This window comes from Notothenia rossii (assembly GCF_949606895.1).
Source record: "Notothenia rossii genome assembly, chromosome: 9".
Lineage (NCBI taxonomy): Eukaryota > Metazoa > Chordata > Actinopteri > Perciformes > Nototheniidae > Notothenia > Notothenia rossii.
The window spans coordinates 50,002,901-50,263,801 of record NC_136907.1 but is presented as its reverse complement, the minus strand read 5'-3'; the positions used below and the strand labels follow the sequence as shown (position 1 = coordinate 50,263,801).

The 260,901-nt window shown below is 42.6% G+C and overlaps 11 protein-coding genes, 4 long non-coding RNA genes and 1 pseudogene across 29 annotated transcripts in view; 8 read left to right on the top strand and 8 right to left on the bottom strand.

Moving 5' to 3' along the window:
• Window positions 1-53,686: 53,686 nt before the first annotated feature.
• On the bottom strand, window positions 53,687-62,396 carry LOC307019263 (uncharacterized protein). 3 transcript variants are annotated; one of them, XM_079650001.1, is made up of 11 exons: window positions 61,345-62,396; window positions 60,446-60,554; window positions 60,047-60,293; window positions 59,619-59,895; window positions 58,895-59,072; window positions 58,642-58,718; window positions 58,353-58,533; window positions 57,945-58,193; window positions 57,627-57,798; window positions 57,387-57,535; window positions 53,687-54,279 (listed from the first exon to the last, which is right to left on the bottom strand). In XM_079650001.1, the coding sequence occupies exons 1-8, from the start codon at window positions 61,786-61,788 to the stop codon at window positions 58,138-58,140; spliced, it is 1,569 nt and encodes a 522-aa protein (XP_079506127.1). In that variant the 5' UTR covers window positions 61,789-62,396; the 3' UTR covers window positions 53,687-54,279; window positions 57,387-57,535; window positions 57,627-57,798; window positions 57,945-58,137. The 3 variants fall into 3 exon arrangements, with proteins under 3 accessions (XP_079506127.1, XP_079506128.1, XP_079506126.1); XM_079650002.1 differs by lacking the exon at window positions 53,687-54,279 and adding an exon at window positions 57,114-57,227; XM_079650000.1 differs by lacking the exon at window positions 53,687-54,279 and adding an exon at window positions 57,234-57,316.
• Window positions 62,397-80,175: 17,779 nt separating this feature from the next.
• LOC307018575 lies at window positions 80,176-81,596 on the top strand. Of its 2 annotated transcripts, none has more exons than XR_013802446.1 (3): window positions 80,176-80,303; window positions 80,541-81,133; window positions 81,233-81,596. It is a non-coding gene; the product is annotated as an uncharacterized lncRNA (long non-coding RNA). The 2 variants fall into 2 exon arrangements; XR_013802447.1 differs by having other exon boundaries at window positions 80,213-80,880; window positions 80,963-81,133.
• A 22-nt stretch (window positions 81,597-81,618) lies between these two features.
• On the top strand, window positions 81,619-83,904 carry LOC307018574 (zinc finger protein 862-like). Its single transcript, XM_079648880.1, has 8 exons — window positions 81,619-81,763; window positions 81,874-82,043; window positions 82,131-82,369; window positions 82,444-82,701; window positions 82,814-83,017; window positions 83,110-83,343; window positions 83,420-83,572; window positions 83,663-83,904. Exons 1-8 carry the CDS (start codon window positions 81,633-81,635, stop codon window positions 83,834-83,836), a joined length of 1,563 nt encoding a protein of 520 aa, XP_079505006.1. The 5' UTR covers window positions 81,619-81,632; the 3' UTR covers window positions 83,837-83,904.
• A 4,066-nt stretch (window positions 83,905-87,970) lies between these two features.
• Window positions 87,971-132,255, top strand: LOC307019267. Its single transcript, XR_013802622.1, has 6 exons — window positions 87,971-88,581; window positions 128,872-128,967; window positions 129,475-129,586; window positions 129,749-129,916; window positions 130,054-130,199; window positions 131,622-132,255. It is a non-coding gene; the product is annotated as an uncharacterized lncRNA (long non-coding RNA).
• LOC307019264 (protein FAM200A-like) lies at window positions 91,959-105,109 on the top strand. The gene is made up of 2 exons (XM_079650003.1): window positions 91,959-104,325; window positions 104,942-105,109. The coding sequence occupies exon 1, from the start codon at window positions 103,039-103,041 to the stop codon at window positions 104,320-104,322; it is 1,284 nt and encodes a 427-aa protein (XP_079506129.1). The 5' UTR covers window positions 91,959-103,038; the 3' UTR covers window positions 104,323-104,325; window positions 104,942-105,109.
• Window positions 124,683-146,724, bottom strand: LOC307019262 (zinc finger protein 862-like). 6 transcript variants are annotated; one of them, XM_079649995.1, is made up of 18 exons: window positions 144,096-144,306; window positions 143,223-143,356; window positions 142,965-143,112; window positions 141,457-141,600; window positions 141,031-141,135; window positions 140,431-140,695; window positions 127,969-128,046; window positions 127,707-127,794; window positions 127,454-127,624; window positions 127,179-127,354; window positions 126,824-126,999; window positions 126,544-126,713; window positions 126,218-126,456; window positions 125,886-126,143; window positions 125,570-125,773; window positions 125,244-125,477; window positions 125,015-125,167; window positions 124,683-124,924 (listed from the first exon to the last, which is right to left on the bottom strand). In XM_079649995.1, exons 1-18 carry the CDS (start codon window positions 144,200-144,202, stop codon window positions 124,751-124,753), a joined length of 3,024 nt encoding a protein of 1,007 aa, XP_079506121.1. In that variant the 5' UTR covers window positions 144,203-144,306; the 3' UTR covers window positions 124,683-124,750. The 6 variants fall into 6 exon arrangements, with proteins under 6 accessions (XP_079506121.1, XP_079506122.1, XP_079506124.1 ...); XM_079649996.1 differs by having other exon boundaries at window positions 127,179-127,624; window positions 140,431-140,569; window positions 140,672-140,695; XM_079649998.1 differs by lacking the exon at window positions 144,096-144,306 and adding an exon at window positions 146,527-146,724 and having other exon boundaries at window positions 127,179-127,624.
• Window positions 146,725-146,893: 169 nt separating this feature from the next.
• On the top strand, window positions 146,894-151,554 carry LOC307019266 (uncharacterized protein). Its single transcript, XM_079650006.1, has 4 exons — window positions 146,894-147,186; window positions 147,548-147,778; window positions 147,876-148,028; window positions 148,190-151,554. The coding sequence occupies exons 1-4, from the start codon at window positions 147,129-147,131 to the stop codon at window positions 148,444-148,446; spliced, it is 699 nt and encodes a 232-aa protein (XP_079506132.1). The 5' UTR covers window positions 146,894-147,128; the 3' UTR covers window positions 148,447-151,554.
• A 5,979-nt stretch (window positions 151,555-157,533) lies between these two features.
• Window positions 157,534-160,123, bottom strand: LOC307020820 (eukaryotic initiation factor 4A-II-like; annotated as a pseudogene). Its single transcript, XR_013810572.1, has 7 exons — window positions 159,985-160,123; window positions 159,788-159,897; window positions 159,337-159,481; window positions 158,878-159,011; window positions 158,692-158,781; window positions 158,364-158,443; window positions 157,534-158,278 (listed from the first exon to the last, which is right to left on the bottom strand). The product of XR_013810572.1 is annotated as a eukaryotic initiation factor 4A-II-like (transcript).
• Window positions 160,124-160,478: 355 nt separating this feature from the next.
• On the bottom strand, window positions 160,479-161,976 carry LOC307020821. Its single transcript, XR_013802989.1, has 4 exons — window positions 161,886-161,976; window positions 161,020-161,077; window positions 160,832-160,942; window positions 160,479-160,609 (listed from the first exon to the last, which is right to left on the bottom strand). It is a non-coding gene; the product is annotated as an uncharacterized lncRNA (long non-coding RNA).
• A 17,610-nt stretch (window positions 161,977-179,586) lies between these two features.
• setd9 (SET domain containing 9) lies at window positions 179,587-180,810 on the bottom strand. The gene has a single exon (XM_079648878.1). It carries the CDS (start codon window positions 180,658-180,660, stop codon window positions 179,788-179,790), a length of 873 nt encoding a protein of 290 aa, XP_079505004.1. The 5' UTR covers window positions 180,661-180,810; the 3' UTR covers window positions 179,587-179,787.
• A 24-nt stretch (window positions 180,811-180,834) lies between these two features.
• dcun1d1 (DCN1, defective in cullin neddylation 1, domain containing 1) lies at window positions 180,835-184,845 on the top strand. Its single transcript, XM_079648879.1, has 7 exons — window positions 180,835-180,978; window positions 181,583-181,796; window positions 181,976-182,144; window positions 183,305-183,435; window positions 183,722-183,804; window positions 183,892-183,988; window positions 184,208-184,845. The coding sequence occupies exons 1-7, from the start codon at window positions 180,976-180,978 to the stop codon at window positions 184,282-184,284; spliced, it is 774 nt and encodes a 257-aa protein (XP_079505005.1). The 5' UTR covers window positions 180,835-180,975; the 3' UTR covers window positions 184,285-184,845.
• A 342-nt stretch (window positions 184,846-185,187) lies between these two features.
• Window positions 185,188-221,604, top strand: ccdc39 (coiled-coil domain 39 molecular ruler complex subunit). 3 transcript variants are annotated; one of them, XM_079648876.1, is made up of 20 exons: window positions 185,190-185,875; window positions 186,957-187,076; window positions 206,169-206,315; window positions 206,399-206,557; window positions 206,662-206,754; window positions 207,803-207,931; window positions 208,061-208,252; window positions 208,372-208,475; window positions 209,534-209,666; window positions 211,815-212,009; window positions 212,369-212,533; window positions 212,625-212,762; window positions 213,573-213,781; window positions 215,575-215,698; window positions 215,781-215,940; window positions 216,085-216,185; window positions 219,312-219,452; window positions 219,545-219,724; window positions 219,857-219,945; window positions 221,151-221,604. In XM_079648876.1, exons 1-20 carry the CDS (start codon window positions 185,774-185,776, stop codon window positions 221,326-221,328), a joined length of 2,859 nt encoding a protein of 952 aa, XP_079505002.1. In that variant the 5' UTR covers window positions 185,190-185,773; the 3' UTR covers window positions 221,329-221,604. The 3 variants fall into 3 exon arrangements, with proteins under 3 accessions (XP_079505003.1, XP_079505002.1, XP_079505001.1); XM_079648875.1 differs by having other exon boundaries at window positions 216,085-216,191; XM_079648877.1 differs by lacking the exons at window positions 216,085-216,185; window positions 219,312-219,452; window positions 219,545-219,724 and having other exon boundaries at window positions 185,188-185,875.
• Window positions 186,918-189,620, bottom strand: LOC307018573. The gene is made up of 2 exons (XR_013802445.1): window positions 188,966-189,620; window positions 186,918-188,510 (listed from the first exon to the last, which is right to left on the bottom strand). It is a non-coding gene; the product is annotated as an uncharacterized lncRNA (long non-coding RNA).
• A 333-nt stretch (window positions 221,605-221,937) lies between the features above and the next one.
• LOC307018294 (uncharacterized protein) lies at window positions 221,938-242,515 on the top strand. Of its 3 annotated transcripts, none has more exons than XM_079648467.1 (9): window positions 221,938-222,252; window positions 231,955-232,040; window positions 232,194-232,302; window positions 233,846-233,908; window positions 237,164-237,335; window positions 239,020-239,128; window positions 239,767-239,877; window positions 240,238-240,310; window positions 240,399-242,515. In XM_079648467.1, exons 5-9 carry the CDS (start codon window positions 237,172-237,174, stop codon window positions 240,485-240,487), a joined length of 546 nt encoding a protein of 181 aa, XP_079504593.1. In that variant the 5' UTR covers window positions 221,938-222,252; window positions 231,955-232,040; window positions 232,194-232,302; window positions 233,846-233,908; window positions 237,164-237,171; the 3' UTR covers window positions 240,488-242,515. The 3 variants fall into 3 exon arrangements, with proteins under 3 accessions (XP_079504593.1, XP_079504591.1, XP_079504592.1); XM_079648466.1 differs by lacking the exon at window positions 221,938-222,252 and adding an exon at window positions 231,069-231,880; XM_079648465.1 differs by lacking the exons at window positions 231,955-232,040; window positions 232,194-232,302; window positions 233,846-233,908.
• Window positions 225,807-230,965, bottom strand: LOC307017838 (uncharacterized protein). Of its 2 annotated transcripts, XM_079647676.1 has the most exons (6): window positions 230,454-230,964; window positions 229,370-229,415; window positions 229,097-229,188; window positions 228,094-228,204; window positions 227,558-227,834; window positions 225,808-226,726 (listed from the first exon to the last, which is right to left on the bottom strand). In XM_079647676.1, the coding sequence occupies exons 2-6, from the start codon at window positions 229,406-229,408 to the stop codon at window positions 226,517-226,519; spliced, it is 729 nt and encodes a 242-aa protein (XP_079503802.1). In that variant the 5' UTR covers window positions 229,409-229,415; window positions 230,454-230,964; the 3' UTR covers window positions 225,808-226,516. The 2 variants fall into 2 exon arrangements, with proteins under 2 accessions (XP_079503803.1, XP_079503802.1); XM_079647677.1 differs by lacking the exon at window positions 228,094-228,204 and having other exon boundaries at window positions 225,807-226,726; window positions 230,454-230,965.
• Window positions 241,080-260,901, bottom strand: part of LOC307018292 (Y+L amino acid transporter 2) — a 41,278-nt gene continuing 21,456 nt past the window's right edge. Inside the window, exons 3-10 of the mRNA XM_079648460.1 lie at window positions 255,931-256,056; window positions 255,709-255,853; window positions 247,641-247,764; window positions 247,425-247,528; window positions 247,241-247,337; window positions 247,007-247,156; window positions 245,732-245,915; window positions 241,080-243,158 (exon numbers count right to left, since the gene is read on the bottom strand). Coding sequence (XP_079504586.1) covers window positions 243,064-243,158; window positions 245,732-245,915; window positions 247,007-247,156; window positions 247,241-247,337; window positions 247,425-247,528; window positions 247,641-247,764; window positions 255,709-255,853; window positions 255,931-256,056 — 1,025 coding nt within the window. The 3' untranslated portion in view covers window positions 241,080-243,063. The remainder of the gene's footprint in view (window positions 243,159-245,731; window positions 245,916-247,006; window positions 247,157-247,240; window positions 247,338-247,424; window positions 247,529-247,640; window positions 247,765-255,708; window positions 255,854-255,930; window positions 256,057-260,901) is intronic.

Sequence of the window (260,901 nt, the reverse complement as noted above, 5' to 3'; positions counted from 1 at the left end):
AGCGCACAAACGCAGAGAGACTATCTTATGGTAACACAAGAGAAAACATGGGAGCGGTGGAGATGAGGAGGTGTCGGCGTTCTGGCGATTTACTCGGAAGGCTTCAGTAGAAGCTGCTGGGAGTCCCAGCAGCTTCTACTGAAGCCAGTCCCCAACTCCGGGGACTTCCGGCCGGGGACTTCGGGTGGCAGTATACGCCGTGAAGTTGTTTGTGGCCTTCCAGTAAACCCAAAGCAGAAGAAGAAGAAGTGACGTCAGCGGCTTCATTTGCCTAATCCTCCCCCCCGGGACTTATTCCGGTGTGAACGCGGTCTGTACTTAGTTCATGAGAACTAAAGAGTTCTCATGAACTAAGTTCTGATGAACCTTTGTGGGAAAAGTACTGCGGGGTGAAAGCGCCTAATGGCACATTTTCCAGTGAAGACAAAGAGAGGATGCTGCAGACACTGCACTAAAGGGTACACAAACACACAATCCACCAAGTGTGACGTCCGTCTCTGCTTTTCCGACGATAGGAACTGTTTTTGGGACTACCATTGTATTCATATTTAATAAATAACTATTCATAAAAAATATGACTGATGTGTGATTATTATTCATGCTATATACTGATATAGGGCTAAGTAAGCAATCAATCCTGCAAATCAACCCTTAGTTGTTCAATATATTTATTGAGACAATGTGAGTAGAAATACAGAAATTCTGCTCCCATAGGCCCAACGTTGCAATATTACAACATTTCCCTAAAAACTTACCAAAACGTAAAAAATTTGAAAACTCTTTCATTTCTGTTCCAGAGGCTCCCTACCACAACATCTGGTCAACAAAAAGTAATTCTAATGTTTTTCTATATTTGGGCTTTACAGGGTTAATGATGTGAAATATAAACAACCCTTATATCAGACTTTAGTTACACCCGAGTAAAATTCAGGGAAAGGTGATTGTCAAGTGCAAACAATCAGGCGAGATATTTGATAGTGGGTGCTTGAGAAGACTAAACATTTATCTGCAGATCCCTATAAAGTATATTCATTACTCGTTATTCTCTACTAATAGTTAATTAAAAACTGTATATAATTGCCATTTTGCACATCCCTTTCAAGATTTCAAGATTTTCAAAGGTTTATTGAGATATCATATACACAACTACGGTGTAGTTATGCAATGATTAAGATTACATCAAACAAATCATAAAAAATTGACCTAAAAGAGCAGACAGATTTTGAAACCCTGATCTCCTCAGGCAGGTCTTTACGACCAGCAGTGATGCCTCTGAGGGTCTCAGGGTGCAGGGCGGGGCATAGGGTTTATACAAGGTCACAAACATATCTTAACATACCAGCAATACAATTTGAGAATATTCTTAAAACAACATCATCTCATTTTCTTCTTACACCTACAGTGCACACCCTGAACAGTGTGCTTCTTGTTTACATTTTCCACATGAAAAAACTCTTTTGCTATTTATTTTCATTTTGCAGCTTACTACCAGAATTTTGCTTTACATCTTTATATTATGTATTTGTCTTAAAGGTGGGGTAGGTACGTTTGAGAAACCGGCTCGAGATACACTTTCTGTTATATTCCATGGAATGCTCTTAACATCCCGATAGCAATGAATATCTTAAGTGCTTTGACAAAAAATCCATTAAAAAGATTTCATCTGTGGAAGCCCGACCAATCATTTCAACCGGCCCAGCTAAAGTAACTGGATGACCTAACTGCCTGTCCGCCTTCCATCTGTGCACAAACTTATCTCGTGCCCTTATTGGTCATGTGCACGTTCGTGTGTGTTCGTGGGTCTCTGTAAGGAAGTGGCAGATTTTTTCCGGCTGTGTATTTTCAAATTCTAGCGCACTCGAGCTGGTTTCTCCAAAATTACCTACCCCACCTTTAAGTCATTTACTTTTGATGAGTTAACTAAAGCTTAGTTTATTTTACCCTGGCTGAGGACTGATTCATTATTAATTGTTACAAAACATACACAAGACGGCGGTTAGACAAACCAATATAGACCCCCGATACAAACAATCAGATAAACAAATATAATAATAATAATAATAAATGGGATTTATATAGCGTTTTTCTAGACCCAAAGACGCTTTACATTACAAGTAAGGTCGACAAACAAAACGAGAACAAAAACACAAACAAAAACAAAAACAAAACAAAAACAGAAAAGCAGTCAGGAGGATGTTGGTTCAGAGGGGGGAGGGGCGGGTTTAAGGATAAGCAGAGTTGAAGAGGTGGGTTTTGAGACGGGACTGGAACAGGGTGAGGGAATCAGACTCACGGAGGTCTTGGGGGAGGGTGTTCCAGAGCTTCGGGGCTGCCACAGAGAAGGCTCTGTCCCCGAAGCTCCGGAGTTTGGCCTGGGGGATTGAAAGCAAACCGGCTGAGGTGGATCTGAGGGACCGGGGTGGTTGGTAGAGGATGAGGAGGTCAGTGAGGTAGGGGGGGGCCAGATGGTGGAGGGCTTTATAGGTGAGGACCAGGAGTTTGTAGTGAATGCGGTGTGAGACGGGGAGCCAGTGGAGTTCTTTGAGGACCGGGGTGATGTGATGCCATAATATGGTGTGGGTGAGGAGTCTGGCGGCTGCGTTCTGGACACGCTGGAGTCTGTTGAGGGATGTTGTGCTGATTCTGAAGAGGAGTGAGTTGCAATAGTCAAGGCGGGAGGAGATGAAGGCGTGAATGAGTCGCTCAGCTGCGGGGCGGGTGAGAGAGGGACGGAGTTTGGCGATATTGCGGAGGTGGAAAAATGAGGTTTTTACAACTTGGCGGATGTGGGGGTCGAGGGAGAGGGTGGGGTCAAATATCACGCCAAGGTTACGTGCCTGGGTGGAGGGGGAAACAGGGGTGCCATCGATGGTGAGTGTCAGGTTGGGGTTTTTGCTGAGGGTGGATTTGGAGCCGATGAGGAGGAGTTCAGTTTTATTGCTGTTGAGTTTGAGGAAGTTGTGTTGCATCCAGGATTGTATTGCAGTCGGACAGGATTCGATGTGTGTGAGAGGGGGGTTGTGGGGGGATTTGGTGTTGAGGTAGATCTGTGTGTCGTCAGCATAGCAGTGAAAGTCCAGGTTGTGATGGCGTAATAAACGCCAGCGCGCCAGCAAAGCTCATCCGGCTCAATTTGGTCTGAATTAAGAGGTTTCAGAGGGGGTAGGGAATTATCTCTAGTGGGGCGCCTTGACTCGCGCGTCCACCCTTGTATACAAGTCCTTAGATCGGTGCCTGATGACCGTCCAAGAGCGATAACTAGCTTATCCTCTTGCGACAACCACTACTCTATTCTAGTGGCGCTATGCCCCCACAATCAGGAGCGCATAGACTTTTTCCCACTACCCTTTCTCTCCAACAACAGCACAGTTAATTATAGTCCTGTTTGGACCAGCCTATACACTCGCTATCGAGTTCATTACAACGATGAAACACAGTCTTGTTCTACACTCGCATGCCACTGTCCACCCGTGATCAATTAGCCTATAATTTTATGTATGCTCCCCGGACCGGCACCAGTTCCTCCAGCAATGTAGGGAACTGTGGCGCATCAGGTATTGCACGCACCTCGCGCAGCCCCGTTTTACCAGCACGTAGTAAACGGTCATAAACAACGAGAGTGCCATCTCTAACATACCTCAACGCAACTCCGGTTCAAGCTCCGTGCTAGAGCTTTTCAGGTTCAGAACCGGTTCTTCGGTTTAGCTCTGGCTCTTTTCACACTGCCCAGAGTCCGACTGGTGCTGCGTCATTGCGTCATCGTTTGCGTCATGACGTAACCGTTTGCGTGCCTGCTTCATAAAGCCAAACCGCTCGGAAACCCCTCACAGCTGACACCGACAACAACAACAATGGCCGATTGTGCTCCAGCTTCCTCTGTACCTCTTCGGAAGACCAGATTCCCAGTAGGTAGCTGGTCTCTTCAGTGGACCACTGCTGCTTGTTAAGTTTCTCCATCGTTGTGTACAAACTGGATAAAACGCTGGCTTTTTGTTGTTGTTCAGGAGTTGATCCCGCCCCTGCCCTCGCCTCGACGTAAGCGTGATGTATGTGATGCTTTTTGCTCTGGACAATTTTTTGGTGCTCGAAATGAACCGGATTCCGGAGCTAAGAGGCTGCTCCGCTGCGGTGTGAAGAGGAAAACCCGTTACTTTTCAAGCTCCAGCTCCGAACCGGCCCTGAAACACCGTTGATGTGAATGAGGTAATAGAGACGGCGGTGGTGTGAGTTAAAGCTATTGACAAAGGCTGTGACTTACTCCCTCTCAGTTCGCACTTCACCAGCAAAACAGATACGGGGAGGTATTTACACACACACCCCGCGCTGCAGCTGGAGCCGTGTTTAAAGAGGCGATATGGTGATATCTCTGGCTGCTTCTTCCTAACTGCTAGTGTTGGCCGCTGAAACCCCTAAAATTCAGCGATTTGTCCAATACAAATCTTTAAATTGCTTTCATACAGAAGTTCCACTTTACTGAGGCCTTTCTTTAAGGTTTCTCCGAACATGAGCTGTGCATGCTTGTATGGCACATACGTCCCGAGCATTGACCGCAGTGCAGAATCGCTGTCTAGTTTAAATCTCCTAACAAAAAGGCCGGATTAGTACCTCAAGGGGCCCTTGGGCACTGAGCGCTCATGGCCCCCCCCCCAACCCACGTACCAACAAGTAACACCATGCCTACCCAATCCTACCAACATGACCAATATTCAGAATTTGCAGTCAATCTGGCATGTCAAATCGCACACTTATTTGTCAAAAACAGGGACGGAGCCACATAGTTCAACCAAAGTAGGTCTAGCCTTTTGCCCTTTCAGTAAAAAATCACAAGACAAAGATACAATGGATAAGATCTCAAGACAGTGTATGGCTCAAGAAGATCTAGGTAATATCAATCAAAACCTCAGAGCAGCACCCCACTTAATGCCAAAATATGACTGGCTGGCTTTACAAGTACACAAGGAGTTCTATTAGTCACAAACATAGAGAGTTACAAAAGTAAAATATGTAGTGAAAATGTGTGGTTGCTCAACTAAGTGATCAGAATATGTGATGGAAGATAGTGTGTGTGTGTGTGTCTGTGTGTGTGTGTGTCTGTGTGTGTGTGTGTGTGTGTGTGTGTGTGTGTGTGTGTGTGTCTGTGTGTGTGTGTGTGTGTGTGTGTGTGTGTGTGTGTGTGTGTGTGTGTGTGTGTGTGTGTGTGTGTGTGTGTGTGTGTGTGTGTGTGTGTGTGTGTGTGTGTGTGTGTGTGTGTGTGTGTGTGTGTGTGTGTGTGTGTGTGTGTGTGTGTGTGTGTGTGTGTGTGAGAGAGAGAGAGAGACGATGAGTGTGTGTAAGAGACAGTGGATCTTACCTTTTAGAAGTGTTTCTTCCTTGCGTTTCTCTTTGAAAAGTCTGTGATTAGGTCATCAAAATCCAAGGCTCGAGGCTAACATTGCTCGCTAGCTCAACAACCTCCTCCGTGACTGCCGCCACTGTTCCATGTGGTTGCTGGCCTATTTCGTCACTTTTTGCTTTTTTGAAAAAGTTATTTATTGTTGGGAAAAATTTTAATGCAGCCGCCACTCTCTCTTCTTTTTCTTTCTTTACGCAGCCCCGCTGGGCGTTTGGCTGTTACCGGCATCATCAATTTGTTCAGCTCACGTGACAAAATGTGACATGAGTGAGGGTGGGGCTGTGATTCGGCTATACACCGCCGCATACATAGTGAGACCTACAGTACAGAGACGGTTTAGAAAATATATAAATGTGACCCTATAGAAAAGCTGTGTTATTTATGGTGAAGAGTGAGTGTAATTTAAAACAATGTATGATGAGTGAGGTTGTGCCCGGAAAAAAAAGAATATATTATTTTAAAGTTTTGTCACTGAGGGCCCTCTTTGCTCAAGGTCCCCTGGGCACTTGCCCAGGTTGCCCATATGCTTAATCCGGCCTTGCCTAACAATGTTGTCCATTTGAGACATAGGCTTATAAAATATTTACAGCCCTTAATAACATCCATTTTCTGGGCTCAATATGTGTCATGGCCGTTTTCGTTGTGATCGCTGAATTCAGCAGGATACTGTAGTGATTCAAAAGCTGCTTTCACACCAAGTACTTTGCCGTACTTAGTTCCCAGCACTTATGGCGCATTTCCAGTACAGCGCGGAGCGCGGTTTAAGCGTGCCCGGCCCGTTTTTGGTTGCGTTTCCACTTGGCATAGTACCGGCTAGCGGGTACTATTTCACAGTTTTTCTGGCCCCATAAAATCGAGGTTCTTTGCGGGCCAACAACCAGGCTGAGTCGGGCTGAGTATGCTAAACTAAAGAGAAAGAATCGCTGGCATGGGGGCTACAACTACAACAAAATGAACATATTTGACCGTGATTTAATTGTAATACACGTTTCAAAATGATGCCGAAGTGACAACATACTGATACCGGATAGTAAAAACCATGAATTAATGCTTTGACAAGTCTGCAGACAAGACGGCAGGCGAAAAACCTTTTAAAATGCGTGTTTTCTAAATGGAGATCGGCTAAGCTAACGCAGTATGCTCCGACCGTCCACACTCACAACAACGGCCTATACAGACATAAATAAACCAGCGACTGTATTCGCCGTGACACAGACAGTCTATGGTTTGTACTTGTTTAACTTTTGTCTAGTTTCTGAACAGATATGAGGAGCTGTGAGCTCTGAGTGCTAACAGCTAACGGCTGATGTTGTTTTTCTGTGGTTCTCATCGAAGATGACGTCACGGCTCTGCCTACACTGCGTTACTTTAGTTACAGCCCCAGCTACTAAACTGTAATGGAAATGCAGCATAAAGTGAGCCAGTCCTAACTATACCGTACTAAGCCGAGCGAGGCCCTGCAATGGAAATGCGCCATTAGTACACCCATGGAACTAAGAGCTGATCGCGTTCAGAGGGAAGATTACGCAAATGAAGCCGCTGACGTCACTTCTTCTTCTTCTGCTTTGGGTTTACTGGCAGGCCGCAAACAACTTCACGGCGTATACTGCCACCCGAAGTCCCCAGCCGGTGTAGGTACCATATGTGCACGGCCTACCAGATCAGCCCGGGGTCCGTTACGCTTACCAATGACGTCACGCATTGGCTGTACAGCAACCCAAGAGGACATTGTACACGGCCAAATTCCGCAAAGAATATAAAAAAATAACAATCGACAGTGAATGTATGTTAGTGGAACTGTGTCAGGAAAGTGAAGTGTTAATTAAAGGTGGGGTATATAATTTTGGAGAAACCAGCTCGAATGCGCTAGAATTTGAAAATACACAACCGGAAAAAATCTGCCACTTCCTTACAGAGCCCCTCCTCCAACCAGTGTTGCCAACTCCATAGTTAGGAAAGTAGCTATTGGCTGTCCGAAAAGTCGCCAGAAGTCCCTAAATGACGTCATTGCCTAATTTGCATATCATGTAATGGCTGTAAAAAAACGTTCCACCCCTTTCAAGGAGGATCAAAACTTGAAACCAGAGTAAATCCAGACAACAGTAGATCAGAAATGTCTCTATTAGGAAAAGTAGAAAGTAGTTTTAATAGTTTTTAGTAGAAATCTCCCTTACAATAAAGGCAGTATGCCCGTGTGTCATCTCCAATAAATGGCTTCAACCATCCTTTAAAGAGCCTGTGACACGAGTTTCAGGGTTTGATTCCCACTCCTTTCTGTACTTTTGTGATTACAGTTTAGACTGTGACATGATGACCTACGTGAATGTTTAGCTTGTCACAGAGAGGCACACACACAGTGGACGAAGTGATTAAGTGACTGAGGCTGTATGAGTCAATGCAAAGCAAAGGCAGTTATTTATTATAGTGTGACAGTGAAGAAACATTTACATTTTACATTTAAATACAGGTCAAAACCAGGACGGCTTGGCGCATGCGCAATTCATTTACAGTCTCGACGCGGGAGGGTGCGGGTGTCTCCTCTCTACTCTGACTGCAGCGGAGCTGCTGCGCGAGGCAACTAGCGCCTGTGAGTACTATGGGAGGGCAGAGCAGGGGCAGAGGGGCTTACGGCAGCACCCGCAGCTCGTTAACTGCTGAACAATACGTGAGTCTCCAAACACCAGAAAAGTCCCTAATAACACCATTACAAGTCGTTAGATTAGTCGTTAGTCGCTTTTGACAAAAATAAGTAGCCGGAGGGTTTGGAAAGCCGCCGAATTTAACGACAAAGTCGCCAAGTTGGCAATACTGCCTCCAACACACACGAACGTGCACATGACCAATGAGGGCTCGAGATAAGTTTGTGCACAGATGGAAGGCTGACAGGCAGATAGGACATCCAGTTATTTTAGCCGGGCCGGCTCAGATGATTGGTCGTGCTTTTTACAGCGCTACGGCTTCCACAGATGACATTTTTATGTATTTATTGTCAAAGCATTTAATTTATTCATTGCTATCGCGATGTTAAGAGCATTCCATGGAATATAACAAGAAGTGTTTCTGAAATAAATTATATACCCCATCTTTAAGGAATGCTAATGAAGAACTGATATTCATAAAATAGAAAGTTAATCATATCACTCATGTAAAAGCAAAACTGCAATATTGGGGAAAGCCAGACACATTCTGGACCACAACTCATTGTACACTCTATATAACACACTAATATTGCCATTACATTACATTACATTACATTGCATTTAGCTGACGCTTTTATCCAAAGCGACTTACAATAAGTGCATTCGACCAGGAAGATACAACCTTTAAGAAAACAGAATCATATAAGTACATCAGGTTTCATAGAGCCAAACATTTCAAGTGCTACTCAACTGGCATTTAGAAAGCCAGCCCTTTATTAGTATATAAGTGCTTTGTTAGTAATTTTATCGCTCGAAGTGGAGTCTAAAGAGATGAGTTTTCAGTTTGCGTCGGAAGATGTGTAAGCTATCTGCTGTCCTGATTTCAATGGGGAGCTCATTCCACCATTTTGGAGCCAGGATAGCAAACCCACGTGTTTTTGCTGACGGGAACTTGGGTCCCCCTCGCAGTGCGGGTGCAGCGAGCTGTTTGGCTGATGCAGAGCGGAGTGCACGTGCTGGGGTGTACGGTTTAACCATGTCCTGGATGTAGGAAGGGCCAGATCCATTCGCAGCATGGTACGCAAGTACCAGTGTCTTGAAGTGGATTCTAGCAGTTACTGGAAGCCAGTGAAGGGAGCGGAGGAGCGGTGTGGTGTGGGAGAATTTGGGAAGGTTGAAGACCAGACGAGCCGCTGCATTCTGGATGAGCTGCAGAGGTCGGATGGCACATGCAGGTAGACCAGCCAGGAGGGAGTTGCAGTAGTCTAGGCGTGAGATGACGAGAGCCTGGACCAGAATCTGCGCTGATGTCTGGGTCAGCTGGGGACGTATCCTCCTGATGTTGTAAAGCGTGTATCTGCAGCAGCGGGTTGTAGCAGCGATGTTTGCAGTGAAGGACAGTTTGTTATCTAGGACCACACCCAGATTCCTTGCAGTCTGAGTCGGGGAAACAACAGAGGTGCCGATGTTGATTGTTAGGTCAAGAGTGGGACAATCTTTTCCCGGAAGGAAGAGCAGTTCAGTCTTGTCAAGGTTGAGCTTGAGGTGATGAGCAGACATCCACCGAGAGATGTCTGCTAGGCAAGCAGAGATGCGTGCGACGACCTGGGTCTCTGAGCGGGGAAAGGACAGAATTAGTTGGGTGTCGTCAGCGTAGCAGTGGTATGAAAAACCATGCGGGCTAATGACAGACCCGAGCGAGTTTGTGTACAGGGAGAAGAGGAGGGGACCAAGAACCGAGCCCTGAGGGACCCCTGTAGTTAATTGACAAGGGTCGGACTCGGACCCTCTCCAAGTAACCCTGTAGGTGCGGTCGTTGAGGTATGAGGTGAGGAGGGAAAGTGCAGTGCCTGAAACTCCAAGTTCTTGGACAGTGCGAAGGAGGATCCGATGGTTCACCGTGTCGAATGCAGCAGACAGGTCCAGAAGGATGATGACAGAGGAGAGGGAGGCTGCTTTAGCAGTGTGCAGTTTGTCAGAGACAGCAAGGAGAGCAGTTTCTGTTGAGTGACCTGCCTTGAAACCAGACTGGTGCGGATCCAGAAGGTTGTTCTGATGGAGATAAGAGGAGAGTTGTTTAAAGACAGCGCGTTCAAGTGTTTTAGACAGGAACGGGAGGAGAGAGACGGGTCTGTAGTTAATAACATCAGACGGGTTGAGAGTGGGTTTCTTTAGGAGAGGGTTTACTCTTGCCTCCTTGAGACTGTTTGGAAAGTGACCAGAAGTTAGAGAAGTGTTGATGAAATGGGTGAGAAATGGTAGAATATCAAGAGCGATAGTCTGAAGGAGGTTTGAGGGGATAGGGTCCAGAGAACAGGTGGTAGGACGGGCAGAGGTAACGAGGGTAAGAACCTCACTTGGAGAGAGAGGGGAGAAGGAGGTCAGTGTGTGGGTGAAGGGAGGGTCTGGTGACCCAGCGGTGAGTAAAGGTGAGTCAGAAAAAGAAGAGCGAATAACTGATTTACTGTGTGGAGATTTGGGGAAACAGGTACAAAACCAACCTGCAGCCGTTATGCACGTTACAAAAAAGGGCTATAAGAGTAATCAATAATGTTGGATATCTTGAACACACTAATGTATTATTTTTGAAGTCACACATATTGAAGTTCATTGATCTGGTTAAATTTAAAACGGCACAAATCTTGTACAGAGCCAGACATAATCTACTACCTAGGAAATTAAAAACATTGTTCGTAGACAGAGAGGGTAGGCATAATTTGAGAGGAAATCTACATTTTAAACAACTCAAGGTCAGAAAAACTCTGAGAAGTATGAGTATAACAATCTGTGGGGTGATTTTATGGAATGGTTTGGAGCAGGAGTTAAAGCAAAGCACAAGAATAATTCAGTTTACAGTTTTTCTCGATTGCTAACACACTCAAATTCGACATAAAGCACAATTATTTTAACTGACACTCAAAGAGCAAAACATCGGCTCAAATCTCCAAAACTCCAAACACGTTTTCAGCTTTTTAACACAATTTACAAATCAACATGGCACTTTTTGCAAACCACTGCACACGTTTCTCCACGTAAGACACATGAATCTGACATAAAGTCACATGTTAGCTGGTTTAAAACACTGATATTCAAATCACACATGGACCAATGATCAAGAAACATGTTCCACCTGACCAAACACCTGATGGCATAATTGTTGGCTCATCAATCAGGATGTTAGCACTATACAAAGACCACAGGTGAGTACTTTCTTACAGCAACAATGGAAGCCAACATGGAAGCAAGAGGAAGAGGAAGAGGAAGAGCTGGGCTGAGAGTGAGAGGAGGAGGAAGAGGTGGGATGAGAGTGAGAGGAGGAAGAATGAGAGGTAGAGGTAGAGCTGGAGGGAGAGGACGTGGACAAAGAAGAATACTCTCTAATGAAATGAAATGTTATCAACCACGGTTTGACGATGAGAGAGCTGGACAGAGGGTTCAGCCGATGTACTGTTGCCTCTGTAATCTGGACACTTAGACTTGAAAACAGGTTAGTTCCCAGCTTTCAGCTCTGCATAATTCATGATATATCAGTGGTTATATCTGTTGTGTGAAACGTATTTACTTCATTACTGTAACTGAATTGTTAGCATGTTGCATACTATAACTGTACACAAATCCTGCACAATTTACTGTGGTAAACTTACCTTTATGCAACACAGACACTGACCAACCACTATGTATTTGTTGTTTATCTGAGGGACTGAGAAACAAAGAGGTGTAGGTGGAAGGTTAAGGATTTTCAATGAGGCACAGGAAGCAGCAGTTACAAACTGGGTTTTGGCAAACAATGCATCACACTTAGAGAGATCCGAAGCATAGTAACTATGTGCTGAGATGCATGATGCACAATGTTATCTTTGAATAAAATGTGATTTTTTTTCAACAAGTCATTTGTATTTCTTTACTGTATTTCTGTAAACTCAAGCAATCTTTCTCTGTAGAAACCTCTATGTACAGAGCATAGCCCATAACAGATGAAAGTGCTTTAGATTATGCTCAGCAGTGTGTAGTTGGGTGGTCAAACCATCTAGTATTATGAATGAAGTGTGTTATATTTGGTGCTAAAGTTTGCATTTGGTAAGTTATTTTTGTAGTTTTGAGGGCAGTTATTCATTTAGCAGGATAAATTAGGTGTTTTGCACTTTGGGTGTGTGGTTTTGTGAATTGTGTTAAGTGTTCTGAGAAATAGAGCAATTAAAAAAAAAAAGTGTGTTAGCAATCAAGAAAAACTTTAAAAGGATGTACAGAAACACTTTTTTGAAAAACTATGAGAATGAAGAGAGGTGATTGAAGATGAGAAATTATTGTAAATGTATGTATAAATGTAAAGATGTGAGTAGGAATAACTTGCAGAAATGATTTAAAGGATAATCATTGATTAGCAGTAAGTAAGGGGTGGGAATTAATAAGTATTGGCTTCCTCCTGCTCCCTTTCGGACACATATAATTTATTATTATTATTATTGTTAGGGAAATAATTTGCTTAGGTATTCAACCTTCGACACAGTTCATCATTTTCTCCTCTCATTGTCTCCTTTCCCATGGCATAGGTCTTCGGCCTTGGGTATTGCTGCTATCTCTTTTAAGGAGGAGCAGCTTGGGCGCATTGTTGTTGCCAGTCTATGACAGAGCACAAGCCGCCATGAGGTAGTTTACTGTTCAGGGACGAAGGTTCTCTGGCGCGCATTCTTTTTCTATGGACAAGAGCTCTAGTTAGATTCAGGGTCCATAATTGTTTAGTCTCACTGATGAAGAATGTTGATTATTAAACTCCGAACTAGATAAAACATCGAGCTGCAGAAAGAGTTCTTCAGAATTGGTTTGGCAACCGCTGTGTCAACTCGTGACACACCACCTGTCTTGTCAACTCTCCGGCCGTAACTCCAAATAAACCACCAGTGTTTGCCATCAAAGCTCCAACTCTCCTCGTGTCTCTCTGAGTCCTGACTCTCCATTGCTTCTGAAGTTTCCCTTACAAATTGGCGTTGTCGGCAGGATACCAATACATCTTCAGAACTTGTAAGTGTAATTTCAAATCCACATTTGGACATTACCTTACCAGAATCTGTGATTGACGGTATCCTAAAATTACCTGTGAAACTGAGCGGTTGTGTTTCGTTTTTGGCTAATGAACATTTGGGGATAAAAACCCAGGGGATCAGTGTCTGGGGACTCAGTCCTGGCTGATTTCCTCTGTGTATGCTGCTCGGGACGTATGTGCCATACAAGCATACACAGCTCATGTTTAGAGAAACCTTAAAGAAGGGCATCAGTAAAGTGGAACTTCTGTAGGAAAGCAATTTAAAGATTTGTATTGAACGAATCGCCAAATTCTGGGGGTTTCAGCGGCCAACACTAGCAGTTAAAAATAAGCAGCCGGAGATATTACTCCTATCGCCTCTGTAAACACGGCTCCAGCAGCAGCCGCGGGTGTGTGTTTAAAACCTCCCCGTGTTTGTGGGGCTAGAGAAGTGCAACTGAACTGAGAGGGAGAAAGTCACAGCTTTTTGTCTATAGCTTTAACTCACACCACCGCCGTCTCTATTAAAAACGAGATGGTCTAAAAGCACTCGTTGTTTGTGACCGTTTTCTACGTGCTGGTAAGCCGGGGCAGCGCGAGGTGCGTGCATCACCCGATGCGCCACAGTTCCCTACCTTGCGGGAGGAGCGTTCCCTACATTGCTGGAGGAACTGGTGGCGGTCCGGGGTGCATACATAAAATTATAGGCTAATTGATCACGGGTGGGCACTGGCAAGCAAGTGTGGAACAAAACTGTGTTTCATCGTTGTGATGAACTCGATAGCGAGTGTATAGGCTGGTTGTGTAGGACTACAGTTAACTGTGCTGTTGTTGGAATAGAAAGGGTAGCGGAAAAAAGTCTATGCGCTCCTGATCGGGGGGGCATAGCGCCACTAGAATAGAGTAGTGGTGTCGCAAGAGGATAAGCTAGTTATCGCTTTTGGACGGTCTTCAGGCACCGATCTTAGCACTTGTATACAAGGGTGGACGCGCGAGTCAAGGCGCCCCACTAGAGATAATTCCCTACCCCCTCTGAAACCTCTTAATTCGGACTAAATTGAGCCGGATGAGCTTTGCTGTCACGCTGGTGTTTATTACGAGTTCATGTTTGTTTGTCAAATTGTTTGTATGGGGCGTCTATATTGGTTTGTCTTCCCGCCGTCTTGTGTATGTTTTGTATCAACTAATAACGAATCAGTCCATAGCCAGGGTAAAATGAACTAAACTTTAGTTAACTCACCAAAAGTAAATTACTTGAGAAAAATAAATAATGTAAAGATGTAAAGCAAAATTCTGGTAGTATAAATGTGCTGCAAAATGAAAATAAATAGCAAAAGAGTGTTTTTATGTTCTGCATCTGAGTGTGCAGAGGAAAATGTAAACAAGAAGCACACTGTTCAGGGTGTGCGCTGTAACTGTAAGAAGAAAATAAGATTATATTGCTTTAAGAATACATTCTTAAATTGTATTGCTGGTATATTGTGACCTTGTATAAACCCTATGCCCCGTCCTGCACCCCGAGACCCTCAGAGGCATCACTGCTGGTCGTAAGACCTGCCTGAGGAGATCAGGGTTGCAAAATCTGTCAGCTCAATTAGTTCAATATTGTATATTATTCTTAAATCTATGTATTGTATGGTAATAAATAAAAAAAACGTAATGTATTGAACACATTCCGAAACAAAGTGGATAAGACAGAACTAGCCTCAGACATAATACTAATTATTGTAGAAACATTTTTGCGCTGTTGCTGCAAAATGGAAACTTTGTTGATTATCTATTCCAACTGGCCACTGGAATCAGATAATTAATATAAGTTGAAATTCAATTACAGTTTTAAATATAGTTTAACATTCTTTATTAAACTGCTTCAAATTATTTCTCGTATCAACCAATTGGTCTCCATAGACATTACTAAAATTCAAATAGTTGTTAAACTACTGACAAGTTTTCTGAAACCAAGCTTCTGAACAAAAGAGTAAAGGTCGCTGGTTAAGCCAGGATCAATATATTTGTTGAAGTTTTTTTATTGTGTGCATAATACATGTGTTAAATGAATTGAGCAATTCTTTAAAAAGTATAATGTTGCAATCTCTTTCAAATAAGTAATTACAGTTAAAAAATAGATGTTGTTTTCCAATGGCCTATCATTCACAGGCCAACACTTTGAATCATGACACTTCCAAATCCTAACAGAGAGAGATCAGTATCACTTTGTGTTGCAAGCCAAATCCATGTAAAGGTTCTTCCTGAGCCCAATTTAAATACCATAAAAAAAGTATTGAACCCAGCTCAAGCTAAATGTCAAATGTCTTTAATTAATGTGCAAGTGTTTTGATTTATTTAAAATGTTCCAGTCTGGCTTCCTTCGAGTTTAGTCTAAGCAACAAATTGTTTCTCATAACATTCTCACTGCTGTCCCAAATGTTTTAACCTTGGGCAGACAAGCTGCACACACACACACACACACACACACACACACACACACACACACACACACACACACACACACACACACACACACACACACACACACACACACACACACACACACACACACACACACACACACACACACACACACACACACACACACACACACACTTTGGATGAGTGTTCGCCTCATCCACATTGTAAATTGTTGCCTTCATTAGAGCTATTAGTAATTCAAGATTAATTATTAAATTAATTGTTGTACATAAGATAAAATAACTAAAACTTTGACTTGATACTTTTGTTCACAACATTAGACCTGTCCTCTAATCTCTACTAGAATAAGATACGTATGCATGTTTGGGTGTTTTAACACTCCTGTAATGTACCTAGTCTTGTTATCCTTTTCATTACAGAGCTGGGAAAATGGTGTATTGATTAGATTCTGGTCCGTGCAAGTCAAATTTGGACTAACTTTAGTTCTAATTTTAATTTGACTTCAACCCATAAGTAATTATTTAGATTAACTCAAAATTTCACATGATGATGGATTAGTGTTCCACATTTATTTTCTTCACTAATTTGTTTTACAATTAGGCCGAAGGTAAAGAGAGACATTGATGACCTTGTGTCCCTTTTGTTAGTACGTGGTTCCATTTTGTCTATGGCCTTGGACGGCTTCACTAAAAGTCAACCAGTTCTGCCCTGCTACAGTCCGGCTGAGTGCAGTCACAGAGATGCTATGGCTGCTCTACATGACATTAATGTTCTGGTCCGAGAATGGACACCATTTCCTGCTCCCAGAGAGAATGACACTCCTCAAACTGAACATTACAGCCGTTGATACTGTCTCACATGGGTCTCCTCCCCCCACCGAGCCATGAACTGAAAGCATGACATCTGCTTTGAACACTTGGAAGCCTCCCTGTCACACCAGCACCAACCCTTGGGTCAGTCAGATGAGACTAACGGCTTCACTTAGGGCATTTGGTTCAGATATGACTCTCGTTACCATAGAGTGGGTTGTTTTTTTAAGGCTGTTCATACTGCCATGCAGAGGATGCCTGTAGGTTTGCAAGCTGTTAAAAGCCCCTACTATTTTTAAAATAGGCCTAATGTCAGGGGCCTCTTAATGTCTAGTTCTACATGTATTCACATTATATAGACGATGTTTCCACCTGGTAAAACTAGAGGCTGCACGGATCTCAGGCTACAATACAACCATTCTGTTCTGCTCTAACGATTCAATTTATAGATTATACATCAAAAGAATATCGTTTATTGTTTCCAATGATAACGTCACCTAAGTGGAGGACTGCAAACCTGTTTTCAAATGTAAGGTTTTGATTTTGTTTGACATTTCTCCGCAATGACACCCTCAGACATCCACTATCATTCATGCTATGCCTTCAGTAATAACTCAGATGTTAAAGCGATTAAGCTTTTCGTCACGAATCAGATATGCTTTGTTCTTCAACAAATGTATCAATTTCCGGCATAATATGTTTCTCAAAATAGTTTTTGTAAGCTGCACACAGGTGATACTGAGTCTTCTCGATTAATAGATTATAAAGTCGACCATGCTTAAATAGACTCCTAAGTTATTATTTCATATACATATGTAAGAAAAGGGAGGGAATAGTCAATTATATTGAGTAATTGATTTTATATTGGGTCATTTATTTCTCAAACCTATGTTTTATGGAAGAGAAAAAAAATATTTCGGATAAACTAATATGTTATCAAACGGTAAATGGTGAATTAATATAACATTTAGAATCATTGAGAAGGGGTTATATCCAAAGGGACTAGCTCACCTTTAAATTACAATACAATTTCTCTGCTATGGACTGATGAGTATATGATTCTTGCATGTTAAATGACTAACACAAACCTTAAATGTATGCATGTGCATGTGTCAGGAAAGCTCCCAAATAATTCTGAGGGGCCTATCCTATTTTTGTAATTAAATGATAATGTGCTAAGCCATTACCTTGAGTTGTCTTCACTCAGGAAAACATCCCTATCAAGTGTTAACCCAATAACTAGGACAGCTCTCAAGGCCAAGGGTCAGAGAGAGAGGGTCACACTCTCCGGCTGCAGAGAGCACCCCCAGCCACGGGCAAGGAAGCACGAGGTCGTTCGAGATGAGAGGATTCTAATCTTCAACTTTCTGAGGAGATGGGATGCTTCTTTATCTTTCTGCTCGGTGGGCTCTAGCAGACAACCCTGCAGGACGAGCGAGGGCTTCAGAGGCTTCTATAATACAAGGTTCCATGTTTCTTGGAGGAGTTTGATGTCTTCCTAACCTCTCCCATCACGGGGGGGACACCTGGATGCGCCACTGGGAATACGCAGTTGCACTGCTCTCAAGCAGATAGCAGAAGGAATGCAGGCAATTTCACTGGGGGATCATACAGAGCTCACTGAATGAGCCACACAAAAGCAGAGCAATTGGGGGGTTGAAATATGGCGCTCTGATGAAGAAGAGTTTGATCCAATCAGCACCTCAGTGCTAATCTACAGTATCAGGATGCCTTTACACACCAGACACTCTGTGTCATAAAGAGAGGAGGAGAACGAGTCAGGAGGACTGACGGACATTTTCTTCCAGCTCTCGTACAAAGATGAACTTTGAATTGATTTTATACCTTGGATGTTTACAGATGTACAATTAATGATTTTTTTTTCATATTTCCAATGACCAGACATGTGTTAAATAGGGGTGATTAATATATTTGTGTCAGATCAGATTACACTTTCGCACTCAACAAAATAAATTAATTGATATTCTCAGATTATAAGGTATTGAAAAAATAAGATATTTCTAATATTATAACAGATAATGTTAATATCCTTAATTGTCCAGCAATCAGGCTTTACAACACTACTCTTTAATGTATTATCCATGCACAGACAGACCTAAAATGATGTTTCAAGTACTGGATTAATTTCAGTGTCAGCCCAAAACAAATATGTATAATAAGTCATATAACAATTATGTAGCATATTCGATCCTCAAATCAGAGAAGTATAATTGAAAGAAATTGATATTCTATATTCAACATTAGATAAACATAGAAGAACCCTTTCAAAGTACCATAAGTAGATGTTCAGGTAAGTATGGCTAATAGGCATAATTGATGGAGTTAATTTGGTACAGATTAGTTGTAGCATTTACAAATGTAGGAATTAAAGTATTAGGAATGTTTAATCCTTCCTTTCCAGGTTTTTACAAAAATCTTTGAATATTTGCCAAACTTTTCCTTTTCAGATTGTTAAACATTTTGAGAATTGTTTACGATTTCCCTTCAGATTTTGAAATGACATAATGATTGATAGTTCAAGTAATGTAATTCTGTTATCATGCCATAGTCTCTTGATTTAAGCTTAATGAAGATAAACGTAAATATAATCCTAAATTGTTGACTCTGCAATTTTGCAGATTACAGATTGATTAGCTCACCAGTGGGAATCTCTGAAAGTAAACCATAGTTCGATCTCTCATGATCCTGATTTATTGACGCCTTGACTAAATATTTGCCTTGAAGTAAATCTTTGAGCTACAAGCTAGTCTTGACTTTGTAGGTTGCTAAATGAAATTAACTAATGAGTAAATGATAAAAGGTAGCCTATTTGTTTTATAATGTTTGTTATTATGTATCTGTGATTTTTTCATGTATGTTCATTATCGTGCTTTTGAAAAAGATGCTCCAAACACTGATGAGAGATAATTTGTATGATTGTGATTGACTGTTTCAATCTGAAATGTAGTATTAATGTGATTATTTGCAATATTGTGTAGAATGCCTACACCCTTTCTGAAGAACCTTATTTAATAGGCTATTGAACAAATTATTATTAGAATAGGTATTTTAGGTTATCAAAATTGATAAAAATAGAGGAACTGTTAGGGAAATAATTTGCTTGGGTATTCAACCTTCGACACAGTTCATCATTTTCTCCTCTCACTGTCTCCTTTCCCATGGTATAGGTCTACGGCAGGGGTATTCAACAAAAATTCAACAAGGTCCAGTTAGAGAAAATCTCCCCATGCAAAGGTCCGGAACATCAAAATGTCTAACTTGCTTCATGAATTAGTGTGATATATATTTAAGTGACCTGTAGCTTTATCAACGTCTGCATGTAATCAACAACGGACTGCCAATCAAATAAAGAAAGTACAATTCATAAACAACAATATTTATTGTCAATTAACATTGAACTATACAGATATACAGTAAATACTGTGGGTATGTGTAATGTTCCTCTCGGGCTGCATTTAAAAATAAAACACAGAAAATAAATAAAATAGCTTTTTAAAATATGTGCATCTTAAAGTGCTTAATTTTAGATAAATAAAATAAAGTGTAGCAGCATCTTGAGCTTCCCTTTTTCTTTGTTAACCGTTTCACATCATGACTTAACAGTTTCAGAAGATTATAGAACAATATCAGTCTCTACACATCATAACAATTGAACAGTTTTAAAGTTTCTCTTTCTTTCCCTCTTATATTGCAGTCCCTCACTCACTTTTTTTTAAATCAGTGCGAGAATTGAGCTTGAGCTTGTCCTGCCAGGAGTTTGTAAATCTGGGCTGAAATGGTGTCAGGGCCATTCTCATACATGCAGGTGCTCATTGGTTACAGTGATGCAAACACAGGTATGGTGAAAAAAAGAGAGAACTATTCGAAGCAGAAAAAAAACAGCGTAATATACCATCTGACAAAGGCCTGTGCTATAATGCTTCAATTAACTGGCTATTCTTTATAATATACTGAGATCAATAGGAGACAGAGATGTTAAGTTATAAATCAAGGGTTTTTATTATTATTTACAGCAGGGGTGGGGAACCTTTTTCCTTTCAATTTTTACAACATCCTCCGAGGGTCGTACAAATTATTGAACTCAACCTCTGCTTAAAAAAACTAAAATCACAGCTCATTCATTTGGCCTTTCTTTCATGCTGTGCAAAGAAAAAGCAACCAATCCAGATATCTCACCATGACTCACGTATGCATGCATGTGCACGGTGTGGCATGACCAACAAAACAGAAAGATATGGACACAAGATCTGTGCAAATGTATTTAGTATCATGTGAACATGATTTAAGTGGGGCGGGGGACCTAACCTCCTCTAGGGGGGTCCGGGGGCATGTTCCTCCGGGAAGATTTTTTTTTAAATATTGAAGTTAAAAGCATCAATCTGGTGCACTTTGAGAGCAACATGAAGAGATCTATGGATACATCTTTCAACACCCATATGAAACAGAACTGTAAGCATATTTTTCTTTTTGGATATTTTACAAATCACTCTCCTTTTAAACTCTATTCTTGTTGTTTTTAACAACTTTTTTGTCATATTGTCATATAGTATTTTATACCTGTTTTTCATTTAATCTCATTAATAACTATAATGATCATATCAAGGTATGCCTTAACCTCACTGAGCTGAGGTTATTTGAGCCTCTCAGGAGAGAGCTCTCTTCCACCTGGTTGTAGAAAAGCTCTTTAAATTCGTTAGCATAGCTAGCTAAACAGATGCTAATAACAATAGATCGCCACTGTGCTTACAACTAAAGACACAGCCACTGCGGCATGTGTACGGCTCCTTATGGGTACTGCAATATTTGAAGGGCTGGAACGGCGTTCTGGTGCTCTCTGTCAGCATTCCTTTCAGACAAGACATATTGAGGTGGTTTTGGCGCAGTGGTTAGAGCATTGGTCATCAGATCATTGGTGAACTCTAGTTCGAATCCCGCCTCAGCCGCCACTACGTAAGGCCGTTGTGTCCTTGGGCAAGACACTTCACCCGCATTTGCTCCTGTGGGTAATGTCCACAGTAATGACTCTTACATGTCTAATATGTGTAATGTGTAATTGTAAAGTGCTTTGAGCACCTGTAAAAGCGTTCTAATAAAATATTTAATGCATTATTATTATTATTATTATATAGGATATGTCTCGTGTTATATATGTCATACATATGATAATAATAGACGCATTACGCATTCGTACGTCGAATAATAATACGTGTAATAATACGTCGTAGTTGACATCATAGACGTTAATAGACGTCGTGATCTATGTGTCTTCACGTGGTATATTATACCACGTGAAGACACGTTACGCTCGTGTTGTGTTAAAGGAACCTGTCCTTTGCCAGGAAAAATAGGTACTCGCTTGTTTAATTATTTTTGCGGTCTAGATTTCTTCTTCTTTTTTGAAGTGAGAAGTTGTCCGTCAGTCGGACTGACGGACGGACTCCCCCCCCCACCCCCAAAACGAAAACTCTTCGGTTCTCCACAAACTACACAAGTCAACCAAATCAGCGTTAAAAAACCGGGAGGTGCCGAAAAATCCCCTATTAATGTATTGATTATAGCTCCGTGTCCGTATAGGTTGGCGTCTGGGTCCGGATCCGGACCGCGGTCCGCCTGTTGCTGACCCCTGGTCTACGGCCTTGGGTATTGCTGCTATCTCTTTTAAGGAGGAGCAGCTTGGGCGCATTGTTGTTGCCAGTCTATGACAGAGCACAAGCCGCCATGAGGTAGTTTACTGTTCAGGGACGAAGGTTCTCTGGCGCGCATTCTTTTTCTATGGACAAGAGCTCTAGTTAGATTCAGGGTCCATAATTGTTTAGTCTCACTGATGAAGAATGTTGATTATTACACTCCGAACTAGATAAAACATCGAGCTGCAGAAAGAGTTCTTCAGAATTGGTTTGGCAACCGCTGTGTCAACTCGTGACACACCACCTGTCTTGTCAACTCTCCGGCCGTAACTCCAAATAAACCACCAGTGTTTGCCATCAAAGCTCCAACTCTCCTCGTGTCTCTCTGAGTCCTGACTCTCCATTGCTTAAGAAGTTTCCCTTACAATTATTATTATTATGAATATTTTTGTTGAATATATAAATATTATTATGAATATTGATAAATACTGTATTCTAACAATACGGTATTCTGTTTTTCACATTTATTATTTTTTATTTGTTTTTTTAAATCTGTTCGAAATAAAGATGGAAATTAAGTTAAATGAAAATTTATAGAGAACCGCAGTGACGCGTCCTAAAACCAGGAAGTAAGTTAGCATTTTTAGCACTTCCGGTTCCTTCCTCAAAAAGCAATGCATTTTTTCCATAGGGTTTTGGAAAATAGCTCGAAATAAGGTCTGTGGTTGACACATATTTAAGAGATAAATTACGTTTTGTTCTATGGCATCGAATACATCAGCAGTGACCCCACTGGTGATTTTTGAAGAGTTTACGTGTCTGAAAAATGATGGTTGTTACCGAGTGGGTGAATAGGACTACAGAAATTGTCGAGGCCGTTGTACGTCATTACGCCGAACACGTAAACACTCCCGCTAAGTTTGTTTTCCCCTATGGTTTTCCCCTGTGTTCTGCTTGAAAGCAAGTAGGCCTACCTGCCTATCTGTAGTATCTTTAGTATCTGTATATCTATATCTGACCATTAGAATCTGTATTTTTGAAATGGTCGTTTTTAACACCGTAGTTTTACAAATCATAGAATAATTAATTACCAGTGTTTTCCAATTTTACTCGGCAGTTTGTTTCGTTAGCTAACGTTAGCTAATGTTAGCTAAAGCTAGCGCTACTAGTTAGCTACGCAATGGTTTGTTGCTTTGCTCCGGGTTGCAGCCACAGGTCTTCGCATGAAACGTGCTCGTTCTATCGTTTCCCGGCCAATGTTTTCCAAAGGAGAGTCTGGATTCGTGCCATGAGGTAAGCTGATGTTACATTTTTGTCCATGTCACAGTGAAATGTAAATGATGGGTAGTGACTGGATCACCGTTTTAGAGATGGCGTTGCTGAAAAGATCGCAACATAAGTAAAGATAATGAATAAATCCTATTAAAACCTGTGTGGTTTATATGATAAGTCTAATTAGTACAAGCAGCATAACGTTTCACCATGTAACTAAAGATTGTATTCAGGGAAATCAGTTTGACATATTGAACTAATAACAAATCACCTCTGGCTGGCAGAGAACTCCCTGCTCCATAGCTTCTCTTGGACGTAAAACTCACATGTACATTTATATTCAATTTAATATTCCATCCCTTACATACTTTTGTATATATATGTATGTATGTATGTATGTATATATACACTGAACAAAAATATAAACGCAACACTTTTGTTTTTGCTCCCATTTTTCATGAGATGAACTCAAAGATCTAAAACATTTTCTACATACACAAAATAACCATTTCTCTCAAATATTGTTCACAAATCTGAAAAAATCTGTGATAGTGAGCACTTCTCCTTTGCCGAGATAATCCATCCCACCTCACAGGTGTGGCATATCAAGATGCTGATTAGACAGCATGATTATTGCACAGGTGTGCCTTAGGCTGGCCACAATAAAAGGCCACTCTGAAACGTGCAGTTTTGCTTTATTGGGGGGGTCTGGGGGGGTCAGAAAACCAGTCAGTATCTGGTGTGAGGGTTAGGATTAGGATTAGGGTTAGGTTTAGGGTTAGGGTTAGGGTAATGTTGTGAATCGAGTGGCCCATGGTGGTGGTGGGGTTATGGTATGGGCAGGCGTATGTAATGGACGATGAACACAGGCCACTCGATTCACAACATGGTGGGATGGATTATCTCGGCAAAGGAGAAGTGCTCACTATCAGAGATTTTTTCAGATTTGTGAACAATATTTGAGAGAAATGGTTATTTTGTGTATATAGAAAATGTTTTAGATCTTTGAGTTCATCTCATGAAAAATGGGAGCAAAAACAAAAGTGTTGCGTTTATATCTTTGTTCAGTGTATATATATATGAAGTGGGGCAAAAAAGTATTTAGTCAGCCACCAATTGTGCAAGTTCTCCCACTTAAAAAGATGAGAGAGGCCTGTAATTTTCATCCTAGGTACACTTCAACTATGAGAGACAGAATGGGGGGAAAGAATCCAGGAAAATCACATTGTAGGATTTTTAATGAATTAATTGGTAAATTCCTTGGTAAAATAAGTATTTGGTCACCTACAAACAAACAAGATTTCTGGCTCTCACAGACCTGTAACTTCTTCTTTAAGAGCCTCCTCTGTCCTCCACTTGTTAACTGTATTAATGGCACCTGTTTGAACTCGTTATCAGTATAAAAGACACCTGTCCACAACCTCAAAGAGTGACACTCCAAACTCCAATATGGCCGAGACCAAAGAGCTGTCAAAGGACACCAGAAACAAAATTGTAGACCTGCACCAGGCTGGGAAGACTGAATCTGCAATAGGTAAGCAGCTTGGTGTGAAGAAATCAACTGTGGGAGCAATTATTAGAAAATGGAAGACATACAAGACCACTGATAATCTCCCTCGATCTGGGGCTCCACGCAAGATCTCATCCCGTGGGGTCAAAATGATCACAAGAACGGTGAGCAAAAATCCCAGAACCACACTGGGGGACCTAGTCAATGACCTGCAGAGAGCTGGGACAAAAGTAACAAAGGCTACCATCAGTAACACACTACGCCACCAGGGACTCAAATCCTGCAGTGCCAGACGTGCCCCCCTGCTTAAGCCAGTACATGTCCAGGCCCGTCTGAAGTTTGCTAGAGAGCATTTAGATGATCCAGAAGAGGATTGGGAAAATGTCATATGGTCAGATGAAACCAAAATAGAACTTTTTGGTAAAAACTCAACTAGACGTCTTTGGAGGAGAAAGAATGCTGAGTTGCATCCAAAGAACACCATACCTACTGTGAAACATGGGGGTGGAATCATCATGCTTTGGGGCTGTTTTTCTGCAAAGGGACCAGGACGACTGATCCGTGTAAAGGAAAGAATGAATGGGGCCATGTATCGTGAGATTTTGAGTGACAACCTCCTTCCATCAGCAAGGGCATTGAAGATGAAACGTGGCTGGGTCTTTCAGCATGACAATGATCCCAAACACACCGCCCGGGTAATGAAGGAGTGGCTTCGTAAGAAGCATTTCAAGGTCCTGGAGTGGCCTAGCCAGTCTCCAGATCTCAACCCCATAGAAAATCTTTGGAGGGAGTTGAAAGTCTGTGTTGCCCAGCAACAGCACCAAAACATCACTGCTCTAGAGCAGGGGTTCCCAAAGTCGGGGTTGCAACCCCCCTGGGGGTCGCGAGACACCGACGGGGGGTCGCGAGATGATTTCAGAATCCTCTTGGTGTTCCTGAGGTGTTTAAAAAAAATATATATATATATATATTTTTTTAATTATTATTATTTGTATTATTATTATTATTAATAATAATAATAATAATAATAATAATATTTTTTTATTATGTAAGCCTGTTTAATAGGTAAGCGGGACAAATAAAGGAATTTTGATTCTGACAGATTTACGACAGTGTCATTTGCAGCTCAAAGGTCACTTTACAGCACCACAGTAAATATCAGAGACGTAAAACACACATCAACTATATATATATATATGTATATTTCTTCTAAACAGCTCTTTAATACATTTTTCAAAATGAAACGTTGGTTAATACCAACTAGTGAGAAGGCAGACAGGCCAACGGAGAAGGCAGCGGAGGAGACTGGAGAGCCGCCATCACAAAGGCCGTCGACTTCTTGCGCGGGAAGAGGAGGAGGAGGAGGAGGAGGAGGAGGAGGAGGAGGAGGAGGAGGAGGAGGAGGAGGAGGAGGAGGAGGAGGAGGAGGAGGAGGAGGAGGACACGACAACCGTAAGGCGGTCCATAAGCAGTCAGACCAGCCTTCATCCAAGTGTTGCAAGTATCGAGAGGAATACATCCAGTACGTATTCACATGCCTCATTATCAATGAAGCACAACATCCCCAATGTGTAGTGTGCTCTGAGGTTCTTGCACATGAGACCTTAAAGCCCGTAAAAATGCTCAGACATTTAAACACGAGGCACCCCTCTCTTGCTACTAAACAAGCAGATTTTTTCCGCCGAAAGCAGAGAGAATTGCAAGGCCAAAAGAAAGTTATAACTAACCAAGCAACAATCCCTACGAAGGCTCAAAAGGCATCATATGAGGTGGCATATTTAATTGCACAGGCAAGAAAGCCACACACAATCGGGGAAACCCTAATTAAACCTGCTGCTATCGCTATGAGTAGGGCAATGCATGGGGATAAACAGGCACGGGAGCTGGAAGCAGTGCCGCTGTCTGACGGGACCATATCCCGGCGCATCAAGGACACGGCCCAGGATATCAAGTGTCCGCTGATTGACAGAGTGAAGAAAGGGAAATATGCTTTACAGTTAGACGAATCCACAGATAGGCTATGTCAAACTCTGCCCAACTGCTTGTTTTTGCCAGATACAGTTTTGATGGAAAACTTGATGAGGACATGCTGTTTTGCACCCCGCTGGAGCTAAAGTGCACAGGCGAGGACATTTTCACAAAACTTGACAACAAAATAAAAGAGGGACTGTCTTGGGATGAGTGCATCGGTGTGTGTACAGATGGTGCTGGAGCAATGCTGGGGAAAAAGAGAGGACTAAAAGCAAGAGTCTTACAAGTGGCGCCCCACGTTATCTTTACGCAATGTATTATCCACAGAGAAGCTCTAGCGAGTAAAACGCTTGACCCAGAGCTTAAAAGTGTTCTTGAGACGGCGATAAAAATGGTCAACTACATAAAATCCCGTCCACTCAATACCAGGCTGTATCTCTGCAACGAACTGGGATCGGAGCATCAGGGCCTGCTGTTCCATACAGAAGTCAGGTGGCTTTCAAGGGGAAATGTTCTCAGCCGCCTGTATGCACTGCGGGGCGAGGTGCGCTTATTTCTCACGGAGCATGGGTCCCAGCTCGCTGACCACCTGACAGACCCTGACTGGTTAACAAGGCTGGCATACTTGTCTTGCATATTTGACAGACTGAACGGACTTAACCTGTCATTGCAAGGTGAAAACACAAGCATCATGTCCTTGAATGATAAAAATCTGCGCATTCAAGAGGAAAGTGGATCGCTGGACTGCGCGAGTTGAAATGGGCAGGATTGATATGTTTCCTGAGCTGGAGGAATTCATAGAGGAAAATGATCTTAGTGTTAACTCTGTGAAGAAGTCTATCACTACCCACCTGCAAGCCCTCCTGGAACACTTTAACAAGTATTTCCCAGAGGAAGCAGCTCCGGAAAAATATGACTGGATAAGATCTCATGGCTCTGGATAAAAAGGGCCTAGATAAACGTGGTATACATTAAACAAAACAAAAAGGGCCTAGATAACCGGGGTATACAGTTTAAAATGTTAATATATTTAAAGTGTTCAAAGTGCAGTTTCAGTGCAAGTCAGTTGAAACGATCTTAAGTTGGCGTGACGTTGAAGTCGTGCGACCCTGCTGCTGTACTTGCTTGTAGTTCGTCTATAGCATAACGTTAGCATTTTGCTTCCGGCGACTAGATTTATGATTCAAAAATTATAAAAGTAGGGTTGACATGTGGAGATTATCCGGCTGAACAAATCGTGATCCCTCTCTTAAATGTGTGTCAACCACAGACATTATTTCGAGATATTTTCCAAAATCCTATGGAAATATTGCCTTGGTTTTTGACGAAGGAACCGGAAGAAGTTTACTTCCGGGTTTTAGGACGCGTCACTGCGGTTCTCTATAGAGAGGCGAAGTCCCTCCCCTTCCGGGAGCCTCCATGGGACCCCGGAAGCGGGAAATTATACATTGAATTCAATGGAGAGAGAAAACGTATCTTTTGATCCCGTTTGAATTGTGCCACGAATGACACATATGATGTTTGTCAATTTAAAAGAACATTTTGCAAGTCAAATTTTTTTAAATGTGTCGTAAAACTGTGAAGTAACACATTTTTTTGTGTTAAGCCGCTCAGTGAACTACATGTCTCTGGTCCCGCACAATACGCGTCACCAACACAAAGATGGCCGTCACGTTGGCACATTTAACCTCATTCTTTCAGAATGAGAATAAAAGTATAAAACGAGGTGAAAATCACTACAAGTCCGGGCACGTTGAGAGCTGTACATACACGAAAGGGGAGTTAGTCGGTTCTGTAAGAGCCAGCATGCGGGACCGGCTTTACAAGGTTTCGGTGAGTAATATGAGTGCAATGTTAACAGGTTAATGTCAGTCAATAAGGAGGAGAATGAAAAAGAAGATGATGAACCACAGACCCGGCATATAATGACTGCAGTGTGCAGGGCTGTGTTAATTTATGTTACTGTTATCAATAGCATTAGTTGACTGAGAAAACCGTCAAGAAAAAAAGTTTAGCGATGTTACGAGTCGACAAGCATAATATGAACCACGGCTGTGATTGACAACCTGGACAGCCAGTCAGAAGCTAGAATGCCAACCTAGAGAGCCAATCAGAACCTAGAACGGGTGTACTGTATACGGGTTTGTATGCTGTGGATAACATTAGTGTTCACAAGAACAAGGTACACTCCCGTGTTTTGTTTTAGTTGCTCTTCAGATTGAAGCGGCCAGTTTTATATCGACTATATGTGTGATCTCCTTTTTACATCTCGTTGTGTCATTTCAGTTTATTTGCTGTGTGTAGATTCAAGGATTTTGGTTATCTTGTCAATTTGTTTGGTTATCTAGGCACAGCTGTGTGTGACTCCCTCTGGTACACTGGTATGTTTTCCTAATGTAGAGAGCATTGATTAATTCATAAACTACACACTGAGTCTAAACCCTGACCAAATCCTTTTTTGTTGATCAAATGTTTTTCAAAAATGTAATACACATTTAAAAAAATACAATGTACAATCACAACCAATACAACACAAATTACAAAAAATTCAGAAAAAACAAACAACAACAATCAGACAAGAGGACAACATTTTGGAAAAATAAACCCTCCCACCCCCAGATCTGGACCATCCTTGTATTGCTCATTCAATCTATTATAGCATGTTAACAAACATGGTACTTACTTTATTTGTACAGATCTACATGGGAGAGGATGGCGCGATGCAGAGCGCTGTCTGTGGTTGTGCCCGGGGGATGTACAAATGCAGCCACGCTGCAGCATTGGCAATATTTGCCATGTGGCAGATCAGCTCCACAGAAGTTGAGTGCCAGTGGAGGAAGCCTGGCACTTCAAAAGTAGTCCAGCCGGTGTCTCAACTCTACCAACAACAAGAGGAGACATACAACCCACTGGCCAGAGACATCGCCACTGAGGAAGTAGACTTGTTCAGGTCTCCACTGAGGGGCGCAGCGTGGCATGGCATGGCTTTTGTCACCTGAGCCAGAGCTGCAGCCTCAACATCAGGCCATTTTCAACGTGCCGGAGCTGGTGAAGGAGCGTGGGGGTCGGGGGCTTGAGGCAATTTTTGCCACAAGTCCACAATCATTTTGCAGTTGAAAGCAGAATGAATTTATTATTGACTCAGAATGAAGCACAACTTCATGTCATACAGTACATTGACTTTATTTATTTGTAATTGTGTAAAAACATATGAGCATTGATTAGCAAGCAGGACCTGCAGGAACAGAGAACGGTGATGGATGGAGCTGGGGAGAGAGAAGAATAAAGAAAACAGATCAACTTTATTATCGGATATTAAAAATTCAATTTCAAAACAAGTTGCCACTCCTACAGTTTTCTAGTATGTAAAGATGATTTCACATGACCTATGCAAAATATCACACTCAATACATGTGTGTCTCTGGGGGGTGCATTGTGCCTTTGATGTATATAAATAATATACCATAACCAAATACTATCACGTACAGTGGAAATCAGGTTGCCAGAGCAGGTCAGTGTGCATGTTCCTCAGGGTCTCAGCAGTTACAGGTGAGGTAAAGACAATAAAAGAGAAACAGGTCAGTAACAACACTTTAAAGTAACAACACTGAATAATTATCTCTTTTAATAATGTTCTCTCAGTAATCACTCAACTACTGTCTTTCCAACAAACAGATTGACTGACTCTCACTGTCATCACAATGACACATGTCCAGAAGAATGTCACGCAAAGCTCCCTGCCTGCCTGCCTTCCTTCGACTCTCCCTGAACTGCTTCCCTAGCACCCGGTGGAGGGCGCAGCAGGCCACTCTTCAAATGTTTCACGAAATACTTACCATGATAACTACTCTTACTGTTTAACATTTTGGTGTACTTCATGTAATAAAATAATAACTTAATGGTAAGGCTACTAAAAATGACAAGGCTAAGTAATGTAATGCTAACTAACGTGCTCGCTACTCGTCGCTACTAGCTAGGTAGCTAACTTGACTATGTTCCATGCACAACATGTATATTACCTATGATATTACCTGATATGTCTGATCCAGCGACTCCTGGTCCTTTCATAAGACGGGAAGCGATAGAACGAGCAAGTGGTATGATCACTTTTGTGATTACAACATGGTACAAAGCACACAGGCATCTTGTAAAAGTGAATTTATTGGAGCAATCTCTTATATTTATTGGAGGGAATAAATCAGTTATGAAATCTTCTTCTTCGCTTTAATTACGAGTCGCAACCACTTGGAGCATTATCGCCTGTGACATCACATGCGCGACCCAGAATGGGATTTGGGATTTGTAGTCTTTGTAGTCGCGTATTTTTCATAGTCTTATATTTCAACAGTATTACGACAAAATGTGACTTTTTTGACATGGAAATGATTGTTTAAGATTGACAAACATCATATGTGTAGTTCGTGGCACAATTCAAACGGGATCAAAAGATACATTTTCTCTCTCCATTGAATTCAATGTATAATTTTTCGCTTCCGGGGTCCCATGGACCAGAAGTAGATGGGCGTGACTTCGCCTCTCTATTATAAAACGGACACGTCAAATCATGCAATCTGATTGGTTCTTAGCCGTGATATAATCAGCGTATCCTTCCGAAATGTGGTCGTAGACTTTACTGATGATTTAGAATTGATTGAAACTCCAGACTCAACGTAAGAGCTTGTGCCTCTTCGGGGGGGGGGGGGGGGGGTTCTAACATTTAAACATCCTGATAACACTCCACTGCCACAGTGTGTTATCTGCAACGAGGTGCTAGCTAATGACATTATGAGAGCATGTAAACTCCGGCGTCATATTGAGACGAAACACTAATGTTTGGTGACCAAGCCACAGGACTTTTTTGACCGGAAGCTCAAGGAATTGCAGTCACAGAAAAATGTCATTGACACATTTAGCACTGTGAATACAAAGGCAACCGAAGCATCATACCGAGTGGCGTTACGGATAGCTAAGGCAGGTAAACCTCACAACATTGGTGAAAAGTTACTCCTCCCTGCTGCTAAAGACATCTCCGTCTCAACTATTTCTCTCCGAGTGCAACGTATGAGGAAGCTGCCATCCTTAACCTCAACATGTTTAAAACATAAAGATAAAGAGGTTTGAAAAAGCTATTGTTTAATGTTTTAAGGAGGTGACGCTCAGCAAAAAGAGAAAGGTAGCGAAAACAGAGCATTTTATGACATTTTCTCTTACTGGACCTCTTTGAAATGCAATTGAATACCCCTGCATTATAGCAACAATAATAATAATAATAATAATAATAATAATAATAATAATAGCAATAATAATTGGGAGGGGGGGGCGCGGCTGTGATTATGTTCTCTGAGGGGAGGCTCACCTTCCCACACTTTGGGAACCCCTGGTCTAATAAATATAATATCATTGCCAGTGTTATCAGTTGCAAGTGTGCATGTGTTGTAATAATGACAAAAACATAATACATTTCACAGTAATTATAATAAAAAATAAAAACTTTCCTTAAAAGATTATGATTCGTCATGACGCTCGTGACCCCGCCCGCCGATTTTGCGGCAGCTCTTTCCCCCAAGAACGCTAACGAAAAAGCTCTATAATGGCAGGCTAACATGTTTTTACTTGACTTCTTTTCTAAAAAGAACATAATTCACAAGAAGAAAGAGGCTAGCAGCACCGAAGCTACAAGTGAAGCTGCTACTAGTACATCATCAGAAGACGTGGATAATGCTAGCACTAAACGCTAACGTTAGCTGCGAAAGCGACGTTCCCCTGGCTAGCTCAAGCTCACCTTTCCCAGTGTCACAGTCCAAACTGTGTCCCTGTTTGTTCCCCTGTGTGTGTGTGGAGAGGGTGTGGTGTCCCTTGCAGGCAGCAGCCTGATTGCTCTCACCTGGCCGTCCGACTCAGCTGTCCCTCATCATCTAATCAGGACACAGCTTATCTACTCCAGTCTCCCAGCAACTCACCGCCAGATTGTTTTCTACACCAGTGGTATTACATCCTCCTGGCTGCCCATTCAGTTATCCTGTCTGCGTGTAATTCCGTACTCTTTGTAACTAGTTTCTCTTGTCTTTCCAGTGCAATCCCTCGGCCATAATCCACCAGAGCTTCCAGCCAACCTGCCTGCTTCTTCCTGCATCCTACCTGCCTGCCTTGTAATCAGTCCAGCCTGTCACTGCCTACCTCCACTCCGGACCTTCATAATCACCAAACCTGCCTGAGTCTCCGAAACAATAAACCATTTAAACATCTTCAGTCATTGCCTGCGCCTGGGTCCTGTTTAAAACATAATCCTAACAGAACAGTCTGGCCACCATGGACCCAGCAGGCCCGGACCCAATTCGTGAGGCTCTCTCCAACCAAGGCGTCCTCGTGGGCCGGCATGACCAGATGCTCAGAGAGGTTATGGATAACCTCGCATCACTAGCCGCCAATGTAGCACAGATGGGACATCACCTCAACCTGGTTTCAACTCATCTTGCTCCGCCTGCTCCGGAGGATCCAGCTCCCCCACAAGAGTTAGCACAGGTTCCAGCCCAGCCCGCTCTCCCTTCACGTGAGCCAAACATTCCCACTCCAGAGCGGTACGCAGGTGCCTTAGGGACATGTAAATCTTTCTTAATGCAGTGTTCTCTTGTGTTTGAGCAGCAGCCGTCTACTTATGCTAATGACAGAGCTAAGATTTGTTATATGATAGGTTTACTTACAGGTAGCGCCCTAGCCTGGGCATCAGCTGTATGGGAGAGTCAGTCCAACCTTTGTTATTCTTATCCAGAGTTTACAGAAGAAATGAAGAAAGTTTTCCACCACCCCGTCAGCGGTAGGGACGCTACTAAACGCCTCCTCTCACTGCGACAGGGCTCCCGTAGTGTAGCCGAATACTCAGTGGAATTTAGGACCTTAGCTGCAGAGGCGGGGTGGAATGACACAGCGCTTCAAGGGTTTTTTCAAACCGGGCTAACTGATTCTGTTAAAGATGAGTTAGCAGTCAGGGACGAATCAGCTAACTTGGATGAGTTGGTCTCCCTAGCCATAAGACTGGATAACCGCCTTAGGGAGCGCCGTAGGGAAAGAGCCAGTCGATCTCCTGGGTCACTCCCCTCTCGCCCTGTCTCGTCTCCTCTCGCAAGATTCAGGTCGGAGACTTTCCCAAGTCCTAGTGCTCCATCTGAAGTCTTTTCTCCTCTCCTGTCTTCAGAGGAACCGATGCAGCTAGGCAGAGCCCGACTCACTCCCCAAGAACGTCTCCGGAGAATAAGAGAAGGACTTTGTGTCTACTGTGCTCACTCCGGTCATCTCGTGGACACATGCCCCCAGCGCCCAAAAGAGGGTGCTCGCCAGTAAAGGTGGGGATACTGGTGAGCAAGGCTGTTTCTTCCTCAACCCCCCAGACCCGCAAGCCTCTTGAAGCCACACTGCTGTTAAATCAACAGTCTCTCTCTCTGCCTGCCCTAGTGGACTCTGGGGCTGATGAGAGTTTTTTGGATGCCCAACTGGTTGCCTCAGCCGGCATCTCAACTCAACCTCTGACAGCTCCTCTCAATGCTCGAGGTCTGAATGGGAAGCTCCTGGCACGCGTTACCCATGTCACCGAACCTCTACATCTCGTCCTGTCCGGTAATCACCATGAAATGATTCAGTTCCACGTCATGTCCTCCCCTCACACACCCCTAGTTCTGGGCCAGCCATGGTTAAGACTGCACAACCCCCACATGGACTGGTCGGATAATCAAGTAAGGAGTTGGAGTTCCTTTTGTCACTCTTCATGCCTGCGGTCTGCAATTCCCCCAGCAGAGGTCGGTATTCCTCCAGTTCAGCAGGAGCCACTCAACTTGTCGGCTGTCCCTCCGGTTTATCATCGCCTGGGAGAGGTTTTCAGCAAGCAGCGAGCTCTTTTTCTGCCCCCTCATCGCCCTTACGACTGCACAATAGATCTTCTTCCTGGGGCATCTCTCCCATCCAGTCGCCTGTTTAACTTGTCCCGAACTGAGCGTGGGGCCATGGAGACATACATCAAAGACTCACTGGCTGCTGGCATCCTAAGACCCTCTTCTTCTCCCGTCGGAGCAGGCTTCTTCTTTGTATCCAAGAAGGACCGCTCCCTACGCCCCTGCATTGACTACCGGGGCCTTAACAACATCACCATCAAGAACAAGTATCCACTGCCCCTCATCAATTCAGCCTTCGAACCCCCACAGAAGGCCACAATTTTCTCGAAACTCGACCTCAGGAATGCTTACCACCTGGTCCGCATACGTCAAGGAGACGAGTGGAAGACGGCGTTCAACACCCCACTAGGCCATTTCGAGTATCTAGTGATGCCCTTTGGACTCACCAATGCCCCAGCTGTCTTCCAGGCTCTTGTGAACGATGTCCTCCGTGACTTCCTGAACCGTTCAGTATTTGTGTATCTTGATGATATCTTGATATTCTCACAGACCATGGAGGAACTCACCCAACATGTGCAGCAGGTTCTACAAAGGCTCCTCGAGAACAAGCTGTTTGTCAAAGTAGAGAAATGCAAAATTCACGTGGATTCAGTGGATTTCCTGGGCTACATCATTGAGCAAGGTCAGCTGAGAACAGACCCAGAGAAGGTACAAGCAGTGGCACAATGGCTCAAGCCTTCCACCAGGAAGCAGCTCCAACGTTTCTTGGGCTTTGCAAATTTCTATCGCCGGTTCATCAGAGACTACAGTCGTGTTTCCGGTCCTCTCAACCAACTCACCTCCCCAGCAATCCCCTTCTCGTGGACTACTCAGGCTGAGGCTGCCTTCTCTGAGCTGAAGAGATGTTTCACTTCGGCTCCTATTCTTATGAACCCTGACTCATCTCTTCAGTTTATTGTTGAGGTTGATGCATCCAACACCGGTGTGGGGGCGGTTCTATCACAACGCTCAGTCTCCGACCAAAAGCTTCACCCTTGTGCTTTTTTTTCCCGACGACTGACAACCCCTGAGCGCAACTATGATGTTGGCAACAGGGAGCTGCTTGCTGTTAAGCTTGCGCTGGAAGAATGGAGGCACTGGCTGGAAGGCTCTGAACATCCATTCATTGTGTGGACAGACCACAGGAACCTGGTCTACATACAAACTGCCAAACGACTAAACTCCCATCAGGCACGCTGGGCATTGTTTTTTGGGAGGTTCAACTTCACCCTTACCTACCGACCTGGTTCTAGAAACCTTAAACCTGACGCATTGTCCCGGCAGTTTGCAGTGGATCAGGATCCCATAGCTCCTGACACCATAATCCCCGCTACCAGAGTGGTGGGCGCTGTAACATGGGAGATTGAGAACTCAGTGAGGAAGGCACAGAGAGACCATCCAGATCCAGGAAATGGTCCAGATAACCGTTTGTTTGTACCTGACTCTGTCCGCTCACAGGTTCTCCTATGGACCCATGCTTCCCGCTTTGCCTGCCACCCGGGTGTGAGTCGGACCCTATCCCTCCTGAGACGACACTTCTGGTGGCCTTCTATGGAAGCGGACTCTCGAGCCTTTGTGCTGGCCTGCACTATTTGCGCCCGTAGCAAGTCTTCACACCAGGCTCCTATCGGTCTACTCCAGCCTCTCCCAGTCCCTAGTCGTCCCTGGAGTCACATCGGCCTAGATTTTGTTACCGGCCTCCCGGTTTCACAGGGTAACTCGACCATTCTCACTATTGTCGATCGCTTTTCCAAAGCGGTTCATTTTGTGCCTCTTCCTAAACTCCACACAGCCTCTGGAACTGCTGTCCTCTTAGTCAATCATGTGGTCCGGCTCCATGGCATTCCAACAGACATTGTTTCCGACAGAGGGCCACAGTTCATATCTCAGGTATGGAAAGGATTCTGTCGAGCACTTGGAGCATCTCTCAGTCTCTCCTCAGGCTATCATCCTCAGACTAACGGGCAGGCCGAAAGAGCCAATCAGGACCTTGGAGCTGCACTTCGCTGTGTCACCTCCCGGAATCCCACCTCCTGGAGCTTACATCTGCCCTGGATTGAATACGCTCATAACTCACTGTCTAGTGCTGCTACCGGTATATCCCCATTTGAATGTTCTCTTGGATATCAACCCCCTTTGTTCCCAGCCCAAGAGGATGAGATCGCAGTTCCCTCTGTCCAAGCCCATCTCCGTCGTTGTCGTAGGATTTGGAAGGATGCCCGCTCTGCCCTTCTCCGCTCCGATGAACGCAATCGGCATATTGCAAACCGCTACCGGACCGCAGCTCCCCAGTTCCAACCAGGTCAGAAAGTTTGGCTTTCTTCAAAGAATATTTCTTTACAAGCTGAGTCTAAGAAGTTGAAACCACGCTTCATTGGCCCCTATGTGATCGAGCGCATAATCAATCCATCTGCTGTTAGACTCAAGCTGCCTCCCTCCATGAGAATTCACCCTACCTTTCATGTGTCCCAGTTGAAACCAGTGTTGTCCAGCCCTTTGTGCCCTCCAGCCATCTCCCCTCCACCCACCCTTGTTATTGATGACCACCCGGCCTACACGGTCCGACGGCTGGTGGACATTCGCCGCCGGGGCCGTGGGTACCAGTATCTGGTTTATTGGGAGGGTTATGGTCCTGAGGAGAGGAGCTGGGTGTCCCGCAAGCTCATTCTATGTCCCTCTCTCATTCGGGACTTTCGCAGGGACCACCCAGATAAGCCTGGTGGTTCGCCTGGAGGCTCCCGTTGAGGGGGGGTACTGTCACAGTCCAAACTGTGTCCCTGTTTGTTCCCCTGTGTGTGTGTGTGTGGAGAGGGTGTGGTGTCCCTTGCAGGCAGCAGCCTGATTGCTCTCACCTGGCCGTCCGACTCAGCTGTCCCTCATCATCTAATCAGGACACAGCTTATCTACTCCAGTCTCCCAGCAACTCACCGCCAGATTGTTTTCTACACCAGTGGTATTACATCCTCCTGGCTGCCCATTCAGTTATCCTGTCTGCGTGTAATTCCGTACTCTTTGAAACTAGTTTCTCTTGTCTTTCCAGTGCAATCCCTCGGCCATCATCCACCAGAGCTTCCAGCCAACCTGCCTGCTTCTTCCTGCATCCTACCTGCCTGCCTTGTAATCAGTCCAGCCTCTCACTGCCTACCTCCACTCCGGACCTCCATAATCACCAAACCTGCCTGAGTCTCCGAAACAATAAACCATTTAAACATCTTCAGTCATTGCCTGCGCCTGGGTCCTGTTTAAAACATAATCCTAACACCCAGAGGTATGGACGGAGGAGATGTGGCGGAGGAAACAAGAGGCATACCCGTGGATAGACTGCAAAGCTGGGAAACTGGGCTGCAAAGTTTGTTCATCCATTTCGGATGTATCAGTCTTCAAAACAGTTGTGTGTGTGTGTGTGTGTGTGTGTGTGTGTGTGTGTGTGTGTGTGTGTGTGTGTGTGTGTGTGTGTGTGTGTGTGTGTGTGTGTGTGTGTGTGTGTGTGTGTGTGTGTGTGTGTGTGTGTGTGTGTGTGTGTGTGTGTGTGTGTGTGTGTGTTTGTGTGAAAAGCAGCGCTGTCTGATTTGCAATGTAGGCTAGGCCTAATCAGAATAATTTCAAGTCCAGATTCAATGTTGTTTGCATAAGTAGGCTATATTTTTCGTTTCGTTTATTTAATAAGTTAATTTCAGGACAACTTTGGGAATTTAGTTTGGTTATGAGTTTTAAATATGTTTTGAAAGTGGAGATAGAGAGAGAGAGAGAAGCAGCACTGTCTGCTTAGTTGCAATACTGTAGCTCAAGCATTTATGCAACTTAGGCCTATACATCGTTTATGTAACTTTATGTGCCAGTGTGTCCATGGTTTTGAGTCTGTGTGTGTTGAGCGCAGCGCCGTCTGCTTTTTGCAGTACAGTAACTAAAGTAGGACTACTAAGCATACCGGTAGTTTCTGTGGACCTGTCTGCCCGTTTTGTGAGTGCACTGCACGTGTGTGCACTTGTGTAGCATTGTTTGGGATGACCTAATTAAAATAGCGCCCACCCAGTAAAAAAATCCCCACTAAACCACTGGTTACGGGTCCCCAATATGACCACAGTAGCAGTGATGACCAGGAGCATGAGGACACGGTGTGCTATGTTTCCTTGCAGATCGCTTCTCTGGTTGTTTTATTGCACAACAAAATCATGTAAAAATATTATGTAAATAACCCAATTTCTGCTCTGTGAAACTGAAAAGGATATGACATTGTTTTTGTTACTTTTGTTGCAGTTGTATGTCTTAAATGTAACTTAGGTTAACTTCCTGTTTTATTTAGATGCTTTTATTTTGAAGGCAAGTTTACGCTGTTGACAGGAATTGGTTGTTGCTATGGAAACAACATGACGGTATCTGATATCTTCTACATATAAAGACGGAGAAAGCAGGGTTCGAGTTATAAACTGAGGCCTGTACTACGAAGCAGGATTTTCGCTTAGCGGGCTAACTTCAGGGAAAACTCCGGCTTTCTGGTCCTACGACGCCAGTTCTCTTTTTGGCGGGCTAGATCTCCATGGTAACTTATGCTGTGCAGCTAACCTGCTCCGGAGCAGGTTAGGTTGCAGGCTAAGAGATCAACTCAGTGAAAGCACCATGGGAGCCTGCCTGCAGGCAGCAGTCTCAGGACACCTGCACTCTGAGGACACCTCCACTCTCAGGACAGGAAGTGTACGCGAAGAATTCCAAAATAAAATCGCCACTATCAGTACAGCGCCACTTTCCAAACAGGAAATGCACGCAAATACAAAATAAAATTGTATCGTGACACTTATTATATACATATGTATATATATAGATATATACGGACACCTTGTATTGTAGTTACTATCAGTACAGCCGCAGCGCCACTTTCCGAACAGGAAATGCACACAAATACAAAATAAAATCGTATCGTGACACTTATTATATACATACAGTATGTATATATAGATATATATAACAATAGGGACGACTTGTATTGCTTACTCTCAGTACAGCACCACTTTCCGAACAGGAAATGCACGCTAATATAACATAAAATCGCACTGACACTTATTATCTATATATATACTGTATATAGCCTATTGTGGTGCCACGTGATAGGACATAATTCACCGTGTGTTTGGTGTGTGTTGCAACCCGGACCCGTTAGTGAGGGCACCAGGGTTGTTGTTCATTCTGGATAGCATGACATGCAGTAGCAGCAAGTGTACTCATGTCTTGTGATCCAATGTATAATAAAGTGCAGTTCCATACTTAACACACCGCTTCCGACTCCCATTCATCGGCTCTACACTGGTGACCCTGACGTTTTCGAGAAAGTTTCCGAAGACTCAATAAAGATGGCTAATCGCAATGTTTTTGTAAAGCTGCCGGAGTTTTGGGAGCATGCCGCTGCGGTGTGGTTTGCACACGCGGAGGCCAGGCGATCGACTGGACGGCGGAAGCTGCATCTGCTTTCACGGAGGTCAAGACCGCGTTGGCTCAGGCGGCCCTGTTGGCGCATCCATCATCCACGGCTCCCATCTCCATTACCACAGACGCATCGGACTACGCTGTTGGTGCGGTGCACGAGCAGTGGGTGGAGGGCAGGCTTGGAATTTCGTCATTTTAGGTGCAAGGCCATTTTTTCAGGGCGCAAAGGCCACATGCCAGGGCACAAAGGCCATTGAGGGAAACATTTGGATTTGGAGCTTACAAATAAATACCTTCACTTTTTGATAAGAAAAACACACGAATGACATGGAAAACAAATCACTGTTTTGATATCAATAATGTCAAAAATTATATTATCATATAGGCCTATGTCTCCTTAGTATTACCGTATATAAAATAAAATACTTTACTTTGAATAATTAGTGTTTGGTATGTTTTCCATCTACTACTTCTCCCATTCACAAATCAAATCAAAAAATCTAAAATTATATGAATATGTAACAAATATATCCAATTTCAGAGCAGAAGAAACAGCCTTCAAGGGTCAAACTCTGCACATACATCGTGTGTGTGTGTGTGTGTGTGTGTGTGTGTGTGTGTGTGTGTGTGTGTGTGTGTGTGTGTGTGTGTGTGTGTGTGTGTGTGTGTGTGTGTGTGTGTGTGTGTGTGTGTGTGTGTGTGTGTGTGTGTGTGTGTGTGTGTGTGTGTGTGTGTGTGTGTGTGTGTGTGTGTGTGTGTGTGTCTCTTTAATCAACTCCTCACAGCTCTGGTCAGAAACTGGACAAAAGTTAAACATGTAACATGTATAAACCACAGACTGTCTGTGTCATGGCGAATACAATTGCTGCTTTAATTCTGTCTTTAGGACGTTGTTGTGAGTGTGGACGGAGCAGCTACAGGTTAGTTTAGCCTGATTGATCCATTCAGAAAACACGCATTTTAAAACGTTTTCGCCTGCCGTCTTGTCTGCAGACTTGGGAAAGCATTTATTCATGTTTTTTACTAACCGGTATCAGTATGTAGTTACTCCAGCATCATTCTGAAACGTGTATTACAATTAAATCACTGTAAAATAGGTTCATTTTGTTCTAGTTTATTGTAACTCCTTATTATCAGGGTGTACCAAGAAGTCAGTCAAATCGCTTCAGCTGATTCAAAATGCTGCAGCTCGTGTACTAACCAGAGTTAGGAAAAGGGACCACATTACTCCTGTTCTGGCTGCCTTACACTGGCTCCCTATAGAACACAGGATAGAATTTAAAATTCTTCTTCTCGCCTACAAAGCCCTTAATGGGCAGGCGCCATCTTACCTTAAAGAACTCATTATACCCTATTGTCCTACTAGGGCATTGCGTTCCAAGAATGCAGGGTTGTTGGTTGTTCCTAGAGTCTCTAAAAGTACAATGGGAGCCAGAGCCTTTTCTTATCAAGCTCCACTTTTGTGGAATCAGCTTCCAGTTTGTGTTCGGACGGCAGACACCCTATCCGTTTTTAAGAGTGCGCTTAAGACCTTCCTTTTTGATAAAGCTTATAGTTAGGGCTGATTAGATTCAGCCCCTAGTTTTGCTGATATAGGCTTAGTTTGTCGGGGGACATCTTACTTCTTCCTTCTCTCTGTCTATACCTGTGTACTCTCATGTTCCGATTAACCCAGCTTCCCCAAATGTCTTTCTTTTTGGTGTCTATATACGCCGGGATCCGGAGTCATGGATGATCCTGCGGTCCTGTGTCATGGATTGCGAGTCCTGGATCTTGAGTCGTGGCTGTGGTCCTGGATCATAAGTCCTGGATGGATATACTCATGGATTCATCTTCCTAATTTACACACATGCATTTCCAAACATTTGGACTACCTATGTTGCAAATGTATTATCTTTTCAATTTACACACGGCATCTATTGCACGTCTGTCCGTCCTGGGAGAGGGATCCCTCTTCTGTTGCTCTCCCTGAGGTTTCTCCCATTTTCCCCTTTAAACTGGGTTTTCTCTGGAAGTTTTTCCTTGTACGATGTGAGGGTCTAAGGACAGAGGGTGTCGTATTGTCATACTGATATTCTGTACAACTGTGAAGTCCACTGAGACAAATGTAACATTTGTGATATTGGGCTATATAAATAAACATTGATTGATTGATTGATAGTTTCCACCACAGTATTTACATTGAAATAAGCCCCGCCCCCTCTCCAGCGCGTCCTGTTTGAATGACAGGAGTAAACACAGCTGACAGCCGCGGTGAAACTCCAGCGGTTAGAGCGATGGGAATATTCGCATCGCGTCCTTTGTGAACGCAGCATAATGCCGTTCAGAAAACGCTGTTCTGACGCTTTTAAAGCAACTTCGAGATTTTAACAGTGTGAGGGGCACACAGGCCATGGTGGCCATAGGACGTTCAATTATTTGTGGGGCATAACGGCCAGACCGGGGGGCTACAACGGCCATGGCCGTCATGGCCGCTGTGAAAATCCTACCCTGGTGGAGGGCGCTTGGCAGCCACTCGCCTTTTTCAGCCGCCAGCTGACGCCCAGAGAACGCAGGTACAGCGCTTTTGACCGAGAGCTCCTTGGACTTTATTTGGCCGTGCGGCACTTCCGTTTTTTGCTGGAAGGCCGTGAGTTAGCAGCGGCAGCTTTCCTACATCTCGGAGTTCACCACAGACATTGAGCACGTGGCTGGCAAGTCGAACCTGGTTGCAGATTGCCTCTCCAGAGTCGTCATCGGAGCCGTCCAGTTGGGCCTGAACTATACTCGCATGGCGGCGGACCAGGCTCTGAAGGTGGAGGGCGCGGGGCTGCGCTTGGAGGACGTGGTGTTCGGCGATGGGGGCGTTACCCTCCTATGTGACGTTTCCACAGGCCTGTCGCGGCCGGTCGTTCCCGCCACCTGGAGGCGCTCTGTGTTCGAGGCAGTGCACGGCCTGTCACACCCCGGCGCCCTCTGAGCTTATTCTTCTTTTAAATGTTGATAAAACCAAGGTAATGCTATTTTCAAAAGCTAAAAAGACACCAGAGCCTGTTTTAGATATTGTTACTTTGCAAGGACGGTTATATCTCGTAAAATCTGTTAAGTTAATGTTTTAAATTCAGTCTGGTAACCTGTTTTATTTTGAAGTAACCTTTCCTTCTTCTTGCAGATTACCTCACTCCCTCCCTTGTGTGTTTTCCCTCCACTGTGATTGTCGACTCCGCCCTAATTGTCTGCACCTGTTCGCCCTTAGCCTGCCTATATATAGTTTCTGTCTCCCTTGTCTTGTTGCCAGTTCATTTCGTCCCATGTGCCTGACTGCCAGCGTGAAGTCCATGTTATCTGCTAAGAGCTAAGAACCGAGGTTTTGGAATTTACTCTATCTTTTTGACTTTTGATACTATGTTAACCTTTTCCTTGTAAGAGCGTTTTTTGTTATCAAAACCTGTTACCTCTACGGAGAGCTCACAGTGTCACTATTTTTTCAGTAAAGACTTTTATTTATACTTTGTTTGTCGATTCGTGCTTTTGGGTTCATACTGGTTTGCCTAGCCGTGACAGAACGAACTGGCCAGTAAAATGGACCCAGCCGACTCAGAACAGCTGCAAGCTGCCCTTCGCTTTCAGGGGAGACGTATGAACGAACAGGAGGAGAAGATGTCTGCCATTCAGCAGGGAGTTAAGGATCTTGCTGGTAACCAAAAGGGTTTCGAGACCTCCGTCAACACACAAGTTAATCACCTGGCCGAGCAGATCCAGCGTATGCTTACTCACCTCGGGACAGCACGTTCACGTCAGCCTCCAGTGGCCTCTGGAGGGTCCCCAGTTTCTCCTGTAGCCCTGGTCGCCTCTTCAATCCGTCTGGCTCCTCCAGAGAAGTTTTCTGGGGAATCTGATGGACGTCATCCCTTCCTGGTGCAATGTGACCTACACTTTCAACACCAGCCTGCGGCGTTCCCCACGGAGCGGTCTAAGGTTGCTTTCCTGGTCTCTCACCTTACTGGACGGGCGGCAGCATGGGCAACGGCCAAGTGGTCAAGGGACTCGCAAGTCTGTGGTTCTCTTCAGATGTTCACTGACTCTTTAAGTAGGATTTTTGACCACACTTCTCCTGGCAGAGAGGCAGCCCGAGTTCTATCCAAGCTTAAACAAGGTAATCACACTGTTGGTGACTATGCCATTGAATTCCGCACCATCGCCGCAGATAGCGGCTGGAACTCATTAGCTCTTTTTGATGCTTCCCTCAATGGACTCTCTGACCCTGTTAAAGATCAGTTGGCTCCACTAGACCTATCCCCTGATCTAGACTCGGTAATTGCCATGGCTATCAGGATTGATAATCGCCTCACTGAGAGAAGAAAGGAGAAACTTGGAGCTGTTTCCGCCAACGTCTACCACAGATGGCACTCCACCTCACCTTCCTCATCTGAGAGATTCTTCCCTCGTCAAGCCTCACCGTCATCACAGAGGACTGCATCCCCCAGCTCATCGGAGGAACCCATGCAGCTGGGACGTGCCAAGCTGTCAGCTGAGGAGTGGCGTCGGGTTCTTCTAGAGGGGCTGTGTTTCTACTGCGGACAACAAGGTCACATGCTACCAGCCTGTCCACTAAAAGAGCAGACTCACCAGCGAAGAGGAGGGCGCTGGTGAGCCGACTCTCTGCCTCTGGTTTCCCTTCTCGCGTCCTGACCAGCGCCCAGGTACATTCTGCTACTATAACATTAACTCAAGGGGTATTAATTGATTCAGGGGCAGATGAGAGTCTGATGGACTGGGGGTTAGCTAATGAGTTAAAAGTCAAGATCGAACTGTTGACCCAGCCTCTACAGGCCAGCGCCTTGGACGGCAGATTGCTTTTCAAGATAACTCATAAGACTGAACCCTTAGAAATTGTCATTGATAATCATAGGGAACTCCTATCCTTTCACTTGTTTAACTCAGCTCAACACCCCGTAATATTGGGTTTTCCCTGGTTGAGGAAACACAATCCAAACATTGATTGGCGTTCTGGTAAGATTAAAGGGTGGGGGGAGGAATGCACTACTGATTGTCTCAGACAGGGAAAAGGATAGCTGTTGGAGGGGCTTTTTGGAATAGTGTAAGGACTGCGTCGCTAGACATTGACCAGAAACCTAAACCTCCAGACTTGGGATTAGTACTTATCTGCTATCATGACCTTGGGGAAGTTTTTAGCAAAGCTAAAGCCATGACTCTTCCTTCTCATAGATCTTATGATTGTGCCATTGATTTGATCCCAGGAGCGCCTATACCTAAAGGGAGACTTTACTCAATCTCTGGTCCTGAAAGAGATTCCATGAAGGAATATATCGACGCTTTGCTAAAGTCAGGGCTTATTCGTCCCTCATCCTCCCCTGCTGGGGCGGGGGTTTTCTTTGTGGGGAAAAAGGACGGTTCCCTTAGGCCCTGTATTGACTATTCAAACAACATCACAGTCAAGAATACTTATCCTCTCCCACTTATGGTTGCAGCTTTCGAGCAGCTTCAAGATGCCAAGATCTTCACCAAATTAGCTCTTAGGAATGCATATCATCTGGTCAGAATTTGCGAAGGTGATGAATGGAAAACTGGTTTCAACACCCCCACTGGCCATTATGAGTATTTAGTTATGCCTTTTGCTCTCACCAATGCTCCTGCAGTTTTTCAAGCCCTTGTCAATGACGTTTTAAGAGACTGCTTGAATCGGTTTGTTTTTGTCTACCTCGACGACATTCTGATATACTCACCCGACAAAGACTCCCACATCCATCATGTACGCCAGGTTCTCAAGCTTCTCCTCAGGAATCAGTTATTTGTCAAGGCTGAAAAATGTGATTTCCATGCCACTACTGTTTCATTCCTTGGTTTCATCATATCCCCGGGCCTTATTCAAATGGATCCTGCTAAGGTTAGTGCAGTAGCCTAGTGGAAGACTCCTGACAGCAGAAAGAAGGTCCAGCAGTTTTTGGGGTGTTCTAACTTCTATCGAAGATTTATTAGAAACTTCAGCGCTATTGCACTACCACTTCATGCTCTTACATCCCCTCAGGTTTCATTTGTGTGGTCTACTCAGGCCGAGGAGGCTTTCACTCGACTCAAAAGTATGTTCACCTCTGCCCCTATTCTAACTGTTCCTGACCCAAGCCGTCAGTTTGTGGTGGAGGTGGATGCCTCCAATCTAGGTGTAGGTGCTGTTCTGTCGCAGCGGTCAAAGAAGGACAACAATATGCACCCCTGTGCTTTCCTCTCCAGAAAACTCTCGCCGGCTGAGCAGAACTACGATGTGGGAAACCGTGAGTTACTGGCTGTAAAAATAGCTCTGGGGGAGTGGCGACATTGGTTAGAGGGGGCTCAGTTTCCATTCTTAGTATGAACGGATCATAAGAATCTGGAATACATAAGAAAAGCTAAACGTTTTAACTCTCGTCGGGCTAGATGGACTTTATTTTTCCAACCGCTTTAATTTTACTTTGTCTTACAGGCCGGGGTCCCAGAACATGAAGCCCGATGCCCTGTCACGTCTTTTTGAACCCGAGCCTATTGCCCAAGAGCCTGAAGCCATCCTGCCACTGAACCGTGTGGTTGGAGCGTTGACTTGGCAGATAGAAACAGAGGTGCAGCAAGCTAACGGTGAGAGCCCTGCACCTCTGTATGTTTTTAAAGGTAGGCTAAATGAAATGCTCGTTGATACTATGGGCACTTGTAAATGTCTATAACTATGTAAATGAATCCTGTAAATATAATGTATGATGTCCTTTATTGTTTTATGTTTCATGTGGAACCAATAAGCTGCAGGTCTCCCTTGAAAAAGAGATCTATGATCTCAATGGGACCAATCTGGTTAAATAAAGGTTTGAAATGCGAAGTTTGCCTGGCATGGGCTGAAAAAGGACGTGAGGACTTGGGCTGGTGAGTGCGTGGCTTGTCAGTGGCTAAGGTGCACCGCCACACGAAGGCCCCTTTGGAGCGTTTCCTGGTGCCTGAGAGGAGGTTTGACCACGTTAACATCGACCTGGTGGACAGGACGGCCCGTTGGCCGGAGGCGGTTCCTCTCGTGTCAACATCAGCCGCAGACATTGCCCGAGCTTTCATTGCGACGTGGGTGTGTCATTTTGGCACCCCTTCAGATATTTCCTCGGTCAGGGGCTCACAGTTCACGTTCGAGCTCTGGAACGCCGTGGCGAGTTGTTTGGGGTTTAAGTTGCACAGGACTACCGCTTACCACCCTCAGGCTAACAGCCTCTGTGAGCGGTTCCATCGCTCCATGAAGGCGGCCCTCAAGACCGGCCTTACGGACGGTAATTGGGTCGACAAGCTGCCTTGGATGATACTGGGCCTGAGGACCGCGCCTAAGGAGGATCTGCAGTGCTCCACGGCGGAGTTGGTATACGGTCAGCCGCTGAGGGTTCCGGGGGATTTCCTCCCCAACGCATCGGCTCCCTGGTCGGCGACGGCCCAGCGGTCTTTCCTGCAGGAGGCCGCTGAGGCCTTTGCTCCGATCCCCACTGCTCGGCACGGTACTCAGCAGTGTTGGGCAAGTTACTTCCAAAATGTAATATATTACATATTACTTATTACTCTCTTTTGAAAGTAATAAGTTACATTACAATATTACTGTCTCTGAAATGTAATGAGTTACACTACTTTAGTTACTTTTTAGTTACTTTCACCAAAATAACCGCAAAAGAATGGCTAGGTATTTTAAATGCTAATATGTAGTTATTGTACATCCAGTGAAGGGCAATGTGGTATAGCATAACAACTGTAGGTCCTTAAGGCTACTAACAACTTGTATTACACGGCTTAGTTGAAAATCGATTCTGATTGTAAATTCTTCAAAACTGTACTGATAAAACAAATGAGAACATATTGTAAATCAAGGCAAATATTATTTGAACCAGCTCATGGTTTGAAATGGCAAACATTTAAAAGCAAAAGTATTATTAAAACCATGTACTACAGTACATCATCACCTTGGTCCCATCTCTGGGAAGAGAATATTTACTGTACTTAAAAACTGGTATCACATCATCATGTGAGGTTGACTTTGTGACCTGGAGAACATTTCAGCTGCAACATTAGCTCGTTGATAAGCTTGGGATACGAGATATTTTTGTAGCCATTCGTGGTGAAGGCATCTGTGCTATTGTATGCATTATTTTTGACCCAACATTTAGAAAGGCATGGAAGAATATGGCTCTATTTTCACATGCATATTCCATTGTCTATTTTTATACCACGAGCTGCAAAATGACCGCCTAACCCCACTGTACAGGCGGGTACTTGTTTAGACATACCTGGGCAGGCTCTGTTTTGCCGCGGTATCCTGGCACCTGCGGGCCGCAGAGGGGCTGCGTAGTTTCGGGCAACGAAGACTGCTGCTCCGGGGTTGAGGGCGGCGAGTCAGGCGGGAGTAAGCTAGTGTCCACAACGGAGGGTAACGTGATGTCCCCATCTGACCTGTTGCTACTGTCTGCAGTAGATGCAGTGTTGCTGGCGTTTAGTGATGGTTGCTTTAACCATTTTCGTATTTGATTATCCACAGATGTGTGTCACTGCTGTGGAAGCACTTTTGAAATGATGCACGCGCAGCGGAGCAGGTCACGCGCACCTGACACAATTTGTTGTTTGTATTTTTCGCTCTTTTCTCTTTTTTGAATAGAGGGTGCATAACATTCAACTGCCACGAAGATCCCGACGCGAAGCCTGAAGGGTAAACACACCAGGTTTACTAATCTACCCGCACAATTTGTCTGGTGTCGGAATGTCTCGCTATGTTAGTACATTCAACAAAACACCATTTAATTTCGGGTTAAAATGTGTTGTAACTGCGTTACTGAGCATTGTAACGGGTAATATATTACCCAAATTTCATTAGTAATGCGTTACATTACTTCATTACAGCAAAAAGTAGTATATTACTGTAACTCCGTTACTTTTGTAACGTGTTACACCCAACACTGGTACTCAGTAGGGATGGGTATCGTTAAAGTTTTAACGGTACTTTAACAAAATAAATAACTCAGTTATCTCTAATCATTAATCCATGTTTGTATAATTAAGTTAACACCGTGTGTTGCTGCTAGCATACATAATACCTGACGTGGAAACGTTACTCGGAGATGGGGCTACAGAGCTACTAGAAAGACAGTCGAACCCGGTGCATTTCTCCGTCTGAATGTGGTGCACTTTTGCTAAATGTTTAGACAAATTGCTCGTGCGCCCTTACATGCTAAACTCTTATAGCACTTTTGGTAACGAGCATTGTCCACATCGAGACGGGTAAAGTTTAGCCACACCTCGGAGCGCGTTCTCTCCGCCATCTCCTCCGTGTGTGTGTGTTGCTGCATGTAGCAGCTGAGCAGCTGCGTGTGTGTAAACTGCCCCCGCCCCCTCGGGGAGAGAGATCTCTCGCTTGGATTGGAAAGATCAAAAATACTAAAAAGACGCATATTAGAAACGGAGTTGGCGACACTAAAACTGCAATATAATGTTTGTGTAGCAATAATGACATATATTTTTTACATGTCTCCAGTACCGATAAAAAGACCGTTAACGTTGGAGCTTAACGGTACCACGGTCTTTAATAATAATTCAGCCCCGGGGCCGTTTAATACCGGGGCTCGGTACCCATCCCTAGTACTCAGGTGTCCCGGGTTACCGTTGAGCTCCGCTCGGTGGGGCATGTGTTTATCCGGCACGACGCGCACAGGGGACCCCTACAGCCCCCTTACGATGGGCCTTTCCGGGTTCTGGAGCACGGGGACAAACACCTAGTGGTCGACCTAGGTGGTAAGGCCGAGCACGTCTCGGTGGACCGGGTGAAGGCTGATCACCTGAACTTAGACCAGCCGGTGGTGCTGGCTCGACCTCCGCGACGGGGCCGCCCCCCGGCCTCGACCCCTGTCTCGGAATCGGGGCCTACTATTCCGGTCCCAACTCTTCCGGGGGCCGCACAGGCGGACGTCGCTTTACCGACTCCCGTGCGCAGGAGTGGTGGGGGTTGGCGTGTCGTTCGTCCCCGCCACGCTGATTTTGTGTATATGTGAATTCTGGGGGGGCTTGTGTGGTGCCACGTGATAGGACATAATTCACTGTGTGTTTGGTGTGTGTTGCAACCCGGACCTGTTAGTGAGAGCACCGTGGTTGTTGTTCATTCTTGCTAGCATGACATGCAGTAGCAGCAAGTGTACTCATGTCTTGTGATCCAATGTATAATAAAGTGCAATTCCATACTTAACACACCGCCTCCGACTCCCATTCATCGACTCTACACTATATAGATATATATTTATTTATATATATAAATATGACATCTTGTATTTTAGTTACACCCGCTAGACAACAGTGGAGGGTTTGAGAAAAAAACGTGTTTGCCGGGTGCACCGCGGCGGAGGTGGGGAGGTTCCAGCTGGGAACCTCCACCCCGCTGCGGGACCCGTGGGACCCCTGAGTCAGACGGTGCGTCTTGGTCACGCTTCATATCGGCCGGTCCGGGAAGGAAGAGACAAGGAAGTCCCCCACCCCAACGCAGCACACCCTCCCGGCCATCAGAGTCGAACCCGCAGTTCGGAGGAACCGACCGCCAGAGAACCGGCACTAGGCCGGGCCAGCGCGGAGGCCCTCCGACAGTGGGTCGCGTTCGATCAGTGAGAGGAGAGGAGAAAAATACAACACAGATGGTCAAGATCCGTTAATATATGGATGAGTGGGGGGGGTGGGGGGGCTAGACACAGGCCGTGGGGGGACACCCGAGACCGGGCAGTGTACCCGGTAGAAACCGGGTGAAATAACCACAAAAAAAAAAAACGGAGAAAATAAGGGGGAAAAGTGAAAAAAAGGGTCCGAAAATAGGCACTCGTGAGCAGTGTTGGGTGTAACGCGTTACAAAAGTAACAGTTACAGTAATATATTACTTTTTGCTGTAACAAAGTAATGTAACGCATTATTAATGAAATTTGGGTAATATATTACCCGTTACAATGCTCACATTTTAACCCGAAATGAAATGGTATTTTGTTTTTTAAGAATGTACTAACATAGCGAGACATTCCGACACCAAACAAATTGTGCGGGAAGATTAGTAAACCTGGTGTGTTTACCCTTCAGGCTTCGCGTCGGGATCTTTGGGGCAGTTGAATGTTATGCACCCTCTATTAAAAAAAGAGAACGGAGCGAAATATACGAACAACAAATTGTGTCAGGTGCGCGTGACCTTCTCTGCTGCGCGTGCATCATTTCCAAAGTGCTTCCACAGCAGTGATACTAGGGGTGTAACGGTTCACAAACATTTCGGTTCGGTACGTACCTCGGTTTTTAGGTCATGGTTCGGTTCGGTACGTTTTCGGTACAGCAGAAAAAATTATCACAAAACATAAAATATATTTTGTTTTTTTTAAATTATTATTAAAGTGTGAATATTCACTCAAATAAATACAAAATATAATAAAATAAACATTAAGGTGCAGCATTTCCATGAACTGAAATAATCTGTATTTGAACTGTAATGTATTGTACTAAGCAGCCAGTTTGACATTATGACTTGCTTGTCATTGTATTTTGATGTTTTTTTAAAGAAAAATTAACTTGTCCACATTGCTTGCTGAAAGGGCAGATCTGCTGGCACTAACAATTTCTCCTGCTGTGGAGAACACCCTATAAGGATATTTGGCGTTTGTAATAGCTTTGGCTCGGTCTGAACTTTTTGCGAGTGGTGGAGGCTTAAATGCTAGCGGGAGTTGGGTTTGCACTTCAGTCTTTTTTCTTTTGGTACCGCCGGTGATACTCACGTTCGGGTGATGCCTTTTCAAATGAGTGTGCAAGTTTGATGTATTGCCAGCCGCGTAACCAATTTTAGTTGAACAATGCCGACAAACAGCTTTGGTTCGGTCCACCTGTCTTTGTCCGTCATCCTTGTACGTAATTGCGAAACCAAAATGTTCCCAAACCTGAGACTTTAATGATGCTGGAGGATTTTCGAGCTCAACTTTATCTGCGTTCGCCATTTCCTCAAATTACTGACTATATTTGAACGCATCCCTGTGACCAGCTCTCATAGTGTGCCTCTCGTCCAATGAAATGACTTGGTCGCTCTATGACGCGTTGAACCCAATGTGAGCAAATTACTCTGAATGCTGCGACGCAGCACCTGAGATTACTTCCAAAAATGTTAACGTTATATTTGTTCGTTACACTTCGGTACACACGTGTACCGAACCGAAGGGCCCGTACCGAATAATTTCGGTATGGGTACGTGTACCGTTACACCCCTAAGGGATACACATCCGTGGATAATAATTTATACGAAAATGGTTAAAGCAACCATCACTAAACGCCAGCAACACTGCATCTACTGCAGACAGTAGCAACAGGTCAGATGGGGACATCACGTTACCCTCCGTTGTGGACACTAGCTTACTCCCGCCTGACTCGCCGCCCTCAACCCCGGAGCAGCAGTCTTCGTCGCCCGAAACTACGCAGCCCCTCTGCGGCCCGCAGGTGCCAGGATACTACGGCAAAACAGAGCCTGCCCAGGTATATTTAATCAAGTACCCGCCTGTACAGTGGGGTTAGGCGGTCATTTTGCAGCTTGTGGTATACAAATAGACAAGGGCTAGAATATTCATGTGAAAATAGTGCCATATTCTGCCATGCCTGTAGAAATGTTGGGTCAAAAATAATGCATACAATAGCACAGATGCCTTCACCACGAATGGCGACAAAACTATCTCATATCCCAAGCTTATCAACAAGTTAATGTTGCAGCCAGCTGAAATGTTCTCCAGGTCACAAAGTCAATGTCACGATTCTCATGTTATGTCACGTTTTTAGTTTTGTATGTCTAGGTTTGGGTTTATTTTGCTGTTCGGTTCTCCCTGTCTCCCTTGTGTATTGTCTGGTCCCTCTCTGTGTTTTTCCTCCCTGTCGTTAGTTTCCCTGGTGTGTCTAATTGTCTGATTGTGTTCACCTGTTGCCCTTGTGTTTCTCCTCTCCTGCCCGGCTGTTTCTCGTCTCGTGATTATCCCTCCCTGTATTTAGTCTTGTCTTTTCCTGTGTTCAGTATTGGTTCGTCTTTTGTTGGTGACTGAGTTCACCGGGGAGTGTTCTGTTTGTCCGAGTTATATGATTATCCTTATCCTTGAAATAAAGGTAATATCAGTGTTATCTGCATTTGGGTCCTGCTTGCTTCACTCACCGTAACAGTCAACCTCACATGATGATGTGATACCAGTTTTCAAGGACAGTAAAAAAAGGTGACGTATTTGCGCATTCAATAAAGCTACAGAGCGTAGGAATGGCCTGCTCTACTATTTTAAAACGGAATTGCAGTTTTATTGCTTATAGATTATCAGAACATTTCAACGGGGACACAGCCACATTGGATATTAACCTATGGATTAACTACATCATCGTTATCGTTTTAATGCCATTGAAGACCAGTTTAGACCAGACAAAGACAAAGGTAAGCCATGTTAGCGTTGTGGGCTACCTAGCGCCACTTGTGTTGACGTACGTTTTTGTTGATAACGTCGCAAGTTTGTATCTTTCAGCGTTGAGCTGGGCACCATTAGATTCTGTGTCTTTACGATCATAAACGATGTGTTGGATGTGCAGCTAGGATAAGTAATAAGGGAGCTAGGAGTGATTTTCGGTGCAGTAATGGGTTAGCATTTTTCGCTCGGGGCTAATTCAGAGGCTCACTGTTAGCATTGTGTGTTTGTTTTTTAAATGAAAAAGATCAGTTAAATTAGTTTTTTCCCGTTATATGGTGTTACAACCCGCCCCCTACTTAGTGGTGGTGGCTCGTGGGGAGACCCGCAACATAAAATAAAACACGGCAAACACGTAGCATTAAACGGCATCTTATTTATTCCAGACACAACTGTACTCACATGGCCAACCGGCAAATGAACAAGGGCTGGAGTACAGGAAAAACAAACAAAAGGACGAAGGGGGCCTGGGGCAGCCACACCACGGGCCGTAGGACCCAGAGCTTCCCTCCGCTACCCAGAGGTCTAACAAATCCCTGCGGGAGAAAATAAAGCCACGAAAGCCTACACTACCTGGTCCTCCAGAGTACATAAGACACACAAGTAACACAGGGGATCTACAGATCCTAAACAGCAGAGTGAGGTAGTCCACGGACAGAGTCTTCTGGCATCTGGATAGGGAAGAGAGATCTTCTCCTCCAGCTTCTCCTTTTTAAGTCCCCAGCTGAATGTCATTAGGACACCTGGGGGAGGCGGAGCCAGAGGCGGACCAGGTGTACCTGCGCAGCAGAGAGACAGAGAAAAGCAACACAAGCACGTAACATATGGATATCAAATATTCATAGTTTATTAAATATTAAGGTTCCTTAGACGTTGTTTCCTGCAAATGACGCGATTACGGCCCCGGAACCGGGTCCGTGGGGCTTAAGAGGTTTTAATGTACGCATTCAAACACTTTTTCTTTTACCAGCCGTATTCACCTTGCAGGTGCAGCTATGTGGCTTTTATCCTGGATAAAGTGTTTAAGTCATGGATGTTTAAAGTTTAACTTCTTCATATTTGAATAATATTAAAGTTCACTTTTCATCCAGGAAGTATGACACTGCGCTGTCAGTGGGCTTCTCTATGTTTGTGATTGTTCGAATGCTCCAAATACCACCCCTTTCATGTGAACGCGCACCTAACTAGATAGGGCACGGCTGGCTTGAGCGATCCACTTGATAACCAGCTTCGTAGGACCGCTTAGCGAGAGCGCAGATGAGAGCGTTATGTTGAACCGGCTTCGTAGTACAGGCCTCTGAGCTCTATGGGGGTCTTTAAAACTAACGCGTGCGCGCACACGCACACACACGCACAACAGCCCTCTACTTGCTACAAACTTAAATATGAAAAGGTTCAACTACGCACACACACATCATCTCGGCTCGTTCAGCACGCTCATAGGCATAGATTGTGCAATAATGTATTGCGCACATTGGAGGTGCAGCGAAGGCATATTGTCATTCAAAAGATGTGTAGTTCTTTTGGGAAACATGTTTTTATTTTAGCCTATATTTAGCCTACCTCGTTAACGTAAATAATACTCATTACATTGACACAAGCATTATTTGTGATTCAAATAATGGTTGTTGGTAATGTATTAGCGATCCCCACAGATGAACTTGAACAATGTTATTAACTTCCAGGGTAGTGAATTGAACATGCAATTGTAATTGGGTGTGTGGTACATTTTCACGCACGCACACGCATGTTCCACAACACACAAACTGAACAAAACTCAATTGTTCGATCTCAACCAGTGTTCTTGCGGTCTCGTTATAACAACAAGTTAGTGATGTGTCGGTCGCGAACGAGCCGGCTCGAAGAGCGACGGGAGTCGGTTTGCGCCCGCGAACGAGCCGGTTCTTCTTTTTTTTGGCGGAGGGATCTAGATCGGCATGTAGGCACATTATGCAATGTGCACATTATCCCGCTTATTACATGGCCACATTCTCAACAAAGTAACGACATGACTCCCAATATTAATTGAAATGCTTTTATGGATTTAGAAAATCATTTTATTGATTTAAAAAATAGTTGTATTTATTTAAATTGACATGCATCCGCTAAAGAAAAATTCAATATTCAAAATTGAAAAATAGTCCGTTGTACACACATAGCATTCTTGCTAATTAGCCAAAACTGAATAAGTAGCAAGCATCGTAACAAATAAATAGGGACAACAGCTTGTCAACTAACCATTCAGAAACGTCCTGCTGCAACAAAGATGATGCGGGTTGGGTCGCGGATGTTGCATAATAAATATATTTAAATAATAATCATTTAGTTTGATGTTTAAATCCTCAGACCTCTCCCCCGCGGGACCGTGCATAATCATAACCTCTGCAGCTTATCAATCTGCTTCTGAGCGCGCCACATTCTGAATGGCTGAGGTGAAGCTCTCTAGCGGAGAATACAGCATTTTCCAACACTTCCTCAAGAGCGAAATCCAACGTCTGGGAGGCTTTTGGTGTCCTCCTAGATGGAGAAAATAACCAACATCCCACGCTTTTTGAGAGAAATATGCAACTGCGTGTGTTAATAATTGCACGTTTTCACTGCTCATATATGCGGGTTCGGGTCGGGTTGCTGATCCTGTGCCGACGGGTCGGGTCGGGTTGCGGAACTAATTGGTAATATGTGCGGGTAGCGGGGCGGGTTCGGTATTGCACGTCGCGGGTGCGGGGCGGGAGTGGGTCTTGAAAATCAGACCCGTGCAGGACTCTGAGCCAGGGCACGTACGGGAGTGCCGCGGGGCACGTGTGGGGATGTCTGACAAAATTACAACGCGCATTTGGGGCATTGTTGTATATATTAGAAGCTTTTAATCCAGAATTGATCGATGTTACCATGAGCCACATACAGTACACTGTAAAAAAAAAAACTGTAAAAAACGAACTTTCAAAAGGGCACATTACTATCCAGAGGGCAAAACGGGCAGGTGCTCAAGCACTACCTTGACTAGAGTCTGTGTGCACGTCTCTGCTCCCTGCAGAATGCATGTCATATACAGAGCTGAATGGCAGGCTACAGATGAGGCAAATACAGCAGTGAGTGGTTTGTTTGTTTTGACTGAATCTGTAAAACGTATGCTAATATTGTTCATGAAAATAAATACTGGTGCATATGGTTTTATGCAATCTTTCATTTCATTCTGTCATTGTACATTGCGTTACTATTATGTTATATACTACACAGCAATGGCATAACACACCCATGTGTACGACAAAAAAAGTCCACACACAACCTTATGCTTTTGAAATCAGCATATACTTTACACATCCAACATGAATAATCATGACACATTTGATATAAACTGTCGGAGCTTTATTCCAAATCAACGGTTCTCTGAACCCATTTTAAAAAATAAATGTACTTGTATTTTACATAAATTACAAAGGCTTTTCACTAAATATTCTTTGCAATTATTTCAGGCGTCACAGGTATCTAGCCTACAGAAGCTTTGTGAGCTTGTGCTGGGGCTTCCTTGGACGCAAGATCCGAGTAGTAATTCCGGCCTGCTTTGTCCTCAGGATTCGCAGGGAGTTTCCTGATCCTCAAAACACGTATGTTGGGTTCAGACAGCCGTCAAATTGAACCGTGAGGCATAACCGGCGATGACCTCCTCCCTGTCAGGTCGCTCATACTGGAAACACAGTTCCTCTGGGATGGGAATCTTCAGAAGCTCCTGTGTGAATGGGGCAGGGTCCACAAAGACTTGGTCGAAGATGAGGTCCATCAAGTTGGCCACGTAGCCGTGCAATGTTAAAAAAAAAGCTAAAGAATATTTGGTTTAGATTTGTATATGCATGTAAATAGTTGGATAATAAATATGTTAAACACTTACAGAATGTGGGGTCAGTCTTTATTGGTTTTGCTCTGCATTCTCCCTTCCTGGCCTTTGGGAACTGCAGTTTATATAGAGGGTTTCCAGTGGATGTAGTGGCTTGTGCACGATCAGCATTTTCATTGTTGTGCAGGGCTGCCAGGTACAGTCTTTAATTTCCGTAATGAGAAAAATAAATGTAAATAATAGCAAAGGATGTACAAATTGTCAGTAATTATAAGTAACTATGGTTTATTTTACCTGCACAACATTCCAAGAAATGGAAACACCACATTCTTTGGAGCAAAGCGCAGGATGACGCTGTGGAATGCCTCCAAAGATGAAGTCTGGTGGTGGGGGCTGAGTTTGGCCAGAGCTTTCAAAATCCTCTTGTTTGAGAGAATTTTCTCCAGCTTGCAAAAGGCTGGCGTTCCTAAGAATTTGAAAATCAAAGTCATATTTGAAATTGTCATGCTTTATAGATTGTGTCTGACAACATGCTGTATTTAATAGTTGTCCCATACAAATATTTAAAGAGGAGTAATGTAATGTATGTATCATGGTTTATGAACAACATACCTGCTGCCATCCATTTCCTTTTATCTGTGGTTGTGCGCAGTGGATGAAGGCACTTAGGGAACAGGGGGTCTTCATGAGAGTGGACATCCAGCACGTGGTTCAGGATGGAAGTCCATTTGGCCACTCTCTCAGGCCCGGTGGTGGAGGTTGCTGCAGTCCAGTATATGTGTTTTCTTATACTCTTCATCCACTTTCAAATCTTTTCGCAGTCCTTCATTTTTGCAATCTTATCCAGTTGCTTAGAAATCCCTAATAGATACATTTAACATGTAGTTAATATACATACAAGTTGACTCAAAATATTATTCTACTGATGTGATTGTAGGAAGCCGGGTTTGTGTCTAAATACATTGGTTAATTTATTTACAATAGATTTATTTACATAGAAATTAATATAAAGAAAAATACCTTTCTCTATGTGCCACACATCAAAGAATTGGGTGATGCTGCTTTCCCTTAGGAATTTCTGCACGGACAGATGTCTGTCTGTGACAATACAGTCCAGAGTCACACCACGTTCCTTTAACAACTCCAGACTCCTTTTAAGGCCCTCTAACTCCATGTGGTAGCTTCCACCAACCTCATTGCTCTGTCATGACACATACAAATAACCATTGATACACACATTTTAAAGATTAATATAACGTGCAAACAGTGTTAAAAAAAAAACATTGATATTTAATTTCACCCCACTTACCTGAACCAACTGGAGGTCAACGACTTTGTTGTTCTCGAGGTCCATCATAGTGTAGCTGCCGAACTTTGCCGAGTGGCCTGCGAAAAGATGTGTTACAGTATTTACTTTTCTCTGCGGATGGGGAATTTGTATTTTTGATTGTAGTGTTTTAGCATATGTTTTTCAGGAAACATTAATTTAACAAATCACACATAATCAAACCCCTTTCTGAAATGTAACATGTGAATTGTATAAAAATACATATACGACATACCTGGAGAGTCAGCCCTCATATCACCACCAACTATCACTTTCTCCTCTTCATGGAGCTTCTGTAGCATGCCTTCCTGTGATTTTTTCCAGTAAGATACAATAGCTGGCTCAATGTACATCCTGGCATGCCTTCGGTAGGTGTTGTATTTGAATATCTGCATATTCATTGCTTTGAAGACCTAATGGTTGAAAGAAAACAGCAAGAATACATTTTAATCTCAAAGATCACCTGTACAGTCAAAAAATGAGATGGCATATTCAACCAATAACAACACATATAGCGGTTGATACAAAGACTAATTGAAATAATATGTTTCTTCTGTTAGAATGGGAACTGGAGGTCGCTGGCCAACGGAACTCACACACTTTAGCAATGTGACAAACCAACAAGAGGGGGATATGAAAGATTACTGGCTACAAACAGTCACGCCGTTGAGGAGCCGTTGAAGGGACCCTGGAAATTGCAAATGAGCTGCCCTTTTTTTAAACAGGGAAAGAGCTGAACATGTCGGCAGGGGTGCTTACTAGAGTACACCCTTCACAACTCTTCTCTTTCTCCACATCCCCCTCCCAAAAGAGCTTTACATATTAGCATGGATCGTTTCCTAACAGTGCCACATTCCCACCTTTTCTCACTCTTGTTATTGTTACCTTGTCCTATCTTATTCAACAACAACATTTGCATTTTCAACCATTAGCAAAACAATTGTCTGCAGTTAATTTACCTTCGAAAGTTTGTAGAAAGATGCTCCGTTGACATATGTTGCAACTGATAGCTGCAGGTTTCCAACTGGAGTACTCCAAAGAAAAGGCTGGCTATTCCAGTTTCTTGTAAACTGACAATGGGGGCACAGCTGATGCACTGATATGAATGTACCAATCCTTCTGGTTTGTACATCACACACATGCTTGCACACAGGACATGCTTCAAAAAGCTCCATGAGGCAGGTCTCATATACTATGTATGTGTTGGCCTTATGGGTGGGTTTTTGTTCTTGACCACTAAAACAAAAAAAAGAGAAGTTATGAACCATCACACAGATTGTTGCTTGAGAGATCTTTGGTGTTTCCCTATTATCAATGTTGGAATGATATACAGCAACAAATACAATACATAGACAAACACACACATAGTGATATTTCAGTAACTTACAACATGTCTGTTGTTTCTGTAGCATTTGTTATGGATTCTGCTGGATCATAAGTTGCATCCTGGCCTTCGGAAATCACAATAGAAGAGCTTCCCTCAAATGGATCTTCGTATTCTTCTTCAGGGTCTACACGGGGCCTCTTTGGCGGTCTCTTCATGGGGGTGGATGTTAAAAATGGCACTGGTGCTTCCAAAGGAATATTTAGTGTGCCGACACCAAAGCTTCTGCAGGGAATTTTAGCCTGGACAGCTGTAACATAATTGTATTTGACATTAAAACAAAAAAATAAGATAAAACAAATAGACTTTACTAAAATTACAAGCACACAAATTCAAGGCTACAACATCAGATTGTCAATAAGTATCCAAAGAACATTTTGAAAACGTGCTTCTAACCCGTACTTCGACGTGAACCTTGAAGAGTGCTCCGGGAGAGCTGTGTACGAACAGTACGCTGGTTTGGTGGGTCAATCTGACATGCAGAATCAATCATCACAGGTGAGGTGCTGGCCTGTAAAGAAGAAAACATAGTTAGAACAAAATCATCTCAACTTAGTATTCAGGATGAGAAAATACTATTTGCATAATTATAGTCTGAAATCCCAAAAGATGGGGATTAAAACTGCTAGCCACTAATTAGCCTTTTGCTGGAGGTAAGGCCCCGTTAACAACAAACTAACGTGGCGTTAGCTCCGTTTTAATCGTAGTGTGTCTACCCCCTGGCAGACATACACACACTGTTGTATCCTAACAGTCGTGCACACACACCCATTTATATTCATGTGCGCAAACAAGTAAACACACAAAAGCTTGTACATATAACGCTGCAAAAAACGGCATGTCTCATTAGCGTAGCGTAGCTTACAGATCGATGAAATCTGATCATTCTTACAGACTACAATAAAAAAAGCTTGTACATATAACGCTGCAAAAAACGACACTTAGCTTCCGAAGATTACGTTTGTTATTATTACTTACTCAATATGATTTTAGTGGATACAAAATACTAATAAATAGGAGAATAAATACTTGTGTTATCCTATAGCGTAGCTTTACAGCCTTCACACAAATCGCCATTACGGCAGTATGTCTGAACATGTTAGCAATTGCCTGATCATTCAAATAAAAGCAAAGACTGCGGAGCGTACAAAATAAAATAAAATGTTACAAAAACATATAAAGACCTACTAACGGATTACTGTTTTGGGTTTGAGGCTACATTTATACGGCGATGCTACATGCTACATGCTACAAGCTAGAGATAGCTTTATCAGGAAAAACACCGCTAAATAAAAACTTACAGCTTCAACATTGGATGTGGCCTCACTGGCCTGGTCCCGGATGTTGGGTATTGGTCCCGGTTTTAGCCTTAGTCTGGAGGCAAATCCTTTTTTGACTTGAGTGAAGTTCGTAAACAAGTCTGTGGTAAAATGTGTCGAACACACACGCAGAAAACTGCTGGAGTGTTCTGGCACATTTCCCTGGAAAATGAACTCTAGCCACAGATTATTTTTATTTTTCCAGAGACGGCAGTGCATGCAGTATTTTGTCCTTGTCACGATTATTGCAGCCAACAACTGCGCAATATCTATCTCTATTAAACATCCTGGCAAGAGCAGGCAAAACCACAGATGTGACTGGGGAAATGTAGCCTGCCGACAGCCTATATGCGAATTACAGGTTGGGCAATGGCCGTGGCCGTGGCCCAACCTCTCATTCCCCTGATAGGTGGAGAGTTGACCCATCAGGCGGAGTGCACCTCTATTATGTCATAGAGGTGCAAATCAAAAATCCACATGTATCAAATCCGTTGCAGCCCCGTTTTTAAAGATTTGGGTATGGAGGAAAAAGAGAGAGGGTTGTGTTTTCTGACACTTGGTGAATTCCCTGGAACACCGGGGACACATATGTTTGTATAAAAGACATCACAAAGTGCATTTTGCATGATAGGTCCCCTTTAAGTAACCCAACATGTTAAACAGTAAGAGTAGTAGTCATATTTCGTGAACCCTTTGAAGAGTACTGTCACACCGGTGTGATCATTCTATAATACACAATTTAAGCCCAGGGGATAAATGCTAACGCTGCATTAGCATCTGCGATTTTTTCTACTTCACGCTATCTGCACAAATGGTTGACATTAAACATTAAAAAGACCAGGCAGTTCAGAGAGAATCAAAGGAAGGCAGGCAGGCAGCTTTGCATGACATTCTTCTGGACCTGTTTAATTGTGGTGATAGTGAGGGTAGTCAATCCTTTTGTTGGACGGCCATCTTGGTGACGTTTGTTGTTCTGCTAGACCGGAGATGTAGTTCATTCAGCGTTTCACACAAACAAATATGTTACTTCACAGTTTTACGACACATTTTTATTTTTTTGACTTGCAAAATTATCTTTTAAATTGCCAAACATCATATGTGTAGTTCTTGGCACAATTCAAACGGGATCGAAAGATAATCTTTCTCTCTCCTTTGACTTCAATACATAATTTTTCCGAAATAAGGTCCCATGGAGGTCCACCGGAAGGGGAGGGACTTTGCCACTCTATACAAAGCAATAGCAATGTTAAAACGAAGTAAACTGGATATAAAATCCCCTAACAGGCGAAAACCTACCAGTCGCACCCACTGTCTCTGCCACCTCCCTCCATGCCTGGTTCCTCCGGTTTGTATCCCGGTAAGTTATTAGTGACTGGTCATAAAGAACCGGGTGATTTTCTACCGCAATAACTAATCTCTCCTCCATTTTCAGGAATATAGAAAATGAACTGCGGTCTGGCTCTCCCAGCTTGCACGCGATTTGATTGGCTAGCGCTTGTACTGTCAGATTTGCATAAACGGGATTTGATTGGCTGACGCTTCCACCTCAGCTTCAAAAGTTGAACATTGCTCAACTTTTGAATCCTGAAAATCCTGGAAATCCTGGAAATCTTCGCTTTGCTTCCCCACAATGCAGTTCGGCGAAAAGCGAGGCAAAGTGACGTCACCCCATTCAAAGTCAAAGGGCAGAAGCGTTTGAAGATCTTTTTAACGTTGCCGTGTGGACGGGCCGTTACTGGACCTCTTTGAAATGCAATTGAATACCCCTGCATTATAGCAACAACAACAATGACAGGCTAATAATGATAATAATAATAATAATAATAATAATAGCAATAATAATTGGGAGGGGGGGCGTGGCTGTTCTTATGTTCTCTGAGGGGAGACTCACCTTCCCACACTTCCCACCCCCTGCTCAAAAGGTTAAGTGACTCCAACCATAATACTCATATGAGGTTCTATGAGCAGTTATCTCCAAGAGGTGCAGTCCAATGGATTAATTTCAGACCCCCTTCTCTCTTTCTCTTTGTTAGTGTTATTTATGACCATACTGTAGAGAGAAATACAGAATACTTAAGAGAGGCAATTAGGCCGGATTTTCATACCGTCTGAAATGCTTCTATGGCAGCACCCAGGGGAAACAGGAAGTGGTGTCCTGACTGATTTCAACCAGACCAGCTGTGGATTAATGTTGTTCCACTGAAGATCTCACTGATGCTTTTTAATGGACAGAGACTTGATTCTGTGATGTTATCTATTGATGTGGAGTATATTCCTAAATTCTATTTAGGACTAAAGTGGGTTGTAAATTGCATCCCCAGACTGCTGACAAAGTAATACAAGGCCAATGTTGACATTTTAAAGTAGAGCTTATTCAAAGACAAATGTAAATAATATAAAAATAGGAAGGACTTAATGCCAATGCTTTCTCATTGAGTCTATCACAGATCTCTCTTTTATTGCTGAAGGCAAAAAAGAGGCAGAAAGAGACAAGAAAATGTTAATTATATGCTATGCTGTGCATTTATCAGACTTTTTCTGTCATGAATGTAACTTTTAAAATTCAGTACTGTAAAGCTGAGCTCACACACTATCGTACTGATTCGCATTGTCAATTGGGTGCCGTTTGACAGGAAACACAGTAATTAGCGACATTTGTTGAATGCAAGCCATTAACGGGCTGCAATTGTTGGTGTCACATATTGAATAAACATGCTGGTTCATAGGCTCCAGCTTTGACAGAGCATCTTTCTGTTTCTGTTCTTCACAAGGAAGTAGGAACAACAAATTGAAAACATTCCCTATTCTTCCTTTTTTAACGCTGACACATCTCTTTGATACCAAGGTCTATGAGAGTCATTCAAAAGGAATACAAGATGAATATTTGCTGAATTTATCATCTATCATTCCCCAAGTGGTATGCGTGAAGGAGGGTGAATTGAAATACGTACTGCACTAATGATGGTGCAGGACCTGCCAGCCACCAGCAACAATAAAGAAACTAAACACATTAATAGCACCAGGCTTTGATATTCCTTATTTAGGTTATAGAGTCCTAGCACTTTGAAGAGCTACCTCCTTATATTTTCTAGATGAAAATATAGCTTTTAACAAGAAAATCCTATGATAATTGGAACATGTTATTAATCTACATCTAAAATGATTTAACTATGATAAGTGGCACTCCAACACATGTAGAGGTTTATTCGGAAGTCAAAATTCATCCTCTTACTCAAGCTAAAAGCAAATTGACAGTTATTTTACATTAAAGAAGGTTGATTATATAGCGATTGTTGTTGTTTTATGTATTTGTCCATTTATAAGAAACCCCCAGGGGAACTCCTGGATAGACAGACATGAAACTATTTTTTTTGTGCAGTAGATTGCGATAGATGTCTCTGTTCAGTAATCTGAATCTACTTCCTGGCATTATGTTGCCACCGAGCTTTTACAAACCCCCTAACTACTGCTTCTACCCGGCTCACATTCAAATCCTACGATTTTTCAAGTGTAGGGACATTTTAGATACACAGGGCTGGGTATCAATCGACCCAAATATGTGTGTGAGAAACAGGTTTCTCTGAGGGTGGCATTAGGGAGGATCCTAGGAAACAATATCAAGAACAAGGGCGGCCTCGCCAAGCAATTGGACATCAACAGGAGCCGGCTCCATTACAGGCCATTAAAACCATAACGGCTGCTTGGAAAGAGCGAAGCTTAGAGAATCGATAACGGGCAGTTTAACTGTCTGACAAAGCTCACTAATATCTGAAGCATCAACCTTCAGAGAGAGGGAGGGAGAGAGAAAAAAAGAGGGGGAGAGAAAGAAGACTCACACCAACTTAGTGGGTGAGAGAGAGGAAATGGAAAGAGAACGACTCTTGAGATCATTACAGAGTGCTTTCAAGCTTCCTTTTTCTTTCACGCCTCCCTGCTTTACAGTACACATGAACAGTGATGATATGACACCATTTCCAGTAGATTGGCCTTTAGGATGATTCCAATCCTATACACACACACACATAAACTCACATACTCACACAGGAGGATACGCATCGAGCTATCGAAAAGCTAGAGAAAAACTTGTTCAACTTAGGAACAACAAGGCTTCTATTGTAGTCCTCCCACACGCTTTATCGGGACATCAGAATGCGGAAGAGTTAAGCCTCTTCAAGATTGATCCTGAGCTCAATGCTATTTTTCATTCCCTGTTGGTGTTAAGAACCTTGACAGACACTTGGACTCAAACGCACGACCCAAAACAAAGTTTGTTGTTCAAAAGGTCTTTACTTTGGATAAGTATAAAGTTCAAACAAAAAATCACTCCTGAGAGGCAAAACATAGCAAAACAGACTACAAACTAAATAAACTTGACTATGATCACAAAGTAAAAAATCTCTAAGCGTGACAAGCTGGCTCTCTTAATGGCACAAGGCACAAGACGAACTGGCACAGGACAAAGGGAGACAAGACTATTTATACATGAGGTAAGTGGGAACAGGTGGAAACAATCAGGGGCGGGGCAGGCGCTGACGATGGCGGGAAAACACACAAAGGGAGGAAGTAAGGGGACCTGAAATGAGAGAGAAGAGGTAAGTAAAAACAAACAGGAAGTGCAATGACAGGACTAGACAGACGAACAAAGATACGTGACTAAACATAAATCTAACCTGGGCTATGCACAAAACGTGAAACAATAACATAAACCTGATTAACATGACATGAATAATTTAGCAGACATGACAGGATGTTACAGTACACCCCCCCCCCCCCCCCCTCTAGGCATGGCTCCTGACGTCCCAGGAACTTCTGGGTGATCCCGATCAAAATCATTAATCGTGGCCGGATCACCAATGAAACTCGCTGGGATCCATGATCTCTCCTCTGGACCGTACCCATCCCAGTCCACAAGGAACTGTCTTCCGCCCTCGCTTACGAACTGCCAGCAGTCTCTTTATGGCGTAGACGGGACCTCCTTCTACCATCTGGGGGGTGGAGGGGGTTTAGAGACGGGCACCAATGAGCTCTCCCTGACCGGCTTGATCTTGCCGACATGAAACGTTGGATGGACCTTTAATGACCTGGGTAGACGTAACTGCACAAACACCGGGTTTATCACCTTAGATATCGGGAATGGACCAACAAACCTTGGAGCTAGCTTTCTCGACATGATATGGAGGGGTAAATTATTGGTAGCTAGCCAAACTCTTTGTCCAGGCCGATACGGTGGAGCAGGTCTCCGGCTTCGATCCACCACCTCCTTCATCCGGCTGGCACTGCGCAAGAGAGCCCGATGAGCACCGGCCCAGATCCGGCGGAATCGACGAACCATAGCGTGAGCTGATGGGACTGTGACCTCGGCCTCATTGGCAGGGAACAGAGGTGGTTGGTAGCCGTGCACACACTGGAACGGTGTGAGTCCTGTTGCGGAAGTGGGCAGCGTGTTGTGGGCGTACTCCACCCACATCAGGTGCTTGCTCCAGGATGCCTGGTTCTGGGAGACCAGGCAGCGCAAACAGGTCTCTAGTTCCTGGTTGATGCGCTCTGACTGGCCATTCGACTGGGGGTGATATCCTGAGGAAAGACTCACGGTGGCTCCAAGGAGATGGCAGAACTTCTTCCAGAAACGGGAAATGAACTGTGGGCCCCGGTCTGACACAATGTCCCTGAGAAAACCATGAATGCGGAATACATGACGTAACATGACCTCTGCCGTTTCCTTGGCAGAGGGAAGCTTGGATAGTGCAATAAAATGTGTCATTTTACTAAATCTGTTACCTTCTGATATCGGTAGTCCGTTGACAAAGTCCATCGAGATGTGGGACCATGGCCGATGAGGAACAGGAAGTGGCTGCAGCAACCCCATCTGTGCTTCAGTGGAGGTCTTGTCCCTGGCACAGACAGTGCAGGCCGCAACATATTCTGCCACCTGCTTCCTCATAGCAGGCCACCAGAAACGTTGCTGGATCATAAAGGTTGTGCGTTTCACTCCAGGATGACAGGTGAGCATAGACGTGTGAGCCCAGTGTATTACCTGTGATCGAACGGAAACAGGGACAAACAACCTATTTTGTGGGCAACCACTAGGTGCCAGGGTCTCACCATTTGCCTGCTTCACCACTGATTATATTTGCCATGAAACTGCTCCAACCACACGGTTAGGTGGAAGGATGCTCTCGGGTTCTTTGGCAACAGGTTCAGGATCGTACCAACGTGACAATACATCAGGTTTAACATTCTGTGTGCCTGGTCTGTATGACAATACAAAATGAAACCGATTAAAAAACAATGACCATCTAGCCTGGCGTGAGTTCAGTCTATTGGACTTCTTGATGTATTCCAGGTTCTTATGGTCAGTCCAAACTAGAAATGGTTGCTCAGCCCCCTCCAACCAATGACGCCATTCCTCCAAAGCTGTTTTAACTGCTAAAAGCTCCTTGTTCCCCACATCATAGTTCCTTTCTGCAGGTGTCAACTTACGTGAAAGGAACGCACATGGGTGTAGCTTGTTGTCCTGGACAGATCTTTGGGACAGCACCGCCCCAATGCCATCGTTGGAAGCATCCACCTCCACGATGAATTGTCTCTGTGGGTCGGCCACTGTGAGGATTGGGGCAGTCGTGAACAGTTTCTAGAGCTTCTGGAAAGCTTCATCCGCCTGTATATTACACTCAAACATGACATGGGGAGAGGTTAAAGCATGTAAAGGTGCTGCAATGCCAATAAAGTTTCTTATAAACCTCCTGTAAAAGTTTGCAAAGCCTAAACATTTTTGCACTTTTTTACTGTTGGTGGGGGATGGCCAGTTGGCCACTGCACTGACCTTCTCTGGATTCATCTGGATTTGGTTGGCCGAGATGATGTACCCCAGGAAGGAGACGGTCTTAACGTGAAACTCACACTTTTCAGCTTTGCAGTAGAGTTGATTCTCCATCAGGCTTTGCACTACCTGGCGAAAATGAAGGGTGTGGGTCTCCTCATCGGGTGAGAAGATCAAGATGTCATCGAGATAAACGAATACAAACTTGTTGAGAAAATCCCTCAGCACATCGTTGACAAATGACTGAAAAACCGCCGGAGCATTGCCTAATCCAAATGGCATGACTAGGTACTCGTAGTGACCACTGGGAGTGTTAAAACCGGTCTTCCACTCATCCCCTTCTCGTATCCTAATGAGATGGTAAGCGTTTCTCAAGTCCAGTTTCGTGAAGAGTTTTGCATCCTGCAAAAGTTCAAAGGCTGAAGACATGAGAGGGAGTGGGTATCTATTTTTAACTGTTATTTCATTAAGGGGACTATAGTCAATGCATGGACGGAGGGAACCATCTTTCTTATCGACAAAGAAAAACCCAGCGGCCGCTGGGGAGGAGGATGGTCTGATGAGTCCAGTCTTTAGAGAGGAGTCAATATAGGACTTCATAGCCTCCCTTTCCGGTGCAGAGAGAGAGTAAAGTCTCCTTTTAGGGATCTGAGAACCAGGCAAGAGGTTAATGCGACAGTCATACGGTCGGTGGGGAGGTAGGGACATAGCCCTAGTTTTGTTAAAAGATTCCTTTAAGTCCTGATAAAGTACAGCGGTTAAGCCCTCAAATCAAGGGAAATTGTGCACTTTTTGAAAGAAACATGAAACTTTTACCATGGTTAGTTTATATCATGAGGTTTATTTTTAGATGTGGAGGGAAGTCAGATTTGACCTCTGAGGCCCGGGAGAGGTCAAATCGGGGATGGCCACCAATAATATTCAAAACTGACTCACTTTGGAACCGAACACTGTAGAAAAACACTTAAGGTGTCATTTCCCACAAATGTTAGGGTGCCCATTCTGTTGGTGATACATTTGAGACCAATATAATTCAAGAAAATGCATTTATGTTAAAGTCAAGGTAAAAATATATCAAAATATTTATTTTTTATGTACCCAACATTCTTCAATTGATTTCTTTGTAGTGTCAGTATTATTTAGTTATAAGTTATTATTTCATGGGGTGTGTGGATATTTGTATGCATTCTCAGCACTGATTTATCAGCAGTTGACCCCCCTAGACCATTTCCACAGACTACCTGCAATACCACCGCGGACCACTGGTTGAAAACCCCCTGCTCTAAAGCTTCAGTAGCCTACTTATTCGAGGGGTTGTTGCTAGACAACATGGTGAGAAGTATTCAGAAATGCCACTTCTGACACTTCGGACATTTCTAACAGGTAAAAAGATTGACTATGAACAAACAATATTATTAAAAACAATATTAATATTAATATATGCCTTTGAATGCGAATGTATTGAATTTGACTGTAGCCAGGAAGGAGTTTTCCTTGCTAGCTAGCAAGGAAAACTCCTAGCTAGCTAGCTAGCGTGATCAAAATAATTATCCTAGCTTAAGTAGAAGACAGTCTGGAACATTTCTGTTTGAGCTGAGTAGTTTAATGATTGAACAGAGTATTTTCTAGAGATGTCAACTTGGTTATTATGTCAAATTTGGGTAACATTTTACCTGTCATAACAGTAACAAAACACAGTCACGGACATGTCACGAACATGTCATAAACATTATGTCAATGTCATATATATATGACACATATATGTCATATCATTGTCATTAAGTGTCATTTGGTTTAAACTAACCCTACAAAAACCGAATGACAAAGTGACAACAGTGTTTAATACAATGTTAAATTGTTATCTTTTCAGATTCCCACGTCTTGCTGGAATTTTAACCCTCACCATGTCAAAGCGTCACAGCTTGATGGTCCCTACCCAGCCCTCGTTATCCAAGCAATCCAAGCCACCCCCCAGCACTAACTGGGACATTTGTGTCCTCTGTCAAGTCAAAACAGATGAACCTTTACAGTGTCCTCTCAGAAACAAATATAAACAGTCTGTTGGTAGTGGCTATGTATCCCTCACAGAAGACCTTCTCCGGTTCCATACCCTTCAGTATATGCCAATGGACCTCAACCTGGAGCGATTAGATGATGGAGATGGCATAGAATCCACTTTGAAGAGACACAAGGCAGAGTGGCACAAGAGATGTCGGCTAAAATTCAACAAAAAAGCATATGATGAGCTAAGTCGGGGGAAATTAACTACAGCACAACAACAAAGTACCTCATCTGTACACACGCGATCTGCCCACAGCCATTCACAGTCCACAGAACCTACTTGCTTCTTTTGCAATGAGCCTGCTGCAGGTTCCTCAGGTTTGCATAATGCATCAACCTACAACATTGACAGAAATGTGTGAGGAAGTGTGCCCTTGAGCTTGAGGACACTGCTCTGTTGGCCAAGCTCGCAGAGGGTGACATGATTGCCATTGAGGCCAAGTACCATCATCGCTGTCTGTCTTCATTGTACAACAAAGCCAGGCAGGCTGCATCTAAACACAATGATGGAGATGATACTTGCCTACATGGCATAGCTTTTGCACAGTTAGTGGCATATCTGGAAGACAAGAACAGTGATGAGAACACTTCCCCTGTCTTGAAATTGACTGACATCGCTCAGTTGTACAAGACCAGGCTGGAACAACTTGGTCTGACTGTAGATAAACGGATTCACACCACCAGACTGAAAGAACGACTGCTTTCTGAGCTTCCACATCTGAGGGCACATTCACAAGGAAGAGACACACTTCTGAGTTTTGAGAATGACATTGGACCAGCTCTCATGATAGCCTGTCAAACTGACAGTGATGCCATGCACTTAATGCGAGCAGCATAAGTAGTGCGCAAAGAAATCTTTGGTTCGTCTTTCTCTTTTGACGGATCATTCCAAGAAAACTGCCAGCAGAGGGCTGTGCCACCATCTCTCTTGGCTCTCGTCAACATGGTAGGCTACTTGATGGTACAAACATTAAGCATCAGACCACCACAAAACCTGCCCTAACAATCTCCCAATTGATGGTCTTTAACAGTAAGAAGCAGGCACGGAACATGGATTCACCAAGCTCAGCACGTACAAGGCACACCCGAGAAACTCCACTCCCTCTATATCTGTCCCTCAAGATCCATGCAGTTACACGAAGTAGTAACATCCGTGATATGATGACTCTTGCGGACAGACACCCAGATGTCCTGGCAGAATTCAAGTCTGGACATTTCGTGGTGCACAAAACCAGCAACCAGTTCTCTGCCATGGCACTTGACCAGTGCCATGAACAGAACAATGCCATGGTCAAAGGTTCTGGTGGGGCTATCGGACTGACTGGCAATCCAGAAGCACTCAGACGCTGGATGGTAGCAGGACCAGAAATCGCCAGGATCACTAAAGAGTTTGAAGAACAGGCAACACACCAACAGCATGGACCCAGTGACTCTAGACACCATGACCAGCAACCTGGAGTGCAAGCCACATTCCTGAAGGAGGTTAAGGCACTTGTCACGGTGCTGGAAGAGATGGGGAATCCATTTCTAGAACACAGCCAAGATCTTTTAGTCATTGACACAAGAGACATCGTTGATACCCAAGTTGCTGATACTGTAAGAAGGATTTATACCATTGGTGAGGAGCAGTACACCAAGTTTGTGACCCAAAGGCTGGAAAGGTGTACAACACCTATCACACACCCTCTTCCCAAAAAAAAGTTGCCACTATTCAGCAGACCACCTGTGAAGGTCAAATCAAAAGAGAAAGCACAACTCGCTGCACTGAAGAGTGACTGTGGTCTTTTTTCAAGGCTGTACATCTCATGTCAAACACGAGATGGAGACATCAACCACTTCTTTTCCCACGAAAACCAGGCAGCACCTCCAGCTCTGTCAAGTGGAGGAAAACTTCGGTTCGGGGTTAAAGCAGATCTGCTTCGCTGCCTGGAGTCAAATCTGCTTGAAATCAAGAGTGTTCCTAAGACTGATGCAGTAATTCTAGATGGTGCAGCTGTGGTTCAAATGCTGAATCCAAAGTTATCAAGAACATTTCAAGAGTATGGAGAAACATTGTTCATACCATACATCTCTGCTCAACTAGAGGTAAGCATCCGTGTTGACCTTGTCTGGGATGTATACCTATCTGCCAGCCTGAAAGCTTCAACAAGACAGAAGAGGGGAAATGGCAAGAGGAAAAGGGTGGCTCCCCTTACTGTGATGCCCAAGAACTGGAAAGACTTCCTTCGATGTGATGAAAACAAAACAGAGTTATTTTCCTTCCTGGCCCGAGAAGCCGTAAGTCTGCCAGTAGCACAGGGCAAGGAACTGTATGCAACAGATGGAACTGGAGTCCTCTGCTCTCCTGCCAATTCATGTGTGACCTGCCTTGCCCCATGTTCACAAGAAGAGGCAGACACCCGGCTACTTCTGCATGTGGCAGACGCTGTGCATAAAGGTTGTAAGAAGGTGACCATACGTACCGTTGATACAGATGTGGTGGTGTTGGCAGTGGCTTGTTTTAGCAAAATAGCTCCCGATGAACTGTGGGTTTCCTTTGGTGTTGGGTCGAGTTTCCGGTTTATCGCTATTCATGAAATGGTTGCCACAAGGACTCCTATCCAATGCCTGACTCTCCCTGTCTTTCACGCTTTCACTGGATGTGACACCGTGTCTGCATTTGCTGGCCGTGGAAAGAAGATTGCCTGGGAGAGATGGAAGTCTTTCCCAGAGGTCAGTGATGCTTTCCAGGAACTCCTGTGCATGCCAAGTGAGGTCAGTGAAGATTCCATGTTACTGCTGGAAAGATTCGTGGTGCTCATGTATGACCGAACGAGTGAGTGCATGGAAGTGAATGATGCCAGGAAACAGCTTTTCTCCCAGAAGTCCAGGAGTTTAGAAAACATCCCTCCAACCCAGGCTGCCCTCAAACAGCACATCAAGCGTACTTGCTTTCAGGCTAACGTTTGGAACCAGTCACTGGTCCTGGACCCAGAGATGCCAGAGCCATCTGATTGGGGCTGGACAAAAGAAACCACTGGGTGGCAGCCACTCTGGACAACTCTCCCTGAAGCAGCAACGTCTTGCCATGAGCTGATCCGCTGTAACTGTCAGAAAGGGTGCACTGGACGGTGCTCATGTGTCAAAGCTGCACTTAAGTGTACAGATCTCTGCTTTTGTTCTGGGGACTGTTAAGATTTTTGATCACTACCAATATGTGATCCTGACATGAAAGGACTGTGGTGTTGTTAACCACTTCTCCGTCCCTTGATGATGATTAAAAAGTTAAATAATAAATCAGTTAAAAAATTACTTATTATTTCAATGACTGTTGTTATTGGCATTGTTATTATTGTTATTGACATCATTATTAACCTTATCATTACTGTTATTATTTTGAAAATAAACTACCTTTTTGCATCGTTCACCACCCTATGTTTGCATTATTTGACCTCCACATTGATCTAAATGCATTTTCTTGAATTCTATTGGTCTCAAAGGTATCACCAACAGAATGGGCACCCTAAAATGTGTGGGAAATGACACCTTAAGTGTTTTTCTACAGTTTTTGGTTCCAAAGTGAGGCATTTTTGAGTATTATTGGCGGCCATCTTGGATTTGACCTCTCCCGGGCCTCAGAGGTCAAATCTGACTTCCCTCCACATCTGAAAATAAACCTCATGGTATAAACTAACTATGGTAGAAGTTTCATGTTTCTTTCAAAAAGTGCACAATTTCATGGTTATCCGCTCTACTGTCAGGTCGGGATAATCTGAAATGGAGTTAGGCTTATGAGTGTGTTTGTCTTGTTCCTTTTCAGGTTCTGTGGAGAACCTAGGAAGGTCTGAACAGGTCAGCCTACAGCCTGGGCCCCAGTCCTTAACCATCCCTGATTGCCAGTCAATGATCGGATTATGTTTGATCAGCCATGGATAACCCAAAATCAAGGGGTGTAGTGCAGAGTCAAATAAATGGAATTTCATTTCCTCTATGTGTGTATTGTCAATGGTTATTTGGACAGGTTCAACCTGACGATCAGTGAGGTCAATCATTCCTCGGTTGATGGAAGACAGCTGTTCAGCATGGAGGGTTAGTTTAGCTTTCTGCGCTAACACATCGGCCTTGAAGGGACCGGAGTCGGCTGAGTCCATTTTTTGGCCAGTTCGTTCTGTTAAGAACCTTTACAGACACTTGGACTCAAACACACGACTCAAAAGAAAGTTTGTTGTTCAAAAGGTCTTTACTTTGGATAAGTATAAAGTTCAAACAAAAAATCACTCCTGAGAGGCAAAACGTAGCAAAGCAGACTACAAACTAAATAAATTTGACTATGATCACAAAGTACAAAATCTCTAGGCGTGACAAGCTGGCTCTCTTAATGGCACAAGGCACAAGACGAACTGGCACAGGACAAAGGGAGACAGGACTATTTATACATGAGGTAAGTGGGAACAGGTGGAAACAATCAGGGGCGGGGCAGGCGCTGACGATGGCGGGAAAACACACAAAGGGAGGAAGTAAGGGGACCTCAAATGAGAGACAAGAGGTAAGTACAAAATAAAACAGGAAGTGCAATGACAGGACTAGACAGGTGAACAAAAAGACTCGACTAAACATAAATCTAACCTGGGCTATGAACTAAACGTGAAACAATAACATGAACCTGATTAACATGACATGAATAATTTAGCAGACATGACGGGATGTTACAGTTGGTGCAGTCATTCAATACTTCTCTCTCTTTTTTTTAAGTGTACGACTGCAAAAGGAAGTGGTGATAAATGATAATGTCTCTCTTGCTTCAGGCAACATCAACAAAGTCTCTAAAGGCGTAATCAGAATACAAATGTACATAAATACTGTGTAAGAGTCTACAGATGTTGACGTTTGTTTGATGTCATGATTCATATTGAGGCATTGTTGCCATCATAATACCCTCTAAATATAGCAACACTTAAATTCAAATTATATTCTGACATAGTAGTTACACAAGTTATTGAAATATTTGAATAATTGTAGTTTAGTAGTCGAATAGTAGATCTTGATGACTGCATGGTTAGTAAAACATTCTTTAATCATAGTTTTTACATACTTTTTTGCCATTAGAATGTGTGTTCACCATTTTTCCTTGACTTTTTTACTAAATTGTGACTAAAGGGTTCATTTTCAAGACTTCCTTTTATTTTCAGAGATGGTGTATGCAAATGGATTCTCTCACAAATCCCACTACCAGTTGGTCTCCTCTTTGAACAGCTGTGCCACTCATACTCAAACTCAAACAGGCAAACAATGGTTCAGATGGATAAATGGACATGCACATATGCAGCAGTAGAGATGTGCATGCAGGCTTGCACACAACATGTATTTCTCCCTCCATGTCAAATCTCTAGCTCTCTCCTTTTCTTTCCTTCCCTCTCCTGTAACAAAAGGGGCTTTCTTTTTTCAAAGGGCCTCAGAAACCCTTGGGCACAAAAAGTAGAAATTGCTATAATTGGCGAATACGTGGTGGAGCGCTTGGCACAAGGAGGTCCCGTGTTCTAATTCCGATGGCAGAGATAGGGGGGGGAGGGGGGGCTGGTACTTGTTTCAGAGCTCAGAAAGACATGGCTTGGCAACTGCTTTCATGGATAGTCATAGCATGCTTTCTGCTGCATTGTGATATGTTTATGGTGGGACATTTGTCTCAAGATTTATCATTGTTTTTGTAGCTGCAGCAACACATTTCCATGTACATTGGTATCATGATGTGCATATTCAAAATGACTGCGCACTTTCTCCATTTAATATGAAAATGGATGTTGTGAAATGGCAGCCTTTGAAGGTTTTCCATGGTTTCTAACTGCCACCCTCACACAGCAGGCCATTTCTTTATGATGCTCTCCTTTAAATCAGGCAATACAGTTTGCAGTTTGTGCACAGTAAACATTCAATCTGACATTGAAAAGAGAACATATTTACAATGGCTTGTTTTGACACAAGGACGTTTTTAGAGTGTTTGCAAAATGCAGCTGTTTTGAAACACACTTATCTTGTGTGATATTAAACAGCATGTCTTAAAGAATACACTAAAAATCCCTATTATTACAATGGTTGATTTTTATGTCATATATAAGCTTCTGCTTCTCAAAGTATTTTTATATTAACAGATTTAAAGGTGACAGAGTTTCAGACTTGTCAGGCAGCACAAGAACCACAATTCAGAGTTAGTGAAGAGTAATGTGAAGTACGTATGTTTTATATATAATGTCCTGAGATGCAGGCAGCAGAGCACAGCTCTGTTTACAATTTTAATTCAAACCTTTTAGTGGTTTGCATCAGGAGGGCCTGAGAGACAAAGCAGACAGAGCAGCACGCCCAGCTCATTAGTACAGAGTGGAATATGTCTGTCCTTATACCTGTCTCATACGCACACACACTAACACACACACTGTGCAGTAAATGCATATACACAGTTACACAGGTGCCCCCAATTGCACTGTAAATAAACCGATGAACACACAAAATACGATTATAGACAAATCTTTTCCATGAAAACGATAACGCACGCACAAACACACTCATACACTTATTTATTTTCCTCTGAACGCTACAAGTTGGCATAAGAAAAAGGGGAAAGTTGGGCAGAATGTTTGAGCACAGAACACACATGCACACACAAACATGCAGACACACTTTATACTGACTTGGTATATGCATTCTCCACATTTTCCCAAAAAGAATTCTACTATAAATCTAAAATGATAGTTAATAATGCAAGCGCAGAATCATGCGGCTTTACTAATATATTTACATTTTTATATATACTATACTAGTTTTGAATCTTATTTGTTTTCATTTAAAGATAGATCAGATCAAATGGAAAGGGTTGAGGCCCTGGTTCATGGGCAATAAGCAATATGGCCGCCAACATTATCTAGTTTTAATGATTATATTTACCATTTGTGTGGTTGTGGTGTTTACAGTGGGCATAGAGCTTGCCAAATGTAGTCGTGCTCTGTGAAGCTTGACAATCCTCCAGGAACTGCTTGGCTATTTTTTATTAAACAAAGCACAAAGATAAATCTTGAGAATGAATCAGCCTGTCCTCCTACAAAAAACGACCATAGGTTGATTGTTCAGCAGCTTAATACGACCCAGAGTCACGTTTTAAAGTGTAGCACCTCTAGTGGTCGTGTAATAAACAACATGCTCCCGTTGATTGCAAAAGCTCCGGAGGGTCGTTTATTCACAAATAACCCTCCCTGGAAAATACTAAATTGTGGAATAGTTTGACCATTAAAATTCTTTTTTATTAGATTTCTAGCTAGAAGTGTATATTGTACTTTTGTAATCTACGTCCAGTGGATGTGTAGGATCTATAGATTATATATTACGAAGATGATTTGAGGTCTCGCCAGGAGAACGTGTATATGCGGCAACTTCCATGTAAAGTTAGCGTCAACCCTCACGGGGTGAAAACAGTTTTTCCGGTCTCTAGGTTTTCATAATAAAACCGAAAGTATTCCCCTCACTGTCAAATGATTACACAGTGATATCTGCATTACTCATCCACTAAAAAACATCAGTTTATCCTTGTTGATTACACAATATTGATAGGTTTAAATTGTGTACAATGCTTTTGTGTTTTTAACCTTCGATTCAGAGAAACAAATAGTTTTTTCGGAGTTTAGACACTACAGTTTCCGAAGACACTACACTACCCAGAATCCCCAGCTATCGTTTGGGACTACAACATCCGCCTTGCTTTACAAACCCCATTATTAGTCATCAAGCCCTGTGATTGGATGTTGGAGTGGCAGTGCGACAAGGTTACACTGAGCGTCAACAGCTCTTTGAAATGGAATGGAACCACGACAGACTATCCAAAACTGGAATTGGACGGGTCCCCCCCAGGACTACACATGCTGGCTATTGTGTGTTTCGTATGGTTGTATGGCACGTCTCTACTGGGAATTATAGTTTTAAAGACGTTTTCATATTTCCCACAATTAGAAGTTGCCAGCATTAAACTGTGTACAACTTGGAGGTTTAGGGGATACGAAACACAGTGGTGTTATCAAATTTAAAACATACAATTAATAAATGGGTGAATTAATATACCCACATGACACCTAAGGTCAGAAGAGCTTTATTTAACAGCTGGTCTTATGTCTGTGACCCCTCCTGTTGTTCATTGATAAGCCTGAAACATGCACTTGTCAAGGTTCAGGGGCACATTTTGCAAATATGGCAGTAGCCATCGATCATCTTAAGATAAGATAAGATATACTTTATTGATCCCAAGTTGGGAAATGTTTTTGTTACAGCAGCATACTATTTTGTTCTACTCCACTACAATTCAGAGGTTAACCTGGTATTTTTATTCCACTACATCTATTTTAGTTACTTTGCAGATTCTGATTAATGATGTGAAATATAAACAACCCTTAAATCAGACTTTAGTTACACCTGAGTCAAATTCAGGGAAGGTGATTGTCAAGTGCCAAAATAAACTATGCAATATATTGGACGTTAAGTACTTTGTCAGACTTCATATTTATCTGTGGATAACCCCAACGTTTTGTTCTTATTCAAAAGAAGACCTTAACTTAGAGTAATCTTTCTTTTCAAAATATTTTTATTAATTTTCTTGTTCAACACAGAAATCCCACAGATGGGCCAAAACAGTATCACAATGCAGTGAGTTGTGCAAACATGTAGTATTACATACAAAAAGTGAAGACATTTTATAGAAAAAAAACAAAACAAAAAACAGCACAAAAGAAAACACCATCAGCAAAGTATTGTGAGCAAATAATTATGCCGGAGGTGGCCCCTCCCTCCCTCCCCATCCCTCCCCATCCCTCCCCGTTTCAGTGGATGATCAAACTAATTATATAGCACATTGTCCAGAGTAGAGAATATAATTACTATATGTTATTGTATATTAGAATAGTCACACTGTTTTCATGTCAAGGGCCAAGTAACCACATCAAGTTGCTTTGGTCTTATTAAAGTAAGCCAAAAAGGGACCCCAGGTCTTACAGAATTTCTCATCAGAGCCTCTGATTGAGAAGCGCAGCTTTTCTAAGTTAAGGCAGGACATTATGTCCCGAAGCCATTGGTTGCACGTGGGCGGGGCAGCGTCCTTCCATTTAAGTAGAACTGCACGTCTGGCCAGAAGCAAGGAGAAGGAAACCATGCGGCGTTCTGAGGGTGTCAAGTGCAGAACACCTACAGTGATTGTACCAAACATAGCTACCAGGGGGTCCGGGTCTAGTTTTTGATTTAGGATGTTGGACAAGGTAAGGAAAACGTCTCCCCAGAATTCCTGTAGGCGGGGGCATAGCCAGTACATATGAAAGAGGGTAGCAACATTGATTTTACATTTATCGCAATAGGGTTCACATCTGGGAAGAAGCTGGACAATTTAGCCTTTGAGAAATGCGCCCTATGTACTATCTTAAACTGTATAAGGCAGTGTCTTGCACAGAGTGAAGATTTATGGATTGATGTGAGGATTTTGTCCCATAAGTCATCCTCCAGGGACTGCCCCAGGTCATGTTCCCAAGCCAGCTTAATACTGACCAAGGGTGCCTGAATCAACGTGGAGATGTTTCTGTATAGGCCAGTGTTTCCCCTACCATTGTCTTGGCCGGGCGCTGCGCCCTGCCAACGGAGCCCCGCGCCCTGCCTGAAATTCAAGGTGTTTTTTTTTTTTTTTAATTTAGAAAAAAAAAAAAAAAAAAAGCACCAAATTGCAACTGAAGTAATCTATCTACGGTCACTTTTCACATTGAACATGTGCTCTTTTATTAAATAAACTAAACGCCTATGTTATTTATCCAATGTATGTGCATGTTTCAGTGTCCACTGCTTTGCGTATTCACATTCTCCCTCCGCTGTTTCTGAAGGGCAGGGCTCCGCTCCCCCCCCCCCCCCCCCCCACACACACACAGGAACGCAACAACGAACGTAGCGTGCGCATTCTAAAAATAGCAGGTACCGCGGTTTTGAACAGTATTGAATTTGACAGAAAACAACAATGAAACGCCAGCAGAAGAATAGTTTAATGAGTTGGGTGAAAAAAAAGACAGGAGATGTGAGTTGGTTTATTCAGTAAATTAGCTCAGGATAATTGGATGTTCTGTCTACACCTGTTGATGTGAGGCTAATGCAGGATTTGGTAGCTTGATGCTACCGGAATTTAGCGGCAGTGACTCAACAAATTTCCTCTTAAAATGTATCGTCAGCAATGTATGACAAGCAGACTGCTTGTTTAATGTTAGACTCACACCAATAGCTCAATATGATCATAACACGATTGCTTTCATATCAGAGATCAGATGAGGTGGAGCTGCCTCCAGCAATAGAGGATGAGGCAGAGAGAAGCAGCAGCAGCACAGGGTTGCAGCAGGTATGTTATATGCTGTAGTCAGCTGATTTAAATGTATCAATGAAAGGAAGAAGTGTAGGCTACATGATAAGAAGGGAAAACAGTTTGAATAAAACACTGTACTTTTTTACTTTTTAATGTAAGAATACTTTGTTACTGTACTTAAGTATAATTTTCAAATATCGTGACAAGCAGCACAAGTCCGGTCACAGGATGACAGGATTCGACCAAACTTGGCTGTCAAAGAGTAAATACTCCTCCTGGCTCTACAAGACAGAATTAGGTAAACAAATATACCAATAAATGAAACGCAGAGTACATAAAGAATGAATCGGAATTATAACAAATTTCTGTTTTGGTTTTAGGAATGTTCTGCCGGATATGTAGGCAACACAAACAGGGGGTTGTGAGAGGGAGCCAGACCCGGGTCTTTATAGAGTCACCCTGCCAGTCCTACAGAAAGGACAAACTTGATGTTCATATGGCATCTGAGCATCACAAAATAGCCTGTCAGCGCCAGTCGGGTTTGACATCAGGTACAAATGATATATATATATGCTATTTAGATTATAATTGTCTCAATAACAGACAGACAGAATTGTGCTCCTTGATAATGATGATACATTTCATTTCAGGCAACACCGTCCTTGCGTCATTTGAGCCAACAGTTATCCTGGAGCACGAGGCTGTGGTGGGGGCATTCAAGTGCTTATATTGGCTCATCAAGCATGAAATAGCCCACCACACAAACTATCCAGCCTTGCTGGAACTGGCTAATCTTTTGGGCTGCACCTATTTCGACAAGCTTCATGTATGCTTATTTTTTATTAAGTTAAAAATATGTTTTGTATTTTTTTGTTAGTTTTAACAGATCGTTATATTGACAATTATTTGTATGTTTTTATGGCATAATAGTACATTAGTTTAATAATTAATATGCATTTAAATGTCCAGCATCTTTAAATGTAACATTTTCCAACTATTTTTCAGATTGGCCAAAAAACCAATTACAGATCTCATCGAATAATCGATGAGATGCTAGAAATTCTTGCAACAGTGGTTGAGCAGCCCATATTAAGGGCCATTGCTCAGTCAAAAGCGATTGGACTGGAAATAGATAAGACCACAGATGTTTCTGTGTGCAGACAAATGGACATCCATGTCAGGTAAGCGTAATCAAAGTGTAACATTTCATCGACTAATAACATTTCAATACATAGTTAATTAATAGGGGATAATTTAAATGTATATATGAAATGTTGTCATATGGACATAGATACTTGGACCAAGAGGGGAAGCTCTGGAGCCAATTCCTGGATCTGATCTGCCTGACTGACGGTAAAGCAGATTCTATAGTGTTGGCTTTAAAAAACATTATTCAGATGAAGGGCATCCCTGTACATCTAATCTTTGGACTAGGAACTGACAGCGCTGCAGTTATGACAGGTAGGTCAAACAGGGTTTTTGTATTCAATTAAACTGGATTTTGAATATTTCTTTCTTGTTAAATTCATTAACAAATGTATTCAATAGGAAAACACAATGGGGTTGCAAAACAGCTGTCCAACGAATGGCCATGGCTCCTCAGTGTCCATTGTGCTGCACATAGGCTGGCTTTAGCCTGTAAGGACGCATCAGAAGATGTGCCTTACATGGCAACATTCAGAGACCATTTAGAACAGCTCCACCTGTACTTCAGGAATAGTGCAAACCGCTCTGCTTCTCTGAAGGCAGCTGCAGAGGTTCTCGGTGTGTGTGAGCTGAAAGTGAAGGTAAATATTTTAAACCTCAAATAAATTGAGATTTTAATATTTATACTAACAACTGTTTTATCTGTCATTATTAGCAAGTAAAGGACACACGGTGGCTCTCTCAACATGAGGCTGTAAAAAACCTCAGTAAGAATATCTCTGCTGTACTGGGAGCCTTGGCAGAGGAAGTGGAGATCCGTAAATGTCCTACTGCTAAGGGACTCTACTCATTCCTTGCCACCTATCGCTTCATTGCCGCCCTTCACCTGCAAGCTGATGTGCTTCCGCACCTGGCACGTCTCTCTAAGCTTTTTCAAAGGGAGGACGTCATGTTCCTGGCAATCAAAGAGCAGGTGTTTTTACTAACCCAAATCATCTGCTATATTTTAAATTCATTTTGATTTTGCAAAACATAGGTTACCCCAATTTATCTTTTCATCTGAGTCAATTTGGTTAATTTCCTAGGTCCCTGTCACACTGGCATTGATAAAGGGCATAAAAGATTCTGGGGGTCATCAACCGGGTTCACACTTGGCCAGACTACATCAAAGTCTTGATGACCCTTTGGGACTGGGTGCATTCAGCATCTCTGCCGAACAGGAGAGAGGAAGAAGAGGCCAGGATAATACAGGGGGCAGACAGCAGTATTGGCAAAGATTTCAATCACAGGTATGATTATGTAGCTTTTGGCTGACATCATTGATGTAACTTAAATTTAGACTGAAGAGTTTACTGACATTTTTCCCCCACTGTTTGATGAGGTGATGGATCCGTATTTGGATGGCCTGATTGCCCATCTTGAGAGGCGGTTCAGTGAGGTTGGAGTCTTGGCTGCTTTTGGAATACTGGGTCCACAATCAACTACACTCCCCAATGACATTACACACACACACCTGAGGACACTGGTGGGGAAGTTTTTTTCCGATGTCGATTTCGACACAGTCCTTGAGGAATGGGCTTCTTTCAAGGAACAAGTCGTCTCTGGTCCTCTGAAGGTAACTTTAAAATGTAACATTCTCACATGACATTATCATGAGCAATGCAGTGTGTTAATCAAATGAACCTTTTCAGAACAAGACACAGCTGGACATATTGTCAGACCTGTCCTCAAAATATGAGGAGTTTGGGGTCCTGTACCCAACCATTAGTCAGCTGGCTGCCATTGCCCTCACTGTCCCTGTCAGCAGTGTAAATTGCGAAAGGGACTTCTCCACCCTGAATAGGGTAAGAAATACCTCTCACAATGGCATTTGGCGTTTTAAGTTATCAGTATTTTTTATCACTTTTAAAGCTTAACATTGAATTTATTTGCAGGTCAAGACAAACATCCGCAACAGGCTGCAGGGGGACCATCTTGCAGCCTGCATGCGGATCTCAATAAATGGGCCAGAGGTGTCGGACTTCCCATACCAGGAGGCACTGGAAACCTTCTTCAGAAAACCCAGGAAGATCCACTGTAGCAAAAATAAGTGCTCACTGTGTGGATAAACACAGTGTGCCAGGATGTTGCAAAGAGTTTGTACTGATGTTGTGTTAATAAAAATAATACGATATTACGACGGCTTCATGTGCGTAAATTACATTAATAGATGTTTCCCAAAAAAAATGTGGGTACCCCCCCGTTGGGGCCAGCACCCTGCCAAGGCAGTAAACCTAGGGGAAACATTGGGGTTGACATAGCCTTTGGAGACATTGGGTTAAAGGAGAGGAACATATCAACAGGGTTACTATCCGGTTCCTTAGGAAAACACGGCAAGATAGACCGCACATAGTGCCTAGCCTGTAGATATCGAAAGAAATGTGTCTTAGGTAGATTGTATTTCTCTGAAAGTTGGTCGAAAGACATGAAATTACCATTTGTAAACATATCCTTAAATTGACTGATACCCTTCCCGTGCCAGCCCTGAAAGGTGGAGTCATGTCTCGATGGAACGAAAAAATGGTTGGAAGCCACAGGGCTCAGAAGTGAGAAATCCTTGTGACCAAAAGACCTCCTAAACTGGACCCACACTTTCAGGGTATGCCGAACAACTGGATTAGCTATCGACTTAGACGAGAATTGACTGAGTGGTGACCCAAGGAGTGCTGGGAGTGAGACATCACCACAAGACTCCAGTTCCAAGGATGTCCACGCTGGCCTGTTGGGTTGAAGGTAGAAGTGGTGCCAGAAGGTGAGGCAGCGAATATTAGCAGCCCAGTAATAATGGCGAGTGTTCGGGAGGCCCATGCCCCCATCCCTCCTGAGTCGTTGCAGTAGTAGTTTATTAGCTCGCGGTTTCTTGTTTTGCCATATATACGAGGAGAAAACGGAATCTAAGGAAACAAAGAAGGATTTGGGGATGAACACTGGCACCATCTGGAATAGATATGTGAATTTCGGGAGTATACTCATTTTGATGGAGTTTATACGTCCGGCAAGGGACATTGTGAGAGGAGACCACTGCTGTAGCAACGTTTTCACCTGGCCGAATAGGGTCATGAAATTTTCCTTAAACAGATCTTTAAATTTTCGTGTAACTGTCACTCCAAGATAAGTAAACTGCTCACGTTCAAGTTTAAATGGCGAGTCTTTGTAGTCTAAGTGGAGTGCTTCACTATTGATTGGAAACAGAATACTTTTATTTAAATTTAGCTTGTAACCAGATATGGAACCGAACTGCTCTAGCAGAGATACTGCTGCTGGCAGAGAGGTTGTTGGGTTTGAAATATATAGCAAAAGGTCATCTGCATACAAAGACACCTCATGCACCGAGCCCCCCCTTGAGATACCGGCAACGTCTGCACTTTTGCGGAGAGCAATCGCTAGCGGTTCAATAGCCAAATTAAAAAGGATTGGACTCAATGGGCAACCTTGGCGTGTTCCGCGGCCCAGGGCAAAAGGTTGCGAGCGTGTACCGTTTGTTTGGACTGCGGCGGTGGGAGAAGCATATAATAGATTAACCAAAGATATAAGTGATGACCCAAAGCCAAACTTCTCTAAAACTGTAAATAAATACCTCCATTCGACCCTATCAAACGCCTTTTCCGCATCCAAAGCCACAACACATTCTGGGACGTTTCCAGTTGGTGAATATATTATATTAAAGAGACGCCTGACATTGAAGAAGGAGTAGCGGTTTTTCATAAAGCCAGTCTGATCGGATGATATTATTAGTGGAATGACACCTTCCAATCTGCGAGCCAGAACCTTGGCTAAGATTTTAGCATCTGTGTTCAGCAATGAGATAGGCCTGTAAGAGGCACATTCAGTAGGGTCTTTCCCTTTTTTAGATATAAGAGTAATTATTGCCTCGTTGAGAGACGGGGGGAGCGAGCCTAGCTGAGAGGATTCGGCCAGAACGGTTGTCAAGTATGGCGAGAGAAGCGTGGAAAACTTTTTAAAAAATTCGGAGGGAAACCCATCTGGTCCGGGGGACTTTCCAGATTGCATTGAGGATATAGCTATGGTTATTTCTGCTTGTGTTATAGGTACCTCCAGGGCCTTTGACAAATCCGGGGGAATAGTTGGAATGGGCAGAGAGTCGAGAAAACTCTTGATTCTTGGATCGTCCCCATCAAATTGGGAGCAGTACAGATTAGAATAGAAGTCCTTGAATGCAGTATTTATCTCTGTAGGGTCTTGTGTGACATTGCCACTTTGTGTATTAATACTTGTGATTAGTTGTTTTGACCTCCGTCCTTTCAGCTGGTTAGCTAACAGTTTTCCTGCCTTCTCGCCATGCTCATAAAATGTACTTTTGTTTTTTAGCAGAATGTTTTGAGTCTGGTAGGTAGTAAGTAGGTCAAATTTAGTTTTGAGTTCCAGTTTAGTGTTATATAGCTCAGGGGTCGGGGTTAGAGCGTATTGTGCATCAGTTCCTGAAATGTTGGATAACAGGTCTGAACGTTCCCTTTGGGCTTTTCGCCTTTTGTGAGCGGTGAATGAAATTATTTGTCCTCTTAGGTAAGCTTTAAGTGCATCCCAGACCATGAGAGCAGAGGTATCGGATGTGGTATTCATTTCTAGAAAGAAGGTGATGTGGTCCTTCAAGTATTTTACAAACTCATCATCAGACAGTAAAGATGAGTTAAAACGCCAGTGCCTTGTGGGCATCGGTACACCTGAGAGTGCCAGTGACATCACAACAGGTGCACGGTCAGACAACACTCTGGTAAGAACAAGAACGGACTTGGGAAAGTAGTCTATTATCAATGAGAAAATAATCTATTCGAGAATATGTATGATGAACATGGGAGAAAAAAGAATACTGTTTCTCTTTTGGGTGGAGGAACCTCCATACATCTGAGATACCACACTCTGAGAGAAGGGATTGAATTTGTAGTGCTGATCTACTCACTGCACCTGGCTTGGTGGAGGAGCGATCCAGCGCCTGGTCCAGCCAGCAGTTCAAGTCCCCTCCAAGTATCAAGTAGTGCTGGCCCAGGTCGGGAAGATTAGAGAAAAGGCGTGCAAAGAAGGCAGCGTCATCTATATTTGGGGCATATACGTTAGCCAGGACAACGTTCATGTTAAATAATTTCCCAGTGACGATTACAAATCTACCGTTCTTGTCAGCCGTAATATCGAGTGGTTCAAAGACTACGCCCCTTGCCACAAGGATAGAAACCCCTCTTGCTTTTGCCTGGAAGGTAGAATGAAAGTGCTGCCCCGCCCAAGATGCCAGAAATCTGTCATTGTCTGCAGAACGCAAATGTGTTTCTTGAAGGAAGATAATGTCAGCGTTGAACTGCTTCAGATGATTGAGTACTTTCCTTCTTTTAATTGGGTGGTTCAGACCCTTGACATTCCAACTCACAGTGTTAAGAGAGCGACTCATAATATGTTAGGAGAGAAAAGTACTGTTTGTATAAGGTTGGTTTGGTGTGGACCTTTTTATGTTTACTATCCAAACCAGACCATTGTAAAGAGAAAAAAAACAATGTGCAATTATTATAACCTCCCCACCCTGTCCCAAAACCCAAAGAAGCTTCCAAAGAACTCAGAAGCAAAATAAAATTAACCATACCCCAGAAAGCAACTGTGTTAATCAGTTGCAAGCTCTCCCCAAAACTTACCATCTGCAAATCAACTTCCCTGCACTTGCTATCTCAGCCCCAGATTGATACAGGTACCTCAGAATCAAAGCGTTTTCAACTTTAAATGTATTTTAACAACCTTACACACGAAGAGGTTAAACAAAAAGCAGTGTTCGGGGATGTGAAAAAAAAAAAAAAAGCATACATATACACAAACACATACACACACACACACACACACACACATACAAAACAAACAAAAAAAACATACATAACAAAATGGTAACTAGATAATAACGATAACGAAATAAGTGATTCAAATAAACAATGGTAAACAGCAATATTAATTATAATACGAAATAGTAATAACGAATAACTAAGCATTTGGAGGGTCAAAATGTGACGTTCTTTTCAGGACACACACACAGCCGAGGGATTCGTGACTATATGGAGAAAAGGTGGCATATCTCAATGCAAATCACTCCGAATAGAGTAACAGTGACTGGGGGTTTATTCATAACAGAAATGAATAAATAAATAGTCACAGTAGTGTGAGGGGAAAGCATAAGACTGTACCTCGACATGTATAGTATGAAAAAAACAAAAAAAACAGCAAAAAGTGTCAAAAAGTCCTTCTCCACAGCTTTATAAGACTTATTAGCTTGTTATGGAGTGGTGTATGAAGCGCAACGGCGCTCATAAAACATAGATCAAACCTGCTATTAAAGTTGGCCATCACTGCTCCTCTCTAGTCGAAGACTCCGCCGCGTTACCCTGCAGTGTTTTCAGGAAAGATGTAGCGTCCTCCACCGATGCGAAATGCTTTTTCCCCCCGTCCTTGGTTGTGATCCGTAACCTCGCTGGATACAGGAGTGATGGTCTCAAGCCGCGTTGATAAAGTGCCGACATCACCTCCCGGTACGCCGCGCGTTGCTCCACGATCTCTGGGCAGTAGTCTTCAAAGATAGCCACGGGCTTCCCCTGGAAAAACAGCTTTCCCCGCCGCTTCCGGGCCTCCTGAACGATCAGCTCTTTCGTCCTGAAATGATGGATGCGGGCTATTACCGCTCTTGATCTTGACCCGGGACCTTGCTTGGCCGTCAGGGCTCTGTGTGCTCGGTCCAGCTCCGGAGCCGTAGTGAGGACTTGGTCACCCAGAAGCTCCACCAGCAGTCTCGAAAAAAAGTCTGTGGGACGTGCACCCTCAATCGACTCCGGTAAGCCAGTTATCCTTATGTTATTGCGACGGCTGCGTGACTCAAGGTCTATAGCTTTAGCCTTTAGCTTGTTGTAGCTTCCTTCCATTGCTGCACACTTAGCCTCCAACTCTTCCATTTTGTCGCTGAGCTGATTCGCGTTAGCCTCGAGGGAGGTCAGGGGTTACCGTGGTCTGTGACTGTCTCCTGGACAAAGTCTAATTTCGCTTCCAGAGAAGTCATAGCCGACTTAAATTCCTTGGAAAGTGCGTCTCGGTGCTCCTCCAGTAGCTTAACCAAGGACGCCATGCTAGCTACGGCAGTAGCCGGTGCCTCGTCTTTCTTCTCCTTTTTTCTTGCTTTCGAAGCCATTTAGCCGTTTCAACGGAAAGTTGATCGTTATGCGTAAAATAAATAAAACAATTAAACAAAAATCCCCGCGTTGTTTACAGGTAAGAGGTTTAAAAGTTAGTTGTGTGTTAAAAGTAGTGGGAGCTGGAGAAACACGCGTCTACTCCATTCCTCGTTGCCGGAAGTCCCAACTTAGAGTAATCTTTACTGTTTGAATTAAGCCTTATTAGTTTGTCTGTTTTGCACATCCTCCTGTTAATATCGTTGGACGTCCTGCACTAAACTGTTTTATTGTAGAGATCACTACAGTATCTTCTTGATATTTTCTATTCTATATTTCTATCATGCCTTCTACTTTCCCCCGATTTTGTATGTAGGCTCCTCTTAATATTTAAATGTTTTCATCAAATATAACTTATTCAACAACTAAATTCAATAACGTGCTTTAACCACTAGGTGGTGCGGGTTAAAAAAACAGTGGTCTAGAAGTGGTCTAGTGAATTCTACTGCAGCAGAATGTTCCACGTCTGCACAGTGTTATGTTCACCGCTCAGTGTCAGTAAATATTGTGCGGTTAGTATTGGACTACAAGATAGATGCAAGCCTGTACAGGTAGAGTTATTTAAAGCATAAATGAGTGGGTTGGGTTCTGGAGGTGTGGTTACAGCAATTGTGCTTGGTTGGCGTGGCCTGGGCCTGGTGGTGGGGTCCAATGTGATATCTTTTCATGGGGCCCAAAATCCCTGGCGCGTATGGCCAGAGGGCAGGACCTATGACACATTGACTACCCAATAGCATTGTGAGGCTGAACAAAAGGACCTTTTGACTATGTAAATGTAGACTTTCAACAAAAAAAAACATTTACTGACTTTTTTGGATGTTGTAAACTTACAACCGGGGGCCTTACAGGGTTAAGGGCTATTGTTTATTGTTATTTACTTTAAGATGTTTATTCTTAATCAATAATTTAATTTAAAAACTCATTTAAATGATGTGTGTGTGTCTCTGTATTCCTGATGATACACTGAGAGAATGAGCTCATAGTGCTGCTGATCATCATAAGCTAAACAGTCTGTATATTGCGCTACATTTGTATAATGTAAGCTTCGTTGTTACTTTGCCTGCGGGAATACGAGAAAAATAGTTAGATATACTGAATATCATTTGATCTATTCCACCACTTAATCCCAAATAATGTAGAGGTGTGTTGTAGGTCCCTTAAATAACCCCTTATTTTATAGTGAGATGTATTTTTATGTTCCTATAATAGTGATTTCAATGCCACCCAAAAAGGATCACTGGTTCCATCCTGGCCACCCCACTGAAAATGTCCTGGCTCCGCCACTGACTCCTCTCCCTTCCTGCCTCTCTGACCCCCTCACCTTCTGTTCCCAGTATCCCCATCAGACTCCACTCCCTTCCTGCCTCTCTGACCCTGTCTCTTAGTTTTTCCCTCTGTTTTGTACATGTTGTAGTGTAATATGATGTGTTCCACATTTTCTTTCACTCCACACCCCCTGCATTCTTCAACTTTGCTTTTTACCATTATAAACATTGTGCCGTTTAATCGTGTATGATCCAATCTGAGTCTAATGATGGTGATCTCCTCCCGTCTCTTCCTTTCTGTATAGCTCTTTGTTATGACTGATTTCTGTAACTTGTGGTATCTCCTCCCTTTCTGATCTTCCTCCAACCATTTCTGACATATTTCCATACCCTTCCTCTTGATTATTGCTTTTCCTTCTCCTTTTCCAAGTGAAACTGGTATTGCTATTTCCTTCTGTAACACATATTTTGCTAACTTACAGTATCAGCATGCTCATTCCCTTAAACACCCTCATGTGCAGGCACCCAGCATAACTGCACATCTATTCCCCTCCTCTGAAGTCTCAATAAGCAGTGGTTAAGTTCAATAATTAAATCTTCTCTAACACTTATTTTCGACTGTATGCTTTTCAAAGCAGATAGTGAGTCTGTGCATATCTCCACCCTATCAGGTCTGACCTTTTCAACCCATTGTAGCCCAATAATTGCTGCAGTATTTCTGCTGTATAAACTGATAAGTTATGTGACACTCGTTTTGAGATTGATATTTGGAATTCTGGGATATACACGCCGATCTCCACGCATTCTTGCTTCTTAGATCCATCTGTATACATTTTGAGGTAATGTTAATACTTTTCGTACGGGTACATACTCATTTTAATTCCCACTTCATTTATTTGCCACTCTTTTTTCCTTTCTACGATACTCACATCTATATTAGCTTCTCGGAAAAGCCATGGGGGAACACGGCTAAATGGGGTTGCTTTGGCAAACGTTATGGCCTCGTTCTCTCCTTACTTGTCCAGCCAAACCCACGCCCCTGGAACTTTGTATATTCCCAGCAATCCTGCAGTATTCTGTTTGGGATATTTTCCTCTCCACTTCCTTGTAGCCTGACCCAGTAGGCCTATGACAGAGCAAGTTTCTCTCTTCTAAAGAATGCATGTGTTTAATCGTAATGTCAGATATGTACTAAGTAAATACATTTGTTCCTGCTCAAGATTAGATTCAACTTTATTATTATTGCAGAGATTACAGGTACTGAGACAACGAAATGCAGTTTAACTTCTAACAAGGAGTGCAAAAAAGCAGTAAAGTCAAAAGTAATGTACACAATCTACAGAATAAAAGATATAGTTAATTGAATGATGAATAAACAGTATGAATACACTAAATATTCACAGCAGCCTGTGAGCAGTATGAACAGTGTGTATGAATATGCTAAGATATATAAAGTATGAAAACGTTAAGCAGTGCAAGTATAGTATGAAATATATAGATATTCATTTCATGATGATAAACATTGTGGAACAATGATGAAAAATGTGAATGGAAGTGGCGACGTAAAACTGACACAAAATAACAACAAACTTTTGCCGAGCCAATAGAGTGGCGAAGTCCCTCCCCTTCCGGTGGACCTCCATGGGACCTTATTTTGAAAAAATTATGTATTGAAGTCAATGGAGAGAGAAAGATTATCTTTCGATCCCGTTTGAATTGTGCCACGAATTACACATATGTTTGTCAATTTAAAAGATAATTTTGCAAGTCAAAAAAAAGAAAATGTGTCGTAAAACTGTGAAGTAACACATTTGTTTGTGTGAAACGCTCAATGAACTGTATCTCTGGTCTCGCAGAACAACACACGTCACCAAGATGTCCGTCACTACTGTCTTGTCAACAAAACGATTGCCTACCCTCACTATCAACACGTCCAGAAGAATGTCATGCAAAGCTGCCTGGCTGCCTTCCTTTGATTCTCTCTGAACTGCCTGGTCTTTTTAATGTTTAATGTCAACCATTTGTGCAGATGGCATGAAGTAGAAAAGATCGGCGATCGCCAATGCTAGCGTTAGCCTTTCTCCCCCGGGCTTAAATTGTGTATTATAGAATGATCACACCGGTGACAGTAGCCTACTCGGATTCACAAAATATGACTACTACTCTTACTGTTTAAAATTTTTGGGTTACTTGATGTTACTTCATATTAAGGCTGTTAGCAGATTTAGACTTATACCTTTTGTCTCCTGCAGCAGAAAGATGAATAATCTCAGCAGCATCACGGCGTTATTTATTATAGGTGCACATCTCAAGAGGCTTGAGGACAGAGAGAGAAGGGGCGTGACTTCCAACGATCTTATACCTCAGGTAGTGACATCATCAGTACAACGCTAACCAATGAACACAGTTAGTAGTCGCAGCTACTTACATAGACAATGTGGTACACAGTAATACATGGAGTCATACATACACTCTACATGTCTGTATGTTATCTCAACACTCCCACTTATGAATTATGTGCTTACTGTTTACCTGTTCATATCTATTTAACAAAACAAAAACATAATACAAATGATTTAAATGTGGGCTTCTTCAAACACATTTTACACATTCAAATGTGGACTTTTTCAACACATTTTAAACACCAAACATGATCCCTTCAAATTTCCTCAGCTTCAGTTTGGAAACAGGCTTGGTCATCACATCTGCAACCATTTCGGCTGTAGGAAAATAAACCAGTGTCATCTTTCCCTGCCTTATGGTGGACCTTATGAAGTGGTACTTAATATCCACGTGTTAACACCTTTGTCTACACATAGGATTTTTAGCAAGGGCTATTGACCCCTGATTGTCGTTTACAACTGTTTTCTTATACACATGTGTGTCTCCCTTCCAGTAGCTGCTCCAAGTGAATACACTCCTGTATTGTTAGAGCTCGAGCCATATACTCAGCTTCACATGTGGAAAGCGCTACTGTAGGCTGTTTCTTGGTTTTCCAAGAGACTAGTGAGCTGTCCTTACTCATGCTCACACAATACCCTGTCATACTGCGTCTATCTGTTTTATCTGTAGCCAAATCAGCGTCACTATAAGCCTGTAGGCCTAGTTTCTCGCTGCTCTTTTTGAAACAAAGCTGTTTGTCTGCAGTACCCCTGAGATAACGCAAAACGTGTTTTACTGTAACCCAATGTTCATCTGTCGGTTCAGCAAAAATATTGTGATAACTTGCTTACCACGAAACATAGGTCTGGACGTCTACAGATAGTCAAAAAGATTAGGCTGCCAACAGCCTCTCTGTATTTCTTCACATCCACCATTTTAGGTGCATCTTCAGTGTAATCTAACTTTTGGTCACAAGGTGTCTCCCTTACCCTACACTCCTGCATGTCAAAACGTTCCAGTATCTTTTCCACGCATCTCTTTTGTGATACTTTCACACAGCCGTCAGACTGACTGAAATCCATGCCCAGAAAATGATTTAATCTCCCTAAATCCTTCATTTTAAAGGTCCCATGTCATGCTTTTCCGGTTATTACCCGTCCCCTTGTGTGTTATGAAGGTTTTTATGCATGTAAACGGTCTGCAGAGTCAAAACCCTCAAAGTACACCCTGTAGCGAGTAAAACTCTAACACAGAAAATACCTCTGCAGACCCATTCTCACAGTGTTTATCAACCTTTTTCTTACTCAATATCAAGCCACACTTATTGTTTTTACTTCGGCTGTGACTTTGTGTGGGTGAGTTTCGCTGTGTTTCACTGTGTATCGCTAAACAAGGAAACCACACCTCCACGGAGCTCAGCGCGGTTCACAACGTCCCAACCAATCAGAGCACACTGTGCTCACAGGGAGGGTGGGGGCTGGAGCTATTGGAGCTACAACGAGCCGTTAAAGGCAGAGAGTGAAATTCAGTGAATACACGTAGTTTACAGAGATGCTGTATGACAAACCAAAGTGATTTTGGAAAATTGCACAATATAAATCTATTCTAGTCGACCTCAACAATGGAATTATGATCAGTGGAAATGGCCATGACATGGGATCTTTAAATATTGTGGAAAGCATGTTCTTAACTTTCTCTAAAATCTTGGTGTTGCTGCCTGCAATGATAAGATCATCGACCCAGATAGCAATTATTACTTTCCCCTCTTTAGACTCCTTGGAGTACACGCAGTGGTCTGCCGGGTTCTGTGTAAAATTGTCATCTGTTAAGCATTCGTGCAACATCGTATTCCAATTTTGCCCTCTCAGGGTAAAAGTCTGATTGTCTTCTAGAGCAAGGCTTCTCAAACTCCGGACCAAGGTCCAGATCCGGACCGAACTGCAAATCAATCCGGACCGAACCCTGTGTCCCATTATTAAAAAATATATATATTTGAAAAAATATATATATTCTGAATCTGATGAAAATTAAAGTGGACCTATCATGCTATATTGGAGAAATATATTGTAGGGCCATACCTATACAAAACATGTCTGTAAAGTTTTGTGCTTAAAATACCAAACAGATCACCCATTGTAGCCATGCCTCATACTGCTCATCATACCCCTCTTTTGCAGCCCTGTTAGAGAAACGTGGATTTTGGGTCCTTAGCTTGAAAAAAAGAAAGAAGAGGAATTCTACCTGAGATAAAGTTAAATTCTGCTGTGATAAAACGCCATCCTGTTCTAAACCACATGAAAGATTATTTCTGAAACAGTATCTCAAATGCTTTTTCTCTTTGCGGGTTTATCACAAGGTGAGTTCCTTTTTTTATTTCCTGCTTTTTAAACACGTGCTCTCCAGTACAGGTTAGCTCTGAGTGTTAGCGAGGCTTGCTAATGTAAACAAAGACGAGATTACGTCCAAAACACGTCAGGCATTGTTTCTGATAGCAACTCTCTGTGGGTCCGCCGCCGATTTGAGGTCAGATCGGCAGCAAATCTGTATCCGCTCGTTGTACCCCTGTTTTTTAAAGGATTTGGGTACGGAGGAAAAGAGAGAGGGTTTTATTTTCTGATGCTGCGTGAGGTCCCCGACGCACCGGGGACACATATTTATACGATAACGATAAAACTTTATTGGTCAAATCAAGTCTGAAATTTGACTTGCGTCACAGGAGCTCCATGTCCAACATCAACAGACAAGTATCCAGACACAATACATGAAACACAAACAACAAACATTTAACATAACAGCACAATCAGTTATGTATGAAAGACATCACAAAGTGCATTGTCTGACGCGTTGTGAGAATGAACGTGCATATATATTTACTTGTGTGCGCGAGCGTGACACGCATTGCAGACCGCAAGTTAACCGCAAGTTTACCTTGACTTTCTAATGCCATTTTTGCCGAGGTTCAAGGCATTGGCTACAGACAAACAGTGCCATTTCTCCAGTTCAAGCCATCATACTGTATGTATGTATTGAATGTGTGTGTGTATACAGGGCAAGTGCTTGGACCAGAAGGGGGCCCCCAAATAAGGTAGATTAATCCAATCCAACTTTATTTATATAGCACTTTAAAACCTCCAGACCAAAGTGCTGTACAGAGAGATACATACAATATAAAACCACACAGCTCAGCTCACAAAACATTCAATAAATAAATACATTTAAAATAAAAGATACAAACACAAAACAAACCAGAATAAACGTAATAATTTCAAAATGTAATTTTCTTAAAAATAAAAAAAATAACATAAAAAAAGATTAAGAAGGTCCACAGCAATGTATTTTCCGTCGTATTACCTTTTGGCAATATATTTTTTGTTTTTGTGTTTATCTGTGTATTGTTAGGGGAAGGGTGGTAGCATCTCTATGTTTTTATGTAATCTTGTGTTGTATTTTCTACGGTCTTGTGTTGTTGTTTATATATTTCCCCTCCCTTCCCTTGATGCGTCGATGACACCCTTCCAATTTGACCAAAATACTAGCCGGGCATCCGATATGATTGTTACCTTACTTAAATGGATACACAATTGAACAAAATTATTTTGCTTAGTCTGAATGTAAATGGAATTCAGAATCCAATCAAAAGACATAAGATTTTGTTGTACTGAAAGTCTTTAAATTGTGATATTGCTATGCTACAGGAGACTCATTTGAATGCGATGGAATCTAAAAAACTAAGACAGAATTGGGTAGGGCAGATATTCTCTTTCCCTGGAGGAAAAGCTAGTAGAGGAGTCAGTATTTTAATTTCTAAGAATATGCCTTTCAAATCATCCAATGTACATGTTGATCAAGAGGGAAAATATGTAATTGTCTCAGGTTTGCTACAGAATGAAATGGTGACATTAGTGAATGTGTATGCTCCAAATAGTTTACAATCTAAATTCTTTACCTCGCTGTGCCCAAAGGTATTGCAGTCCATAGAGGGTCCTCTTATTATAGGTGGCGATTTCAACTCTGTCTGTGACCCTATAGTGGATCGATCCAGCCACCCTCTCCCTTCAGATAAAAAAAATTCCGTCGCCTTGAGGGACTTCCAATCCGAGCTCGGTATTACAGATGTGTGGCGCCTAGTGCACCCAGATGCCCGAGAGTACTCTTTCTATTCCGGTGCGCATAACTCCTACTCAAGGATAGATTACATAATGATGTCTTCAAATTTGATCCAGAATGTTATTGAGATCAAAATGCATAGTATATTATTAAGTGATCATGCTGCGGTATCTGTCACATTTTTCCCTCTAACCAACCCTTGCAAATCCAAACAGTGGCGACTTAATACATCTCTACTCAAAAATGAAAAATGCACACTGCTCATTAAAAACCAAATTTTAGATTTCTTTGAGATCAATCTAAATTCTGTACCAAGCGTCACTACTGTCTGGGAGGCTTTTAAAGCAACATGCAGGGGCTGGTTAATTAGTTTCTCCTCGGCAGAGAATAAAAAGCGCAGAGAGGTGAAATCCCAATTAAACTTTAAACTCAAGACTAGAAGAGCAGCATATGCTAGACCCATCCAATTTAGATCTAAGGAACTCACTTCTCACCGCTAGGACTAATTTGCAGAAACTTGTACATGAGGAGACAGCTTTTGCTCTTTTTCGTTTACGAAGAACATACTTTGAATCCGGAGACAAAGCAGGGAAAATGTTAGCTCATAGATTGAAACAAATAGAAAACAGACAGATTATTCCAGCGATCAGAGATGAGCATGACAGGCTACAGTGTGATGCAGCCAAAATCAATGAATCTTTCAAGAATTATTATTCTAAATTATATAGCACAAAAAATAACTTGAATGAAGAAGCCTTAGATCGTTTTTTCGGAGATTTTAACCTCCCGAGCGTCAGCTTGGCTGACAGATCTGCTATGGAGGCACCTGTTTCCCAAAATGAAATAGAAAACACAATCATGAAGATGGCATCAGGGAAAACTCCAGGGGACGACGGTTTTGGAACAGAGTTCTATAAATGTTTTAAAGAACAGCTTTCACCATATTTACTGTTGTTATTCAATGAAATATTAGAATCTGAAGCCATGCCTCCCTCCATGAGCAGGGCCATTATCTCATTGTTGCTTAAACCGGGCAAAGATCCTTCTCTGATGGGTAACCACCGCCCTTTAAGCCTTCTAAACTGTGACTACAAGATTCTAGCCAAGATACTGGCACTCCGTTTGGAGAAGGTGGTTCCATCTATAGTGCATCTAGACCAAGTAGGTTTCATTCCAGACCGCCAGTCCTCAAATAACATGAGGAGGGTTTTTCAGATTATCCTAGAAGCAGGCTCCAGCAATTTGCCAATGATTGCAGCATCACTAGATGCTGAGAAAGCTTTTGACCAAATAGAATGGGCATATCTGTTTTACACGCTCAAAAATGTTGGCTTTGGGCCCAAGTTGATTAGCTGGGTTAAGGCTTTGTATAGCGCTCCCTTCTCTTCTGTTAGAACTAATGGGTTAATCTCAAAACCTTTCCCCTTACACCGTGGTGTGAGGCAAGGGTGTCCTGTTAGTCCCCTACTTTTTATTATGGCTCTAGAACCATTAGCCTGTGCAATTCGCGCTAATGGTGACGTATATGGTGTGAACATTCATGGACACGATTTCAAATTAAATATGTACGCTGACGATATACTTCTTACTTTGAGCAAGCCAGCACTCTCTATACCCGCAGTTCTTGATATGATACATTTATTTGGCAGCTTCTCTGGATATAAGATAAATTGGAACAAGAGTGAAGCAATCCCACTTAACTCATATACATATAAACACAACCTAATGAGCACCCCCTTTATTTGGAAAACAAATGGAATGAGGTATTTGGGAATTAACATCGTCTCTCCTATCTATAAAATCTTTAGCCTTAACGGCCCTGCTATTTTCCAGTCCATTAAGGAGGACATCAACAGGTGGATGGCCATACCACTCTCTCTATGGGGCAGAGCAGAAACCTTGAAAATGAATGTTCTCCCAAGGCTTTCTCATATTATCTCCTCTATCCCTCTTGAATTCCCACTAAAATGGTTTAAAGATATCAAATCCCTATTCACTCAGTTCCTTTGGAATAATAAGAAACCCAGAATCGCACATAATAAGTTGATCATTCCAAGATCAATGGGAGGTTTGGGAGTCCCAGATATATTCCAGTATTATCTGTCCTTCAATGCAAAGTATCCATTATCGTGGGCGTACAAAAGTGCCTCTTCGGTAGGCAGTTGGCAATGGCTGGAGCAATCCATCATGTCTGTAAACCAAAACATATCTCTGGCATCAATGTGGTACTGCCCAAAACCACCACCCTCAATGGATAATACCATCATCCGCTTTTCATGCTCTATTGTAAAGCAACTGCACTGGAGACTCAACATAGAGGGGCTCTCTTTACCATCTTGCCCCATTTGTAGTAACCCCTGTATTTCTGCAGGAGGAGGCACTTTAAGTAATAATATCTGGCAGAAGGCTGGTATTACTACAATTGGACAGATATATAGAGACCAAACCCTTCCATTTCAACAACTCAAAAATCAGTATGGTCTCTCAGGCTCATCTTTTCTATCATATGCACAACTAGCATCTATTATTAGTACAAAATGTAAGGAGGGAGCCATGCCTGCTTCATGTATGGAAGAGCACCAGCGCCTCAAGAAAGCAATCATATCATCAGGTGTGGTCTCTAACATTTATAAATTATTATCTAGGGCTGCCCCGAATACCTATTCTCCTGTCCAACTGTCCTGGGAGCATGCCTTGAATATCTCTCTGTCTGCTTTGCAATGGAACTCCATTTGGCAGTCAGCTATGTTCTCTTCTAAATGTGTAAGATTCAGGATCATACAGTTCAAAATTCTCAATAGAGCTTACATCACCCCTGTTACAAAATCCAAGATGGACAATAAACACAGAGATTTATGCTGGCATGAATGTGGCAAGCGAGGTACATTGTTGCACCTACTCTGGGAATGCCCAGCGGTAAAAAAAAACTTTGGTCAGAAGTAATATCCTTATTGTCTGAATCTTTAAAAGTTAATTTCCCTACATGTCCCATTGCATGTCTACTGGGTCTCAAGCCAGATGGCAATCCTGCAAGGACTACCGATCGGCTCTGGACATTGGGCTGTTTAGCCACAAAAAGACTCATCCTATTAAACTGGAAGGAACGCAAACCAGCCTGCTTTACTAGGGACTCATGGCTGAGGGAGTATCTGGACCTACTGAACATGGAGCGTGCAGCTTCTCTGCTGGGGGATTTTGAGGGGAGACAGGAGGATTGCGGTTCACTGTCCGCAGCTCTCCTATCTAACCCTGTCAATATGGCATCTCCTGTGTAATGTATAATGTATTATGTATGTAATGTCCTGTGTATGTCACAATCAGCTGTCTTAGGAAGTCATCCTGTGCTCCCTACTGGGATATCTCCCACTGTCTAATGCATGTGACGCCACCCTAGGGTGCTGTTCGCCATCATCCTCTGATGCTGACTGTGGAGCGTTAGCTTGTACATTTTTGCTCAGTACACTAGGCTGTGGGGCCTTTACTCCCTCTTCTCAGTCTTCCTCCGAATCCTGTTCTAGTCACTGTCTGAGTCTCGCTATCACAAGTTGTGCTGGTGATAAACTTGACTAGTCTGTGCTTCTGCACCTTCTCTTTGTCGGGGTAGTAAACTAGATAGGCGGGGCTTCCCTTGTCATGCCCTACAAAACGTCCTTTCTCACACCTAGTATCTAATTTTCCCATGTCCTGCTGGTACGCATAGCACACTGCCCCAAACTTATGCATCCTAGCTAAGTTACACTTTTTCCCTGTCAGTGCTGAATATGGCTTAGTGCCCGTGTGCTTATTAAAACACCGGTTTCTGGTATGTGCTGCTTCCTGAATGGCATAGTGCCACAGGTTTTTAGGCAGATCACTGTCAATAAGCATACATCTGGCCTTTTCAAAAAGAGTGCGCCCTTCTCTTTCAGCTGTCCCGTTTTGATGTGGGGAATAAGGACAAGACATCTCATGTCTGATCTTGTTCTTTCTCAATAGTGTCTGAAACTCCTTACTAGTGAACTCAGTCCCATTATCTGATCTAATGCATTTCACAGCTCCATAGGGAGCTACATCTGCCAGATACTTCTCAGTGGCTTCAACTGCGTCACTCTTCGCTTTCAGGAAATAAACAAACACTGCCCCTGTACACACATCTGTAAACGAGTGCATATACTTGAAGCCATTTATGGACTCGTTATTAACTGGACCAGCTAGATCAGTGTTCACCAACTCAAGTGGTGCGTTTGCTTTATCGGTCGGATCTCTGTTTCTCATTTGGGTAAACTTTCCCTCTGTGCATACTGTACAATCTTTATCAGGCTTACGCTTTGTACCCTTAATATGCATACCTACAGTTACATCCTGCAGTTTTAAAACATCCTCATAATTGCAGTGACCCATAATCTCATGCCATGTTTGGATATCATGGCTGACATGACACTTATCTTCAACATCACACTCTGTTTGCAAATAGTACATTTTCTTTCATACATAAATGTAAAACTTGGTACCATCCGGTAACATCAGAGCATCTTTACCTTCGTCAAAGAACACCTTGGCTCTGTTAGCTGTAGCAGACTTCACGGAAAATAGTTATTGGGGGTACGATGGGATGTATAGCGCGTTCTTCAGAGTCACTTTACACCGTCGTCCCTCGCTGTCTATCAGACACATCTCTGCTTCTCCTCTGCCTTGCGCCACCCCGAAGGTGCGCCTCCCGTCTGCCAATTCCATGCTGTGTCTCTCCGGCTTGAAGGTGCTGTCAAAAATCTTGAATTTGTTCTTATCGTTGATGATGTGGGACGACGCTCCCGTGTCCACGATCAATACTTTTCTGAGAGTCTGTTGTCTCTGTAGGCTGGTCTCTTCAGCTCGCACTTTGAGGGTGTAGTCATCTCCTCCCGCAGATTCTCCGGTACCACCTGGCATGCTCGCGCACCGAGCGGCATCACCGCGGTCCTTCTTTGTGCACGCTTTGTCTGTGTGCCCTTTGCTTTTACAAAAGCTACACCATACTTTCTTTCTGCAGTCATCTTTTCGATGGCCTTCCTCTCCGCATCGCCAACATGCGCCGACGTGTTCTCCGTCGCCATCGGGGATGAATCGTTTGGCGGGCTTTCTCTTTGTTGCTGCTTGGACCCTCTGTCAGCACCCTCTCGCTCGTCTCGTCTGAGACTGGGGCTGAATCTTCGGAGGCCTCGAAGTTCCTCAACTTCGCCTTGAACTGTCCCAACGTTACTTCACTGTCACCGTGTGTCACCATTAGAGTGAACGGCTTGTATTTTTCGGGTAATCCCCGCATAACCATCGCCATCATTAGTCTCTCACTCGGTGCTTCTCCCGCGCTCCTGAGTGCCGTAATGATCTGTTCTGCTCGGATAATGTACTCCAGCCAACCCCAATTAGCGGCCCGCGGGCCAGATCCGGCCCGCGAGAGGCAATAGCATGGCCCGCGCTGATCTACTGGCATTCACTTGTTATAACATAAAAACATAAAATAAAATGTCCGCGGTTTCGCTTTATTTTGACCTCCGTCGACACTCGTAAACCTGACCCATGACCTTATCGCGTGCATATGCAAGACGTGCTTCGCGCGCTTGACTTACTCGTCACCACCTGGAATAGCGGCAAACACATATAAACAATAGCTCGCCAGCTAGCCGCCTGTCATCCCAACCCAGCGATTGACCAACATGACACTAACAGGCCGTGGATAACTCAAACCCAGGATGGAATTCGCAAAGAAGAGGAAGGTAGACCAGGAGAACCGTCAGTTCAAAACTGACTGGACTGAGAAGTATTGTTTTTTTTTACCGGACCACGTCAATGCTAAACCGACTTGTTTGATTTGCATGCAGAATGTAGCTGTAATCAAATCAGACAACCTGAAGCGGCACTTCACCTCTATTCATGCTGCCAGTTTTAATGCTAACTATCCAGAGAAATCTGACCAGCGCACACAAAAGATAGCAGGTTTGCTTGCATCATACAAGCACTCTGTTTCCACAATGTCGAAAACAACATCGGCACAAGAGAGCGCAACAGCTGCCTCATTGCACGTCTCTTGGACGCTTGCTAGAGCCAAGAAGCCGTTTGCTGATGCTGAGTTAATTAAACGGTGTGCGATAGACATGGCTCATGAAGTTTTAAATCATGATGAAAAACAACAAAAAAAGGTTGTAGAGCTATTAAAAGCAGGTGCCGCTGTCGGCTAACACGGCAACCAGAAGAGTAGAGGTTTTAGCGGAGGAGTGTTTTTCCAGTCTACTCACGGATTTGAAGAAAACAGAGGCTATATCCTTAGCCATAGACTCCTCCTGTGACCGAACCGACATGGAACAGCTGTCTGTGTTCGTACGATTTTTTGATGGGAAGATATTCCGGGAAGAGCTGCTGTGTTTGCTTACTCTGCCCGGGCACACAACCGGGGAAATAATCTTCCACGAGCTGACACAGTTCTTCGAAAAGAATGGTTTGAATGTGAGTCAAATCGTCTCTGTTGTAACCGACGGGGCTCCGTCGATGGTTGGAAAGCACAAAGGCTTGGTAAGCAGGCTTTCCGCCGTTAACCCGGCGCTTCTGACATTTCACTGCATCATTCACAAATCAGTGTTGTGCGCAAAACTGTGTGGAAAAATGAAAGAAACGATGGATACTGTGACGAGACTGGTTAACTTTGTGCGTGAGAGCTCTAGTCTGCAGCATCGCCTTTTTAGATCGTTGCTAGAGGAAATGTCCTCTGAACACAAGGATCTCTTACTACACAACGATGTTCGCTGGCTGAGCAAGGGCCGTGTGTTGGAGAGGGTGTGCGACCTGCGTGATGAACTGGTGTCGTTCTTATCAAGCCTGCAGGGCCAAAAAGCCCATGAGTTTTTGAGCTTTTTAACTGACACCAAGGTGATAGCAGATGTTCATTTTTTGTGTGACATCATGTCTCATCTAAATCACCTTAACCTGCAGCTGCAAGGCAAGAACCACACTGTTGCTGAGATGTACGAGGCGGTCGAAGCTTTTCGGTCAAAGCTGCACCTTTTGGAGAGAGATATTCATGGGAGGAAGCTGCACTTTCCACGTCTGCGTGAGCACTGCGAGAAGAATGAAATGCCGGAAGATCCAGTAATGAAGGATTTTGTGTCAAAACTGGCAGAAAACTTCAAGGAGCGATTTGAAAGCTCCCCTAAAATCTCACGTGACATCCTCCTCTTCCTCAGACAGCCGTTCTCTGTGTCAGCAGACGGGCAGTGGACTGGAGAGGCCAAAAGGCTGGTGCCTTCCATAGAAGAGGGAGCTCTTCAGATGGAGGTCTTAGAGATGGGAAGCTCTGAGTTGCTGAAAGCTCAACACAAGGATGCACCAGTGTGTGACTTTTGGATCAACATGGTTCCCCAAGCTCGTTTCAAAAACACCAGAGCTATTGCTATGTTCCTACTCACAATGTTCCCCTCAACATACATCTGCGAATCAGGATTTTCTTCAATGAATGCTATCAAAAGCCAGGACAGGAACAGACTCTCCAGTGCACATCTTGGACAGTGCCTCAGGATTGCGACAACAGAATACAAGCCCAACATCAGACAGGTTGCCTCATCCCGCCGCTCTCACTTCTCTCACTGATTGGTGAGTGAACAACATCAATTTATTTTTGCAATTTGTCAATTCTATTGTGGTATAATAATTATTAAGACAAAAATAACCATTTTATAGTTATATTTTATATGTACATTCATTTCCTAAATAAAATGCTACGCAGCGTAATTAAAAACAAATTATTAATATGATAGATAAAAAACCTTGGATAATGCAGGGCTTTTAACAACAGCCCACAAACTGGTTAAATTGAATACAACATTAAAATAATATATTAAAAATAAAGTAAAAAAAAAACAATGCTATTTGTTATTTACAGCCTGATATTATTTGGTACACATATTTAAAAATGTTAAAACTGATAATGTGGTGAATTTGAAACTCTCTCTCTGTCTTCCTGTCTTTCCCTGTGTGTGTGTGTGTGTGTGTGTGTGTGTGTGTGTGTGTGTGTGTGTGTGTGTGTGTGTGTGTGTGTGTGTGTGTGTGTGTGTGTGTGTGTGTGTGTGTGTGTGTGTGTGTGTGTGTGTGTGTGTGTGTGTGTGTGTGTGTGTGTGTGTGTGTGTGTGTGTGTGTGTGTGTGTGTGTGTGTGTGTGTGTGTGTGTGTGTGTGTGTGTGTGTGTGTGTGTGTGTGTGTGTGTGTTACAGTGTTTGCTGAATTGGATGTGGACCTGTCTGACTATTTGATCAGAGTTCACTCTGTTGTTTTTTATTTTTGTTTTATTGTTATGCCCCATCAGACCACAGCAAAATCATTTGTATTTGTTAAAGCATTTATTTATTATTATTGTTAATAAATGTTTGATTTCGGTCTAATTTTGTTTCAAGGATGCATTTTTCCTTTACTCTCAACACAGGGTTTGTTTAATTACTACTGCCACTACTACAACAATTATAATAGAGGTAACATCTGCACATAGTGTAAAACAACTTTTAGTGACACATAGCATTTTGGCCCTTAGCTTGTCATGCTTGAAAAAAATTGGCCCTTTGGTAAATATAATTGGGGAACCCTGATGTACTCTGTTACCGTCTCATTATCAGCTTTCTTCAGCACAGTCATGATTATATACAAGGTGACGATCCTGGGTCTGCCTTTTCCAATATAGTGCTCCCTTAATATTCTGATACTTTCTCGGCCCTTGTCCTTCGTGTCTCTGAATATCAGGCCTAAACTGGTATTGTCGAGTAGCGGCGCTAACTAACAATAGGCGTCAGCAGTGGCGGCCGGCCCATAGGGGCGCTAGGGGCGCCGCCCCACCACTTCCCACATACAAAAAAAATAAATAAAAAATAAATCAAATTTCAAAAAAAATATTTCTAAAAATATATATTTCAAAAATATATATATTTTATATTTTTAATTTTTAATGAACAAGGTAAATATCATACAATTGGTATCAGTAAAATGTATAATCTACAATAAAATCTTGTTTAAAATTGTGTTACGATGTCTAAAGTTACTGATAAGTCACATGTTTTCTGCCTGGCCTTGCCCTTGGCATTAGTTTATGATTACGGGGCGCTGCCCCCGAGCCAAACAGCAGCAACCAGCACGTTGCAAAAGTCTCAATAGTAACTGTGCCGACGAAACATAATTTCAGCCAATCAGCGCCGTCAAATATTTTGGTCACGAGGGCGCTCACTCGGCGCCCACGTTGCTTACGTGCGTTGACGTGAGTTGTTTTTTAGACTCGTGAGGAACTGGGGTAGTATCTATAGTAACGCAGTGTAGGCGGAGCCGTGACGTCATCTTTAATGAGCTCCCCAGAAAAACAACACAGCTGTTAGCTCTTAGCACTCAGAGCTCACAGCTCTTCATATCTGTTCAGAAACTAGACAAAAGTTAAAGAAGTACAAACCACATACTGTCTGTGTCATGGCGAATACAGTCGCTGGTATATTTATGTCTGTATAGGCCGTTGTTGTGAGTGTGGACGGTCGGAGCATTTACAACGTTAGCTTAGCCAAATCTCCATTAGAAAACACGCATTTTAAAAGGTTTTTCGCCTGCCGTCTGTCTGCAGACTTGTCAAAGCCTTAATTCATGGTTTTTACTATCCGGTATCAGTATGTTGTTACTTCGGCATCATTTTGAAACGTGTATTACAATTAAATCACGGTCAAATATGTTCACCTTGTTGTAGTTGTAGCCCCCTTGACAGTGATTCTCTCTCTAGTTTAGACTGCGGTCAAGCCAGCCTCCACTCGGAAAAATACCTTTTTTAAAGACCTTTGGGGACAGGGATTATAGCTCATATATGAGACTTCAAAGGTATTTTATTTTGAAACTACATCAGAATGTCCTGATTTCATCTGAGTGACTAGATGGGATTTCCTGCTATCACCCTGAAGTGAAATGAATCTTTGATACTGGACAGTTTTTGTTTTATTCTCATCTAAACACAGAGGGATGATTTTTTTTTACTCTACCGTAATGCATAGGATATTCGCGCACCGCAATATCACGTGAGGGCTGGCTTGACTAGGTTTTCCTGAGTGGAGGCTGGCTTGACAGCAGTTAGTTTAGCATACTCAGCCCGACTCAGCCTGGTTGTTCCTGGCCCTAGAACCACGATTTTATGGGGCCATTACATCACCAGAAGTCCCAATTTAAGGGGTCATTTCTCCCAAAAAAAAATGGTTTACTCACTATATACACAGCCCCGCCAAATATATTTTCCACCAGCCGCCACTGGTGTTGAGAGATGCATCCATAAATTCATTTTGCTCTCAAAATGCACCAGGTTGATGGATTTAACTTCAATATTTAAAAAAAAAAATCTTCCCGGGGGAGCATGCCCCCGGACCACTCCAGAGGACGTGAGGACCCCCCACACTTGTAAAATAGCACTTTACCTCTGCTTACACCTACAGTGGGGAAAAAAAGTATTTTGTCAGCCACCAATTGTGCAAGTTCTCCCACTTAAAAAGATGAGAGAGGCCTGTAATTTTCATCCTAGGTATACCTCAACTATGAGAGACAAAATGAGAAAAAAAAATCCAGAAAATCCCATTGTCTGATTTTTAAAGAATTTATTTGCAAATTATGGTGGAAAATAAGTATTTGGTCAATAACAAAAGTTCATCTCATTCTCAATACTTTGTTATATACCCTTTGTTGGCAATGACAGAGGTCAAACGTTTTCTGTAAGTCTTCACAAGGTTTTCACACACTGTTTCTGGTATTTTGGCCCATTCCTCCATGCAGATCTCCTCTAGAGCAGTGATCTTTTGGGGCTGTCGCTGGGCAACACGGACTTTCAACTCCCTCCAAAGATTTTCTATGGGGTTGAGATCTGGAGACTGTCTAGGCCACTCCAGGACCTTGAAATGTTTCTTACGAAGCCACTCTTTCGTTGCCCGGGCGGTGTGTTTGGGATCATTGTCATGCTGAAAGACCCAGCCACGTTTCATCTTCAATGCCCTTGCTGATGGAAGGAGGTTGTCACTCAAAATCAGTGGTGGGCCGTCAGGGCCAACAAGGCCTTCTCTGCTGGCCTAAACATCCTCAGAATATAAATTTAATTTTGATATATTTTTTCCACAAATATGTATTAAATTATTCCCCATAGTCTATTCTCTTCATTTCATAGGTTTCCTCTTGGTTGCGCTGCTTCCAGCCTCAGAACGAGATTTGGAGGGCTGGCCTTTATGTTAGAGCTTTTATCCAATCATATTTCAGCCATAATGTGTTGCCAGGGTCCAAGAAATCTGCCCTTAGCTTAGGCCTTCAGAATCAACAGTGCGGTCGCCTGTAGCTTAAAGTGAACGGAAACAAAACTGTGGCGTTAACCAATCAGATTTTGAGTTGGCGACAACGGGCCAGCTAGCAGGGTACGATGACGTTAGCACATGCACGTCTTTTGATTGGATACGCACTATTGAGAGGCAGAGCTATGTAGAGCTAGCAAACTGAACTTGAATTTGAACGAGCTAATTTGTGTAGATTTCTACACGCTGTTTTTTTTCAACCCACAATGGCTGAAGGAGGAGAAGAGATTGATTTGATCGCAGATATAATTACAACGCCATTTTCAAGACGAACTTTTCAAGAAAAGCTAGACATCGTGAGAAGAGAAAGGCCAACCCCGACGCTAGCGAGCCTATCACAGCGGGGGAAAGGGTTTGTCCGCCACTTTCAAATCACTAACTACGAGCGGTACCCCTGGCTCACAGCCTCCGAGAGGGACTGCAAATTGTACTGCTGGGAATGCCTGCTATTTGCAACTGATCAATTTGGTGTTTGCAGCCACACTGGATTTGCAAACTTGAGTTGTCTAACCAAGGCAGCAACGAGACACCAAAGCACGGCTGGGCACTTACAAGCAATGGTGCTTTTGAAAACCTTTGGGGACACCCGAGTGGATCTACAGCTCAACGAACAAGTGCGCCGGGAAACGGAGCTCCACAACGAAAGGGTGAACAAAAATAGGGAAATATTGAAAAGACTGATTGATTGTGTCCTGTTTTTGGGTAAACAGGAACTTTCATTTAGGGGACACGATGAAAGCGCCGAGTCCAGAAACAGAGGAAACTACGTGGAGCTCCTTTCTTTGCTTGCTGAGAACAACACAGACTTGCATTACCACCTGTCCACAAACAAAGTGTTTACTGGGACGTCAGGCAAAATACAAAACGACCTGATTTATGCTATTGCTGAAGTGATGGGAGAAGAGATCAAAATGGAGATTAAAAAAGCACCCTTTGTCGCTGTTATTGTGGACGAGACGATAGACGTGGGTAATGTAGCACAGCTGGCACTTGTCCTGCGTTATGTGACGGACACAGGTGTCAAGGAGCGGTTTGTCAGATTTGAAGATGTTACAAGCGGCAAGCGAGCTGATGACATTGCCGCTCTTATTTTCCGTTTCATGGAGGAATATGAATGTAGTCTGGATAAAGTTTTGGCAGAGTGTTATGATGGCGCAGCGGTCATGGCATCTGGACTAAATGGGGTGCAGGCTAAAGTTAAGGAGAGGGCACCTATTGCCTTATTCATTCACTGCTATGCACATCGACTAAATTTAGTACTGACTCAAGGGGCCTCAAAGCTTAAAGAATGCAAGGTCTTTTTTGCCAGCCTCAATGGCCTTGCAGCATTTTTCTCCAGATCCCCTAAGCGCACGCAACTGCTGGATGACATTTGCAAGCGTCGTCTTCCTAAGGTTGCACCAACGCGGTGGCAATATACATCGAGATTGTTCAATGCAGTCTTTGAGAAGAGAGTTTCCCTAAAGGAGGTGTTTGACCACATACTGGAACATCATGAGGAGTATGATGGGGATACTATGCTTAGCGCTGATGGATTTAATGCACGTCTGGATGATTTTAAGTTTTGTTTTTTGCTTGAAACATTCAATGGGATTTTTAAGCATTCAGATGTGCTCTTTGGAATACTACAGAAACAAACATTGGATGTACAATTCTGTCTGACAAGGGTGAACGAGTTTTGTGACACAATTGAGCGAGAGAGGTGCTGGTTTCGTCAGATCTACAAGGACACAGCGCGCATCTCAATTGGTCCGAGCGCACGCAGAGGCCCACGTACAGCACAAGGAGACCTTCGCGCATACTCCCAACAACTCCACAGCAATATTCTGGACAACATTCTTTGCCAGATACGGAGTAGGTTTCAAGACCACGAACAATTTATGTTTCTCTCCCTCCTGGACCCCCAGCACTTTCAGACCTACCGGAAAAAATTCCCGCAAACAGCCTTAGCCAAATTAACACAGAGTCACGGAACACTGTTCGATCTGTCCCGGCTAAAAACAGAACTGACTGTAATGTATGCCATGACTGATTTTGAAGGGAAAAGTCCCACTGATCTCCTTGATTTCCTTAAGCAGAAAAATCTGAGTGAGAGCATGGGGCAGCTTTACACATTGGCATGTGTGGCAGTGACTATCCCAGTGTCCACTGCTTCTGTCGAGCGGTCATTCTCGGCCTTAAAGCGAATTAAAACTTATGCCAGAAATTCTACTGGACAGACTCGGCTTTCATCATTAGCCTTCATGTCTATAGAAAATGACTTATTGGTGGAACTGAAACGCACAGATAAACTGTACAACAGTCATTGAAGTCTTCTTGAGGAAAGAAAGGAGGATGGATTTTGTGTTCAAATTGTTTTGGTGAGTACAAAGCATTTTATTTTTTATTTTATTTTTATATATTTTTGTAATTTTATGTCGTTAATATTAAATCAATATTAACGAATTAATATATATGTAATTAAAATGACAAATATATAAAAAATAAATGTTTTATGCTTCTGCAAGAGATATAGAGATGTGTGTGGCGCACTGGCTCAGCTGTGGAGTAAAAGTACTCAAGGAGACTTGTTGAATTGTTTTGGTTTAACCTTTATCAAAGCGGACATTCAGGGCTAGGAATACACTTTCACTGTAATATCTTGGATATTAACAGACAACGGAACAGTTGGTTATTTAACAGCACGCTTTATTGCCTCCTCTGGTGGTTCATCAATCCCAACCTAGACTACCTCTGGCGACACTCCCACTTACTGTAACTGTCGTAAACATGCCGTAACGTATATGACAACTCCCCTTGTTGTCATTTAACAATACTATGACATCTCCCTTTTTCCTTTTAACAATATCAACACATATCAATAACTTAGATATCTTTTCTTTAACAATTCAACACATATCAATAACTTAGATATCTTTTCTTCAACAATATCAACACATCAATAACTATGACATATACCCTTTTTCCCTCTTTTTTTTCAATATCAACACCCTTTTTTAAATAATTGAACTGTCCCCTCATAGGTCAAGTCTCTGGACAGGTTTAACAGGTCTACCAGACCTGGTTTGGATCAGTCCATCAGTGTTCCTTGTTGGACCAGGCGAGCCATGTTCTGGGCTCATCTGAATGTCTGGTGTGTTATTCCTGGGATTTGTGTCGTCGTTCGCTGGAGGCCCCGCTACGGGCACCGCTTGGAGATGTCGACGGTTAGGTCTGTACAGAGCACCCTGCTGCGTCTCGATGAGATAAGACCTCTGTGTAACACTCTCACCTGCCACTACTGCAGGTGTGGACAAGATCTTTTGATTGTCCAGTCTGGTGAGAACATGGTCTCCTCGCTGCAGTGGTGTGAGCTCTCTCACGCCATGGCGCTTGTTATAGTAGAAGGCCTGTTTGCTCTTCTCCGCAGCATCTGGAGCTCTGATGTGATGTCTGCTCGGCCACCTTGGTTGCAGGTTCTTGGCCAGAGTGGGCAGCGTCGTCCTGATTTTCCTGCCCATTAGGAGCTCTGCCGGACTGACACCCGTACTGCTGTGTGGAGAAGAACGGTAAACCATTCAAGCAAGTAGGGGGTCCTTTTGTCTCAGAATCCCCTTTGCCGTTTGAACTGCACGTTCAGCATAACCGTTTCCTTGTGGGTTGTGGGGACTAGAGGTTTTGTGCTTAAAGTCCATGTCACAGGCAAAGCCTCTGAAGACATCGCTGCTGAACTGCGGTCCTTTGTCACTGACAACCTCCTCCGGTATTCCGTGCCGGGCAAACGTGGCTCTCAGCTTCAAGATCACATGTGCACTAGTCGTGGTAGGCATGTGGAGTATCTCCAGGTATCTAGAGTAGTAGTCAGCTATGACTAGGTAACTCTCTCTCTCATGTTCACATAAATCTATGCCAATTCTCTTCCACGGCCTGTCTGGGAGAGGTTTTGACAGGAGAGGCTCTCTGTTCTGTGCTCTCCTCTGCTCACGACAGTACATGCAGTTCTCGACTTTGTGTGTGATCTGTGTGGCTATGCCAGGCCACCACACCGAAGTGTTGGCCCTGTCTCTGCACTTGTTAAGACCTTGATGGCCCTCATGTATGCGTTCTAGTATCTCTGACCTCAATCTCCCTGGTATCACTATTCTACTCCCTCTGGTCACTACCCCATCATGCATAGACAGTTCGTTCCTAATGGGAAAGTACTCCCTAACACAGGTGTTTATGTGTGCTAGGTGTTCAGGCCACCCCTCTTGTATGTACCTGATCACTTCTTGGAGCTGCTTGTCCGCTGCCGTCTCCGCGCGGATGCTGTCTATCTTTTTCGGCGATGCTTGAATGCTGCTCATCACAGCTGCTACGTAACACCCCACGTCTGTGTCTCTACTGAGCCCCTTGTCTTCCTGTGGGCTCCTGGACAGTGTGTCTGCCGCCACCAGGGTTTTCCCCGGCGCATACTCAGCCTCTGGGTTGAACCTCATCAACCGCATGAGGAGTCGCTGGCAGCGGAGTGGCACATTGTCGAGATCCCTGGAGTTCATCAGTGGGATGAGGGGTTTGTGATCCGTAGTCAGTTTGAATGCTGGTAGGCCGTAGAGATACATCTGAAACCTCTCACATGCCCACACGCTCGCCAGGCACTCCTTCTCTATCTGAGCGTACCTGGTTTCAGCGTCGCTCAGTCGCCTTGAGCAGTATGCTACCGGTCTCCAGTCCTCGCAATGGAGCTGCAGCAGGACACCGCCTATCCCATAACTGCTTGCGTCTGCTGAGACCACTGTGCTCCTGTTAACATCGTAGTACACCAGGGTAGGTGACGTTGTGAGGAGCTCTTTAACTCGCTCAAAGGCTGCTTGTTGCGCCGGACCCCACATCCACACTGAGTCTGCTTTTAACAGTGCATATAGTGGCTGGCCCACTGTGGCGAGGTCTGGAATATATTTCCCCAGGTAGTTGATCATGCCGAGTGCTCTCTTTAGTTCCTGCACGTTTTCTGGTGGTTCAAGTTTGCTGACTGCAGAAACTTTGGCTGGGTCGGGTCGTACACCATCTTTGTTGATCACCTGACCCAGGAAGTGCAGCTCCTCCTTTCTCAGCACACACTTCTCATTGTTCAGCTCCAGGCCTGCAGACTCCAGCCGATCCAGAACCTTCTGCAGCCGCTCATCATGTTCGCTGGTGTTGCTGCCATGGATGATGATGTCGTCCATGTAGACGGCAACGCCATCCAGCCCTTCCAGCGTCTCCACCATCTTCCTCTGAAATATCTCAGGTGCGCTGCTTATCCCAAAGGGAAGACGTTTAAAACAGTACCTTCCGTACGGCGTGATGAAGGTGGTCAACCTCTGGCTGTCTTTGTCCAGTGGGATCTGCCAGAACCCTGACGCTGCGTCAAGTGATGAGAAGACTGTGGAGCCGCTGAGCTGAGCTATCATCCCCTCTGATGTCGGCAAGATGAATCTCTCCCTTTTCAAAGCCTTATTAAGCTTCTTTAAGTCCACACAGATGTGTGCTTTTCCAGACTTTTTCTGGACTGGCACCATGGGTGCGCACCACTCTGTTGGGTCAGTCACGGCTTCAATGATGTCGTTGGCTTCCATCCTCTCCAACTCCTCTTTCACTGCACCCAGGAGCGGTATGGGGACCCGGCGTGCTGTGCATACTGCATAGGGCTGGGTATTGTCCTTTAGAGCTATCTTCTGATCCCTCACCCTCAGTCACTTCCCTCAGTCACTTCTCTCACCTGCTTGCTCTTGCACACCATTTCCCAGTGTCCACTTTTCCCACAATTATTGCAAGTAGACCTCCTTGCTGGGCAGTCATCCTGCTGGCTGTGTGGCATTTTGCCGCACCACCAGCACTTCCTGTGGTCATTCTCACTCTCTCTCTCCTGGCGCCTCTCTCTCTGTGGGTGCCGCCACTTCTGTGTTGCACCTCTGCTATGCCGTTGTGCTACTTCCTGCACGGCGTAAGCCCGCTCCCCTTGCTGGTTAACTTGAGCTTTTACCTCCTCTGATTGACGTGCCTCTTGTACCGTCATCTCCAGAGTGAGCTTAGGGATCAGCGGTAGCCTCTGAGACAGATCCTTGTCTAGAATTCCCACCACGATTCTGTCTCTTATATTTTCCTCACGAGCCGTTCCGGAGTTGCAATGTTCCGACAGCTCATATAGTGCACAGATGAATGTCTCTGCGCGCTCTCCCGCGCGCTGCATTCTCTGGTTGAAACATACCCGTTCATATATAACGTTGCGTCTCGGGATGAAATATGCGCCAAATTTCGCCAGTACAACATCATACTGCGACTCATTTTCCTCTTCCCCGTAGGTAAAAGAGCGGAGAATGTTCTCTGCTTCCTTCCCGAGCGCATACACCAGCGTGCTTACTTGAACTGGACCTTCTTCTTTGTCCAACTTAGTAGCTGTCCTGTACCGTGTAAACCGTTTCTTCCAGTCTGACCATTCGGCGGGTTTCTCGAAACAAAAACTCTCTGGTGGTTGAAACTTTGCCATCCCGACCACTTCTGACACCATGTAATATCTTGGATATTAACAGACAACGGAACAGTTGGTTATTTAACTTGGGGGCATGCATCACCATGAAGATTTTTTTTAAATGTTGAAGTTAAAAGCATCAATCTGGTGCACTTTGAGAGCAACATGAAGAGATCTATGGATACATCTCTCAACACCCATATGAAACAGAACTGTAAGCAGATTTTTTTCTTTATGGATATTTTACAAATCACTCCCCTTTTAAACTGTATTCTTGTTTATTAATAACAACTTTTTTTTACTGTCATATTAGTATTGTAAACCTGTTTACTTTATTCTCTTATTTTTCTATAACTATAATGATCATATAAAGATGTGCCTTTACCTCACTGGTTGGAGAAAAAGCTTCTTATATTCGTTAGCATAGCTAGCTAACCAGATGCTAATAACAACAAAGTTATTGACTGTATGATCAGTATGACAGATGAACAGATCGCCACTGGGCTTACATCTAAAGACACAGCCACGCAAAAACTGCGGCATGTGTACAGCTCCTTATGGGTACTGCAATTTGTGAAGTCCCGGCCAAGAGCCGCGTTCTGGTGCTCTCCGTTAGAACTACACTCCTGTCAGACGAGACATATACCACGTGATGACACGTTAGGCTCGTGTTGTGTTCAAGGACCCTGAACATGGCCAGGAAAAACAAGCTTGTTTAATTATTTTGCGTTCTAGATTTCTTGAATTTTTTTCTTTTTCGCGTGTGTTTATAAATTACCTCGAGGGCCGTACCAAATGGTCTCGCGGGCCGTGTACGGCCCGGAGGCCGGAGGTTCCCCACCCCTGGTGTAGGACATCACTGAAGGCCTAGGTTTGAAATGCACGGCCCGCCACTGCTCAAAATCTCACGGTACATGGCTCCATTCATTCTTTCCTTTTACACGGATCAGTCGTCCTGGTCCCTTTGCAGAAAAACAGCCCCAAAGCATGATGTTTCCACCCCCATGTTTCACAGTAGGTATGGTGTTCTTTGGATGCAACTCAGCATTATTTCTCCTCCAAACACGTCTAGTTGAGTTTTTACCAAAAAGTTCTATTTTGGTTTCATCTGACCATATGACATTCTCCCAATCCTCTTCTGGATCATCTAAATTCTCTCTAGCAAACTTCAGACGGGCCTGGACATGTACTGCCTTAAGCAGGGGGACATGTCTGGCACTGCAGGATTTGAGTCCCTGGCAGCATAGTGTGTTACTGATGGTAGCCTTTGTTACTTTGGTCCCAGCTCTCTGCAGGTCATTGACTAGGTCCCCCCGTGTGGTTCTGGGATTTTTGCTCACCGTTCTTGTGATAAGTTTGACCCCACGGGGTGAGATCTTGCGTGGAGCCCCAGATCGAGGGAGATTATCAGTGTTGATTATCAAGAGGAGGCTCTTAAAGAAGAAGTTACAGGTCTGTGAGAGCCAGAAATCTTGTTTGTTTGTAGGTGACCAAATACTTATTTTACTGAGTAATTTACCAATTAATTCATTAAAAATCCTACAATGTGATTTCCTGGATTCTTTCCCCCCATTCTGTCTCTCATAGTTGAAGTGTACCTAGGATGAACATTACAGGCCTCTCTCATCTTTTGAAGTGGGAGAACTTGCACAATTGGTGGCTGACTAACTACTTTTTTTTTTTTTTCCACTGTATATGCCATTTTATATGCTGTGAGCTGATTATCGAGCCTTCATTGTAAGAGTCGCTGGTACACTGTGTATGTGCGCATTCCACTGTAGTGCCCGGAACGTTAATGGGAAACCCTAGTTTGTACTATGTTCAATACATTTGTAACACTGTACACATGAACGCTTCTTTTTTCGGTTCACCAAAAATAAAATCTCACTCCAAGCTGAACTCCAATGTTGGCAGCCCTGGCTCATACTCTTCTGCTTTCCCGTCAAACGTGGGCCACTTGCTCTTTCTCGTGGTTCCATTCGCCATGGCTTTTGCGTTTGTAGCTTCAGTAGCTTAGCTAAGGTCCTCGTTAGCTTAGCTTTAGCTTCCCTCGGTTCTCCCGATGTTAAACTGGCTTAACACATGGCTAACTAGCTACTCCTATGCTAACCGTGCTAACAGGCAATCTTCTGGCTTTGTTATCGCACGTGCGCTTCGAACTGTAGAATAATTAATCGCATCTGGGACTGCTGCCTGGCAGGCTCCCATGGTGAGTTTTGGCTTTACGCTGTGGGCACTCCCGCGAGGTGCAGTGGGCATGCATAACACGGCGCTAACAGTTCACAAGCGTGCGCCCCGCCCCCCGTTGACAGTTCACGATAGTGCTCTCCCCCCCACACACCCCCGTTGACAGTTCACGACCGTGCTCTCCCCCTCCCCTCTGGTTGACAGTTCTCTCTCTCTCTCTCCCCCCCCCCCCCCCAGAGTGTAAAGGCCGACGGGTAATACTGAATTTTTACAGAAATATTACGAGCCTGTCCGTCAAAATGACGGGCAGTGAAAAAGTCTAGTGCAACCTCTGCTCCCAGCTGCTGTTGTTTTGGCCGAGACGATGCTGGACAGAAGTGCCGCGGAGAAGTTAAAAAAGGTGCCTTTTTCTAATGACACCGTTTCACGCAGAATAGAACGAATGGGAGCAGATATTGTTGAACAAGTTGTGGGAAAACTTGGCTAGCATTTTCACTCCAGCTTGATGAATCGACCGATGTCAGCGGTATGGCTTAGCTATTTGCTTTCGTGAGATACGTAGATACTGACGACATTTATGAAAATGTGCTTTTCTACAAGACCTTAGAGGGGAAAACAACGGGGGAGGACATTTTTAATGTTGTGAATGATTTCTTTATTGAAAACGAGCTGGACTGGAGAAGCTGCATGAGTGTCTGTACTGACGGAGCTGCCTCAATGACCGGCCGATTTAAAGGACTCATGGCACGTATTAGGGATAAAAATCCAGAAGTGCAGTGGAATCACTGTGTCATACAGGGGCGGACTGGCCATTTGGAATACCGGAAAGTGGGCCAGTGCTGTGCGTGGGCCGGAGGGCCAACATTTTTTTGTTTCAATTATTATTATTACAATTTTTTGTTTTCTTTTCCTAAATCCTGACCTGCCCACATTTGTAACGGCCCGTCCACACAGCTGCGTGCGTTGACGCTTCACCATTCACTTTGAATGGGGTGACGTCACTTTTTGCCGAACTGCATTTTGGGAAGCGAACGACACGTTGCTGGCGTTGCTCGCTTCAAAAGTTGAGCAATGTTCAACTTTTGGCACCTCGGCAGAAGCGTCAGCCAATTAAATCCCGTTTATGCAAATCTGCCAGTACAAGCGCTAGCCAATCAAACCGCGTGTATGCTGGGAGAGACTACGCAGGTAATTTCCTCATATTCCAAAAAATGGAGGAAAAATTCATTATAGCGGTAGAAAATCACCCGGTGCTGTATGATCAGTCTCTGTTCATCTACCGGGATTCAAACCGGAGGAGCCAGGCATGGAGGGAGGTGGCAGCGACAGTTGGTGAAACTGGTAGGTTTTCGCCTGTTTGGGGATTTTATATCCAGTTTACTTCGTTTTAACATTGCTAATGCTTTGTATGTCGGGGGCGGGAGATTCATGTGATTGGTTGTTGGTCGCGTTGCTCGCAAAAAATCCCCAAGCTTCTGATACGCCCACTGCCAAGCGTCAACGCACGCCGCTGTGTGGACAGGCTGTAAGTGTTCCGGCCACTCCCTTTTTTTTTTCTTTTGCTTACCTAAATCCTACCGGCCCACATTTGTAAGTATTCCAGCCACTCCCTGGAGGGGTGTGGCCCACCCCCCACTGGGCTGGGCTACCTATGTTCTATCTATCAGATAGTTTCACTTTCACACATCAGGCCCGGCAGCTGTCAGGTGAACAATCAGGAGTGAGTGACTGAGAGACCTATCTGGCAGTTGCTTACAGATGGATAAACAAGCACCAAAGCGTAAAGGCGTTTTTGTATAGTTTGTGTACACAGTATTGTAGCGAGCCCTGGGTTCAGAGGGAGGGGTTTGCATAGGGGAGGAGGGGGGCTTGGCATGGAAACGGGCTTCAGGGGGAGTGGCTTTACCCGTAGGATAGAAAAGGGGAAAGTGACGTCTGACTCAGAGGTCGCGTGGCTGTGGAGAAGAACGTGTTGCCCACATTCTGTTACTGAGTTTAGGCTAGTTAGCTAGCAGGTTTATTGTTTTGGGTGCAGTCACTTTTGCCTCCACTTGCTGTTCAAATAAATGTTGAAAACAAAAGTAAATCTGTTTACAGTTCTGTTTCATATGGGTGTTGAAAGATGTATCCATAGATTTTGTCCCTAATTTTGCTCTCAAAGTGCACCAGATTGATGCATTTAGCTTCAACATTTCAAAAACAAAATTCCCGGGGGAGCATGCCCCCGGACCCCCCTAGAGGAGGTGAGGTCCACCACCTGCCCACACCCCCTGTTAAATTGTCTCACCCACATTGAGGATGCTTCCTACGCTCATGTTTTATTCCATGCGTCAAGTCAGGCAAATTGGGTCCAAATGTTATTGCATCAATTATCTGTTAACATTAAAATCAATAAATATATGCTGTAATTATTTTTGCTCTAGGCAACTCAAGGGCTCAGGTTATGTGATTACTATATGAATAATGTTCCAAAATAACATAAAATGCATAGTGTTTTTTGTTAAGTAACATACTTTCGTCAGCGGCCGGCCGATACATGCCGCGCATTAAGTGGGCCTGTCTGTCAATTAATCCCCGGGCCACTTTTTCCTCCCAGTGTCATACACAGGGAAGCACTGGCGGCCAAAAAGCTGAGTCCTGTGTTGCATGACGTTTTGAACAACAGCATCAAAGTGATTAACTTCATAATGTCAAGGCCACTCAATGCGCGTCTGTTTCACCGTCTTTGCGAGGACATGGGAGCTGAACACACCCAACTACTGCTACCAGGGCCGTTTCTAGCTTTTTGGGGGCCCTATGCAAGATGCTGTTTGGGGGCCCTAGTTTTGACAGTTTTTTTAACTACAATTGGGGGGATTCCGAAGCCTTTAAGATGCTCTGTGGAGATGCATCGATCTGTTACACTTTAATAGGAAAACAGGCTAATTTCACGAAAACCAAGCAATTGAAAATTACAAAAAATGATATTAAAAAGGTAAACAATAAGGCTCTTCTATGTCAATAAATGCAAGAGATGCAGCATTTTCTCAACAATGTTCAGCCCAACGATGATTTGGACTTTATTACCCCAAAAACCCAAGCCACAGCTTTGCTATCATTGCAGTTTAGTCGTGTTTATAGCCTACATTGGATTTGTAAGCATATAATGCTTCACCGAACACGCAGTGGCGACTGGTCATTAGGGCACAGCCCCACCTAGTGTCAGCAGAAAGTATTACAAATAATGATTACAAAAAAATGCAAAAAATAAATAACAAAATATATAAAATATATTTTAAGATCATGGTTAATCATCTGATTTGTATGTACATTGCTGTTTTAGTCTGTGTTCTTCTAATTAGTGTCTACAGTGTGTGCCTATTGAGCTGTTTAGAGCCATGTGGGATAAAACCCGATCATGCCCCTCCCTCTCCCTGTCTAAGTGAACGGTGACTATAAAAACTACACTGCGCATGCTCAGAGTATTGTCCTATTTAATGTGTGTGGCAAAAAAATAATGACCATAGGGGCATAGAGCCATAGATATATATAAACACTAGATGACTCACCCGCGCTGCTGGCCAATGGAGACCGACGTTGCCACTTGTCCGCCATCTTGCAAAAGGCAGTTCTCTCATTCATAACATTATGGTTTACTATTTAAATAACCATAGCTTGCTCAATTTTCAACCAAAACGGTTTGGATTTTATAAACATCAAAGATTTAGTTATGATACTGCATATTTATAGTCATGGACTTTCATATGAAAATAACATTAATCAGATAAAGCAATAGCTATACACACACACACAAGGTATTTATATTAAATATTTGCAGGTGTATATATTTTCATTTATTTTTATTATATTGTTAATATTTAAAATAAGTTATAAATAAATTATATAATTAAAATACATTTATATTTTATATATAAAAATCGCCATGGCTTTTGCGTTTGTAGCTTCAGTAGCTTAGCTAAGGTCCTCGTTAGCTTAGCTTTAGCTTCCCTCGGTTCTCCCGATGTTAAACTGGCTTAACACATGGCTAACTAGCTACTCCTATGCTAACCGTGCTAACAGGCAATCTTCTCGCTTTGTTATCGCACGTGCGCTTCGAACTGTAGAATAATTAATCGCATCTGGGACTGCTGCCTGGCAGGCTCCCATGGTGAGTTTTGGCTTTACGCTGTGGGCACTCCCGCGAGGTGCAGTGGGCATGCATAACAAGGCGCTAACAGTTCACAAGCGTGCACCCCGCCCCCCGTTGACAGTTCACGATAGTGCTCTCCCCCCCACACACCCCCGTTGACAGTTCACGACCGTGCTCTCCCCCTCCCCTCTGGTTGACAGTTCTCTCTCTCTTTCTCCCCCCCCCCCCCCCCAAGAGTGTAAAGGCCGACGGGTAATACTGAATTTTTACAGAAATATTACGAGCCTGTCCGTCAAAATGACGGGCAGTGAAAAAGTCTAGTGCAACCTCTGCTCCCAGCTGCTGTTGTTTTGGCCGAGACGATGCTGGACAGAAGTGCCGCGGAGAAGTTAAAAAAGGTGCCTTTTTCTAATGACACCGTTTCACGCAGAATAGAACGAATGGGAGCAGATATTGTTGAACAAGTTGTGGGAAAACTTGGCTAGCATTTTCACTCCAGCTTGATGAATCGACCGATGTCAGCGGTATGGCTTAGCTATTTGCTTTCGTGAGATACGTAGATACTGACGACATTTATGAAAATGTGCTTCTCTGCAAGACCTTAGAGGGGAAAACAACGGGGGAGGACATTTTTAATGTTGTGAATGATTTCTTTATTGAAAACGAGCTGGACTGGAGAAGCTGCATGAGTGTCTGTACTGACGGAGCTGCCTCAATGACCGGCCGATTTAAAGGACTCATGGCACGTATTAGGGATAAAAATCCAGAAGTGCAGTGGAATCACTGTGTCATACAGGGGCGGACTGGCCATTTGGAATACCGGGAAGTGGGCCAGTGCTATGCGTGGGCCGGAGGGCCAACATTTTTTTTTTTCAATTATTATTATTACAATTTTTTGTTTTCTTTTCCTAAATCCTACCGGCCCACATTTGTAACGGCCCGTCCACACAGCTGCGTGCGTTGACGCTTCACCATTCACTTTGAATGGGGTGACGTCACTTTTTGCCGAACTGCATTTTGGGAAGCGACGCGACACGTTGCTGGCGTTGCTTGCTTCAAAAGTTGAGCAATGTTCAACTTTTGGCACCTCGGCAGAAGCGTCAGCCAATTAAATCCCGTTTATGCAAATCTGCCAGTACAAGCGCTAGCCAATCAAACCGCGTGTATGCTGGGAGAGACTACGCAGGTAATTTCCTCATATTCCAAAAAATGGAGGAAAAATTCATTATAGCAGTAGAAAATCACCCGGTGCTGTATGATCAGTCTCTGTTCATCTACCGGGATTCAAACCGGAGGAGCCAGGCATGGAGGGAGGTGGCAGCGACAGTTGGTGAAACTGGTAGGTTTTCGCCTGTTTGGGGATTTTATATCCAGTTTACTTCGTTTTAACATTGCTAATGCTTTGTATGTCGGGGGCGGGAGATTCATGTGATTGGTTGTTGGTCGCGTTGCTCGCAAAAAATCCCCAAGCTTCTGATACGCCCACTGCCAAGCGTCAACGCACGCCGCTGTGTGGACGGGCCGTAAGTGTTCCGGCCACTCCCTTTTTCTTTTTTTTTTTTGCTTACCTAAATCCTACCGGCCCACATTTGTAAGTATTCCAGCCACTCCCTGGAGGGGTGTGGCCCACCCCCCACTGGGCTGGGCTACCTATGTTCTATCTATCAGATAGTTTCACTTTCACACATCAGGCCCGGCAGCTGTCAGGTGAACAATCAGGAGTGAGTGACTAAGAGACCTAGCTGGCAGTTGCTTACAGATGGATAAACAAGCACCAAAGCGTAAAGGCGTTTTTGTATAGTTTGTGTATACAGTATTGTAGCGAGCCCTGGGTTCAGAGGGAGGGGCTTGCATAGGGGAGGAGGGGGGCTTGGCATGGAAACGGGCTTCAGGGGGAGTGGCTTTACCCGTAGGATAGAAAAGGGGAAAGTGACGTCTGACTCAGAGGTCGCGCGGCTGTGGAGAAGAACGTGTTGCCCACATTCTGTTACTGAGTTTAGGCTAGTTAGCTAGCAGGTTTATTGTTTTGGGTGCAGTCACTTTTGCCTACACTTGCTGTTCAAATAAATGTTGAAAACAAAAGTAAATCTGTTTACAGTTCTGTTTCATATGGGTGTTGAAAGATGTATCCATAGATTTTGTCCCTAATTTTGCTCTCAAAGTGCACCAGATTGATGCATATAGCTTCAACATTTCAAAAACAAAATTCCCGGGGGAGCATGCCCCCGGACCCCCCTAGAGGAGGTGAGGTCCACCACCTGCCCACACCCCTTGTTAAATTGTCTCACCCACATTGAGGATGCTTCCTACGCTCATGTTTTATTCCATGCGTCAAGTCAGGCAAATTGGGTCCAAATGTTATTGCATCAATTATCTGTTAACATTAAAATCAATAAATATATGCTGTAATTATTTTTGCTCTAGGCAACTCAAGGGCTCAGGTAATGTGATTACTATATGAATAATGTTCGAAATAACATAAAATGCATGGGGTTTTTTGTTCAGTAACATACTTTCGTCAGCGGCCGGCCGATACATGCCGCGCATTAAGTGGGCCTGTCTGTCAATTAATCCCCGGGCCACTTTTTCCTCCCAGTTTCATACACAGGGAAGCACTGACGGCCAAAAAGCTGAGTCCTGTGTTGCATGACGTTTTGAACAACAGCATCAAAGTGATTAACTTCATAATGTCAAGGCCACTCAATGCGCGTCTGTTTCACCGTCTTTGCGAGGACATGGGAGCTGAACACACCCAACTACTGCTACCAGGGCCGTTTCTAGCTTTTTGGGGGCCCTATGCAAGATGCTGTTTGGGGGCCCTAGTTTTGACAGTTTTTTTAACTACAATGGGGGGGATTCCGAAGCCTTTAAGATGCTCTGTGGAGATGCATCGATCTGTTACACTTTAATAGGAAAACAGGCTAATTTCACGAAAACCAAGCAATTGAAAATTACAAAAAATGATATTAAAAAGGTAAACAATAAGGCTCCTCTATGTCAATAAATGCAAGAGATGCAGCATTTTCTCAACAATGTTCAGCCCAACGATGATTTGGACTTTATTACCCCAAAAACCCAAGCCACAGCTTTGCTATCATTGCAGTTTAGTCGTGTTTATAGCCTACATTGGATTTGTAAGCATATAATGCTTCACCGAACACACAGTGGCGACTGGTCATTAGGGCACAGCCCCACCTAGTGTCAGCAGAAAGTATTACAAATAATGATTACAAAAAAATGCAAAAAATAAATAACAAAATATATAAAATATATTTTAAGATCATGGTTAATCATCTGATTTGTATGTACATTGCTGTTTTAGTCTGTGTTCTTCTAATTAGTGTCTACAGTGTGTGCCTATTGAGCTGTTTAGAGCCATGTGGGATAAAACCCGATCATGCCCCTCCCTCTCCCTGTCTAAGTGAACGGTGACTATAAAAACTACACTGCGCATGCTCAGAGTATTGTCCTATTTAATGTGTGTGGCAAAAAAATAATGACCATAGGGGCATAGAGCCATAGATATATATAAACACTAGATGACTCACCCGCGCTGCTGGCCAATGGAGACCGACGTTGCCACTTGTCCGCCATCTTGCAACAGGCAGTTCTCTCATTCATAACATTATGGTTTACTATTTAAATAACCATAGCTTGCTCAATTTTCAACCAAAACGGTTTGGATTTTATAAACATCAAAGATTTAGTTATGATACTGCAATGTTTCCCCTAGGTTTACTGCCTTGGCAGGGTGCTGGCCCCAACGGGGGGGTACCCACATTTTTTTTGGGAAACATCTATTAATGTAATTTACGCACATGAAGCCGTCGTAATATCGTATTATTTTTATTAACACAACATCAGTACAAACTCTTTGCAACATCCTGGCACACTGTGTTTATCCACACAGTGAGCACTTATTTTTGCTACAGTGGATCTTCCTGGGTTTTCTGAAGAAGGTTTCCAGTGCCTCCTGGTATGGGAAGTCCGACACCTCTGGCCCATTTATTGAGATCCGCATGCAGGCTGCAAGATGGTCCCCCTGCAGCCTGTTGCGGATGTTTGTCTTGACCTGCAAATAAATTCAATGTTAAGCTTTAAAAGTGATAAAAAATACTGATAACTTAAAACGCCAAATGCCATTGTGAGAGGTATTTCTTACCCTATTCAGGGTGGAGAAGTCCCTTTCGCAATTTACACTGCTGACAGGGACAGTGAGGGCAATGGCAGCCAGCTGACTAATGGTTGGGTACAGGACCCCAAACTCCTCATATTTTGAGGACAGGTCTGACAATATGTCCAGCTGTGTCTTGTTCTGAAAAGGTTCATTTGATTAACACACTGCATTGCTCATGATAATGTCATGTGAGAATGTTACATTTTAAAGTTACCTTCAGAGGACCAGAGACGACTTGTTCCTTGAAAGAAGCCCATTCCTCAAGGACTGTGTCGAAATCGACATCGGAAAAAAACTTCCCCACCAGTGTCCTCAGGTGTGTGTGTGTAATGTCATTGGGGAGTGTAGTTGATTGTGGACCCAGTATTCCAAAAGCAGCCAAGACTCCAACCTCACTGAACCGCCTCTCAAGATGGGCAATCAGGCCATCCAAATACGGATCCATCACCTCATCAAACAGTGGGGGAAAAATGTCAGTAAACTCTTCAGTCTAAATTTAAGTTACATCAATGATGTCAGCCAAAAGCTACATAATCATACCTGTGATTGAAATCTTTGCCAATACTGCTGTCTGCCCCCTGTATTATCCTGGCCTCTTCTTCCTCTCTCCTGTTCGGCAGAGATGCTGAATGCACCCAGTCCCAAAGGGTCATCAAGACTTTGATGTAGTCTGGCCAAGTGTGAACCCGGTTGATGACCCCCAGAATCTTTTATGCCCTTTATCAATGCCAGTGTGACAGGGACCTAGGAAATTAACCAAATTGACTCAGATGAAAAGATAAATTGGGGTAACCTATGTTTTGCAAAATCAAAATGAATTTAAAATATAGCAGATGATTTGGGTTAGTAAAAACACCTGCTCTTTGATTGCCAGGAACATGACGTCCTCCCTTTGAAAAAGCTTAGAGAGACGTGCCAGGTGCGGAAGCACATCAGCTTGCAGGTGAAGGGCGGCAATGAAGCGATAGGTGGCAAGGAATGAGTAGAGTCCCTTAGCAGTAGGACATTTACGGATCTCCACTTCCTCTGCCAAGGCTCCCAGTACAGCAGAGATATTCTTACTGAGGTTTTTTACAGCCTCATGTTGAGAGAGCCACCGTGTGTCCTTTACTTGCTAATAATGACAGATAAAACAGTTGTTAGTATAAATATTAAAATCTCAATTTATTTGAGGTTTAAAATATTTACCTTCACTTTCAGCTCACACACACCGAGAACCTCTGCAGCTGCCTTCAGAGAAGCAGAGCGGTTTGCACTATTCCTGAAGTACAGGTGGAGCTGTTCTAAATGGTCTCTGAATGTTGCCATGTAAGGCACATCTTCTGATGCGTCCTTACAGGCTAAAGCCAGCCTATGTGCAGCACAATGGACACTGAGGAGCCATGGCCATTCGTTGGACAGCTGTTTTGCAACCCCATTGTGTTTTCCTATTGAATACATTTGTTAATGAATTTAACAAGAAAGAAATATTCAAAATCCAGTTTAATTGAATACAAAAACCCTGTTTGACCTACCTGTCATAACTGCAGCGCTGTCAGTTCCTAGTCCAAAGATTAGATGTACAGGGATGCCCTTCATCTGAATAATGTTTTTTAAAGCCAACACTATAGCATCTGCTTTACCGTCAGTCAGGCAGATCAGATCCAGGAATTGGCTCCAGAGCTTCCCCTCTTGGTCCAAGTATCTATGTCCATATGACAACATTTCATATATACATTTAAATTATCCCCTATTAATTAACTATGTATTGAAATGTTATTAGTCGATGAAATGTTACACTTTGATTACGCTTACCTGACATGGATGTCCATTTGTCTGCACACAGAAACATCTGTGGTCTTATCTATTTCCAGTCCAATCGCTTTTGACTGAGCAATGGCCCTTAATATGGGCTGCTCAACCACTGTTGCAAGAATTTCTAGCATCTCATCGATTATTCGATGAGATCTGTAGTTGGTTTTTTGGCCAATCTGAAAAATAGTTGGAAAATGTTACATTTAAAGATGCTGGACATTTAAATGCATATTAATTATTAAACTAATGTACTATTATGCCATAAAAACATACAAATAATTGTCAATATAACGATCTGTTAAAACTAACAAAAAAATACAAAACATATTTTTAACTTAATAAAAAATAAGCATACATGAAGCTTGTCGAAATAGGTGCAGCCCAAAAGATTAGCCAGTTCCAGCAAGGCTGGATAGTTTGTGTGGTGGGCTATTTCATGCTTGATGAGCCAATATAAGCACTTGAATGCCCCCACCACAGCCTCGTGCTCCAGGATAACTGTTGGCTCAAATGACGCAAGGACGGTGTTGCCTGAAATGAAATGTATCATCATTATCAAGGAGCACAATTCTGTCTGTCTGTTATTGAGACAATTATAATCTAAATAGCATATATATATATCATTTGTACCTGATGTCAAACCCGACTGGCGCTGACAGGCTATTTTGTGATGCTCAGATGCCATATGAACATCAAGTTTGTCCTTTCTGTAGGACTGGCAGGGTGACTCTATAAAGACCCGGGTCTGGCTCCCTCTCACAACCCCCTGTTTGTGTTGCCTACATATCCGGCAGAACATTCCTAAAACCAAAACAGAAATTTGTTATAATTCCGATTCATTCTTTATGTACTCTGCGTTTCATTTATTGGTATATTTGTTTACCTAATTCTGTCTTGTAGAGCCAGGAGGAGTATTTACTCTTTGACAGCCAAGTTTGGTCGAATCCTGTCATCCTGTGACCGGACTTGTGCTGCTTGTCACGATATTTGAAAATTATACTTAAGTACAGTAACAAAGTATTCTTACATTAAAAAGTAAAAAAGTACAGTGTTTTATTCAAACTGTTTTCCCTTCTTATCATGTAGCCTACACTTCTTCCTTTCATTGATACATTTAAATCAGCTGACTACAGCATATAACATACCTGCTGCAACCCTGTGCTGCTGCTGCTTCTCTCTGCCTCATCCTCTATTGCTGGAGGCAGCTCCACCTCATCTGATCTCTGATATGAAAGCAATCGTGTTATGATCATATTGAGCTATTGGTGTGAGTCTAACATTAAACAAGCAGTCTGCTTGTCATACATTGCTGACGATACATTTTAAGAGGAAATTTGTTGAGTCACTGCCGCTAAATTCCGGTAGCATCAAGCTAGCAAATCCTGCATTAGCCTCACATCAACAGGTGTAGACAGAACATCCAATTATCCTGAGCTAATTTACTGAATAAACCAACTCACATCTCCTGTCTTTTTTTTCACCCAACTCATTAAACTATTCTTCTGCTGGCGTTTCAATGTTGTTTTCTGTCAAATTCAATACTGTTCAAAACCGCGGTACCTGCTATTTTTAGAATGCGCACGCTACGTTCGTTGTTGCGTTCCTGTGTGTGTGGGGGGGGGGGGGGGGGAGCGGAGCCCTGCCCTTCAGAAACAGCGGAGGGAGAATGTGAATACGCAAAGCAGTGGACACTGAAACATGCACATACATTGGATAAATAACATAGGCGTTTAGTTTATTTAATAAAAGAGCACATGTTCAATGTGAAAAGTGACCGTAGATAGATTACTTCAGTTGCAATTTGGTGCTTTTTTTTTTTTTTTTTTTCTAAATAAAAAAAAAAAAAAAACACCTTGAATTTCAGGCAGGGCGCGGGGCTCCGTTGGCAGGGCGCAGCGCCCGGCCAAGACAATGGTAGGGGAAACACTGAGTAATTTCCAACAGTGCATTATAAAGACTGAAAGATGTAAAGCTTGACATGATTTCGTCTTTTACTTAAGAGGATGTTTGTCCTCCTGTGTTGTCTTATTTCCTTATCTTTCTTTCAGGTGTAACATCTACCAATGGTACATGACAGAGACCTCCTCCACCTCTTTGCTGTCTTACTAGTCAATCCTTCTGATCAGGTCCTTTCCTAAATAGTGGTAAGTTTTACAGTTCAGTGTACGTTAATTTAGCAACTTAATGCTTTACCGCTGTTGAATAAACCCTATATTGCTAGTCATTTTATTAAAACTACGATTTTAAACTTTTTGATTCCAATTATAATAAGTTATAATTGTAAAACATATCTTAACATCCATCAGCAATCAATTCAACAAATCATCCAACACTAAACAGAAGAAATCTGGACCTATTTCTTTTTATACAGCAGCATGTTTTGGGACTGCTCATTGATGTCATCAAGAGCCATTGAGTCTACCTTTTTGTAGTCGGCCTCTCAGAATGTTTATCATTTCTTTGTCTCTTAACATTCCTATAATTATTTTATTTTTTATTGTTGACATTGTTTTGTTCTTTATTTTTGTTGTGAGAATCACTTTGCAATTATTGTGTAAGTGCTATATAAATAGTTATACTAATATTATTGTTGTTACCATCATTACTATTATTAATAAGGTCTTCTTTGTTTTCTTTATTTATCGCTGCAGAAAGGATCATGCCAGCCCACATCAAACACCTGATCAAGAGCTTGTGAACCTCACTGCTGCGGACACCTGTGTGATATTCGACTCTGACTGGAACCCTCAAAATGACCTGCAGGTACGATATATATATCTGCTCTGTCTGTCCTAAAGATAGTTCAATAGGGCTACAACAACAACAGTCTTTCCGTTTATTCCCTCGGTTCTTTAAGTGTATATTTTCCCATTTAATGCTTAAAAACTTTGCTCTTTTGACCCCTCTTTTAATTTTTTATTTCAGGCTCAAGCTCGGTGTCATCGTTTTGGCCAGTCTAAGGCGGTGAAGGTGTACCGTCTGATCACAATAAACTATGAGAGGGAAAAGCTGGATAAAGCTAGTCTGAAGCTCGGGCTGGACCGTGCTGTCCTGCAGAGCACGAGTGGGAACAAAGAAGGCAACAACAACGGGGTGAGAAAAAAAAAATCTGTCATATTTGTAGATGCCAAGTAATTTTTGGGTCAGTCGCTGTTGCAGTACGCTTAGTTTAATTTCAAAAAGAGTTTTCTAAATCCACTTGTGTAAATGTCTCTCTGCGTCGCCTTTAGCCGGTCCAGCAGTTCTCCAAGAAGGAGATCGAGGACCTCCTGAGGAAAGGAGCCTACGCCGCCATCATGGACGAGAACGACGAAGGCAATCGCTTCTGTTAGGAGGACATCGACCAGATCCTGCAGCGAAGAGCCACCATCACCAGGTATGTTCTTAGCAAAACTAGCCACTTGCGCTTTGTGAGATACCAAGTACTTGGTTATTTGAAATGTAATATTGATGATGTAATAATTAAAACTAGGGATGGGTACCGAGCCCCAGTATTAACGGGGCCCGGGGCTGAATTATTAAAGACCGTGGTACCGTTAACGTCCAACGTTATCGATCTTTTTATCGGTACTGGAGACATTAAAAAATAGATGTCATATGTATTATATCTACAAAAACATTATATCGCAGTCTTACTGTCGCCAACTCCGTTTCTAATATGCAAAAAGACTACGAAGTGCGTCTATGATTTATTTTCGATCTTTCCAATCCAGACGAGAGATCTCTCTCCCCTGTTGGTGTGCGAGGGGGTGGGGCAGTTTACACACAGAACCTGCTACATGCATGCAACACTCACACACACACACACACACACACACACACACACACACACACACACACACACACACACACACACACACACACACACACACACACACACACACACACACACACACACACACACACACACACACACACACACACACACACACACACACACACACACACACACACACACACACACACACACACACACACACACACACACACACACACACACACGTGTGCGCACTCAAACACATGGCGGAGAGAACTAAGCGCCCCGAGGGTAGTTATGTTACCCGTCTTGAGCATGGATGTATAATAAGAACTGGATACAGCGTGGGAGGCGGGGTCTCGTTCTTTCCTATGAGAGCTGCTCATTGGCGCATGAAGTCAAAATGGCCCAACTTTTGAGAGAGCGAAACGTCACAGATTACCCAGCATGCCTGGCTGTCAGAGCAGAAGAACCCGTTTGTGCGCTCACAGAGCATGCGCCCCTTAAGCCCCCCCCCCCCGAGCACACACTCTCGGCTCACTAGAATGAATGGAGAGAGAGAATAAATCTAGATTCGGCTTTTAGTGCATTTTACAACTTTAAGGACTTAATGATTCTAGGGCTATACAATAGTTCATACTGGGTAGTTTATTTTGTTTCAAAAAAATTATCCACCGATTTACAGACTTCTCTTTCCCAATGTTAGTCAAGGGGAAAAAGTATTTCTGGGCCGGTGGACGTCACAGACTGATAAGGAAATTGTAGTACCGCCGTTTGGACACAACGAATATTTTCCTCAGAGTCCGGCGCACTTCCTGGGGGCTTGGTCTTGAGGTGGAAAATGCTCGTTGCCAAAAGTGCAATAAGAGTTTAGCATGTATGTATGTATGTATGTATGTTAACTCAATGATACAAACATGGGTTAATGATTAGAGGTAACTGAGTTATTTATTTAGTTAAAGTTACAGCTATTCTGTTTGCAGTTCTATCATCACATAATTTAATACGATTTGTTAAAACATTGTTGTTTCTTATTTTCAGTTTGCTTCAAGCAGTGGCTGTACGAGAAAGACGTGGAGGACCAAGAAATGCTGTCCAGATTGGCAAAGACCGGAAGATACATAACAGAGAAGATAATGGATATTAACAAGAAAAATAATGTTTATAATTTCTTTGTTGCTGTTTACATTTTGAATTATATTTGTTATTTTTAAATCAAACGCATCTATTTTAGATGATATATTTATTTAGATGTAAGTTTTTTTTGTCATATTATTGTATTAGGTATAATTTATTAAATAAAAATACTGTTATGAACACTATACAATGTCTTTATTTTGATAGTTACCAGAGTACATTGTATATTTAATACTAACATAAGCTGGTGATAGATAAATGCTGGTCTGCTGGTCTGCCAGCAGACACATATTTATAAAGAAAGAAACAGAAGGGAGGAAATGATGATAGCTAGACTCAGAATAAATCACACAGCATTGAATGGTACGCTGCATGTCATGGGGAAAAGTAACAGTGACAAGTGTAGGAACTGTGGAGTTAAAGAAAATGTGGAACATCTATAAAGCTGAAAGAGAAAAACTAAAGGATAACGTTTTAGAGGCAGAGAGGGAATGGAGTGTGGTTGGTATTTTGGGAACAAAAGGTTTGCTGCTAAAGATCTGTACAACAAAAGATCTGTAGGACTGAAGGATTAATGGTCATCCACCTTTATGATTTCCCTTCAACGTCACCACACAACCATCTCTCTGTTCCTTGCTCTCGGCTTCCTTCCATCGTGTCGCTCTTCAATCCTTCATTTTCATATCCTTCAGTATGTGCATGCAAGTGTGCTTTTGCATGTAAAAGAAGGAGTAGAGGTTCCGGTTTACACATGAGGCGATAAGCAGCTAAGAAGAGGAGCTCCCGGCCAAATAAGTTCAAAAAGGAAAAAAACCCCAATAAATGTGATTCGAAGTTGGAAGAATAGGTCATGAGCAAATTAGTAAATAAGAAAGGAATGGAGAAAAAGACGAAAGCCGAAAAACAGCCCGGAGAGATGCAGGTCCAGATGGAACACAGTCAGCCGCTAACGGCTAACGCTAAAGCTAGCAACGACGAGCAACCTAGCTGGGTGTCGGCGCTGCAGACTAGCTTAGATGCCATGCGGGATAAACTCGAGAAAGCCCAGCACAACATGGATGCTAAACTGGATCAAATTGGCAGCCGGATGGAAGAAAATTTAAGAGGAGTACGTGAAGAAATGGGACAACTGAGAGAATATATGGACAAACACGGAGAAGATATGAAGCAAGGGCTTGATAGCTTCAGAGAGGAAACAAATAGAAAATTCGAGACCGCCGAGGCGGAGATGCGGGCCCAAAAGAAGGATATGGAGATCCTTGAACGTACGGCTGGGGTCGAGGAGTGGAGTACCGACGTCCAGGACATTATTACGGCCTCTCTTGAACAACAAACCAAGCTCCAAGATAAGCTGTCCGACATAGAAGGGAGGTCGAGAAGAAATAATATACGAATCTGGGGGTTGAAGGAGGGAATAGAGGGAGACTCGGTCTCCGAGTACGTCGACAGGTTAATTCACAAGGAGCTGGGAATGTCGGAGGATATTAAGTTGGAGATTCAAACGGCGCACAGGGCACCTGCTTCAAAACCACAACCAGACAAACCCCCAAGAGCCATTATTGTCAACTTCTTGAGGTTCGAGGTCAAGGAGAACGTCATTAAGACGGCCTGGAGAACGGCGATGGAAGTGAAGGGACGGAGAGTGACATTCGACCACGATTATTCTTCTGAGGTGGCGGTTAAACGTCGGAAATATGCGGGGCTCAAGAGAATTCTCAAAGATAAAGGGATTCGTTTTCAATCTCCAATGGACACACTGAGGGTTTACTGGAACGAAGGAACGATAGTGTATAAGAGTGCTCAGGACGCGGCGAGGGCGATGCGGCAGAGAGGCTGGCAGGTGCCGGACCCGGGAGTAGAGAGACCTACGCTGCTGCAGAGACTGGAGGCAGCGCGCAAGTGGACCAGACTTCGGAGACGAGAGCGGGGAGACAACAACGAGATAGGAGTGAGGGAAGACCGGCACCGTATCGAGGGTGTTGATGAGTAGTCTGAGGGAACAAGATACGGCGTTGAAAAGACAGAAGGATGAGGTGACGGGCCACGGCGATCAGAAAAAGACAGCACAGACACAAACAGATTGAACCAAGTTACTTATAAATGCTATAGCCTTTTATTTTGTGCCACTTTGAAACACTGCAGTGGGTGAGTAAGTAAGATTGTTATTTGTTTTTATAAAAGGAACCTGTATGGACATGTATGCAGGCTGGGGAATTATTTATCTATAACATTTTACGATTTGATTCGGACTAATTTAAAGAAGTGCTAATTCACTAGAAAAATAGAATCACCTCCATCGCCAATACAGAGACCAGGGGTTTAAAGACTATATCAAAAATGTTTACAAAGTTCCGGCCGGGAGCTCCGGAGTTTAAACCACACGCTGGACAATTATAGTGAGCTTGGGAGATCAGCCACAGGAGAGATCTCCGCCACTAGGGGGGGCCCTCTCACTAGGAGAGGCCTTACCTTCCACCCACCAGCGGGGGAAAGGGGGATATTTTTAAAAACCCCGAAAACCTTGGAAGACCAAGTTCTGATGTTTAATTTGTATTTGTTTAGCTTAGCGGTTGCTGCTACTATATATATTGTGTTTTGTGACATGGAGGGAACGAAAAGATGCTTTGAAGGGAAATATAATGCAACGTAGGGGAATCAAAATGGTGTCGTTAAATGTCAATGGTTTGAACAATCCGATTAAAAGGGGGAAAGTATTAACCAAATTTAGAAAGGAGGAGATGCAGGTTATCTTATTGCAAGAAACTCACCTATCAGTACAAGAACATGAAAAACTGAAAAGGTATGGATATAACAACACATTTTATAGTTCATTTAAGCATGGTAGGAGAGGGGTGGCTACACTAATTGGGAACTCAGTAAAATTTGAAATAAACAAAGAAATATATGACAGAGAGGGGAGGTATGTGGTGATCAAGGGGAAAATGGAAGGACAAATGGTTACACTAATTAATGTTTACGCCCCACCGGACAGCGATAAGACTTTTTTTAAGGAATTGTTTGATATCATAGCTGTGGAAATGGAAGGAATCCTGATTTGCGGGGGGGACTTCAATGTGGTACTAAACTATGATTTGGATACAACAAGTACAAGGAAGGCTAGGACGCACATTGTCAGATACATGAACATACAACTGAGGGAACTAGGAATCACAGATATATGGAGAGATATACACACACTAGATAGAGACTACACACACTACTCACACCCACACTCAGTCTATTCTAGGATAGATTACTTTTTTATGTCAAAGGGAGATAAATATAGGGTAGAAGACTGTAGAATAGGTGTTACAGACCTGTCTGACCATAGTGCAATATATCTAACATTGAATCTAAATGGTAGGAGGAAGAACACTGTCTGGAGATTGAATGTGGGTCTATTAAACAATAAGGGGTTAGTGGAAGAAATAAAGAGAGAGATAATCAGATATAAGGAGGAAAATGATAACGGGGAAGTAGACCCAACTATTCTGTGGGATGCACTAAAGGCAGTATTAAGGGGGAAACTAATAGCACAAACAGCACACCTTAAAAGAACCAGACTGGAACTCTATCAAAATTTAACTGGGCAACTAAAAGAATTAGAGAGGCAACATAAAAATACAAATGACCCAGAGACACTTAGGAAGGTTAAGGACATTAGAGGGAAGATAGAAAATATATTATTAATAGAGGTGGAGAAGAAAGCTAGGTTTGTAAAGCAGGCATATTATGAAGGGGGGCCCAAAGCAAATACATTATTGGCTAGAAAGATAAGGGCACAACAAACATTAAACACTATACATAAGATTAGGAATCCTAAAACCAATGAGTTACTTAGAGAGCCGGAGGAAATAGAGAGAGCATTTGAGGATTATTATAGGACACTATACGCACAACCAACTGCAGCAGGGGAAGAGAGTATGAAGGCATTTTTAGAGGGGCTGGACCTACCATCGATAGGAGAAGAACAGAATAGGTTATTGAACTCAGATATTAGAGAAAAAGAGATGGGGGATGCAATTAGTAGAATGAAAAATAGTAAGTCACCAGGCAGCGACGGGCTGCCATCCGAATTTTATAAGATATTTAGGGCCCTATATTTTCCGCGATCGCGGAATCGCGGACGGAATCGCGGAAATTCCCGAAAAAAGCAGATAATCACGGAATTTGACATAATTAGACTGAAATGCTGTTTTCGTGAGGAAGTGAAACAAAAAACCTGGGAAAACTTTCCCGGGGGACGCTAATCAGCGTAACACACCCCTGCGTCACTGTCTCATGCGGTCCCGTCCCGCCACCCCCAACAAACACAAGTGAAATGCAAGCATGGCTGTCCCTCCGTCAGCTAAAAAGATACGGAATACGGGGCTATCCGCTCAATCACGAGCAGAGCAGTTCCCCGCTGACTTCTACATGTCGGGTGACGTGATGTATTGTAAATTTTGTCAACACTCTGTTGACTGGAAGCGCAAAAATACGTGCGATGACCACCTGTTATCCAAAAGTCACGTTAGGAACAGGGAAAAATGTCAAAATGCAAAATGCAGCGTGCTAAACATCGTCATTGGTAAGTTAATGCTTAATGTAATATCCTAAAATACAACGTAGTGAACACTCCTTTACAATATGTTGTGTGCAAATCGTGATGCAGCATTGTCTTCCAGAGGGGGAAACATAGCTGATGTCTCTTGTCAACACTAATACCTTTTATTGCAATATATCATTATAATGGGATAACACATTTTATTAAAAAATAAATAAATATGGATGGATCAGAAAACATCTGATCCCACAGGGGAAACTGGTGACATGCACCTACAATACTAGGATAAAAAACGATTTTAAATTTAGAATAAACAGATTTAGAATAAACAATGTCAGTACAGCCACTGTCTGCCTCATTTTATGTATATATATATATATATATATATATATATATATATATATATATAAATAAAATAATATATATATAATATATATATATATATATATAAATAAAATAAAATAAAATATAATATATATATATATATAAATATAAATAAAATAAAATATATATATAATATATATATATATATTATATATATATATAATATATATATATATATATATAATATATATATATATAAATAAAATAAAATATATATAATATATATATATATATATAAATATAAATAAAATAAAATATATATATAATATATATATATATATATATATAAATAAAAAGAGGCAGACAGTGGCTGTACTGATATTGTTTATTCTAAATGCCCCTTTTATTTATAATATATATATATTAATACACCTAAAACAATAAGCTAGATAGACATTTAAAACAGTGTAAGAGATAATTAGTAATATGCTTGTTTTCTTCTTTCATCACAGGTGTTGAAAATCAATATTTTCTGGTGGATGTGGTCTTCATGGATAAATGCAACTTCTCAACAGTTTCCCAAGCCATTATAACCTCACTCAACAGCAACAGACTGGATCTGAATGATGCCTGGGCATTTCTATTTAGTGTACATTTTATTTGAAAACATTAAAACACACCCTTTTTTGTGGTAAAATATGAGTAAATAGGTTAAAAAAACAGAATTCCAAAACATTAAAACGGAAAAAAACGGAAAAAATCAGAATTCCAAAACATTAAAACGGAAAAAAACGGAAAAAACAGAATTCTAAAAAATTAAAACGGAAAAAACGGAATTTAGAAAGACACAAAACGGAATTTGGTGAAAATGAAAACGGAATTTATAGGGCCCTAGATATTCAAATCGGAATTAAGCCCCTTACTGTTGGCATCATTTAAATATACTATGAAAGAGAACAAAACTCCCCCGTCATGGAAAGAGGCTATCATTACTACAATTCCCAAGGAAGGCAAGGATAAAGAATTATGTAGTAGCTTTAGACCAATATCCATACTTAATGTAGACTACAAGATGTATACGTCCATAATTTCGAAAAGATTTGAGACATTCATGCCCGAAATTATAGATGAGGACCAGACTGGTTTTATTAGAGGGAGACAGACACAAGATAATATAAGGAAAACAATTCATATAGTGGAGGAGGCCCAAAGGAGGGGAGACAGTGCAATTTTAGTGAGTATAGATGCAGAAAAAGCTTTTGATAGTGTGAACTGGGTCTATTTGTATAATGTCTTAGAAAAGTTTGGATTTAATGAAAAGTCAATCAAATGTATAAAATCATTGTATCATGAACCAACAGCTAGAGTGAAAGTGAACGGTAGTCTGACGGATCGGATTAAATTAGAGAGGTCGACAAGACAGGGCTGCTGTCTCTCCCCAACACTTTTTGATATCTGCATCGAACCATTGGCCCAAGCAATTAGGCAGAACCAGAATATAAAGGGGGTTGAGGCCGGAGGTTTAGAACACAAATTGGGACTATTTGCGGACGACTTGATAGCATACATGGGGCAACCAGACGTGGGCTTCCCGATACTGATGGATTTACTGGAGGAATATGGACAATACTCAGGGTACAAACAAAACGTGACAAAGACACAGATTTTAGCACTAAACTACACACCAACACCAGAGATCAAAGACAAATACAGAATTAGATGGAACATGGATACAATTAAATATTTAGGGGTTAACATCACAAAAGGGTTAGACAAATTATACAATGCAAATTATACACAGATCAATCAGAATATCAAGAGGGATTTATGTAGGTGGACAATACAGACCTTAGACCTTAGTTCAAGGATTGAAATAGTTAAAATGAATATACTGCCTAGGCTACTGTACCTTTACCAATCACTACCTATATCTATTCCACAAAGTCAATTTATGGAATGGGATAAATGGATTTCGAGGTTTATTTGGGGGGGGGGAAGGCCCAGGATTAGGCTTGCGACAATGCAGCTACCCAAAGGGAGAGGAGGATTGGCAGTGCCGAGTTTCCAGGATTATTATTATGCAGCACAAATCAGAACAGTGGCATGCTGGTGTAATATGGACTACGTAGCTAAATGGAAGGACATCGAAACAAATGGGGAAAACTACCAGATTCAAAAACTACTCGGGGATAAAGAATTATTCAGGACAAAGGAAAACATATTAGACCCAATCACAAAATTCACTTTAAACACTTGGAACACGGTAATAAAGAGATACAAAATAGGAAAACAGACAAAGATCTTGAGATGGATAACAAATGATAATAAATTCCAGCCGGGAAAAGAAGATGCAGGTTTTAAACGATGGGCCCGAGGGGGCATCACAGCAATATGTAGGATGGTGGAAAAAGGGGAAATGCAGAGTTTTCAATATCTAAGAGATAAGTTCGATCTGGAAAGGGGTGACCATTTTAGATACTTACAGGTGAGAGACTATTATATAAAAGAAATAAAAATGGATAAAAACACTAAACAAAATGGGGTAATTAAGGTAATGATTGAAGCATATGAAGGGAAGAAAGGCAGGGTGATTTCAGCTCTATATCAAGCTCTGTTGGAGAGTAGGGGGAATTCAACTCTATATATAAAAGAAAAGTGGGAGAAAGAACTCGGGATTGATATGACAGAGGAAGAATGGTATAATGTATGTAGAGTGCAGCATTCAACTACTGGGTCAAGGGTATGGAGGGAATTTGGGTGGAAAAACATAATCAGATACTTCATAACCCCAAAGATAAAAGGGAGGTATGCCCCGGAACACAACGCATGTTGGAGGCAATGCGGCGAGGTGGGGGCAGACCACACACACATTTTTTTTAAATGCCAAAAGATGAAGGGATACTGGGAGGAAGTATGGGGAGTATTGAAGGGGATATTAGGTTATGAGGTTCCTAAGACCGGCCTGATGTTATACTTGGGGAATCTGGTGCAGGAAAACACACAGGGTGGGGACAGATACCTGATTAAGGTGCTGCTGGCTGCAAGCAAGAAAACAATTACCAGAGCATGTACAAAGCAGATCCACCTACAAAGTAGCAATGGCTGGGAGTAGTACAGGAAATATTTGATATGGAGAGATTCACACACATATTGAGGGTCCAGGAAGGGAAATTTGAGTCCAAATGGGAAAAATGGGTTGAATATAAAAGAAAAATGAACGACACCACAAATTGAGAGTTGGAACCAGACCATGATGTTGCATTAAAATAGGATAGAAAGCTTCCATGTCACTGTTTGCTTGTTTTTATTATTATTTGTATTTTCTTTTTTCTTCTTCAATGGGTTTCTAATTCAAGTGTATACTGAACTATATGTGGTTTTGTATGATTATAAAAATGTCAATAAAAAGTTAAGTGAAAAAAAAAAAAAAAAGGAGTAGAGAGGAATACACAGCTAAAGGAATGAGAGCAGCTCCAACAGTAAGTAACATGCTGCATCAGAATTTATTATTATTTACATTTTATTGCACAACATGTACTTTTACTGCTGATACTTAAAGTACATTTTTGTTGATAGTATGTCTGTACTTTGACTTGTAATTTACATTGTTGTATTGGTACTTTTGCGTAAGTAATGGTTTTAAGTACTTCTTCCACCACTGCTGAAATCGTGCGAAGAAAATGTTGCCTGACCTAAGGTTCTGGGTTCAACATAACTCTGAGGGTTTGAACAGTTTCAAGATAAACTGCCAATGCCTGACTGAAAGGAACATGTATTTTAAATAAATAATTGAGCCAGGGAATAAGACGGCATACATTACATCATCTAAAAAACGTTGTTTACCTGTGAGAAATCTTGTCCCTCTCTGTTGTTTAGTAACCACAACTGTAAAGGTGAACGGTGGCTTGCAGTCCTCAGCCCATGGTGATTCCATGCCTCCTTGAAACACTGAAGATGATGCTGAATATGTGGCATGAAGCACCTTTGTAGTGCATACAGGTCAATCTCTTGGTCAGGATTGAGTAATCCTTGGGCCTCCAGCTGGAGGAATATTGTGTAGAACAGATCAAGAACATTTTCAGACACATCTCTCCAAAGGCGCTCAATTCTGTAAAAGAAAGAATGAAATACAGCCTTTATATTGTATTTTTGGCAGGTCACATTATTCAACAGTTAGCAGGATGGAAAAGTTGTACAAGGTTCTACTAGTAATGGCTGATTGACACTTATGTTCAGACTGGAGTGTGAACACAATGATGAGCGAAGTGAGAGCTGGATTTTAGGTAGTGACCAATGAACTTGTTATGAACTGCCAGTAAAACGCCCCGCTATCACCCCCTGCCCCGCCTGAATGTAAGTATTGTTTTGTGAGGGTGGACAGACATGCTTCTTCTCTCGGTTTCATTGTACTTTAATAATTTCTATTTTTTAAATCCTCCATACCTTTGGTTATGAACACTCCGTCCAGTAATATGAGAGCTCCTGTTCTCCCCTTGTGTTTGGACCATGAAATGAGCAACCCTAACATTCTCACCCCCCTTGTCAGATCTGTAAGGGGAAAAAAGTACATTTATCTGAAGATGACTATCCAACATAATTGTACCTTCAAAAGAAAGGTCTTCTCTCGGAAAGCCTTCTTCAGGGTCTAAGCATACCCTGAAGAAGGCTGTTTGTGCCGTTCTGCGTGGGTTGTAACCCAGCTCTGTTTTAAGATTACCGAAGAGCACCTTCATTACACTTGTTTGAAATTCCGAACACTCATTTTCTTTTTGATAATTGTACCTGTGTTACAAATGCTATTAAAATACATTTTAGTCAAATAAGTCTAATTGTACTTCATTTATTAGACATTTGTAGGACATTACATACCGAATTTGAGATGGCACGCCATATTGGCCAGCAGCAGACAAGAAGCCTTCAAGAACAGTTGTAGCTCTGTTGTTGGTGGCACTACTTAAGTACACAATTAGCCTGGAGAATCCATCAATGCCACCATGAACAACAATCCTCCATCTGTGTGAAATATAACAGGATTAATTGGTTATTGAATTGGGGCCTCATGTCCAAATCACAGTTGATAAAGGCACATCTTGTTCATTAAGCTATGTTAGGAATAGGGTTGGAGGGGTATGGTTGTGGCAGGTTGGGTGATAACGTTGGATATTGCAATAGCAACATGTCCTGCAATATCACAAAACATTATTGCCATTGCAATATCCAACATTATCGTACATTGCATGTTAACCTTCTTTAAGTTAAAAAAAGTTGTACATAAATAAGCAAATTCAATGGCTTAATTTACTTTACCAAGGCAAGCAGATTTGTCAGCTGGGTGAACAACATTTATATTTTAAAGTACCTTTTTCCAACATCTAACCTCTCATCTCTACTAAAGATGGAATCACACAAGGTGCTAAAATGTTGGTTTCCGGTAGGCTAATCTCCGTAAAAGGACTTTGCCAATGGGTCCTGAGATTGTTAGTAGGCTAAAACTGATTTGACCACCTCAGGTGCTAATACAGTGCCCTAACAGAGTAAATATGAAGAGGAAACATGTGATTTCATGTGAACATGTGAACATATGATTTCATGGTACTGTTTGGAATTGAGACATATTCTGGATCATGTTCATACCTTTGAAAATGCTTATAAATAATTTTGTATGTCAAAGCTTACACACATTTGTTAAAATACATCATGGATGTCCCAACTAAGGGTCAGTGTGGGTGCATTTCAACCAAGCAGAGAAACACCCGATTCCAGTGCACCAACTAGTTGTGAGTTCATGTGTCACTGCTTTGTTGGAACACATTCACACCAACCCTTTGCGGATAAAATTGGACACCACTTACATTATGGTACTATCAGAAGAGCTCATATTTAGCTAGGATGTATGTGGTAGAGGGCTTGCCCCCATGCAAGGACTGTACCTTTAGTAGCATCTAATTGTGTTTTTGTTTGAAATTCAAACTCAATTATTATCTAATGAGTAGACAAGGAGTTCAATTCATATCCTCAACTAACTAACATACAGAACCCTCATTGTTATATTTTGTATTAAAAAAGGATAAAGGCATCTTTAAGTATTAATGACCTGGCCGTATATCTTTTAATGTTACTTTTTCCTCAGCCTTTAAATTGGTCTCACACTCAATACTTCCAAGGGTGCAATGTCTGTAGATAGGCCTACTTATTTCAGCAATCACACCTTCACCTCTGTTTTCTCACATGATGTTACTATTTAGTGATTTCAGGTGGTGTGGTACAGGCTTGGAACAAAGAACTGCAGGACTGCAGCACTTGAGTACAGGAGTTCAAGAGCAGTGGCCTACTAGATTATGATGGACACAGCTCAAAAAGCAGCAGGAAAAACTGACCTGATCAGCTTGTGATTACCGTCTATATGCCATAGACTATTTGGTGCAGGAACATTGTACTGACGACGCCTTGTAGTCTGGAGGGTTAACCTTCGCATCAAGATTGCTCCTGGATCCACTCTCTGCATTGACGCCCTTACTCGATGCCCTGATTGAAAAAGGAGATTTATTTGTTTATTCAAATTGGCGACTGGCTAAACCCACGTCATTTGGAATTGGGTTGAACATTGAGGTTAAATAAAAACTGTTAATCTTTACTTTGAATGTGTATGCCTCTGGACCGTAGATGTCCCAGCATCATTTTATATCCAGCATTCGGATTAGTGCGCTGAATCTCCGTCACCGAGGCATCTACATCGTCATCGTTAATTGAAGAGTATAGGTCTGATTTTCTACAGTAGAAAAACATAAAACATATATATGTGTAATGTCACTTCAATTATATATTTATTACATAAGCGACAGCAACGTTAGTTAGGTGTAACAGTTAGCATGAACACAACTCCAGTTAATCTTAACATTAATTTATACAGTGGCTGCAACTTCACGTGTATCAGGAAACATCTCTGACTTTAGTCATTTTTGATGAATAAACAAAAACCGCAATTTCACGATACAAACAGATTTCGGTGTAACAATAGTCATATCTGACAGAGCAGCTGTTAATAATAACTGACCTAACTTGTGTGCAACGTCAACATAAACGTTTTGGCTAACGTTGACGAACATCCACCAGTCTAACATATATACTCCATTTCAAACATCTCTTCGTATCATATTGCTACACAATACTAAATAATTGTTTGTCAATCATGTTTTAATTTTGTTAACTGTATTATACACGTTTTTGCCCACCAGTGTCGTCCATAGAAATAAAATAGGAGTAGAACGGACATTCCCATTCAAATCAACGTAGCGGGATGTATTATATTTTAAGATAATGCAAGATGGTCAGAGCGGCGGCCATTTGTATGTGTACCGTTGCCATAGTGACAGTTGTAGCGGGCTGACCATATAAATAGAATATGAGTATAGTAGTATACTCGTATTCTATTTCTATGGGCTCGTTATTTGTATGACGTTAGCTAGAAAGAGCAATAATTTGATTTTACGTTAGCTCAAGTAATTCACCTTAGGCCTTCTTCGACCGATCTCCTCTGAATTGTGCGGGATGACACACCAAACAGATCCGCGATTTCTCGGGTTGATAGACCGGACAGCACATAGGTAGCGAGCATATCGCATGGAATATCCAGAGGCGGGCGTCCTGCACCTGTGCTTGAACCAACTTCTTGGACATCTTCCACACGAACACGGTGCTCAATCAGTGTCAAAGTATTTACAACTTTGTCATCCGTGTCGATATCTCGAAGAGCGCTTATCCGCCCGAGTACTTCGATAAAGTCTTCAATATGGGCCAACACAGTATCTGTTGGTAAACCGTGTTGATCAATTTGATCTGCTAAGGATAGCATAGCATCTTGGAGCCCACCGACGTCTTCCATGTTGTCTGCCCCGCCTTATTTTCATTTAGTAGTTATTATATAGTTTATAAAAAAAATGTTAAGTCCTTCTCCTCCATTTTCTTCCTCTTCTCGAGTAGTCAGTGTTGTGGTGCTGTTGCTTTGGTCTGGGTCTCTGGATCTGTGAGCTAACCACGCCCCGTTCATTTGCATATAAGGAATGGAAATGTCTCATCATGAAATGTCTCATCATGAAATACAAGTCACCTGAAATAAATAAATGCGTCATTATGAAATACAAGTCATCTGAAATAAATAAATATGTCATTATGAAATACGATTCTCTTGAAATAAATAAATGTGTCATTATGAAATACAAGTCTCTTGAAATAAATAAATGTGTCATTATGAAATAAAAGTCTCTTGAAATAAATGTCTCATTATGAAATAAAAGTCCCATGAAATAAATAAATGTGTATTTAAATGTACATGTATACATATTTATTGCCTCATTTATTTATTTCATAATTTATTTCATAATTTATTTCATAGGCATATTTATATATATATGTATTTATTTAATTATTGATGTATTTATTTATTTATTTAATTTTGGCTTAAATGGCATTCCATATCCGAATAGGGCGTGCCCACGCTCATGTTCGGCCGACTCCCATTTACTGCTGATTTTGGGCCGGTGTATCTGGGCCTTTACACTTCCTCAAGAGTGAAATCCAACTGTCTGGGAGGCTTTTGGTGTCACCCTGGATGGAGAAAATAACCAACATCCCACGCTTTTTGAGACAAATATGCAACTGCATGTGTTAATAATTGCATGTTTTCACTGCTCATATATATGCGGGGTCGGGTTGCGGATCCTGTGCCGACGGGTCGGTCGGTTGCGGAACTAATTGGCAATATGTGCGGGTAGCGGGGCGGGTTCGGTATTGCACGTCGCGGGTGCGGGGCGGGAGCGGGTCTTGAAAATCAGACCCGTGCAGGACTCTGGTCTGTGGTGTTGGTAAATATGAACACACAACTCCCATATTTAAAAAAACTCAATCTATTAAAATGTGTTGAGATAGTACAACTTAAAGAGCATCTTGCAGGTTTGTTTTTTTTCTACATTTATGCTTATACTTGCTTGAAAATTACAATTAAAAAAGTGAATGCAGGATTTTATATGTTTTACGAGACATAAGGGCAGGAATTCAGAGGGAAAGGAGCAATTTTGAGCTCTGCTCTAAAAAACGGTCATATTACATCACACAGGGGACACATCTCCGCTCTCTGACCGCGGGTATAGTAGAGTTGCGTTGAGATGAGTGGTTGTGTTTTAAGGAGCTGGTAATTTTCGGTAGTTTTACATTGTATTTCATCATTTGTAATCATGGTGCAGTATTGTGTTTGTGCAGGTTGCACAAATACCAGCCTGTCAGGACATCGAGTCAACAGTAAAAAGGACCGGAGCTAGCGTTCGTTCCTGGGTGCGTTGTGCATCCACCTCCCTGCAGCACATACTCTCCACAGCTTTATCAGGAAACCGTATCTCTCTCCCCCTTCGCTGCTCTCTCTCTCTCCCCTCCGGTACACGGCACCGTAAGACATAGTGTGTGGAGTTGCATTAGGTAACGCTGTGGTGGCTGTACTGCTCCAGCCGTCTCCTTTGTGTTTGTTTGTTTCCCCCTGTCTGTGTTGTTTGTGTGTGCGTGGTGGCTGTCACTCCTGGCTCAACCTCCACTCACCTGCTGCAATCAGCTGTGCACCATCCCCGACTACACACCTGCTTTCCATCAAGCCATTTACAACGGCATATCAACGGAGGCTCCACAACCTTTCTCCGCCAGATCGTCAAGTATCGGCCGTATCTCGCGTCTCCCCTCCGGTCAGCCCCGTAGTGTGGAGTTGCATTAGGTAACGCGAGATACGGCTGATACTTGCGCATTAGTTTCTGTTATGGATCAGTATCAACAACAGTCCTGCCAGTAACGTTACTATATTATCAATGCTACTTTAGTTATAGCCTTATATGATAGCTAACTTCACAATGTTGTGATGTGACGTTAGCTAACATTCTGTAGCTAACGCCGGTCACTCACCAAGATAGCTGCCCAGTTCTCCACTGGTTCTCCTCACACCACAGCTCAATTTCTCTCCGATGGCCGTTTTTTCTTCTAATCCTTGGCTGCTCGTGGTCTCTTGGACGCCTAGCAGGCTCATAATTATAATGTTGTGGTCCATCATATGCATTTGAATATTCATGTTGAACTTCTTCTGTGTCGAAACTAGCATTGGGATCCATGTTTATTCATACGTTACACCGGCCGCTCTCCCCCTTGTGTCCCCCGTGTTACGTCACACGCGGGAGGTCACGTGCTGAGGCTTTTTTATGCGGAAGTGAACATTTCTTACAAAAACGACGCCAGATGTCACTGTAGTGTATATTTCTGTATATTTTTTTTAAATCTAGTGTATTCATCATTTTCCTACACATTTATTCACAGGTGTCTTTAACCTGGAAGTTGCTCTTAACCTCTTAAGGCTTAGTGGTCACATGCGTGGACAGCACTTTTTTAGCTCTTATGTCCACAATGGTGCACTGTACACTGCTGAATTGGGGTCTTATAGCCACATATGTGGACACTTATACTGCCATCTGGTGGTGTCAGAAGAGTATAACATACAATGGTAAAAATTCAAGATGGCGGCAAATACGAGGGATGATTCAAGTGGCCACTCCAGACACAAACATCGATCAGGTAAGAAGTCCTGCCTTATTTCATGGCTTATTCTTATTTAGATATTTATATAAGCGTTGGATATTTGTCATGACAAGCAAATTTGGAAAAAAAAGTGTAAAAATAAGAACGTAACATGTCGCTAAACATGAAGTACACGTTTGTGTACTTATGGACTGAAGCTCGTCGAAACAGCTAATATACTAGTAAACATGCACACATGTAAAATGAGAAAACAAGTATATCTGGTGCAGCTAAAAGGCTGTACATTGTCTAAATGTAATACATAACAATTCAATCACTAAATACATATATACATACATAAATTAGTTGGATTAAAACGTTGTACAGTACCATTGAAATCCATTGTTTTTATTTCCAGAGCGTTTTTCTTTACACCAAGCTATGCAGCTACTTGGCTTGATTGATGAAGACAACTCAGATTTAGACCTATCTGACAATGATGATCCCATCCTGGATACAAATTACCAACCATCACCACAGGAGGAAAGCAGCAGTGAGGATGAGGGTGACAGTAGTGACAATGAGGACCCCATTCCTGAGCCCACAGAGCACAGCAGAGGACATAAACGTCGCCGTGGTGCAGATAATGGTTAGTCAAGACCCAGTAGATTTGTGTTTATGTTATGTAGTTAGGGCCTCAGGGCTACGTGAAGGATTGGAGGCAGAATGCTTATTTACATTGACAGGGACAGAGAGTACAGGGACAGGTTCATCCCACACTCCCAGACGTCGATGTCGAACTGTACCGATTGAGACTGATCGTGCGGAAGATGACTCTGAGGAGCCAACACCAGGACCAAGCCAAACCAAAAAAAATAAAAAGGGAGAGTCCAAACAAGGTAATTGTTATTATTTTAGCATGCCTTGAGGGTAAATCTTCATATTTCATGTAAACGTCCACACAGATTCAAGTTTTTTTGCTTACATAGATAAAATGTAACTTACTGCAATAAATACTATACATACTAAATACTATTTTATTCTGATTCTGGTTGTGCAGGACGTGGAATACGCTGGAAGGCTACTCCATTGACGCCAAACCTTGCGGAGTATCAGCATCAGGACGAAAGCGATCTGGACAGACATGGCTGGACCCCACTAGAGTATTTTGACCAGTACATCGAAAGAGATCTGATGACACTGATTTCAGAATGTTCTAATGCCATGTCACTGTCTAGGAGTGGGGACCCACTCAACATGTCAGTCGATGAGGTCTACCACTTTTTTGGTGCCTGTATTTTATATTCTTCAAACTGAGGGGAGCAATAAAAGTGGTAATTGATGATGATGTGCCTGAAGATCTGAAGATGTCTGACAAATTCTGGAAGGTGGGGCCTTTTCTGGAGCGGATTCTGCGAGGCTGCAAGTCTCTGAATCGACCTGATTGCACATCTATTGATGAGCAAATGATACCCTTCACGGCAGCCTGTCCGTACAGACAATATCTGCCAATGAAGCCCAACCCAGTTGGCATTAAGAACTTTGTGTGTGCTACAGCAGATGGCATTGTGCTTGACTTTGAGCTCTATCAAGGTACACAATCACTGATCGAGAATAATAATAATAATAATAATAATAATGCATTTTATTTATATAGCGCTTTTCACGACTCAAAGACGCTTTACAATATGAGGGAGGGTAGACAAACAAGGACAGGCAAACAAGTAAGTATAGTAAAATAAATAAAAAGGCAGTCAAGAGGAAATTGATTGAGAGGAGGGGGGCTTATGGGTAGGCAGAGTTGAAAAGATGTGTTTTGAGGCGGGACTGAAAGACTGTGAGGGACTCAGAGTCACGGAGATCTTGGGGGAGGGAATTCCAGAGCCTAGGAGCTGCCACTGAGAAGGCTCTGTCCCCAAAGCTGCAGAGTGTGGATGTGGGAATGGATAGGAGTCCGGCTGCGGTGGATCTGAGGGACCGTGGGGGTTGATAAGGAGTGAGAAGGTTTGTGAGATAAGGGGGGGCCAAATGGTGGAGTGCTTTGTAGGTGAGGACCATCATTTTGTAATTGATGCGATGGGAGACAGGAAGCCAGTGGAGCTCTTTGAGGACTGGGCTGATGTGATGCCATGATTTGGTATGTGTGAGGAGACGTGCAGCTGCATTTTGAACCCGTTGGAGTCTGTTGAGGGATGTAGTGCTGATGCCGTAAAGAAGTGAGTTGCAGTAGTCAAGGCGGGAGGAAATGAAGGCATGGATTAGTCGTTCGGCTGCGGGGCGGGTGAGAGAGGGTAGGATTTTTGCAATATTGCGGAGGTGGAAAAATGAGGTTTTGACTGTTTGGCGGATGTGAGGTTCGAGGGAGAGGGTGGGGTCAAAGATTACGCCAAGGTTGCGTGCCTGATTGGAGGGGGAAACAATGGTGCCATCGATGGTGAGTGTTATGTTAGTGACCTTGCTGAGGGTGGATTTGGAGCCAATTAGGAGGAGTTCTGTTTTGTTGCTATTCAGTTTGAGGAGGTTATGTTGCATCCAAGTTTTAATAGCTGTCAGACAGGAATCGATGTGGGTAAGGGGTGGGTTATGGAGGGATTTGGTACTGAGGTAGATCTGAGTGTCATCAGCATAGCAGTGGAAGTCCAGGTTGAAGTGGCGGAGTATCTGACCGAGGGGCAGGATGTAAATGATGAAGAGGAGGGGTCCAAGTACTGATCCTTGAGGAACACCTTGGGTGACTGAAGCTGTGGCAGAGGAGTGGTTGGGGAGGGAGATGAAGTGGGATCGTTCAGTGAGGTAGGACTGGAGCCATCTGAGTGCAATACCTTCAATACCAATGTCCCTGAGTCGGGTGAGCAGGATGTTGTGGCTCACGGTATCGAAGGCTGCACTCAGGTCGAGGAGGATGAGAATATTGAGAGAACCAGTGTCAGCAGAGGTGAGGAGGTCATTGAGGACTTTGACGAGTGCAGTTTCTGTACTGTGGTGAGGACGAAATCAAGAAGGTCGAAGAACCCGAGGGCCTGGGCTTGGGAAGCTTAGTCATCGAGCGTCTTTGTCAAACCCTGAAACGCGGCACAAAAGTGTATTGTGACCGGTTCTTCACCACCATCAAAGGTGCGCAACAAATGATGGAGAAGGAGCTGTACATAACTGGTACAATAATGAAGAACCGACTCGCTGGAGCGAACGACAAGTTACCCAGTGACAAAGCCATGAAAAGCGCAGGAAGAGGTACCTCATCAGAAGTGTCCGCTGAAGATGGAAAACTGTGTGTAGTGAAGTGGTATGACAACAAGCCAGTATTGCTGATGTCTGTTGTTCATGGTACACAGCCTGAGGACACCTGCCAGCGCTGGGACAAGAGGTTGAAACAATATGTCACTGTTTCGCGACCAAGCATTGTCCGTGAGTACAATACCAAGATGGGTGGAGTTGACTTGATCGATAGAATGATCAGTTACTATCGCATGAGCACCCGTACTAAGAAGTGGACAATGCGGATGGTCATGCACTTCACGGATCTGGCTTTAGCCAACAGCTGGCTACTCTACCGCAAAGACCATGCAATATGTGCTGGACCAAAGACAAAACCCATCCAGTTCCTTGAGTTCCGTATGGAAGTGGCAAAGATCCTCCTGGCCCAGCATCACGGTGCAGATGCTGACCTATCGGAACAATCAGAGGAAGAAGATGCACAACAAGGGGTAAAACGTCATGTGACAGAGGTGCCCCATGTCTCGGTCCGCAGGAGGGCTAATGCCCACCTCCCAGAGATGATGGGCCTGAAGAATGCCATGCGCTGCAGACAACCAGGCTGCACTGGAAGAACCCGAGTGCGCTGTGTGACCTGCAAAGTGTATTTGTGCATGCAAACCGAACGCAATTGTTACTTAGCCTTTCACACATAGGTGATGGCAGTGTGATGGCAGAGATTCTGTGAAGGTCATCAGGTGACCCCTGGGCCTCCGTAAGCAGGCCGGGTCCTTCTGTCCTCAATGTTCCCACCCTTTCACATATCCTATTTTTTACATTACGAATGCAACATTTCACATGAGCCATACTGTGACTGTCAAAAAGGGGCAACATTTATTTATTTATTTTTTCACTATGACGTTCCGTCATTTGTTGTACTTACCGTGTACGTAACGTGACAATTAAAAAAATGATTTGAATGTTTTATATTTTGTTACAGGCATACAATGTCATCCTGCAATTACTGTTTGCACTGTTGCAGCTTTTCAAATGATCCATGCATTAGTTTTAACTGTCCAAAGGGGCAAAAGTGCAATGTTTCCATGTTGTTTTTACTCTGATATTCAAAACATGTTCAAAAATATGTGTGTATGTGTTATTAATACATGCAAAAGCAGTCAGGAAAAACACTGCTGTGTTCAAGGTGGAAATAAAGAGTTTTTCATTCTATTACTCAATGGTGACTTAATTGGGTTTTATGGAAATTCGGACCAAGAATCCACATATGTGGACATCATTTTTCTCTAAAAGTACATCATATCAAAAGATGATTCTTAGTTTTTATTCTAATTAGGGTCCAATAAGCCCAAATAGCAAAGAGAAATAAAAAATGCATGTAAAAAAACAGCTTGGGCCTTAAAACAGTACTGATTATGCACAACATTTTTTCCATAAGAAAATGCCTAATAACATTCAAAAGCAGTTCCAAACCACAGCGTGAACATATGAATGTAAAAAAAGTCAGTTGAAAATAAGTGTTCACAATTTTTATATGCAATTATGCATACATTATTATTATTCATTTGCCAAGTACATGTGTACCTATGTTATATTAATTTCCAAAAAAAGATAGTTGAAACTGCTATTGACATGTGCAGAAAATGACCCTATATCAGGTTTTTGTATATATGTATATATGTATATATATATATATATATATATATCTATATATATATCTATCTATATATATATATAAATCTATCTATATATATATAAATCTATATATATATATAAATCGATATATATATATATATCGATTATATATATATATATATATATATATATATATATATATGCATTTATTGTTTTCCTGCCCTAACTTTTATTTAATTTGTTCTCCTGTTTTCTTTATACTCCTTCCTTTCTATACGTTTTTGACGCAATAATGCCGCTGTATTAGGATGATGCACGGGAGGGCTACTTTCCACAAGCTATGCTTCAGCCCTCCCGCTTCTACTAATTTTGTTCATCTTTGTGTGTATGAATTAAACTTTTGTTTTTCGGATGAATAAAAAAAATAAAAAATACTTTCAGTTTGGGGGCCCCCTAGTGGCCGCGGGGGCTCTTTGCATAGTCCGCCTATAGGAAGAAACGGCCCTGACTGCTACACACAGAAGTGCGCTGGCTCTCTCTCTCTCTCTCTCTCTCTCTCTCTCTCTCTCTCTCTCTCTCTCTCTCTCTCTCTCTCTCTCTCAATTCAATTCAATTCAATTCAAAGGGGCTTTATTGGCATGAAAGTTAAATTAAACAATGTTGCCAAAGCATCACAATACAAAATAATTAACAACATTAACAGACATTTCAAATTTTTACATATTATTGATGATATATATATACAGTGATACAATTACATTTCAACACGTGTGTGTGTGTGTGTGTGTGTGTGTGTGTGTGTGTGTGTGTGTGTGTGTGTGTGTGTGTGTGTGTGTGTGTGTGTGTGTGTGTGTGTGTGTGTGTGTGTGTGTGTGTGTGTGTGTGTGTGTGTGAGTCTCATTCACTGTCCCTCAGGTTGTGGCATGTGTATACATATTGGGCAGCAAGGTGTGCCTTGTCTCCTTCTCCTAGGAGTACTCTCAGTCTTGAGAGGTCATCAACCTCCTTGAAACCTGGGATTACAGAGTTCAACTTGTTCCAATAAATGCTCCTTACTTCGTTGAATGTTTGGCACTTCAGGAGGAAGTGCATCTCTGTCTCAGTCTCACCTGTCGTACAGTGACCACATGTTCTGTTCTCTTTTGGTTGCCAGGATCTTTTGAGTCTTCCTGTTTCGATTGCCAGTTTGTGGTCACTGAGCCTGTACTTGGTTAGGATCTGTCTCTGCTTTCTATCTCTGACAGTAGAGAGATACTCTGCCAGCTCATACTCTCTGTTTAGAGCCAGGTAACATTCTAATCTACTTTGGCTTTTAGTTTCTTCTTCCCAATGTTGTAAATAGTTGTCTTTGCATTGTGTTATAATGCGTTTGACTGTGATTGGTGTTTGGAGAGCAGTGTTGTTGAGAGACTGGTCAGAGTGGCTCTGAGAGGGGGCAGCTAGCCTCAGCACCAGCTGACATAGGGGACTCTTCTCTGGGGTTAGCTCTTGGCTTTGGAGGGCTTTGGAGTGGAGGGTGTCTCGGGGGCTGGATCTAAGGTGGTTAAAGAATGTCAGTGCTCTCTTTTGAGTGTTAATGATCAGTGGGTATCTGCCTAATTCTGCTCTACATGCATTTGTTGGTGTTTTTCTCTGAACACGTAAAATGTATCTGCAGAATTCTGCATGGAAAGACTCTGTTGGATGTTTGTCCCAGCGGGTATAGCTCTGGTGACTGAGTGGACCCCATACTTCACTACCGTACAGCGCAATGGGCTGGATCACACTATCAAAGATTTTGAGCCAGATTTTAATTGGAATTTGGACATTATAAAATGTTCTCTTAATTGCATTAAGAGCTCTTCTGGCTTTTTCTTTGAGTGCATTCACTGCCATGTTGAAACTTCCTGATGCTGTTATGGTTAAACCGAGGTAGGTGTAACTCATACTATGTTCGATGATATGATTATTTATGGTAAACTGGTATTTGTTCTCCTGACATCTGGGGCGTTTTTGGAAAACCATGACATTAGTTTTCTTCATATTGACTGCCAGGGCCCAGTTCTTACAGTACTGGTCTACTATGTCCAGCTGTTGTTGTAGTCCTTGTTCAGTAGGAGACAGCAGAACAAGGTCATCAGCATAAAGCAGACACTTCACCTCTCTCTCTAGGAGGGAGAGGCCAGGAGCAGCACAGTGATCCAACTGAACAGCAAGTTCATTTATATATATATTAAATAAAGTGGGACTTAAATTGCAACCCTGACGAACACCTCTTCTCTGGGTGAAGAATTCAGTTTGTTTGTCTCCAATTTTAACAGCACACTTATTCCCTAAATACATTGATTTAACCAGATCGTACATTTTGCCCCCTATACCACAATATAGAAGTCTATAATAGAGCCCTTCGTGCCAAATAGAGTCGAAAGCTTTTTTGAAATCAATGAAACAAGTGAATATCTTACCATGTTTTGTTTGGTGTACATGTTTGTTAACTAAAGTGTGAAGGGTATATACATGGTCGGTGGTGCGGTGTTTTGGAAGGAAGCCAATTTGATTTTGACTCAAGATGGATTGTCGGTTAAGGAAATCTTGTATTCTTTTATTTAGAATACTACAGAATAATTTCCCCAGACAGCTGCTGACACAGATGCCACGGTAGTTATTAGGGTCTGATTTGTCTCCACTCTTATGAATGGGGGAAATGAGCCCTTTGCACCAGATGTCAGGAAAACATCCTGACTGCAATATGATATTGAACAGCTTTAATACTGTACCCTGCATCTCTGGGGTGCTGCATCTGAGCATTTCGTTTTTAATGTTGTCTGGGCCACAAGCTTTCCTTGGCCGGAGAGATTGTGTCTGTGTGGTCAACTCTTCCCAAGTCATTGGGAAATCAAGGGGGTTTTGGTGGTCTTTAATAGTTTCTTCTAATGTTTGGAGTTTCTCTTTTGTAATACATTGATCTGAATTCATTAGATTTATTGGTATGTCTTTGTACAAACTTTCAAAATGTTCTCTCCAGATGTCACCGTTTTGGATGGGTAATGCTTGCGGTTGTTTTGTGTTGAAGTTGCTCCACAGATCCCAGAATTGATTTTGATCAATGGCTTTCTCAATATCCTCAAGTTTCATGTGGGTATAATTTTGTTTTTTGTTCCTTATTGTACATTTATATTTGTTTAAAAGGTCATTGTATCTAATGCGTAAGGCTGGGTTGTTTGGTTGCCGATGTTTTTCATTTGCTATTTTTCTCAGGTCTTTTCTGATGGTCTTGCATTCCTGGTCAAACCATTTGTCAGCGTTTTGCCTTTTAACAGGCTTCCGCTTTTGTTTTACAAGGTCAGCTTTAATAGCTGCCTTGTGAAATATCATATTGATATAATCAATGGCCATGTTTACACCATCTTTGGTAGGAACATATTGATTTTGGTCAAATAGTGACATGTCATTCATCAGATCAGGTGAGTTCAAGGCCATGGTGAATTTGTCTCCACTGTCTGGGGCCCATCTGTAAGTAGGATTTAATGTATACAGCTTACTGGGTCCCCTTGTTGTGTCACTCATTGGACCTGAGACTTTAAAGAACACATTGATTTGGTTGTGGTCTGAAAAGGGGGATTGCTGTCTGACAGTGAATGCACTGATAGTGGAGGGGTCCATGTCAGTGATTGCATAGTCTACTACACTAGACCCTAGAGCTGAGGAGTATGTGAATCTCCCTAAAGAGTCCCCTCTGAACCTCCCGTTCACTATGTACAGGCCTAAGGCCCGACAGAGATGCACTATCTCTTTGCCATTCTGATTGATTTCAGAGTCAAGGCTGTTCCGATGGCTGACGGTTGGTGTGGTAAACAGGGGGGGCTCACCAAATACATGGTGGCTGCCCTGTGGGTCTATGACATCAGGTTCAATTCCTGTTCGTCCGTTCAGATCTCCAGTGAGAAGCACATTTCCCTGGGCCTGAAAATAGGCTATTTCTGAATGGAGAGTTTCAAAAATGTCTTCTTCAAAATAAGGAGAATCTACTGGGGGTATATAAATAGCACACACGTATAGATTCCTGTCAGTTATGCCCAGGGCTTGATCTAACCTTAGCCAAATGTGTGATTTACCTTGTTTTACTACTGAGATCTGATGGCAAAGATCTCCTTTATACCACACCAAGATCCCCCCCGATGTTCTGCCCTTGCGTATGTTTTTTGATTGTATAGAGGGCACCATTACTTCATTATAACCTGGAGGACAGTGAGTGAGCAGATCATTTTTACACCATGTTTCTGTTAATATAATTATATCAACATCTTTGATAGATTCTAAGAACTCTGGATTCTCACTCTTAACCTCAAAGGTTGAGGAGTGGAGTCCCTGAATATTCCAACAGCTTATATGAAAAGAACGCATCTTTTAAAAAATACAAAACAATCAAAATGAACCTGTATAGTGAGACAAATATATTAAAAAAAACAAAAAAACAAATAAAACAACTACTTTCACTAATATTGCTATTATACTGATTACTACGATAACATATAAATGTAATGTCTTAGCTAAAGACTTCTCTCTCTCTCTCTCTCTCTCTCTCTGATACTGAGCAGGCTGTTGGAGCTACGATCAGAGGTGCACACCTTTCTGTCAGAGCAAGGATCTCCCTATCCCACACTGTTTGAGGACACAGATTGGCTTGCAAAGCTTTGCTATCTGGCAGACATATTCAGCCAATTGAATGAGCTGAATGTGTGCATGCAGGGCAAGAACACCAACATTCTGAACCTGTATGACAAGGTGGGTGGTTTCGTAAAGAAAGCAGAGTTGTGGAAACGGGCATGTGCACAGGGGGATCTCACCTGCTTTCCTCTCCAGTGAGGATGTGCAGAGCGCTCCAGTCAAGTCCATTATAGAGGAAAACTTGGCCAACCTGATAGTTAGTTTCAAGTCGTACTTCCCTTACATGGAGGATAAACCTGCACAGCTTGATTGGGTAAGAAACCAATTTCTTCTGTCAGAAGCAAACAGAGAAAAGCTTCCTCTCTGTCACCAGGAAAAACTCTTGGATGTGTCATCTGACCGTGGCCTAAAGATGACATTTGAGAACTCCATTCTCACGCAGTTTTGGGTGTTTGTGAAAAAGGCGCATCCTGAGCTGGGAAAAACAGCTTTGGAGCAACTACTGCCCTTTGGATCAACATATTTGTGTGAGGCCTCCTTCTCTGCAATGACTCTGATCAAAACAAAGCAGAGAAACAGACTGGGCGTGGAAAAGAGTTGATCACTGCTGCCTGTGTCCTCTCTGCCACCAAGCATGACCAAGATCCTCAGTGAAGGACAAGCACAAGTTTCACACTAAATGTAGTGCTCTTATTACTTGTTAGTGTTAGCTTGTGTTGAAAGGTGCCATATAAACTTGCCTTACCTGTAAATAAAACGTGGCCTGTGCCTGGTATCTTTATTTAAAATCATGCATGTCCTTATGGAGACATTCATACTACTTTCCACTGTTTTAAATTGCTCAATTTAAATAAACGTAAAGGTACAGAAAGACGACTCACAGAAGTGTGAGAAACTGCATGAAAGACCAAGCAACTATAACAGCAATTTTATTAAGGCATTCATACAATTCTGTAGAGGGAAATCTGAAGAGCAGAAGCAATGAGTGTTAAACTAACGTAACCAGTGAGAAAATCTGATAGAGCAAGTGGGACAAAATAAAAACATTTGGTACATTTAAATACACATTCACAGAATATAAGAGCAAGTGAATATACATTGAAACACAAGTGCCTCTATTAAGCAAACCCACAATACACCAAACATGTTAGCATAACATAATTTGCAGATTTTATACAGCACTTATACCTTTTAGTCCACAAGTAAGTTACTAAATGGTGGAGAACATCTAATAGACACATCTTAAATGAACATGGAAAGAAATGCCTGATTAGAACCTTTACAGAACCCATGGCTTTGTAGCTGCGACCAGTCAACTGTCGAGGTTAGAATCTACAACTGTCCGAGAGAGACAACCATAGAAGTCACCTCGCTTTTAACACATACCAACAATTCTGAGCCAAAGTTTATCATTAAGTTATTTTTTTTTCCCCCCCCACCCTCGAATAATATGAGCACAATGCCAGTGGACGATCGCTATCACTGCGTTAAAAATAATAATAATCTCAGTGCTCAAATCAGGTTGGCCACATTCATGGGCATCTCCTCCACGGTAGTATTGTAAAACGTCTCGATATCTCGGAGAATCCTCTTGTCTTCCTCTGTGACAAAGTTGATGGCAACTCCTTTTCTGTCTAAACGACCACCAAGTCCAATTCTGAAAAAGAAAAAAGTAAAGACGAGTTAGAATCACAGGGGAGGGTGAGGGGCACGATATAGATACAATATGTGATAAAACTCACCTATGGATGTAGTTCTCCCGGTTTGTAGGGGGGTCATAATTAATGACCAGGGAAACCTGCTGGAAGTCAATGCCACGAGCCTGAGAAAAAGAGGGCATTTCCACATTACATTCAAGACTAAAGCAGGACATGGCTAATACATCGTGTGTGTTAATGTCGCTCGTTTATAAGTAACAGCATTCTACAGGCGGAGAATCCATTGTGGAGAACGAGCACTAATCTCCCAAAAGTTTTGACTGCTTGGCCATTTTAGGACTGTTGCAGGTTTGACACCATTTGGGGGTTCTTACATTTCAATTTTCACCATTACATAAGACTTAACACTCACCAGAAGATCAGTAGTGATCAACACTCTGCTTGAGGCAGACCTGAACTCTCTCATAATGACATCACGCTCCTTTTGGTCCATATCACCATGCTGCAAAAAATATGTATTCAAGTTAGTGACCTCTGCAGCCTTGCTACCAGTTGATCCAACAGATGTAAAGCCCAGCAGGCAGAGAACCCAGCGTACCAGAGCAGAGACAGTGAAGTCTTTAACGTGCATCTTCTCAGTCAGTCCACTTTTTGCCTGGTGTTCAGGAAAATGACCGCCGGGGTGATGTTCAGTGTTTCATACAGATCACACATGGTGTCCAGCTTCCACTCCTGGAAACATCCAGGAAAATAGCCACATTATTTTTAGTCAACTGAACAAAGTAATAGGTCGTAATGCCTACTAATCTTTATGGAACTGAGCAGCTAATGTGTAGCACAGGATCTTGAGACAAAGGGGACTGGACATTAAGAAAGAGGTCCCCCAGAGACTCAATTGCAAGACTTTGCCTTTATTGTCCTTCCCTGGTGTACCACTGCTTACACGGCCACATGAGCTAAACCCGAAGGCTTGGCTCCTGCAGTTTGAGCAGGGTGCTTTAGAGAAGAGGCCATTTCATACAGTCAGAACCGTGTAATTTTGAAGAAGATAACCCACCTCTCGCTCCACATTTATTTTAGAACTGCTTGATACCCTCGAGGGCAAGTTCTTCTTTCTTCACCAGGATGTGAATGGGTTCCCGCATTAACTTTTTGGTTACCTCCAACACCTCTGCTGGCATGGTGGCAGAGAGCAGGACCACCTGTAGGAGACAACATGTTACCAAAAATACTGAGCCGAGTAGAGACAGAGTTGCAGAAGTAAAACATTTAAATGCAGAACTAAGTGTGGCACTGCACCTTGAGACAGAGGCCAATGAACATTAAGAAAGAGGTTCCACCACATCTCATTTTCAGTACAGTGGCTAACAATCTTCTTCCACGCAATACTCTGCTAGCATTATTGCATGAAACAGATTACATCTGGATCGCACAATTATAGCAGTGTTCTGTTAATGCAGAAGGTATCAATATTTTCAGTATTGTACTTTCAGTCAAAGGATTCTTACTTGAATGTTTGTGCTCTGCTTCTGGAAGATCTCGTAGATCTGGTCTTTGAACCCCCGGCTCAACATCTCATCAGCGTCATCCAGAACAAACATCTTGATGCATTTTGCAGCTGCACAGACATTTTTAATAAAAAAAAAAAAGAGCATTTAGTTATGAAACATTTTGAGCATACTGTGTTGACCAGGAGTGAACTTACAGAGGTAGCAAGCATGTGGAATACGCGACCAGGTGTGCCCACCATGATGTGAGGACACCCCGCCTGCAGCTTCTGGACCTCAGTGCGGAGATTGGTCCCACCGATGCATGCATGACAGGCTGCACCCATGTAGTCACCCAGAGCCAGAATGACTTTCTGGATCTATTAAGAGACGGAAGCAAAACAAAAAAAGACACAACATCTTGTCAGGATAATGTGTAGATCAGATGGCACATGACAATTTCAACAGTGTGTGGAAGAACTTTTCATAGTGATCAGTAAAGTTAAAAAGACATCTCCATTGCATTGTCAGTCCCGAAAGATGGTAAAGCATCATTTCACCCAGTTTTCCACAGCAACATTAAGATATTGAAAACACAATCGATTCAAATAGCAGCCAGATTTTAGACCAATGCAGCCATGGACAGAGACTACACCAATCTGAGGAGGATACTGTGCGTCACCATTTTAAAGCTTTGAAAACGAAAAAGTACCTTAGGCATTGAATCAGTGTCCTCAATATGCTGTGGAGGTCACTGTGACCTCAGAAACAGCATACCTGCTGAGCCAGCTCTCTGGTGGGTCTTGCCAGTGCCCGACTGGGCCTGGACAATGACATCATAGCCTGATGGCAAGGGTACAAATGTTACTAACAGTAAGAAGATTTTTTTTACCATTCAAAAGAATTAACTATGGTCTGGAGAGACCATAACTATCAAGTTTCAGTATTGAGTGATCAGTAAGGTAAAAAAAAATATCCCCATAATTTGGTAAGTCCCGAAAGATGGTAAAGCATCATTTCACTCAACATGAATAGACTGTTTATCAGTTTAATATGTTTTTGTACCTTTGATGCAAGGCATGATTGCCCTTTGTTGAATAGCAGATGGCAAAAACCATATATTCCCCTGAGAAGGGTCTCCTTATCAAAGTCGTCTGTAATCTCTTTCCAGTTGCGCTGAAGTAAAGAAACAAAGTTCGTATAAATCAGGATACAAATGTACAAAAAGACAATGTATGTCGTCATGCGCTTACCTCGATGACACCCTCAGGCTCCATTCCATCTGGTCCCCGACGGTCTCTCTCTTTTGAGCTTTATACGGAAAAAGGTAATTCAACATTTAGTCAATTTAAAATGATAAATATGAAAGGTGTCTTGGGGAGAGAGCAGCCTACTTAACTGGTTACTACAACGTGCCATCCCTACCACGTGTCATATTAAGTCGCCAGATGTTTTTTCTAAATTGACTTATGTTAATTGTAAGCTATATTGAACTTAAAAACTAAGTCAGGTTTTACAGTAATATACAGGGTTACGCCCAAAGAGTCAGATTACAGAGCGTTGGGCATGCCTGGGTGCACGTGTGACATCCCACGAGGGCCTAATTAACTGCGTCTCTGAATCTTGTCGCTAACGGACCATCGATACGTGAACTGCTCCCCCGCCCGCTGTCTTTAAAATAAATTATCGTATGAAATACATAGAGCAAGATGTCGGACAGTTGGGCCTGTGGTGCCGAAGGGGGCTTCTCCTGCCTCAGAACCAGGCCGAGCTGTAGCCTGGCCTGACGGTCCCTGTGACTTCAAACCGCCGGCCATGACGGAAGAAAGTTTTTTAAAAGAATGCAACTCGGTTTTTATGAATTTCATAAGGAATAAGCTATATACAGTAGCCTACAAGGTTTTACATGGCTAGTAACGGAAATGTGTATCAGTTAGCTGGACAGCTAATTATTAGCATCGTCCTCAGCGCTTGAGGCCTAACCACATATGTAAAAAGGCCTAACTATCGAGGTAATACATAATTAGGAATATACAGAGTGCACCCCACCATAGCACGCGTAAGTACACCTAAGCATCTATTATTGTTCTGAAATGAAGACCGAATAAATGTTTTATACCTGTTATATCAGCAGCATCGCTAGACATGATCCGTTCCTGCAGCATGCGACTGGAAAGATCGCTGATGGCGATGCAAACTGTATTTATACAGCCGGACTATTTTTCACTGATTAACTTAACATGCTCAGTTTCGTTGACTATGCACTCTCAGTTGACTGACTTAATGTTTGGATAACATACATTGTATTTACCATCTGCTATGTGCACATTTCCCTTCAATAACCGATACAAAATGTTAAAATTAATCCAATCTATATTTTTCAGCGGAAGGATATTGCAGTAACAAGTAGTGCTTGGGCTGCTACAGTGTCTCTGACAGGACAAAAAACCCTGAGTTTGACATTTTCGTGCTCCATTTCTGGAAAAGAGGTTCGTGTGAGGTCGGTGCAAGATGAGCTCACGAAAAAATAGCTTGAATGTAATATAGTAATAAGAAAAGTAACGGAGGCTATGAAACTCCATCATCTCCATCATCATGCAACATATTTTAAAAGGCAGGGAGTTTATAGGGGTATTCGCAACAGTGAATGTTTTACATTATGTATTCTTTAGGAATATGCACCAAATGGGAAATTCTTGGCCGAAACCGATACCGAAAATAGGAAACAGTTGGCCGAAAACCATTGGCTGACAGCCAACATGTCTGCCGCTTGGAGATATTTCAAAATATCAGAGAAAGAGGCGCGGATTAGGATTTGTAAAACGTGTTCAGCTGACATTTCTCGAGGGGGTGTAACTGCAAAGACTTTCACCACTTCGGGATTACTCCACCACTTGAAATCAAAACACCCGGACAAATATGCGGAGTATGATCGACGTAACCCTGTTCTCTGACATTCGGTGATATTTTTTCGGTGCTAAAACCTTTTATATATATTATACATAATATATAATATCTCATGGAAGAATACTAGGGATGCACCGAATATTCGGCCACCGAAAATTATCGGCCGAAAATGGTTAAAAATGCCCTTTCGGCTTTCGGACGATAATTTTCGGTGGCCGAATATTCGGTGCATCCCTAGTATTCTTACATGAGATATTATATATTTAACTTAGACACATTTGTGGTATATTAGAAATCAGTGAACCATAGCTGTTCGGCTCAATTTGTTTTCCATTTCTGCAGGTTAATGTTGGAAAGAGGTTTTAAAGGTCCCATGTCATGCTTTTCCGGTTATGACCCGTCCCCTTGTGTGTTAGGAAGGTTTTCATGCATGTAAACGGTCTGCGAAGTCACAAACCCTCAAAGTACACCCTGTAGCGAGTAAAACTTTAACACAGAAAAGACCTGTCTATGCTGCCCCAGAACGCCTCGTTGGAGATTTCTCTTTTTCCATTGTTTTCTTCCTGGGTACAGTGACGTGCCCATACCCAAATGGACCCATTGGTCCAAATGGACCAATCCGTGGAGCTCCTCACACACACCCTGGGTGTTTCTCAATGTCGAGGAAGGCTGCTCCAGACCCACTATTTCAAGTATACTACGTCATCGAGCAACACACTCTCACTCCATAATCGTCCAGGAGCGACGTTTGGTCAGGGTCCCGTTGCGTGCAGTTGTGACGCTCTTAGGCTCCTTCAGCTTCATAAAGGGACACAAATAGCTTTCAACTGATTGCAATGTATTCCCATCTGCGGCGGGATTTGACGCTCATGGAAGCACGGCATTCGTTTGTGTCGGCTGCCCTTAAAGGCAATGTGAGCATCCATTCCCATTGGATAACGGAGAATTGTACACCCGGAAGTAAGTCTCCTTACTGCCGATCGATTTTACAGTGATATCTGCACTACTCTTCGACTAAAAAACACCAGATTATCGTTGTTAATTACACAACATTGATTGGTTTAAATTGTGTGCAATGCTTTTGTATTTTTCCCCTTCGATTCGGAGAAAAAAATAATTTTTCGGAGTAAAGGATGGCAGAAGACACTACACTACCCAGAATCCCCAGCTATCGTTTAGGACTACACCATGTGCTCTGTTTGACAAACCCCGTGATTAGTTCTCAAGCTCTGTGATTGGTGGAGCTCCAACTGTATTCCATATATAAAAAACGTTTCGTAAAAGATAAAATCATACTTTATTCAGCAGTGCTTGCTTAACTCTTTGAAAGTCATCACATGAATGCATTGTAATAAATGCTTCGACTGGATTAAATATATTACACATCTGTCGTAGTTCTTTATTTTTATTTATCTACGAGATCAGGCTCAGAATAGACCGGAAACTATTCTTTTACCGTTCACTTTGAATTCCACAATAAAGTTAGTAATAATATTTTGTTTTGATATTATTGTTTTTTATTAACTACTAGACCGCTGGGTCATGTTAAGACCATCTTTTCTGTGTTGCTGTGGGTTTTTACCATCGCTTTTGTGTTACAAATATCAAAACAATAACTAAATATGTCCGTCGTAAACTAAACCAGAAACAGCAGTATATTTTATTTTGTTAACACTGTAAACTTGACAGCTTTTTAACCCAAACCACCTACTGGTTAAAGCACGTTATTACACGTTTAGAGTAATGCAATGCAGGTAGATTGTGTTGCTTTTTAATGACTGTTTAAAATGCCTTTTTCTTAATGTCTTTTATTATTATTAACTACTTGTTACTTGTTGCTAGGGACGCTGCTATCGATATTGTGTTTCGCAACATGTTCTCTATCTATGGCACGTCTTTACTGGGAGTTGTAGTTTTAAAAGACGTTTTCGTATTTCCTATAATAAGAAGTTGCCAGTATACTGTGTACATCCCTGGAGGTTTAGGGGATAGGAAACACTCAAATTTAAAACATATCATTAATAAATGGGTGAAAATGGCTTGTGCCCATAATGGTCAGCATTAATATATACCCACATGCGAGCTAAGGTCAGAAGAGCTTTATTTAACAGCTGGTCTTATGTTTGTGACCCCTCCTGTTGTTAATTTATAACATTCCATTCCATTCCATTAATTGATAAGCCTAAAACATGCACTTGTTCAGAGGCACATTTTGCAAATATGGCAGTAGCCATCGATCATCTTAAGATAAGATATACTTTATTGATCCCAAGTTGGAAACATTTGCGTTACATCAGCATGTGTAACAGTTGTAAATATGCAGTGGTGTTTATTTGTAAATCATTAAGTATAATCACACACATTCTGTGTTTTATATTTAATAATTCTGTGTATTTATTGATTGTTCAATACCTGACAAGGCCGGAGATGAAATATCTATTTACATCCTATAAGAGTATAATACATATGTATAATATCAGTTAAAATAAGTGCTTCAACATAGTTAACATTGCTGGAGGTATGCACAAATATTGATAGATGTCTTGTAATGCATTATTGAGGAACCTGCGACCCAAGTTTTTCATTCATTGCATAACTACACCGTTTGTGAATATGATATGTCAATAAGCCTTAGAAAATCTTGAAATCTTGAAAGGGATGTGCAAAATAGTCATTATATACAGTCTTTAATTAACTATTAGTAGAGAATAACGAGTAATGAATATACTTTATAGCAGGGGTCACCAAACTTTTTTCTCTGGGGGCCACATTATTGTTCCTGACTGTGATGGGGGGCCGGGGTCGAGTCAGCTCATTGTGTAGAAGAGATGACTAGCCCGGCACAGCCATCCCCACTACTACTTCCACACTACTATATCAACACTTGATTCCTGTCACATATTTGTTTACCATCTTTACTTGTGGTTTACAAAAGTAGCAATTGAGTCTTCACACTTTGCTTTAATTTGAAATACCACAGATATTCCATTTATTTGTTTTCTAATAAAAATAACATCAAAGCTGTCAAGGTAAGAAACATCTGCCTAGTTGAGGTGATTGACACTGGCAAAGGTGAGTTCAAAATTATAGGTAGACCTGATGATGATGATAATAATAATAATAATTGTGTGCAGCACTTAATAAAGGTCAAATAAATAGGCCTATAAAATAAATAAATAAATAAAAAACATCAAAATTATAATAACATGAGTAGGCTAATAGAACTAGCCAACTCTTATGGCTATCCAGGTGAGCATGTTCAGTTAAAATTTTGTTTAGGTCAAGGTGAAAAGGACATGAGCAGTGTAGGCTCAAAACTAAAGCACAACAATAATACAGAATAATGGCAATCAAAATCAGTAGCCTATATGTAGGTGAGCTGGATTTTTACTTGTTGATGAATTGTGCTGTCTTTGGGATGGGATCAGCAACAGCAATCTCCTCTCCTCACTTCAGAGTGCCTTCTGGAGCCCTGGCATGGAGGGATGACGTATTGAACACAAGAAGCACCATATTCAGTAAATGGCAAGACATGCTGCTGTCTGCTTTTCTCTGTGACATAATTTTACAACATATGTAGCAAATTAAAAAGAGCCTTCACATTTCATATTTATAGCAATTAAAATCAGTAATTGTTAAAATCAGTGTGCTTACCGTATCAGTGTGAACTGTGTGTTTGCTTCTGGCTGATGAGAAGTTCAATGTCTGGTTGCAGTCTAGTAGTAGCCAGTCTCAAGGTCTGATGCAAGTGTTTATCTGTGAGTCTGTTCCTTGTTGTATTCTTGGTTTGCTTCATGCGGGAAAAGGTTTGCTCACAGATGTAGGTGCTGCCAAAAACTGTGGACATCTTCATTGCATGCTGTTTGATGTTTGGGTAGGTTTCCCCTGGGAGCGAAGCATAGAACTCAATGAGACTGTCAGGCTTGAACGCATCTTTAAGGATATCACAATTCTGCAACTCGGCTAGTTCAAACTGAAGAGAGGGAAGGGCATCATTTATGTCAGCAGCAAAGGGGTTCTGGAACAAACGTATTGCTTTACCGTTGACATGAAGCTCACGGAACCGCACACTGAACTGCCCCTGCAGCATTTCCAGTGCATCCTTGCACTTTTCGACTGGGAACGGGACAGGTGGTTTCTCAGCGCAGTAGCTCTGGGTGGCAGGGAGATGCGTAAAGTCCAGCTTTTCGACCTGTCTCACAAGCAGCACTAGTTTGACCTCGAACGCTTTGATGTGGGAATACAGGTCACTGATTAGCTTCCCTTTGCCTTGGAGCTGCACGTTAAGGTGGTTCAACATTTCAGTCACATCTGTTAAAAATGCGAGGTCCCATTTCCATTCTGGCTCGGTCAGCTCTCGTACCGTTTCACCTTTAGACTGCAGGAAGGTGTTGATTTCGGGTAGCAGGTCGTAGAAACGGCGCAACACTTTGCCTCGGCTTAACCACCGGATTTCTGTGTAGTACAGCACATCCTCGTAGGCAGACTCAAGCTCGGAGAGGAAGGCCTGGAACTGTCTGTGTTTCAGACCATTTTTTCGGATGTAGTTGACACAGTGCACAACCACCTTCATAACAGACGCCCACTTCAAAACTCTGCAGCATAGGGCTTGCTGGTGAATCAGACAGTGGACTTGTAGTGGGGGGGTGAGACCTCGTTCCTCGAATTTGCTGTTCAAGCGCCCTACTAGCCCCCTTGTCGTGCCAACCATACTAGGTGCGCCATCCGTAGTGATGCTGGCAAATTTACACCATTCTAGACCCAACTCTTCCATTGTTTTGCACACTTGGACAAAAATATCCTCTCCTGTTGTAGTTCCTTTGAGGCTTTTTAGTGCTGCCAGCTCCTCAGACACTTCAAAGCTTTCGCTAATCCCACGAATAAAAATGAGCAGTTGTGCTGTGTCCTGCACATCATTGCTCTCATCCATGGCCAAAGCAAAAAACTTGAATTGTGACGCTTTCTCGTTCAGCTGCTCATAAACGTTGTCCCCCAATTCTTCTACTCGCCTGGTCATAGTAGTCGCGGAGAGACTCACACCGTTGACTGCCTCTCTCTTGTCGGGACACACCTCCTCGGCCACAGCAAGGATGCATTTTTTAACAAAGTCCCCATCAGTGAAGGGCTTCCCATGGGTAGCTAGTATGTGAGCTACCTTGAAGCTAGCTCGAACAGCAGCGTGGTTTACCTGGGTTTGGCAAATGAATGTTTGTTGTTGTGCTGCCAGTCCACCTTTCGTTCTGTGAATTCTGTCTGCTCTTGCTTGCCCTCGCAAGCTAGCAAAGTCACTGTGGCGGGTTTCGTGGTGACGACGAAGATTATATTCCTTGAAAACCGCCACACTCTCTTTACAGATAATGCAAACGGCACGGTCCTTATACTGAACAAAAAAATAGTCGTTGGTCCACTTTTCTTTGAAAATTCTGCACTCTCTATCAACTTTTCGTTTAACGTTAGCCATTTTTGCTGTCCTGAACACTGACAGTTCTCTACGCGTGCGTTGTCTGTCACTCACTTGATCTCCAAGATGTCGGGTGACGACAATTCGGCAAATATAGTGCATTTTATTTTATAACTAAATATAATATTTTTAACTTAAACAAAATCAACAAAATACCAAACGCAGACATGTTATTATTTTCCAAAAATCAATTTGAAAAAAATAAGCCATGACGACTTTTGGGGATTTGCCTCATAGGGCCGGTTCAAGTAGTGGGGGGCAGAGGGGGTGGGGGCCAGTCAAAGGGCCGCCACCCCCCTTTGACCGGCCCCCGGGCCGTAGTTTGGTGACCCCTGCTTTATAGGGATCCTATTAATATCTAATAAAAAAAATAATGACATTCAATAACGTGCTTTAACCACCAGGTGTCCCTTTCTATCAGCTGTGCACCTTTAGGGTGTAAATACAGCCTATCTACCAATTGGATCAAATATAAAAGTCAGCCGAATTAGTGTTGATCCTGCAAAGAGACGTATTATGTGAAAAGAAATGTAAGATGTTGTTTAATTGCTGATATATTTATGATCCACGTCACGTTTTCAGTGTTGGCGGCAGTTCCTCATGTTTTTCTAGAAGTCTTCTCATCAGGGCTCTATAAATAGAGAAATACGGCAGATATGTAATATTTAATGCAGCCGAACCGTGTATTACAATGCCGTTATGTGATGACTTTCAAAGAGAAAAGCAAGCACACTCGGAACAAAGTATTATTTTATTTTTTTTAAATGTTTTCGGTCTATTTGTTAATGACGATGTGATGTGAGATGTGAGACTGGAATTGCACAGGGGGAAATAACGTATCTTTAGATGCGGATCTTGTTAAACTAATAAGTTTGCGCTGTGGAAAAAACACTATACATTGACGGGGAAGGGGGTAGCAATAAAGATGCCTCGCTTTTTGCAGAACTGAATTGTGGGTAGCAGAGCGGAGCTTTCCTGGCGTTTCAGGCTGCAAAAGTTGAGCAATGTTCAACTTTTGAAGCTTCTGAAGCTTTCGGTGAAAGCGTCAGCCAATCAAATCATATGCCAGTACAAGCTCTAGCCAATCAAACCGCTGCTTGTGTGTCAGGGGCGGGAGATTCATGTGATTGGTTGTTGGTCGAGCTTCAGACACGCCCGCCGGCAATCTTTTTTTGAAGCTGTAGTGTGGACGGGCCGTTACACAACATAACAGAAATAATATCGATAGCAGCGTCCCTAGCAACCACCTTGGTAACAATGAAAACGTTCTATGGACGCAATTTCCTGAAGTAATCTTCGTAATAACTAGCAAACTAAAGATCATGGACATCCACTGCACACATAATCTGAAATAACAACTCATATTTGTCGCATCAAATGACATCAAAACGCATTTTAAGGGCCAAACTAACTTTAAAATAGGCATTTTCCACCGAGAATAAAACAAAGTTCGGTCATGTATTTTTTTCTGGAGGGAGAAATTTGAAGATCACGTGACATAGACGCCAGCCATTGGAATGAATGGTGAAAAAAAATGGGGCTTGTCAAACAGAGCACAAGGTGTAGTCCTAAACGATAGCTGGGGATTCTGGGTCGTGTAGTGTCTTCTGCCATCCTTTACTCCGAAAAAATATTTGTTTCTCCGAATCTAAGGGGAAAAATACAAAAGCATTGCACACAATTTAAACCAATCAATGTTGTGTAATTAACAAGGATAATCTGGTGTTTTTTAGTCGATGAGTAGTGCAGATATCACTGTAAAATCAATCGACAGTAAGGGGAATACTTACTTCCGGGTGTACAATTCTCCGTTATCCAATGGGAATGGACGCTCACATTGCCTTTAAGGGCAGCCGACACAAACGAATGCCTTGCTTCCATGAGCGTCAAATCCCGCCGCAGATGGGAATACATTGCAATCAGTTGAAAGCTATTTGCGTCCCTTTATGAAGCTGAAGGAGCCTCGGAGCGTCACAACTGCACGCCACGGGACCCTGACCAAACGTCGCTCCTGGACGATTATGGAGTGAGAGTTTGTTGCATCGAAAGCCGCCGAAGGACTGTTCCAATCAGGGCCGTTTTTAGCTTTTTGGGGGCCCTATGCAAGATGCTGTTTGGGGGCCCTAGTTTTGACAGTTTTTTTTTAACTACAATGGGAGGGATTCCGAAGCCTTTAAGATGATCTGTGGAGATGCCTCAATCTGTTACACTTTAATAGGAAAACAGGCTAATTTCACGAAAACCAAGCAATTGAAAATTACAAAAAATGATATTAAAAAGGTAAACAATAAGGCTCCTCTATTTCAATAAATGCAAGAGATGCAGCATTTTCTCAACAATGTTTAATTTACATTTTTCATCTTTCTCAGACGTCACTCATTTGCTGTCAGCTAATGATCACTCATTGGCTGTCAGCCAACGATCACTCATTGGCCTATTGAGCTGTTTAGAGTCAAGTGGGACAAAACCCGATCATGCCCCTCGCTCTCCCTGTCTAAGTGAACGGTGACTATTAAAAACTACACTGCGCATGCACAGAGTATTGTCCTATTTAATGTGTGTAGCAAAAAAATAATGACCATAGGGGCACTGAGCTGCCATCCCCACCATACGTCATCTCACATAATTCAGAGCTGATTGGCTGTAAGTACGCGTGCCGCGAAAAGTGTGGTGTGTGAAGAGGAGACGAGAGACGCGTCCTAAAACCAGGAAGTGAGCTGCGCATGGCTTCCCTCCACAAAAAAGCAGTGATATTTCTCCATGGGATTTTAGAAAATGGCTCAAAATATGATCTGTGGGAAACGTACCTGTTATATAAATGCACGTTTTGTTCAGCCGGATAATATCCACATGTCTACCCTACTTTTATAATTTTCTAATCATAAATCTATCGATTAGATTTATGATAGACTTTTGAAACTACAAGAAGATAAGGAGGACTTTTACAAACAAGTAATAGAGATTTTTTTTCTTTTGCTTACCTAAATCCTACCGGCCCACATTTGTAAGTATTCCGGCCACTCCCTGGAGGGGTGTGGCCCACCCCCCACTGGGCTGGGCTGGGCCGTTTTGATAGGCTACCTATGTTCTATCTATCAGATAGTTTCACTTTCACACATCAGGCCCGGCAGCTGTCAGGTGAACGATCAGGAGTAAGTGACTGAGGGACCTAGATGGCAGTTGCTTACAGATGGATATACAAGCTCCAAAGCGTAAAGGCGTTTTTGTATAGTTTGTGTATACAGTATACTATACAGTATTGTAGCGAGCCCTGGGTTCAGAGGGAGGGGCTTGCTTAGGGGAGGAGGGGGGGGGGGGTTGGCAGGGAAACGGGCTTCAGGGGGAGTGGCCGTAGGATAGAAAAGGGGAAAGTGACGTCTGACTCAGAGGTGGCGCGGCTGTGGAGAAGAACGTGTTGCCCACATTCTGTTACTGAGTTTAGGCTAGTTAGCTAGCAGGTTTATTGTTTTGGGTGCAGTCACTTTTGCCTCCACTTGCTGTTCAAATAAATGTTGAAAACAAAAGTAAATCTGTTTAGAGTTCTGTTTCATATGGGTGTTGAAAGATGTATCTATAGATTTAGTCCCTAATTTTGCTCTCAAAGTGCACCAGATTGATGCATTTAGCTTCAACATTTCAAAAACAAAATTCCCGGGGGAGCATGCCCCCGGACCCCCCTAGAGGAGGTGAGGTCCACCACCTGCCCACACCCCCTGTTAAATTGTCTCACCCACATTGAGGATGCTTCCTACGCCCATGTTTTATTCCATGCGTCAGGTCAGGCAAATTGGGTCCAAATGTTATTGCATCAATTATCTGTTAACATTAAAATCAATAAATATATGCTGTAATTATTTTGCTCTAGGCAACTCAAGGGCTCAGGTAATGTGATTACTATATGAATAATGTTCCAAAATAACATAAAATGCATAGGGTTTTTTGTTAAGTAACATACTTTCGTCGGCGGCCGGCCGATACATGCCACGCATTAAGTGGGCCTGTCTGTCAATTAATCCCCGGGCCACTTTTTCCTCTCAGTGTCATACACAGGGAAGCACTGGCGGACAAAAAGCTGAGTCCTGTGTTGCATGACGTTTTGAACAACAGCATCAAAGTGATTAACTTCATAATGTCAAGGCCACTCAATGCGCGTCTGTTTCACCGTCTTTGCGAGGACATGGGAGCTGAACACACCCAACTGCTACCAGGGCCGTTTCTAGCTTTTTGGGGGCCCTATGCAAGATGCTGTTTGGGGGCCCTAGTTTTGACAGTTTTTTTTAACCACAATGGGGGGGATTTCGAAGCCTTTAAGATGATCTGTGGAGATGCAACAATCTATTACACTTTAATAGGAAAACAGGCTAATTTCACGAAAATCAAGCAATTGAAAATTACAAAAAATGATATTAAAAAGGTAAACAATAAGGCTCCTCTATGTCAATAAATGCAAGAGATGCAGCATTTACTCAACAATGTTTAATTTACATTTTTCATCTTTCTCAGACGTCACTTATTGGCTGTCAGCTAACGATCACTCATTGGCTGTCAGCCAACGATCACTCATTGGCCTACTGAGCTGTTTAGAGCCATGTGGGACAAAACCCGATCATGCCCCTCCCTCTCCCTGTCTAAGTGAACAGTGACTATTAAAAACTACACTGCGCATGCACAGAGTATTGTCCTATTTAATGTGTGTGGCAAAAAAATAATGACCATAGGGGCACTGAGCTGCCATCCCCACCATACGTCATCTCACATAATTCAGAGCTGATTGGCTGTAAGTACGTGTGCCGCGAAAAAAAATGTGGGTATCCTTTTGTTGAACTGTCTGTTTAAAATTAATCGAAGCATCAGACAAAAAAAGCTTTTGAAAATAATATTAGATTTTGATTTAGGTCAAAATATAATATTTGTAAACCTTAAGAGACAGTGCCAGTGCCTCACCAGCCATGAACCTCACTGCAGAAGCTTATATAGACATCTACGTTTTGTGCCCCACCACTTTTGTACATATAAAAATGCCACTGCGAACACAGGAGGGGGCTTGGCTGTCTACAAATAAAGACGGTTCATTTGAATTCTCCCCAAATATATTGAGGCTGAATCTGAAATTTGAATTCTCTGCTCCCATCATAATCATGGCGATCTTGTTAAAATTGTGAATGCAGATTAAAAAATACTATGTAACTGGTTTGCAGTTAATAAATTATCCCTTAATGTGGCCAAAACAAATTACATGTTATTCAATACAAAGTCTGAGAGTAGAAATGACTGCATTATATGGATTTGCAATACAGAGATAGAAAAAGTTGGTGCATGTACATTTTTAGGACTGCTTGTTGACGAAAAACTCAATTGAAAGTGAAGCACCATATAAATTATGTACAGACTAAACTGTGAAAAACAATAGGTATTTTGTATCATACTAAGAACATTCTTGAAGAAAAGATACTCAGTCTATTTCTCCCTTACCTTTACTACTGCTCCGAAATATGGGGAAACACGTAGCCTACTCAACAAATCTACAAAAAATAATAACATCCCAAAAAAAAGTATTACGAATAGTCTGTGGTGTTGGTAAATATGAACACACAACTCCCATATTTAAAAAACCTCAATCTATTAAAATGTGTTGAGATAGTACAGCTTAAAACAGTACTGATTATGCAAAAACATCTTCCATAAGAAAATGCCTAATAACATTCAAAAGCAGTTCCAAACCACAGCGTGAACATATGAATGTAAAAAAAGTCACTTGAAAATAAGTGTTCACAATGTTTATATGCAATTATGCATATATTATTATTATTATTATTATTCATTTGCCAAGTACATGTGTACCTATGCATATATTCATATATAGTATTTTAATTTCCAAAAAAAGATAGTTGAAACTGCTATTGACATGTGCAGAAAATGACCCTATATCTAGTTTTTGGATATATATATGCACTTATTGTTTTCCTGCCCTAACTTTTATTTAATTTTTTCTCCTGTTTTCTTCATTTCTTTGTACTCCTTCATTTCTATACATTTTTGACGCAATAATGCCGCTGTATTAGGATGATGCAATGGAGGGCTACTTTCCATAAGCTATGCTTCAGCCCTCCCGCTTCTACAAATTTTGTTCATCTTTGTGTGTATGAATTAAACTTTTTTTGTTTTTCGGATGAATACAAAAAAATATATATATATACTTTCAGCTTGGGGGCCCCCTAGTGGCTGTAGGGGCCCTATGCCCCCGCATAGTCCGCCTATAGGAAGAAACGGCCCTGGTTCCAATGTCCAGCAAACTTGGGCTGCATCTCAGGTCGATTAAATGGAATCCTTGCGTCCCTCACTTGCGTCGTTTCCCTGCGTTTAGTCCCTCCCACCAGGGAAGCATGGAGAGACGCAAGGAAACCACAAGAAGCAGGGCAATGACTTTTAAGAGGAATGGGACGTCCTTTCCTCCGGAGCGGCACGTGAAGCGACGTCCATTTGTGATGATGCCACACGGCTGTTCGTCTGACAGCAGCCTGCTGGTTATGGCTAGAAAGGATCCGTCTTGTGTAAATATGACGTCACGTTCTCGTTGTGGCGCAGACAAATCAACTTCCGGTGATACAGAGGAGCGAGGAAATGAAAATAATCGACTTGAGATGCAGCCTTGGAATTATACCGAGGCCAGCGTACTTCGTAGAGAGAAATGTAGAGGCTGCACATTTGTAGACTCCGCTGTATTAAAATCCCCACAATGCTTTGCGGACAGACCAATTTCCAAATCTTTGGTGGAAATAGCGCTCCATTTAAGGTGGGCCTCTCATATGACGCACACCTGCACACCTGTTAGCCTGTTCCACAATTCTTTGTTATCCGAGGCTAGGAAGGATTCTTGCCTCGCTTCTGAAGCAAGTGACTCGGAAGACATGTGCTACCAAGCAAGCGTCCTCGCCCTCGACATTGAGAAACACCCACACTCTCTCAGCGCCGAAACTGTGACGCACTGGGGGTGGGGGGGATGCTAGTGGAGCCCATGGATGTATAATAAGAACTGGATACAGCGTCAGAGGCGGGGTCTCGTTCTTTCCTATGACAGCTGCTCATAGAGAGCCGATGTCCCTCCCTTTCCGGTGGACCTCCATGGGACCTTATTTCGGAAAAAGTATGTATTGAAGTCAATGGCGAGAGAAAGATTATCTTTCGATCCCATTTGAATTTTGCCACGAATTACACATATGATGTTTGTCAATATAAAAGATAATTTTGCAAGTCAAAAGAATAAAACTGTGAAGTAACCCTTTTTTTTGCTTGAAACCGCTCAATTAACTACATCTCCCGTCTCGCACCACACACCAAGACGGCCGTCACGTTAGCACATTTCACTTCTTTCTTTCAGAATGAGGCGAAAAGTATTAAATGAGGAGAAAATCTCTACAAGTCTGCATGTTGAGAGCTGCAAATACACAAAAGGGGAGCTAGTCGGTTCCGTAAGAGCCAGCATGCGGGACCGGGATTCTGGGATTTGTAGTCTTTCTAGTTGCATATTTTTTTATATTACAACAGTTTTACGACAAACTGTGACTTTTTTTACATGGAAATAGTTTTTTAAGATTGACAAACATCAACCCGCTCTTGCTGCTTGTTTTACACAGATTTTATGTCTTATTTCTTACTGATGTAAAGCACTTTGAACTGCAATCCCCTGTATGAAAGGTGCTATACAAATAAAGTTATTATTATTATTATTATTATTATATGTGTAATTCATGGCACAATAAAAACGGGATCGAAAGATACGTTTTCTCTCTCCATTGACTTCAATACATACTTTTTCCGAAATAAGGTCCCATGGAGGTCCCCGGAAGGGGCGGGACTTCGCCTCTATTGGTGCATGAGGACCAAATGGCCCAACTTTTGAGAGAGCAAAACGTCACAGATTACCCATCATGCCTAGCTGTCAGAGCAGAAGAACCGTATGTGGGCTCACAGAGCATGCGCCCCTTAAGCCCCGCCCCCCGAGCTCCCACTCTCGACTCAGTAGAATGAACGGAGACAGAAAATATATCTAGATTCGGCTTTTAGTGCATTTTACAACTTTAAGGACCGAATCATTCTAATAAGGGCTATACAATAGTTCATACTGGGTAATTAATTTAATTTAAAAAAAAGTATCCGCTGATTTACAGACGTCTCTTTCCCAATGTTAGTCAATGGGAAAAAGTATTTCTGGGCCCAGTGACGTCACGGGTTGATACAGAAATTGTAGTACCGCCGTTTGGACACAACGAATATTTTCATCAGAGTCCGGTGCACTTCCTGGGGGCTTGGTGGAGCCTCACAGCGGCGAAACTGTGGCGCGCTTACGCAGCGTCCACATGGCGGCGTGCGTGTCTGAAAATCGACCAACAACCAATCACATGAATCTCTGGGCCCGGACACACAACCACGCGGTTTGATTGGCTAGAGCTTGTACTGGCATATAATTTGATTGGCTGACGCTTCCGTCAAAGCTTCAAAAGTAGAACATTGCTCTACTCTTGAAGCGAGCAACGCGAGCAAAGCGTAGCGACAGAACCACAATGCAGTTTGGCAAAGCATGACGTGCTAGTGGGTTGCCGGAGCTGTAGATTAACATTAACATGCTTATTGTAGTTCTAAGTGCACTGCCTTGCGGCCTGTAGCACCATCCTTGATGGAGCATAATGTGTGGGCTGGACCTGTATTTTACAGGAAAGGAGTGAGCAGAGGGTTGAGTTGTCGATTCTTGTTCAGTTTTCTGTGACTGACTGCCTCACCCTCTCAGACTTTCAGTTGCGCGCGCTACTAAAGAGACGCGCTACCATGGAAACCAAACAATGGTGTAGCTGTTGGCAAGTCCGAGTGGAAACAGTCGTGAGTAAATCTGATCTTGTCAGAAATCGGGAGAAATGCGGGAGAAATATGACCCCGGGAGGAAACCGGGAGAGGGCAGGGAAATCGGGAGTCTCCCGCGAAAATCGGCAGGGTTGGCAAGTATGCTCACAGATGGGGGTGCTGCAGCCCCCTCAGCAACCCCCCCTTCCCGCGTCCATTCGCAATGTTTCGCTGTCTCGCAGATCCCACGCAGCAAGCAGGAAATGAACCCAGCAGTTATATTTAAAAACATGTTAGAAGGCCTCACAAAATACTTTAATTCAAATTAAAATGTGAAGGAAAGTGTGTATGACAAAATACATCAGTCATAAATGAAACCGGAAACAGACGTAGGCAAGATCCTCAGCTCGATGATTGGATGGTTTAGCCGCAATGCACGCTGGGATTTGGTGTTTCTGTGATGTGAAATTCGTTTTTTTTTTTTAAATAATATAATACTTTATTCTGAGTGTGCTTGCTTTTCTCTTTGAAAGTCATCACATAGCAGCATTATAATACACGGTTCTGCTGCATTAGATATTACAATTATTGCTGTAATTCTCTATTTATTTCTTCTCTATTTAATTCTCCCTGCTGAGAAGACTTAGACAAACAGAACTGCCGCCAAAACTGAAAACGTGATGTGGATCATAAATAAATAAGCAATCACACAACATCTTACATTTCTTTTCACACAATACCTTGCAGTATCAACACTAATTCGGCTGACTTTTATATTTGATCCAATTGGTAGATAGGCTGTATTTACACCATAACGGTGCAGAGCTGATAGAAAGGGACACCTTGTGGTTAAAGCACATTATTTTTTATTACAGCCTTTGTTTCTTCTAAAAGAGGTGTCGACCAACTGGGGCAACTAGAAAATCGGCGTAATGGAGTGTGACTATTAAAAAATAAATCATTATTATATTAATATTGACAATAACAACCGACCGTCGGGGTAGCATTTGCTTGGCATTTCCGGTTATTTCTCCACTGGTTAACATGGGTTAACAATACCGTGTAACTGTCACGTTTGAAGGGACGAAATCGTGACATCTTCACGTCTCCCAGCATGGTAAATCGTCACATGTTCACGTCTTGCCGTGATACCGGGTTGGCCAACACACGGCACCCAGACCCCACGCAGCATTCTCATCTGTTTATCCTTACTGGTGTCATTTTCTGGTTGCTAACGCCATTGTAACACATAATCACTGATGTTCCGCTGTAACGGTGGTAGACTCATCAGAACAGAGTGGGCGAGCTGACCAATCAGAGCACAGTGGGCTCACAGGGGGGGGGGGGGGGGGGGGGGCAGCAGCTCCAACAAGCCGTTTAGGACAGAGAGTGAATACACATACAATACAGAGATGCTGTATGAGAAACCAATGTGAGTTTGGAAAATTGCACAATATAAGTCTATTCTAGTATACCTCAACAATGGAATTATGATCAGTAGAAATGGCCATGACATGGGACCTTTAAAACATCATCCAACAATAAATGATATCCCTATTGTATGTAACAGGGGTGTGTCATGGGTGATAGCAATAACCTTAACATTTCCCTGTGTTTGCTTTATGTTAAACCATAGCTTGGTGTCAATAGTGTTTCAGGTTTTTTTATTTCAGAAGTGGCTAAAATGTAGGATGTGTGTTTAGCTTTTTATTATTTTTTATTGGGAGGGTTTCCATTTGGTTAATATGCTGTTAATAAGCTCTTTACTGTATTGCCTGCCTGTGTTTCCCAACTAAGCTGTGTCTGGTGCCTCGCCCCTGCAACAGGTTAACTCATGATACTCGTATGACTGCACCCTGTTTCTGTAAATTTCTGTTACCAAGCAGGTGATAGTGGTGGAAAGTTACCAAATTATGAGGTACTCTACTTGAGAGCCCAATCTGCTGTGATTGGTCAGCTGGGGATTTGGAGATTTGGAAACTTTGGGATTTCAACCTTTGCAGACCATTTACATGCATAACAACCTATATAACAGGAATATAATATATAATAGGAAATATAATATGAAAGGGTAAACCCCAAAAAGCTTAATAGGGCCACTTTAATACATCATTATTAATAATCCAAAAACATAAATAAATGTTTTTTTATTCATTTGATTCAAACCATACTACTCTAGGCCCAGATAACACTAGAAAGCAAATTTCAACAAAATCATGTTTAACTATGGTGCGGCTTGTCTGGTTTGCGCTCCTTTGGGAAATTGGTATATGGAGGGTTATTATATGATATGGATTCACGCCACTCATCAAGTTGGACCTATAGCTCTTTTGTTAATCAAATCACATTATTTTGTCTAATTTATGTTGGTATAAATAAAAAGTCATTTCACTCTTGAACATTTTCAACCTCAGTAGCAGTATCGTGGCATCTGGCCTGGGTGTTGAACTAAAAAAGAATGTTATCCCCACAATACTTAATGATCGCCTTTGTCTGCTTAAAAAAAAGCCAGCCTAAACCCCAGCCAATGCCTATTCTGCACACAAACTGATCCTATGTACCCTGTTTTCCAATATTTTCTTGCAATACCTTTCAACAACAAAATACCTTTCAACTGTTAAATAAGAGCAGTTTTATTTCTTGCAAGTTATAGAAATCCATATTTTGCATATGTATTCAAGTGTGACGCTGAGAGTACAAAGAGAAATATTTTAATAAATGTTTTTTTTCTCCAGGCAATGATAACATTTTAAAATGTAAATGTTTTCTTCACTTCCAATACTAAAGTAGAACAGTGTACAGTAAGTGTACTCTGACTCTAACGCACAATGGTGTAGTAGTTGGAGAATAGTTCCTCCCCTGCTGTGATGTCTCTGAGGGACACAAGGACAACACAGCGTAGAGGCCTCTGTGAGTCTGTGCTGTAGTTGACATTAGGCAGATACTGGCGGAGCTTGATGGGAAATTTGTCTGGCACGTCAAACTCCTGGTAGTAAACGTTAGCAGGATACTCGTTGGAGCAGTTGTTCACATACTGTCCAACAGCAAGTGGGTTTTGTGGACTGGAGGTCAGCCAGCTGGTGTCACTCATCAAGAAGGGCCCCATTCTGTCCCGGCCACTGCAGGACTTGAACACCACTTTGGAGATGCCTTTGCCATTGCCATCAATCAGGACCCCATCAATGCACCTGAATACAAATGGGTTTCTGATGGACTGGAGGAGAATTGGCTCATAGGCTTGATAGACTGTGCCAGGGTACATGGCCACTGTAGCTCCTTTTGATACACATCCTTTGGTGACAAACACGCCAGTTCCTGCAAAGGGTAAAGTGCTGGGTTTCCGTGCAATGCAGAATCCTAGTGATCGTAACATTGCCTCCTCTTCACACTGGTGTTGTTTAGTGGTTTCCTTTCTGAGAAGATGAGATTGAGCCCCTCGAAGCTCCCCATGGTCAGCCCTATGACTCCTGAGCAGGACACTGAAGAGCTGCAGAAGGCTCTCTGAAACTTCCTGATCTGGGACCAGCTTGTCTTTAGAGCGGTCCGTCACCTGCCGCAGAGTTTTCTCATTTTTAGACAGGTTCAGAACAACCCAAGGTACAAACCGATGTCTGTACGATTTCCAGTTGTCCTGAACTCTGTTTAAAGCACGCCTTAACATTAAGATAGACGTCTGATAATCCGCACACATGGGTAAGAGGAAGGAGCTTATTTTCACGATTTCTGGAGCCACTTCCGACAAGTTGCTTCAAAATAAAATGCGCACCTGTTAGTATATCAAATTTCGTCTGAGAACTCAACACTCAACACATAATGTGTGTAATATATAAGGTACATAAGTGAAACAAATACAATTTATAACTTTAGGATATGGCATAAACAAGAAGAAACCGTTTATTTTTTAATTAATGATGGTTCAACCGGAAGAGCTTTTTATGCGACTTGTAAAAACTTTACACGCGTTAGCCAGCTGGATGGGCGGAAAGGGAGTCGGGCAAAGACAAACATGGTAAGAGATGAGTGTTTTTATTCTGTTGCCGTGATAAAAATGTATACAGTGTTTGCAAACATACACTTTTACTCTCTGGTGATTTATATAGTCAATAGCATGCGGGAATGACCTCACACTGCCTTTACATAATGAAAACAAACCTAGCTCTCGACGTTAGCATTAGCTAACTAGCTCCGGGTGAGACTAGCCAGCTCCCCTAGTTAGCTCGCTAAGCTTGCTAAGCACACTGACAAACACAATTAGCTAAGGTTCCACACACTGCAGCACCGTAAGCTATCTATTGTTGTTGACAGCATTTTATTACTAGATTGCTTGTTTAATGTTGTCAAAAATAAAAAAAGACACTAGCCAATCAGTCAACACATTGCAAGTCGTCTGCTGTCATGTTAGCATGTTATTTCTAGTTCTCTTAACGCTGTTATTTCGTATGTGTTAAACCATGTTGAAGTGTTTTTGAAGCTAGCAACTATCATACTTTTATTAGGTAATTTTAGATTGTAAGAGTTCTGCAGTTACAAAAGAGAAATAATGTTTTTGCTATTCATCAAATGTCTATTGGTGTGTTGATGCAACAACACATGTTGTGTATGTCTTTGTCCAGAACAAGCTGAAGTCCTCACAGAAGGATAAAGTTCGCCAGTTTATGATTTTCACACAATCCAATGAGAAGACTGCACTGACCTGCCTGTCACAGAATGACTGGAAACTAGATGTTGCCACTGACAAGTTTTTCCAAAGTCCAGAGCTCTATGTATCAAATCTCAAGGGGGCCTTAGACAAGAAGAAGCTCGATCAGCTGTACAACAGATATAGAGGTATGTCCTTTTCAATGTATAAGGATAATGCACCACATGAATTGTCCATGTGATATCCAGCCTGTTACAGATTGTTAACAATAGACAGTATAGAAATAAATCACACAGTGAAACACAGAAAAGTGACATTTGGCTGTGATGTAATTAATCAATCAATGCTCTCCTTTTTTCATAATAAGATCCCCATGATGACAATAAGATCGGCATTGATGGGATCCAGCAGTTCTGTGACGACCTGGCTCTGGACCCAGCCAGCATCAGTGTCCTCCTCATAGCCTGGAAGTTCAGGGCAGCAACACAGTGCGAGTTTTCAAAACAGGAATTCATGGAGGGCATGGCTGAACAGGGGTGAGATTATATTATCAGATGGTTCAAATAATCCTGAAACTCCTCCTCTGTTATCTGTAGGTGTCTGTAAATGGACTTTATCATCAAACTCAAAGAGCTACTTAACTACATATGAGAACTTCCCACACTTTGGAGGCTTGACATGAACATAGGCCTTTACAAACACTGCCAAGTATATATGGCAAAAATGTAATGATGCAAATGTTCCAGCAAACTTTCAATATGACAATTAATATTTATAAATCATAATTTAATTTGAGATGAGGGAGTGAAAGTGACACAGACAGCTAGACGCAGTTAATAAGTAAAGTTAAAATGGTTAAAGTCAATTATGAACGATATGGATACAAATGTGTGGTTGTGTTTCAGCCTAAAATACAATTATTCTCAATATTCCGAATCTATACTTCACAAAAAGTAACTGGAAGTTATATAAAAACCGAACTAGGTGGTTATTTCTTAGCATCTGAAACAGTCGCCGTCAATGCAGCTTCTGCAGTGTGGGAAACTAACTGTCTAGTTAATTTAACATATAATAAGTTATTTTTGATTTATTTAAGTTGTTTTTAATTTATGAACAAATCATTTATTGTTTTAAGAATTTGTATTTATATCCCATTTATATCCCAAGCTGCAGCCCACCACAGCCCCTCATGCACTTTGGGAAACGCTGCTATAAATAATATTCTATATGGATAGAGCATTCAGAACAAGTTATTGTCCCTATAGTGAGGCTCTAGACATTGCTTTGGAAGGTGATGAATATTACATTACATTGCATTTAGCTGACGCTTTTATCCAAAGCGACTTACAATAAGTACATTCGACCGGGAAGATACAACCTTGAAGAAAACAGAATCATATAAGTACATCAGGTTTCATAGAGCCAAACATTTCAAGTGCTACTCAACTGGCTTTAGATAAGCCAGCCCTTTATTAGTATATAAGTGCTTTGTTAGTAATTCTATCGCTCTAAGTGCGATATAATATAAGCCAAATACTTTATTGTCTGTTACAAAGTTGTCATATACATACAGTACGCATGCATCTTAAGAATTGCTTTGTGTAACAACAAACAAGTTGGAAAGAAACTCAAATGGAAAAAACACATTTGTCTTTGTCGACCCAAACATGACATTCTGCTCTCTGTTTGTTCCCAGGTGTGACACCATAGAGAAGCTAAAAGCTCAGCTGCCAAAGATGGATCAAGAGTTGAAGGACCAAGGGAAATTTAAGGACTTTTACCAGTTTACATTTAATTTTGCAAAGAATCCTGGCCAGAAAGGATTAGGTAAGAATTCTGTTAATGCACATCGTCATCATGGTTTGTTTGTTGCATGGACCAGGGCTGTCCTCCCCTAAATCATTTCTTAATCTACTAACACTTAGACGATCATTTATGGAATAGTTGATTCAATAAAAGGATCTTAAAATTGAGGTTCGACTACATTAAATATGGTGTTTACCAGAGATGTGCATATACATTTTCTTGGGAATAAATGTCATTCAGCACCAAAAAAGCATTAAAAAACACTATTGTCAAATATGTACATTAACATATTCTGGTTCTCGTACAGATTTAGAAATGGCAATTGCATATTGGAATTTAGTACTGGCTGGAAGATTCAAGTTCCTGGACTTGTGGAACAGATTTTTAGTTGTAAGTTAAAAAAATGAACACACACGCAAGATTACTCTAAAAAATGCAAATGTTATTCCTTCTCATTGACTCGTTCCACTTTTGCAGGAGCACCACAAACGATCAATTCCTAAGGACACTTGGAACCTCTTACTAGACTTCAGCACAATGATCACAGATGACATGTCGAATTATGACGAGGAAGGTTTGTACACATGCTCGGCTGAAATAGAGCCCATTCATCACTGTGCATGCGCTCGGCCATGACCTGTGATGGTTCCTTCGCACTCTTTTAGATTAAGTGCCTCTGCCCTGCTTCACACAGGCCTAGTATGGTTCTACAGTATTAATATCTCAGCACAGTCTATAATCGTGTGTTCATCCAAAGAGGAGTCATTCATTTAATTGTGTGTTCGTTCTGTAGGCGCTTGGCCCGTCCTTATTGACGACTTTGTGGAGTTTGCACGACCACACATCGGGACCAAAAGCACGGCAGTTTAAGGACCGCTCTCACTAAAAGGATGTGAAGTTTCTAACAAATCAAACCCGCAGCTAACGGAGGACAAGGGGACCGCACTGAGCTGAGAACTATGTTGCCTTTTCAACCCTCAGGACTGAAATATTTTACACAGCAGAGACTTTATACATGTGTGTGTGTATTTACATATATAAAAAAGGCATATCTCTTTGTTGGTCAACTTGTGGTGGTTTGAAACTTTTATCTAAAGTATTCGGCTTTTTGTGTGCGCTCAAGCCAACTAGAGAGGAGTCCCCATATTGGCCTCCCCCCTTGTCCATGGATGTTTGGGGGTCCGCTCTACAGCAGGTAGAAAGATCCACTTTTGAACTGTAATCTAAAACACGAGGGTTCTCGAGGGGATGTCGTTCTTTAAATATTGAATTTTAATACTCTTGTGTGCATTCCTGATTTTGTTTTATGGATACATTTGTTGCGACAAGTCGGTATAAAACATTGATTGTAATTTTTTTAAGCATAATGCTGTTTTGTTTAAACACAAATGTATAAAGATAAAATAAATGTTTCAATTTGGTATCTTTAAAGCGGCCAGGCCTCCGTTTGTTTGTGTATAAAAAAACAATGAGTAAAAGTCCTCCCCAGTAACCTAGATAGTGCATTATGTAGGTTATGATTTAGTGCGTTCAGGAATCTTTAATAAACCAGAAGAATGTTCTTATTTGGATTTGTTTAAATGGTCCTCTAACGTAAAAAGTATGTTTTGGTAATGATTTAGTACAAGTAATTGTTATGATTGCCATGTAATTTGCCCTAACTAATACAACTTATACTTTAACATAGAGAGTAAAGAATTCATTTTAACTTTGACTTTAGATTCAGGTTTTTGTATAAGAAACCAACGTAATATTAACACACAAACTTTACATCCATTGAAAGATACAAGAGTGTCTTTGTTATATTGCTATGATTATTAAGCAATGTCATTGGACATATTCCCTATGTTTTTGTTTCGTTTATACCAAAGTAACTCATAAATTAGACTTCCCTCAAGAAAATGTCAACAGATGTGATTTTAGGGAGATACCATATGCATGAGTTGATATTGGGTAGTGACTTTTCTCCTCTTTTTAACGTCTTTGTAATATCTGTTTTGTGTCATCTCTTGAGATGTCATGTTCTATGTGTCAATAACTTCCATGTTAAAGAGTATTGACAATTAGTCATTCAATTGAGATTTAAAAGCACACTTCACGTCATACTTCTGCATCTCAATGGACTGGACCATGTGAGGTGACGTGCTCGCGCTGCCCCCTTGTGGTGATAACGCTTGAGTCACGTGCGGTTGCTAGGGGCGACTGACAACAGACAGCGGTTGTAACAGTTAGAAAACTAGCGAGCGAGAAACCGAGAAACCCTGATAGCAGCAGTTAATTGTGAATGCAGCGGAAGACAGTATCACCTTCACCTATTATTTTGTTACTTCAGAGAGGCTGATTTAAACAGTGCAGAAAAATGTCGAGTTTTATTATGAATACCGTTTTATCTGACATGGGCTGGGATGAGCGCTTTGCTATCCCTGAACTCAATGCTGAAAACAAGGCTTTGTTGGAACAGGTGAGTCGGAGCAGAGTTATATTTATTTATGAAAACACGAATAAAATCAGTTAATTTTGAGTTAGCTTAACGTAATAACTGATATATATTTAGTCTGTTTAATTAACAAACAATTATGTTTGACATTTAAAAGTTATAACTTATATTTTGTTAGGGAACGTCAAACAATTCTCCAACCAAGGAAAAAAGGGTTGTTGTAGTTGGCGTTCAAATGAGTATTTTGTGTCTGCTGGTTTATCCAATAAGGACACAAAAATGGGTTTTATTTAACAACACCTATTTCATAAAAAAATACATTCATTAAAAAAAAGCCATAAATGAAAGGGCTCATTATAAATTGGACTAAGTTGTATTGCTACTTTTTGAGGAGAAATGTTACCAAGCAAACATGTTTTCTGTCTTCTTAATTAAACGAATAAACTTATGTATGTCATGCATAGGAAATGAGAATTGACCCTAAAATGTACAGGCATAAGCTCTTAAAATGTGTAAAAAAAGGCACTGTAATAACATTTACAAAATGTTTAAATGTCTGCATAATTGCGTATAGCTACATGTTTGCTCTGTTACAATTTTTATTTATTTGTGGCAGTCATCTTTCAGGTTATACTAAACAGACAAGCCGGGCACAGCATCAGGGGCCTAATGGGTCAAGTGGCTTAACTAAACAAAAAACACAATGAGCCGCAGAATGACCAAAAACAACCCAATATGAAACAGAGACACTTAAAATCACCACAGAGGCCACGTCAAAATTGCCACAAAGAGATGCTAAAGGATGGAAAATAGTCACAAACCAACAAGAAATATACACTACAGCTACTCCAAATAACAAAAAAGAAGACGCAAAATAAGAATATATAGATTACAAATTAATACAATGAGGGGCAACATGACTAAAGCGGACTATTTCATACACATTAAGTTAACTCAATTACTATTATACCATGCTCTACACTGCAACCACATTGTAATAATGACATTGTAAGCATTTGAACAATATGGCTCTAATATGTGCATTCACAAGAACAAAACACTTAAGAAATGTTGTGTTTTTAATGTGTGACTTTCTCAACAACAGATTCATAAAAAAGAGGCAGAGGCGCTGCAACTGGAAAACAAACTTGAGAGAAACAAGGCTCAGAAGCAGTTAATGAGCGAATTCCTCAAAAGGGCTCAACAAGAGCTGGAAAATACTGAGGTAGGTAAATCAAAATACGTTGTTATTTATTTTGTATTTGTCACCACAGTATTTCAAATCGGAGAGATGTGATGTATGGAATACATATTTATTGTTACACGTCATATGAATGGAATGATTGCCATGATAATACAACAGGAGAATGGAATGGTGTTTGGCGATTAGGCCCCGGTTTGCAGGGTAATCATTCAGGAGGGAAAGAACCGCTCCGATGAAATCCCCAGGGTCTAGACACTGGTGGTGGTGATAAGTAGGTGGGACCGGTCTGAAGGAGGAAGGTTTAGCTTTGTCCTGGAGGAGACGGGAGGCGAGAGGGGTGGAGGAGGGTTGCGTGTGGTCACCTGAAATGACAACTGACAGGAAGGAAGAGCAGGCATTTAAGGAATTTAACGTGTGCAGCAATTGGCTGCTGAGGGGTGACGCCCACGCATTTAATGAGGGGGGAGAGATCGATAGAGTGACGGGTAAGTGACTCATTGTTAGGTCTTCCTTTTTGAACTTGCGCTAAAGCTTTCATTTCAAACCGGAGAGACGTGATGTATGGAATACATATTTATTGTTACACGTCATATAAATGGAATGATTGCCATGATAATACAACAGGAGAATGGAATGGTGTTTGGCGATTAGGCCCCGGTTTGCAGGGTAATCATTCAGGAGGGAAAGAACCGCTCCGATGAAATCCCCAAAACCAATGAAGTATAGAATACTGAGATGTAATGAGTTTCTTACCTTGTGGGCTGACTGCAGTGATCTATGGATGAAATGAGAGAATTATACGGGGACAGAGAAGACAGTTATTGACTAGCGTAGGACTAGAGTGGGATAAGCATGGATGGACGCGTCCTGGCTCACGCGAGCATCAGGCCCTTCCGGTCAAACATGGAAATAAAATGCGTGGATGTCACGTCCTGGCTCACGAGCCTGGGACCCTTTCGGTCAAACATGAAAATAAAATGCGTGGATGTCACATCCTGGCTCACAAGCCTGAGACCCTTCCGGTCAAACGATGGTTGACATGGAACGTGACCTGAAAGGAAACATGTGAAACGACATGACCTGCAAGAGTAAACGTGCCTGTGATCTTTAGATTGAATGATACAATTAGAATTCAGATAGAAACATGACAATGATATGTGAGCTGATATGCTAATGACACCACCACCAGTTATATGCATATTTCCCCCAAAACAAAGAATGTGCAATGCATGTCCTTACGTTTTTTTTTCTTGATGAACACTTGCCACTAGGATGCATAAATACCGGGTTTAGGGTTCGGGAGATCTTTGGATGGCCAGCACGGCGCTGATGTCCGGGCGAGTGTAGGATGTGAAGGCAGAGGAGGACCGCCGTCCAGTTGTTGTAGGGAAGAGGAAGAAATACCTTGATTGGCGGCAGGGTTGCTGCACCTATCCTGAACGAAGCCCTGGAATGCTATTAGACACCACCACCAGTTATATGCATGTTTACCATAAGTAAACTGGAGAGATCTTGGATTGCCGGCACGAGCCGATGCCCGGGCGAAGAGGGAGATGTAGACAATGTAATGCAGCTGTTAGCATGAGTACAGTGATGCATGAATATCATAACCTGGCTTATCGCAAGCCATGTGCGCATGAAACCAAAATATAAATGAAGTGCAATATGCGCAGCATAAAATGATGTAGGCTTAGGTAAATACTGAAACATGACCCGTGATATAGGACTAGCTTAATTAGCAGATTAATTACGCCACGGTGAGACATAGATGCTGATATGCTTGATTGGGTGATTAAGACTGTCTTCTATCATCTTACATGAACTTCTCTTTCTCCCTGAAAGAAACCCCCCAAAACCAACGGATGGGGCAGCATCCGTGACTGTGTGAAGCTTGAAACTGCGGTACTTACTGAGCATTGTGACGGGTAGTAGTTACCCGAACTGCATAACTCCATGCTGTAACACGTTACACCCAACACTGCCTGGAACTCACCTTAACCCTGAACTAAAGGCAGCAATGCATATAACGAACATCTCGTGAATTTGTTGCAAACTGCCACTTGCCAGTGTAACCCCCGGTGTAGTGTCCCTTCGGCAACAGACCACTCAGAGCTGGTGAATACTTTGGTTTATTTCACTGCGTTTGTTTATACCTGCGTTTGAATGGACACATAAAAAGGACACATTTCTCAAAAGATCCTCACGCGGTATGAGAATCTCCCACAATCCATCAATGATCGTATAGTGGTAGTAAACAATGTGAAACATTAAACATAAACAAACTGGTGTACAAAACTCACATACCTGCGTTTGAATGGACACATAAAAAGGACACGTTCTGTAGGAGAGATAGCACCACGCTCACGTTAGCTTATTAGCTCACATACACATTAGATCACATTAATAAATCATATCAAACAAATAGCCAATCACACAAAAAACATGTTGCTGTGAGCATTAAACGACTAATATTAAACGAAACAATACAATAGAACGTTATTGTCCTAATAAAATAATAACAAACATTTTGTCCACCGACATAATACAATAGAACCTTACACTCAAAAGATCCTCACGCGGTATGAGAATCTCCCACAATCCATTGCGGTAACAAAGCTACAGTAATGCAGGCACGCATTTGTAACACCAGATGGCATGGTTCTCCAATTTAACCCGGATTTTACACCAACCTTTATAACTCTGTTACATACACCCCCCTACAATTCTGCTAAATTGGGGCAAAACACAGAAAACAACAAAACACACAGGAGATACAAAATACAAGCTGTGTATAAATTTGAGCATAACCTCGTTTAAGTCAGTTTGAAACTGTCCACTTGGAACAAGTCAGCAAGAGATTGGCCAAACCCCTTCATAACATAGACACAAAAGATGCCGTGTACACCTCTTATAAAATAAACATTACTCTTCTACATCTTGAAATTACTGAGGAACACTGCAAATACTGGTTGAAAAACAAATTAAAACATATATATATATCTATAATCACTATCAGGAGTCTAACCAAAGAATATGTCTCTCATAATAGAAAGCACAGAACCACTTGTTGACACTGAGTCATCAACAATCTGCTCATTCATTCCACAAATGAGTCGAGCTGGAGGTTTTATAGGTCTACCTGCCCTAGTGCAAAGTGGAAGAGGCTGTTCACTAACTACATGACCCTGTGTGAGTGCACCTAGTTGTGTATCTGTTGCCATGTCAGGGGAGGGCACACAATGCTGCTGAGGGCTGTAAAGATGCATCTTGGGGCACCTCACATTCAACGGTCGAGGGCAACTGTGCAACACGTACGAAAGAGTCTGAGGGATTCAAAACCTCACACACAACATGTGAGATCAAAGACTCTTCTGCTTCTGAAGGTGCTGTGCTCACATCCACAACTGAAGAACAATCAGGCTGACTGGCTGTCTCATCCCCATCATTTGCATCCTCCATCTGCAGGAGCCAGTTAACTGTCTTCGTCTCACTGTTCTGTACAGCAAGAGAAACCACTGGGTCACTTTGTCCACTTCCAGCGACAGAAGAACAGCTTGACTCAAGATCTTCATCACCTCCCACGGGGAGAAAACTCACAGGAAGCAGGAGATTCCTGTGAACAACTTTTTCCTTTGACGTCACAGGGTCTCTAATGCAGTACACTACAGTGGTGTAGTCTACTTTTTTGTAGTGGGTATACTGTAATAATTGTATTCATCCTGTCTCGAAGCAACACCTCATGAACACCATCACACTTAGTAATGCATAGACTAGTCTTGAGACTGGTTATGTGTTATCAACATGTCAATGTATTATAAGCATTTTTATGTGACTTTTAACTGCCAGAGACATTAACAATAAAAAAATAAAAGAATGAACAATGATGGAAAAAGCCCACTTATCTTCTAGGGTTGAACAATTAATCGACATTTTTATCAAAATCTCAATATGGCCTACTGCAAACAGTCTCTGACACAGCTCTCACCAAATTTCCAACTAAATCCTGTCCACCCTTCTCCGTGAGCTCCTGGGCTATTTTGTGTGCTCTGGACGTCTCATGTCGTCTAATCTTGTTTCTCAAAGAGGCCAGAGATGTTGATCTGCTTGAATCTGAGGACTGGATCTTAAAGTGCACCCACTCCTCAGACATAGACACTCGTTGTTCTGTGAGGACATCTGTTGATTTTGTAGCGCTGCAAAGAGCACAACCTGGAAATAAACAAAACCATGACTAATTAGCATAATACAAGTTTTTACCAATAATATCTGCAGAAAAGATTTACTCAAAAGTATTTAATAAACTGCTTACAATATTTACATCATGGCTAACAAATGCATGAAAAGCAGATAAAAGGAGAAAAATCTTCCACTTTTTCAATAGCTAATTATTTGACAACTACTGATAACTAACATATAGTAATATAATGGTGCAAATGTTTTAAATGCACTTTTAACATGACCATGAATTAACTCTCATTTGCATAGTCATTGACTTTATGAATTTCTGTTGTTTAGATCAGCTTTCCTTTGCATGTGTGCTGACATTTACCTAACTTTCTGTCCCTCCATTCTAACCAAGGATGCCTGTTCTTACATTCCAGCTACTGTTACGTTAATGATAACCATGCTAATTCCACTTACCGGGTAAATTTGCGGTAGCGCCGGGCTCGTTCTCTGTCACCTTTAGGACAGCCGCCTGACCTGGCTCTTCTTCTGTAGTGGTAATAGGGGAAAACTTCGGAAAACATTAAAATATTTTCGTCTGTTTTCGTTTCATGTTTGCTTCCTGTTTAGCGCTCCGCGAACTTGAATGATGGAAGGATCAAATTCTGATAACGTTAGAGAAACGTGGGGTTTGTCAGAGCCGAACAAAGTGTGTTGCTGTTGCTTAGCAACAGGCCAAAGGCGAAGGAAGCCCCAGACGTCCAAAAGTATTAACACAGAAGGGGGCGAAAGCGTGAAAGCGAAGTCACAAAATGATGTTGTTACGTATCATCGCTCATTTTTAAGAGGGCATACGGAAATCACTGGCATTTTCTAGTGGGTATACGGCGTATACCTGCGTATCACGTAGACTACACCACTGAGTACACATTGATTTACTGGCTTCACAGATATCACTTCATAAACTGTGGAAACCCATCTGTCTGCAATCTTTCTTTTCCCTCTCTCACCACGATTTGCAAGCAAGACTCTGTCACCAATAGTGAGAGGTGACCCTTTTGCTTTGCGGTTGTAGTTCTTTGCCTGACGCGCCTGTTCAGTCCGACTGTTCTGATGGGCAATGTGAGCAGCTTCAGCCAGGTCACGTTTCAAGCGGGAAACAAACTCACAATGGTCAACAACAGCACTGCTAGAGAGGGCATGCTGGAACACAACATCAACTGGCAGACGTGGGATTCTCCCAAACATGAGAAAGAAAGGTGCAAAGCCTGTTGTCTCATGCTCAGTGCAATTGTAACAGAATGTCAGCATTTGGAGAAGAATGTGGAGGCAGGGCCCTTATCATGCTCCCAAGTGTTCTGTTTTACCGCTCAACAACTCCATTCCCCATAGGATGGTAAGGGGTGGTGTGTGACTTCTGGACGCCAGCTACCTCCCTGAGCTTTTTAATGAGTTGACTCTCAAAATTGGCTCCTTGATCTGAATGGATGCGTTTGGGGAAACCATATATGCAGAAAAAGTCATTCCAAAGTCGACGAGCAACCTGTTTAGCTGACTGATTTTTACACGGGAATGCATGAGACCTTTTAGTAAAATGATCTGTGACTACCAAAACATCCACACACTTTTTGTCAGTCTGTTCAGCAGTCCAGAAATCAATACAGACTAGTTCCATCGGTTCAGAGGTGCAAATGCTTTCAAGAGGAGCACGGTCGTTAGGCTCAGGTGTTTTTCCAACCACACATCGGAAGCAATTCCTCACATGATTGATGATGTCACGTTCCATTCCTATCCAAAAGAATCTCTGCCTGGCAAGAGAAAGTGTGCGGGCCTGTCCCTGATGACCAGCTGAGTCATGTATGCCATTGAGAACTTGGGCCTTAAGGGAGTCTGGAACCACAATTTGGTGGATTGTCGTGTTCATTTGTCTGTCTTTCTTTACCTTGCACAAAATGCCATCCTTGACGGAGAGTTTGGGCAAGTGTCTTAGCAGTTTTGTCACTCCGCGAGACTCAGCAGCACGCTCACGTCTCGTGGGTCTCCTGCGGCGCTGGATGTAATAGAGAGCCCTGCCTATGACATCATCCTGCTCTTGGAGATTAACAAGTTCACTCTTCACAAGAGAGGAAGTCTGGTCGACACCAGCGACCTGAAAAACAGCTGGTCCTGTTCCTCTCGCTTGGCCGACACCTCCAGTGTCGTGTGCATCCAACACTGCTGAGACTTCATGTGATGACAGGGACCCCTGAGAAGGAGGCTGGGTGATGACGGCGACTTCCTCGGACTGATCAACAACCACCTGGCAGTTATTAGTACACCTAAATGCATCCTGCACTGTTCTATCCACCATCCCAGACATGTGGTTCAGTAAAAACGCATAAGGTTCGGTCACAAGACGGTGGCTCATGCACGACTGGACAAATGGCTCTATGCTTAATGCATCAGCGACCACATTCTTTGGACCAGGGATATAGTTCAGGTCAAAACTGTATGCTGCGAGCTTTGAAACCCACCTCTGCTCACAAGCATCCAACCTAGGCTTAGTCAAGATGTATGTCAATGGGTTATTATCCGTCCAGACTGTGAAGTGTCGCCCTTTTAGCCAATGGCTAAATTTGTCACAAACTGCCCATTTAAGAGCGAGAAACTCAAGTTGATGTGCTGGATAGTTCAGCTGAGAGTGGGAAAGTGTCTTGCTAGCAAATGCTACAGGTCTGGCCATCTTTCCATAAGGAGGCAACTGTGAAAGGACGGCCCCCATGCCATCAGGCATCAACTGCAAGAATGAATGGAGCGTTAAAATCTGGATGTGCTAAAGTGACACTGTGCACCAGCTCATACTTCAATGTTCCAAATGCTTCTTTGCACTCATCATTCCAGTCTGTTGGAGAGAGTCTGACATTGCCTTTTTTAAACTTTGGTTTGTGGCCTCTCCCTTTTTTGTGTGGTGTGGCAGGCTCAGACACAAGGTTGAACAGCGGCTTAGCTTTGGCAGAACATCCCTCAATGAAATGGTGGTAATAGAGAACCATCCCTAAGAAAGACCGGATTTTCTTAGCACACGGTGTTTGCCCATCTTGCTCCATCAAGTCAGCTTCCTGCATATCATTTATAACCTCCACTTTACTCGGGTCGGTCTTAACACCATCCTCACAAATAATGTGTCCCAGAAATTTGATTGACCTGCGTAGAAAGTAGCACTTCTTAGGGGAGAGCTTTAAGTAGTTGGCAGCAAGACGTGAGAAAACCATCTGTAGACGCTCAAGTGCAACCTGTTCAGATGGAGCATAGACCATGAGGTCATCCATGTAGCATAGCAGACTTGTGAAGTTCTCATCCCCAAAGATGGATATCATCATTCGCATGAAAGTGGCAGGGCTGTTCGACAAGCCCTGGGGCATCCTGTTGTATTCATGAAGACCGAATGGGGAGGAGAACGCTGTATATTTTCTGTCATCTTCATGCAGCCCGACATTGTAGAACCCTGACGTGAGGTCCATTGTGGAAAAGAACACATTTCCACCAAGCGCAGCAAGGGCATCAGTCTGATGGGGCAATGGATGTGCATCTTTTACTGTTCTTGCGTTCAACCACCTGAAGTCATTGCAGAGGCGAAGGTCACCATTTGGTTTGACAACAAGGACAAGGGGTGATGAGTATTCACTCTGAGATTTGCAAATGATCCCTAATTCCTCCATGTCATTCAGAGCAGTCCGTAGCTTGTCATAGTGGCATGGCGGAACCCGCCTGTATGGAAGTCTGAAGGGCTTGTCATCAACCAGGTGTATTCTGTGCACAAAATCCACAGTCCATTTTGTGCTTCGAAAATGTTGATTCATACTGCTCAATGATTTTCATCTTGTGAGAGAGACCTCACAAGATGAGAGGTCCAAATCCTGCAAACCCATGTCACTCAAGATGCGGGACATCTCCTCCTCTGACCTTGGCTCAGGCGACGGGCTGTGTGTGTACTGTGCACTGGATTGGACGCGAACTGGATCTGGTCAATCCTGCACTGAAAGACAGGGGACACATCAGCAACCTTTGCATTCTTTTTAAGGGTGAGTGGCTTTTCAGTGGGGTTTACAATTTTGACAGGAACCCAGCCATTTCCCCATAAGGACGTGACAACCCTCCCCACCAGAATTTGTGCAGGTCTGGCTTTTGACTGGGTGGGCTCAATGATGACTGTACTCCCTACTGCAGAGACATCAGACTCAGGTAATTTCGCCCACACCAAACTTTCAGACATTGGCTGCAGAGTTACACATCTTTTCAGTTTTGCCGTGCCAATTTTGTTAGTCCCTGCTCCACCTTTGCATTCATCTGAGGAGGACAGCAGAGACATCAACTTGGGCAAACTATCACTCTGAACACTTGTCACAGGAGATGTGATATTTTGGCAGCTTACAGTTTTTTTCATCTGCGAAATGAGCCACTTGATGGCATTGCTGCTGAGAATCTTTCATCAGTCTGGCCTGGCACAACTAGAACAGGAATTATTACCTTATAAACTGATGCAGTAAGATCATACATGGCAGTTGGAGTAACAAGGTGACCACCACAACCAACTATGACAAAGTCTTCAGCTGATTTCCTTTCCATGTTAGGGACAGATTGTGAAAGTCTTCTGTCAGCTGCCTCACTAATTGTGCATGCCATAGATCCACTGTCCACTAATGCTTTGAGAGCATGTCCATTATCGGTGGTCACAGCCGTGTGGAATAGACTATCAGTCTCCGGGAGTCTTTGCAGCCTTTGTACAATCAGTGTCTTATTTGATGGCACCATGCTGCTGTAGGTGTCATACAATGTTTCACAATCATCAACGTCTTTCATATCCAAGGTGGAAGGCTCACTCACATAATCTGCACTATCCTCCCTCTTGCACAGATCATTCAGTTTCCCTGCTGGTTTTAGTGAAGAGGACGTCTCCCCTCTGGGCAGTCACGTCTTGGGTGACCAGGTAAGTGACACAGAAAGCAAAGTCTGTTCTCTCGACAGTGTATGAAAGCAGAATGAGAGCTGTCATTACATATAGAACAAGGCATGTCCATAAAGCCCTCAATCTTTGGTGGCTTGTTGCTAGTATGTGGCCTCCTATTAGCTTGAGCATACCCAGGGGCCTGAAGCAACACCTTCTCCAGCATGCCAATCAACCTCTCGAAAGCAGGGTTGTCCTGGCTCACAGCTTGTGCCTGTTTGGGAATGTCTGACACTAAAGCAGCATTAGTGCTCACCTCAGCTACATTCATGTTTATCCTGCCTCTCTCTGTGGAAGACCTCAGTCCCTTCTCTAAATGGTATTCATCTAGCACTTCCTGAACTTCTCGTGCTGACCATTTATCAATTGTCTTGGACCTAAACGTAAGAGCTAAATCTCTGCTGGGGCAGTGTCTGATGAACATACGTGTGACTTCAATACTGGGATTATCAAACACCTTACCCTGTTCCCTAAGACAACTGTCAGCCACATCGACAGCTCTGTTTATTCTGAGCCAGTACTCATATGGGTCCTCTTGTTCTTTTGGTAGGGTGGAATAAAAGTCAGCCAGAGGCACAGAAGAGCAATGGCTGGATCTGAAATGTTTGCGGAGGAGTCCATAGATGGCCTGCGGGTTCTCTTGTCAATTCCACTATTTCTTATCCCAAGCTTCACAACATCCTTTGCTCTGCCCCTCAGGTGAATCAGAATTTCTTCAGCTTGATGCTCTGGGTGGATACTGCTTTTCCTGATGTAATTTCTCATCAAATCCTCCCATTCATCAACAGGCAGTGTGTCTGAACTCTCTCCTCTGAACACAGGTGGGTCTTTAACTCCTCTCTGAGTGACTAGCTGAACTTGGGAGAGATCCAGTGTTTGGCTGGGGAGTGTGTCTTTTTTAATGCATTTTCTTCATGACTCGTGTGTACAGCAGCTGTAGTGTTAATGCGTGACATAATGCTATCAGCTAGCTGCTGCCCTATCTGCTGCACAATAGTGCTCATTTGGTCAGCTAGTCCGACATCATCAGGAGGGTTGGGGACTGATGTGCACTGTGGTGTAGATAACTCTACTGTATGCTGGATGGAAGTAGGGCTGGGCGATATATCGACTTTACACGATACATCGTGGATTGCACTCCATGCGATGTCGTAAATGACCACATCGTGAACATCGAGTATTATGTTGTCAAATCAATTTCCCGCCGCGGCCAAAATGAGCTTTCCTTTCTCCCTCATAGACACAGGCACACACGCAGGCACACACGCAGGCACACACGCAGGCCCTGTCTAACTTGCACACAAACATTACACACATGCACAGTGACAGAGAGCAGGGCTCGACATTATAAATGGCCCGCTGGCTCGGAAGCACTATTTAGACACCCCGGGCCAGCATAACGTACTTTCCACTTGCCCGCTCGGGCCACTAAAAATATTGCTTAAAAAAAATAAAATTGTCCAGTGGTATAGGTACTTTGACAAGCAATTTTGTTAAATTGTTTCGTTTATTCACGCTACAACATAACGTTTCGTGAGGCGGTTGTCGTTGTTGGGTGAAAGGCAAACGGGAGCCTGCTCGCGCTGGCTCCGTAGCAGCTGTTTGCTGCAGAGCCAGCGCGAGCAGGCTCCCGTTTGCCCGTGAGCGCCGGGCAAAAAACTATCTTCAAATAAAAGAAATTCACCGGAGGAGTTAAAGGAGAGTGACAGGTAGCATGAGAAGAGGGAGAGAAAGTTTCAGCCAGCTTGATCGATGGAGTTGGCTTCTAGTGGTGCAGTCATGCGTCCTAAAATCCTTTTATAATCTATCGATTAGATTTATGATTAGAAAATTATAAAAGTAGGGTAGACATGTGGATATTATCCGGCTGAACAAAACGTGCATTTATCAAACAGGTTTGTTTTCCACAGACCTTATTTCCAGCTATTTTCCAAAACCCTGTGGAGAAATCCCATTGCTTTTTCTGTCGAGGGAACCAGCAGCTTACTTCCTGGTTTTAGGACGCGTCACTGCACCTCTCAATATGATGCCAATATAAACAAGGTCTTCTGTCGGCTCTGTACATCAATGCCGACCTATGCTGACAAGTAAGTGAAGAGTAGAAAATATAAAAGGTATTGGCTTTAGGGAAATGTCCCAGCAGTTTAGGAGAATGAAGGTTCTAATCTAATATAATACATAGCCATTACATGTCTAATTCCTGATAATGACAGGAAGACAGAAAGCGCATTATACTAATAATAATAATACTCATAATAATAGCAGACATTTTTGAACAATGACCACAATATAATTATTTTCATAAACCAAATATGAACAATTGAGCAAAATGAGGAAGAACTGATGATTCAAATGTTGTAGTACAAGTAGTAATGTAGTTAGTGCATAAATTACTATTGCAACAAATGTGTTAATTTTCTTCATTATTAGTCGATTTTTTTTAATGCAGACATATGTTGCAGGGACTACTAGAATCATCATACTGGCGTGACTATAAACATCAAGGGGTTAAATAAAAATAAAAAAATCAGAATATCGCGATATATATCGTAAATCGCGATATAGTCAGTAAATATCGCGATATCATTTAGAGACCATATCGCCCAGCCCTAGATGGAAGGTGTCATCACATCTCCACTTCTGATAGGACTATGCACTGAATCCCCATCAAAAGTTTTCCTATCCCCCACCTTAAAGTCACCTTGTGGAAATGGAACAGGTGTGCTACATAGCCCTCTACCCCTACCAACATTGAAAGGAGTGATTTCAAAGGAATTAAATTTACTGGAATTCATGTTTCATCGATAGTAAAACAAAATAAAATGACAAGTTCAAAAGAATAAGGCTTATATCAACAAAATAAACCTGAGAGTCCAACACACTGAAGGAATTGAAGCTCCAAAACGTTGCAGCGGCGAGAAGACATCCACCCTGGTCCGGCGTAGTGAAGAACGGGTCACGGCACCAATGTAAACCCCGGTGTAGTGTCCCCTCGGCAACAGACCACTCAGAGCTGGTGAATACTTTGGTTTATTTCACTGCGTTTGTTTATACCTTCGTTTGAATGGACACATAAAAAGGACACGTTTCTCAAAAGATCCTCACGCGGTATGAGAATCTCCCACAATCCATCAATGATCGTATAGTAGTAGTAAACAATGTGAAACATTAAACATAAACAAACTGGTGTACAAAACTCACATACCTGCGTTTGAATGGACACATAAAAAGGACACGTTCTGTAGGAGAGATAGCACCACGCTCACGTTAGCTTATTAGCTCAGATTAGCTATTGGTGATCACATTAATAAATCATATAAAACAAATAGCCAATCACACAAAAAACATGTTGCTGTGAGCATTAAACGACTAACATTAAACGAAACAACACAACAGAACGTTATTGTCCTAATAAAATAATAACATACATTTTGTCCACCGACATAATACAATAGAACCTTACACTCAAAAGATCCTCACGCGGTACGAGAATCTCCCACAATCCATTGCTGTAACAAAGCTACAGTAATGCCGGCACACATTTGTAAAACCAGATGGCGTGATTCTCCAATTTAACCCGGATTTTACACCAACCTTTATAACTCTATTACACCAGCGCTACCTTGACGCCTCTTTTAGCGGGGAGGCGCAGGGAAAGGAGGCGAGCCTGCTGTGCACTGAACCTGCTAGCCGCCTATGACGCACTTAGTGTCCAGTACTGGCTACTGAGCCGGGAGGAGAAGTAGCTTCAATGGGATGTAGCTTGAGCCCTGCCTGCCTGCCTGCAAGGGGGGTTGTAGTTGAAGCCAGAAGTGGGTGAAGCTTCGCAATCGATGAGGGCCCGTTCCGTGTGGAGGCCGGAAGCGCCGCATTTGAGCGGCCCTGATGCCAGTGATGCCCTCTCGAGAGACTGAAGGCGTGCGTCAATTGTTTGCGTGAAGTAGTCCATTTCCATTAAGCCGGAGGAACTTCCGTGGAGCCCGATATCCTTGTCTTTTCCTCCCGCGTCCGGGTTTGCGGGGTGGCCGGCTGGAACCGCTAGCCGACTGGGGAACGCCGCCTGTAGCTTAATCCGCAAGACTGCGGAGCTGATGAATATATATACCTGGAGCTGGGACGAAGCCCTGCTGCTGCTTGCGTGTGTCACCTGAAATGACAGCTGACAGGAAGGAAGAGCAGGCATTTAAGGAATTTAACGTGTGCAGAAATCGGCTGCTGAGGGATGACGCCCACGCATTTAATGAGGGGGGAGAGAGCGATAGAGTGACGTGTAAGTGACTCACTGTTAGTGAAGAGTTTATCGCCGGCCACTAGAGGGCAGTGTCACTGCTGTCGCTGCCCGGTTATGCCGTGCTCTGACCCGGAAGTGCCGAGCGGCCATTTTAGTTCAAACATTGTTCATGCACTCCGCCTCGAGTTGAGACGTTCGTCCACTCATTCATGTAAGACTGTTTCCACTATTATATTATACCATATATTATACTATATATATATTATACTATTATACTACTATACTCTGTTTCGTGGTATATATTTGTGTTGATTGAATTGCATGGATGTAATACTTTGTCAGCTTATCTTGCTGCATTATTCTGTTTTAGGGTGTCGTCATCCTTGTCAATAAATCACCGAAACTGACATTGAGGAGTGTGTTTCTTCATGACGACACCATGGTCGTTGTTGGATGCCCTGTCCCCGGCTGCGAGTTCAAATCCGATGACTTGTCTGAAGCACTCGTCATTGCTATATTGACGATTCATGGATGTAGCCACCAGCACGCAGCGCCTGTCATGGCCGCGCCAGCCCAGGCCCCAGCCCCTCACGGCCCGAGACTCGATCGGCCCAAAGTTGATGTGGGCGTGTCAATAGAGGAATGGAACGTGTTCATCCGCCGTTGGAATGTATTCCGCGCCGGCTCAGGCATAGGGGACGCACAGGCCCCCTTCCAGCTGTTTCAGTGCGCTGGGCCTGTACTTGGAGACAGCCTGTTGAAAGCCGTCCCCGACGCCGCTTCCGGACCCTTGCCAGACTTGATCACCGTCATGCGTTCCCTAGCTGTCATCCCAGTTGCTACATGCGTCCTGCGCACCGAACTACTTCAGTTACGCCAGGAACGCGACGAGACATTCCGCGCATTCGCTGCCAGAGTGCGGGGTAAAGCAGAGACATGCGCATATAATGCGGTATGCGAGTGTGGTAAGGACGTGGACTATACCGACCACATTATCCGCGATGTGCTGCTCAATGGCATCTATGACTCGGACATACGCCGCGAGACGCTAGGGACAACTGACGTCCTGGTCAAGCCAGTTAATGACGTGATTGCACTCGTCGAGAACAAAGAGATGGCCCGTAACGCTCTCCCGTCGTCCTCCCTATCAGCCATGTCGTCATTCCGGCGCTTGAAGACGACTCCACAGGCGAGCCCCGCCCCGAGCCCCACGGACGGGGCTAAACGTGCCTCGTGTCCGGAATGTAAGAACGTCTTTAACGTCTTCACGGAGGGGCCTCGCGGGTGGAATCCTAAGCCTCACCAGGTGTGCATCGGCTGCTACAGGGCCCGCCGACAACAGAGGCGTCAACAGCCGTCATCCGACAGTCAACAGGCCGCCATGGGGTCGGAGCTGGTATCCCAGGTCTCGTCGGTGCAAGCTGGAGCCCGCCCTGGCCGACGTCGCGGGAGCCTTCGCCGACGCCGCGCCCCTACGTCGCACGGCTGTGTCGACAGGCCTTCACCTATTATACTCGAGCACCACATCTTCTCCAAGGGCGAATGGAGGCGAGCCAGGCTGAGAGACCACCCCCGGGCGTTAATCACCATCTCGATGGACATGCCAGTCGGGCCGAGGGATGGCACCAGCAACCGGGGCTCGGCCGACGGAGCTCGAATATCCGCCGTCGCAGACACTGGCGCGCAGTCGGACCTTTGGTCTCTGGAGGAGTTCCTGGCCTGCGGTTTCGCGCGGGACGACCTGCGACCCGTCAGCCTCAGCCTGTTGGCCGCCAACCGCTCCCCTATAGCCATCGAGGGAGCGTTCTTCGCTAGGCTCTCGACGACCTGCAGCGGGGGCCGTACTACATCCTGCCGTTCCATGGTATATGTGAGCAGCTCAGTCCGGGCCATGTACCTCTCCTACGAGTCGTTGCTCAACCTCGGCCTCTTGCCCATTAACTTCCCGTCGGACGACGTTGCAAGGGGGCCCAAGGACAGGCGTAGCCCTGACACGGCTGACACGCCAGTCCAGCCCCTGTCCATCAATGCGACGAGGTCAACCAACGGCGGCTGCGTGGGGCCAAGTGACCCCGGGGACGCCCAATGCTCATGTCCTCAGCGCACGGTCCCCCCGGCGCGCCCCGCAGCACTGCCGTTCCCTTGTACGCCAGAGAACAATAACCGGATGAAAGGTTGGCTACTCGGGAGATATGCCTCGTCGACATTCAATACTTGCCCCCATCGGGCACTACCATGCATGGAGGGGCCGCCTATCGAGATGCACGTGGACCCCGCAGCTACGCCTAAGGCATGCCACACCGCGGCTACGGTGCCTCTACACTGGCAGCGGAGGGTTCACGATGACCTCCTGCGGGACGAAGCCCTTGGGGTCATTGAACGCGTGCCGTACGGCGAGCCGGTGACGTGGTGCCATCGTATGGTAGTCACTCGGAAGCACGACGGTTCCCCCCGCAGGACCGTGGACCTCTCCCCCCTCAACAAGTTCTGCCAACGTGAGACCTTCGCCACTGAGTCCCCGTTCCACCTCGCACGCCGCGTCCCGAAGGGCACCTGGAAGACCGTCACGGACGCCTGGAACGGCTACCACAGTGTTCCCCTGCGTGAGTCGGATCGCCACCTCACTACCTTCATCACGCCCTTCGCCGTTGGCGCTACACCAGGGCACCACAGGGTTTCCTGTCGTCAGGGGATGGCTACAACCGTCGGTTTGACGCCGTCCTCTCGGACTATGAACGCAAGGAACGTTGTGTGGATGACACCATCCACTATGACACCGACCTGGAGCAACACTGGTGGAGGACCATCGACTTCCTGACGCGTGTCGGCCGATCGGGGATCGTGCTGAATCCGGACAAGCTTCAGTTCGCGGAGAGGTGCGTCGACTTCGCTGGCTTCAGGGTGTCGGAATCTACCATCGAACCGCTCCCAAAATACTTGGACGCCATCCGGGACTTCCCCACCCCAGGCTCCACGACGGACATCAGGAGTTGGTTCGGCCTTGTCAACCAGGTGGCTAACTACGCCCAGTTGCGTGACACGATGGCTCCATTTAAGCCGTTCCTCAGCCCACGCTGTGCGTTCCTATGGTCCCCCGTTCTGGAGGAGGCCTTCCAGACGTCCAAGCAAGCCATAATGGAGGCCATCCGCGAGGGCGTGGAGATCTACGACATGCAGAAGCGTACCTGCCTCCGCCCTGACTGGTCCATGCGTGGCATTGGCTACTTCCTGCTCCAGCAACATTGTCACTGTGCCTCGGGCATACCGGACTGCTGTCCAGGAGGGTGGAGGGTCACCCTCGCGGGCTCGCGTTTCCTGTCCCCTGCGGAGCAGCGCTATGCAGCCGTCGAGGGAGAGGCCCTAGCTGTGGCATGGGGCCTGGAACAGACGCGGTACTTCACGCAGGGGTCCGACAACCTCGTCGTGGTCACCGACCATAAGCCGTTGGTGAAAATCTTTGGCGACCGTACGCTGGATGAGATCACAAACTCGCGTCTGTTTAGACTGAAGCAGCGCACCCTCCCATGGCGCTTCGACATTGTGCATCTGCCTGGCAAGAGCAACTATGCCGCTGATGCCACGTCGAGGCATCCTTCCCCCTCGGGTTCAGCGAACGGCCTCTCATTGGGGCTGCCGAGCGGGCCTGACGCCATGGAGTCAGCACTCATGGCCTCCATCCGCGACGACGCACGGGAGCTCGGAGCCGTCTCTTGGCCCCTCCTCGCACGGGAAACAGCGGCTGATGGATGCCTCGGCCACCTCCTCCAACTCATCGAGCAAGAGGGTGGGATTGACGTTAACGACCCTGCCCTGGCGAGTCTGTCATCGGTCTGTGAGTCCGTCTACGCCCAGGACGGCGTCCTGCTCTATCGGGACCGCGTCGTGGTTCCCCCATCCCTCCGTGGGAGGGTCCTTCGGCATCTCCATGCCGCTCACCAGGGGACCTCAGCCATGGGGCAGCATGCCCGAGCCATAGTTTACTGGCCCGGGATGTCCGGGGACATTCAGGCCACCAGGGACGGGTGTGCAGACTGCAACCGCAATGCTCCGTCACAGGCGGCTACACCCCCCCGGCCGTCCCCACCCCCGTCCACGCCATTCGAGGCGGTGTTTGCTGACTTCTTCGACTATGGGGGCCGTCACTACCTAGTTGTCGGGGATCGGCTCTCGGGCTGGGTAGAGGTCCTGAGCTCTACGGCGGGTACTGCCCTGGCGGGCTCAGCTGGCCTGGTCCAACACCTCCGGTCGTTCTTCGCCACCTTCGGCGTACCGGAGGAGCTCTCGAGCGACGGTGGTCTGGAATTCAAGGCGAGCCACACCGAGGACTTCCTCCGCTTATGGCACGTCGAACACCGTGTGTCTTCCGTTAGCTTTCCGCAGTCGAATGGGAGGGCGGAGGTTGCGGTTAAGACTGCTAAGCGCCCCTTGATGTCCAACACCGGCCCGTCGGGCAGCCTTGATCAGGACCGCTTCCTGCGCGCTATGCTGCAGTTGCGTAACACGCCTGACCCCGACTGCGACCTCTCGCCAGCACAGATCATCTTCGGCCGCCCACTTCGTGGCTCGCTCTCCTTCGTGAACCGCCTCGAGAAGTTCTCGAACCCGCATATCCGCCTGCTATGGCGCGAGGCATGGGCGGCGAAGGAGGACGCCCTTCGGACCCGTATGTCCCGTGCCACCGAGTCTCTGGGGACTCACTCGAGACCGCTCCGCCCATTGGCACTCGGCGAAAGGGTATTCCTCCAGAACCAGCAAGGCCCGAGCCCCCACAAATGGGACAGGTCGGGGATCGTGGTGGAGTCGCCGGGCCACGACCAGTATCGGGTCAGGGTTGACGGTTCGGGACGTCTGACACTGCGCAACCGGCGGTTCCTCCGTGCCTACACGCCGGCCACACCCTGCGCCCGCGAGCAGTCGGCTGCGCCGTCGCCGCCGCCCGCTGCCCTGGGTCATCAGCCCCCACCTATCCACCCGGGCTGGGCGACGCCCCAGGGGATTGCTCAGCGGCCAGCTGTCGGGCCCCGCGACTCGGCTATTGGCGCTTCCCCACCGACGCCTGCTGATGGGGCGTCCTCTGACCTCGCTGTTCCTACGGGTGCCTTCCTGGGTGCACCGCTCCCGGTGCCGCAGTCGCCGCCGACGCTGCCCCAGCCGACTCGGCCGGGCCGCTTGAGGAGGCCGCCTGCACGTTACGAGCCCGAGTCTGGCAGCTGGATACGGGATGTAGACCGTTAACCTATTCCGGCCCATAGCTTTCCGGTCTGGGGGGGATGAAGAGTTTATCGCCGGCCACTAGAGGGCAGTGTCACTGCTGTCGCTGCCCGGTTATGCCGTGCTCTGACCCGGAAGTGCCGAGCGGCCATTTTAGTTCAAACATTGTTCATGCACTCCGCCTCGAGTTGAGACGTTCGTTCACTCATTCATGTAAGACTGTTTCCACTATTATATTATACCATATATTATACTATATATATATTATACTATTATACTACTATACTCTGTTTCGTGGTATATATTTGTGTTGATTGAATTGCATGGATGTAATACTTTGTCAGCTTATCTTGCTGCATTATTCTGTTTTAGGGTGTCGTCATCCTTGTCAATAAATCACCGAAACTGACATTGAGGAGTGTGTTTCTTCAGTTAGGTCTTCCTTATTGAACTTGCGCTAAAGCTTTCATTTCTCTTCTAGTATTCTGGTTATAGTCAGTGTGTTGTATTTTTCTGCACATAGGCTCTGTGCAAGGCGAAGGAAAGCGAAGGAGAGATTGAGAAACACCTCACTGCTCTCGTCGAAAGGGAGAGAGGTCGTCTGGCGCAGGAGACTGCTAAGATGGAGAATGACCTTCGGACTTTAGCAGAGAGGAGGAACCTGCTGGAGGTCTACAACATTGACTTTGAACATAAACACAGCTATTCAAGAGGGTGCAAAGTGTGCAACGTAACCTTTTTCTATATCCTCAGAACAATATCGTGAAGGCCAAACAGAAGCTAGAGAAGTTTAGGAGCCAGATGAGCTGGGACCAGCAGACCATGGATTCCTTTTTAGAGGAGTCAGCGCTCAGAGATGAGGACACTATGGCCATCATCAAGTACGCTGAGCAGGATGAGCAGAGGATCAAGGTGAGAGGGCTGTATTATTTCACATGTGCACATTGTTTCTGTTCCCAGCTAACTAAACTACTGTTTACAACTGATCTGGAGCTTTGTCATCTTTCCTGATAAAGGCGCTCACACTGGCTATAGAGAAGAAGACACTGGAGGCCAATGAAAAGCGCAAAGCACTCGACAAAGAGTTGACTGAGACTATATCCGCACAGGTAAGCAACCACCTCAATGTTTAGATCAATTTCATTTTTCTAAAGGCTAACGTTATGTCGCTTTTTCAGAGTTTTTGCACATAAATGTGTGTTTCTGGACTGCCTGCCAAGCCAAAAACGGTTACAAAAGAAAATTCTGAAAAAAGCCATTCAGATTTGACTCCTCTTCACATTAAGGCTCATTACTCCATCCTCCAGAGACCCACCCATTCAATTGTTTCCTCTGTGGAGCACATTGGGTTTTGGACCATTACTTTGAGGTTATATATGCCACAGCATTAACTCCAATTGTACTCCACAGAGGACATCCTGGGCTTTTCAGACATGTGACATATCATATGTGGGGGTGTGGCTTTGAAAAAGATAATTTCATTGTATTTCAAAATGGCGTCCATCAACACAAGCACTATTTATAGAAAGAAAAATGGTAAGTTTTTAGTTTTGTCATTACCAGTGTTGTTAGGTCAATATTTTTTATTAATTATAGTAAGGGAACATCTTAGGAGTTAGTGTAGTGAGTTTTCAGAGCAGTGTAATAATTATTTGACCTAAAACTAAAAAAAAATATGAATGTCCTCTGAAGAGGACATGGGGATTTGCTAACTTTTTATTTCCCCCAATTTCACACAACACAAATGGAGTCCACTATGGGCCACAACTAACACTTAGGGTTCATGGCAGACGGATGCAGTGGGAAAACATACATCAAGTGCCTCAAGTGTCAGATGTATCTCTGCATTTCAAAAAAGGATGGAATACTACAAATGAGGGCTCAGTATTTGTTGCATTGAGTTGTTGTGCTCTAATGTTGTCTAAATGTACTTGTATGTTAATGTTGTTTGTATACTAAGCTTCACATAACTAACACCCGATGTCTTCTACAAAGGACACACAATAAAACAAAAATAAAAATATATGTTTTTAGCTTTTGTTAGTCATGTTTATATCACCCTAAAGACTTGTGTGATCATAAAAAAAAAGGAAATTTGAAACCTTTTTCTTTCTGGGTCTCAGGAGGAAATGTACATTTCTTCTGCTTTTTGAACAGATTGCTTTGGATAAAACTACAGAAAATCTGCAGCAGGCCCACCACGAGACACAGCAGCTCATCCACCAGTGGGAAAACACCATCAAGCAGATGAAGCAACGAGATGCTGAGATGCAGCAATGTGCTCTGGTAAAATCTGGACCATATGCTTCTGCTGATAAACGATATGCTGAATGAATGCGTATAAACCCTTAAACAAAAGAAGCCAACTTATTGTGAACAAGTGTATACTCCTGTGTTGTTCCTTCATCCGTGCAGCAAGTAGCCCAGTCCAACCAGAAAATCAGGGAGAGGAATGCCACCGTAATAGAGAAGAAGCAATTGTTGGACACTCAGAGAAACAACAACAAGGAAAGTGAGAGGAAGATAACAACGTCCAAAAGTCAGGCTGTGAGGTTGCGGCAGGATCTGAGGGAGCAGGAGAATAACTGCACCAGGCTGAAGGATGAGGTCAGTCTTTGAGCCACCAACATTTTGACACTGTTAACAGATATTTTCAATTGTGGGTCGTGCTATAAAAGAAGGTTCAAATGTCGTTATTATTAAATTGATTCTCTCTGGTTTTGCAGCTGGATACTTGCAAAGGCACACTGGACAGAGCAACCTCCGATGTGGAGTCTGTAAACTCAAACATATCCGGAATAAAGAAAGACATCCAGGATAACAATGACAAGTCAGTGAAATCCTACAATACTCTATTGTCAGTAAACCACGTTCTCGCCAACTCTTCAGCTTTTCAGTGGCATTAGCTCCACAATGTGGCATTCAAGGTACCGCTCTTACGTACATTTTGGATGAGTCAAGAGCGACAAGTCCCTTTCAGCTCATACATTAAGTGTTTCAAATAAAACTATAGTTTTCCCGTCGTTACATGAAGAGTCTTGTTAGAAAAAACCATCTCACCTGGTTGATCTAGGTTTAGTATTTGGGATGGGTGAACACGTCAGGGTTAGTTAGTAGCCCGTTTCCAAAGTATTGTTACTTTCATACAGACCCTAAAGTGTACAACTGACAGTTTTTAACATTTACTCAAGTAAAACATTTAGGTACTTGTTGTACTTTACATGCCAGACGCTTTTCTCCAAAGCGACTTACATACTCAATACTGTGAACAATCCCCACAGGAGCAATTTGGGGTGAAGTGTCTCAAGGACACAACGACATGCTGACTGCAGTGGGGTTTGAACCTGTGACCCCCTGATCCCAACACCAACTCACAACCCACTGCACCACACGCCTTTTCATTTCATACTACTTTATACTTTTTCTCTGCTACAATTTGTTGGCAAATGTTATACTTTTTCTCTCCTAGTCACTTTGCAGATTGATGTTATTGATACAAAAATATAAATCAACTAATACATTATCATATATTATTAAAGCCACCCAGTAGTAACTAAAGTTATTCAAATACAATTGTATTGAAATGTGATGAACACATTAATGCATCAATAAGTATAATACAACAATTACAAATATATGCTGCTTCAACGGGCCATTCTGCATAATGAGAACTTTTACTTTTGGTACTTTTACTTTTTACTTGAGTACAATTTTGAATGCAGTTCTTTTACTTGCATGTTTACACTGTAGTATTGCGACTTTTACTTAAAGGAATAACCTGAATACTTCTTCCACCTCTGTCTATATCAGACGCAGAAGGGCTCTGACCAAGCGTCTGTGTTTGAGGCGTTTGGCGTAATGCTCTGTCTGTGTATGTGTGTGTTGCAGACTGATGAAGGCCAGGGCCTTTAACGTTGCTCTGGAGCAGAAGCTGAGAGTTGTGACTCAGAGCGCCCTCGGTGAGGAGGACAGAGCTGCACAGATGGACCTCCTCCTCAAAGATGAAGAATACACAATCAAGGTAAGACAATCCCCAACCAAACTGTTGATTTGCTACGCTGGCAAAGAGAACTGTCGTAGGGGAGTGAGAGTGGGGTAAGATAACCCACCCCCTTTATCTAGGGAACTGTTGTCATGCAGCCATACATTCAGGAAGCACTCATCCTTTCTATTAAGCTGTGTCGGAGAGAAGCACATTGTAAAGTGGTTGATGTGTTTTTTTTCACAATAAACCAATGTTGAACATGTCAGGTATAATTACTGTTATGTCAAAGCAAATTGATCCAGGTCTGAACATATGTATCATACATGTAGGTTATTTAGCAAGGTGTAAAACCATGTGAATCCTTTAGATAAAGATTAGCAGGAATAACTAAGCTAGACAGATTCCCCAAAAGCGGTGCTGTGGGGTAAAGTGAGCCAGTGGATCAACTGAACCCCCCATGAGGCACTGAAGTTAAGTTAGGTCTCTGTAGTATCAAATGCTATTTCAATGTAGTTTTACACAAGTGATTTGTTTTTGATGTTTTTGACTAACCTATATAAATCATTAAAGTACATTAACAACAGACATGTGTTACCAGAACATTTATAAGGATATCTATTCAGGGCTGTTTAGTTCATTCTCACACCAACGCAGGGAGTGGCAGTGAAAGGATGATATCTTTTTTAAATGATAGTCAGGTTTAAACTTGTAAAAGTCAATTGGTCAAATGACCCCCAGATGGCTCAATTGACCCCATGATGCGAATCAACTTACCCCTAAGATGGTGCTAGTTAGCCAACAACACCACTTTGTTTTTGAAGTGTCATGTTTTGATGGCCCTTTGTGAGAAATGTATTATTTTCATTTTGATTGACAGAAGACATATTGAAATAAAAGTTGTTGTCATTTGACTTTTATCTCACTATTCCTTGAGGACAACATAAGTACAAATGGACTCACCTTACCCCGCTCTCCCCTACATGTTATTACTTTCCTCTCATTAATTTCACACTTATTTTTGCTGTTAGCGCAATGAAAATACCTTCTCTGTGTTGCCATTGACTTCAATCTTCACTGTTAATGATCTAAAACAGTGACAGGTAAAGAAAACATAACAACCTAATGAAGCTACAAGAACAAGTTTAATTTACATTGTGTCTCTCAATGGCCTCTCAATGTCCGGTTGATTGGGAGTTCTATTTTGTCGTGGCCCTCCTTTTATAGGATTTAACATGTCTACCATCAAATCTTCTTCACTTCAATTTTGAATGGTTGAGATTCTTTTCAAACAAGCCTTCAAAGTTTGTTGGTAAGAATTGACCATCGTTGCTATATCCTATCCAAATACACTCTCCTGAGCTTTGACAATCTCATTCTTTTCTCTTAGCATCCCACTGAGGTGCACTACATTTGCACAATCTGTTCTTTCTTTGAAGGCCATCAGACATTGGAGTATGCTTCCAGCTGAGCTTAAAACCTGCCTGGCTTCCCATGTTTTTACCATAGTGCATCATTTGAGACGTTAGTTTAAATGAATTTTATTTATTTTTGACAAATGTACTCGTATTCATATTTGATCTGTATTTTGATCTGGTATAATTGTTAGTGTGATAGGCACTAGGACATGTTTTCATGTTTGTTGTTTTGTGCTTACCTGCCATGGGAGTGCAGATGGAAATGAGCTTTTAGCTAAGATCTGGCATATACTGTAGCAGCTCTTCTCTTTTTGAGATGAATGTCTTTTTATGCAAGGTCCTTGTTCAATAATGACATCATAATAATTCAGTCAGACAACTCTTGTCTAGGCTCGGGCCTCATCACTCCACAGATTTACAGAAAACATTGAGTGATGATTAGATAACTATACCCTCCCCCCCCCCCCCCCCCCCCAGAGCCTACAGGTGGATGCTGGGATGGAAGCTGGGGTGGTGGGGGAGGCAGCAGCAGCAGCATAATAGAGCGGCATGTTTAGGAGAATGTGTTTGTTTGGTTGAAAGAGGGACGAGGTGCGTCACGTGTTAATGTATCATTGGTGCTCGAGTTGACTGCCTGAACTAGCTCGCCGGCTTCACATTAGGTTAATAACACAAAGAAGAATGTCTTTCAGGAATCTCTGTGCCATGACAATGTGGCGCTCACATTGATATAGGTTGGTGTTCTGTTTGTGCCTGTGCCTTTCCTCAGGAGTTGGATGTCCAGCTGCATGACTGCAGGGAGGAGTTTTTTTGTCGTAGAGAGCGTTTGCAGGTCCTCAAGACAAAAGAGAAGAATTCTATTGCCCAGGTATCCAGGAGTAAGTCCACCATCATCAGCCTGGAGAGCCAGCTCACAAAACTGGAGAGCGAATTGATGAAACAGCAGGAGACTACCGGTGAACAGGCAAGCAGAGAGTCACAGGAGAGCCATTAAGACATCTGTTAAAGGTTCAGATTTAAAGACACATGAACAATATCAATTACTTAAAATAAACATTTCATTTAATTATTTTATAAGACAAAAATTAAGGATACAAAAAATGACATTATATACATAAATTCAAATAATACATTTAAATAAAAAATACAGAAAACTTCAATACATTTGTATTTAATAATAAAAGGAAAATATGAATAGATAAATACATAAACACAGTTTTATAAACCTTTGTATTATTTGATATGCTTTATAGTTTGACAATAACATCCAATTCCAGTTCATATGTTCATGTTTTGTCCCTTTACTTGTCTTGCCTTTTGTAGGACAACCTGATTGCCATCCTGAATAAAAAACTGGCACGACTGCAAGGCGAGGTTCACTCTGATGAAAAAGAAATTCTGGACATAAAGGTGGCTGAGCTGACCGGAGCCCTGGAGCAGAAGAGGAAGGCGGCCAACATGCTTACCAACACGCTGAAGGAGTCTGAGGTCAGTCTGAGTGTTCATCTTCTCACCGTATTATCTGTTCACACTGAACAAGCGAAATAGCTCATCTCACACATGTCCTCGTCTCTGGCAGGATGATATTCGCTATTTGAGGAAAGAGATGGAGAAGTCGGAGGCTCAAAAGAGAAATCTGTCCGACAAGGTGGAGGAGCTTATTCTTCTCCGTTACACCAACGAAAAGGAGCTGAAGAGACTCCGGATCATGAAACAGGTAACTGATGTCAGCGAGTGTCATGGCAACACATATGGACTTAATCCGATTCAAATTTGTTGAGGAGGTTGAATTAAGTGTGTACACTATAACTGACTTTTCCCTATGTTACATATTGCTGTAATAACTTATTTTTCTTTTTTAATATGAATATCTGTTACTATTAACAAATGACTGAGAAACAATATGACAGAACAAGTGATGATGATTTATTTTTAATATCACAGTTACAATCTACAGCTAACCCAACACCCAAACGTATGGCATGTCTAATGCTATAAAATAAAAATAAAACCAGTAAATCTGCATTCAAGATGCAGGAAGCAGCAAATGTTTGGCATTAGGGAAGGGAATGTCAGTACGTTGGTCCACAGTTGCCAGTAAACAAGAAGTGATTTCTCCTGGATGAGAAAAAGATGGGCACGTAAACCCCTGTAAAATGCATGATGCTTTTGCACTTCGGTTTGAGCAAACACATAGATGTATTACTAAACCAAAGTGTCAAAGGCCTTTACATACAACATCTCATTCAGAGACTCATAAGACTCAAAATGACCACAAAGAAACACAAAGTGACTACCAAGAGACACAAAACCACTGCAATGAAACGAAAAACAGCTGCAGGAGAAAAAGAGGGAAAACAACTACAAAGAGACTACAAAGGGAAGCAAACTCCAAAACATACACATTAACTAAAACAGATGTCAGCTGTCTGTAGATTACCCTCAAATATAGCATACAATATGCCATGCATCTGAAAAGGATCACCTTCTGCCCTGCATTATATGAACCTCACATGTTCCTAATCAGGACAACATGGTGGAGCACAACGTCATGAAGCTAGAGGTGAAGCGTCTGAGGGATCTGCTGTACGACAAGACGGGCAGCGTGCTGTCTCTGGAGAAGAGGAAGCTGAAGCTGCAGAAAGCCATAAAGGACAGAGAGGAGGAGGTCAAGGTGTACCGAGAAATGCTCGGCCAGCAGATGAAGATCAGTGAGCACGAGAGGCAGAAACTCAGGTAAAAGCCCAGCAGAGACCCCACATCTCACTTCCTGGAGAATTTGTTCCTTTTTCTCGCTGTTTAGGGCTCAAAGGCCTCATGCCAGTGTGAGCTCAAATGGGGTGGACCAATGCATCTCATGGTGCCGTTGAAATAGCAATCCCTTGGAGTGTTTTCCTTTCTTTTAATGTAAGGAAGTACATTCTGAAAATATTAATAATCAAATTTATGAAACAATACATTTATAAAACACATGATAAATGCATGATATATCTTCAGAAACATCTCCTTTACCTCACATACCAGAGAGCCCCAGTCAGTTATTGAAGTTATGTAGCGATATTTACCTAAGAAGATAATGACCAGACAGGAGGAGAGATTTGTGCAAAGTTAGTGTTTAAATATATTTAAACATATACTTAAAGATAGGAAATAGCTCAATATGTCCTGAACAGTAATGTCCGCTCTCATCAATTGCAACCAAACATTCCATGAAATGCTTAACGTGTATATACACTGGCTGTCCAAATCTCCTGCATCAGAGTTTATGGTCAGGCTGACAGATAATGACTTCAGCCTTTAACATGCATGTCTTCAAAAACCCACTTTCCAGTATGGCTCGATGCTATTTTGTTAGCAATAGGGTAGCTAGCTTTCACAGCTTATCGCTAGGCCACAAACTGAAAAAGACTGCCGTTTCCTAAAACCTTCCAACATCTCTCTTCTCTGCTCTCAGTTATCTTGCAAGGTCTTTCTGTCATTAAAGATCTGATTGTGAGGCCGAATATGACACTCAGTTGCTATTCTAGACCATTTCCAAAGGGGAGGGGTTAGGGTTATTGTTAGGTACATTTTACTAGTATCCAAAATATAAAAACACTACTATCCGAAGCCCTCGAATAGGTTTGATTCCCTAAAGGCTATAGAGAGGCGAAGTCCCTCCTTTCCGGTGGACCTCCATATTTCGGAAAAAGTATGTATTGAAGTCAATGGCGAGAGAAAGATTATCTTTCGATCCCGTTTTATTGTGCCACGAATTACACGTATGATGTTTGTAAATTTAAAAGATCATTTTGAAAGTAAAAAAAGTAAAAATGAGTCATAAAACTGTGAAGTAACACATTTGTTTGTGTGAAACCGTTCAATGAACTACATCTCCCATCCCGCACCACACACCAAGACGGCCGTCACGTTGGCACATTTCACTTCTTTCTTTCAGAATGAGGCGAAAAGTATTAAAAAAGTTGAAAATCTCTACAAGTCTGGGCATGTTGAGAGCTGTACATACACAAGGGGAGTTAGTTGGTTCCGTAAGAGCCAGCATGCGGGACCGGCATTACAAGGTTTCGGTGAGTAACACGAGTGTAATGTGTAACGTTAATGACATCACTTACGCGACTCTGGGATTTGTAGTCTTTCTAGTTGCGTATTTTTCATAGTCTTATATTTCAACAGTTTTACGACAAACTGTGACTTTTTTGACATTGAAATTATTTTTTAAGATTGACAAACATCATATGTGTAATTCATGGCACAATTCAAACAGGATCGAAAGATACGTTTTCTCTCCCCATTAACTGAAATAAGGTCCCATCGGAAGTAGATGGGCGGGACTTCGCCACTCTATTGGAATGTGTTGAACAATGCAATAACATATTTCGCTTCATTTGGTGGAGGCTTCACATTACAGGGGCTCACGAGTAAGATAGAGATCAAACGTTGCCCTGAGTTGTGTTTTATGTCATATTTGCATGATTTTGAGAAAATGTGTACCTCAAAAGATCCCCTTACTAAGAGTGTTTTTCTGTCAGTGCTGAACTGAATGACAAACTGTCCAAAATCGACTTGATGAAGAAACGTTTCGAGATTGTGATGCTTTCAATGGCAGCTCCTGAGGGGGAAAAGGAAGAAACGCAGGCTTACTACATTACAAAGGTAAGAGGTCTTTGAACACACCACCATGTTAAAAACAGACAGATTTGTTTCACTTTGATTGACTTTGTTTGCTTTTCCTTAGGCTGCACAAGAGAAAGAGGAGCTCAAGAGGAAGGGGAACAGTCTGGATGCTACAATCCGCAAGATGGAGCTGGAAAACAGAGCTCTGGAGAACACCATCCAGCTGTTCAACAACAGCAACTCATCATTTCGCAAATCCCTCAACAAAGTCAATGAATCCAGTACGTATGGCCGGGTAGACAGAACGAACCTAAATAAACAACAACACTCTATCGGGGATGATCAGCAGGAAGTGATTTATGTTTGTTTATTCTCCTTTAAAATCATTACAGCAGCTATCATTGACCACAACGTTTTTGTGTTAGGTCCAGAGCACCAGGAAAAAGTTAAACTGCAAGAGCAGTTGAGGGCGGCAGAAGTGACGCTGAAGTACAAGAAAAGACAGGTCCAAGAGCTCCAACAAGACGTACAGGTTCATTCTAATTACAGCCGCCCTTACTAAATACGTCCTCCTTTATCTGTGACCTATCTATAACACTGCACCTATTTCCTTTAAATTGGAATACATCCTCCAGAAGTGGCCTAGAAAACGTATTTCTCCCAATACATTCATTGATATTTTCCGAATAGAACAGATATACAACACAAAAGCATTTGGTCAATATAATAGTGATGGAACAATGACAACACCAAGAAAGGATATATACTACAAACCACAAGCAGTACTCGGACCAAAACGAAGGATAACATTAGTCAAATAAAAAAACATCAATATATGTATGATAATAATCATGACAAATACTACAACATAAAGTATAAGTTGTGTTTCAGTCTGCTGGACAACACTTCACAATACAGGGTAAAATTATTGCTCAACCATTTTTAATCCATATGGTGTGTGAAGCAGGTATTTGAGATTTCCTCTAGGGGAGGGGGTAGCCCACAATTTAAAGGGGACATAATATGCTCATTTTCAGGTTTCATATTTGTATGTATTGTCTCTACTGTGACATGTCTCCATGCTTTAATGTTCAAAAAGCTCTTTATTGTTCTCATCCTGCCTGTGCTGCAGCACCTCTTTTCACCCTCTGTCTGAAACCAGTGGGAGAGAAACTCCCTCTGGAGGGGACACATGCTCCTTTCACACCAACTCGTTTTCAGCTCGGAGCTGGAGCCTGAAAAGTACCGTTTTTTCCTGTTCACACCGCAGCGGCGCCGCCTGTTAGCTCCGGAATCCGGTTCACTTCCAGCTCCAAAAAATTGTCGGTCTAGACTAGAGGCAAGAGCTTCAGAGCTAAGAGGCGGCGTCGCTTACGTCTCTCTTACGTCGAGGCGTGCAGGAAACTAAACCCTCCTCCCCTGAACATGGGTCGACTGAAGAGTCTCGTCATGCCTGCCTACAAGCAGTAGTGCTTATAAACACACTTTATAAAGTCAGGCAACACTAACCAGGCTTCGTGTGATTCTGTTTATTTGTGCCTTACTTTGACCATCCGTTCACTGTTATTGATCATTGTGGAGAGAGGCAGACGTTTTGTTTTGTATTATAGAGCTCCTGCGGTCACGTGACTTTTGGTTATCAGCCACCATTTTGGCAGTAAACATGACGACCGGCGCCAACGTTTTCCTACCGTGCGAGTATACATCTCATTTTAATTCAAGTGAAATTCGGCTTTATAGTACAAAATTAGAAAGATTAAATATTAGCGACCCATATAATGCACCCGGTGTGCTTTTCAAGAGCATAACCTCCTGCTCTGAAGACGATGTACCCGACTTGCGCTACGCGGACATCCACAGCTATCTTGTAAGCTTTCCATCAGTGTACTCAGGAGACTCCCTCAGAGCTTACAAAAGCTTGGAGGCTTACAAATGGTGTCAGTCCGGCTTCGTAAACAACATTCAACTGTGGAGTCTTACATCCAAAAACTTCGGCATCATCACTGCAAGGGTAAGTATTAAATTATTCCAGTTTGATAGGCAGTGTCACGTTAGCATTGTTTGTTTATTAGCTTGTCTAGCTACGGCAGTGTCACGTTAGCATGTTTGTTTATTAGCTTGGATAGCTACTGCAGTGCGTCTGAAACTAGTTTGTATTTTTGCTTTTTGAAAACTTTTTGTAGCATTGTACTGTATTCCTTCACCCACCTGATATGAAGTGATCACTGCATAAGCGAAAGCAAACGGCCGGGGGGTCCCATCTTTCAGTCTTGTTCAGACGGCTCCTGGCTCTTTTAATCGCTGCGATCCACTTTTCCCTCCTCTCCGCGTCTTTTGGAATGCGATAATAAGATACACCTTTCTTCTTCCCACGCCTATTTGTGCAACCTGGTGCACAGCAGTTATCCACCATCCTCGACAGTCTGCCAGTGCCTGCCAATGAATTTACTGACGCGATTACTGCCAAAATGGCTGCCCCCTTCGTTTCTCGTCACGTGACCAGCATATGTGACATCATCCGCAGGAGCTCTATAGCAGCTATCGGATGGAATCAATACATGGGCTGCACAGGTTGTCGTGTCCGACTATCACAAGTAGAATCATAATGAAAAATACGCCGGTAAAATTTGACTGTAGAAAACGGTTTATGCCACAATAGGATAGCAATAGCAAGTAGTCAGTTTAGCTTCGGCTGCTATGCTAACATCACCCATTTTATACCAGAGAAACTTGCATAACAGCGTTGTGATGCCAAACAGCGTCAATTCAGACCGACACACACTCACTTAAGGGGAACTGGAGATATGTATCAGCTGCTTGTGTGACAGTCAGACAGTGAATACTTTAGAGAGGCCGCTGCAGTGTGAGCTAACCGGGAGCTAACAGGAGAATAAACTCCCGTGGAAGAGCAGCCAGCATGCAGCGGTCGGTAAATGCCGCTGAGACACATTAATAAACAATGAACCACGGCACTCTGGAGAAAAGCATAAGGTTGGAGAAGTCGTTATTTAATTTAATCTGGCTTCGTGTGATTAAAAGCAACACGATCATCGACCCGACGCAGTCCCCCATTGTTGTTGTTGTTGTGACCGCCGTAACGCCGTTGGGGAGCAAATCAGCGATGTAAACGGTGACGTCATGACGCAGCAGCGGCAGCTCTGGGCGGTGTGAACAGAGCGACAGCAGAAAAGGGAAACCGGAGCTGAACCAGAAAAGCTCCCGCTCGGAGCTAGAACGGGAAAAGGGCTGGTGTGAAAGCCGCAACAGGGATTTTAACCTTTGCAGACCATTTACATTCACACGCATGGTGTGCAGGTGGAGACATGCTGAATCATCATGTCCTGAACCTGGCACTCAAATCGATAGAACACACTACAGGAGAGGGAAAACCCCAGACATATTATTTGCATTTCCTGCTTTTGTTGTGTTTCTAATTTCCCCCTAAAACCGCTCTTTCTTCATTCTTGTCTCTCCTCTTCAGTGTCATACAAGTCTCTTGTTCTGTTGTCTTTTCATGTCCCCGAGAGACCATTTATAAACGTGTTTAGCTACTCTGACTTTGTGAGTTATTCTGTGAAGTTGACCTGGTATCAATCTGCCTCTGGGCCTTGCTTTAGTTTTTTCTTGTGTGATTGTCACTCTCCATTTCCAGGACATGAACAATACCTGGGAGAGTCTGCGGCAAGAAGAGCAGGCGGAGACAGAAAAGATAGAGCACAAACAGTCCCTCATGGGTAAACTGAACAAAGAAATCTGTAGTCAGCAGGAGAAGGTCGACAGAGCCACAAAGCAGGTTGGATGTCCACTGTCCCACTTGTATTGGGTATCCAAACATGTATTAGCTGTCTCCATAATCACATTTTAATTTGACGTTTTCCTCCCCAGTGCTCTAAGCTGACCAAAGAGATCCGCTCAGCAAAAAACACCAGTACTGAGACTTTTGAGGAGAAGGATATTAAGCTGAGGGAGTTGAAAGAATTTAATAAGAGTATCAACAAGAAGCTGTACGACACCATGGAAGACAAACCTGACCTCAGATCAGTGGTGGAGGAATACTTCCTGCAGGTGTAAAACCCTTATGCTGTTTTTATATTTGGAGGATTGGTTAAGCATTTGAGTGGCTGTGCATTACTGTGATTTTTGAGGTAGTTCAAGGCATTTCATTTAAATATGAACTTCCCTTTTTTTCTTTCTCAGGCCAATCTGTCTCTTCCATCTCCGTCTTCTACTCCTTCCAGCCAGCGGAGCTCCAAGACGAGCTCTCCCTACAGCTCGGCCTCTCTCAGGTCAGAAAGGGTCTCTTCTCAACCTCTTTCACCCAACCATAGATCCATTTCTGTGTTTTGTTTTGAAGGGTCGACAGTAAATGTGACACAGAAGTGATACATCATGTCAAAGCTGGGATCCTGAAGATACAGCGCAGCACTGTGCAGTGTTTTCTGGTCAGAAGTGAAATGTTCAAAGATTACAGTGTGTGGTATTAGGGCTTAGAACATGGTGTATGGTATGGTGTTTTATAGGTTGTTGCAGAAATTGTTGGGTTGACACCATTTATTGCAAAGATTTGATGGAAAATGCAACCATTTGTAAACACTCGTTAATTGACATTTAATGGTCAACAATTAATCCAAAATCCAACGGAAAAATCCCTGCTCAACTTTGGTAACTTTTAACATTTGGAGCTTCCTGCAAGAAGTGGATTGGACGGCGAGGACTTCTCTTCTCAGCACATTTTATATAATGATAATATGAATATTATATATATTTTCTACACAATTGATGCAGTTTCCAAACTATTTAGGGACTTGAGTATGCAAAAATATTTAAATATACCCTTTATAAATGGATCAAAAATAACACTGTGGATAAAACAAATTATTTTTGCCCCAAAATGCATGGGATTATCATCAAATGTGATGTCTGTAAATGGAAGCCTTGTATCCTTAAAACTGATTTTCATTCCAGCCCACGGCCAAGGCCCAGAAGAGGCTATGCAACGATGGTGATAATGTTACATCCATTTTCAAATCTGCAGGAGGACCGTTAGTTATTGTTAGGAGTTAGGAGTTAGCTGTTAGCTCGTAGCTTCATTGGCGACACAGTCCTGCTTGGCTAAATAACGGAGCTTACAATGGATGAGATTGCGATGCTTTCATGCTCAATTCCGTAAATACTGCAAAGTTATGTCTGACAAAGGCATGTTTGTAGGGTTTGTGACTAACCCACATGTTATGCTTTAACCAAGCCGAGCTAGCTTATAAACACTTAGCTTAAGAAGTATTTTAAATGTTGTCACATTTTAGTAGTTGATATAGCTACTGAATCAAACAGGTTATTGGGAGGATATCCCAAATACTATCCTGTTTTTTGTGTCGTTAATCTACTTAATCTTAAATACATTATTAACATGAATAGGTTACCGTCTATAATTACTGACCAACATGACATATAACCGCTCTGCCTGTATCTCTGTTTCCTCTCTGCGGTGAAGGTCTCCTGCGTCCTCAGCCGGCAGCAGCCCCCGGGCCTCTGCTCTGCACCCCCCTCTGATGAAGACTGTGGAGCTGGGCCTGGATCTGACCTCCCCCCCTCTCACCATCTCCAGAGGATCCAGCTCTGCGAGCAGCGGCGGGAGCAGCAGCAGCAGGAAGTTAAGAAAGCCGCAGTGATGCAGATGTATTATCTTGCTGCTGGGAATGAAGAGCAAGAGAAGGAGGATATTATAGTTTTAGTTTGTTATGGTTGATGAGATGCAGTGTTCAGTTCGCAAATGTACTATCATTTTAATGCAACAAAAATTATTTTATTGGTGATTTTAGTATATATTGTTCTTAGGACTTTGTAGTTATTATATTTATTAATGTGAATCTTAAAATACTGGATGTTCCCACAGTGTGACTCAAATAAAGACAAACTATACAAGCTCTTGTCTTTTATCTCCACGTATTTCTTTTTGTTTGTTTGTGAAAATGGTATAATAAATAAACCTATTTATCGTAAAAAAAAACTCACTTAACCTTTATTTAAAAAAGAACAATGACCCTTTTATCTTAATTCTTTTGTTTTTACTTTTTGTGACAATTGTTCTTTTAAATACAATATTATTTAGTATTTTAAAAAAAATGTTTTTCTACGTGAAAATGCTTTCAATTAAATACATCTACATTCAAAAGGAAAAAACTATTAACATCTTTCTCTTTTGCTTTTTCTTTAAAAAAAAAACGTTTTTGTTTTTAAAAAAGAAATTAACTAAATGTAGAGCAAGTGTTTCAGCAGTTTTGTTTTTTTTTCAAGCTGGATTCAAACTTTTTCTTTGGATACAACGCGGGGCCGGGCATTATTTTTGCTTTGAGGAAGTAGCATTACAGACATGCCATTGCTGTTTTAATCTTTGTTTGGTCTTTGGGTTTGGTCCAGGTAACTTGTTGATTGACCTTTATTGTTGTCTGCAGCCACACCTCTCTCACTCCCTGGAACAGGTCACACGCTCTGCGGGGACACAACTGCTCTCAGAGTTCACTAGAGCTCCAACATGATGCTGCTGCTGCTGCTGGTGCTGCTGGCTGGATGTTCGCTGACTACTGTTCAGACAGGTGAGAACACAAGATCCTATTTGGATCTGAAATCTACATAGAAAAATCGTTACTAATTCCTCATTAATGTATACAGACAAGGTACATGAAACAATGTGAGTTGTAGCGTGAAGGCACAGAGCTTATAAACAATGCTTTACTATACCAAAAAAATCATTTTTGGTCAAGAGGTGACATTTTAAGCGCAAAACATTTTACAAAGATTATGATGTATCAGGTTTAAAATGTATACTGTATATAACATACAACAACATTCTAGTCTCAGGATAATTCACTATTAAAGCTTACAATAAAGCAAAAAGCCGTGAAGCAGAGAGTGCTTATAAAAAGAATATATAGAAATACATCATTTCATGGTAAGAAATCAAATCTTATATATATTTAATTTAACTACAAACTTTATGATAGATAAGGGGTAACACAATATGATATCATTATAAAGAATTAAATTCTCAAGCTAATTCAATATTAATATGTTGAGTCATGGTACACAAAAGTTAGTTGAACCGGAAGCCTATATATAGCATATAAAAAATAGCTATATCATCACATCATTCTTGGTCAAATACCTCTAATCTTATGGCAAAAATAACTACAAAACTTTATGATAAATAAAGGTAATTCAATATTAATACTATGTACAGTCAAGGTACTAGAACACAAAGTAATTTATAGCAAGGAAGGCAGACAATACAGCTTGTACAAATAAATTAGCTTTACAGTTTCATCATCAAATAGCTCTTATTTTATGGAAAAAATATTACAAACGTCATGGCAAATAAAGATTTAAAAAATGGATACAAACATTCAAGGCTCAATGTAATCATACAGTACATATACACGTATGTCAAGGTTCAAGAACATATACTTAAAGCTGGAAGGCACAAACCATGGCTTATAGAAAATAGCACATCATTTTGGGTCAAGTACCTGAAATCTTATGTTGAAAAAGCTACAAAATGTATAAGAATATAAGGTTTAAAAGTAAATACAAAATAAATAAAAACGTCTCAAGGTAATCCTGTATTATTATGTTCCACATGTAAAATAACACAAACTTAGTTAAAGATGGAAGGCAGAAAGCGTAGCTTATTAAAAACTGGTTATAAAATTACATAATGTTGTTCGTTTCCAGCGACACCCCAGACAAGCCCCGCCCCGCTGACCGTGGCTGTTCCTGTAGACCAGGGGTGCCCACACTTTTTTGGCTGGTGAGCTACTTTTGAAATGACCAGCTAACCGAGGTCTACCAACCAAAAATAAAAACCCAAATTGCAAGGGTTGCTGAATAACACGTTTTATTTTTACATGGGATAACTACAATAGGGCTGCAACAAACGACTAATTTGATTATCGATTAATCTATAGATTAATGAAACGATTAATCGACTATTCGGACTACTACTGTGTGCCTTGCACAATTTCTCAAACGCTCTTATTTAGCCATCAACTTTTAGATTTAGTTTGAGGTTGTTTTAGGCATGTGGAAACTAACAATGAAGACAATAAAGATGAATACTTGATTCAAAAATACATATATTATTAAATTAACTTAACAAATTGTGAACAAAATTAACATTGCTTTTTATTTGAATTAAATAAATAATATTTCACATCAAAAGAAACAACAATGTTTTAACAAATCTTATTAAATAATCTGATGACAGAACTGGAAACAGAATAGCTGAAACTTTAACAAAATAAATAACTCAGTTACCTCTAATCATTAACCCATGTTTGTATAATGTAGTTAACTCCGTGTGTTGCTGCTAGCATACATAACACCTGACGTGGAAACGTTACTCGTGGATGGGGCCACAGAGCTACTCGAAAGACAGTCGAACCCGTATGGAATCAAATTAGGGTCAATAATATTCACAAATTATTTCACAGTCTGCAGTTGTATATCACCTGTTGTGCGCATGTGAAAAGATTTTGTGCATGTGTAAAAAAGTTTTGTGCACACAGATATAATTTGCTCGTGTAAAAACATTTTGCAGCTGTAGAAATATTTTGTGCGTGTGTGAAAAGTTTTTGCAGATATAATTTGCACGTGTAAAAAAGTTTTGCAGGTGTAGAAATATTTTGTGCAAGGATATTTACAACAGTGAGGTTTCACAAAGTCTGAGATACGGACACACAAATTTCCTATCTGTGTGTGCGAACCTGAAGTTACAAGCTACAAGCTGCTATTTACGAGTACGAATTTTGACCCTGTTTTTACGCCTGAGTATGCTAGCCAATCAGCACGTTGCCCACTGACTAGCCAATCGGGACGTAGCACACTGACCATCCAATCATAGGACACAAGGTTCTAACGCGTTCGTTTTGCTGACCTGAGCCACTTGGAGCGTGCTTGCGGGAGTCAACATGGAGGAGCCCAAGGCGAACTCTTGTGGGACACAGGTGGGTTAATTACATGCTACCACGGAACATGCCACTACAGTTTTAATTAACTAACGTTACATCGTAATTAACTAAATATATCAAGACAGCTGTGCGTGCATCCCGGAGTTACTTAAATTGTATATTTAACGCTAGCTAGTTGATGTGGTCTTTGCTAATACTACTTTGTGCCACCCTCCTTTTTTGGGCTCAGTACTATCCCAACAAAGTATTTCCATTTACCTATATATAAAACAACATGGTAAAGCAGTAAAATACAGCTCATCTTTAAAAACGCAAATGTCATTTATTTGATGTATTTCCACAACCTCTTGTTGTCTTTGAATGCAGCCTCTCCATCCCAACTCGAACAGCTGACAAAATTCTGGGTAGGGTGGGAAATCCCTACAGACACCTTGAAGGTCCGAGTTGTGAAGGGGGCGTACCTGAAGTCTTCCACATGTTTTAGCACATTGCATGTACCTGGGCACTTCCAAAACTATGAGGACTTTTCCAAGCATGTGGAGAGCTGCATTGCAACCTATGTTACAGGCTTTGGTCTAGTTTAGATACTGCTCATCAGTATGATTCTGTTGCAAAAAAACATTGTTTCAGTGTTATGGAGCTTCTGCTTTTGTTCATTGGTGTAAAAAGGGATTTTGTCTTTGGTATTCTTTCACCTGAAAAGAGATCTCCATTTTAAGAATATCGACTCACAGAAACGAAACCTTTTGAGATTATTACTACTTCATTTGCTCCAGTGGTCAGCTCAAAATTGAACTTGAACATGACATTTTGTGACAGATACTATAACCTTTGCCTGGTACTCTTTTTGTACTGCATTTTGTTGGAAGGGCTGTTTGGATTGTGCCATATGTAGTTCTGGCACCTGGTTCAGGTAGTTGTAACCAATGGCATCATTCATTCTGTTAATAGTCAATATTTAGAAAATGGTCTATTACAGTACTTGTTATTGCTGATGTATTTACTTGAATCCTACAGCTCTTGTATCCAAAGATTCTAAGAAATAAACCATTGACCAGTGACTTTGGATGTTTGCTTCATTTCAATTTACCCACATTTTACATTTTTCACAACAATCAAAATTTGAATTATTATATTATATACCTTAAAATGTTCTGCGGCTAAAAAAGTAATTTCCATTCATAAACCACAGAACTGATCATTTGATGTGTAAACATTTCCCCGGGGACTATTTTGAATGCAGGTTGAAGTCTCTGAAAATGATTTTTTCAAGTCGTAGCGGAATGAACAGAAGTCAATGTCAGGATGAAAGGTAGGGACATTATTGTGAGTTCTAAAATAGAACATTATACTACTACTGTAGTATCTTTCATGTAACAAGGAACTGCATTAGCTAGTGGAAAGCCATGTTATTCTAAGAGTAACATTTCAGGTTACTACAAATAAAGTAGGCCTCTAAAATTGAAATACATTTATTTTCCCTTTTCAAAATGAGAATATAACAGTCATGCCCTATATATATATATTCCATCATCCTCTACCCAATCACCCCCACAAAAGTACCACGTATCTCCAGATGTGTTGGTGTTGAATGTTTGTGATCAACTGAAGGATGAAGTGTTACTTAAATTCTTCTTCAGCTAAATAAACTCTTTAAAAAGCCTCTTGGATCAGCTTGAAAAGTAGTCGTCACAAAGCTGAAAACAGGCTGTTTTTCTGACTTTGTAGAGATACGTGGTTTTCACAGGACAGAGACAAAGATACAAACACATGATGATCTTATAGAATATGATGCATTGATGGAGATTAAACTAGCCAACAGGATATAAAGGATTTATATGCAACTAATTACTGAATACTTCTTCCACTGCTGAAAGTTAGTATGCATTGTGCCTTATGCTTCCTGACTTGATTCAAGGACACCCTCTATGTAGTGAACTACAGCACTATAGATGTCTGCCCCAAAACACAATGAAGGAGCAGTAGGATTAAAAAGTTGATTCAGTCCTTCCAGTTCTTCGATGCCCAGGGGAGATGCCAGTTCAGGAACTTGTACTCCAATTTGATCCATGTCTGCAATTTCCACATCTGGAAAATGGATCCCCTGAAATAAAAAAGTAATCGGGTTTGTTAAAATAATTACATGGGATGACACCCTAAAACAGTGGTCAGGAACCTTTTTTAGAAATCATTTGGCTCCCAACAAATAAAAATTCTAAATGACTAATACAGTCCATTATTTATTATTAAATGATTTCCACCCCACTGATTAAATTGTTGTTTTGTCTTGACATGAACACTAAACTAGATTTCAATCACTTGACATGCATTACTGAACTGTAATTTATTAAGCCATTTATTTAGTTTAAATGTTATCCTTGTACAGACTAAAAAGACTAGTGCACTGCATATTCATTGCAGTTTTCAGGTGTTAATTTACCAGTGAAAGAAGTCAGCATCTTTTTTTCCTGCAATATTCTTTTTGAGGCCTACAAATTCAAAGAAAAATAAAATGAAAACAACTACAACAGTAGTTGTTTTCATTAGTTTTACATTTTTCGGATTGTGGCCTATGTCTTTGTATATCAACAAAACTATTCTATGCAACTGAAACTCTTGTGTTGCATAGCCCATTGTTGGCTTTGACACAAATTGTAATTCTGCTGTAGCCTGATTATGCATATGGTTATTGCTGTGTACTATTGGAAGATGCCTGGTAAAGTGAAACACAGTGGTCCTGGTAGGCTAAATTCCAGTTCCCGTGTGTTGCATTTTCATTATAATATTAAGAACAGTGTAAGGATTTTGTCAAATAAACATCTAACCAAATACTAACATTGTTATGACTTCTAAAAGAAAGCAAGGTGTGCTAACATTGGCTTCCTCCACAATGGTGAATAAAACACAGAACTACAAAACAGTTTTTCCCCTTTACCTCGAAGTTGTCAGGAGGGCTGACAGGGCTCTGACTCTTCCCGATTTCCCACAGCTGGTTAGGAGTGAGGTTACGTTCTGTTCGGAGTGAATGGTTATTCCAGCCATCTGTGAATGTGTCAAGATCTTCCTGAATTCGGGGCAGAAAGACATACTGAGCACAGAAAAGGTGTGTGCAATTTGCTGGGTCGAGCAGGCCATCCTCCTCTAGGCTGTGGAGCAGATCGTAATAAATACTTGACACGACATTCCACACGTCACGCCACAGGCGCTCTATCCTGAAAGACAGTTGACAAAAATAAATGAATAAATGCAGTCCGTAAACAATTATCACACCTTTACGTTGCAAAAAATGCAAATAGTAACTCAATGGATTTTTCCCCATCCCTAATAACACTAATATGTACATTAATCTCAGCAACAACTTTTAGCACCATAATTAATGGCAGCACGTCACTATTAAGCGATACACTAGCAAAAGATATTTTGACCAAAGAAAGCTTTATGACAGAAGCTACAACCATACACTGATATTACCTTTGATTATGAACACTTTTCCCTGAGATGATGCTTCCCCTGCCGCACCCACGAACGTCAAACATATGTCTGGCAATGTCCACATTTTCCACACCTTGGTCTCCTCTGACCCTTGAAATGTACAACCATACAGATACCATGTTAAGTAATTTGACAATGTGAAATTTGAATCTCTGTACTCTTAGAGCTGGCTGTATCTCCAGTTTTCTAAGTACAGCTATAGCCATTTAACAAGCTTCACTATTGGCTCCTGGCTAATCCCCCAGGGAACCAGCAGTTTTAAAGATTTTGTTACCACAGAAACAAGAGGTTTTAGTATGAGACTGAAACATTCTTTATGGGCACATCACTGGAAAGACCTACACATAATATTGGGAATATGTCATGAGGTCATGTAAAGTAATATAAACAAGGAATGAATAATCCAATCTCATTCTAAGGCCATACCCATAAGTGTCATCACTGGTAAAGTGTTGTTTCAGAAATGACATATAGGGGGTGCTAGGGCTTCCTGGGCCTTTGCTTAATAGGCACTATATCCCCAACTATCAATTTACAACTTTTCTTGTAAAACTTAGTGAAAAATCTGTTGATCATGTAGGCCTATAGACCTTTTTGAAAAGCAGCCATTTTGACATGAAATAGTAGGGTAAACACAGGTGTTACCAGTGATACTAATTAATGTTCTGTTCCATTCAGATCAAACAGTCAGGGTGCTGCTATTGTGCATGTTGGCTCACTGGAAAGGCTCTACTGCACTAAATAGAATGGAACCTTAATCAACTTAATTAATTTAACCTGTATTTACCTGCTAGTTCATGTCAATACGGCTGCCGTGACAAAAGTCTACCTTATTTTTATAAAATGGCCTAGACTGATACAAATCAGTGTTATTTTAACTGTATCAAGTGCACCTGACATTTTTCTTCATATTCAGTATTTCCAATAATCCAATGTTTACATGTAAAAAAAAACACACACAAAACAAGAAATAGCCTGTTACCTGGATGGAAATCCGTGTTTGTCCACAGCCTCAAGGAAGAACTGCAGAGCTGTTGAAGCCTTGTTGTTATTGGCTACTTGTAGGTACATGATCTATGAGAGCATTTATAGAAAGGAAAAAGTAAGCACCACAGAAACACAGTACTCAAATAACCTATTAATGAATTAAATACTGACCCCATACTGTATGTGCGTGATAATTAACTTTAAAAAATGGCATTTAATATCAATTCACTTTTGGTCAATTGTAAAATAAACTCCAGGAAGCACTAACCTTTCTTGAAAATCCATCAATTCCACCAAATATTACCATACCATATCTGCAAATTAAAAAGGTATTAATTGCTTGATGTATCCACACCACATCTTGTCCCACCAAGTCCTTTGATGATTGAAATAATCTTCGTGTCCATCGCCAGACCCCTTTTTGTGGTGTTGTGCTGAATAACATGATGTGATCGGCGCCTACATAAGATGACCCGCACAATGTATAGTGAAATGTTTATCTTTGGCTACAATACTGCTTGTGTTTACATTATATAAAACATAGCTGAGGAAGAGCATTTATTGTTATAAATATGTTATTTGTGTCCTAAATATTGCTTATTGGTCTTTTAAATGAATGAAGTAAAGCTAATTTTGGCCTGAACTCGAGCAGTGAGGCATGTGTTTCAGGTTAAAGCTTTTGAAGTTCTGCCCTTTTCATGCAAAAAAGTATAATGCATGGACTGTAGAGTATATGAAAAAAATATAGAATTATATTTAAACAAATAAAATAATTAATACATAAATCAATCATATACTGTAGAGTATATGATTGATTGATTTTTAAGAAAACATGAATCGCTCATCGTCTATTGCAGCGGGTTGTAAGGAGCATTTGTGTTGAGTAGGCCATACAGTTATTTATGATTGATTATGAAGATCGTATGGTTAGCCCACTTTACCGTTCCTTTTCTGTTCACTTGCTTTATTTTCCAGCTGACGTGAACACAAGTCGGATTGGAAACTGAACCTTTTCGACCTTTGGCTAACTAACGTTACGTTACCTTCCTCTCCATATTAAATGCCCGGGGCATTATGTCAGGAAGCACCCGACAAAAGTGTTGCATTAATTTCTTTAACATTAACGTTACTCATTCAAACGGCACAACAACAACAAACGTTAATTTAGCCAACAGACTGTAGCTAGCTAAGACAATAGCAAAGACCACATCAACTAGCTAGCGTTAAATATAAAATATAAGTAACTCAGGGATGCACGCACAGCTGTCTTGATATATTTAGTTAATTACGATGTGACGTTAGTTAATTAAAACTGTAGTGGCATGTTCCGTGGTAGCATGTAATTAACCCACCTGTGTCCCACAAGAGTTCGCCTCGGGCTCCTCCATGTTGACTCCCGCAAGCACGCTCCAAGTGGCTCAGGTCAGCAAAACGAACGCGTTAGAACCTTGTGTCCTATGATTGGATGGTCAGTGGGCTACGTCCCGATTGGCTAGTCAGTGGGCAACGTGCTGATTGGCTAGCATACTCAGGCGTAAAAACAGGGTCAAAATTCGTACTCGTAAATAGCAGCTTGTAGCTTGTAACTTCAGGTTCGCACACACAGATAGGAAATTTGTGTGTCCGTATCTCAGACTTTGTGAAACCTCACTGTTGTAAATATCCTTGCACAAAATATTTCTACACCTGCAAAACTTTTTTACACGTGCAAATTATATCTGCAAAAACTTTTCACACACGCACAAAATATTTCTACAGCTGCAAAATGTTTTTACACGAGCAAATTATATCTGTGTGCACAAAACTTTTTTACACATGCACAAAATCTTTTCACATGCGCACAACAGGTGATATACAACTGCAGACTGTGAAATAATTTGTGAATATTATTGACCCTAATTTGATTCCATAAACCCGGTGCATTCCTCCGTCTGAATGTGGTGCACTTTTGCTAAATGTTTAGACAAATTGCTCGTGTTACCGCCCTTACATGCTAAACACTTTTGGTGACGAGCATTGTCCACCTCAAGACGGATAACATGTAACCACACCTTGGAGCGCTTCTCTCCACCATCTCCTCCGTTTGTTGCTGCATGTAGCAGATGCGTGTGTGTAAACTGCCCCGCCCCCTTGCAAACAGACGGGGGAGAGAGAGATCTCTTCTGGATTGGAAAGATAGAAAATACACCGACCATAGACGCATTTGTTTGTCTTTTTGCATGTTAGAAACGAGTTGGCGACACTAAGACTAAAAGATAATGTTTGTGTAGCAATAATACATGACCTTTCTCTTTCTCAACTCGCTACTCGGAGGGAAGTCGCTGTCATATGCCTTGTGAACACTCCGATAATGCCTCTCCACGTTACCTTTCTTTGGCAGAGCGACGCTTGCTTTACAAATAAGGCAAATAACCTTTGAATGTGACATCACAAAAAAAGATTCTCCCTCCCATTCTGTGTGGAAGTGGTATGTCTTTAGCTTTTTGCTCGTTCCCGCACTCATTTTGTTGTTTGTCTCTCCCGGCACTTGACTGATTTTGTATCGCTTTGCATTCTGTGTTAACAGACTGGAAAGCAATAGGTCGCTTTTTCTGTCAATCAAGTCAACTCCTGAATTAAGTGGCAGGGAGGCCAAAGGAGGAGGGATCAAAACCTGTTTTGTCTATTTTAACGGAGCTGGATTTTTTTAAATTTATGAATGACTCGCGATCTACCAGCATTGCCCCTGCGGTCGACCGGTCGACCGCGGTCGACGTACCGGGCACTTCTTCTGTAGACGGTAAGTGCATTCAGGCTTGCATCATTTCATTCAACCTAACGACTGACATTACTTTAATATGTATCTTTTTATAGGTCCCACAGCTTTGGCAGTCCTGGTGGCGGCTCTCCAGTCCACCCAGGAGCTGAATCTGACCAACATAGGTCCGACCCTGCAGGAGGTAGCTAGCCTCGCTCCGTCTTCACAAGTCCATATTCATGTCCAACTCTCTTTCTGAAAACATATCCTGAGAAACATTGCAGTACTTAGTGTTTTGTGACATTCTGTGCAGAACCTGATGTGACCAGAAAATGAAAATGATTGTGTCTTTCAGCTGCACACTTTAATCCAGCAGTTCGCACCTCAGGCCAACTTCAGTCTGACAGTGAAGGAAATCACCAAAGTCTGAAACCTCAGTGGACCCCCCCTCCGACAGCCCCCTGGTTTATTTGCTTATTATTGTTCAATTCCTTGATGAATGGATATGTTATTTGATCATTAAATTGCTCTACGCTTTGCTTTTCCAGTAGTGTGGTCTATAGGTTTTAGTGCATGTAAATGGTCTGCAAAAAATAAAAAACCCAAAGTTCCCTCTCCCACACACTCTGCCTCTGCCATGCCTGAAACGCCTCCATTGGACTCATCTGTTTACTTCTGTAACATAGTGACATCACTATGTAACACTCGTGCTTCTATTGGCTATCTCTCCAACACATTGTAAGTGATACGCTATGTACATCTTTAAGCAGTTGACCAATCACAACAGAGCGGGTCGGCTAACCAATCAGAGCAGACAGAGGGTGAAAAGAGGTGCTGCAGCACAGGCAGTATGAGAAAAAGAAAGAGCTTTTTGAAAATTAAAGTATGGAGACATGTGAGAGTAGAGACACAACATACAAATATAAACCTGAACATTTGCAGAGTATGGACTCTTTAACTCCACCAAACTGAAAATAAATATGTGCACCATGAAGGGCATGTTATTCTCAATAGAGTTATGCAAAAATGAATAGACCTAAATGTCGTCAATGTTAAAGTATCAGAAATTATATCAAAATGTGTTTCTCCCAAATGTCCTGTAACCATGGTTATTGAACTGGAACCCTTTGCCAAAGATGTAAATGTGCATCACACATTGTAAATCATGTTGTAATTGTACAACATATATATTGTGTTTTTTGATTTAACTTGCTTTTATTATCTATTTAATTATATTAACTAATAAAGTTATCCATAACTTTGTTGTTGGTTTTTTGTTTAAAATTCAAACATTTGAAACCATGTTTACGGCTCAAACAGCCGATTTATTTGGACTAGATGATCCCAGAGAGTCTATAGATTCTTTACAACACCGTTTTAGATTTGTGAAACCTTAATTCTATTTGTGAAAATACAAAAAAGGGAGATTTCACTGCTTTTTAAAAAAAATCTAGACCACAGTGGACCAGGTCCTGATATTTAGTCCTGTCTTCCCCTGTGCTCCATGTCTGTTTTTCGTCGTTTCTCGTCTGCCTGTCTCTTTGCTCTTGTCCATGCTACCTGTCACGCTCCATTTTTGTTCCTGAGGTTTTTTGTCCTGATCCTTCCTCGTACTCCCCCTGTTTTGGTATGTTAAGTTGTTCCTTGTTTTCTTTTTTCATTCAGGAAAATAAAGCTCGCTTTTTGTTACCTAACCTTTTAGTCCTTTTACTGCATTTGGGTCCTATTTTTCCCCAACCCTGACACTGAGTCTGCTTCAAATGAATTGATTATCCTCACAGGATCATTTTATTAAAGTTAAAGCAAAACTTACTAAAGCATTCTAACTGTTTATGCTTTAACAGCAATTAAAAAATGATCCAGTCATAAATAATTTGCACCGCGTTGCTATGAGACACCACAGCGTGTTCTCAGTGCTTTTGGCCAACTGTTTTTGTTGTTCTGCTTTCTGATTGTAATGCATGACTGTGCCAACGTGTGTCTTCTCCTCCCTGCTCTTGTTTGTAGGCTGCACCTGCTTTTCAGGAGACCAGGCCTCGCAATTATGTTCTTTCTGCCAGTGCATCAGCGGTAAGAGTCCATCACAAACTGCAGGGTTTGTCACCCAGCAGGAGCTAGGCTAACATGCTAACAGGCACAGAGCCTTACACCACACTCCAAAAGACAGATTATGTAGCTCACATCAGGGCACAGAGCTGCTGCAGCCTCACCTGACCCAGCAGTCAAAAAAGTCAAAAAAGCACTGAAATCTCCCTTTTTTGCATTTTCACAAATAGAATAATACATATGCCATTAATAACTGTAATATATACCTGGCTGCTAAATCCTAAGAACTGTTACAGGATTTGCATTTTGAAAAGTAATTTCTTTTTTTTTCTTTTTTTTATTATATTTTTTATTATATCATAACTTAGTACTTTTTTTTTAACGTAACAATGCAAATGTCCCCTCTGTGGGACTAATAAAGGTATTCTTATTCTGATCCTGAAGTACATTTATTTTGCTATAGTTGCACTTTCAGCCAATAGAGGGCAACAAAGGCTAACAATGAAAGTTATGGGAATCATTTTTGCTCCAAAGCTAGATGTTTTACCCATCAATACTAAAAAACGAAATATTTTCTTATTTTTTTATTTTACCTTTATTTAACCAGGATAGGTCTCATTGAGATTAAAAATATATTTTTCAAGAGAGTCCTGGCCCAAGAATGGTAACAGCACAGTTTCAGACAGTTTTATAGTTACAAACAATTAAAAAACACACAATCACAACACAGTCATAGACCAAGTTTAGCCAAAGCATTTACAGACACAGCGGCCTGCTTCAAGGTCAGTTAAAGTTGCTTTGAGTGTTTCTAATGAGACCAGCTCTCTGAGTTTCAGCTCAGTTTGAAGCAGGTTCCAAGCTTAAGGGGCAGCGTAACTGAACGCTCTTTTCCCAAGTTCAGTACGGACCTTTGGTACAGTTAAAAGGAAAAAGTTCTCGGAGCGAAGCCGATAGGATCCTGTGCATTTTCTATTTATGTACATCCACAGATAAGGGGGAAGAGCACCAAGAATAGCCTTATATATAAGGATGTGCCAATGTTTCAGTCTACGCGTGGTCAGGGAAGACCATCCAACACGAGTGTATAGATTGCAGTGGTGCGTCAAGGATCTGAGGTTTGTGATGAATCTCAGTGCACCGTGGTAGACGGTGTCCAGCGAGTGAAGGCACTGAGAAGATGCATTCATATAAACCACATCTCCATAATCCAGCAAATTCAGAAAGGTTGCAGACACTAGTCTCTTTTTGGCCTCATAGGAAAAACAAGACTTTTTTCTAAAGAAAAAACCTAATTTTATTCTTAATTTTTTCAAGAGTTCCACAATGTGTGGTTTAAAAGAGAGCGAATTGTCAATTATAATTCCAAGATACTTATACCGCAACACAGATTCAATCTCCGTCCCCTGCAAGGTGGTGATAGGAGGAAGGTTCAAGACCTTGGCTTTTGCTTTCGAGAACATCCTTAGCTTTGTCTTGGCAGTATTTAAAACAAGTTTCAAATGTTGGATTGTACAATGTTAAAAGCATTCTGGAGCTGACAAAGAGCCTGCTTCGGGGTGGACGCAGAACAATAAATAACTGTATCATCAGCATAAAAATGCAAATTTGCATTCAAAACATTGTTATTAAGACTGTTAATGTAAATAATAAATAACAATGGTCCCAAAACAGATCCCTGTGGCACACCCTTGGATACCTGAAGAGATGTTGAAGTTAAGCCCTCTGCCCGCACACACTTTGATCTGCATGAAAGATAGTTCTTAAACCAACAGACAGCCTTACCTGAAAGACCGATACTAACAAGTCTTTGTAACAGTAAGGCATGATCCACTGTGTCACAAGCCTTTGACATGTCAATAAAAAGTGCTGCGCAATGCTCTCTATTGTCTAAGAAGTAAATAAGATCATTTACTACTTTTAAAGCAGCTGTTGTAGTGCTGTGTTTTTTCCTAAAACCAGATTGAAACTCAGATAAAATATTATTTGTTGATAAAAACTCCTTCAGTTGGAAATTGACAAGTGATTCCAGTACTTTATTTAAAACACATAATTTGGAGATGGGTCTGTAGTTGTTTAGGTGAGTGGGGTCACCCCCTTTTAACAGTGGGAGAGCAAAAGCAGATTTCCAAATAAGGGGAATTTCGTTTGTCTCCAAGGACAGATTAAAAAGATAAGCAAAGGGCAAAGCTATAAAATCAGCTGCTAACTTTAAAAAGTACGGCTCCAGGTTGTCAGGACCTGCTGACAAATTTTTCAGGGCTTTATGCGACTCTGAGACGAATACTGGAATAAAATTAATTAAAAAATATTTTATTTGCACCGCCACCTTTATCGGTTCTGTTATCTTTCTATCTTCTCAACAATTTCCTTTCATGTTAAGAAGGACACAAAGAAATCCCTTCTGTGTTAGATGCCGTCGTTCAGAGGCAAGGTGAGCAGAGGGGGGATGCTGAAGCCAGGAGTGGTGGAGGTTAAACTGAAGGACCTCCAGACCCAGAACTCTACCCCCCAGGATTAACTGCAGCTCCTCAGATCCCATTCATCTGGATACTGTAATATCATCATGCACTTGCAAAATGTGCAAATCTAAATCCATGATCCAATCTATCTGGAAAAAGGCCTGTGCAAGCAAAGAGGCCCTGTCCGCTGCAGACTCTGAAGACTCTTTCTATTTCTGGCTGCACCCTCTGATCACTATCACGGATGAGGACTTTTGTTTCAGTGCGGGAAAAACCTTTTCTGACTGATAGGAATCTAGGTCATGAATAAGGAGGCGGTACCAGATACAAAATAGGACATTAGACATCCATGAAGATATGTTTCTTTCCTAACTTTTTATTTAAATGAATGAATGTAGCATAGCATTTAGCATTAGCATTAGTCTTGTATTAAAACTGTTCACACTTTGCTCTGTGGAGAGTAGCTGTTTGGAATAAAAAATGTTACTTTTTTATTGTTTCATCAATTTCTTCAAAGCTGTGAGCACCAGAAAAAAAAAAACTCCATTAGCTTTCCATTCATTGAGAAGGCAGCAGTAATTGTAGGGACAATTATCTCAAAACCTCTGCAAATAATATCCTAACTATCTGCATGCAAACACCAAACTGTTCAAATACAAGAATAAATCAATCAAACTCTTTATTCGACTGTCCTTTAAATGACTATAAAACCCTCAGTCAGCGAGTCTAATTGTTGTAAACACAGATGTCTCTGTTACTTGTGCTGTAGTGCTCTCCCATGCTGTGGCTCTGTGATAATCAATGATACCGTCGTCTCCAGTTCTCCACATGATCTGTGGTCCGCTCTCTAAGCCTTGGGCAGATCGGGGCGACACATTCAGAAGACGTGGAGATCGACCTGCCTGCAACATGGACCTAAGACTCCTGTCTGTGGCTCTTCTCCTGGGGGCCACGTTCACACTCTCCCTGGCAGATACCTGCAAAGTCAAGTGGTAATGTAGATTTGATTAGTACAGTGTTTATATATGTATATATATATATATATATATATATATATATATATATATATATATATATATATATATATATATATATATAATGTTTCGTTTTTTTGTTTGTCATGTAACATATTAATGTTTTGACCTTCTGTTTAGGATGTAAAGGTATCTATTTAATATTTTATTTAAAGGTAGACATTTATAATATGTTATGAATGTCTATTTTGTTATATAATACAACATATAACATTTGACATTAATAACATATTAACGTTTTGCCATGTAAAAATGAAACAACTGTCAGGTGGTGTTATTGATTATCTTTGCAAAAGAATGAATGAATTCAAAATTCAAAATGAATTAATATAAAGTGTATATATGTGAGTGTGTGTATAAATGAATGAATACATCTGTGTGTATAAATGAATAAATACATGTGTGAGTACATATAAGTGTGTGTTTATATATATATATATATATATATATATATATATATAAATATATATATATATATGCAGTATATATATATACATATTAAATGAATAAATGTGTGTATATATATAAAATAGTATCATTAAATAATGCTGTCAGATGAATGAAATACACAGTAATAGTCAAGGTTATATTCAATATTCTGCATTTACACCAGCTGATAAGATATTCAAAACGTTTTAAACGACATTTGAGGATAGACACAGGCTATTTATAGATGATGAAACACCAATAATAAAATCTCAAGACTCTTCGATATGGCTTTGATGATAGGATCGTTTACGTCAACAAATCCTTTGGAAAGACAAAAAACAACTATTCAATATCCTGCTTTACCGCGACCGCTAAACTGCCGAAGATGAAGTCTATGACGCTATCGCATAGAGCTACGTCGATCCTTGCGTAATGCGGAAGTGGGCGTGGTTACATCTAAACTGGGTTGGAAAAACGATAGACGCGCCCAGGCCACAGAGATGCAAAATGCCCCATCTCTATACAAGACACACAGATTTGATTGATGTGTAGCCTTTTTTAATTTTTGTATCATTGTGGTAATTTTGTTTGTCTCTTTGTTTTGTTTTGATTATATTTGAAGGTGTTAAGATTCTCTTTTGATTCATTTTGTGTCTCTTTGCAGTTGTTGTGTGTCTCTTTGAATGTTTTGTGTCTCTTTGTTGTTGTGTGTCTCTTTGAATGTTTTTTGTTTCTTTGTAGTTGTTTTTTTACCCTTGTAATAGATTTTCTTTGAAGTCAGTTTTACAGACATCTAAATGTTTCTCCTTGTGAGGGACATTCTGTAGAGGAATACCATACAGGCCCCTGATACTTTTGGCCCCTCTGTCAGTGATTTGTTCACGCTGCAGATGTTAGTGTCACAGAGTAAATTGTGCAACATGTGACCAGCTGGACAGATAAAGCTTTATGGTGGTTTTTGGGATGCGTGAAACCTGCTGTGTAAAAGGGTGAAACGCATGTTAGACAAGGTACTTAGGAAGTCAAAGAACTGTGCAGCCACAATTCTCATGCATTTTATCTTGGGAGACGACAGGACTCAGTTAATCATGTTCGTGCAGAAAACGAAGATCAAAAGAATCTAAATGTTATATTTTATTTAATTTCCTGATGCTTTGAACACCCTTAAGCAAGTGTTGCAGTACCAACTGACGCCCACTGCTCTGCCCTGCAGGATGTTTGGCATCTCGTGCGCAGATGTGACTGAAAAGCTGGTGAGCCAGATCAAAGCCTTGCAGATCGGGCAGAGCTGTCACTATGAAGGAGAGAGGTGCTCCTACGAGGTCAGAAACACAGCAGTCAACCCATTCATTGAGAATTAAGTATTATAAATATGGTATTTCTGTAAAAAATAATCCACATTTTCAGCATTCATTCAACCTAAAGTTAGAATCAAGGCAGCCACCAAATGATGTAAATATTATAGTGTTTAGAAATACAAATGAATCCAAATGTGCATTTTAATTTGTTCACAAGTGACATACATACATAAAGCTATACTTGCCTGCAGTAGCATCAGCAGCACTCTGCGTAACAATTACAATCTTAAATATGTCATTCACCTATTCTTTCACATCTTGGGCAACAGATGTGGGAACATGTTGTACCATCTCTAGTTCACAATTTACTTACCCCAACTATGTAGCATCAACATTTGTTAAATTGTTGGTTTCTTGGATGTAGTTGAAGATACAATTTTTTTTTTAATGTAAATACAGTATATATAACTGCTCAGTGTGGGCATAATCACACTTGTAATGATTTATGTCTTCATAGGATAATTTGTAATTGATGACAAAATGATGCACATTAACAAACAAGTGCTAATTTCTGTGTAGAATGACCTTGTTGTGGATGCTTATTTGGCATTATGTTGTGTAGAAAGTGTCTCTGACCTGACTGAATGAGAAATGCTCTGCAGCTTGTGTCCACAGCTCCTTACCTGGTGAAAGCCACGCACACGTCTCCAGATTCAAAGAAGGTCACCGACCTCCAGTTTCTCCTAGAGCAGTCCATGGTCTGCAAACTGACTGTAAGTGTCCTTTTTCTGAATGATACAATAGGCTAATGCTCATACGAAACTTCAACTCTGTTAAAAGAACATTTGTATTTATTACAAACTGTATAGTAATAACCTTTTTTTGTGAGTCTAAATAGTAAATGGTAATTTAATAATGCAAACAAAGAGTGTCAAAGTTTAGGTTAAGATATTGTACTCAGTTCAAGTATCTCACAGCTTTGATGAAACATTGAAACCATTAGTTGGATAATGTGCGTTCGATTGTGGAGAAATTATGTGAATTAAAGCTACTGAAAGTGTTGGATTGAAGAGTTAAAAAGATAAATCAGCTTCTGTTGTGGTGTGCATCTCTGATATCCTGATGTTGTGCAGGGAGACGCAGAGTCCTCTAAAAATGCAGCGGAGGACAGCACAAACTACTGCAGCCTCCAGAACCTGATGGATGGTTTGTATTTCATTATGGAACTTCATTCACTATATTACTAATTCACCTCGATCAGTGTTCGCTGACGTGTGCTGTGTCCTCTGTTCAGGGAGTGACCTGATCAGCGCTGAGGGATACCAACAGTTCAGCAACAAGTGGATCTGTCCCGGGTTCGAGGCCGCCAACTGCACCTTATAGTCACTCCATATCCCCTCATCTGTGGAATAGTGTAGGACTTCAGAGAAAAGCAGTTCTTAAGTCGAAACCCAACATTGATTTTTTCATGCACTGTTCAGCTTTGAGAGTTGAGTTTATTTTATTTTTGTACAACAGGAAAACGACTGACTACAGTAACTACATTTAGTTTTTTTTTGTTAATAACTTTTGTCTATTTGTAAATTAGCAAATTACTCCTCAATTCATAAAAAGTTAGCATGAGATAATACATGATTTGCATATTTAAACATACCATTTGACTAAACTTGAATTGTCTTAATGTAAGCAATCAACTAGGCAGGCTTTTTTGTTGATATATATTGTCGATTAGAAGCTATTTACCTGTTGTGTCTCCCCTTAAAATTGATCTTTCTGTTGTATTTCTAAATACCTCATTAAGATTTGTGTTCATAACATAAAACATTGTCAATACTGTTACTTACATATTCTACTAGTTGTTTATTTTAATGACAGTTGCAGGATATTTTACCATCTGTTGCTTTGTTACAGTGTTTAGTGTTGTATGAATTACAGGTTTTCACAAATTATTTGAATAAACACACAACAATCCCAGTCTGGTTGACAGAATAAAAACGAGAATGTATTTATTGCAAAGCTTTCAAGACACTACCAATTACTGTGAGTGCTCAGTCAAACAGAACACCAAAATGGATTCTGAAAACATTTAAGGTGAGATTTTCAAGCAGGTCTAGATGATATATAAACATTGTCAAAGTATCAAAACGCTCTTAATCAGTAACTGTTTCTTTAGATGAGCCGCCAGGAGTTAAGTTAAAGTGGACCTATCATGCTATATTTAAATAATATAGTGTAGGACCATACATAAGGCCTATTTATACTTTTTATTTTTCAAAATACCAAACAGATCATGCATTTTAGCCATTCCTCATTTCGCTCAATTTAACCCTGTCTGTGCATGGGCTGATTCTGTGAGAACAGCACCATCTACAGGCTTGGCATATGTACTACAGCGTCTCCAGCGCTTTCGAACGGCTATGTCCGTGGCTGTCTCCTCCTGATTGGTGGAGTTGGCCCAATAGCCGTAGCGCCACTTCTGTGACGTCATAGAAGTGTTCAAATCTGGATCAGTCTGTATCAGATCCGTTGCAGCCCCTTTTTACGAGATTTGGGTATTGGCATATTCATGTATAAAAGACGTACAAAAGTGCATTTTGCATGATAGGTCACCTTTAAGTTAGCAATTTCACAAATATACACATATCATATGGCAGTAATGGTGCCCAAACGCAGACAGGACAGACGAGCACAAACCAATCAAAGCAGACTGGGCATTCTAAGAAGGCCTTAAAGAGACAGGTGCTAAAATGGAGCGTTTCAGACCGAGCGTGAATACAGACGGATATTCAGACAGCTATAATGAGAAGAATAATGTGTTTTTCAAACATTAAAGCATGCAAACCTGTTTAAGTCAAAAATGCAAGTATGAGGCTGAAATAGAGCATAATACTTAAAAAAACAGTACAACCAAAGTCACAAAAAAACGGAGTGCATTTTAGACAGATTTTTTGTATACGCATGTAGGTTTAAAGTGAAAAACACTTTAAACCTACATGCGTTACGGTTAGAAACACAAACCCTGCAGTGCAGTAGGCTCGTCATACACACTGTTAAGTATAAATCATGCATGATTATTGCAATGTAATGCCTTGTTGAGCAGATACAGATAATAAGAGCTTCTGGTAAGGTGTAAATATGAATGAATCTGTTGAACTCTGCACTTATTATATAAACATTCATCTTATTCAACATAACAAATTATTTCATTTTGGAAAAGTTTGACCTTTTACATAAATATCATTTTCTAATGCATATGAACACAAACTCATGTCCATCTTATAAATGGTACCATAAGTATTGGTCCATTATCATTGGACACCTGGCCCTGCAGTTACAGTCTTACCATGATGAAGCAGCTCCCCCTCATGGAGACACTCCGCCTGCTAATGAGACTTTGTGACAGGAAGTGTTCTGCTTTTACAAAAAACTGCTCTAAAATATGTACCAAATGACAGTAATTTAATCAAGTGTAATGTCTGTTTGTTATGTGTTGCGTTATTTGAGGAAAAGCCTTATTAAAATGAATTCTTAACAGAAATAAAGACAGGGTCATTAAGTGTTACATTATATTGCAATGCCATTTAAGGAAAAAATCATAATAATAACACAGCAAGTCCTCTAAAATAAAATATATATATGAGCCCCATATTTGTTCCATAGTTGTATCACCTTCTCAAGCAGATGCTCCTTGATGTCTGTACAAAAATATACAGGATTATTTCAGAAGAAAACAACAGTTTGCAGTTCCTGCTCCTTCATGGTCAGTCAGTTGAGATGTCGGCAATTTCTTTAACCCGACCTGGGAGAAGTAGTCCTCTCAAATGTAACGGTCCTGCACCTCACCCCTTGGCCCATGCCAGGCTTTGCTGTTCTGCGTTCTGGGAGCAGTGAACGTCGACACATGGACAGGATGAGGCCTACTGCAGAGAGCCGGCTGCTGAGCGGTGTGTGTCTGCAGCTCACTGTGCTTTACTGTCTGCTGTTACTTCTGTCTCAGGGTCAAATTCAGTCAAGCAGCAGTAGAGCAGCTTCTGGGTGTTTATGGTTGCAAATTCTGGAGGAGGAAAGAGGGAAGGAGGGAATAATGTGGAGAGGTCAGTTACAGCTGGCTGATCATGACGAGTAACGCTGTATTTTGAAACTAAAACAAAATCACGTGGGATGAATGGGTGAATTGATATAGCACGTAGGGCTGTATAATGCTAAACATGTAGCATGAAGGATACTTTTTTTTCATGATAAACATATAGCATGGAGACATGAGTAATGATAAACATAACACGTATATTTGTGTAATGATAAACATGTAGCATTCATGATAGTTTGATTGTTAATATGTATGTAGCATGAAGGATTGTGTTACGATAAGCATGTAGCCTAGCATTTAGCATATAGGATTGTTTAATGATAAACATGTAGCATTTAGCATGTAAGATTGTTAGTGATAAACATGTAGCATGTAGAATTGGGTAATATTACTCACTGACAGGAAATGTTTTTATTAATGGACTGGACTAATATAGTACCTTTTGTAGTCCTTTGCAATCACTGAACCACTTTTACAACAAATCCAGCATTAACCCATCATACACTGGTGTCAAAGGTTGCCAGGAAAATTGCCACCGACTGCATGGTCAGGCGATTTTTAGTTTTAGCTCAAAACGCCCGGATGTATTAGCAAGATCTTTTGATTATTTCATTTAAGATTACTGGACATACTTGACTAGCATTTTTAAGCCATTTTCAGGCTTGAAAGTAACAATATAGATACCAATATGTTGTCAGTTTAAACAAATAATGGCTGGTGGGACATTTTTCTCTAAAGTTTCCATTTATGTGAAGAAGCTTGTTGGAGTGTTCAGAAAAGCTTCTGCAGTCTTGATTGAGTATACTTCAGAATGCTAATGGTAATGTTGTACTTGGGTATCTAGAAGTCAGTATGCTATACTGATTGAGAATGTAGTATGTATGGTCATCCTCAATTGGCAAAATTCTCGCAAAATGTTTGAAAGTAAGCATTGACCTTGAATTCTAAGGATAGGATAGCTCGCCTGGCAGTAAGTCTATGTTTACCGACCGTCATGTGTGTTCGTTTCCTAGAATGTATCAGAAGACATAAATTATGTTTCTGAAACACGATTCACGTGTAATAGAACATGTATGCATTTCACGATACATGTATATATAGAGCTAGGACAGTGAGTTGTTGTTTCTTTCTAGACTAAAAGGTAGCTTGGTGCTAACATAGCAGCTAAAAGGCCAATGCTAATCATCTGTTGCCATGCTCGTTGCATTGAATTTGAACGTGGCACTGATCAAATCAAAACCTCAAGATGGCATATACAGTAGTGCAGGGGTTCCCAACCTTTTTTCCCAAAAGCCCCCTCAAATGACTCCTGTTGGAAGTTGCGCCGCCCCCCACACACACACACACACACACACACACACACACACACACACACACACACACACACACACACACACACACACACACACACACACACACACACACACACACACACACACACACACACACACACACACACACACACACACACACACACACACACACACACACACACACACACACACACACACAAGGGGGGGAGGGGGGGCTCAAAAGCGGTAATTAAAGTTTCAAAGTCTCAAAATGCTACAACTACTGTCACAAACTGGATGAATGTGAAGTATGTTGTCAAAGGAGGGTGAAAGCGTAATTAAGGAGCACTATTGGAGTGACTTTGATGGTTATTGGACTCAGGATTCATTCATTTGGATTCCCGCTGTATGAAGAAATTAAAGGATGGTGCAATTGGAAACAATTCACAAAGAGATTAAACTGTTTAAAACACATGCTCAAAGTAAGCCGGATTTTGCCGACGTGTTTATGTGGATTCGAAATTCATAAATAATCTACAAAATGTAGGAGACCGATCTGATCAGAGCAACTATGACAAATAATCCAACTGAAACCGGCATGGACAATGACTATGTTTTAAAATGCACTTTTTTCTAACATGTGTATCCTTGTGACTATTATTATTTTGTTGTTTTGTTTCCCATTGTAAAGCGTCCTTGGGTCTTTTGAAAGGTGCTATAAAAATTAAAATGATTATTATCCAGACAAGCCTGGTTTTGACACTTTACGGGCAGAAGAAACATTTCTATTATAGAAACAATTATACATTTCTGTCTTTTTATGCCTATAATAGCTACTAACTTGAATTTGTATTTAAATTAATTAATCAATTATTTTGTATTGTAATGTAATGTAGAGACAAGGCTTTTAGTGACAATCCTGTATTGCCTTACAATTATTATTATTATTATTATTATGTAAAAAAAAAGTCTAAATATGATATTTGGCCTCAAATCATCGGAGGCCTGGCGCCCCACCCCTGCAATCTTTGGCGCACCCCCAAGGGGGGGCGTGCCCCCCAGGTTGGGAACCTGCAGTCGTGTATCTGCGATGTTTGACTTAATTTTTGTATAGTTGGTAAGTAGCGACACATTGTCCCTATGCTTTGAAGACGGATCAGCAAACAGTACAGTAGATGGCAAACATCCTGAACCTTTAAAAAATATTACATTCTTTACACGGCCATTGATGCTATTTTGAGAACTTACCATTCAACGTGCGTATGAATTTGGGCCTCCTATCTTCAGGCAGGTAAATAGCCAGATAGTAGACAGGAACCCCAGTTAGAGCAATGCCTATTCCTATTAGAGAATTGATGGTGTCTCCGTACAGAGGGACGACGACTAAGAACACGCTACACAGACAGTAGACGAAGGGGAAGAATAAAGACAACTGTGGAGACAAAAAGACAAAAGAGGTCAGTTTGGTGACTGACATCCGAGTTTCTTTTTATGTTTAACATGCAGAATAATGATTAAAACTATTAGTTAACTATGGTATCATCAGAGCTTCATGTTATGTGCATAAGAGCAGGCACAGCATGAAAGACCCTCTTAGCTTTCCGCTCAATGTCTTTGTTTGATTAACACAAAAAAGTCACTGGGTTTGCGCTGTTACAACTTAAGTGCAGTGAAGAGAATAAATAAAAAGCTTCCTCAGACCCCTTAGGCCACTAGTATGCTGGAGTCTCTCCTCTGGTGTCTATGTTTTCAGGTGATTATTATTATTAATAATATGGGCCTATAGAGCAGTTAACCAATCAGAGCAGACTTGGCTCTGGTTTCAGACAGAGGGTGAAAAGAGGTGCTGCCGCACAGGCAGTATGAGAAAGATAAAGAGCATTTTGAACATTAAAGCATGGAGACAGCTTGGAGACACATACTGTGACAGTAGAGTAGAGGAAAAAAATACAAATATGAACCTAAAAATGAGCAGAATAGGGCCCCTTTAACAATATGCATTTCATAACATTACCATGTCTGAATTAATACATTTTAATCTTGATTATTAATGTAACTACAGATGTATCTGCCAGTGATACATAGGAGGTTCGAAGTGCAATTATTAGAGAAAATATTACTTCAAACCATAATATTTGAAATACTCACAGTAACTAGAATTGTCTATGTATGCACATACTGTATCTATAGAAACGTTTTAGGGCCAGTCATAATGTGAAGGAAGATACATTGTTTGGCTAGCATTTCGAGTTGTTAATGAATAAAACTGAACTTTGAATAGTCAGGCATAAGAAAAACTAAATTAAAGAAGAGAGACTTATAATTATGTTTTGCCTATTGAAAACAAAGTTTAAATGTTGAAAATAAATGTTAGTATAGTTTAGGCTTGACACTTCACTTTATTCTTAATTTTTAGTTGCCTAATTTTTCCGCCTTGGCCCTTATACTCGTCCATACATATGCACGATGTGTTGTATGCGTTGCAGGGTATTCATTACAGTATGAAGAATAAAAAAGCCTCACCTTCACGGGCCTGTGTCTGTCTGGCTGAGTGATGCGCAGGTAGATGAGGCCGGCCACAGACAGACCCACATAGAGCCAGTAACTGAAGCTGAAGTAGTTGATGAGCTGGAACACGTCCTCCACACACAGGAAGATCAGCCCCATCAGCCCCTGCAGAACAACAATACACATACACTACTTTGTATGCATTTCAGGAATGTGATGTCAGTTTTATTCAAAGACAGGTTTCCTTACATTGAAGAGCAGTGCAGGTATGGGGGTATAGCGCTCCACGTGGATCAGACTCAGACTGTTGGGGAGGTGGCCCTCTCTGGCCCCGACGAAAAACAACCTGCATGAAGCATTAACAAAGTTGGAAAGTTATTTTCAGAACGTTTATCAAGATAAGAGCCTGGTCAGTTCAGTTCTTCCTGTTTACCTGGAGGCAGCGATGATAGAAGCGTTGAGTCCTCCGTAGCAGGACATGGCCACCGAAACAGGGATGATCCACCTGAACGGCCCCAGGACTGCATTCCCAAACGTCTGTGGGGTTAGATCAACGTGGTTTACTACACTGTCTGAAGTTAGTGTGCCAAACAGACTATATTTAGCAGCAGAGTGAATCATCTCCCTCAGGACACGGTTTGTTTCTTACCACAGCGACAGCATCACTGGCCAGCAGAGACGGCATGTCCAGAACCACGTAGTACGCCACGTTGGTCAGCAGGTAGATGATGGTCACTATGGGCATGGAGATGGCGATGGCCAGGGGTAGATTCCTAGAACAAGAAAACATGATTCTCCTATCTTACCGAAACGTGGATTACAGGAAGTTGATGTGACGACAACATTATTTCACCCAAGTGACAATTGAAAGCTGCAGGAATGAGTCCTTCAACCCGGAAATGAGTCAGCATTTTTGCAATTCCACTTTCCTCGTCTCAAAGTCAATGAATAGGTTTTTCGATTTTTGTGGTAAACACAACTTTAAGAGATTTCAATCCTTTGCTCAATCTAAAATACATCAGTTTATACCCCACTTGTGAATTTTAAAGCTTTAACATGTATTTTAAACCCTGTGTTACCTTGAATTCTCCAAGTAAACTTTATTTTCCTCTCATAACTCTACTGTGAATGAACGAAGAATTAAGAAAAACGAAGAAAAGTCCTGATGAATGGAAATAAATGGTCACTGCATTTAACAACAGAAAAACCATATCATACATCCATTTACAACCTCCCACAAAACCTGTGTAGTAGAACGTTGGGTTACGCATTGTAACCCTTGTTATATTAACACAGGCGGAGCCCTCTACTGGACTCTATGGGTACTACCTTATCCTGCGAGCATTCTCCCACTGAGACTTCTATAGACATAGCCGGGCCTTGGGGCGGGCCTACCTTAATGCACGCGCATCTCACCGTATAAAATGAGGCCTCGCCTCCTGACTATCATCCTACACCTGTCTTCAGCGAGCGGAATAGGACAGACAGTGCCCTGAGTAGAGGGTTCCGCCTGTGTTAATATAACAAGGGTTACAATACGTAACCCAACGTTATATCTCTCACAGGCTCCACCCTCTAGTGGACTCTATGGGTACAGTGGGTGGGGCCCTGATGTATACGCGCACTGTCGTCCAGCAATAGCATTCCACCCTACTGCCCCTGATCGGCTTCTCTGGTCAGCAGCTGCTGCCCCACCTTCTCCTTTAACCCGGTTGTGACCGAGGAGACATCTGGGCTGCGGCTGACAGAGCACACCCTGCTGCGCTTACCTCGCAGAAAGTGTGCTCAAAAAACAGTGCTGCGGTGCTTCGGCGCTGCGGCCCCCCCCCCCTCCGCCACTAGGCGGATGGGGAGAACCCCCAGCCCTGTATGGGCTCACTGTGCACCCACCTCCCCGAGTCCCTAAGGATCGCAGGGAGAGTGCCGGTGCCCATGCCCAACACTCAAACACTAACACTACCGCACTAGCTCTAGGAGGTTGCTGTGTCGAGACTCTGTTAGAGCCCAGCGCCCACCTATAGCCCTCTTCAGGCAGGTCCCTCCCTATCCTGTTCTGGATGCGTCCGTGAACACTGTGATGTAGGAGGTCACCCGTCCCAGTGGAGACCCCCTCCGGAGGTGATCCGGGGACCCACAAACCCGGAGGTTGCCCTCGACTGAGGGGGGGATGTTGACCAGCCGCCGTTTGTGCCTCTTGGGATCCAACCGCAGGCTGGAGAACCACCTCTGCAGGCGGCGCATATGTAGTAACCCTAACGGGACCACCATGTGAGCAGTAAAAGCTGTCAATGATGCCCTCTGTCGCAGCCTGTGAACCGCCCGGAGAAGGGACGCACGTCTGCTCTCCGACAGGGTGGCGTGCAACGCGCCTGCATCGAGCACCACACCCAAATACAACGCCTGTTGGTGAGGTATGGGGGTGCTCTTTTTCCAATTGATCGCAAAACCCAATTTGGTTAGGTGTGTGATCAATCGTGCTGTGCAAAACATTGCCTGTTCCCGGACCCAGCCATGACTATGAGGTCGTCTATGTAAAAGAAAACTCTCATGCCGTGTGCGTGCAGCGGTTGAAGCGCTGTGGCCACACATTTGCTGAATGTGCGGGGGATAGGAGCCTGTTGTATTCGTAGGCTATCCCCTGGAAGGCAAAACGCAGATACTTCCTGTGCTCTTCAGCAATTTCTACATGAAAGTACGCGTCTTTCAGGTCGATGGTGGTGAACCAATTGCCTGGCTGCACAAGCCCCAGTAACTGTTTCACAGTTAACATGCAGAATTTCCTTCAGGAAATGTGGCGATTCAGGCCGCGTAGATCTAGAACAGGTCTGAATTCCTCTGTCTTCTTGAGAACCAGGAAGTAGGCTACATGGAATAAAGACCCTTTTCCCTGTGCTGAGGGTGCACAACAGACTCAGCCTGTTTCTGCACCAGAGCCTGAATCTCTGTTGAGAGGAAACCCATATCCTCCTGAGACGGACAGATTCACCTCTCGCATGCCCATAAAAGGGGGTGGGACGCTGCAAAACTGGAGTGAATAGCCCCGTTTCAGAGTCCTATCCATCCACTTTGATAGTACACAGCTGAGTTTCCATTCCCCATAACATTGTGTTAAAGGACAAGCCCTCAGCTGTGGGGCCGCAGCTATGAAGCTGTGGTACTCTCTGGCGACCCGTCCCACCGCAAAACTCCCCGTGAAGGGAAGATCTGCCCATGGAGGGTCGACACAGAAAGGGCCGATTATTTACTGAGGACCCTGAACGCACCGCCGCATGCTCATGTGTGAGCGCTTGCTCCCTCATAATGCTGTTCTCACCACTACGGTAAACAGCATTAATCGGAGTCCCTATAGGCGTAGTGTGTTCTACTGAGGACCCTGAACGCACCGCCGCATGCTCATGTGTGAGCGCTTGCTCCCTCATAATGCTGTTCTCACCACTACGGTAAACAGCATTAATCGGAGTCCCTATAGGCGTAGTGTGTTCTACTAAGGCCCCTGAACGCACCGCCACACGCTTTTCTGTGAGTGCGTGCGCTGCCATAGTGCAGGCAGCTCTGCATTAATCGGAGTCTTAGCCCCAGGCTTAGTGTGTTCCCTAACCATGGGCGCGGGAAGGGGGGTGCTGAGGGCGCTGCAGCACCCCCTAGCGGCAGGCAGGGGGTGCGGAGCTCCCCTGTCTGAATTATTATTTGACGGTTATTGCTGCTCCCGCTGTGCATAATCTGTGTAATATGTAGCCAATAAATTCCACATTGTTGGTAAAATAATATTTTGGCCTGCCCCGAATGTTTTTTCTGTAGCCCCGGACAATTCTACCTCAATAATATAATACATTAACCTTGCTTTACGTGAACCTCATCAAGACACTAGAAAGGACGGCAGAATTGTAATTTCCCGTGTTCAGTGAATGCAACAGAGGCAAGACACCACACCAATCAGAGAGTTGCATGGAAATAAAAGTGTGCTTGTGTCATTCAAGCTCGCGGCTCTGTGTGTGTGCGGAAATAGCGCATTTAGTGTGTGTGAGAGAGGGGGAGAGAGAGAGGGACCGGTGCCAGCAGCAGGGACCGTGTTGTTAGCATCTGGTTAGCTAGCTGCACTAACGGACATACGGAGCTGTTTGTTCCACAACAAGCTGGAGGAGAGCTCTCCTCTCAGACTGAGAGGCTCAGGTGAGCTAAAGGACTCTCTGAGTGTTTAAATAGTTAACTTTAGTCTAAGTTATCTCAGTGGGTCTCAAACGGTTTGGTCAAAAATTATTCAAAAGATTATTTCCGCGGCACACCTTCATATGATCATTATAGTTATAAAAAACATAAGAGAATAAAGGAAAAACAGTTATGAAATACTATATGGAAGTAAAACAAGAATACAGTTTGAAAGGGGAGTGATTTGTAAAATATCCATAAAGAAAAAAGAACATCTGCTTATAGTTGTGTTTCATCTGGGTGTTGAGAGATGTATCCATAGATCTCTTAATGTTGCTCTCAAAGTGCACCAGATTGATGCTTTTAACTTCAATCTTTAAAAAAAATCTTCCCGGGGGAGCATCCCCCCGGAACCCCTAGAGGAGGTGAGGTCCGCTCCCGACTCGTAAAAAATAGCACTTTACCCCTGCCTATATGCCGTGAGCTGATTATCGAGCCTTCATTGTAACAGTCGCGGGTTTACTGTGTGTTTGCGTGTGGGGAGTTTTTTTGTGCGTGCTCTATAGTGCCCGTAATAGTGTTCACTGGAGTCCAGCACCTCAGCACCCCCACTCAAAATACCTTCCCGCGCCTCTGTCCCTAACAGCAATACTCCGGCCATAATGTCTCTGTACACGCATAGCACTATGATAGCACTGTCTGCGGTTTAGGTTTATCACTCATCTACGCACTCCCACTAGCCTCCTCTCTTACGGCCCGTCTACACAGCGGCGTGCGTTGAAAGCTTCACCCTCCACTTTGAATGGGGTGACGTCACTTTTCGCCGAACTGCATTGTGGGAAGCGACGCGGAGCTTTGCTGGCGTGGCTCGCTGCAAAAGTTGAGCAATTTTCAACTTTTGATGCCTCGGCAGAAGCGTCAGCCAATCGAATCATATGCCAGTACAAGCTCTAGCCAATGAAACCGCTGCTTGTGTGTCAGGGGCGGGAGATTCATATGATTGGTTGTTGGTCGAGTCTCAGACACGCCCACCGGCAAGCTTCAACGCATGCCGCTGTGTAGACGGGCTGTTATGGGAGCTACGGCTGGGGCGGCGAGTGGGGAATTTGTACAGACATTAGACCCTCCAGAAAAACGCGATCCTGCGATCTTAGAATTTACCGCATAATCAGGAAAATGGCGCAGATTTTTAAAAGGCCGCAAAATCCCCGCATTTTTCCACACAAAGTTGAGAAAAAAAAAAGTTAAGTAGTGATGATGATGACGTGACGTCATCAGCTCGCGCATCACAGAAGGTAAACAACACCGTAGAGTGAACGCGTGGAACTCACACGAGAGAGAAAACACCAAGATGAAAAAATCTGATCCATCTCATTTACCGACGAACATTTCTGCTAAAGACCGGGCAAAGCAGTACCCCGATGTATTTCACAAAAGTGGGGGGAAACTATTCTGCACCCCGTGCAACTGTGTATTGGAGCATAAGTCTTAGAGAAAATCGACGGTGACGACCCACTTTGATTCTTTCAAACATTCGAAAATGCTTTCTGCTGCTGCGGACAAGAAGCCAAACAACTCACGTTCACCGAGGTATCAATCTCCAAAACCCTTTCGAGGGCTACAAGAAACTAAGTGAGTAGCCTACAAGATTGAAGCTGGTCAGATAACGAACGAGTAAATGAAAACAGAATGAGGCGGAGGTGTGTGTGTGTGTGTGTGTGTGTGTGTGTGTGTGTGTGTGTGTGTGTGTGTGTGTGTGTGTGTGTGTGTGTGTGTGTGTGTGTGTGTGTGTGTGTGTGTGTGTGTGTGTGTGTGTGTGTGTGTGTGTGTGTGTGTGTGTGTGTGTGTGTGTGTGTGTGTGTGTGTGTGTGTGTGTGTGTGTGTGTGTGTGTGTGTGTGTGTGTGTGTGTGTGTGTGTGTGTGTGTGTGTGTGTGTGTGTTTAATTGAATAGGAAAGGGGTTTAACGTTAGTGGCGGGTTTTGTGTGAGAGAGAATAGATAAGACAGCCCAATATTTAAAAAAAAATCTATTCTTTTTCGCAACTTTCCGCATATTTCGCAATTTCATCACATAAAAACCCCGCATGTTTAATCGCATAATCAAGGATTTTAGCCCGCATAATCAAGGATTTTAGCCCGCATAATCAAGGATTTTTGCCCGCGTTTTTCTGGAGGGTCTAAGACATCATCATGTGTAAGTGTAGCATTGTGGAAACAAAAGACACTTAAACTTGGATACAGATCAATTTTTTCTTTATTCTTAAAGGTTTTCAGTTGAATCTGTGCATTAAATATGGAGCAGGCGGGATTCGCCCTTGCGTCTCGGGCGGAGAGATTTCCCCCCCCCACGCCGAGACGCTATCTCCCCCCCGCCAGTAAGCTCCGGGCAGACGGCGCACCCCACCCGGCCGCTCTTTGCTGCTGAGGAGCATGCCGAGGTCGGGCAGCCCGCCCCCGTGGCTGCAGATACGTCGGTACCACGGGACGGCCGGTAGACCGCGGTCATGGAAACACCGTTCCGGCGCCTCTCCCTTCGCTTCACTGTCGCACTGCGCTCCCTCACCTGCATGGAAATCCGCGGAGGGGCCGGAAATGGGGCCAGCGGTAGCATGCGGCTAAGCTGGATTCTTTCCTCCTCCAGGTGGCTGAAGCGCTGGGTGACCGAGGAGATCGACCCAAAGAGCCCCTCCGTGGACACGGGGGCTCCGAGGAGATATTCTCGGTCTTTCTTAGATAGGGCAGTGAGTCCTAACCACACGTGACGAGACGCCACTGTGGCCAAGGAAATCATCCGCCCTGCTGCAGCGTCCATGCCATGAATCAGATTATTCCTCTGACCAATAGCGCGGCCCGGATAATCGCTCCTGTCCTGAGACAGGAGGGCGGGGCCGTCTGCCTGAGGGGTGATCAGGGAGACGCCCAACACGCCAAGATTATTAGCTGCAGCCGCCATCTGCGTACCGAGCTTGAACATCATGTCTAGATATTCCAGGGGTGTCTCGGTCCCGGGGCAGGGGTCGTTTACCCTCCGCCCAGCCGCCCGCGGAAGCAGATGGGCCGCCAGGCTCTCATCAAGGGGGGGGCAAGCCCGGACATGTCATGTCCGAGCGGCCCTCCACCTTGATGATGCCTGCCATAGCGGCTACTGGGGCCTTAGTTTTAAATGGCTGCTGCCATGTCGCCTCCACACACCGCCATATACCTGGCAGCTGGGGCGAAACGAAGGTCGGCTGCGCTGGATGCACCGGGCCGTAAAAACCCCTGTCTCAGGCGGCTTACAGGCCTCTGTGGCAGCGGTGGGGGGAGCGGTAGTCCCTAGGTCTATAGAAGTCTCAGTGGGAGAATGCTCGCAGGATAAGGTAGTACCCATAGAGTCCAGTAGAGGGCAAAGCCTGTGAGAGATGCAGTTGCAAGAAAAAGTATGTGAACCCTTTGGAACTACCTGGATTTCTGCATAAATTGGTCATAAAATGTGTTCTGATCTTCATCTAAATCACAACAATAGACAAACACAGTCTGCTTAAGCTAAAACCACACAAACAATTATATGTTTTTATGTTTTTATTAAACACACCATGTAAACATTCACAGTGCAGGGTGGAAAAAGTATGTGAACCCTTGGATTTAATAACTGGTTGACCCTCCTTTGGCAGCAATAACCTCAACCAAACGTTTCCTATAGTTGCATATCAGACCTGCACAACGGTCAGGAGGAATTTTGGACCATTCCTCTTTACAAAACTGTTTCAGTTCAGCAATATTCTTGGGATGTCTGGTGTGAATCGCTCTCTTGAGGTCATGCCAAAGCATCTCAATTGGGTTGAGGTCAGCAAAATGTCTTGATAAACTTGAGAATTCATTTTTCCGTTGATGATGGCAATCTGTCCAGGCCCTGAGGCAGCAAAGCAGCCCCAAACCATGATGCTCCCTCCACCATACTTCACAGTTGGGATGAGGTTTTGATGTTGGTGTGCTGTGCCTTTTTTTCTCCACACATAGCGTTGTGTGTTCCTTCCAAACAACTCAACTTTGGTTTAATCTGTCCACAGAATATTTTGCTAGTAGTGCTGTGGAACATCCAGGTGCTCTTTTGCAAACCTCAAACGTGCAGCAATGTTTTTTCTGGACAGCAGTGGCTTCCTCCACTTTTATGACCAACTTATGCAGAAATCAAGGTAATTCCAAAGGGTTCACATACTTTTTCTTGCAACTGTATAACCCAATTCTCCTTCATCCAGCTATATGCTGCTTTTCCGATTATTTGTTCACCAAGGAGGCTTGTGACATAACAATGTTTTCTTCAAGTAGGGTTATCCAGGGTTAGTTGTTGATATACAAAGGGTCAGTTTGTGGGTGAAGTATCCTTTTAGCCTTAAATTATGCACTATGTTAAACAGCTGCCTGCTGGATAATTCTCTGTGAGTAAATCAAAATCCATAGATTTACATTCTGTACACAATGTACACAAGCAGATGCTTTGCCAGTCAACCAAAATAAGCTAAAAAGTTCCAACGTGTCTGTTTCCATGCCTCTAAACTAGTTTGTCTTTCAGTCTGTGAATGTGTGCGTACCTCTCCGGATTCTTTATCTCCTCAGTGACAAAGTTGAGTGTATCCCAGCCGGAGTAGGAGAACAGAGCTGAGTAGAGGGCCAAAGCTATGGCTCCAGGATCTGTGGAGGAGCCCTCAAACGGACTCTCCAAGGTCTTAGTTTCTCCTACACAAAGAGAAGTCAAAATGTAAAACACATGTTAATCCGTCCACGGATGCATTCAAACATTTACATAATCCTACCAGCAGATATCTTTATTATTCCTATAACGATGATGAGGCAGAGCGACATGAGCTTCGCGTAAGTGAAAATGTCCTGGACCAGAGTCCCCCACTTCACGCAGGCACAGTTAATGAAGATCAGCATACCTGGAAAAAAACAGAAGAAAATGGGACATATTGTACTTTCAGCCTGTCCTCATCCAAAAAACTACCAAATAGGTTGATTGTTCAGCAGTTTACGACCTATAATCACGTTTTAAAGTTTAGCAACTCTAGTGGCCGTGGTAAGACAGGGGTTCCAAACTTTTCAGCCCGCGACCCCCAAAATAACAGTGCCAGAGACTGGCGACCCCCTGTCGCCCTGTTAGTCAATTAATTTGTTTGCAAAGTTTGAGAAACAGAGCCTCATTGCGGGGAAATTATACAGATGGCTAGTCCGCCCCTGAAAATGTCTATGCAAACGTTATTATTAATAATAATATTTTCCTTTTTTTTTTGTAATCATCTCGCGACCCCCACTCGGGGTCTCGCGACCCCCACTTTGGGAACCCCTGGTGGAGTGGTGTAGTCTACGTGATACGCTGGTATACGCCGTATACCCACTAGAAAATGCCAGTGATTTCCGTATGCCCTCTTAAAAATGAGCGATGATACGTAACAACATCATTTTGTGACTTCGCTTTCACGCTTTCGCCCCCTTCTGTGTTAATACTTTTGGACGTCTGGGGCTTCCGTCGCCTTTGGCCTGTTGCTAAGCAACAGCAACACACTTTGTTCGGCTCTGACAAACCCCACGTTTCTCTAACGTTATCAGAATTTGATCCTTCCATCATTCAAGTTCGCGGGGCGCTAAACAGGAAGCAAACATGAAACGAAAACAGACGAAAATATTTTAATGTTTTCCGAAGTTTTCCCCTATTACCACTACAGAAGAAGAGCCAGGTCAGGCGGCTGTCCTAAAGGTGACAGAGAACGAGCCCGGCGCTACCGCAAATTTACCCGGTAAGTGGAATTAGCATGGTTATCATTAACGTAACAGTAGCTGGAATGTAAGAACAGGCATCCTTGGTTAGAATGGAGGGACAGAAACTTAGGTAAATGTCAGCACACATGCAAAGGAAAGCTGATCTAAACAACAGAAATTCATAAAGTCAATGACTATGCAAATGAGAGTTAATTCATGGTCATGTTAAAAGTGCATTTAAAACATTTGCACCATTATATTACTATATGTTAGTTATCAATAGTTGTCAAATAATTAGCTATTGAAAAAGTGGAACATTTTTCTCCTTTTATCTGCTTTTCATGCATTTGTTAGCCATGATGTAAATATTGTAAGCAGTTTATTAAATACTTTTGAGTAAATCTTGGCTCTTTTCTGCAGATATTATTGGTAAAAACTTGTATTATGCTAATTAGTCATGGTTTTGTTTATTTCCAGGTTGTGCTCTTTGCAGCGCTACAAAATCAACAGGTGTCCTCACAGAACAACGAGTGTCTATGTCTGAGGAGTGGGTGCACTTTAAGATCCAGTCCTCAGATTCAAGCAGATCAACATCTCTGGCCTCTTTGAGAAACAAGATTAGACGACATGAGACGTCCAGAGCACACAAAATAGCCCAGGAGCTCACGGAGAAGGGTGGACAGGATTTAGTTGGAAATTTGGTGAGAGCTGTGTCAGAGACAGTGTTTGCAGTAGGCCATATTGAGATTTTGATAAAAATGTCGATTAATTGTTCAACCCTAGAAGATAAGTGGGCTTTTTCCATCATTGTTCATTCTTTTATTTTTTTATTGTTAATGTCTCTGGCAGTTAAAAGTCACATAAAAATGCTTATAATACATTGACATGTTGATAACACATAACCAGTCTCAAGACTAGTCTATGCATTAGTAAGTGTGATGGTGTTCATGAGGTGTTGCTTCTAGACAGGATGAATACAATTATTACAGTATACCCACTACAAAAAAGTAGACTACACCACTGCCCTGGTGTAAGAAACAACAATTTGCAGCATATGGGCTGATGCTCCCGTTGATTGCAAACGCTCCGGCGGGTCGTATATTCACAAATAACCCTCTCTGGAAAATCCTAAATTGTAGAATAGTTTGGCCATTAAAATGCTTTTTGATTAGATTTCGAGAAGTGTATAGTGTACTTTTAGAATAAAGTGGATGTGTAGGATCTATAGTTTGATAGCAGTGGCGGCTGGTGGAAAATATTTTTGGTGGGTCTGTTGATATAGTGAGTAAAACTATTTTTTGGGGAGAAATTACCCCTTAAATTGGGACTTCTGGTGATGTAATGGCCCCATAAAATCGTGGTTCTAGGGCCAGGAACAACCAGGCTGAGTCGGGCTGAGTATGCTAAACTAACTGCGGTCAAGCCAGCCTCCACTCGGGAAAACTTAGTCAAGCCAGCCCTCACGTGATATTGCGGTGCGCGAATATCCTATGCATTACGGTAGAGTAACAAAAAAAATCATCCCTCTGTGTTTAGATGAGAATAAAACAAAAACTGTCCAGTATCAAAGACTCATTTCACTTCAGGGTGATAGCAGGACATCCCGTCTAGTCACTCAGAAAAAATCAGGACATTCTGATTTAGAGTTTCAAAATAAAAGACCTTTGAAATCTCTATTGTATGAGCTATCATCCCTGTTTTTAGATGAGAATAAAACAAAAACTGTCCAGTATCAAAGACTCATCTCACTCCGGGGTGATAGCAGGACACCCCATGTCGTCACTCAGAAAAAATCAGGACATTCTGATGTACAGTTTCAAAATAAAAGACCTTTGAAGTCTCATATATGAGCTATCATCCCTGTCCCCAAAGGTCTTTTATTTTGAAACTGTACATTAGAATGTCCTGATTTCTTCTGAGTGACTACATGGGATGTCCCGCTATCACCCTGGAGTGAGATGGATCTATGATACTGGACAGTTTTTGTTTTATTCTCATCTAAAAACAGGGATGATAGCTCATATATGAGACTTCAAAGGTCTTTTATTTTGAAACTGTACATCAGAATGTCCTGATTTTTTCTGAGTGACTACATGGGGTGTCCTGCTATCACACTGGAGTGAGATGGATCTGTGATACTGGACAGTTTTTGTTTTATTCTCATCTAAAAACAGGGATGATAGCTCATATATGAGACTTCAAAGGTCTTTTATTTTGAAACTGTACATCAGAATGTCCTGATTTGTTCTGAGTGACTACATGGGGTGTCCTGCTATCACACTGGAGTGAGATGGATCTATGATACTGGACCGTTTTTGTTTTATTTTCATCTAAAAACATGGATGATAACTCATACAATAGAGATTTCAAAGGTCTTTTATTTTGAAACTCTACATCAGAATGTCCTGATTTGTTCTGAGTGACTAGATGGGATGTCCTGCTATCACCCTGAAGAGAAATGAGTCTTTGATACTGGACAGTTTTTGTTTTATTCTCATCTAAACACAGAGGGAGGATTTTTTTATGACTCTACCGTAATGCATAGGATATTCGCGCACCGCAATATCACGTGAGGGCTGGCTTGACTAGGTTTTTCCGAGTGGAGGCTGGCTTGACCGCAGTCTAAACTAGAGAGAGAATCGCTGTCAAGGGGGCTACAACTACAACAAGATGAACATATTTGACCGTGATTTAATTGTAATACACGTTTCAAAATGATGCCGAAGTAACAACATACTGATACCGGATAGTAAAAACCATGAATTAAGGCTTTGACAAGTCTGCAGACAGACGGCAGGCGAAAAACCTTTTAAAATGCGTGTTTTCTAATGGAGATTTGGCTAAGCTAACGTTGTAAATGCTCCCACCGTCCACACTCACAACAACGGCCTATACAGACATAAATAAACCAGCGACTGTATTCGCCATGACACAGACAGTATGTGGTTGGTACTTGTTTAACTTTTGTCTAGTTTCTGAACAGATATGAAGAGCTGTGAGCTCTGAGTGCTAAGAGCTAAGAGCTGTGTTGTTTTTCTGGGGAGCTCATTGAAGATGACGTCACGGCTCCGCCTACACTGCGTTACTATAGATACTGCCCCAGTTCCTCACGAGTCTAAAAAACAACTCACGTCAACGCACGTAAGCAACGTGGGCGCCGAGTGAGCGCCCTCGTGACCAAAATATTTGACGGCGCTGATTGGCTGAAATTATGTTTCGGCGGCATAGTTTACTATTGAGACTTTTGCAACGTGCTGGTTGCTGCTGTTTGGCTCGGGGGCAGCGTCCTGTAATGATAAACTAATGCCAAGGGCAAGGCCAGGCAGGAAACATGTGACTTATCAGTAACTTTAGACATCGTAACACAATTTTAAACAAGATTTTATTGTAGATTATACATTTTACTGATACCAATTGTATGATATTTACCTTGTTCATTAAAAATAAAAAATATAAAATATATACATTTTTGAAATATATATTTTTTGAAATATATATTTTTTAATTTAATATTTAAAAAAAAAAAAATTGTATGTGGGAAGAGGTGGGGCGGCGCCTCTAGCGCCCCTATGGGCCGGCCGCCACTGCCCAGTTCCTCACGAGTCTAAAAAACAACTCACGTCAACGCACGTAAGCAACGTGGGCGCCAACGTGAGCGCTCTCGTGACCAAAATATTTGACGGCGCTGATTGGCTGAAATTATGTTTCGGCGGCACAGTTTACTATTGAGACTTTTGCAACGTGCTGGTTGCAGCTGTTTGGCTCGGGGGCAGCGCCCCGTAATGATAAACTAATGCCAAGGGCAAGGCCAGGCAGGAAACATGTGACTTATCAGTAACTTTAGACATCGTAACACAATTTTAAACAAGATTTTATTGTAGATTATACATTTTACTGATACCAATTGTATGATATTTACCTTGTTCATTAAAAATAAAAAAAATAAAATATATATATTTCTTGAAATATAATATTTTTTTAAATATATATTTTTTTATTTAATATTTTTTTTAATATTTTTTTTTGTA

Bases quoted from the DNA above. Each gene is read 5' to 3' on its own strand.
- LOC307019266 (XM_079650006.1), top strand. From the start codon at position 147,129: ATGGCGGCAAATACGAGGGATGATTCAAGTGGCCACTCCAGACACAAA. The intron at 147,779-147,875 runs GTTAGTCAAGAC...TTACATTGACAG, and splicing joins TCGCCGTGGTGCAGATAATG to GGACAGAGAGTACAGGGACA. The intron at 148,029-148,189 runs GTAATTGTTATT...CTGGTTGTGCAG, and splicing joins AAAGGGAGAGTCCAAACAAG to GACGTGGAATACGCTGGAAG.
- LOC307018574 (XM_079648880.1), top strand. From the start codon at position 81,633: ATGCTAGAAATTCTTGCAACAGTGGTTGAGCAGCCCATATTAAGGGCC. The intron at 82,044-82,130 runs GTAGGTCAAACA...TGTATTCAATAG, and splicing joins CAGCGCTGCAGTTATGACAG to GAAAACACAATGGGGTTGCA. The intron at 82,702-82,813 runs GTGTTTTTACTA...TTAATTTCCTAG, and splicing joins TCCTGGCAATCAAAGAGCAG to GTCCCTGTCACACTGGCATT.
- ccdc39 (XM_079648875.1), top strand. From the start codon at position 185,774: ATGTCGAGTTTTATTATGAATACCGTTTTATCTGACATGGGCTGGGAT. The intron at 206,316-206,398 runs GTCTACAACATT...CTATATCCTCAG, and splicing joins AGAGGAGGAACCTGCTGGAG to AACAATATCGTGAAGGCCAA. The intron at 219,453-219,544 runs GTTGGATGTCCA...TTTCCTCCCCAG, and splicing joins TCGACAGAGCCACAAAGCAG to TGCTCTAAGCTGACCAAAGA.
- setd9 (XM_079648878.1), bottom strand. From the start codon at position 180,660: ATGTGTGCGGATTATCAGACGTCTATCTTAATGTTAAGGCGTGCTTTA.
- LOC307017838 (XM_079647676.1), bottom strand. From the start codon at position 229,408: ATGGTAATATTTGGTGGAATTGATGGATTTTCAAGAAAG. The intron at 229,189-229,369 runs GTTAGTGCTTCC...ATGCTCTCATAG, and splicing joins TTGATGGATTTTCAAGAAAG to ATCATGTACCTACAAGTAGC. The intron at 226,727-227,557 runs GTAAAGGGGAAA...TTTTTATTTCAG, and splicing joins GCCCTCCTGACAACTTCGAG to GGGATCCATTTTCCAGATGT.
- LOC307019262 (XM_079649994.1), bottom strand. From the start codon at position 144,202: ATGCTCGCTACCTATGTGCTGTCCGGTCTATCAACCCGAGAAATCGCG. The intron at 127,795-127,968 runs GTATGTTATATG...CGTGACAAGCAG, and splicing joins GCAGCACAGGGTTGCAGCAG to CACAAGTCCGGTCACAGGAT. The intron at 126,457-126,543 runs GTAGGTCAAACA...TGTATTCAATAG, and splicing joins CAGCGCTGCAGTTATGACAG to GAAAACACAATGGGGTTGCA.
- LOC307019264 (XM_079650003.1), top strand. From the start codon at position 103,039: ATGGAACAGCTGTCTGTGTTCGTACGATTTTTTGATGGGAAGATATTC.
- dcun1d1 (XM_079648879.1), top strand. The intron at 182,145-183,304 runs GTGAGATTATAT...GTTTGTTCCCAG, and splicing joins GAGGGCATGGCTGAACAGGG to GTGTGACACCATAGAGAAGC. The intron at 183,989-184,207 runs GTTTGTACACAT...TTCGTTCTGTAG, and splicing joins GTCGAATTATGACGAGGAAG to GCGCTTGGCCCGTCCTTATT.
- LOC307019263 (XM_079650001.1), bottom strand. From the start codon at position 61,788: ATGGGTCAACTCTCCACCTATCAGGGGAATGAGAGGTTGGGCCACGGC. The intron at 59,896-60,046 runs GTAAGTTACTGA...TTTTTGTTTTAG, and splicing joins ACAGAAACAACAGACATGTT to TGGTCAAGAACAAAAACCCA. The intron at 58,534-58,641 runs GTAAGTGGGGTG...GTGTCATGACAG, and splicing joins TTGACCTCCAGTTGGTTCAG to AGCAATGAGGTTGGTGGAAG.
- LOC307018294 (XM_079648465.1), top strand. From the start codon at position 222,192: ATGATGCTGCTGCTGCTGCTGGTGCTGCTGGCTGGATGTTCGCTGACT. The intron at 237,336-239,019 runs GTAATGTAGATT...TCTGCCCTGCAG, and splicing joins GATACCTGCAAAGTCAAGTG to GATGTTTGGCATCTCGTGCG. The intron at 239,878-240,237 runs GTAAGTGTCCTT...GATGTTGTGCAG, and splicing joins CCATGGTCTGCAAACTGACT to GGAGACGCAGAGTCCTCTAA.